General features: G+C 39.1%; 1 protein-coding gene across 3 annotated transcripts; it reads left to right on the top strand.

The window, feature by feature from the left end:
- The first annotated feature begins 87,443 nt into the window (after window positions 1–87,443).
- On the top strand, window positions 87,444–235,713 carry ABCI11 (non-intrinsic ABC protein 14). Of its 3 annotated transcripts, none has more exons than XM_089412228.1 (12): window positions 87,444–87,684; window positions 87,821–87,873; window positions 88,374–88,440; window positions 88,577–88,613; window positions 118,007–118,086; window positions 118,261–118,312; window positions 118,432–118,565; window positions 156,841–156,955; window positions 157,179–157,265; window positions 157,440–157,482; window positions 188,900–188,984; window positions 235,222–235,713. In XM_089412228.1, exons 1-12 carry the CDS (start codon window positions 87,560–87,562, stop codon window positions 235,298–235,300), a joined length of 957 nt encoding a protein of 318 aa, XP_089268354.1. In that variant the 5' UTR covers window positions 87,444–87,559; the 3' UTR covers window positions 235,301–235,713. The 3 variants fall into 3 exon arrangements, with proteins under 3 accessions (XP_089268354.1, XP_089268353.1, XP_089268355.1); XM_089412227.1 differs by having other exon boundaries at window positions 157,440–157,488; XM_089412229.1 differs by lacking the exon at window positions 188,900–188,984 and having other exon boundaries at window positions 157,440–157,488.
- The last annotated feature ends 52,645 nt before the right edge of the window (window positions 235,714–288,358 follow it).

The raw sequence follows: 288,358 nt of genomic DNA, 5'->3' as shown, positions 1-288,358 counted from the left end.
CGCATAGACCATTTCCAATCCTTCATGCTTTGTAGTGGAGTAATTCTTCTCAGCTTTGGATATATTTCAATCTCGCCCTCTCCTGCCTAGGTTAGTACTACTCCTAGCGCAATACAGGAGGTATCAACATGCACATGAAACTCCTTTTTCTAGTCGGGAAACACCAAAATAGGCGTTGTCACCCTTTTCTCCTTCAAGACATCCAAGTTTCCCTGACAGTGTTCATCCCAACATAACATTGCATCCTTTTTTAGCAACTTTTACATCGGCGTAGTTATCTAGGCATACTCCTTGATAAACTTTTTGTAGTACCCAATGTGTCCCAATGTCGTGCGCGGTTGTTTCACGTTCCTAGGAGGTTCCAAATTCACAATAACAGAAATATTCGCAGGGTCCACCATCAATCCATGCTCACAGACAACGTGGCCGAGAAAAATCCCAAAAGGCACACATAATATACACTTCTTCAAGTTCAACATGATCTAAAATCTTCGACATGTATCCAACATGAGGTGCAGACTCGCAACATGGCGCTTCACCAACCCAAACACGGTCCAATCATCGAAATATACTTCCAGGAACTTATGAATAAATTCCTTGAATGCCACAATCACTACCCGGGAAAATATTGCAGGCGCATTCTTCAATCCGAATGGCATAACTGTATATTGGAAGCACCCTCATTCAGTCACAAAGGTTGTTTTTCTTCTATCCTCTGGCACGATCTTTATCTGACGATAACCTGAAAATCCATCAGTGAATGAATATGCTTCATGTCCGCCAACATTCTCTAATACTTCATCAGTAAATGGTGCCAGAAGCAGGTCATGCACACAGGCATCATTCAGCTTTCGTAAATCTACGCATATGCAGATTTCGCCATTTTGTTTCTTTTCTTGGACCACCATTGGGCTTACCTATTCAAATTCTTCTACATGCTCAATAATGCTAGCTTCCAACACCTTATCCAGTTCTAGGTGCACCTTTTCTTTGTACTTTGGATTCAATCGGTAAGGTCACTACTTAATAGGCTTCACATCCGGTTTCAATGTAATCTCCATAACGCCAAGATCTCCGACAATTACTTTCATATATGAAAACTTTGTTGGGAACAAATCTTGGTATTCGCGCAACAGCTCAACTACCTTATCAACTATATCTTCGTCCTAATAATCTTCTATCTTCGTGAACTTGGGTTCTTCTTCAAACCCAATGTTTACCTATCGAGTTTTTGGAGGCTCTGATATATCTGGGTTTTCTACCTTTAGTCCCTCGACGTCGCATTGACCTTCAGTCTCAGGGATGGTAATATTTTGCAGGTCATCCTCTTCTTCAGCAGTCACATTATAGCATTCCAACGCATGGCGTAGCTGTGTTCTCCAATTTGGTTGAGTCCATTCTATAGGTTCCTTCAGTGTTATGAATATAGATGCTTTAATTTCTTGGAGCGCCTCATCGATGCTCTCAAACCCATCCTTGAAGTTGAACGTTAATAGAAAACTCTCCCTTAAAACGTCCCATTCAACCATTCCATGGCGAAGCTCTGTCTCCAAATACCAGTTCATTGGGATTGTATCTAGCGTATGACAGAATATATGCACCCATTCTGGTTGTGGTTCTATTCCCCAGGCCCTAGTCCATCGTGCTAAATGATTGCGCGGATCATCCTTCCCACTATATTTTTCTGTCATCCTGGTGTTAGCGTAGCCAAACCTTAACTTCATCATTCTGTGGTATTCTCTCCATCTAGCAAATCTCTCCTTGTGCGTACCCCACCAACAGGTAGGCGTAGCACGCAGCGCCAATTCCAGTGCCTGGAATCGATGCTCTTCTGGTACTTCTCATTCAAATTCATCCAAAAACAATTCCACATCAATCAACCCATCATAATGTGGAAGGTTTCTTACCTCAGTTGAAACACACCTTAGCAACTTGGTCATCATATTGCAATGGAGTGTAGATACTTCATGCAACCTATTCTGCCAATTCTCAAGCTCTTCATCTGAATCTAAGTCACAAGAGCTATACCTGTCCCACGCTATTCATCCATCTGCTATAGGATTGATCCAATCCTCAGCACGCGTTGTTATCTTGTATATCTAATCAATATCATCGTCACTTTCTACATAGTCTCGCACAGGTTCAGTATAACACGCTCCCTCTGCAGGGTCTAATGGCACTATTACCCTGAGTGACTTCTTCTCAAAGGACATCTTTCGCTTCTTCAAGTTGATTACCCCATTCATATCAATAGCCCAATCGATTCCTAGTAGCGCGGGTATGGGTTACTGTCATCCACTATCTCAATGACCTCAAAATCAGCCAGCGCACTCGCACCCTCAATGTCCACTGTTACCCCATATAAGCACCCCATTGGAATAATCTTTTGTTGATTTTCCATGCACAACTAAATAGGAGACCACTACAGCACAGGTCTCCCCATCCTTTCCCATGTTTGCTTAGGCAAGACATTCACATCAGACCCCAAATCCAAGATGACCTAGTCCATTTCATATTCACCTATCTGCGCGGTTAGCCTCATCTCGTGCCCTGTTCATGCCTTATGCTTGCCAATCTTCCTTATTGTGCGTTGCTCCATAGGAGTCTTTTCCTTGTTGGCCCACTTGTTTATTAAGTGTTGTAATCATTCAACTGCTTTCTAATCGTGCAGAAGCTTCATACAAGTCTTCAGAAAGGTAGCTAGGATTGAAGGATCTACTTCTTGAGTCACGTTAGTCTCAAGCATTTTCTCCTGACTTCCTGAGGTGGAGGCCTTAGCGAAGTTCTTCTTTGCTTCCAAGAATGTTTCTTTAACGCGATTCAAATCAAAGTCGACTTCCTTCTCAACAACCTTGTGTACCCATCCCTCTTCCTCAGGTTGCTTACGTTTATCCGCACTAGTTTTTATACCACTTCTTAACATAATTTTTATGTTTGGATCCTTTTCGTGGAGCTCAACCCTCATCATCTGAATGTTCTGCATAGGTTGCTCAGGTTGTGCCTTCTTCTCTTACATCTTTTCCATAAGGATTGGACACTCCTCTATGACATGATCAAATTGTCAACAATACTGACATGAGGGATGCGTGGGGTTTAGACAATCGCGTGTGAAGTGCCCTGCTTCGCCATAGTTATAGCAAATTACCTACCCATGCCCTCGCCCTGGTCTAGCGCCTCTTCCTCATCCTCGTCCTTGGAATCCCTCACGTGTTGTTCTTATACCTTGATACTGAGGCCGGCTTTCTGAATTCATCCCGTAGGTAGGGGTTCTATCCATCATCAACTCATAAGTTCTATAATGGCACTCATCATTCCCTACGGACTTGCAGAAATTGCAAAATAACTGTTGAGGGGTCTATACAAACTTCTACAGTAGGTGTCAATTATCTGTAGCATGATGTCCTGTAACCTGACAAATAGCGCACCATAGCACAGCTCCCACACTCATCCCAATATTCGGTTTTAAGGGATGCAGGCCCTCCCCCTATAATATAATTCTTAAAGACTGGGCAATGATCCTTATCATGTCCATGGCTTTTACATTTTAGACACCAGATTTCGGCGCACACCTCCAGCTGAGCTTTCGGTCCTTTCTTCAGGTTCTGCAACTCCAAGTGTAGGCTCTCTGGTTGCGAATGAATCTATTTCACCCCAAGGTTTGTATCTGGAATAGGTGATGCGTGCAGCCTCATCGCGATCTCCAAGGCTTATGCTTGTGTTTCTTTCTTCTGATGTGATGGAGGTATTCTTAAGTGCGACAAAAGTGATGCTATAAACCAATCGTGATGCTGGGTATCTAAGATTTTCATATTAGCCTGCCTGATTTGGCACTTCAACCTCTGATCAAAGTCCCAAGGTGTCTCATCGACTCTCATTCGGATCTCCTTAAATTCAATTACTGACTGTGCCTCTAACTTAGGCCTACTGAACTCCTTATTCAAAGCTAGTTGGGTATCTACCAACGACACATTGGGGTTATCAGTGCAATACTTGATATACCATGTTAATGCGCGGTCCTGTAAGGCTGTAACCAACTGTGCTTTCTTAATATTGTCATCGGTAATCTGCTGCGCTGTCCACACAACTCCTGCAACAAACCAAAATTGTTCTGGATCTTCATTGGCCCATTCCTTTAAAAATCGGCATCTTCATCGCGTTCGCCATGTTGAATGGTGGAAGTGGAGGTGGAGGAGGTGAAGGTGTAGGTGTATGAGGTGGAGGTGGAGGTGGAGGTGGAGTGGATGGATGAGATATCCTTGGAATACCCTAAGTTATCAATTGAACAGTGCTTCGCGGCATAGTCAACACTGCCCCTTTGTCACCACTTGAAGGGGGTTCAATGAGCAGACTATATTATGGGCTAAATACTTTGTTTCTTCTAAAAGTCCCCCACTTCGCGTAGACCCAACATCAAGGTAACTGCATAACCCTCTTTTCACAGAACATCATTTTAATCCAAGTCTTTAGTGAGTTCAAATACTTACATCGCGATCCTTTAAAGATCCTTTGCTCTGCTTCATTATAGCTGATATTTCTATAAATCACGAAATAAGTCACAAAGCTTCCCAAGGCACAATAAACCCAGTGATCCACCGCCCATGCTATATTGCTTCCTGATGATTCCAGACGTTGCACCAGTTTAGGGGTCCACACTATAGGACCGTCAAGCCTCCACGTCCCTTGACTATCATCTAACCTGGACAACCACTCATATAGTTCTTCAGGAAAGAAATAGAAGAACGCATCGGTCTCGTCCGTGTACAAAAATATTTGCAACCACTGCTCCTTAGATAATTTAGGGCTCATGTTCTCCTGAGCCACGAACATGTGCGATTTCCGATCAATCCACTTATCAAGATATTTCTTTGTCAAAAACCTTTTACCGCACATCTCTTAGATAGATCTCGATCCCTGCAAAGGAACCATTTGTTGGCTTAAGGGGGGCTGACCCAGGGTCAGAGTTTTCCACGTCAACCAATAAAACCCTAACTATTGGCCCTTTCGGAAACAACCTACATAGCGCAGGTTGTAGTCTCACCTGGAGCAGTATTAGGGGATGTTAGAACCAGGTTTCTACATCTAGGGACATGTGATAAACGATTCTTAAGCTCTGACAGTTCATATCTGCCTTCGTGCAGATCAGTATCCTTCTAGGGCTCCTCATTGTAACTAAGTTAAAACGGCTTCTAGTCCTTTGCGAAGGTCTACAATAGGTCTTTGCGGACCTTAAATAGATGATTTATCTACTTCCATGCGCCAATAAACCACCCTAGATCTGAGTTCACGCAAATCTACTTAATTCATCAGAAAACATAACAGAAATAGCTTTTAACTTCACGAAAGTAGATAACCATTTGTATCATGCATCATTAAGATAGATTCAGTGAATTCGTGTAGCATTCATTTATTATTTCATAAAAACATATCATTAAGCGATAGAATATAACATAAACAGATTCAGAAAAAATGCACAGTAATTCTTCAAAACAGTCTTTATTGATCTTCAATTCTCATATTACAGACTCTTCTACCTTGCGCACTCAGCTGCGGACTCTACCCGAGCCTCATGTGCACTCAGCTACAAGAGTCTTCCCTTCTTCACCTAAGTACAGGAAGTAGAGCCTTCCAACCTTAGCACTTTTCCAAGACAACAAAACCCTTCAACGTACCCAATTCTCCATCAAAAGTTATCTCTAAGACCCCTATGACTCAACTATTTATAGCTTTCCTTCATATAATACCATGGTCTGTAGACCATGGGGGAATCTTAAAACCAACCAAAAACAAGGGTTAAGACCCTTTTGACTCTTATCTATCTGTCTGCTCCGCATCCACATATTGTGGAGACTTTACATTCTTTTTACAAAAACTTTTACAAAATTGGGTTAAATTGACCCCAAAACTAACCCTAGGGACCCTATCCCAACACTCACCCATACACCAATTTTGAGAATAGAAAACCCAAAAAAATATTTTGTGGTTTGGACAGATGCTTGCAAGGAAGGGATCGGTGGAGTCCTAATGCAAGAAGGACAGATGGTTTGTTACGAATCAAGGAAGCTAAATGAGTATGAGAAAAAATATTTCACTCATGATTTGGATCTAGCAACAATAGTGCACGAATTGAAAATATGGAGGCACTATCTACTTGGAAGGAAGTTTGTTTTAATTTCAAATCATGGAGGGTTGAGGTATTTATTTGACCAATCGAAGTTGAATGCAAGACAGAAAATGTGGTTATCCTTGATCAGAGAATTTTATTTTGAAATAAAATATATAAAAGGCAAGTAAAACAAAGTAGTAGATTCACTTAGAAACAAGCTACAAGCAGCTCATGTGGCAACCATCAGTACTTGTGAAGTTGATGTTAAGGAAAGGATCAAAGAGGACATGCATTGGGATTAGAATTACCATCAAGTGAAGGAATGCTTGTAGCAAGAGCTAGAAGGAGCATTGAGTAAGAATTGCTCACTCACAAATGATCGTTTGTTGAAGTTTAAAGGTATATGGTATATACCTTGCATGGGTGACTTAAAGGAACTCATTTCTGATGAGTTTCATAAATGACCTTATTCAAGTCATCCTAGTTATCAGAAAATGATAACATCTATGAAAAATATGTATTATTGGCTAGGCATGGAAAAGAATGTTGCTGAGTATATTTTCAAGTGCTTGGAGTGTCATCAAGTGAAAGTAGGGTGTAGTCATCCAGCAAGATTATTACAACCAATCCTCATACCTGAGTTGAAGTGGGAAGTCATCTCTATGGAATTCATCACAAGACTGCCAAGGAAATCTAGGCAGCATGATGCCATCAAGGTAGTGGTGGACAAGCTAAGGTAACTCATTTTATAACTATCAAGTCTACCCACAAGGAAATTGATATTGCCCAGATTTTCATGAAAGAAATAGTTAGATTCTGTGTTGTACCCAAGAATATTATCTCATATCAAGAGAAATGGATGATGAAAATACATGAAAGCTCGGTTTATATGCAGGCATGGAAGCACATTTAGGAGCGTGGTGTAAAGAGAAGGCTATTGTGTTGAGAAGGGGGAGTCACAATTGACTCTAGATTCCTATTCAACAGGAGGAGATGATGTGTTCTATGGGACTACACATGGTTTTTCAAAGGTGGAGATGTTGAGGGTGGATTTTGGATTCTGTGGAGCCTATTGGGTGGAGACATTGTGTGCTCTGGATTCCTATGGGCTTGCAGGTGGAGACATTATGGACTCTGGATTCCTGTAGTGTGAATTGGGTGGAGACATCATGGGATATGGCTTCCTACAGTGTTTAACTGGTGGAGACACTGAGTTTTGGATCCCTGCAGGTCCATGCAGGTGGGACACTATGTGCTCTAGATCTTTGAAGTGTCTGATGGTTGGATACATTGTGTGCTCTGGACTCCTCATTTTCGAATGGAGACATTGTGTGCTCTAGACTCTATGTGTTCTTGTTGACTTATATTGGTGTGAATTCCCTTGAGAATTTAACTCCTTAGACTCTGAATACGACTCAAGGGCGGTCAACTACAAGAAAGGTTGCAATGTAGTTGGTCGATGGTTGGGTGGAGAGTTGAAGTCCCTCCCTTAATTTCCAGTCATTTAAGTTAATCGGGTTAGTATATTCACTTGTACATATGTTGTATTAAAAATGGTAAATGATATTGTTATGTGCTATAACATGGTATGTATAAACATTATTAATGTAGGAATGTGTTATTCCTGGTTATTTATAACGAGCTTCTTATTTGAATGTTCTCATGGTTATGATGGTCTTGGATCCCTCTGTGTTTGTTTATATGTTCATGAGTAGAGATAGCAGAGATGTTTACATGATTATGTATGATGGATTGTTGTGTTTAGCTAACTATTATTGCATGTGATTTTAATTGCTTGACATGTTATGAATACCATGGAACTTTGCTACTTAAATGCTATTGAAAGTCTATGGTTTGGTGTTGTATATGGCATGTATCTATCAATGGATCTAATAGTATTGTGTGGGATCCATTTTGTGGTATAATATGTTATTGTTGTAATTGGGATTACAGAGTGGTGTTAGTCATGGCTTAGCTTGTTCCAGTGCCTGGTAGTAGGCATGTTTATGGCTTTATTGGATTTTATCATGTTCATGAATGATATATGGAATGTTAGCGTGGAATGAGATTTTCATCCCTATAAAATTTAGCATTTTGAGAAACGTGAGGCTTAATGGAAGGCTTGGGAAAACTCCCTGAAATCCTTAAAGTTTCTAAGTCTGAAAAGCATAGAAATCATACTTGTATATGGGTTGAATGAGCTTCTGGCGAGACTTTATATCTAGGCCAGATGCATTTTAGACCATGAAAATGTATCCAAAATTTTGGGCATCCGACCTATTTGTAATTATGCACTTTGTAAAAGCACCGAATTGGTTATGTACCTAGAGTGGAGTCTGTTGGTGAATGATTGGTGCAAAGGAAAATTACCTCGTAAAGTCATGGATGTATCCAAGAATCTAGGAAATTCGACACTGAGGGCAAGGCATAGATGAGTGAAACCCCAAATGTGGGCCAGGGTCATATTTCATAAGTAACCTAGCATTATCTGAGGTAGGCCCTATATAGTGAGGTAAAGTGTACAAATGCAGATATATTAGTTTGTGGAAGCATCCATACATCTATAAGGAAAGGTTTAGTGCAAGCCTAGAAAATCTCGTATGGTGGATCATGTATAGATACATTAAGGAAGACAATATCTAGGAGTTCAAGAGGTTTTTCAAGGTGCAAAATTTAGGTGCACCTGGATCTTCCCTAGAACCAGATACAAAGAAGTGGGACTCATAAGTGAAGTTGAGGTTGCAAGCGCCATAGATACACTATTGTGGTTATGCAATCATCGCAGAGGTGTTATGGGTGATGTGGCAGGACCACGTGGGTGCTACATGTGGGTGCCACGGGGAAACATCTTCCTAATGTAGCACAAGTTAGGTGGTCAATCTTTGGAAGGGTGTAATTTTCAATCTAGGAGTCGGATTGAGGTACAGTTTATATCTTCAGAAAAATATTGACAAGTTGAACACAATGGTGTTGTCCAAAGTTAATTCTACAAGCTTTGGAGATGAAAGAATTTTTGTAACCTCATTTCGGTAGTGAGACCATGGAGGTCAAGTTAGATAACTGTAACACCTCCCATTTCCCTGGGAAGTCTAAAGGAGTGGGAGGGAGACTTACTATTATCTTGTGGATGAGGAAAACATGCATTTGGTATTCAATCTCTCATGCATAGGTGAAGATCTCAAAAAAATTATTTTAGTATGCAATTCCATAGTTGAATATCTATACAATAGGTATGGAAGAAACATGGGCACTAGGGGAATCGTCAACACATCCATCCAAGACCCAATGGTTTAGTTTTCCATTTAGCTCCTTGCCTACAAATCGATCTAGAATTTTGGAAAGGATGAATGCCAATTGGGAATTCTCTTGGATTCCCAGCAATGCATCCAAGGGATCAAGATGAATTGGTCTTGGTACCTCATGAACAATTTCATCCAAGATTTTTTGGATGAATAGAACAATGGTAAGAAATTCTATTGTACTTGGGCCATCCTCCTTGTTATGATCAAATATAAGACACCACAAAAAAATGGACTATGACATACCAATTAACATGTCCTTTCTCATGTCTAGGTTTGGAGCATTATACCACAATATGGATAAATAAGTGTAGCAAGACATCAACCTAGCATTCCAAAGGTGGTATGCACAAATAATAAAAGAGAATATTGAGTCTTTCTGGATTTTTCATAACTTAGTGGAGATTATAATGAATCTATCTAATTTAAAATGGATATGCATAATATTTACATCCTCTCGTGCATAGATCCTGAAATAACAACAACGATATTTCCCTCTTTCATCATAGAAGAGGACATATAGAAAGTGGTCAATAAATGGTCATAAAACATGAGGCCTCATCCCACTAAATATGTCAAATTTTTGGAGATGAACAACAAAAATGGCATAGGAGCTTAAGTGTTAGTGAAAGATTGATGAAGCAGAGAAAGTTGAGAAGTATTCATGTAGTTTGAGTCCCTGCCTAAAATGGAATCTAATGGATAGGAAACTAGCACAGCCTCTTCTATTCTAGGGCTACATAACATTGACCAAGTAGAGACTTCAACACATAAATCAAAAATGTCAATTGCTTTCCAATCTAGTGAATGTTGATGAGACTAAGTCCATAACACCTAGATAGACCATCATATTATAAGCCACTTTATGCAAAGTAGAGCCATGGATCTTATGGCTCTATCTTAGTGCACAAAGAGAGTAGCTATAGCACATGGCAAATAAAAAAAATATTGACCAATTCTCCATTAAAAAATTCATAATAGGGATCACATCCAATCCAATCCATAGTGACTGCACTCCAAGCAAATTTTGAATACCAACAAATATTACATTATGGCGTGTCTCTACATCTTGATGCACTATGTTAGGTGTTGTGTCTAGGTGAGCCCAAGGGACTTGCACCAATAATTTCAAGTATGACATGTAGTGTGACATCTCCTAATAGAGCCTAAGAAACATAGGGAAAGTGGTTCTCCAACTTAATCAATTGGCCCTACTAGTTTTTGAGGTGTCTTCTAACAATGAGTAGGGTTACCCACCTTATTTCTAGTGGTAATTATCTGAGGTGTTTATGATTGATCTTTAATAATATGCAATGGAGATTGTTAGACAACTCATTGACATGCATGGGACTTTGGACCAATTATATACCAACTTATAGTAGAGCCATTGTTGGTTGTCACAATTGTCCTTTTTTTAACCTTTTCCTTGCCCTAACTATGCTACCTAAACCTATGTTTCACTAAATTAAAACCTTTACACATGGTTCTTGGTCTCTTTTTGTGATTTCATTGGATATGGACTATAAGGGATTAATTGTTATTAAAATGGTTGAATATGCTTAATTTCATTTATAACTTATCTTTTTGTATTTCCTTAAGGCATGGTGAGTAAATGTCATTAATCAAAATCGGAGTTCAGTTGGTGCAGGATTCGCAGTTCTTGTACTTCCCGTCATTCCTATACCATGTGGACAGTTGACCCATTCGTTTCAGATTGACTCCAACAACACTACACTTGTTAAGTAATGGCGTGCATCTCTCGTCGAGGGTTTGTTCCATTTTCTACATTAGGTCTGGAGCATTATGGATGAGCTAAAGACAGGCTTGGAGCATTATGGATGGACTAAAGATGGAGGTCGGTCATTGTTCAAACACGTTTTCCTGTTAAGTTTTAATCACGACTGAGAAGCGCGTTTTATGTATAAAATATGAATTCCAGGATAGGCTTAGTTAGCGATACTGTGAAGAATTTTTGATACACTTTTGTTGTAATTTTGTAATCTTGTATCGCCCTATCTCTTTGCGCTGGATCCACGGTTTTACAATGTATATTTGCATAACACTTTGAATAAATACGGAGCTAATGCCAGTTCCATATTTTGGTTCCTGTCATTATCTGTAATGTTGCCTTTGCGCAGTTGATTTCAGATTTTTTGTAAAGGGAAATGCGTTGGTTAGCTAGGGTCCAGCCAACCCAACTCATTCTCCCTATCGTTCGTAGGTTGTTTAGATCTGGTAATGTCAGTGTGAATAATGTAATATCCCTTAATAATAAATAAAATTAAAAAATAATATAATATAATATTAAATAAATAAATAATAGTAATAGTAAATAAATAATAATAAATTAATTACATGCTCTAAATAAATATAAATAAGAATAAACAGAAAAATAGTAAAAATTAGTAAAGCTATCAAAAAGTAAAAACAAAAGAATAAAATAAGAAAGCAGTAAAGTTGCATGTTGACACATGGAGTGTGTGCATGTGGTTCCCCTTCCAATGTTTGCTCTATTTAATAGATGGTGAGGAAGATGAGAGGCATTCCATCATTCCATGATTCCATCATCCATTCTCTTGGGAGAATAGTGTTGTGAGACAAAGGATACCCTGGCAGTAGTACGTTGATTGAGGGCTCGGGGTGGCCAGTTGTAGCAAGATTTTGTGCAATTGAGCCTACGGTTGGGTGGAGAGTCGTCCCCAAGACTTTGTTGCAGTTAGCAGAATTCAACTAGCATTCCACAAGTAAGTAGTCTCTCCTCACATTTCTTTTGAAATCTAATGTTAATATGTTGATTATAAATCGCTTGATTAATCTAATTAATTACGTATTGTTATTTCGGGGTTGTTACAAACAAAGTGATTTTCTTTCCATGATTGAGCTTGCAGATTTTATGAAACCCTTCTGAATGTTTTGTGTGTGATCTCAGATCTGAGGATTCTCTGTGTTGTTGATTTAATTTCCATTTCTAGTTTTAAGTATTTCTTTACGTTCTTGAAATTATCGCACTGCTTTGTCCTTTTTTTCTTTTTCTTTTTTTTCTGAGAAATGTTTTTTGAGTTCTTTCCAAGAGATTGGTTAAGGTTATGAGTTTGAAGTTTAAATCATTTTCTTTCCATCATATGTGTGCTTTTACATAAATACAAACTTCGGCAATATAATAACAACTCTGCAAGTAAAGATTAAACTGTAACGATTTCGTATATGAACGTAACTTGAACATTATTGATTATAGGGATCGTTTATGGTGTCTCTTTTTTAGATTAACGATTTTTATGGAATTTATCTTTCAAAACAGAGTTTATATATTTTTATGACCGAGATATAAAAAGGATTAAGTCCTAGCTTTTGGATAGGTACACTTATTTATAGTGCAAGTGTGTTTCCTTTTCTATTCTTGCAAGATTTCCTTTCCATTCTTTTATAGTCATTTTCATTGATCATTTTCGATTTGGAGTCTTTTCATTAAAGTTAAAGCTTGAGTTTTTCATCTTTGCTTTCATTTATTTCCAGCTATAACACATTTATATTCAAGTGAAGGGTAATTTGAACATAATTGTCTTAGTGGAGGAACAGTGCGTTCTAGTGCAGGAACAGTGAAGTTTTGGTACAAGAAAAATGAGTTCTTAGTACAGGAATAAACCATTCCGGTACAGGGACAGAATGTTCCAGTAGAGGAACAGAACATTCCAGTACCAGAACAGAGTATCCTAGTGCAGGAACAAGACTCATTTCGGTACAGGCACGTAGTTGCTCTAGTACATGAATGAGATATCTTTAGTAAAGGACACAGATTTATATGTATGTTAGAAGATCATTCCTTCTGTTCTTTTTTAAAGCATTGGAGTTTTAACTACATGAACATATTTCATTTTCCAATATTCTTTTTAGATTGATTGCAAGGCATGCTTTAATTTTTCTGTCAATGTTTCTTTGCAAAGTATTTTTCTTGAATTAAATCCAGTACCCAGAGTGGCTTGGTGTTGTTTTGCTTAAGGTTTTCTCTGCAATTTCATTTCCGTTGATTCTGCAAAATTTAGTTAGAAGGTTAGAAGTAGGATTTGCATAAGTTAAAACAGAAGTCTTTGGCATTTCTTGTGCTTCGCCTCTAAGCTTACGTAGCCTTGGGTTGACAAAATTAAGTGTTGAAGGAGTATATTGAACTATAACTCTGACACCCAACATTTTGGCGTCATTGTCGGGGAGGTGATTGGAAGAAATCTGGTAAAGCTTTTTTATTTTTCTGCAATAGGGGTAAGTTTGTTTTATTTTTTCACACAGTGTGCTTCTATTGTTTGAAGGAATTTTATTTGAATTAATCTGTGTACTTTCTTTTTACTGCAACATCTGATTGAGTTTTCCAGCGAGTTTTTTCAATTATTATTTTTGTTGATTTATTTTAAAATGTATGACTAGAAGAGGTGGGGGTCCGAAGCCTAATAAGGACCAAATACATAGTGATAATCAAAGGAAAAAAAAAATATATATATATATATATATATATATATATATATATAATATTGGGCCTTCTCTTGCAGGCAGAAAGTCCAAGAAAACGCAAACCCACCACGCTGGTATTGTTTACTTGGACTCTGGAGATAGTAGTTCAAGTGTTTCGCAACCAGCAGGTGGAGGGAAAGTGACTACCCGAACCCAAAATATCATCCTAAACCATAGTCCACTTTCACATTGTGTTGAGAGTGGTTTGATTTGAAGAAGAAGGATGGAGGATAATGCTAAAGGAACTTATGAGAACCAGCTAAATGAGGAACAGTTCACTTTCCCATTGTGGATCTGAATGGAGTAGTTCAGATGAAGAATATTCCACCCTCCGTCCTCACTTATTTCCATGATAAGGTACACAAGGACCCATATACTTTTTTATTTGAGTTTGATATACTGTGTAGAAGCTATGATTATTCTTCATATGCCCATAAGCTAAAACTATTTCTTGCAACTCTCGAGGATTTGACATTACGCCGGTTCATCGAATTAGGAGGAAATACTATAGCCTCTTGGGAACAAATGAAGAAAGTATTTTGACTAAATATCAGGAATATTACAAAATAAGAGAAATGAAGGATGAGATATTCACTGTTACACAAGGTGAAGAAGAGACCTTGGAAGATTACTTAGAAAGATTTTTATACATTCTCCAAAGGTCAAAACACAAATTTGATTTAAGTACTATTAGAACCTTGTTCTTGCGAGAACTTACTGATGACACTAGAAATAATTTGAAATTTCTAGGACAAGGGGATATTGCTCAAAAGAATTTTGATCAGATTTGTGACTTGTGCCGGAAATTTTCACGGAATCAATCTAGATCTAGTATAGGAATTCGAAGTAATTCTAAAAATAGCAGATTTGGATCTACATATGCTATGATTATTGGTTTGGAAAATAAGATGGACAATATGAGAACTGAAATTATGAATATTGTTAGCAAACAAATAGATTCTTTAAAATTTCAGCAGAAAATAGTAGAAGAGCAAGAAACATTGTCCATTTATTGTCCTAAATGTAGGAAAAAACATCTTTTGCATGAATGTCCTGCAGATGTTAAAAGTGCTAATAAATGTGTGATATGTACAAGAAAACATCCTACCGAGGAATGCCCTTCTATACTAGGATTGAAAGTTGCATTCGAAGGAGAGCATCAAGAACCTGAGCCATTACATGCTATGGGAGCATGGAAATCATGGCCTTAGGTAGGTACAGGTATGACTCCTGAACATACTCTGTATTTTTCTGGTTATAATGCACCACCATATTCCTACCAAAATGAAAATTACTCTCAGCCTTGGCAACATGGGCATCAATTTCAGTATGGACAATCACCTCCACCTTGGAAACAAGGGTGGAGAGGATCACCACACTATCACTACCCTACACCAACACAGTCATATCCCACTACTTATGCACCTTATCCCATGGCTCAATCTACAATGCCACCAGCCTTGCCTCAACAAACACAGGCCATGCCATCATTACCATTACCACCACCCTTTCGACCACCTCAACTTCCTGCACAACTGGTACCAAATCCAAATAATAAAGCGGTGCAAATGATCCATTCTATCAGACCACTTCCTTTCCCTATTTATCAGACTATGCTAGTTGGGGTTAATGACCTTTGACTAAGATCGAGAAGGGTAGTAAATCTAGAAAATCAAAAACAAAAACAACCCATGGTGATCATCGAGGAGAAAAGTGAGGAGGAAGCTCCTAATCATTCGAAAGGAGATGTCACCATTCGACCCATTCCCGCACATTCAGAGTCCTTACCATCTTCTTCAAACCAACCTCCCTTTCTAGAGAGGCTGGTTATGGGGAAAGATGACCTCATGCCTGAGTCTAACCTGGTGACCAAACTTAGGAATCTTTGTATAAAGGTTCCTTTACTTCAGGCCATTAAAGAGATCCCCATATGTACTAAAATCATTAAGGATATTTATCTCAAGAAACCAGGGAGGAAAAGAGTAGAGCCTCAGGCTATCCAATTTGTTGGGAGAGTAGCTGAGCTAAAGGCAGGGAGTGCTTAAATGGAAAAATATACCGACCCTGGAAACCCAGTTGTTTCTGTCCAAATAGGTGATTTCCTTCTCTCCAATGTATTAATAGATCTAGGAGAAACTATCAATGTTATGACTAGGCAAACCATGGAACAACTTCGGTTGGACCACATCCATCCTACCCCTATTGTGCTTGAACTTGCTGACTAATCCAAAATCAAGCCAGATGGTGTATTAGATGATGTGGTTGTTTCAATTGATTCTTGGGAATACCCCACAGATTTCATTGTGCTTCAGCCAAAAAATCCTATTGGAGGACATCCCTTGATTTTGGGACGACCATGGCTTGCCACAACAGATGCCTATATAGGATGTCGCTCTGGTGATATGTATATTTCTCATGGAGATGCTAGGAAAAGGGTCACCTTGTATCCACCTGCTAGATCCATTCAGGAGCTTCGAGATACCTTATGGTTATACTATGACAATAGTGATGAGGAGACTCAATCTATTTCTTTGATCCACCAATATATCAAGACAGCTGAGGAGGGTGAGATTCGGGATTTCTTGAACAACTTGGATACTATGCCAAATTTTGACTCACTGTCTCATATATTTAGCATGAGTTTTCAAGAAACTATGATTCCCATCCCTTTCCACTACAGAGTTTAGTTGCATCTACTAGCATTCTCAAGTCTAAGACCACTCTTGTTGAGATTAGTCTAGGCAAATCTTTATATATTAGTTCAAACTTGGACCAATCCCAACAAGAGAAGCTTGTGAGCTTGTTACGAGACCATCTTGGTGCCTTTGCATGGAGCTATGAGGACATGAAAGGTATCCCTCTTGAAACCTGCACTCATCATATTTACATTCAGGAAGGATCCTGACCTGTTCGACAGCCCCAAAGGCGTATGAATCCCGCACTAAGAGATATTGTTAAGGAAGAATTACAAAAACTCTTAGATGTCAGATTTATCTATCCTATATATGATAGTTAGTGGGTCTCTCCATTAGTGATAGTCCCAAAGAAAGATGGGAGATGGTGTATTTGCATTGACTATAGAGAATTAAACAAAGCCACTCTCAAGGATTATTTTCCCCTTCCCTTTATCGATCAGGTGCTTGATACCCTTGCTAGTAAAAAGTACTTTTCATTTTTAGATGGCTTTAGCGGTTATAACCAAATACAAATTGCACCCGAGGATCAGGACAAAACCACTTTTACCTGTCCATGGGGAACATTCACCTATTGAGTGCTTCCTTTTGGACTTTGTAATGTGTCAGCTACCTTTCAAAGGGCAGTGTTAGCCATTTTTTCTGACCTTGAGTGTGTAGAGGTTTACATGGACGATTTTTCAGTATTTGGTGATTCTTTCCAAGAAGCCCTCAAAAATTTAGAAAAAGTACTTTTTCATTGCCAAGAATCTTGCCTCGCTTTGAGTGATAAGAAATGTAGGTTGATGTGTAAAGTGGGGGTAGTTCTTGGTCATATTGTCTCTGATAAAGGTATTCAAGTAGACCCAGCCAAAATAGAAGTTATCTTATGTCTTCCTGCACCCAAAACACAAAGGGAAGTGAGAGGATTCCTTGGACATGTGGGGTATTACTGAAGATTCATTGAAAACTTTTCTAGGATAGCTACCCCTCTTTTTCGACTCTTAGCTAAGGATAGTGATTTCTCTTGGACTAAAGCCTGCCAACAAGATTTTGAGGAGCTGAAGGAAAAACTAGTACAGGCACCAATCTTGAGGGGACCTAATTGGTCTCTTCCATTTCATATTTCCTCAGATGCCTCAAATACCGCTATTGGCACAGCTTTAGGACAAGAAGAAAATCAACAATCCTACGCTATCTACTTCATTAGTAAAAACTTGTCACCTGTCGAATTGAATTATACTATGACTAAGAAAGAGTTTTTAGTTGTGATATTTGCTATTAATAAATTTAGACACTACATTATAGGTTATGAAGTGCTTGTACATACAAACCATTCTGCCATAAAATACTTAATGAATAAACCTTTGACTAGTGGTAGAGTGACTAGGTGGTTACTTTTACTGCAGGAATTTAATGTTACCATTATCGATAGACTAGGAAAATCTAATGTTGTAGCTGATTATCTTTCTAGATTAAACAATCCTGGTGAAATAATTCCTGTAGATGATTCTTTTCCTGATGAGCATCTTTTTGTTGTGTCAGCAAACTCTCCTTGGTTTGCTGATATAGCTAATTACTTAGTTACAGGAAAAACACTGCCTCATCTATCCGCTCGAGAGAGATGGAACATTATTCAGAAAAGTGCCTCATATTCCTGGATTCAAGGAGACCTCTTTTACACTGGACCTGACCTCATTATTCGTAGATGTGTAAGAGAGGAAGAAGTGTTTGATATCTTAAAAGCTTCCCATGATGAACCTTGTGGGGGGCATTTTGTTGATAGAAGGACAACATATAAAATCCTCCGTGTTGGCTACTTTTGGCCTTCCTTGTTCAGGGATGCTAAACAGTATGTCAAGCACTGTGATAGTTGTCAATGAATGGGCCAACCTGGTCAAGCCAATGAAATGCCTTTGTGTCCTCAAGTTATGATTGAACCCTTTGAAAAATGGGCTATCAATTTTGTAGGACCTATAGCTCCAACATCCTTAAACAAAAGACATATCTTGGTTTGCACAGACTTTGTAACAAAATGGGTAGAAGCTAAAGTTGTTTCTTTTTCCACTGAAAAAGTTGTTGTTGAATTTTTATTTAGTGAAATTTTTACTAGATTTGGTGTTCCTAGAGAAATTTTTTCTAACAATGGACCTTAGTTTGTTTCTAATCTGGTGAAAGGTATTATGGATCAATATAAAATTCAGCACAGGAAATCAACACCGTACCACCCGCAGGAAAACGGCCAGGTAGAATCCACTAACAAGGTGATCGAGTCCATTCTTACCAAAATAGTGAATCTGCATAAGAAAGATTGGGCGAACAAGTTACCTGAGGCCTTATGGGCTTATAGAACTACCTAGAGGAACAACACGGGTCACACACCTTATGAGTTGGTGTACGAAAAGCATGTCCGATTTTCGATTGAATTCCATATCAAAACTTTTAGAACTGTTGTTGAGTTAGGATTGTACCTCTAAGAAGCACAACAACAACATCTTTTACAACTAAATGAACTTGATGAAATCAGAAGAGATGTTGTTCAACAGAATACATTAATGCAACAACAACGAAGGAAATGGCATGACAAGTTGATAAAAAAGAAGCAGTTCCAACCACGTGATTGGGTACTCCTCTATGATTCTAAATTTAAAAATTTTGAAGGAAAATTTTGTACACGATGGATGGGACCATATGAAGTGGTGAAGGTTTTTGAAAACGGAGCAATAGAAATCAAAACCATTGATGGATAGTAATCCGTTTTCCTTGTGAATGGGCATAGACTTAAAGTATATTTTCAACCCACCACCAAGGAAAACTGCTGCCCAGGATTGCGCAGTTTTTGGGCTGAGCAGCCCTGATGGGAAGAATTACGCAATTTTCTCAATGAAGCTTGACTGGCGGATTTGCGCAATTCTAGAGCCCAACAGGATGCTAGACAGAATTGCGCAATTTTTGGAGGGAAGGCTAGTTTCCCTCTAGAATTGAGCAGTTTATTGAGGGAGCAGCTCAGCTGCAGCTGGACCAAGTCCAGAAGAACATTCTTTGAGGGGAATGCAACAAGCTCTGATGGACAGGCTATCGTTCCACAAGAAAATCACTTAAGCTTGTGTACTTGACGAAGTAAGGCATGTTGTTGTGAAAGGTTGGTAGGGAGGCTCCAAAACAAAGCTAAGGAAAAATTTTGAAGGGTGGTTGTAGCCGCTACAACATGATTACAGAGTGGTGTTAGCCATGGCTTGGCTTGTTCTAGTGCCTGGTAGTAGGCATTTTTATGGATTTATTGGATTTTATCATGTTCATGAATGATATATGGTGTTGGCATTATGATGTATGTGTTGTACTTGATGGCAACCCACTTGTAGCAGAACATCTCTCTTGTATATGGTAACTAAATGAATCTACATAAGAGATATCAGATGTGGCAGAATGCATGACAGTAATGTTTATAGATGTGATGAAATGCAGGGCAGCTTCAACGAATCAATTCAAATGGCAACTCACTCAAATGAAAGATCTCACTATAGCAGGTAAACAGAAAATAATTACAGATCAGCCTTCACAGAATGAAGAAAGAGAGGTATATGCAGGTTCACCATTGACCAAGTTGTGTATACACGCAGGTTCATTGTATACAAGTCGCGTATACGTACACACGCTCTTTCTCAGAAGGAAAAGCGCATATACCTTGGAAAACTAAATTTTTGGTCCGAAGTATTTGGTCCATGGTATTTTGATCCATGGTATTGGTCCAAGGTATCTGGTCCGAGGTATTGACCCTAGGTATTTGGTCCAAGGTATTGGTCCTAAGTGGTTTTGGTCCATGGTATTGAGAAAGGCCTAAAACTATAAAAGGAGGAGATGATCAATAGGCCAAGTTGTGCAAGTATCAAATATCTAATGAAGTGTGAGATCTAATATGCAAGTTATTGGCTTATGGTGTTGTGCTTGATCTGAACCAAGGATGAACCTTAGCATTTGATGAAGGATAAGATCTAATGATGTATCAGGATCTTAAGTCTTGAAGTGAATTATCTTTATGTGGTTTGATCATGTATCTAAATAACTGGCGCATATTGTAGTCTGTAAATATGATGAACTAGGTATAACTGAAGTCTGGAATTGTTGTAATGTTTAAATCATCATTTCAGTCTGTACGCAGGTTCACTTTAGAAAAGAAGCGTATACACACTGGTTCTGCATATCAAAGCAACGTATACATCATAAATTTGATTTGTAGTTCTGTACACAGGTTTGCTTTGAGGAAAGCGCGTATGCACGCAGGTTCGACACATGGAAGTAACATATACCTTATAAAATATGTTTTAGTTGCTTCTGTTTGCTGTTGCAGTGTTCTGGGTTCTGCCTTGGGTTCTGGTTACTATATTCTAGTGACAACATTCTGAATGATCAGATTGATGGGTTATCAAAGTGGTTGATCGATTCGGTTGTGGTTGGTTCAAAAGGAGATTGGTTGATATATTTGATGATTGAATGATGTTGTTGATGGATCTAGTCTGAAAATGTATGAAACATGGTCCCTGAAAGAAAAGAGAAGGTTGTAGCCTTCTGTAGGCCGGCACCTACGTACTAGTAAACATATCGGCTAATACAAGAGCTAGGGGGTTGTAGCTCCATTCCAGTAGAAGCTAGAGAACGAGAGAAGGTTGTAGCCTTCTGCAGGTAGAAGCCTGCGTACTGGTATAAGACTGCACCAACACAAAAATTGTAAAAAGAATTTTCTTATTATTAAAAGAAGACAGAGACGACAGCAGCAGGTGGTTTTCACCCACATTGGGTTTCCAACTTATATCTTGGTGTTCATGTGTATTGCTTTGTGTGATGCTTTATTCTATTTTTATTGCACTGTATAATGAATTCTTGATATACTGGTTAAAGTTTAATGCATGATAATTTGGGTAAATCAAAAGATCTCTGCATATACGCTAGTTGCATTAAGAATACTTGCGTATACACGCTAGTTCACCAAGCTGAAGTAGCATATACAAATTAGTTTTGAAAATTAAATTATTGATCTGATAATATTGATTCACCCCCCCCCCCCCCCTTAGTATTATTTCCAACAATTGATATCAGAGCATGTCCTTAAGAAGAAGCTTGATTGCTTGAAGGAAGATCCAGCATCATGAGTAATCAAGAAAGCAGGGGACCCATTAGACCGCCAACCTTTGATGGGAACAACTTTATTTATTGGAAGGTAAGAACCACAGCCTATCTTCAATCTCTTGGAATAGATGTCTTGGAAATCGTGGAAGGAGGATATACATATCCATCAGCAATTCCTACGGATATGGCAGGTAAAAAGCAATATGAAACCAATGACAAGGCTGTCAATACTTTATTGGGAAGTCTGTCACAAACAGAGTTTGTCAAAGTTATGCCGCTTAAATCAGCCAAAGAAATATGGGACAAAATCGTTCTAAGCTACGAAGGAGACTCTCAGGTAAAACATGCTAAACTGCAATCTCTCAGAATTCAATATGAAACTCTCAAGATGCACAATGATTAAATTATAGCTAGTTACTTCTTACGTATAGATGAGGTTGTTAATTGCATGAAGAATCTGGGTGAAGAGATAAAGGAAGTTACCTTAGTTGAAAAAGTTTTAAGATCCTTATTTGCTAAATTTGAATCAAAAGTTTATGTCATAGAAGAAAAGCAAGATCTACAAACTATTACTATGACATAGCTTCACGGAAACATAACTGCCTTTGAGATGAGAAAAGGAGGTCCATCAGATATGAGAGAAGTTGCATTTAAAGCTTCAGCAAAAGGAAAAGAAGAACTCAATGAATTAGGACATATTTCAGAAGAAGAACAAGAAGTAAACTTGTCAAGAAGCTTCAACGAGGTTCCGAAAGATTCAGAGGTAAACTGCCTTTCAAATGCTTTTCCTGTGGTACAGTCAGTCATTATGCTGCCAAATGTCCTCATAAAAATAAATATGACAAAGGGAAGGAATCGGCAAAATGGAATAGAAAACAAAGTGTAAGTAAAAAGAGCTACTATACTCATGAAGATAGCGATGGATTATCAAATAGTGATGAAGATGAAAATAGTAATGAATGTAGACTTCTGATGGCTTATGAAGATGATGATTTTTTGGATGCTTTAGATGAAGATGACCTTTATGAAGAAATCTCTAAACTCAAAATCTGTTTAGAAGAAAATAATTTTATTATAGATACCTTGACATACCAACTTTTTGAAAGAATGTGAAATTGTGGGTCTAAGAAAGGATCTTGAGAAAACAAAAGCTCTCAATCTTAGATTTGCTAAAGGATCAGAAACCTTAAATGAAATTATCAAAGTGCAGTGTTCACCTCTGATAAAGACAGGTCTTGGATATACTGAAGAAGCATCTCAATCACAAAAGTCGTCAACCTCCACTAAAAGCTATCTTGATGCAACAAAGAGGAGTGAACAGTTTGACAATCGTCAGCAAATGCATAAAGCATATCACCAGGTAAATCAGACTCAATTTACTTCAAGGATGAACAAAAGCCACAACCAACCTCAGGTAAATCGTACTCAATTTGCGTCAAAGATGAATATCAACAGAAACTACAAGCACCAGGTCAGTAGATTTGATAATCGCAAGAACTTCTTTAATGGGCAATGTTTCTGATGTCATAATTTTGGACACAAAGCTGCTCAATGTGTTGCTTACAAAACCATCATGACTAAAGAAGCACAAAATCAAAAGAATGTGACAGGGATCAAGAAAAGTTCCTATAATAACTTTTCTCTTCTTGAAAATGAAATAGAATGCTCAATCTGTAACAACTTTGGCCATGAAGAATCTGAATGCAGGAGTAAATTTCGGCAAATATCTCAAAAGGAGCAAACTCCATTAAATCCCAAAATATGGAGAAAGAAAGATCTGCAAACAGAAATATGTGGTATAGCCTTGTATGCAGAAGGACAAGAAAACCAGTGGTACATCGACAGTGGATGCTCAAAACACATGACAGGTGACAAATAAAAACTACACTCATATAATGCCTTAGAAAAGGAAAAGAGTGTCTCATTTGGAAATGACACTCTTGCTGCCATAAAAGGTAAAGGCTCTATTTCCTTGAAAGAAAAAGTTAAAGCTGGGAATGTTTTGTATGTTGATGGCTTAAAGCATAACCTATTGAGCGTGAGTCAAATGTGTGATCAAGGAAATGAAGTAGTGTTTCGATCAAATGGATGTGTTGTTCATGAGCTTGATACGGGAGAAACTGTGATCAAAGGTACAAGAACTCCGAACAACCTATACATACTCAAGGGAGGACAACAACAGTGCTATCTAAGCAAAAAGGATGAAAACTGGCTATGGCACAGAAGATTGGGACATCTAAGCTTTTCTCAAATAAGAAAATCATGCAGATTATAGGTTGTTCGTGATCTTCCAGATATCAACATTCCTAAAAATACTATATGAAAATCATGTCAATTCGGTAAGCAAACCAAATCTCACTTCATCGGAAGGGGCAGCTAGTAAGCCTCTTGAACTTGTTCATACTAATTTATGTGGACCATCAAGGAAAAAGTCACCTCGTGGAGAAGAATACTTTATATTGTTCATTGATGATTTTTCCAGAATGTGTTGGATAGGTTTTCTAAAGCATAAAGATGAAGCATTTGAATCAAAAGTTTATGTCATAGAAGAAAAGCAAGATCTACAAACTATTACTATGACATAGCTTCACGGAAACTTAACTGCCTTTGAGATGAGAAAAGGAGGTCCATCAGATATGAGAGAAGCTGCATTTAAAGCTTCAGTAAAAGGAAAAGAAGAACTCAATGAATCAGGACATATTTCAGAAGAAGAACAAGAAGTAAACTTTGTCAAGAAGCTTCAACAAGGTTCCGAAAGATTCAGAGGTAAACTGCCTTTCAAATGTTTTTCCTGTGGTACAGTCAGTCATTATGCTGCCAAATGTCCTCATAAAAATAAATATGACAAAGGGAAGGAATCGGCAAAATGGAATAGAAAACAAAGTGTAAGTAAAAAGAGCTACTATACTCATGAAGATAGCGATGGATTATAAAATGGTGATGAAGATGAAAATAGTAATGACTATAGACTTCTGATGGCTTATGAAGATGATGATTTTTTGGATGCTTTAGATGAAGATGACCTTTATGAAGAAATCTCTAAACTCAAAATCTGTTTAGAAGAAAAGAATATTATTATAGATACCTTGACATACCAACTTTTTGAAAGAATGTGAAATTGTGGGTCTAAGAAAGGATCTTGAGAAAACAAAAGCTCTCAACCTTAGATTTTCTAAAGGATCAGAAACCTTAAATGAAATTATCAAAGTGTAGTGTTCACCTCTGATAAAGACAGGTCTTGGATATACTGAAGAAGCATCTCAATCACAAAAGTCGTCAACCTCCACTAAAAGTTGTCTTGATGCAACAAAGAGGAGTGAACAGTTTGACAATCATCAGCAAAGGCATAAAGCAGATCACCAGGTAAATCAGACTCAATTTACTTCAAGGATGAACAAAAGCCACAACCAACCTCAGGTAAATCGTACTCAATTTGCGTCAAAGATGAATATCAATAGAAACTACAATCACCAGGTCAGTAGATTTGATAATCGCAAGAACTTCTTTAATGGGCAATGTTTCTCATCTCATAATTTTGGACACAAAGCTCCTCAATGTGTTGCTTACAAAACCATCATGACTAAAGAAGCACGAAATCAAAGGAATGTGACAGGGATCAAGAAAAGTTCCTATAATAACTTTTCTCTTCTTGAAAATGAAATAGAATGCTCAATCTGTAACAACTTTGGCCATGAAGAATCTGAATGTAGGAGTAAATTTCTGCAAATATCTCAAAAGGAGCAAACTCCATTAAATCCCAAAATATGGAGAAAGAAAGATCTGCAAACAGAAACATGTGGTATAGCCTTGTATGCAGAAGGACAAGAAAACCAGTGGTACATCGACAGTGGATGCTCAGAACACATGACAGGTGACAAAGAAAAACTACACTCATATAATGCCTTAGAAAAGGAAAAGAGTGTCTCATTTGGAAATGACACTCCTGCTGCCATAAAAGGTAAAGGCTCTATTTTCTTGAAAGAAAAAGTTAAAGCTGGGAATGTTTTGTATGTTGTTGGCTTAAAGCATAACCTATTGAGTGTGAGTCAAATGTGTGATCAAGGAAATGAAGTAGTGTTTCGATCAAATGGATGTGTTGTTCGTGAGCTTGATACAGGAGAAACCGTGATCAAAGGTACAAGAACTCCAAACAAACTATACATACTCAAGGGAGGACAACAACAGTGCTATCTAAGCAAAAAGGATGAAAACTAGCTATGGCACAGAATATTGGGACATCTAAGCTTTTCTCAAATAAGAAAAGCATGCAGATTCTAGGTTGTTCATGATCTTCCAGATATCAACATTCCTAAAAATACTATATGAAAATCATGTCAATTCAGTAAGCAAACCAAATCTCACTTCATCGAAAAGGAAGGGGCAGCTAGTAAGCCTCTTGAACTTGTTCATACTGATTTATGTGGACCATCAAGGAAAAAGTCACCTCGTGGAGAAGAATACTTTATATTGTTCATTGATGATTTTTCCAGAATGTGTTGGATAGGTTTTCTAAAGCATAAAGATGAAGCATTTGAATCAAAAGTTTCTGACATAGAAGAAAAGCAAGATCTACAAACTATTACTATGACATAGCTTCACGGAAACTTAACTGCGTTTGAGATGAGAAAAGGAGGTCCATCAGATATGAGAGAAGCTGCATTTAAAGCTTCAGCAAAAGGAGAAGAAGAACTCAATGAATCAGGACATATTTCAGAAGAAGAACAAGAAGTAAACTTTGTCAAGAAGCTTCAACGAGGTTCCGAATGATTCAGAGGTAAACTGCCTTTCAAATGTTTTTCCTGTGGTACAGTGAGTCATTATGCTGCCAAATGTCCTCATAAAAATAAATATGACAAAGGGAAGGAATCAGAAAAATGGAATAGAAAACAAAGTGTAAGTAAAAAGAGCTACTATACTCATGAAGATAGCGATGGATTATCAAATAGTGATGAAGATGAAAATAGTAATGACTATAGACTTCTGATGGCTTATGAAGATGATGATTTTTTGGATGCTTTAGATGAAGATGACCTTTATGAATAAATCTCTAAACTCAAAATCTGTTTAGAAGAAAAGAATATTATTATAGATACCTTGACATACCAACTTTTTGAAAGAATGGGAAATTGTGGGTCTAAAAAAGGATCTTGAGAAAACAAAAGCTCTCAATCTTAGATTTGCTAAAGGATCAGAAACCTTAAACGAAATTATCAAAGTGTAGTGTTCACCTCTGAAAAAGATAGGTCTTGGATATACTGAAGAAGCATCTCAATCACAAAAGTCGTCAACCTCCACTAAAAGCTATCTTGATGCAACAAAGAGGAGTTAACAGTTTGACAATCGTCAGCAAAGGCATAAAGCATATCACCAGGTAAATCAGACTCAATTTACTTCAAGGATGAACAAAAGACACAACCAACCTCAGGTAAATCGTACTCAATTTGCGTCAAAGATGAATATCAACAGAAACTACAATCACCAGTTCAGTAGATTTGATAATCGCAAGAACTTCTTTAATGGGCAATGTTTCTGATGTCATAATTTTGGACACAAAGCTGCTCAATGTGTTGCTTACAAAACCATCATGACTAAAGAAGCACAAAATCAAAGGAATGTGACAGGGATCAAGAAAAGTTCCTATAATAACTTTTCTCTTCTTGAAAATGAAATAGAATGCTCAATCTGTAACAACTTTGGCCATGAAGAATCTGAATGCAGGAGTAAATTTCGGCAAATATCTCAAAAGGAGCAAACTCCATTAAATCCCAAAATATGGAGAAAGAAAGATCCGCAAACTGAAATATGTGGTATAGCCTTGTATGCAGAAGGACAAGAAAACCAGTGGTACATCGACAGTGGATGCTCAAAACACATGACAGGTGACAAATAAAAACTACACTCATATAATGCCTTAGAAAAGGAAAAGAGTGTCTCATTTGGAAATGACACTCTTGCTGCCATAAAAGGTAAAGGCTCTATTTTCTTGAAAGAAAAAGTTAAAGCTGGGAATGTTTTGTATGTTGATGGCTTAAAGCATAACCTATTGAGCGTGAGTCAAATGTGTGATCAAGGAAATGAAGTAGTGTTTCGATCAAATGGATGTGTTGTTCATGAGCTTGATACGGGAGAAACTGTGATCAAAGGTACAAGAACTCCGAACAACCTATACATACTCAAGGGAGGACAACAACAGTGCTATCTAAGAAAAAAGGATGAAAACTGGCTATGGCACAGAAGATTGGGACATCTAAGCTTTTCTCAAATAAGAAAATCATGTCGATTCTAGGTTGTTCATGATCTTCCAGATATCAACATTCCTAAAAATACTATATTTAAATCATGTCAATTCGGTAAGCAAACCAAATCTCACTTCATCAAAAAGGAAGGGGCAGCTAGTAAGCCTCTTGAACTTGTTCATACTGATTTATGTGGACCATCAAGGAAAAATTCACCTCGTGGAGAAGAATACTTGATATTGTTCATTGATGATTTTTCCAGAATGTGTTGGATAGGTTTTCTAAAGCATGAAGATGAAGCGTTTGAATAAAAAGTTTCTGTCATAGAAGAAAAGCAAGATCTACAAACTATTACTATGACATAGCTTCACGGAAACTTAACTGCCTTTGAGATGAGAAAAGGAGGTCCATCAGATATGAGAGAAGCTGCATTTAAAGCTGCAGCAAAAGGAAAAGCAGAACTCAATGAATCAGGACATATTTCAGAAGAAGAACAAGAAGTAAACTTTGTCAAGAAGCTTCAACGAGCTTCCAAAAGATTCAGAGGTAAACTATCTTTGAAATTTTTTTCCTGTGGTACAGTCAGTCATTATGTTGCCAAATGTCCTCATAAAATAAATATGACAAAGTGAAGGAATCGACAAAATGGAATAGAAAACAAAGTGTAAGTAAAAAGAGCTACTATACTCATGAAGATAGCGATGGATTATAAAATAGTGATGAAGATGAAAATAGTAATGACTATAGACTTCTGATGGCTTATGAAGATGATGATTTTTTGGATGCTTTAGATGAAGATGACCTTTATGAAGAAATCTCTAAACTCAAAATCTGTTTAGAAGAAAAGAATATTATTATAGATGCCTTGACATACCAACTTTTTGAAAGAATGGGAAATTGTGGGTCTAAGAAAGGATCTTGAGAAAACAAAAGCTCTCAATCTTAGATTTGCTAAAGGATCAGAAACCTTAAATGAAATTATCAAAGTGCAGTGTTCACCTCTGATAAAGACAGGTCTTGGATATACTGAAGAAGCATCTCAATCACAAAAGTCGTCAACCTCCACTAAAAGCTATCTTAATGCAGCAAAGAGGAGTGAACAGTTTGACAATCGTCAGCAAAGGCATAAAGCAGATCACCAGGTAAATCAGACTCAATTTACTTCAAGGATGAACAAAAGCCACAACCAACCTCAGTTAAATCGTACTCAATTTGCGTCAAAGATGAATATCAATAGAAACTACAATTACCAGGTCAATAGATTTGATAATCGCAAGAACTTCTTTAATGGGCAATGTTTCTGATGTCATAATTTTGGACACAAAGCTGCTCCATGTGTTGCTTACAAAACCATCATGATAAAGAAGCACAAAATCAAAGGAATGTGACAGGGATCAGGAAAAGTTCCTATAATAACTTTTCTCTTCTTGAAAATGAAATAGAATGCTCAATCTTTAACAACTTTGGCCATGAAGAATCTGAATGCAGGAGTAAATTTCGGCAAATATCTCAAAAGGAGCAAACTCCATTAAATCTCAAAATATGGAGAAAGAAAGATCTGCAAACAGAAATATGTGGTATAGCCTTGTATGCAGAAGGACAAGAAAACCAGTGGTACATCGACAGTGGATGCTCAAAACACATGACAGGTGACAAAGAAAAACTACACTCATATAATGCCTTAGAAAAGGAAAAGAGTGTCTCATTTGGAAATGACACTCCTGTTGTCATAAAAGGTAAAGGCTCTATTTTCTTGAAAGAAAAAGTTAAAGCTGGGAATGTTTTGTATGTTGATGGCTTAAAGCATAACCTATTAATTGTGAGTCAAATGTGTGATCGAGGAAATGAAGTAGTGTTTCGATCAAATGGATGTGTTGTTCATGAGCTTGATATAGGAGAAACCGTGATCAAAGGTACAAGAACTCCGAACAACCTATACATACTCAAGGGAGGACAACAACAGTGCTATCTAAGCAAAAAGGATGAAAACTGGCTATGGCACAGAAGATTGGGACATTTAAGCTTTTCTCAAATAAGAAAAGCATGCAGATTCTAGGTTGTTCGTGATCTTCCAGATATCAACATTCCTAAAAATACTATATGAAAATCATGTCAATTCGGTAAGCAAACCAAATCTCACTTCATCGAAAAGGAAGGGGCGGCTAGTAAGCCTCTTGAACTTGTTCATACTGATTTATGTGGACCATCAAGGAAAAAGTCACCTCGTGGAGAAGAATACTTTATATTGTTCATTGATGATTTTTCCAGAATGTGTTGGATAGGTTTTCTAAAGCATAAAGATGAAGCATTTGAATCAAAAGTTTCCGTCATAGAAGAAAAGCAAGATCTACAAACTATTACTATGACATAGCTTCATGGAAACTTAACTGCCTTTGAGATGAGAAAAGGAGGTCCTTCAGATATGAGAGAAGTTGCATTTAAAGCTTCAGCAAAAGGAAAAGAATAACTCAATGAATCAGGACATATTTCAGAAGAAGAACAAGAAGTAAACTTTGTCAAGAAGCTTCAACGAGGTTCCAAAAGATTCAGAGGTAAGCTACCTTTCAAATGTTTTTCCTGTGGTACAGTGAGTCATTATGCTGCCAAATGTCCTCATAAAAATAAATATGACAAAGGGAAGGAATCGGCAAAATGGAATAGAAAACAAAGTGTAAGTAAAAAGAGCTACTATACTCATGAAGATAGCGATGGATTATCAAATAGTGATGAAGATGAAAATAGTAATGACTATAGACTTCTGATGGCTTATGAAGATGATGATTTTTTGGATGCTTTAGATGAAGATGACCTTTATGAAGAAATCTCTAAACTCAAAATCTGTTTAGAAGAAAAGAATATTATTATAGATACCTTGACATACCAACTTTTTGAAAGAATGTGAAATTGTGGGTCTAAGAAAGGATCTTGAGAAAACAAAAGCTCTCAATCTTAGATTTGCTAAAGGATCATATACCTTAAATGAAATTATCAAAATGCAGTGTTCACCTCTGGTAAAGACAGGTCTTGGATATACTGAAGAAGCATCTCAATCACAAAAGTCGTCAACCTCCACTAAAAGCTATCTTGATGCAGCAAAGAGGAGTGAACAGTTTGACAATCGTTAGCAAAGGCATAAAGCAGATCACCAAGTAAATCAGACTCAATTTACTTCAAGGATGAACAAAAGCCACAACCAACCTCAAGTAAATCGTACTCAATTTGTGTCAAAGGTGAATATCAATAGAAACTACAATCACCAGGTCAGTAGATTTGATAATCACAAGAACTTCTTTAATGGGCAATGTTTCTCATGTCATAATTTTGGACACAGAGCTGCTCAATGTGTTGCTTACAAAACCATCATGACTAAAGAAGCACGAAATCAAAGGAATGTGACAGGGATCAGGAAAAGTTTCCTATAATAACTTTTCTCTTCTTGAAAATGAAATAGAATGCTCAATCTGTAACAACTTTGGCCATGAAGAATCTGAATGCAGGAGTAAATTTCGGCAAATATCTCAAAAGGAGAAAACTCCATTAAATCCCAAAATATGGAGAAAGAAAGAACCGCAAACAGAAATATGTGGTATAGCCTTGTATGCAGAAGGACAAGAAAACCAGTGGTACATCAACAGTGGATGCTCAAAACACATGACAGGTGACAAAGAAAAACTACACTCATATAATGCCTTAGAAAAGGAAAAGAGTGTCTCATTTGGAAATGACACTCCTGCTGTCATAAAATGTAAAGGCTCTATTTTATTGAAAGAAAGAGTTAAAGTTGGGAATGTTTTGTATGTTGATGGCTTAAAGCATAACCTATTGAGTGTGAGTCAAATGTGTGATCAAGGAAATGAAGTAGTGTTTCGATCAAATGGATGTGTTGTTCATGAGCTTGATACAGAGAAACCGTGATCAAAGGTACAAGAACTCCAAACAACCTATACATACTCAAGGGAGGACAACAACAGTGCTATCTAAGCAAAAAGGATGAAAATTGGCCATGGCACAGAAGATTGGGACATCTAAGCTTTTCTCAAATAAGAAAAGCATGCAGATTCTAGGTTGTTCGTGATCTTCCAGATATCAACATTCCTAAAAATACTATATTAAAATCATGTCAATTCGGTAAGCAAACCAAATCTCACTTCATCGAAAAGGAAGGGGCAGCTAGTAAGCCTCTTGAACTTGTTCATACTGATTTATGTGGACCATCAAGGAAAAAGTCACCTCGTGGAGAAGAATACTTTATATTGTTCATTGATGATTTTTCCAGAATGTGTTGGATAGTTTTCTAAAGCATAAAGATGAAGCATTTGAATCAAAAGTTTCTGTCATAGAAGAAAAGCAAGATCTACAAACTATTACTATGACATAGCTTCACGGAGACTTAACTGCCTTTGAGATGAAAAAAGGAGGTCCATCGGATATGAGAGAAGCTGCATTTAAAGCTTCAGAAAAAGGAAAAGAAGAACTCAATGAATCAGGACATATTTCAGAAGAAGAACAAGAAGTAAACTTTGTCAAGAAGCTTCAACGAGGTTCCGAAAGATTCAGAGGTAAACTGCCTTTCAAATGTTTTTCCTGTGGTATAGTCAGCCATTATGCTACCAAATGTCCTCATAAAAATAAATATGACAAAGGGAAGGAATCGGCAAAATGGAATAGAAAACAAAGTGTAAGTAAAAAGAGCTACTATACTCATGAAGATAGCGATGGGTTATCAAATAGTGATGAAGATGAAAATAGTAATGACTATAGAATTCTGATGGCTTATGAAGATGATGATTTTTTTAATGCTTTAGATGAAGATGACCTTTATGAAGAAATCTCTAAACTCAAAATCTGTTTAGAAGAAAAGAATATTATTATAGATGCCTTGACATACCAACTTTTTGAAAGAATGTGAAATTGTGGGTCTAAGAAAGGATCTTGAGAAAACAAAAGCTCTCAATCTTAGATTTGCTAAAGGATCATAAAACTTAAATGAAATTATCAAAGTGCAGTGTTCACCTCTGATAAAGACAGGTCTTGGATATACTGAAGAAGCATCTCAATCACAAAAGTCGTCAACCTCCCTTAAAAGCTATCTTGATGCAGCAAAGAGGAGTGAACAGTTTGACAATCGTCAGCAAAGGCATAAAGCAGATCACCAGGTAAATCAGACTCAATTTACTTCAAGGATGAACAAAAGCCACAACCAACCTCAGGTAAATCGTACTCAATTTGCGTCAAAGATGAATATCAATAGAAACTACAATCACCAGGTCAGTAGATTTGATAATCGCAAGAACTTCTTTAATGGGCAATGTTTCTGATGTCATAATTTTGGACACAAAGTTGCTCAATGTGTTGCTTACAAAACCATCATGACTAAAGAAGCACGAAATCAAAGGAATGTGACAGGGATCAGGAAAAGTTCCTATAATAACTTTTTTCTTCTTGAAAATGAAATAGAATGCTCAATCTGTAACAACTTTGGCCATGAAGAATCTGAATGCAGGAGTAAATTTCGGCAAATATCTCAAAAGGAGCAAACTCCATTAAATCCCAAAATATGGAGAAAGAAAGAACCGTAAACAGAAATATGTGGTATAGCCTTGTATGCAGAAGGACAAGAAAACCAGTGGTACATCAACAGTGGATGCTCAAAACACATGACAGGTGACAAAGAAAAACTACACTCATATAATGCCTTAGAAAAGGAAAAGAGTGTCTCATTTGGAAATGACACTCCTGCTGCCATAAAAGGTAAAGGCTCTATTTTCTTGAAAGAAAAAGTTAAAGCTGGGAATGTTTTGTATGTTGATGGCTTAAAGCATAACCTATTGAGTGTGAGTCAAATGTGTGATCGAGGAAAAGAAGTAGTGTTTCGATCAAATGGATGTGTTGTTCATGAGCTTGATACAGGAGAAACCGTGATCAAAGGTACAAGAACTCCAAACAACCTATACATATTCAAGGGCGGACAACAACAGTGCTATCTAAGCAAAAAGGATGAAAACTGGCTATGGCACAGAAGATTGGGACATCTAAGCTTTTCTCAAATAAGAAAAGCATGCAGATTCTAGGTTGTTCGTGATCTTCCAGATATCAACATTCCTAAAAATACTATATGAAAATCATGTCAATTCGGTAAGCAAACCAAATCTCACTTCATCGAAAAGGAAGGGGCAGCTAGTAAGCCTCTTGAACTTGTTCATACTGATTTATGTGGACCATCAAGGAAAAAGTCACCTCGTGGAGAAGAATACTTTATATTGTTCATTGATGATTTTTCCAGAATTTGTTGGATAGGTTTTCTAAAGCATAAAGATGAAGCATTTGAATCAAAAGTTTCTGTCATAGAAGAAAAGCAAGATCTACAAACTATTACTATGACATAGCTTCACGGAAACTTAACTGCCTTTGAGATGAGAAAAGGAGGTCCATCAGATATGAGAGAAGTTGCATTTAAAGCTTCAGCAAAAGGAAAAGAAGAACTCAATGAATCAGGACATATTTCAGAAGAAGAACAAGAAGTAAACTTTGTCAAGAAGCTTCAACGAGGTTCGAAGATTCAGAGGTAAACTGTCTTTCAAATGTTTTTCCTGTGGTACAGTGAGTCATTATGCTGCCAAATTTCCTCATAAAAATAAATATGACAAAGGGAAGGAATCGGCAAAATGGAATAGAAAACAAAGTGTAAGTAAAAAGAGCTACTATACTCATGAAGATAGCGATGGATCATCAAATAGTGATGAAGATGAAAATAGTAATGACTATAGACTTCTGATGGCTTATGAAGATGATGATTTTTTGGATGCTTTAGATGAAGATGACCTTTATGAAGAAATCTCTAAACTCAAAATCTGTTTAGAAGAAAAGAATATTATTATAGATACCTTGACATACCAACTTTTTGAAAGAATGTGAAATTGTGGGTCTAAGAAAGGATCTTGAGAAAACAAAAGCTCTCAATATTAGATTTGCTAAAGGATCAGAAACCTTAAATGAAATTATCAAAGTGCAGTGTTCACCTCTGATAAAGACAATTCTTGGATATACTGAAGAAGCATCTCAATCACAAAAGTCGTCAACCTCCACTAAAAGCTATCTTGATGCAGCAAAGAGGAGTGAACAGTTTGACAATCGTCAGCAAAGTCATAAAGCAGATCACTAGGTAAATCAGACTCAATTTACTTCAAGGATGAACAAAAGCCACAACCAACCTCAGGTAAATCGTACTCAATTTGCGTCAAAGATGAATATCAATAGAAACTACAATCATGAGGTAAGTAGATTTGATAATCGCAAGAACTTCTTTAATGGTTAATGTTTCTCATGTCATAATTTTGGACACAAAGCTGCTCAATGTGTTGCTTACAAAACCATCATGACTAAAGAAGCACGAAATCAAAGGAATGTGGCAGGGATCATGAAAAGTTCCTATAATAACTTTTCTCTTCTTGAAAATGAAATAGAATGCTCAATCTGTAACAACTTTGGCCATGAAGAATCTGAATGCAGGAGTAAATTTTGGCAAATATCTCAAAAGGAGCAAACTCCATTAAATCCCAAAATATGGAGAAAGAAAGAACCGCAAACAGAAATATGTGGTATAGCCTTGTATGCAGAAGGACAAGAAAACCAGTGGTACATCGACAGTGGATGCTCAAAACACATGACAGGTGACAAAGAAAAACTACACTCATATAATGCCTTAGAAAAGCAAAAGAGTGTATCATTTGGAAATGACACTCCTGCTGTCATAAAAGGTAAGGGCTCTATTTTCTTGAAAGAAAAAGTTAAAGCTGGGAATGTTATGTATGTTGATGGCTTAAAGCATAACCTATTGAGTGTGAGTCAAATGTGTGATCAAGGAAATGAAGTAGTGTTTCGATCAAATGGATGTGTTGTTCATGAGCTTGATACAGGAGAAACCGTGATCAAAGGTACAAGAACTCCAAACAACCTATACATACTCAAGGGAGGACAACAACAGTGCTATCTAAGAAAAAATGATGAAAACTAGCTATGGCACAGAAGATTGGGACATCTAAGCTTTTCTCAAATAAGAAAAGCATGCAGATTCTAGGTTGTTCGTGATCTTCCAGATATCAACATTCCTAAAAATACTATATGAAAATCATTTCAATTCGGTAAGCAAACCAAATCTCACTTCATCGAAAAGGAAGGGTCAGCTAGTAAGCCTCTTGAACTTGTTCATACTGATTTATGTGGACCATCAAGGAAAAAGTCACCTCGTGGAGAAGAATACTTTATATTGTTCATTGATGATTTTTCCAGAATGTGTTGGATAGGTTTTCTAAAGCATAAAGATGAAGCATTTGAAAAGTTCAAAACCTTCAAAGATTTGGTTGAAAATGAATTAGACCACAAAATCAAATGCCTCAAATCTGATCGAGGAGGGGAATTTACCTCGGATGAATTCTTTGACTTTTGTGAACAACATGGAATAAAAAGGCAGTTCTCCACCGCAAGGACTCCTTAGCAAAATGGATTGGTAGAAAGGATGAATAGAACTGTTAAACAAATGGCTCGTGTTATGCTAGATGAATCTGGAACTCCTGCAACCTTCTAGGGTGAAGCTACATTCACCGCCGTCACTATTCTCAACCAAGCAAATGTTCGAGTAAACAGCACTCAAACTCCACATGAACTTTGGTATGGTAAGACGCCTACTGTAAAATACTTCAAATTTTTTGGAAGCAAATGTTACATCAAAAGGACTGATGAAAAACTTGGTAAGTTTGAACCCAGAGTTGATGAAGGTATTCTTCTTGGCTACTCTTCCTGAAGTAAAGGATATAAATCTTATAATAAAAGACTTGGAAAAATTATTGAAAGTATTGATGTTGTGGTTGATGAAGCATGCAAAAATCCAAAACAGATAAAAAGCGAATATTATGACAATGAAGAAGATGAAGATCATTTTCCCACATCAAATCACACTAATTCTGAAGAAGAAACCAATGAAGCACCAAAAGAAGAGATAACGATAGAAGAAAAGACTCCGTCCAGGTATGTTCAAAAAAATCATCCAGAAACTCAAATTTTGGGGGAAAAAGGGGCAGGTTTGCAGACAAGAAGAACCATTGTCAAAGCCTCAAGCTATCTAGCATTACTATCTTCCACTGAACCTCAAAATATAAATGAAGCATGCATAGATGAATGTTGGGTCAAGGCCATGAATGAAGAACTTGAGCAAATTGAAAAGAATAATACATGGGAATTAGTTCCTAGACCTCATGATAAGAATATCATAGGAACTAAATGGATATTCAAAAACAAGCTGAACGAAAATGGAGAAGTTATTAGAAACAAGGCCAGACTTGTTTGTGAAGGATATGCTCAACAAGAAGGTATAGATTTTGAAGAAACTTTTGCACCTGTTACTAGACTTGAAGCCATAAGAATGTTTCTTGCTCTTTCTAGTTTTCAGAAATTCAAAGTATACCAAATGGACGTAAAATCTGCCTTTCTTAGTGGAGACTTAGAAGAAGAAGTCTATATTGAACAACCAGAAGAATTCATTCTTGGAAATGATGCAAAACTTGTATGCAAACTTAGAAAATCTCTCTATGGTCTAAAACAGGCTCCAAGGGCATGGTATTACTGTCTTGACAAATATATCCACCAACAGGGTTTTTCAAAGGGATCAGTAGATAGCAATCTATATACAAACATGGACACTCATAAATTGCTAATAATTGTTGTGTATGTTGATGATATCATTTTTGGTAGCAATGAAGAATCCATGAGTCAGAATTTTGCTTCAGTAATGCAGCAAGAATTTGAAATGTCCTTGTTTGGTGAGCTTACCTATCTTCTTGGTCTACAAGTTCAACAAAATAAAGATGGTATTTTTCTCTCACAAACCAAATATGTCAAATAGATCCTAAAAAAGTACGGCATGGAAGATTCTAAACCAGTATGTACCCCAATGGTAACAGGATGCAGTCTTAGCTCAAATGATGAATCAGCAGTAGTACATCAACCAACTTACAGATCCATGATTGGCAGTCTGCTTTATCTAACAGGTACTCGACCAAACATCATGCATGCAATGGGAATAGTTGGAAGATTCCAAGCAAATCCAAAGGAATCACACCTTCAAGCAGTCAAAAGGATTTTCAAATATCTTCAAGGAACACATAACTTTGGTTTATGGTATCCTAGAGATACAGATCTTACACTGCATGCATATACAAATGCAGATTGGGCAGGAAGTGTTGATGACAGAAAAAGCATTAGTGGTGGTGCATTCTATATGGGTTCCAGGTTAGTGTCTTGGTTCAGCAAGAAGCAAAATTCAATTGCATTATCTACAACTGAAGTAGAATATCTAGCTGCTGCATCTTGTTGCACACAACTACTTTGGATGATGCAAACCTTGAAAGGCATTCAGATCACATGTACTCCACCCATCTCCATTCTATGTGATAATACAAGTGCCATCAATATTTCAAAAAGTCCAGTCGTGCACTCCAATACCAAGCACATACCCATCAAATATCATTTTCTACGTGAACAAGTGCTTGAACAAAAGGTCAAATTTGAGTATGTTCCCTCCAAAGAACAGGTTGTTGATATATTCATTAAACCACTACCCAGAGAGGCATTTGAATATCTTAGGCAAAAGCTGGGAGTAGTTGTTGCATCATCCTATTGCTAAAACCTATTTTCTTCAGAAAAAGGTAGTTATACGCGAGTTTCATAAAGCATAGTCGTGTATATGTTGGTTTAAAGAAAAGTAGTGGGCTAGACTAAAAAAAGGGGGTATGCTATGGTTCTGCCAATTATTTGCTCTGTTTGATGATGGTTTCAATCTGCTGATACCATGTGGAAATATATTGGTCCGCATAAAGTTGTTGATAACTTGATGTATGTCTGATTGATGATGATGCTTTGATATCTCTTACTGACATATGCAATGATCAGATCTGACAGTGAACAGGTGGAACAGGTTCAGGGGGAGAACATGGTTGATCATATTTTGGGAACTAATGATGGACATATACAGGTTGTTGGTCTAGATGTTGTTGACAAATGTTGTTGATGGTGCAGATCATATGATAGTTTCTGACGACTATCATGGTCTTGTTTAAGATATTTGGTCTTTGTTATATATGTCATGTATATCTTTTAACGTAACGGTCATGAAAAGACCTAATTTGTAACCCCACTATGCATGGGATGGGATGGGTGATGTAATGTTTCTTGTTTTTGACATGCATAAACAATTGACATATCCCCACTTGGTTAGGTGGATGAGTCAAATTTGGTATATCCCCACTTGGTTGGGAGATGGATGTATGTATGAGTCATTGGTGATAGGAAGGTCATTTGTGATGTATGTATAGAGTCATGTTCTTCTTTTAGAACATCTTTTTGCAGACTTTGCTCATGCTCAGGGGGAGAATGGACTCGATCATGTGAGCTCAATCAGCACACTTCAGCATATCAAAGAATTTAGCGTGCACTCAGGGGGAGCATGACCCTTTGCCCTTGACGTCAAAGGGGGCGAGTGACTTGGTGTGGTTGTTGCCATCAAGTCCAAAGGGGGAGATTGTTGGCATTATGATGTATGTGTTGTACTTGATGGAAACCCACTTGTAGCAGAACATCTCTCTTGTATATGGTAACTAAATGAATCCACAAAAGAGATATCAGATGTGACAGAATGCATGACAATAATGTTTACAGATGTGATGAAATGTAGGGCAACTTCAAGGAATCAGTTCAGAAGGCAACTCACTCAGATGAAAGATCTCAGTATAGCAGGTAAACAGCAAAGAATTACAAATCAGCCTTCACAGAATGAAGAAAGAGAGGTATACACGAGTTCACCATTGACCAAGTTGCGTATACATGCAGGTTCACTGTATACAAGTCGCGTATACGTACACACGCACTTTCACAGAAGGAAAAGCACATATACCTTGGAAAACTAAATTTTTGGTCCGAAGTATTTGGTCCATGGTATTTTGATCCATGGTATTGGTCCAAGGTATCTGGTCCGAGGTATTGACCCTAGGTATTTGGTCCAAGGTATTGGTCCTAAGTGGTTTTGGTCCATGGTATTGAGAAAGGCCTAAAACTATAAAAGGAGGAGAAGATCATTAGGCCAAGGTGTGCAAGTATCGAATATCTAATGAAGTGTGAGATCTAATATGCAGGTTATTGGCTTATGGTGTTGTGCTTGATCTGAACCAAGGATGAACCTTAGCATTTGATGAAGGATAAGATCTAATGATGTATCAGGATCTTAAGGCTTGAAGTGAATTATCTTTATGTGGTTTGATCATGTATCTAAATAACTGGCACATGTTGTAGTCTGTAAATATGATGATTTGGGTATAACTGAAGTCTGGAATTGTTGTAATGTTTAAATCATCATTTACAGATCTGTACGCAGGTTCACTTTAGAAAAGAAGCGTATACACGCTGGTTCTGCATATCAAAGCAGCGTATACATCATAAATTTGATTTGCAGATCTGTACGCTGGTTCGCTTTGAGGAAAGCACGTATGCACACAGGTTCGACACATGGAAGTAGCGTATACCTTATAAAATATGTTTTAGTTGCTTCTATTTGCTGTTGCAGTGTTCTGGGTTCTGCCTTGGGTTCTAGTTACTGTATTCTGGTGACAACGTTTTGAATGATCAGATTGATGGGTTGTCAAAGTGGTTGATCGATTTGTTTGTGGTTGGTTCAAAAGGAGATTGGTTGATATATTTGATGATTGAATGATGTTGTTGATGGATCCAGTCTGAAAATGTATGAAACATGGTCCCTAGAAGAAAAGAGAAGGTTGTAGTCTTCTGTAGGCCGGCACCTACGTACTAGTAAACATATTAGCTAGTACAAGAGTTAGGGGGTTGTAGCTCCCTTCCAGTAGAAGCTGGAGAATGAGAGAAGGTTGTAGCCTTCTGCAGGTAGAAGCCTGCGTACTGGTATAAGATTGCACCAGTACAAAAATTGTAAACTGAATTTTCTTATTATTAAAAGAAGACAGAGATGACAGCGGCAGGTGGTTTTCACCCACATTGGGTTTCCACCTTATATCTTGGTGTTCATGTGTGTTGCTTACATGTGATGCTTTATTCTGTTTTTACTGCACTGTATAATGAATTCCTGATATACTGATTAAAGTTCAATGCATGATAATTTGGTTAAATCAAAAGATCTTTGCATATACGTTGGTTGCATTAAGTATAGTTGCATATACACGCTAGTTCACCAAGCTGAAGCAGCATATACAAATCAGTTTTGAAAATTAAATTATTGATCTAATAATACTGATTCACCCCCCCTCTCAGTATTATTTCCAACATATGGAATGTTAGCGTGGAATGAGATTTTCATCCCTATAAAATTTATCATTTTGACCAACGTGAGGCTTAATGGAAGGCTTGGGAAAACTCCCTAAAATCCTTAAAGCTTCTAAGTATGAAAAGCATAGAAATCATACTTGTATCTGGTTTGGATGAGCTTCTGGCAAGACTTTATATCCAGGTCGGATGCATTTTAGACCAAGCAAATGTATCTGAAAGTTTGGGCATCCAACCTATTTGTAATTGTGCACTTTGTAAATGCACTAAATTGGTTATGTACCCAAAGTGGAGTCAGTTGGTGAATGAGTGGTGTCATGGAAAATTACCTCGTAAAGTCGTGGATGTATCCAAGAATATAGGACATTCGACAATAAGGGTAAGGCATAGATGAGTGTAGCCCCAAATGTGGGCAAGGGTCATATTTCATAAGTAGCCTAGCGTTATTCGAGGTAGGCCCTATATAGTGAGGTAAAGTGTACAAATGTAGATATAATAGTTCGTGGAAGCATCCGTACAACCAAAAGGAAAGGCTTAGCGTGAGCCTAGAAAATCTTGTATGGTGGATCATGTCTAGATACATTAAGGAAGACGATATCTGGGAGTTCAAGAGGTTTGTCAAGGTGCAAAATTTAGGTGCACCTAGATCTTCCCTAGAACCAGATATAAAGGAATTCTTCATAATATACAAAGAAGTGGGACTCATAAGTGAAGTTGAGGTTGCAAGTGCCATAGATACACTATTGTGGTTATGCAGTTATCGCAGAGGTGTTATGGGTGATTTGGCAGGACCACGTGGGTGCTACATGTGGGTGCCACCGGGAAACATCTTGCTAATGTAGCACAAGTTAATTGGTCGATCTTTGGAAGGGTGTAATTTTCAATCTAGAGTCAGATTGAGGTAAAGTTTACATCTTCAAAAAAATATTGACAAGTTGAATGCAATGGTGTTGTCCAAAGTTAATTCTGCAAGCTTTGGAGATGAAAGAATTTTTGTAACCCCATTTCGATAGTGAGACCATGGAAGTCGAGTTAGATAAATGTAACACCTCCCATTGCCCTGGGAAGTCTAAAGGGGTGGGATGGAGACTTACTATTATCTTGTGGATGAGGGAAACATGCATTTGGTATTCATTCAATCTCTCATGCATAGGTGAAGATCTCACAAAAAATATTTTAGTATGCAATTCCATAGTTGAATATCTATACAATAGGTACGGAAAAAACATGGGCACTAGGGGAATAGTCAACGCATCCATCCAAGACCCAATGGTTTAGTTTTCCATTTAGCTCCTTGCCTACAAATCGATCTATAATTTTGGAAAGGATGAATGCCAATTGGGAATTCACTTGGATTCCCACCAATGCATCCAAGGGCTCACGATGAATTGGTCTTAGTACCTCATGAATGATTTCATCCAAGATTTTTTGGATGAATAGAACAATGGTAATAAATTCTATTGTACTTGGGTCATCCTCCTTGTTATGATCAATTATAAGACACCACAAAAAATGGACTATGACATACCAATTAACATGTCCTTTCTCATGTCTAGCCTTGGAGCATTATACGACAATGTGGATAAACAAGTGTAGCAAGACATCAACCTAGCATTCCAAAGGCGGTATGCACAAATAATACAAGAGAATATTGAGTCTTTCTGGATTTTGCATAACTTAGTGGATATTATAATGAATCTATCTAATTTTAAGTGGATATGCATAATATTTACATCCCCTCATGCATAGATCCTGAAATAGCACCAACGATATTTTCCTCTTTCACCATAGAAGATGACATATAGAAAGTGGTCAATAAATGGTCATAAAAATAAGGCCTCATCCCACCAAATATGTCAAATTTTTGGAGATGCACAACAAAAATGGCATAGGAGCTTAAGTGTTAGTGAAATATTGATGAAGCGGAGAAAGTTGAGAAGTATTCATGTAGTTTCATTCCCCGCCTAAAATGGAATCTATCGGATAGGAAACTAGCACAACCTCTTCTATTCTAAGGCTACATGACATAGAACAAGTAGAGACTTCAACACATAAATCAAATGACAATTGCTTTCCAATCCAATGAATGTTGATGAGACTAAGTCCATAACACCTAGATAGACCATCATATTATAAGCCACTCTATGCAGAATAGAGCCATGGATCCTATGGCTCTATCTTAGTGCACAAAGAGAGTAGCCATGCACATGGCAAATCAAAACAATAGTGACCAATTATCCATTAAAAATTTCATAATAGCAATCACATCTAGTCCAATCCATAGTGACTGCACTACAAGCGAATTTTGAATACCAACAAATATTAACATCATGGCATGTCTCTACATCTTGATGCACTATGCTAAGTGTTGTGTCTAGGTGAGCCCAAGGGACTTGCACCAATAATTCCAAGTACGACATCTAGTCTGACATCTCCTAATAGAGCCTAAGAAACATAGGGAAAATGGTTCTCCAACTTAATCAATTGGCCCTAATAGTTTTTGAGGTGTCTTCTAACAATGAGTAGGGTTACCCACTTTATTTCTAGTGGTAATTATCTCAGCTGTCTATGATTTATCTTTAATAATATGCAATGGATATCGTTAGATAACTCATTGACATGCATGGGACTTTGGACCAATTATATACCAACTTGTAGTAGATCCATTGTTGGTCGTCACAATTGTCCTTTCTTTAACCTTATCCTTGCCCTAAATATGCTACCTAAACCTCTGTTTCACAACTAAATTAAAACCTTTACACACAATTCTTGGTCTTTTTATTTTATTTTATTAGATATGGACTATAAGGGCTTAATTGCTATTAAAAAGGTTGAATAGGCTTAATTTCCTTTGTAACTTATCTTTTTGTATTTCCTTAAGCAATGGTGAGTAAATTTCATTAATCAAAGTCAGAGTTCAGAGGTGTAGGATTCGCAGTTCTTGTACCGCTCATCATTCCTATACCAAGTGGACAGTCAGCCCATTCATTTAGGATTGACTCCAACAACACTACACTTGTTAAGAAATTGCACGCATTTCTCGTCGAGGGTTTGTTCCATTTTTTGCATTAGGTCTCGAGTGTTATGGATGAGATAAAGATAGGCTTGGAGTGTTATGGATGGACTAAAGATGGAGGTCAGTCGTTGTTCAAATGCATTTTCCTATTAAGTTTTCATCACGGTTGAGAGACGAGTTTTATGTATAAAATATGGATTCTAGGATAGGCTTAGTTAGCGATACTGTGAAGAATTTATGATACACTTTTGTTGTAATTTTGTAATCTTGTATCGCCTTGTCTCTTTGGTCTAGATCCACGGTTTTCCAATGTATATTTGCAAAACACTTTGAATAAATACAGAGCTAATGCTAGTTTCATATTTTGGTTCTTATCATTATCTGTAATGTTCCTTTTGCGCATTTGATTTTAGAATTTTCGTAGAGGGAAACGAGCTAGTTGGCTAGGGCCCAGCCAACCTAGCTTGTTCTCTCTATCTTCCGTAGGTTGTTTAGATTTGGTTATTTCAGTGTGAACAGAGTGATTTTATTTCCATCCTTTATCTTGCAGATTTTATGAAACCCTTGTGAATGTTTTGCATGTGATCTCAGATCTAAGGATTCTCCGTGTGGTTGATTTAATTTCCATTTCTAGTTTTAAGTATTTCTTTACGTTCTTGAAATTAGTGCACATCTTTGTCCTTTTTTCTGAGTTCTTTCTGAGAGATTGGTTAAGGTTATGTGTGCTTTTACATCAATACAAACTTCGGCGATATAATAAGAACTATGCAAGTAAAGATTAAACTATGACGATTTCGTATATGAACGTAACTTAAACATTATTTATTATAGGGATCATTTATGGTGTCTCTTTTTTAGATTAACATTTTTTATGGAACTTATCTTTCAAAACAAAGTTTATCTATTTTTATGACCGAGATATAAAAAGGATTAAGTCCTGGCTTTTGGATAGGTACTCTTATTTACAACGCAAGTGTGTTTCCTTTTCTGCTATTGCAAGATTTCCTTTCCATTCTTTTACAGTCATTTTCATTGAGCATTTTGGATTTGGAGTCTTTTCATTAAAGTTCAAGCTTGAGTTTTTCCTCTCTGTTTTCATTTATTTCTAGCTATAACACATTTATATTCAAGTGAAGGGTAATTTGAACAGAAGTGTCCTAGTGCAGGAACAGTGCGTTCTAGTGCAAGAACAGTGAAGTTCTGGTACAAGAACAATGAGTTCTTAATACAGGAATAGACCATTCCAATATAGGAACAAAATGTTCCAGGACGGGAACATAACATTCTAGTATAGGAACAGAGCATTCCTGTACCATAACAGAGTATCCCAGTGCAAGAACAAGACTCATTTCGGTACAAGCACACAGTTTATCTAGTACATGAATGATATATATTTAGTAAAGGACACATATTTATAAGTATGTTAGAAGATCATTCCTTCTGTTCTTTTTAAAGCATTGGAGTTTTGACTACAAGAAGATATTTCATTTTCCAATATTCTTTTCATATTGATTTCAAGGCATGCTTTAATTTTTTTGTCAAGGTTTATTTGCAAAGTATTTTTCTTGAATTGAATCGAGTACCCATAGCAGCTTGGTATTATTTTGCTGAAGGTTTTCTCTACAATTTCATTTCCTGTTGATTCTGCAAAATTTAGTTAGAAGGTTAGAAGTAGGATTTGCATAAGTTAAACCATAAGTCTTTGGCATTTTCTGTGCATCACCGCTAATCTTACATAGCGCCGGGTTGAAAAATTAAGTGTTGAAGGAGTATAATGAACTATAACTTCGGCACCCAACAACCATCACCAAGATATTGCTCTACATGTGTCACTTGTTACTGCATTAGAGGAGGTATATTAGCATATCCCGAGTGTTAAGGAAGTCTAAACAGACATTCTCGTGCACAACAAACTAGAAAATATATACGATATTATTCTACACCTAAAGGTGTAGAAACTAAAACTCAAGGAGGAATTAAAGAATATGCCAACCCCCATGAACTGGAACTCGATTAGAAGATTGTTAAAGACAAGAAGCTCTTTGAGCAGTCTAAATTTTATACGGAAGGAATTTCTAATATGTTCAATCACATTTTTGGATAATGGAACCATGCTCCTAAAGTGTGTGCACTAAAGGTATAGACCCATGGGTAGAATATATCCATGAGAAGAGGAAGTCTCTAGCAAACTTAGTGCCATTATACTACAAGTATGTGATGACAGATATCTCAACACTTACAAGACATATCACAACCACCTAAGATGAATAATTGACACTTTCTAAATCATGATGGAGTCTTAAAAGTAGACTAAGATACAATACTCTATGCTCATGGAAGTGGAGATCGTAGTGGCTAAAGTAATTCAAATAGGAGAGTAGGTAAATCTCATCTAGATGTCTACCGCAATGAAGAAGGTAGACAAGTTTTATAATGATCTAAAATTAATATTGCAATCATTTGTTTGGTTGACACAGAGTTCTCGGATTTTGTGCACCTACTCTTGACCAAGATCTCATCTATTGCTTTCATTGTGCCTTGGTAGATGTTCTTAGCTCAAGTGAAAGCGAAGTGCTAGTGTTGGGGGCATTTTGGCACTGCGTTAGGGGTGATCTTTGAGAAGATATGTGTAGTGAAGAAGTGTTTTGCATGGAAAGCATCCTGGATGTGCAAGGTTATACACAAGGTAAATATATCACAAATGCCAATTATTAGATATTATGTCAATTAACTAAGGGGTATTTTGGGAAATCTATCAATTACAACCCCTTGGTAATCAACCAATCGATTGTTAGGGTTGGAATGAGATATACAAGGAAGTCTGAGGAAAGGATAAAGAGCCTTGTGCCTCTAGAGGATGGATAAAGTCGTTATAGAGTCTCTCATGGGTTTTGGAGGAACACCCGAGGAAAATATATGTAATGTAAAGATTTGGTTTATGAGTGAAATTAACAAAATGTTGTAGTGACCAATCCAGGGTGCTAGATTAGACTAAATTTAATGTCAACCAAGGTAGGTAAACTTAGAGGCACGTACTTAAGTTTATAGACCTAAAAGGATCTCATCTATCTAAATAAGTGTATATTGTGACAAGCTACAGCACTCTTTTACAAGAGATTGAGATATGTTTCTTTTCACAATTCAAACACTTATATCACCTAATTTAATCAACTGTTCTAAGAAAACAAAGTGTTACTAGTCTGAGTCTTCAATCCTCTTACAAGGATATAGTTCACAAAAACTCTTTCCAGCTAACACACTAAGCATTCATGAAAACCAAAAACTCTTTTAAGCATACTAAAACTCAAATTCATGAAAACAGAGTCCATAGAGATACTTTGAAATTCAATGTTCAATTAAACCTTTTACAAGATCTTGTTCAATAATTTAGCAATTGAATTTTCAAGCTATCACCATGAATCATACAATAACACTCGCCAGAACTTCTAATTGAATTAATAAACTCACAAACAAGGAAATAACATCAAACGCTATTCAGATCTAAAGGCTAAATCCTATGAAAATGAAACGACAGTGTACCAATCTTCACGTAGGGCCCTTCCACGCTTTGATGGCACACTTAGAAAACTTCAGGTGATGAAAACGTTAACACATAAACACTGCAATTGATGAAACGCTGCCTGTGATTAAGTTCTGGAAAATTAATTACATACTAGAACAGAGTTCTGGAATACGCAGTCTTAAGTCTGCTCTTGTCTAACCTCTTCTTCACTAGCATTCCTCCTAGTTATTACAATTTTCATCCAAACGTACATGCATTATCGCTTCAGATGTTTCTGCTTTTACAATAAAAAAGGCTAGGTTTGTTTTTTTCTAATCCTAACTGATTTCAAAAACAAAACGAAATCAGGTTAGGTAACTTCAAATTTTTGCTGCTTTTACAACCAAAAAGGCTGGGTTTGACCAGCATTGACCATGTATTCAGGAGCTCCAGATTCGATGCTAAATAGATCTTTCACCATGTATGTACATCCTAGATCACGTCCTTATCCTCTGTTTCAATTTTCCTACCATGCCACGTGTCACAACATAAACCAATTACAGGAAGTCATGACATCCCGTAATTTTGTTGAAAATTTCCAATTTTTAACATAAAAATCCATAAATTAAATTTAATGTAAAATAACAATTATAATGCTTCATTAATCAATTTCAATGGACTATGAGGGGTTTATGGAGGAAAATGATAGATAAATGATGGATTTTTAGAAGAAAAGAATGGCAATAAAATAGTACCAACAAATGTCTTGGCCAATTCTCCCTTCTTGAATATTCTATGTTGTGATGAATGGTTTCTTGGAGCGTTAATGTAATTTGTATATAATATTTATATGAATCATTGTATAGGATTTTCTTCTAAACGAGATAATGAATTGTTGGATGGCTCTTCTTCATGAATATAATGGGTAAATGTTAAATTATTCCATATGATTAATGTATCATGTAAGATTTATTATGGATGTGTAGGATTTAGAATGTTAGTACTTATAAGGTATTTAGTGGTTAAGTATTTCAAACCTCGGGTCTGAATCCCCATACCAACAACCTCGAAATGATATTTTCCCTATAAAAATTTAGACACCATTTCTTATATAACCCCTTTATATCTTACAACAACCATCAAGCAATGTAGCAGTTAGTCAAGAAACCAATCCATCAATCTTGAGCCTGCATATGGCTCTTATTATTCTAGATATTTGAGTTTCATGTAGTAGTTTGACTGATAAAAACTAATGTAGGGCTTAACCACTTATCAACATTCAAAATAGGGGAAGAAGTGATAGGTGTAAATGATGAACTCCTAGATATTATAAGTCAAGAGGACCTAAAAAATAATTTGATGAAATACTTTAATTCCTTCAAGAAAGGAAGACATTTTACCTAGAGAGAAAAATACAAGTATTAACAGTGAAAGCTTCACCCTTCACACTAGGGAGAAACCTTGATATCATATTCATTAACAAAAGAATGGTCTACATATACCTTAGTGTTGTACTAGTCTTTCCCATATTCCTTATCTCCTTATATTCCTTGGCTTACTTGCTACGATTGGGCTCACCATAACAATACAAGGAAGTGGCACTGAAAAACCACAAGCATTAGGGTAATGTTAACTGTGTTTTTATTATTATTTCTACCCTTGGAAGGGTCTCATTATATAAACTTCTCATAGATATGGAAGAATGAATTTGGAAACCTAGGTCAAAGATAAGTTAGAATAAAGGCTTCAATTATTGACCCCTTGCTTAGTCATCTTATCCTAGTTTGATTTTATCATCTTGGGAAACCCAATTCTAGAATATTTGACCCTTCATTGCCCATTTGTTGAAGTCAAATTCATTGCATTGTAACTAGAAGATAGAAATGCAATACCTATTTTGTTGAGGATAGGGAGTGATGATGCTTGAAAGTGAATTTTTTTCAAGGATATGGGAGAGGTATCTTAGCCCTCAACTAGTGTGAGTTAAATCTTGTCTCTTTTCCAACCCTAAGGGTAAAAAACAAGATGATAATAGATTCCTGCTAATGTGTGAAACCAAAAGAGAAACTGATAGAAAAAATTCATTACGATATGGTGGTTCAAGAAAAATGTAATGAAGGATCCAAGAACCAAGGAACCAGTTAATACCTGTCAAAACAACCTAGTCCCAATCATATATAGATCATCCCCATGTTTTCCAAAAAGTTTTCCTTATGCAAAGGAGCTATTGCTCCATAGATATTTCTCTTATATCTACCAGATAGTGGGGTACACAACATGCAAGGTCCTCCAATATGTACCACACATGGTGCATTAAATAGATGAAAAGAGAGGGAGAATGTGCCTACCTTTTTCCTTCACTTATTGATGTGAGATCCGACTAGAAGAGCTTCATAAAACCTTGCTCCAGCTCCTAAAGATATTGTTTCCTTTACTCACCTACATAACCTACACAGATCATAGACAATAAGAAAAGTCCTGTTACTTGTCAGTGTTAACAATATATCTAATTATATATAGTAATGAAATCCAATATTGAATTACACATAAAAAGGTGAATATTGGGGAGAAACCTTCATAGCATCTTCATTAACAAAAGAATAGTTTACATATACCTTGGTGTTGTCATATCATTCATGGATTCCTTAGTTCCTTCTCCTCTGTAACTTACATTTTATGATAGGATCCTCATATTAATATAGGGAGGTGCTCCTAAGAATTTCAACAACGTAAGGATAATCCTATCTATGTTTTTCTATATCCCCTTTCCCCTCAGACGGGTCTAATTATATAGGCTTCTCATAGTTCTAGGAGGATGAATGTAAGCACTAGGGCTAAGAGAAGTTATGCTTGATGGCATGTGTAAGGGGATACAAGTCATGCACAAATTTCATGCTCAATTATAAGATTTTCCCAACTCACTAAGAGCTTTCTTCTCAATTATGAGTTTTTCTCGATTATAAAATAATTATTATTTCATAATTATGAAATTGTTACAAAATAATTATGAGAAATTACTCAATTATGTAATTTCATCCCTATAACGTCTAATAACTTCCTTGTAAGACCTACAGTGGTAAATATAAATATAACAGATGCCCCCTAATGTCTTAATTCTAAAGAGAAACTAATGGCGGAAAAACATTATAATACGATGTTTAAGGAAAAGGGTGTAAGGAAGGAGTCAAGAGCTAAGGAACCAATTAGGACCCACAAAGCATCCAATACTCAATGATGATCCATGAGGTGGGCATAACCATGCTTGGTATGAGAGCTAATTGAACATGTCCGCCAAAACTATATACTACACATCCATGACATGAAATGCTAGAACTCGCCATGAAGGAAAGTAGATCCATGCCATCAATAAAGAGATGATAGCCACTATAAAATACAATGTGGATCTGTGTCATATATACCTTAGTGAGACATTGGAAACATAGAATAAATGTGCCCCTAAGTGGTCCTAAAAGTACATAATATGCTACATACTCCATTGTAGCTAGGAACGAGTGCCAAATAAGAATGAGATATTTGCAAGCCCAAGGTATTCATCCCAACTTCATGGTACAAATTTACATCATGAAAATAGATGAGTTGATGTCAATCATGGCATAAACTACTAGATTACCGGTCATTAAGGCATACCATTAATAGACGTTAGGGGACCACCCAATAATGAAAATGAACCCCCAAGGTACATAATGCAATCCACTAAATGTGAATCAATGACCTGATGAAAAATTCTCATGGACTCTATTGATCGAGGAAAACCCATTTTTGATCATAAGGAAGCTTGCTAGTGAGGACTAAATTCTCCAAGGCACTACTATTTTCTATAACCCAGTCCTAGATAACGAGTTGAAGTTGATAGTAGGATATCCATTGAAGGAGGGCCTCGATGTATCCCTCATCACTTGACACAAAATAAACTGAACTATGATGTGAATAAATGAATTCACCAAGTACAACTTACATAGGGATGGTTGACACAAAAGGTCGACAAGGACCGTAGATGGTCAAATGAGGTTTAGGCTTTCCTTGAACATATAGAGGCATGACACAAAAGTGACTTGGAAACATTGACTAATGAGCACCATGTAATATCATGCAACAACACAAGAGGAAATAAGTATGCTCTATAGTGTATTTTTCATTTAGTTTTAATAAGTCCAAAAAGGAGGTAAAAGGATACCTAATATGGCGTCTTTTTCAAGAGGTTTTAAATAGCCTGAAAATAAGTAAAAGTGTACTTGGTGAAGTGCCTTCTTCATGGCTTAGTGAGCTTGAAGAATATATAGTAGTATGCTTGATATCCTTCTCATTATTTTAATGAGCGAGAGAAAGAGAAAATAATAGGATCATCATCTTTCATTTTTAATGAGTATGAGAAAAATTCAAAGGAAGTTAGCCCTAGAGAAATGAGTGATATGGAGAGGAGGAATCCAATTCTGAGTTGGCATAACCACCCTAAGTAGGATGAAGCAAAAATACTGGCAATATAAATCCTCTCATCGTAATGATCTCTCTTTTGTAGGAAGGGTAAACTCACAAAGCTAAGTCTTTTAATAATCCAAATGGTCAAGAGGTCAAATGTGACTGTTGAGGTAGTGAGAAAAGCAAGGGAAAATAACAGCTGAGTTGTATGCACAAAACATTAGTAACAATAAGAGCATTGATGAACGCAAAGTAACTTAAAAATGATTAGGATCCTCTATAAGGCATGGAGAAAAGCAAGTAGAAGAGATAAAAATTAGGCTCAATTCATGTCATGGTGGGTGTATAGGAGAAATCCAAGGCCTATAAAAGATGCAACACAGACACCAAAATGGAAAGTGGGTGTTATTCTAGGGTGTCCATGAAGAGGTAGGCTTTATCGCACAAGTTACGACGTGCAAATAAAGAGAGGTTAATGTTGCAACTTGGTGGGATTTGACCTAAGGTGCAATGAATATGGCTTAGAAGATATATAACACACTAGACAAAGTAGGGAAAGACCGACCCCTATATGCCAAGGTAATAAATATGTACCTAAGATCTTGTGGATTTCACAATAAAAATGCCACCTTATCTTATAAAAACCATCAAGAATGATTGGACCCATGATTAATTCACACAATGAAAGCAATAAAACATTAATCAAGTAAGAACATGACCAAATATTTTTTGTTTTTGTATTTTATATTCTTTTTTTGTTTTTTTGGATATGCTCTACTATTTATGTCTAGACAGACTCACTCTTATGAATTTGAATGATTTTATCCAAAATCCATGTTTTATGGACATGTATGCTTTTAGAAATGCTCAATTTTTGTGACAAATGTTAACGTAACTAGAGGAATAATGAATGTAACCTCCTGGTCTCACCATGGATGTGTCTATGACAAACCAAGAGTATGTGATTGTCAAATGCAAATCAAGCACAAAGCATTATAAGCAATGAACTAAAATAACCCACATTAAAATATAAAAGGCACTCACATCACATACCAAACTAAAACTAAAATACATATGTACAATGCACAACATAGTCTAATAGCTTATGTCATGTAGTTCCCATCATTGAGAACAACCAAAGTATTCCTATTAATGTGTATGAACTCATGGGTCATTGTTGGCATCATATGGGACACCATGCCAAGTCGAAACCACATAGAGTTGAATTTCCATGTCCCTAAAGGTTAATGATTCTAGTGAAAGCCTAGAATCATATCATTATTGGGAGCTACATGAGGACATAAAGAGTGAGTGATCTCATGAGCTACTAAAACTCCCTGATGAAGGCCATCAAGACACAATGGAAGTAGAACAAGATCAACAACAAGGGGTTTTGCATTGGAAAATTCAGTGGCAAGTTCAAGACTAGAAATCCAAGACTTGACTTGGTCTAAGGGTCACACTTCATTGGATTATCCAGGAGATGGCCCCTAGATCGATTCAATAATTTGTTTTCTAAGTGATGGCCCTCAGTATTTTAACAAGTAACAACAAAGTTGTAGCCCTGAGTGTCTCAACTTTAATATGTCAACCTAGGGTTTGTTCAAACTAAAGAGATATCGTGCATTATATATGAAATTTAGAATGTTTCCTTTATTTTAATGCACCCTAATCTATGGGATCTATGACTTTCTTGATCAAGTGAACAAAGTGGTAATGCTAATCAACTATCACTTTATTTGGTCTAGCCTAGTAGGAGGTGAAGATTCAATAATCTAAGTGCAGTAAGTACAAAATTAAAGTTGCAGGAAATCAAAGGAAATAGATCTACAAAAGTAAAAGCATTGGAAAGCAAAGTTGCAAGAACTTAAACTACACTAATGGCATTCAAGAAACTACTCTATGTTGCAAGGAAAACAATGTTATGCTAATGTTTCAGAAAAAGTAAAGAAATCCAATCAACAAAATTGTAAATAAGACAATTTGAGATCTTGTAGGCAATCTTGTAGTTATAACAACTTCATTCTCAATTCCTTCTCGTTCACTTAACCAACATGAAATATTAAAGAATCGAGCTAAAGTGGTCCTCTCAGGTCTATATTATAGGAAAACCTATATTTCTACAAGAAGTCCTATAATTATGTGGGAAACTCCATAAATGGTATAAATGCCACAAATCAATGAAGGAAAGGTGAAATTAGGCATATGAAACTAATAATAACTTGTGGAAACTAAGATAAACACTCAACAAATAAGAAATGTTATCATTAATCATCTATGATGTGATTCAAAACTCATGTTGTGTAAACATGTGTGCTTGTATAAATGCTCAATTAATGTGACACATGTCAACATAGATAGAGGCCTAACACATGTAACCTCTTGGTTTCACCATGGGTGTGCCTATGAAGAACGAAGAGTATTTGAATGACAAATGAAATTAAGCACAAGCATAATAACCATAGAATTGAAGAAGAAGAAAAAAAACCCAGACTCAAAAGTAAAAAGTTCTCATATCGCCCACTAAACTAAAACAAAAATACATATGTACAAGGTTCAACGTAGTCTAATAGGTATCATTATGTAGTGCCCACTACCTAGTATAGCCCAAGGATTCTTATGGATGTATATGAATTGATGGGTTGTTCTAGACATCATAGGGTGCACCATGCTATGGACATGCCACATAGATTTGAATTTCCATGTTCCTAATGGTTGATGATGCTAGGGAAAGCCTATAACCATATCGTTATAAGGAATGACCTGAGGACCCAAAGGGTGAGTGGTCTCATAAGCTAATACAACTCCTTAACAATCACTATCAAGACCCAATGGAGGGACAAGATACTTGTCAAGAAGGGGTTGTAGGTTAGACAATTCATTTGCAAGTGCAATATTAGAAACCCAAGACTTGACATAGTTCAAAGGGTGGCAATTTAATAAATGACTTAGAAAATGCCCCCTGTCCTAATTCAAGATATAGTTTCCCAATCTCTACCATTTATGAGTTAAGGTGAGTAGAGGTAGTGAGAGACATAGTCTCTCTGGGACTATCAATTGAAGCCATGACCTCAAGTATGGTTCATTGTGAAGACAACTTGACATCAAGGGAGTCATGCAAAATAGGTGGAGTGATGACATGTAGGTTTTAACCCTATACATAAATTACATGCAAACAAATTCTTAAAAAATATAAAAAATATAAAATGGCAAGAACATAAAATTATACACAAATATTTTCTCTTGGAACCCAAAATTGAGAAAACAATATTGAATTTTCATTATATTCCTTTCAATGTTACAATATGTTATATACATGGCAAAGCATTCATAAACCTCAATCCATTAACCCTGGATTAGAACATAGCCATAGTTCCCTTGACAGAATCTACAAAATACATTGGGCAAAACCATCGTGCCCAAAGCCATACACAAAAACTATGCACAAAACCATGGGTGGCTTTGCCCACCAACCATAGGTCCACCCAACTACTATTGGGTCCGCATAAAAAATCATGGGCCACTGCCCCATACCCCATGTAGGGGGGCTACTGCCCCCTTGCAAACCTCAATAGGGGAGGCTGCAACTCCCCTTGTTACACCTAGCACAACATAACAACACATGCAACTAGTCGTGGAAAGAATATAACATACACCCAACACGATATGTGTGGGAAAAGAATCCTAATCATATTCCATATTAGGATGGAGCTTATGACTAGTGTCAAAAGGTGTCGATGAGACCATTGAAGAGGCAATATCTTATGCTAAAAGAGGCATGTGCTCACCATACATGTCTACATATGAAGGAGATGACACCACCCAAGGGTTATGTGATCGATGGCATCCATTGGTGATGGAAGAGACCATATGCATGGGAGCAACAAAAGTTGACGAAATATTGGGAAAGGGTATAGGAAAGACACCTATAAGCATTGGATTTTTAAATAATCCCACACAGACATTCTCATAAGATGGAGGGTTATCTCCAATAAATGGCATAATAGTGCTTGTAGTGGTAAATTTAGTCATCAACATATAATAATCAAGTTGATCAATAGTAATGATCTTACCTTCATGGGGAAAGCGAAAAACACGTGTTATGAAACCAACTCACAAAAAGATACAAAAGATATATCAACACCTTAGAATTCAGCCTCTTCGAGGGGGCAACCTCCTTTACATTACACAAATGAACAATTCTTTGATGATACAAATGACAAGACCTCCTTTCTATATATAGGAGTCTAAGGGGTCATAATATAATCAGAGCCAACCTAACAATAATAATGTAAGGGCATAATAATAACAATAATGGGCTTCTATGGGGCACAATAATAACAATATGGGGACTACATGGGTACAACAATATAATAAGGGGGTTGTACTAATAACAATAAGGGGTTACACTAGCAATATAGGGGCCTAACATGCCCCTCTCCTTCAAAAAGTGTTGTCCTCAACACTTGAGTAGTTCTTGATGCTTCTGTATAAAATTCTTGTCCTCCCATGTGGAATCTTCAACGGGTAAGTTCTTCCACTTGAAGAGATACTCTGAAATTGATCGATTTCGTAGCTGTCGGGTTCTTGTTTTTGTGACTGCTCCAGGTTCCAATATGATTTTTCCTTCATCTTCAAGTTCTGGCAATATTGTTGGAATTGGGATCTTCTGCAACTTTTGAATGAGTGTCCACACTTCTTCGTCCTTCTTCCATTCATACCTTGTTTTTTTTATCAAATTTGGTTGGATAATAGAAATAGCACAAAACAATGCTTCCACGTCCTCATCCTTTCTTGAGAGTACATCTGCAACAAAATTTTGCTTCCCTTTTCTATAGATGATGTCAAAGTCATAACCCAACATATTTATGACCCATTTTTTTGTTCTTCTAGAGATAATATTTGTTCTAAAAAGTATTTAAGACTATCATGATCCATTTTTACCTTGAAGTGTCTTCCCATTGGGTAAGGTCGCCATTTCTTAAGTGCATGTAGTATTGCCAACATTTCCTTCTCATAAATAGCTTGCTTGAGATGTAGCCGTAAAAATACCCAGTCACCTACATCAAAACTTTTTTCACTGCGATGTTGATCTACCTGTCGTTTCATTCGATTCTGCACCAAAGTGGCGTTATCCTTTAAAAGTTGAAGAACTTGTTGTTGATGCTCGATGTGATCTCTCACTGCTTGAACCTTTTTCTTCTTGATATGTCCTTCTATCTTGATAGTTTGAGGAGTGTTAATTCCGGCCAATGCATTACAAGATATGCTTGGATTCATTTCTTCTTTCTTGATGTGATCTTTCACTTCTTGAACCCTTTTCTTCTTGATATGTCCTTCTATCTTGAGAGTTTGAGGAGTGGTAATTCTTGTCAATGCTTTACAAGATATGGTCGGATTCATTTCTTCTTTCTCTCGGCTTGGTTCCTGGTGTATATCCTCTTCTTTTGATGTTTCTTGATCCTTTTCTTCCTCCTCTTCATAATCTATGTAAAATAATTTCTTCTTAGCGCACTTATGACCTTTAGTGCATTTGCTATCACAATTGTAACAAAGCCCTTTTTCTCTTTTTTCTTCCAATTGTTGTGGTGTAACCCTTGTATGTTGTGGAAGGCTAGGAGAAACAACACTTCCATCTTTATAGTTGTGAGGGGTAGACTTCCTTGTTTCCATAATTTTTCTTTCGACTTTATAACAAAGCCCTTTTTCTCTTTTTTCTTCCAATTGTTGTGGTGTTGCTCTAAAGAAGGTGTTGCTCTTTGTATCCTCATAATGTGCTATAATTTCCTTCGTGAAAATTGACCAAGTAACAAGTGGTTTACAAGAACAAAGCCCTTTATACCATAAAAATTGACCTTGTTCTAAATATGAAGATGCAATACATACCTTTTGTAACAGTGAGACACCATGTAGATCAAAATATTTGTCCATCTGTAGTATCCAATTTATCGGATCCTTGCCATCAAACTTCCTCATCTCGCTTTTCCTTGATTTTAGGAGCTCGATCTTGAAACGAATGTAACTTTGTAATTCCGGATCTTCCAATTCTGAAATCGCGACCTTCCTTAGTCCTCTATGTCCTCTTTCCAATGCCACCAGTCTGCTTGAAATTGGATTCTCCAAGAAAGAGTTATGCACAATCTCCCAAGATGACCTGATTATACACCTTTTCAAAATAGCGAACTTGTATGACGTGCCATGTGTCACTGTTTTGACCTTCGAATCTGAAAAATACACACAAACGACTAAAGTCCGTCCTCTTTCTGTAACTTCTTATGGAATTTCAATCTGATGCTCAGTGAGAAAGTTATGACGATTTTCCCGAGGTCACCTTTTTAAGATGTAATTCGGGAGTCTGCAAAAACCCTAAATTCCTCAGATCATATATCCGAAAATATAGCAAGAAAAGATCTGAAATTTGGACCTGAGGTTGAAACCGATCTCTTCTCAAATGGATTTTTTTTTTAGCTTCTGAAACTTAGTAGCGAAAACGTTATAGTGAAAATTCCATGATGACTTGTTTTAGATGAAATTCTGGAGCTTGCAAAAAATATAATTTCCTCAAATCATATCTTTGAAAATGTAGCGAGACAAGCTCTGAAATTTGGGCCCGAAGTTCAGAACTATTTCGGCCCAAATGGGTTTTTTTTCCGCTTCTAAAACATCACAGAAGAAAAAAAAAAGAAGAAGAAGAAGAAGAAGAAGTTATAGCGCAAATGGCACGATGACCTGTTTGGAGCAGCGAACCCCTAGAATCCAAAGCTCTGATACCAAATGTTATGTAACCAACTCACAAAAAGATAGAAAAGATATATCAACACCTTAGAATTCAGCCTCTTCGAGGGGGAAACCTCCTTTACATTACACAAATGAACAATTCTTTGATGATACAAATGACAAGACCTCCTTTCTATATAGAGGAGTCTAAGGGGTCATAATATAATCAAAGCCGACCTAACAATAATAATGTAAGGGCACAATAATAACAATAATGGGCTTCTATGGGGCACAATAATAACAATATGGGGACTACATGGGTACAACAATATAATAAGGGGGTTGTACTAATAACATTAAGGGGTTACACTAGCAGTGTAGGGGCCTAACAACACGAAAAACTGATGGCATGATAACAAGCATAGCATAGAACCAACTACGTCCATGGAGAAGATTATAGTCGAGTGGGGCATCAACAACTTCTACATTAAGAGTGATAATTTTGCCCCCAGCTCGATGACAATTGTGGGAAGAATTCCCTAAGGTTAAAACATATGACCATCGAAAGCATGAAGCGTTGCACTTAACTTAAAGAGTGTTACAAAAACAAGATATTTCCAGCATGATGAGGCCATATTGCAGGTGGACATCCACAAGGGTGTGGCACACATCTTGACTATAGATGTGCACCTAGATCTAAAAAAACAACCTGATGGGATAATCGAAATCAGATGGTATCAATGTCAAACATTATCAAATTTGACTTTGAGGGATCAACCCTACCTATAGTAGCCAACAAGGATCGGTGTTGCGCAAGGCAACTCTGCAGAACCTCCAAGGCATACATGGCACTAGGTGCTTGGGCTAGATCCTCAACAATACTGTAGTGTTGGGCAGACCTAACATTTGGATTGTGTATTGACTTTCAGGGGACACCCTTAGGTGGGAGAAACACATGCTTTAAAGGCTTATCTTAAGTTAAGATATATCTATATTTATGAATCACTTATGAAGAGCTAAAGAATGTGGTTAAACTTATAATAATAATAATTTAATTTTAAAATGATACTCAAATGAGATACTAAAATGATGTATGAAATCTTTTATTTATATGATATATGAGTTCAATATATCATTTACACTAATTGAATTTACCCTTTGGTGTGTGAAACCTTTTATTTATATGATATATGAGTTCAATATGTCATTTACAAGAATTGAATTTGGGTAAGAGGATAACAATCATTCCATCAATCATCTCAAATAAATATAAATATTTTAATGTTAATTTATAAAATAAATTTGATAATTAATTAAAGTTATAAATTTGTGTGTGTGTATTTTAATCCTAGAGGAACCACAGCCTGTCCGACACGTACCTGCTAATAAACCTACCCGTTTGACACGTAGCTACTAATAAACTTTTGGGGGTCTATAACCTGTCCTCTTTTCCATAAACTGGGTCACAACCAAAAAAATTTGAACCTTGAATCGCTTAATTTTCTCAAAGCTCTCATTACTTCAATCACCAATTAAATTGTTTTAAGGCTAAAAATATGAATTACTTCTAAATAAACCTAATAAATTCTATTCTTTTAATATAATAAAAATTTACTTAAATATTAATAATAAACTAAATTATTAACAATTTATTAATAATAAACTAAATTATTAACAAAATAAAATTGTAAGTGATATAATGTTAACAACAATGACTTATAAAATCATATCGACAATATTGTATAAAATCATTAAAGGTATTGATTATAGCAACACATACACAACGCCAACGAACGAGTATTCGGGTGTTAATAGTTATAATGTTAAATAAATAAATTACATTGATTTTATGAAAACGGTCATAGTAATTTTTTTTTAAATGATTTTTTTATCTTAATTTTTCTATTATTTAAAATCAAATAAACACAGAAAAGAACTAATTGAACTTGTGTTACCGCGCGTGCTCCTCTCTGCGGCTAGGTCAAGCAGCGCTCTGTACCGACGCCGCCATGGGAGCTCCTGGGGGCGGAGAGGCTTCTCCCCCCCCCGCCAATCTCATCAGCAGATGCATTCCGGAAACTGTTGTCTCAGAAAGGAAGGAAACGACCCCCTCCTGAGGTCCCAACATTTATTAAAAAACTCGAAGAAATACCTGAGATCGATCTGCCTGAAGAACAGCCGATCAAAATAGCTCTTGCCTTGGCTGACAGAGGGCTGGTCGGGCAATTTATGGGTAGATGGCCTACAGCAAAATCGACAGATGAATGGGTCCAACGAAATTGGAGGCCCTTACTTGCAAACAGCGTGATCAGTTATCCTGTCGGTAGAGGATTCTTCATTTTCGAATTCACTACCAAGGAGGATCGGGATCTGGTGTTCAGAAACGGACCGTATTTCATGGGGAACCAAGGCCTCTTCCTGAACAAATGGACCCCAGACTTCGACCCCTCAGTCGATGTTCCAAAAGAGGTTCCTATTTGGGTCCGGCTCCCCAATCTGCCAATACACTACTGGAGCTATCAATCCCTTCAAAAAATTGGAAACGGGCTGGGTCGATTCATAGACAAAGCTGATAATAGAGGTCAATACACCTGCGCAAGAATCTGCGTGGAAGTCGACTTGGAAGCTGGTCTGCCGGAAGCCGTTAAGCTATCAGTTGGAGATTGGCATCACTACCAGAAACTGGACTACGAGCAACTGCCATTTAAGTGCATAATCTGTCATGAGCATGGCCACTTCCAACGAAACTGCCCTAAAGCACCACCAAAGGACAAGGTGGAAGAAGAAGGATGGAAAGAGATAAAAAAAGGCAAAGTAGTCTCAAAGTCTGTTGATCATACAAAAAATGGAACAATGGGGGAAACCCAGCCCATCTCTCAGACCAACCCAATCACAAAAGAAGGCCCCCCATCAGGTGAAAAGGCGCTTGTAATAGAGAGTCACGAAGAAACGGAAGATCAACCGAACAAACTGAAAGAAAACGAAGAAAGCCCAACCGCTCCTCCACCTACTGCAGATCAAAGGGGAAACGAAGGAGCTGAGGAACATATTAGCCTAGCTTCTGAATCGGGTGAAGAGTCAGAAGAAAGAGACACCGAATCAGATGGCTCTCAAATCACCCCTATCAAGTCGGCTAGGGGCCGAAAATCTAAGAAGAAACAGAGAGAGGAGAAAACTTATCTGGACGTCCTGCAAGGATCCCAGAAAACCCTCAAAGGAATGATGAACACAAGATCCGAACGAAAGCAGAGCAAGGCTCCAAAAGGAGCCACCTCCTTCCAAACCAGTAAATAATGAAGTACATCTCCTGGAACTGCAGAGGGTTAGGCAGCAAACTGAAAGAAGAAGCCCTGAAAGATATTGTCAGGATCCATTCGCCTGAAATCCTTCTTATCCAGGAGACAAAGATGGAGGATAAACTTCTCCTCCAAACTAGCAAGACATTTTGGCGTAAAGGTCCCGGAAGTGCTGTAAGTGCCAAGGGCGCCTCTGGCGGGCTTGCCTCCTTCTGGGACAGCTACAAACATGAGTTGATTCAAGAAGAAAACTGTTCTCACTGGATCTTCACTCAGCTCCTTCACAAAGACTCTGGTCAGCAAGTAAGTATGTTCAATATTTATGCTCCGGTCCTTCCAACGGAGAAAAAACTTTGCTGGAACTCGATTCAGTCCTTTTTATTATTGCACAATCTAGAAAATATCATTATTGCAGGTGATCTGAATGTCACTCTAGCCATTGACGAGAAAAAGGGAGGTTCCCCAGTACGGGACCCAGCTAGAGAATGGGTGGAAGACATAATGCTAGACTGGGATCTTGAAGATATCAAGCCCACTACAGGGAAATTCACCTGGTCTAACAAAAGACTAGGGCCTCATCATATAGCCGCTCATCTGGACAGATTCCTGGTTCAATCCTCTTTTCTTACTTGTGGTCTTTCAGCCTCCTCTAAAATCCTTCCAAACTGCACCTCTGATCACAAACCTATTAGCCTCGAGCTCTCCCTTGATGGAAACCTTGGGCCAATACCCTTTAGATTTAGTCCTATGTGGATCCAGCAAGATGGGTTTCATGAAATGGTTTCAGAAGCTTGGAATAGGCAGATTTTGGGGTCCCCATTCTATGTATGGGAAGAAAAGTTGAGGGGCCTTAAAAGAAGACTCAAGGAGTGGGCCAAAACTCTGAAAACACCCGCTGCCAAGAGAAAAGAATCCTTAGAAAACCTTGCTGCCCACCAATCTGCAATGGAGAACTTTGTTGCTTCTCACAGTCTGATGCAAAGAGAAATTGAACTGCAAAAAATTCTCCATAGAGCCAGCAGAGATGAAGAGGAATATTGGAGGCAAAAATCTAGAAATCTATGGTTACAAGCCGGCGACAAAAATACCAGTTTCTTCCATAAGCAAACCGAAGCCCGCAAGCAATTCAAAACTATTTCAGAAATTCGGTCCCAAGATGCCATGGTCAAAGATCCTGAAGGCATCAAAAGAGCTGCCTTCACCTTTTACAAAGAACTTTACACGGCCCCAGATAACCCTCCTCTAGACCCCCAAGCCCATCCCTTCGATCTAATCCCTCATTGTGTTCAAGACTCTGTTAACTCTATGCTTACCGCTTCGATCAACATGGAGGAGCTCAAGAAGGCATTGGACTGCATGGAGCCGGATAAAGCTCCTGGGCCAGACGGGTTCAATGCCAGATTTTATCAGACATGCTGGCCTATAATTAACAAAGATCTTTTAAGAATGGTCAGGAAATCACAATCATGTATCAAAATTGGAGGCAGCACCAACTCGGCCTTCCTTGCCCTGATTCTGAAGGAGAAAGGAGCCACTGATTTTGGCAGATTCCGGCCCATTTCACTGTGTAATACAAGCTATAAGCTGATCACCAAAACAATAGCCAATCGTCTCAAGAACGTGCTGCCGGACATCATACCGGAAAATCAAGGTGGCTTCATCAAAGGGAGAAAGATTCTGGACAATATTGTGCTGGTGCAAGAAGCAGTTCATTCAAGTTGCCAGCGAAAAGAGAAAGGAATGGTGATAAAGCTCGATCTGGCTAACGCCTTTGACAGGTTGAGACATGATTTCCTCTATGCTGTTATGGAGAAACTGGGCTTCTCTTCAACCTTCATCAATTGGGTGAAAGCCTGCATTGCTTTCCCTTGGATAGCGCCGCTAGTAAATGGCCGATCAACCAAGTTCTTTAATGCCTCAAGGGGTTTAAGACAAGGTTGCCCGCTCTCCCCGCTCCTCTACGCCATTCAAGCCTCGGTGCTCAGTTTTCAACTAAACTACTGTCAACAAATCCAATCTCTTCCTGGACTCAGAATGGTTCCCAACGTTAAAGATATTAACCATGCCCAATTCGCCGATGATACCCTTCTGCTTGGAGGAGCGAGCATAAATTCTGCAAGATCCTTTAAGAAGGAGTTGGATATCTACAAGGAGGTCTCGGGCAGCAAGATAAACTATCTTAAAAGCATCATCTACAGCTGGAACTGCTCGGTCAAGGATCTCGCTGATATTGCCAGGCTTCTAGAAATGAAAGGAATTCAGACCTGGGAGTTTTTCAAATACCTGGGGATCCCAATCTTCAAATCCATTCCTAAAGTGGCCCACTGGATGCCAATGCTAGACAAAATAAAACTCAGAATCCAAGCTTGGGGAGCCACCTGGCTGAACAATGCGGGGAAGGTTATCTTGATGAAATCAGTGCTCACAAGTATGCCGCTTTACCAACACTCCATTCTGCTGCTCCCAAAACTTTCCTCAGTAAATTGGACAGTCTGCTGAGAAGATTCCTCTGGGAAGGGGGGAAAAACAATGAAAAAAGAATTCATTTAGTCAGATGGGACACTATTAAAAAGCCAACTCTGGAAGGAGGCTTTCACTTAAGAGATCTGGAAGCCCAGAATCTCTCCCTGGGCTCCAAAATTCTATGGAGTATTGTTGATGGGAAGACTAGCTGGAGTAAGAAAGTGTTGTGGAAAAAATATTTCAATGGACAGCGGCTGAGATGCTTGGACCAGCCTCCAAAAACCAGTAAAGGCTCTCCGATTTTCAAACTTTGCCTATCAGCTATGGAGCACTTCAGTCATAATCTATACTGGATTCCAGGTAATGGGAAAAATATCAGAATTTGGGATGACCCTATCCTTGGTGATCATTCATTAAACCAGGTTGAAGGTCTGACAAACATTAAAATATGGCTGCAGTCAAACAATCTGAACACCCTGTGGGACATCTCAACATGGACGGAGGATGCTGGAAGACGGTGGGCTAGTTGGAATCTGGGAGAGGTCCCCCAACAGCTGCAGGTTGAAGCCACGATTCTATTAGACAAGCTTCAAGGAAATCTCCAATCAAAGCATCAGCCAAAGACACAAGAGGGTGGGGCTCCCTCTCAGGCAAATTCACAGTTGCTGAAGGTTACAAAAGCAGGACAGCGATTCCTAATGTTCCCCCTGATCCAGCTCAATGGAGATTCATCTGGGCCTTTCCCTCGCTGCCCAAAATCGACTTCTTCTGCTGGACACTAGCTCACAACAGCATTCTCACTAGAGATACCTTGAGAAAACGTGGAATGGAAGGACCTTCCAGATGTCCACTGTGTATGTCCGAGGAAGAGTCCGCTAATCACCTGTTATTGCTCTGCCCCTTTGCCCGTGATGTTTGGAGGGGAGTCCTGAGAACAGGGGCTGACAAAGTCGAGATCCCTGGTAATATTAACACCCTGCTTCACAATTGGGCCTCTTTAACTCCGTTTGATCTCTCAAAAAAAAGCCTCCTCAAAACAGCCTGGATGTGGATACCTAAATTTACCTGCTGGAAGCTGTGGTTGGAGAGGAACAATAGAATTTTCAAGGATGAGAATTGTACGCCGAGAAAAATCATAACTAAAATCCAAGCTTTACTGGGAGAAACTCTGGACACCAAACAAGCAATAAAAAATGAAGCAGATTTGGACAGCGAGGAGGAGCTATGGCTCAAAGAACTGGTTCCACACTATGACACCAAGCCCCTGTCCCTTGCAATCCCCCATGCGAATTGGGAAATCCGCCTGGAAGAACAGATGTTTATTAAATGGCGCTCTGCCCTGGAGGATCACAGCCTCTTCTTCGATGGGGCCTCTAAGGGCAACCCTGGAGCTGCGGGAGGAGGTGGGGTTCTACTGAAACCGGATGGTTCCACTGAGCTCTGATATCAATGGGGACTGGGCATCGAATCCAATAACAGAGCTGAGGCTTTGGCTTTGTGGCAAGGGCTCAATCTAGCTCTCAAAAGGAACATTTTGAAGCTGTCAGTCTTTGGAGATTCTAGGCTAATCATTCAAGCGCTGAATCTCAACACAATCCCCTCTCAGATCCTCTTAGCCTCCATTTTCAAGAAAATCAGGCTTATCCTACCTCTGTTCCAGAAAATAAATTTCTTTCACATTCTGAGGCATCTGAATGATCAAGCGGACCTTGAAGCCAATTTGGGCTCCATCCGAGGCAGAAGATCCCTGTTAGTCAACTCCGACGAGGACTACTGCACCATTCCTTAATCCCCTGTATTCGATTTGCCCTCATTTAGTCCTCAAATCCTAGCATTCAATGTCAGTGGTCTCAATCTGGTCATAAAGCCTATTTAGAAAGGAAAGACCATGTAACAGTGTATTAAACTGACTGAAGAAGGCCATTCAGATTTCAAGTCTTCCAACCAGCTCCGAAATTGAGGATGAAGGCTCCATTTTCAGATCATACTGTTGGATTTCTGCTACTGTTTGCGCCCTCCCGCCGGTGCCCAGGTTCGGACGTAAAAGCGATAAGCCGTTTTCGCTCAAGCCCCCTCAAATCAGATGTGTTGATTAAGGAACAGGGATGCAGAAGGACCTGCAGGAAGAAGGTTCAAGGAAAGGTTAAAGTGGACTCTGTCTTCATGAAGGATAGCCATCATATCAAGCCTGAGCAAGACCACAAAGAGCTGGGCGTAATGCATCTCTGTCATCTGGCAAAACGAGGATTGATCTCAGCTGGATCTGGTTCAAAAGAGAGATACGCTTCTATGCATTAGCACTGTCAACTCAGAATCTGTTGTAATGTTCAAGCACGCGGCAGCTGGTTTGCCGCCTTAATTCCAATAACCGTTACAGTCTCAAAAAAAAATCAAATAATAATTAAAATTATACAAAATTACAAATTATATTTTTTTATAACAACTTAATTTTAAATAAAAAAATATTTAACTTTTTAATGATTCATGCACGCATAAATAAACTAAAACCCATTTTCATATTCTTAAATTTTTTCACTTCAAATTAGAACCTTTTATGACAAACGAATCATAACTCTTTCAACCTACACCATTTTTTTTTTTGGTTCTGTTCTTTTTTTTCCGCAGAACAATAACATAGCTATTACCATTTATCAATTTGGCTTTAATAATCAGAAGAGTCTCACCTATATGATTAATTTAATTTTGTATAACTTTTTGCAAGCCAATTTACATAAAAGTAGATGGACAACAGATTTATGGTTGTGTATGAATTATTTCATTTTTTAACTAGTTTAAAATTATATTAATATTTTTTTAAATTAATTTCTATATTAAAAAGATTAAGTAAATATAATTGAGATATTTTTGTATTACTTTTGATTCGCCACTTGGCAAATTAGACCAAAGGCAAAAGAGTATAGAGCCTAGGATATCATAATTAAACCATAGTCTATAACTTGAGACTTGAAAGTTTATCGTGAAATCACTGCCCCACCATGTGGTAAGCCAACAACAAAAATCAAAAGGTGCGGCATTTGAATTCCACAAAGTATGAGAAAACAAGGTAGTAAAACTAAGCATGAACTTAGGAAATAGGGTGTCAATAGTCTTGGTGGACAAACATAGAAACTTGAGAAGTAATACCATGAAAGATAAGAAACTTGAGCTCTAGAAAGGCAGTGAGGTGTCGAGGTTGATGGGTTGTTCATCAACCTTGCATGGTGGAGGAATTGGTGAGATGGGAAGTGACCCCATCTCTATCCTGGCCAACCTCCCTTCCACATCCAACATGAGGTTCCTCAGCTTGTCCAAACGGTGCATGAGGTTCACCTGAGTCTACCGTTTGTCCACAAAAATCTTACCCAACAACAGCTTAACATGCTAACAAAGGTCCATTGTATGAAGGTAATGGTTTTATGTTCCTCGTGAGTTACTTGTATCAGGAACCCAAGGGGAAATACCTACCATGACTTCTAATTCCCAAATCTCCTACCTTTCCTTCCTAAGTTCCTCCTCAACCAACTAAATTTCCTCATAAATATCTAGAGGGTGTACTCATGAAAGCTACGAGCTGAAGTCTCTGCTTGGAGTCGAGCTCTAGAACCACCCATCGCTCCTCATCCGCTTCCTCTTCTGTGGGAACATGCATGTTTTGTTGGACATTGGATTCAGTGGTCTGCGACATGGACTAATCGCCTTTCATTGATTACAACTTTGGCAATTGTAGTGGAGACTAATGCCTGCGAGTTTTAGTAACAGAAATCGAGAGTCCAACCATTGGTATCAAAGCAACAAGTCTCGAGTTTGAAACTCACTTGGCTCACACTAGGGGGAGATTGTTGGACATTGGGTTCAACACTCCCCATGTGTTTTATGACATGGACTAACTGCCTCTCGTGGATCTTAACTTTGGCGATTGTAGTGGAGACTAATGCCTATGAGCTTTGGTCTAATGAAAAGCGTGAGTCCAACAGGGGCGTCATGACTGTTAAAGGTAGTAAGATGTCATTTAGGTGTGGTCGGAGCAAATTTGGGAGATGTAGAAGCCAATGACGGACAAACTTGACCAATAGATCATGCTAGGAGGGTTGCATTGTTAAAGGACTCAAGGCAAGTCCCTCTCCTTCAAAAAAAACCATCAAAGGCAGAGGGAAACCTAGAGGGGCTAAAAGGGATCGCCATACTCGAGCAATCGTATAATAATCAAAGGTTATGGAAAACAGAGAGAGCATTTGAAGGAGGTGACAAAGAAACATAATAGGGATAAGCAAATTGCTGAGAAAGAGGAACATGATGGTGCCTTCAAACTATGCAATATAGCTAAACTCAAAGATTTGTCAAAAAGCTTTTGACACCCTTCTTGACAAACAAGGGCTTATTAATATGCCAAGGTGGTGTGTCATATCAAGAGGTGGGGAAGAGGTGAGGTGGCATATACATCATATAAATCCTTGCCCCATTATAACTACGATAACACCTCATCAAAACTAATCACAATTATTAAAATAACTAATAAAAATAATAATAACTATATAAATTAGTTAACTTTTAATATAATAATTTTTAATGAAAATATTCATAGATGTAACCGTTTATGAAAAAGGCAAATTTAGTTTTGAGAGGATATGATATTAAAGGAACTAACACTTTTAGTTTGAATATAATATGTTGTTCATATATATATATATAATTTTGTATAAGTATAAATTTAAAAAATTAATTAATTTTATTTTAATAAAAATTATGGAAAAATCAACTAATTAATTTTAATAAAAATAATAATAAAATTTAGTTCAGGAAAAATTTTAAAAATTAATAATGATTCTTATTAAAAAAAATGGAAACCTAATTTTTGCAGTTATGTAAGTTTCTCTAAAATTATGATATTATTAAAATTTTAATATTTAATTTTTTATTTATTAATTTGATTATTTAATATAATATATTATTATAAAACTATCACTAAAATTATGATATTATTAAAATTTTAATATTTAAAAAATTATTAATTTGATCATTTAATATAATATATGATCCAAAAATAACAGTTATTTGCTTAATTTCTTCAAATATTAACTAAGGTTGTTTTTTTTAAGTGAATTAATAAGGAAAATGGATTTTTATGTGCCTTAAACTTAAAAGCTTGAAATCTGAAATTAACTATGAACAGCATAAAGAAGCAAACACAACAAATTTGATGACAGAGTTTGTCCCTCTTGGACTACATCTCCGGGTTCGCTTCCAATGGGCATCCGATGTATTGAAAATGCTCATAAAGTCTCTTTACATCAAAATTCTCCATTATGGAATCTGCTCACAAGCTTCAATGGCCACTGTCAGTTGAAAGGTCTCGGCCTCAACTTTCCAACACAACTTTCATATTACAAAAGACCCAATATTGGCCGAGATATGCCTCAAAAGGCATTTAGAGACATTGTCAAAACAATTACAGGATCATACCCTTATAACTCCCTTGTCGATGGTGCATTGGTTAAGTCTTTTATAAGGCAGACGGGAGGTCCTGGAGTCAAACCAGCAGGCCTCTCGTGATTCATTTAGCAATGTTTATCATAATAAATATATGGTATAGTTTAATGCTGGAGTTTGATGCACCATTACATATCATATATAGCATGGTATAGTTTTTCAATGGTTATAACCCATGTCATATCCGTGGTATGGTATATCATTGGCATATGGTTGATACAATATGGTTGTCGCGCTATGTTTGGAGGCATCATTTGGATGCACGTTAAAATGACTCGAGGTTTGGCGGGCCTACCAGATATGGCAGGCTCTACCAACCCTTTCCCACCATAACAATATGGCCAATGTTTAAATATAACTTCCGCCGTTATGATTTCAAAGTTGACTTGTGGCCTATTGGTAAGATTTTGGGCTGATAGCACGGAGGTCGCAAGTTCGACCCATGAACTTCTCGATGGTGGTTTGAACTGTGGATGCATCACCTTGCCGCCACATGTTAGCACGGGATTAGACCCATGTGCTGCCACGTGCCTTGCTCTGGTGTTGCCACGTGCCCTACTCTGACGCTGCCACTTGTCATGTACTAGCATTGCCACTTGTCTTGCTCTGCCACTGCCACGTGGCCATTGCGTAGCCACATATTTTTTGCCACGTTAGCATCTGTGGGTCCCACACTGCGGACTGTGCAGTCTTTTTGTCTATTTCTACAAAACTTCATAATGCCTTAACTTCCTCATACGAAGGCCATTTTGAAAACTGAACATAACACCAGAATCAGTGCGATGATCTCTTCAACTTGGTGCTGGTTTCACGACCATCTGAGATTGTCACATTTTGAGCATTTTGAGGATCCTCCTGGATCATTCCCCTCGACTGGAAGCTTTTGAACCACCAAAAGTTTGGTTTTAAGAAGATATGAGGTGAGGGTATTGTTCCCTCACCCTTCTGATCTCCATCCACCTTGCCTTGCTTGGATTCATGCCTTTGAGTCCCACTCAAATATACTCTACATCTCCTCGCCTGGAAGTGCGGACCTTCCTATCCAAGATGGTATCTTCCTGTAACTCAATCATACATTCAGGTGCAAAATCATCTATTGTTGGAATTTGAGCATTTTCCTCTTGATCCATAATCATTGGAGGTTCATATAACTTCAATTTATTAACATTTACAACTGAATATATATATGCATGTATGGAGGCAAATTTAACCGGAATGCATTGTGCCCAATCTTTTCAACAATTTTAAAAGGACCATACCTTATGTGTTTCAACTTTTTACCTTCACCTTTCACCCTTTCTTTGTTGATGTATAGCCATCTTTTATCACCAACCTAGAAGTGATGATCCATCTGATGCTTGTCGTGACGCATTTTCTACTTGGCCTGACTTTTCTCCAATTGATCCTGCATTGCTTCATGTGTCTTTTGGATTCTTTGAATGAACTTGATTGCTTTGTCGGCATCTCCATGTCCATCCTCCTTAGCTTCTTCACCAAACATAAAGTCCATTAGTGATTTTGGTAGGTACCCATAACATATTTCAAAAGGAGATCTACCAGTAGAAGAGTGCAAGGCCCGATTGTAAGCATGTTGGTCATAATGTAAGGATTCATCCCACAACTTAGGATGTTTGTTGAAATAACCTCAAAGAAGACGTACCATTGTTCTGTTCACCACCTCTATTTTCCCATCAGTTTGTGGATGAAAAATTGTGCTCTTTTCCAACTTAGGGTCCATGAGTTCCCACAAAGTGGACCAAAACTCCCCCAGGAAATGAGAGTCCTGATCTGAAATTATAGAAGTAGGCAACCCAAAATGAACCTATACATTTTGAAAGAACATCTATGTAGTCCGTTCAATAGTAAATTGCTTCTTACATGGAACAAGAATTACACATTTTGCTAAATATATCAAACACAACATATAAATAATCATGCCCTTTTCTAGACATTGGAAGCCCTCCTACAAAGTCCATAGATATACTTTCTCATGGTCGAGAAGGAACTAGAAGTGGCATATCCAAACCCAACTTTCTGTTTTTTGGTTTGCTTGTTGAACAGATGACACAACCTTTGATGTATTTAGTAATTGTTTCATTCATCTGAGGCCAATAGCAAAACCTTTGTAATTGTGCCACTGTCTTACCTACACCAAAATTCCCTGAAACACAAGAAGAATGTGCTTCCCTGATCACATGCACTCTTTCTTCCTGTGGTGTGCACAACTTGCCAAGATGGTACAATAATTTGTCATGAACATGATAATTCACTTCTTCCACCCGAGCACCATGAGTTAGTGCTTCATAAATATCCTTAAAATCAGTATCTGCAACATATTGTTCTATATAACTTTCATGTGCTAAAGAACTATTTTGCAGAATAACTGAAGCATTCAAAGAAGGTCTTGATAACATATCAGTTATTATATTGGTGGTACCTTTCTTATATTTGATTACTAAATGGAATTGTTGCAAAGGTACTGAAGTGGTTGATGATCTGTATGAATCACTGTTTCTTTGCCCATTAAATAATGCTTCCATTTTTTAACACTTTCCACTAACACATACAATTCTTTATCATAAGTTTGATAGTTAGCAACTGCTTTAGAAAATGTTTCTGAATGAAAACAAATAGGCTTTCCTTTTTTAATAACATTGCACCCATTGCATACCCACTAGCATCGGTTTCTACTTCAAATGGACGTTGAAGGTCTGGTAAAGCCAAGATTGGAGCTGTAACAATTTTCTGCTTTAAAGTATCAAATGTTTTTTGTTGTTTTCCTCCCCACTGGAAGGAGACTTTAGAACTTGTTAAAGCATGAAGTGGTGATGCAATAAAAGAGAAATGAGAAATAAACTTCCTCCAATATTGAACTGCACCCAAGAAACTTCTAACTTCCGTCACATTTTGAGGTCTTGGCCACTTAATAATTACTTCAATTTTAGTTGGATCTATTTTTAGTTGACCTCCTCCAACTATGTAACCAAGATATACTAAGGAAGTTTTTCCAAATTCACATTTAGAGAGTTTGAGATACAATTTCTCTTTTTGCAACACATCAAAAACTTGTTTAACATGCTTTACGTGTTCTTCCAAACTTGAACTGAAAATAAGAATATCATCTAGATAGACTATGACAAACTTATCAATAAAAGGACGAAAAACATCATTCGTCACTCTCATAATTTTTTTTGGATCATTGCATAACCCAAATGGCATAACCAACCATTCAAAAAGCCCCTGTCTAGTTTTAAATGCAGTTTTCCATATATCATTCTCTGTAATACGAATCTGATGATAACCACTTCTTAAATCCAGTTTTGTAACGTAAACAACATTCTTTAATTGATCAAGCAAATCGTCGATTCTAGGAAGAGGATACATGTTCTTGATGGTGATTTTATTTAAGGCTCTAAAATCGACACACATTCTCCAAGTACCATCTTTCTTTGGGACTAATATGACCGGTGATCCACATGAAGAAGAATTAGCTCGAATAAAGCCTTTATCAACCGATCCCTGAATTTGTTTCTTAATCTCTTCATTTTCTATGACCGACATACGATACATGCCAATGTTCGGGAGAGGGGCATCAAATTGTAATTGAATCTCATGTTGTATTTCTTGTTTTGGAGGTAAATCTTTTGGTTCTTTAAACAATTCTTTATAAGAATCTACTATTTCAACCAATTTGTCCTTAAACTGAGAATCACACCCTTGAAAAGCATCATACTTATCTTTAGGTTGCTCTTTAACAATCATGAGAATATAATTTTTACTTGAATTTATTAACCTTTTCATCTGACTGGCATTGATTAAATCCAAGTTTGTCTTGATTCAGTGTGCCCTGACAACATATTCAATTCCATCTTTAAAGAGATGATACTTATTTTCCTTTCTATGAAATATGGTATCTCGATCATAAATATATGGACTACCCAACACAACTCCACATATAACCAAAGGAATCACATCTAATTCAACTTCATCAACAAAATTAGTTGTAATTGCAACCTTAATTGACATTGTTTTGTGACTTTCATCTAAGTATTTTCTTTCAACCATCCTAAAGGGCAAGGTTTTGATGATTCTTAGTTTCCAATCCCAATTTCCTTACTAATTCCTCATAAATTAGATTGTGATCCACTAACGAATAATGTTAACTTAGTGTGATTGGGTATTATCCTTATGTGAAACAATTCAACTCTCTTATTTTCTTCAATCACTTTATTATCTTTTGAAGAATATGTAGAACAAGTAGAACTAGAGATAGTTTCAGAAGGAATACTTGTTAGACCCATAGCACTAATATTATTTTCATCACCGGAGTCAGATCCCAAATCTTGTTGGACTGCATCATTAGCTTTCATTTCACCCTTCTTCTTAAGGAAATTCTTTGGTTTAAGTTCAAGAGGAAGCTTCCAACATTTGGAGTTGTCATGTCCAACCCTCTGACAATGAGTACAAGTAGGCCTTTCTCCTTCCTTCTTTGTTGTTGTCGATTTCTTCCATTTCAACTTACTCTTTCCCTTGCCTTCTTTGGAATCTTTGTTCTCTGAATTCTTGAATGATTTCTTTGAAAAGTTTGACGAAAAATGTCTGCCACCTCATTCGATATGAATGGATTGTACACACACTTCACCAAAGTCAGTTGGATTAAACATAAGCAAGGTATGTTGCAAATAAGAATGCAAACTTCCAATATACTTCAACAAAGTTTCCCGTGTGTCTAATGGAACATTAAGTGCTAATGCCTTTTTTCTTGAATTCCTTTGTAAACTCTTGCACACTCTATCCTTTACCTTGCCTTAAATGCTGCCAATCCATCACAACCTGTTGCATATATCCTAAAGGGTAGAATTTCTTTCTAAGAGCTTTAACAAACTTAGACCATGAGGAGATAATTTTCCCTTTTTGCTTCAAATCTAATTGAGTTTTACTTTCCCACCAAATCAAATTTGTTCCTCCCATTCTAAGTGTATCTAACTGAATTTTTGCATATTCATCAACAACATGTTGAATTCTACAATACACCTCAATTTGTTTTATCCATTTATCTAACTTTTCAGGATTCATTTTACCATCATCTATTGGCAACTCAAACTTAACATCAAGCTTAAAAAAGGGAGACTTCTTTCGCTTCTTTTGTGAGTTTAAATCTGAACTTGAATGATAAGATAATAAAGAAGAAGACAAAGATGGAGGAGGAGGTTCATTACCATCAACTTTTTCCTTGCCCTTTTTCTCTTTTGTTCCTTTAGAAGATGAAGCTACATCTCTAGTCTTCTTGTCTTCATAAAGTTCCACAATCATCATTTGCATATTAAGTAACATTTGTTGAGATTGCTCCATGCTAATGACCTTTGTTTCATGAGCTTCTCCTTCATTTGACTCTCCCATCTTCAACTTTTGAGATACTTTCCTCTTTCCAATCTCTGGATTTATCTTCTAAAGTTTCCCTTCTCCATGTCGCAACCTGGATCTACTCAACATTCACATTGGCAAATATCTTGCTTATACATGATCAACCTTTCTTTGATACCAAAATATGATCCAAAAATGATAGAATTGACTATTTTCTCAACTTCTTCAAATATTAACTAAGGTTGTTCTTTTAAGAAAATTAATAAGGAAAATGGATTTTTATGTGTCTTAAACTTAAAAACTTGAAATTTGAAATCAACCATGAACAACAGAAATAAGAAGCAAATACAACAAATTTGATGATGGAGTTTGTCCCTCCTGGACTACATCTTCAGGTCCACTTCCAATGGGGGTCTGATGTCTTGAAAATGCTCATGAAGGCTCTTTACATCAAAATTCTCCATTTTGGAATCTGCTCACAGGCTTTAATGGCTATTGTCAACTGAAAGGTCTCGTCCTTAACTTTCCAATGCAACTTTAAGATTACAAAAAGTCCCAATATTGGGCGAGATATGCCTCAAAAGGCATTTACAGACACAGTCAAAACAATTACAAGATCAAACCCTTATAACTCCCTTGTTGATGGCGCATTGGTTAAGTCTTTTATAATGGACGGGAGGTCCTAGAGTCAAACCCGTGGGCCTCTCATGATTTGTTTGGCAATGTTTAGCATAAAAAATATATGGTATAGTTTAATGTTGGGGTTTGGCGCACCGTTACATACCATATATAACATGGTATAGGTTTTCAATGGTTATAACCCACGCCATATCCATGGTATGGTATATCATTGGCATATGGTTGATACAATATGGTTGTCGCGCTATGTTTGGAGGCACCATTTGGATGCACGTTAAAATGACTCGGGGTTTGGCAGGCTTGCCAGATATGGCGGGCTTCGCCAACCTTTTCCCACCATAACAATATAGCCAATGTTTATATATAGCTTTTGTCGTTATGATTTCAAAGTTGACTTGTGGCCTATTGGTAAGATTTTGGGCCGACAACCTGGAGGTCGTGGGTTTGACCCACGAACTTCTTGGTGGTGGTTTGCACTGTGGATGCACCACCCTACTGACACATGTCAACACAGGATTGGATCCCTGTGCTGCCACGTGGCTTGTTCTGGTGCTGCCATGTGCCCTACTTTGACACCATCACTTGCCTTGTACTGGAAATGCCACTTGTCCTGCTCTGGCACTACCACGTGGCTGTTGTGTAGCCACATATTTTTTTCCACGTAAGCATCTGTGGGTCCCACACTGCTGACTGTATAGTCTTTTTGCCCATTTCCACAAAACTTCAGAATGCCTTAACTTCCTCATACAGAGGCCATTTTGAAAATCGAACATACCACCAAAATCAGCATGATGAGCTCTTCAAATTGGCATTGGTTTGATGATCATATGAGACTGTTAATTTTGGAGCATTTTAAGGATCCTCGTGGATCAATATATTATTATAAAATTATAATATGATAATAGTTAATGTTCACAAAGGCTAATATGATTTATCATACCTTAAAAACGTAAGCAGTTACTGAGGTGCTTTAATACTTTATTTCTATGATAAAAAACAAGTAAGAGAAGCATTCCGAGATCACTACAGTTTTGTTGACTTAACAAGTCATGAAGGCTAGTAGTGTGACAATTGTTTTGAAAATGAGAGTGGGTGTGAGTAAGGGCCAGACACTCCAAGAGAAAGTTCTTTTCATCTTCAACTCTCTTAGTATCACAAAGGGGACAAATTCTTTTGTTCCAAGGTGTTTTGGGAATATACCAACATTCGATTTCATTACGAATATCATGATAATTAGGCTTATACTTGCAATGTTTGTTTTCTTCTTACCACTGATTAAGACATAAAGATAATTTTGGTTAGCAAGAGTGGGATTGATCACCTCCTTATAATATCTTAGCTTCCTTTTTCCCTCTAACTCCTTATCATCCCACAACTTATCCTTAAATTTGGAAGTAATGATGTTTTTAATTTCATCCTTATTTATCAAGATGATCTCCTCCTTTATCTCTAGTAGTCGAACTAGGGCTGGGTACCTCACTTGAGTTGGAGGTGGGGGTTTTGATTAGAGTTGGAAGCAATTTTGGAGAGCCTCTTGACATCCATGTTGTACAACTTCTTCTTGTACATCAAATACCTAAACATAACAATGCTTTTAATGGGGGAGAGGCTAGCTTCAATCAAGAGAATATGGTAGGGAGTATTTCCTTTAATATTGAGGTTGTAGGTTATAAATTGCTTTTGGATCTCAATCTTTCTCCATGATTCTCTAGATATACTACAACCCCAAACCTCATGCCCATATAAAATAACAGGGGTGACGAAAGTCTCAAAGAGGAACTTTTTTTTACTCCAAAACCAAAGATCAATCGACTTACAATTGTTTCCAAGCTCATAGTAAGCTTTTCAACCTCCTACAATCCTTTTCTCAATGCTATAGTTCTAGTTGAGCTAGTGGTGAATGTCAATACCTAAGTGTTTGTATGAGGAAATCTTCTCCAAGTAATTGTTATCATAAATAAAATTATTATAGTTGTTCGTTTTGGATTTAATTATCATGACTTTAGTCTTGTCATATTAGCAGTCATACCCATGTTGGAGTAGTAATAATAGAGGATTCTAAGTTGCTTGTTAAGATCATAAGGGATTTTGGCAAGAAGAATGATATCGTGAGCATAAAGGAGAAGAGCAATGATTTTACCAACGAGCCGGGGTCCATCGCATCTTGCATCTTCTAAACATTCTTCTAGCTTATCAATGTAAATGCCAAAAATGATAGGGGATAGAGGAGATCCTTGCTTAACTCTAATATTGCATTTAATCTCCTCAGACCACCCCTGGTGCTCTTAATCTTAGCAATAACATTCTCATATAACCTAGTTACAACAAATCTAAGCTTGAGAGGAACCATGATCTCTTCGAGCCTTTTCCATAACTTCTCACAAGGGATGGTGTCGAAAGCTTTTCTAAAGTCAACAAAACAACTAAAGATATCAATTTTACTATTGCGACACTCCTTGAGAATGGTACTAAGAGTGAAAAAGTGGCCAATAGTTGAGTGATGCCTCCTAAGGCTAGCTTTCCGTTTAGCTCTTTTACCATGAGTTACAACTCAAATTCTAATCTTCTTTTCCAAAATTAGCCCATATAATTTAGCTAAAATGTGACTAATAATGATAGTCCTATAGTTAAAGGGAATGTTTTCATCCCCTATTTTAAAGATAGGGACAATAAGGCTTTGTGTCCAAGTCTTAGGGAAGTCATGTTTCAAAGAAAAATTGAGGAGTTTGTGTATGTGAAGGATGATGATAGACCTTCCCATTTTGAAAATTTTAGCTTGATAGCCTTAAATATCCCTAGCTTCGCATTAGAAAGCTTTTTAATCCCGAACTCCACGTCTTCCAAAGAAACTATATCTTCCTCTATAAGAGTGTTTACGATGTTGCCATGGTGTCGAGGGAGCCATAAAGGTTCTTCAAATTGATATCCCAATTCTTTAAGGAGATCAAGTTATCTTCTTTCATTTTATGGACAAGAATATTCCTTCAAAACTTTCTAGGCTCAACTTTTGTATAGTACCTTTTCTTCTTTTTGATTAGAGCTTTGTACATACTGATTTTTTCAAGCTTTACGGTTTCGTTAGAAGCATCTCTAATCGTTTTCTTGACAATCTTACAATCCTTATCATACCAAGGGTTGGAAGTTCTATTGTTCTTTTTATATGATACCTCGGTAGAGAATTTGTTAATGGTAGTGGAAAGGGTTGTAGTAAAGTTGTTGTAGATGTGATCGATGTTATCGTTATACGTTAAGAGACCTAAATCCCTTGTTAATCCTTTAAGAAGAGATCCATTTTACTTTTGTAAAAGCGAATGTGCCTTTGACTCTCACTATTGTTTTGCATGTGGCTAGTGTGTATACCAAGGTTTAGGGTTAAAAATAGGGGTTTGTGGTCATAATTAGGCTAGTGGTCATCCAAGAGGTCAAAATTAGTAATACAATTTAAAACCTAGATATTAAATATCACATTGTCCACATTAATTGTTTTATAATTTAATATAAAAATGTTATGAAATTGAAAAATTATACAATTCATATAATTATATTAATTTATTAAAACATATAAGTTGTATATATTTTTAAAATATAAGTTATATAAACAATTTAAAAAAATGTAAGTTATATAAAAAATATTAAAAAATTAAAAATTATTAAAAAAACTTAAGTTATATATATTGACACATCAAATATTAAAAAAACTGATATTTTAAATGATAATTTTATTATTATTTATTATCAGTGTCTCTTTGACAAAAAATTTATGCCACTTATTCATAGTTCAACATTGGGAATTCAATTTTTGTTATTTATTATTATTATTTAAATTTATTTATTTGTAAGATGATTGATTGAGGTCTTATTATGGGTCGTTTAATAACTTCCATTCTATTAGTTACTATTTTTTTGTTTTTAATTTTATTTCATTTTTTCTTTCTTTTTCAATTATTTCCATTTTCATGAATTATAGTTTTTATTTATTTTTATTTTATTATTTCTATTTTCATGAATTATAGTTTTTTCTCCATATTTTCAATTTAAGATAACTTATTATCATATTAAAAACATATTTAATAAATTTAATTAAAAAATATACATATTAATAAAATATAAAACACATAAATATATATAAAAAATAAACTTATATATTAATGTGTATATATGTTAATATAAACAATTTTAGTTAATCATGTTTCTTATTTTTTTATGATGACATTCAACAATACAATATTTTATTATATTATTATTTTTGTGATAAAAATTATATTCTTATTATTTATTATTTTAATTAAGTTATATTTAAATTAATAGAAAAATACTAGTTACTATATAATCCTAGTTTATTAAGAAACATACCATTATAACAATATTTACACTTAAATAATTTTAATCTATTTAATAAATCTAAACTTAAAATAAAAGTTTACTGATTTAATTTAAACGACGTATCTTCCAGACTTTGACTTAAAAACATATATTTTAAAGCATTTTTAATTTATAAATACTTTTTACCATAATTAATGAATTTAAAACTACCGATCTTAAACTATTTATTTACTTGTTGAATTGAGGCTTCTGTGATCCATAATATTTATAAGTAGAACTTCGACGTAAATCACATAAAGAGAGACATTTGTCGACGCGTTTCGAACCAACCAGTGTGGCTCATCGTCAAGACAAGTTGAAGAAACAGATCCAGCTTTGCATGCTAAATAGTCTGAGCAGAGCCTCCAACGGCTATCTTGATCAACGACTAATTTTGACTTAGGGACTGTAGTCAAAATGTCAAAATGATAATTTAAAGGGAGTTAGTTAGATTATATAAGAAAGAGATGATGATTACGCTATTAGTTTAATAAAAAACAGTGACTTGTATGGGAATTAGTTAGATTAAGGACCTGAATTATATCCATATATATGTATATATATATTAAATATATTAAAGCTACGGTTTGGAGCTGTTGAGCTTAGGTGGTATCAGAGCTTCGGTTTGGAGCTGTTGAGCAGGGTTGCTCATGACAGGTACTTGCAGGTGAAGGAAACCGTTTCACACAAGTGGAACAAGGGTTGGTTCAGGTTGCAGGTGACTTGGTGAACATGGAGAAGGCTGAAAAGGCAGTGATGGTAGATGAACCTACGAAAGGTGAATCTAGCCATAGTGCAGTTGAAGCTTTCCGGTACGAAGTGTTGGAACAGATGAGTCGATGGAGTTCTGACTGGGTTTCGATGAAGGCTGAGAATATGAAGATTCGGGAGAGCTGTTCGGAACTAAGGAGGGAACTTGAAGAACTCAAGAGCCAATGCGGAAGTACGACAGATGTTGAACTCAAGGAACTTGATGAGGAGATCCAACGAAGTGGTCTTGATCTTCAAGAGCTCTTTGATGAAAGAGCCCGGTTGAGGAAGGAAAGTGCCAGGGTGGAAGCCGAAATCAAGCAAATTGAGGAAGAAATAAAGAAGAAGCTTCTTGGTAAGAAGGTTGTTGTGATTGAGCAGGAAGAGCTCGACTATATTGACAAGTTGGGAACTCACTACCGAGAGCATCCAGAGGACATTCGGAAGTTTAGTTCTATGAACTTGGTCAATGGACACTTGGTTGGTGCACTTGAGCAAGATGCGATGAAGGGCAAGCTTGGAGGAAGTCAAGCTGAACCAGGATCGAATTGCTTAGACAAGCCAAGCAGGGAGGTGAAGTACCTTAGAAGGAATGTCAAGGTGGAGCATGAACCAAATGACACTTCTGAGGCCGAATTCTTAAAGAAGGTTGCTGATGTAAGGCGCAAGACAAAGCCAACAAAGGGAGGTGATTCCTTGAAGCTAAGTTTTGTGCAAGTAACCGTGAAGGGCAATAGATTTGCAGCTTTGGTGGATACGGGGGCTACTCATAGCTTCTTAAGCAGGAAGGCAACAAAGTCTTTTGGAAAGAAAGCAAAGATGGAGAGGGAATGGAGTGCTTTCAAAGCAGTCAACTCTACCATTAGAGCTGTTGATGGTGTGTTGAAGGACACTCAGGTGAAAGTAGGATCGTGGTTTGGAAAGTTGGACTTGAGGGTTGTGGACATGGATGATCATTCTATGGTGTTGGGGCTGGACTTTATGGAGCTTGCACAAGCCATACCAATGGTGGACCGGGACATTCTCTTGATCACAGCTGAAGGGAAGACCATGATGGTACCAATGAATAGAAGGAGTTGCTTGGGGTATAGACCAAGGATGGCTTCTATGACTTTGTATCCCAAAGATCCGAATGTGAAGCATGAGGATGTGGAGCAAAGAGGACTTGGGAGTGTGACTCAAACAACAAAGGAAAGGAAGTTGGTTGACTTCGTTGCAAGGGCCGGAAAGAAGAATGAAGGAAGTGAGAAGACAACCTCACGAACATGGAGACACTTGTTAGGAGCATCTTCTACTGATGATATTCACAATGGAGTTGCAAATGAAGGGAGTCCGAGTACTACTTCAGAGGCAGTGATTGATGAGGATTATGGAGGTAGAGATCCTGCTGGGATAGTGGACTTTTGCAGGTATGCTATGGGCATATATGACTTTCAATTGACAAAGGACAAGCTAGGTGAGCTTGGATGTACATGTGAGGAGATTGAAGCTGTGCATAGATACTTGAGGACACAACATCAATCTGACACATGGGTGGATGAGAGTCAGGGAGGAAACTTCCTGGCCCTCCTTTCTCTATAGATAACCTTGGAGATGGGTTGGTGTAGGGACCTTGCTTGGGAGGGGCTACACCAACTTAACAAGGGGCCTTGGAGGAGGCTTCTTTATGACAGATGCAGACTTGGATGCAGATGACCAGAGGTTGAGATGGAGTCTACATGGGTTAGACATCATGGAAAACTAGAGTCATGGACATCAGGTTGGTTATATGGAGCATGTTGCAGATGGGATGGAGTTTCCATGGACCTAAGCATGGGATGATTGATAGACTCTTGATGAGTCCGAGATGTAGCAGAAGTCAGGGAAAGACTTGTGGTGGCATAAGGATGTGCATTCTTATGATTTGGGCATATGGTTGGACTGATCACCCGACTAGTTCGAGTCATGAGGGGTACCAATGTGCAGAGATATGTTGGCATTAGTTGAGACATGGTAACACATGATACGAATGTGTTGGCATCTGATGAGAGACTACATGGAGGGGACACATGATGGGGTCGACACGAGATGTTACAGTGGAGATTGTGGCAGAGGGGTCGATGATCATGGATCGAGATGATATCTGATGATGGAGGACATACCGTTGAGGTGTATACCTTGGTATGGTTATCTTGGTGGCAGTTGGTCACTAAGGTGAGACATGATGGAGATGGAGTTCTACATATGTTGCAGGGATGTTTGCCTTATGTGGAGGAGTTGACATCATGGATAGTGATGATCTTGGTGGATGGCTACCGGGATGGTATGTTGTCGAGGACGACAATGATTTCAGGTGGAGGAGGATGTAAGGTCCTTAGGCGTGAACGCGGACGGGCGCCGGGCGAGTCACCGTGCACGACGGCGCGCGGGTGAACGACGGACGCGCGGGAGGGCGCGCGGGCGGGCGCACGAGGTGGACGCGGGCTGTACGATGGGCGGGCGAGGGCTGCACGACGGGTGGGCACGACGACACAGAAATGCGACGAAAGGCTGAACAGAAATGCGACGAAAGGTAGACTTATAAAATAAGGTGCGGTGGTTTATACCACGACTTGGAGTGGCTTGCGGTGAGAGCAAGGCCGACTTGAAAGAGACACGAAGGAGTGTGTAAGCCATGGTTTTGGGGGTCGGCTGGAGTGCCACCGCCCATAATGGCCCCACACTAAGAAGTGTATAAATACATGAGCGTTGGAGCTCATTTGAAAGGAATTCACTCAAGGCATCTTCGCAAGGATTCAAGAGAAGACTAGTGCGCAGAAAAGAAGAGAGATGCGCATAGCTCATGCGCTCTACTCTTAGGGGATTGCACGCTTGGTCAAGTGTTCTTGGAATTAGTCGAAGGTTGGGCAAGGTGTGCCCGGGTTGGTTCTGAAGTGCAGTTTTGGTGTAGGACTTGGCAAGGGTATTCTAGGTGGCTCGGGTGAGCACCGCCCTTCGTGCAAGAGGTGCACAAGATTGTAAAAGGCAGGGTTGCCTCCGATTCTAAAAATTGGCTAACTATGAGACTTGGTTTGGCCAAGACATACTTGTACATTGTAAATTGATATTCTTAATATATTGCCGGGCAGACTCATATTACAGGGAGTTGCCCCTCCCTTTATACTGTTGCAATTGTTGTCTCTTTTATAATTGCTGAATGATAATGAATGAGTATGGGTGTTCATTGGTATAAAGGATAAATGCATGTTTACTTGGTTGCGAAACACAAACTAAGTAATGTTAAAGTGAAGTAGGCGTAGTCCATGAATGTTAGTATTGGTGAAAAGGAAGCGTTCGGTGGTGCCGCACCTCGCTATAAGTAGTTGGAAGACTACCGCAGGTGTAGGGGCGTGACAGGTGGCTCTTGCCATCAAATCGAATAACTCGGTGAGTTCCCTATGCCACAAACTCATTGAAAGCAATCCCATTGCTCCTAGGATCTATGGGTTACCGAAGATTCACAAGGAAGGGGCTCCTCTGAGGCCTATCGTCAACACCATTGGTGGTCCAACCTATCTTCTGGCTAAGTTCCTTGCCCTCAAACTTAAGCCCCTGGTTGGCCGCACTGAGTCCTTCGTGAAAGACTCTGCATCCTTCGTTAAGGAGCTTAAGGATATTAAGCTTAGCCCTGAGGACATTCTCGTCAGCTTTGATGTGGTCTCCCTTTATACTTGCATCCCTATAAAGGAGGCCTTGGAAGTGATCTTTCGCCTAACAGATCCCGATACCGCTCATCTGGTGGAGATCTGTCTCACTTCCACGTTCTTCTCTTTTGAGGGTGAGTTCTTTGAACAGACTTGTGGTGTTGCCATGGGTTCCCCTCTTTCCCCTATTGTTGCGAATCTTTTTATGGAAGATTTCGAAGCCAAAGCTTTAGCCTCGGCTCGTCTCCTTCCCAAGCTTTGGAAAAGGTATGTAGATGACACTAATGTCATCTGGCCCCATGGCCCAGAGGAGCTGGAACACTTCTTTAATCACCTCAACAGCGAGTCCTCTGCCATTAAGTTCACCATGGAAAAAGAGGTCAATGGTTGCCTCCCTTTCTTGGATATTCTTATATCCAAGAATAAGGATGGCTATCTCTCACACTCTGTGTTCCGAAAGAAAACGCATACTGAGCAGTATCTTCATGCTGATTCCCATCATTTCCCTGCTCAGAAGATGGGTGTTCTTAACACCCTCGCTACTCGTGCCCTTAGGATTTCTGATAGTGAGAGCTTTGATAAGGAGAGATCCCATCTCCTTGATGTCTTTGTGGAGAATGGATATAGTAGGCGCCTAGGTCAGAAGGCTTTCCGAAAAGCCTCTAAAAATGCGTTAATTAAGAAAGAGCCTAAAGAGCGCCGTCTAGGTGTCCATCTTCCCTATGTCCAAGGAACCACAGACAAGATTGCTCGGATCCTTAAGAGGTATGAGATTCCCTCAACCTTTAGGCCCCTTAACACCATTCGCAATTCCCTCCAATCGGTAAAAGATCCCATTAACCCTAAGGACATGAAGGGTGTCTACTTGATCCCTTGTTCTTGTGGGACCCCCTATATTGGGGAAACAGGGCGCTCCATCCATCAGAGGATTAGCGAACATGCAGCCGACCTAAGACATGGGAGATCCAAGTCTTCAGCATTAGCGGAGCATGTTGAAAAGACCAAGCATCAGGTGTGTATAGAGGAGGCTAAGGTTGTCGCCAAAGTTGCTCAATTCCATCATCGTAAATTCAGGGAGGCTATTGAGATTGAAAGAAGGCCAAATAATCTCAATAGAGATGACGGATGGAAGATCAGTAGATGTTGGATCCCCGCCCTTTCATCCTAGTCTTTCTCTTCCGCCCTTCGCCCCCTGCCCTCCCCCTCTCCTTTTTCATCTTCTTTGCTTTCGTTATGGTTTGTCCTTCTTGTTTTCAGGCCTTTTCTGGTCCTCCTCCTTTTTAGACGCTCTTTCTCTTTACTTCTTCGTGATAGATTTTTTATGATTATGATCGTAACTATTATATAAATATGATCGTTAATATTATTAATTTGATCGTAAATATTATTAATGAATTATTATCATTATCATTATTATTATTATTATTTATTTATTTATTTTTTTTTTTTTTTATTTTATTTTATTTTATTTTTTTTTAATTATTTATTTATTTATTTATTTTTTTCCACATTCTTAATTATTTTTATTCAGTTTTATTTTTTTAGTTATTTTTCCATCTTATTTTAAGATATTAGTAATATATAATTACTACAACCATCACCTTAAATTATCTTAATATATTTATGAAAATAAGTTCCTTTATCGAACTAATTTCCAATTAAAAAATAAATAAAAATAATAATAATAATAAAAATAAATTTAACCAACCAATAAGTAATCACCATATAAAATAATATATATACATTTTTAAAGTTTTTAGTAATTATAACTAACTAACCTACCTCTTATATATTTTTATATATATATTGGTCTTTATTATAACTAATTCCCCTTAATTTATTTTTAAATTATACCTTTCAACTAACTTTTATTTATATATTTAATATTAACTTTATATTGGTCTTTATCATAACTAATTCCCCTTAATTTATTTTTAAATCATACCTTTCAACTAATTTTTATTTATTTATTTAATATATATATATATATATAAGTCAGGTCCTTAATCTAACTAACTTTTATTTATATATTTATTTAATATATATATATATATATATGGGGATATAAGTCAGGTCCTTAATCTAACTAATTCCTATACAAGTCCTTAATCTAACTAATTCCCATACAAGTCACAGTTTTTTATTAAACTAATAGCGTAATCATCATCTATTTCTTATATAATCTAATTAACTCCCTTTAAATTATCATTTTGACTTTTTGACTACAGTCCCTAACTCAAAATTAGCCGTTGATCAAGATAGCGGTTGGAGGCTCTGCTCAGAGTATTTAGCATGCAAAGCTGGATCTGTTTCTTCAACTTGCCCTGACGATGAGCCCTGGTTGATTCAAAAAGTGTCGACAAATATCTCTCTTTATGTGATTTACGCCGAAATTCTACTTATACATATTTATTTACTTATTTTATAAATATATATAAAATAAATGTCCTCACATTCTTAAAATGTTTGCACCTCCGCTAAAACCAAATCGTCCCCTTGTATTTGCATTGTCGCAACGGATGGATCTGGTGGATATTTAACAGCGAGCTGTATATTATTTCAATTTATCATGTCTTTCCTCGGAAGAAGGGAATGCAAGGAATAGAGAAGCAGAAGAATATGACTACATTTATTCCACATGTGGGTTCAGGCATAAGCAGCAGCAGTTCTGGTTACCATGGCCTGCGGTTAAGGCTTCTGCCCTCAAGGCGAAGAAGGTCCGCGCCTGTACCTATTTAATAACCTCAGTTTAAATTACACTTAGTGTCTTTTAATAGATGCATTATTCCATAGCCACATTGTTGAGTGGGATTGGGAACAGAGCGTGTGAAAATTGCTTGTTAACTTGTGCAGTGCAGGTGGGACGGGCATTTGGGTTTCAGCAAAACCCAAAATATGGCTATCAGGTAAGACCAATTGACTGTATTCTGACGATTACCGACATAATAGAATTGAATTGGATTATGCATTTTTTCACATTCTTTTGATCTCACACATTATCCTTAGTGAGAGTTGAGTCTTGGCTAACCTGGTGGAAAGAAAATTTTGAACCCTGGCGAGATTTGCATCCTGGCAAAACGGGTCAAAGGATTCAGTCTTTATCATCTAATAACGTGTTAATGTTTGCAGTCCCTGCTCTAAAATTGCTCTATGGTATTCTGTATTTATTTCCATCTTTCTGATTGCCTTCTAGTAGTCAGTAGTTGAACTTTTTGAAGAATTTTACCTGGTCTATGCAGGTATATACCCTGTTCAAGAATTTTGAATGCTTTGTCTGAACGAAATTGATGTTCCCACTGTCTGTCATTTTCTTGACTGTATGCCCCGCTTGGTTTGCCCAAATTGAACTAAGGACAGCCACACTTCAATATGAATATGACTACGTTTTTGCCACGTTTGGGTTCAGGCACAAGCAACAGTAGTTCTGCTTACCATGGCCAGCGGTTAAGGCTTCTGTCCTCAAAGCGAAGAAGGTCTGCACCTTACTTTTTTATAATTTAGATATTATAAATTACATTTAGTGCCGTTTAATAGATGCAGTAATTCATTGCCACGATAATGAATGTGATTGGAAACAGAGGTGTGAAGATTGCTTGTGTTCTTCTGCAGTGGCGTTTGGGTTTCGGCAGAATACAGTTGTCTTCAGGTAAGGTCAATGGATTATATTCTGATGATGTCAGACATAATAGAATACGGTTGGGTTATCCGTCATGTACATTCTTTTGATCCCACACACAATCCTCAATGGGATTTGAGCGTTGGCCAACCTGGTGGAAAGACCTGGGATTTCATCCTTTTACTTAAATATTTAACATTACCATGAAATGACTCAGGATGTTTGAGAGTGGTTCCAGCCTCATTGGACTTCATATGGAGAAAATAGAATTTCATATCCTATTCAAAATTCAGCAGACTTAACAGTTTTCAGGAATTCAGGATCAATGGGATTGTGGTATTTCATTAGATTATATTAAGTATGAAGGTATGCGATTAGCATTTAATCAAGAGCACCAAGCCCTATATGTACCCTAGTGTTGGTGGTGTTAATTGTTGAATTCCTTTGTCACGCGGCATGCCCTTAGCAAAAAATTACCTTTTAATCAAGTCAAAATCATCGATCAAGCATGTTAAGCTTTTTCTACCGTATTTTAAGAGTCTTGAATTAGGTAGTTTGATCAAAATTGGGCAATGTTGACTAATATCCTTAGACAATCGAGGTAGAGGCAAAGGCTAGACAAGAGGAGAAGAATCTAGATTCTAGATGGTTGATGCTCGAATAATTAATAATTAATGTACAATGGATGTTATATCTATCTTGATTTATGCAAAAATATGCATGTTTTCATGTCTTCTACAATTAATTTGCTATTTGGGATGTTTGTTTTGAGTATAAATGCAAATATATATATATATATATATATATATATATAGCAGACGTTTCTGCGGACGCTTCGCTTCCTAGATTTTCGGAAAATGACGCTTCCGCGTCCCCGCTTCCAAAAAACGCTTCCGCTTCGCCCTCGCTTCGTGCAACATTGGTACGGATGCAGTGTTAGCAGTGGCAGTGCTAGCAGCATAGCAGATGCAACATTTGAGAGGGAGCTGTAGTACAGATGCAACAGTGGCAGTTGCAGTGCCATGAGCAGCACTACAGTAGCAGCAACAACACAATGTTGGTGGCAGCAGCAGTGCAGAAAGGAGATGCTTAAGAAACAGAGCAACATGCAGGTGGACATTGTTGCTAGAGCACTTTCCTAGCTAAGAGGGAATGTTAGTTTTTGGTAGCATCAAAAGTTCTCTAGCCTTGAAAATTGGTGGAGAGGCTAAGGCACATGAGTTCTAAAGAACCCAGAAACCGTTTGGTGAAATTCCACCCGGATTGTATTTTGTTAAAGTAATTAATATTTTTAATTGAGATCCTAAGTCTAAACTTTGGGAAATTAAAATATTAATGGATATTAATCAAAATATGGGTGAGAATGATCTGGAAGGCGGATCAAGTCATGCTTTAATCTTTAGCCATTGATTAGAGACTTAATCTCGGCCGTTGAAGGCTCAATAGGAAAAGTATAAAATGGAGGCTTGTGGTTCATTTGGAAACACACATAGAGAGATTGAGGAAATCGATTTTCTGAGGTGAGAAGTTCTCAGGAGGAAAATCGATTGGGGAGATCTTGTAGCTGAGGGGTAGTGAGAATTCGGGAGAAGGACTTTCCGGAGAATACTGACAGAGAGGCGGAGAGAGCTTGTAGAGAGGCAACACATTAGCCGGGAGAGCTGACGCTAGGCCAGTCTGGGCCCACGCAGTCCTGACGCAAAGCCAGAAGGGCCAGCGTAGAGCATAAAAGCTACCTGTCACGCAGAAGGTGGAACTTTTGGGAACAGCCAGAACTGCCGGAACAGTCGGGATAGCTGACGCAGAGGGAAAAAGAGGTGACGCAGGGCCAACACAAAAATAGCCTATGTTAGCCAGTCTTGTGCTAGATCAGCCGGAATTTTGTCGGGTGAAGTGAGGTAAAACTCACTCAGATTTTCCGCCAGTGTTTTCTCTGTAAAGGATTGCTAGATGAGCATCCTAGATTTGTATTTAGATATTTCTCCTGCATAATAATAAACCCTCAGAGTCGTTGCACTGGTTTTCCTGCATTGGGTTTTTTCTGGGGATTATTGTGTCCAAAAATAAGTGTGTCCTATGTATCTTGTTCTTTACTCTGTTTTCTGTTTCATGAGATCAAATATTTAATTAGTGTAGGTTGCAGAAGTAATTTGCTTCAGTATTCAAAAGAATGACTTGATGAATGTAATTTAAAAATCAAGTAGGTGAAGTAGATTCAAATTTGCTGCAGTAGGGGTTCCTTCAGTAGTTGGAATTTTCACAGGGCCCAACGTTGAGGGCTCCCAAGTTGGTGCTAGCCCTCCCATGTCTCAAGGGGTGAGACTATCCTCATCCGAGCCTTGCATTAGTTGCTCTCCCTCACAAAGTGCTAAGCCCAGTTGGGGGCATGTTGGGTCCAGGCGCATCGTCCCGAAAATCATCAAATGCAGGGCAAAGTGCCAAAGTGTTGTGGGTGATGGAGGCCCCCAAGGGTGTATATGATGCTTTGTTGTTGCTTGGAGTCCCATGGCTCTCAACGCCGCACATGTGGGTGTCAATATGCTCCTCTGGGGTCTTGGTACCAGTTAAGGAGGCCAGGTCTCAGTTGCAAAACCACCTAATGATCACATCACAAAGTCTAGTGAAAGTAACAAACCATCAGGTACAACAATCATTTTTGCATCTAAGTGTACCAAGCTTGAAAGTATTGGGCTATTTGATACTTCAAACAAGGATTCCCTTCCCAATTCGGGGCTTTGAACTCGCAATGGTGTTACCCCCCTAGTTAGGAGTGGCTAAAGGACAACCCTAATAGGTGTTTCCAATTGTTAAATTTCACAGCTAGGGTGAAATTCCCTAGCCCTCCGTTGTTCTTCGAAATATTAACTTTAAGATAAATTGAATTGATAGAGAAGAAAAATATTTAATTTTTCAAAGTCGGTTCCGGAGGGAAAAATTATTTGAAATTTAAAAGGTAAGGTCAGCCTCATGTCAGCCTCCTCCAAGAGTCGTGTCCCTTCACCTATGACAATCACTATAAATAGGCCATTGATCTTCAAAATGGGTGTTTGAGAGAGAGAACAACTCTGATATTTTCAGATGGATTACTTCTCTATGGTTTGGATAGCTGCATGATCTCCGTGGATTCAGATAGGTCACTTCACTGTACTTCAGATGACTCTATACCTAGTGCTCTATAGTTCGGATAACACTGTGATCTCTGAAGTTTGTATGGCATATGGGTCTCTGTGTTTTTGTTTTCATAAGAATTATGACTTGATTCGTATAGCTCTGTGGAAGCTCGTTGTTTGACTTGCTGTACGTGGTTTATTATATCGAAACTATGGCTCGTATCTTCCATTGACTAAGTCGGCATATATATATGAATCTTTTCATGGCATCACATCAAACAATTGCTTCATGACTATGTATCCCAGCAAGCCTCATGGCATCGTATTATAGTATCAGTCTTCATGCCATTGTTTATGACTCTTGACATTGCATCGTACTTGGCAATATGGCATCACATCATATCTTGGATCTGCTACAGGAGGTCGTGCACCAAATTGATGAGGAAGATCGTATTTATTCTATGTGTTGATGGCACCACTGCGTTGTGTAGATGGATAACACCTATATATATATATATATATATGGCATCTCAATGCTATGGTTGGTATTGGTCTCCGCACAAAATCACAGTTGGTTTCGTTACAGTAATATATCCTTGTAACATATGTATGAAATTTCATTCCTCCTTATATGTATGACATGACATTACAATTCAGTTATTCGCATGGTATCATCAACATCACAGTCAATTACATTTGGCATCACTGTGATATTATACAGTCAGTTGAATTTGATATTACAGTTGTATTATTTCCGTTGAATCATTTCACTTGACGCTATAGTTGTGTATGGCAGCATTTGACATTCCTTGGCATCTTCAGGTGATATGCAAAAACACTATCTCCAACAGAAACCCTAATCGTCATACTATCAATGTTACAAAAGTATTGATATATGTATGGCATTCTTACAATCCTAACGCAGTGATGGTATTTTTGGCAAGTTATAGATGTTGGCATCATATGGAAATTCTGGTAATAAGACTTGTTCACAAACGAAGTTGTGAACAAGTCATGGCCATGGGTAGTTTGTTTTTTTTGTCACTCGTGATTATAATCTTAGCAAAGTATATATCTCTGCAATGTATATCTCTGCATATAGTTATCCTACAGTCACTATATACTCTGTTCAGTAAAGACTTTCGACATAGCTATATTGGAATCAAGACTCAACCCTTATATATATTGGAATCAAGACTCAACCCTTATATCAGTATGGCGGTCTATTGAAGTTAGCGTTGTGTGGCAGCCTTACAAAGTTGTGAGCAAGACACATATAGCCTTTGTAGAGCTTGATATATTATGGCTCAAGATATCTTGTACTTTGTACCTCTTTGTAGAACTATTTAATGACAATCTAATAGAAGAAGAATCTGGAAGGGTTTAACCCCTTGTGGGGTTTTGCCCTGGTCTCTGACCAAAAATTGGTGTCCTCTTTGCACATGCTTTTCTTCTTATGTTCCTTTATGGCTTCTCTAATATGATGTTATTGTTCTTTCTGTATAATTGCTAATGACATAATAATGTTATGGGGTGAATTTCATGTGTATGATGAAAGGTTAAAAATGCAACTATCTAAAGCAAAGAACAATACTGCCCTAAGAAAAATTTACACCAACTCCCAAAGGGAAGTGACATTTCCTCAGCCCACACTTCAATCAATAGGTGTCATGTAAATAATGATGCTAACGAAGGGGAGAAAACTTCATGGCCATGTGCCATGGTTAAAGGGACCAACATGATGGGGATCCTCATCCTCAGTATATGGATGTGAGGAGGGAGCAATCGTGGATGCATGAGTTACCAACCCGACCTTTGTTTTTCCACCCTTCTTGTGTGGTTTTTGTTTTTTCTTGATTTTTCTTTGTATTACTACTTGTAGCTCAAAGGGTTAGAGCTTGCTTCATATGATGTATAATAGTTGTATTACCCTTTAATGATGAGCCAGTTCATTCCCCATCGGGGTTGGGACATGCAAGGGTTCCTTTCATGATGTATATGAGCAATATGGTGCTCATGAAGCAGGTGATGGCCATAAGGGGTGAGGTAGAGCTAATGCTATAGGCTTTTGTCAATGTGCGAATCGTTGAGAATTCATTAGGGTAATGTATATGTTAATTCACTTAACTTGATAACTGTTTGTGTTACCTTTTTACTTATTAGCTTTGATCTTTATTATTCCAATGTGCAATACATCAAACAACTACCAAAACAGTAAGAACAGTGACACAATATATAGGCTGCAAGCCAGGGCCAAAACCCCTCCTCTTGAGGGGAAAACCCAAAAATCTCTTCTTATCTTTCAGATCTTTCAATTGACGAATACCATGACCTAGACTCAAACAAATACCCTCCAAGATCAAGTCTTCCTCGGCCTCCAACTGCAATATCTTTGACTTCCCAATAAATCTGAAATTTTGCTGCCCAGCAACTACTGCAACTATTGCTCTTCCCTTGACTTCGCTTGCCTTTATTCGAGTCCTAGGGCTAGTAGGAAACCCTAAGGGACCTTCGCTTGCCTTCTTGCTCTTATTGCTTCCAAAATCGAACCTTAGACTTCCTAGTGCAGAAACCCTAACTTCGTACTTCTAGAAGAATCTGCTGCTCAGACTTTGCACTGCCTTAGAAGATTCTGTTGCCCAGATTTCGTACTGCCCTAGAAGATTCTGTTGCCCAGATTTCGTGCTGTCCTAGAAGATTCTACCGCCTAGAATTCGTATGAGAGATGAGTGAATGAATGATCCAAATGGAGGACGAGTTCTTCTTATATATAGGCTTCCTTCAAGGGTGGATGTGGCTCTTCATGTACGCCGACTTGATCTTGGAAGTATTTTTGACATTTTCAAGACAAAATAAATTTTCTTTTGAAATTTACAATGTGCCCATAGGGTCTTTCATATATGACAAGGACACCTATACCTAGGACAAACCCTAGAAGCACTCAATGGGTGCTTGACCTATAAAATAAATTCCTTGGGCAAGAAACCAAAGCTCAGTGATAATAATAATAATTTCTTTTTCATTTTATATATACAAGAGTACATTTCATAATTATGAAGACCGAACCTAGTTACACATTCTTCAACACTCCCTCTTAACTAGGGAGGTATTCATAAGAGTTACATGGCTATTCTCAATCTGAAGACATCTCATAAGAAGAGTCGGATTGGTAACCCATCTGTCTAGCATCATAATAACTAGCATTGTCACATAGCAAGGCCTTGACTAACAACTCTATCTCTCCACAAGATCAGAGCACAATGCTGGCGAGACCAATGATGTATAGACACCATCATCATTGTCTCTCCAAGGTACATACTCCACCCGGGTGTTCACAGAGTATGACCTCTCGTTGGACTATTCTTATCTTGGGTAGCTAATCCTCAAAGAATATCGGTCCATGACTACTCTTATCTTGAATTCCCTACCACATTCTCAAAGAGTATCGAATGCCAGATGGTTACCCAATCCTCCATTCTTTCTTCCCAAGTGAAGACAAGAATGTTGTGTCTATCTCTCCCTCTCAATTAGGGAGGACAAATCCACCAAACCAAGCTTGTCCCTTAAGTATACAAGCTTCTTGTTTGGAAGTGATTTCATCAATATGTCAGCTACTTGCTCATCAATGGAGATATATCATAGCTGCACCACACCTTTTTGTACTAACTCTCGTATATAGTGATACTTGTTGTTGATATGCTTTGTCTTCCCATGAAACACTGGGTCCTCAGACAAACGAATACAACTGGTGTTATCACAATGTATCACTGTAGGGTTCATTGGTCCTTCAAACAAGTCAAATAGCAGTTTCCTTAACCAAACTGCTTCCCTGCTAACTTCACATGCTGCAACATATTCTGCAATCGGATCTTGCTTTCCTTCTTTCAGCAGCACTACAAAATGTATTCTCCAGTTTCCTTTTCCTGCTCATGGCCTTCACTCAGACTTACGGCTGTTAGTCCTAGTCTAGTGCATGACACATGAAGTAGAGAACCATATCTGTTACTCCCTTTCAACCAGGAAGCACCTCTTTATCCAGACTCCCTCTAAATCTTAGGGAGATCTCTTCTATTCATGCTTCCTCTAGGAGATTAGCTTCTTCTTTTTCGACATAGGAGAATCTTTTCGTGGCTTCCAATCATTTCATCAGAGTTATCATCAACCTCATCATGCTTGTCACATCGAGCATCTTCACCAAGTTGAAGATTGTGTACCTGCACAACTTAGATAGCAAGTACAACCAAATCTATAGAAGCATGATGTTAGTCATATCAGAATCACGAAAGCATTTCAACTTTATACAAATCAGATACCCAGACCTTTTAAACAAGAGACATATACTCTTCAACATCCTGCTAGGGACTTTTGTTATACACCCTAGACCATTGTTTTAAGAAACGACCGTTTCGAAACCGAAACGGTCGGGTTGATCCGAGCCAATACCTTTTTCTATGACCCGGCCTTTGGAACGGTTCGACTGGCCGAGTCAGCCATGACTCGGCCGAGTCACAAAAAACGCCCAGCATCATGTCAAACTGCAATTTAATAAAATTTTAATGGATTTTTAAATTGTTTTTTGGTTGGTTTGGACTCCAAGCAGTTATAAATTTTCATGGTAATGTTAAATTCTTAAAGTAAAAGTGACATTCTCCTTAATCTTCATTTTCATCCTTTTACTTAAATTTTTAACATTACCATGAAATGACTCAGGATGTTTGAGAGTGGTTTCGGCCTCATTGGATTTCATATGGAGAAAGTAGAATTTTAGATTTCATTCAAAATCCAGCAGACTTATCAGTTTTTCAGGGTTTCAAGATTGGAGGATTGCAATGTTTCCATTGAATTTTGTCATGTATTAGGGTATGGATTCTGGAACTCGTATTTAATCAAGAGCAACAATCCCTCTATGTACCTTGATGTTAGTGACATTGGTTGTCAAATTCCTCTGGGATTCGCTCCCAAACCAAGAGCTTCTCAAAATGTCGCTCCCGCTCTCGTTTTCGCGCTCGCTCCCCACTTTCGCTCCTGCTCCCAAGTAACATTGAGCCAGATGATGTTGGCAATTCTAGCAGTAGCCAGTAGTACTGGTCACAGAGTTTTGTTGTAGAGGCCATTTATAGCCTCCTTGGTTATGTGTTTTTGTTTTGATCTCTATATCATCATCGTGTATGTATTGGACAATGTACTGGGTGCCATTTTGATATAATGGATATATTCATGAGCCTACTTTGATCATATGTTGTCTTCTATCTATATTCTAATGCTGTGTGTTTGGAAACATGAATGAAAATCTTTAAAATGATGTGTTTTTATAAAAAATAAATATTTAATGTATTTTTTACAAGGACCGAGTCATTGAAATCGAGCCGGCCGAGTTGATACCGAGTTGGAGTCGGAGTCAAAGTCAACCCTCGGCCGAGTCGGAGTCGGAGTCGGAGTCGGAGTTTTAAAACATTGCCCTAGACTATCTCATAACAACATTCACTCCATCTAGGGTTTCAATGTTACTTCCAAAGGTATGACTGTTAATTTTAGGTATGTTCTATGCTTAGAGCAATTTACTTCAATTTTCTTATTAGCTCAACATCAATATCCAGATTAGCAATTACATTAGCATGATAGTAAAATGCAGATAGAACATAAACATAAACAATAGTAGACAACCCAAGACAAGAGGACACAAGATGTGGCCCATTGTGGGGAAACCCTTGATCAATTCTTCTTATATTCTTCAATAGTTCAACAGAGAGAGAGATAGTACAAATACATTAATCTGAGATTTTATGACAGCAATAAAAGGACCATCATTCTACTAATGATGACAGTTCAGAGATGCAGTCCTGAATTCCCATGACAGTCTTCAACCAATAAGAGTGTTGTAGTAGATCATCAATCTAGAAGCCCTCCTTATTGCTGCAACATTCCACTGATAGCTTGCAGCACCTACAGACTTCAAACACTCATGAAGAGTACTTCTAGAATGCAACACCTACAGACTTCAAACACTCATGAAGAGTACTGTATCATATCCTTTTGGTAGATAATCAATGCTGCTGCAATATTCCTCTAATTGCCTGCTCCTGCAATTCTAGTTAGGGCACAAGAAGAAGCCCTTTAACCTTCCACGCTGTCAGCCAACTAAGCCCTCCAAGGGCTGCAGTCCACCTAGGAGAGTCTCTCCTAATCCACGCTGCCACCTGTACTCAGTGTACACTGCAATGCTACCTCAGAATAGCCTTAGCTGCTTGCTATGGCTTGCAGCCTAGCAAAGCAGCTAGCTGAAGCTACAGATCCTTCCAACAGGCCTAAATAAATCCTTAACACATGCCTAGTTATAACCTTGTTACAACGCTGTCACCTACAACAATTCATGTTGCGTTAGGGCTCCTTTAACAGTGGCTTAGAGTATCCCTTAACTGCGTCTTGAGGCCTCTCTTTTGACTGCGTTATTAGGGCCTCCTTCTAGCTTCGGATTATTGTGGATAGGCCTCTTCTGGACAGCGTAGTGACCTTGCTTTTGCTGCGGATAAGGGCTACACCTTTCAATGGTTAGGGCAGCATATGGGAGTCTAATTGCTGCGGGATTAGGACCTTCATGAACTGCGGCTAGGAGAGCTGAGTATAAGGCCTTTTTATGACAGCAAATAGGAGCCTTTCTAAACTGCGTATGTGACTCTCTTGACAACAGATTATGTCTCCTCCTGTAGCTGCGTATTAGGGTCTAATAGACTGCGGATTTAGGCCTCTTAGAACAGCGGATAGGAGCCTCTCAAGACAGCGGATCAAGGTCTCCTTTATGCTGCGTTTGATGGTCTCTTGTGACAGCGAGTTAAGGTCCCTTCATGACCTGCGGCTAGGTCTCTCTCTAGGACAGAGAATTAGGACCTCCTTTGATTTACGTCTAGGGCTTCTCCCTTAGTCTCCTTACCTCCTGCGTCTAGGGCTTCATCATCTTGACCTCTCTTGCCACCAAAACCCAAAACGAGTGGAGAGAGATCATGAGTGAAGTGAGTGTGAAATGACTTGAAGGCCACCTCTATTTATAATAAAACGTTGAGGATAAGTTGGGGTAATTTGGTTGCTGGCCGACCTTGACAAATTGTCAAGTAACACAAATAAATTAATATCTCCATGAATACATGTCAGAATCGGATGATCTTTAAATCCTACACCTCTCGACGAGAGGAACCCAAGAAAAATATCAGCTGCCATAAATAGGAAAACCCACATGGAGTTTGGCCCTAGTTGCCAATTTTAACAATGACATACCTTACTACAACATAATCATATACCAAACCTTAGAAATAATTTAAATTATATATCTACAAAGCATCTAACATTCTTTCAAAAATACACATGTTAGAATTTTGCACTCGGGATTCATACAAATCCTACATTTCATACAAAAGAATCAATCAAAGTCAATCATAGCTTAGTCATTATCATGACTAACTTCCACTCGGGTTAGTTCCAACCGGTAGATTTCCAGTCAACCATCAATCATTCACTAATATGACCAACTACTACTGGGGTTAGTTGCAAAACCTAGATTTCCGAGTAATCATTAGACTCAACCAAAAATTCAAATTTCAACAATCTCTTTTACAAGTCTCAAATTATATAGTCAACATTCATCAGAGATTTCTACTTCAACTAAGGTTCAACTACAAGACCTTAGAGTTTCATTTTCACAAATTCAACAATCTTACACAGATCTCAAATCATCATATTTCAGATATTTTTCTTTGACTAAGGTTTAACTCCATAATCTCAACAATCATTACATACATAGATCTCAGATTGTTATATTTCACACTAGACAATGTTACTACTAGGATTTTATTGTAAAATCCTAGATTTTCATTTCCAACAATCACTTAATAGATTTTGGATTGTTATATCACACACACTAGACAATTTTAACTTCACTAGGATTTAGCTATAACACCCTAGATTTTCAGATATCATCATCCTAGAATCTTAGACAAGGACTTCCATTAAATCCTAAAACTCATGACCATCAATGACTAGATCAACACATATCTAGGAATTCATAACCATACATAAGCATATCATATGTCTTAACAATTTTTATACATCTTGACCTAGACCATCCTAGGATATGCGTAGATTTCATCATCATGCAAATACATATGTGTTAGTCAAAACCAACTTCACAAATATCAATAAGAGTTAGACTCACAACCATCTTGGTCACACTAGGGTTTGATCAGACAGACAAACATACCAAGTAAATCATTTCTAAAGACAATGTAAGGGTCTTGCTCACACATTCCACCAAACCATAATGAGCTAGGGTTCAATGTAGAACACAACAAACCCTACATTACCAAAACATCAAAGGTTTAGGATTTTGGACTTTATCATTAATCCCTAACAAGTTAGGTTTTCCTGATCATATCAAAATCCTAAACATGACATTGTCAATAAAACTTCAACTACAATATCCGTAATCAACTTAGGGTTTCAGACATTCACAATAGCATACCCTTCGGTTAGGGTTTTCCACAACCTGTCTAGGGTTCTTTGCTTCTCGACTAACCTTGTTTCAAGAGATCCTCCTTCTTGCAGATGTTTTTCCTAATCAAGATGACAGAGGGAGAAAGGTGATTAGTATTTAATATAATCAAAACTAAATGAATACATGAACCCAAAACTGAAAAGACATGAGATACTTATCTTTGAGAGTTGTTGGGGGCTACCTCCGAAGCTTGAGGGAAACCTACAAACTGGAACAAACAGAATGTGGTTGAGGTGGATGTTGCTTCCATCTTCTAGCTTTATGGATGATGATCCAATGCTTTTCACAGGATAGCTCTTGTTGTCTCCATGTTCCACAAAATATGCTGATTTTCCTTTTTATAAGGTCTTAATTGGTGGGAGTGACCAGTGATGTGCCTTGATGCACTGCTATCAATCACCCAGATGTCTTCATCTTGGAATGTCCTATAGAGAGCAGAGAAGATTCCTTTATCCCTTTCTATGAGTGATTCCTTCTTTGAAGAGAATATGAGACTCCATACCTCTTTGATGCCTTTCTTGAGATGGCTTGCAATCTTCTTGATGACCTTCTTCATTGTAGAGGAGATCTTCATGATGCCCTTAGAGAACCAAAGCTCTGATACAATGTTGAGAATTCAATAGGGCAATGCATATGTTAATTCTCTTAACTTGATAACTGTTTGTGTTACCTTTTTACTTATTAGCTTTGATCTTTATTATTCCATTGTGCAATACCTGAAACAACGACCAAAACAGTAAAAACAGTGACACATTATATACGCTGCAAGCCAGGGCCAAAACCCTCCTCTTGAGGGGAAAACCCGAAAATCTCTTCTTATCTTTCAGATCTTTCAATTGACGAATACCATGACCTAGACTCAGACAAATACCCTCCAAGATCAAGTCTTCCTCAGCCTCCAGCTGCAATATCTTCGACTTCCCAGTAAATCCGAAATTCTGTTGCCCAACAACTGCTGCTTCTTCTCTAGGAGACTTCAATCTCCCTCTAACTGCTCTTCCCTTGACTTCACTTGCCTTTATTCGAGTCCTAGGGCTAGTAGGAAACCCTAAGGGACCTTCGCTTGCCTTCTTGCTTCCAAAATCAAACCTTAGACTTCCCAGTGCAGAAACCCTAACTTTGTACTTCCAGAAGACTTTGCTGCTTAGACTTTGCACTGCCCCATAAGATTCTGTTGCCCAGATTTCGTACTGTCCCAGAATATTATGCTGCGTAGAAGAAACTGCTGCCCAGATTTCGTACTGCCCCAGAAGATTCTACTGCCCAGAATTCGTATGAGAGATGAGTGAATGAATGATCCAAATGGAGGATGAGTTCTTCTTATATATAGGCTTCCTTCAAGGGTGGACGTGGCTCTTCATGTAGGCCGACTTGATCTTGGAGGTATTTTTGACATTTTCAAGACAAAATAAATTTTCTTTTACAATTTACAATGTGCCCATAGGGTCTTTCATATATGACAATGACTCCTATACCTAGGACAAACCCTAGAAGCACTCAATGGGTGTTTGGCCTATAAAATAAATTCCTTGGGCTAGAAACTCAAGCTCAATAATAATAATAATAATTTCTTTTTCATTTTATATATACAAGAGTACATCTCATAATTATGAAGACTGAACCTAGTTACACATTCTTCAACACAAATGTGTATGTCCCAGGCTCCTGACCATCTTTTGCATTTTGATATTCTTTCTTTTATTTTGCTTGTGGTCTATATATGCTTTACCTTTTCTTTTAGCTGCGTTAACCTCACAAGGCCAATTTCTGAGCCCAACCCAGGTATGAGGATGTATGGGTGCCAAATCCCAAAGAACCAATGGTTAGTTGAACGCGAAGAGTAGAGGTGGAATATGGGGCTCCTAATGTAAAATGGAAAGTGGCAAGTATGGAATCAGGATAGATGGAACACACTATCTCAATCAGGTTTTCCCAAGTAGTGCCCCTTCTATACCCATTGGGCCATTAGGGGAGGTCCCACAGGATTAGGATTGAGGTGTAACCCCCATTTATGGTGAGGGAACAAGATCACGGTCAAAACCCTCTTTCTTCTAGGTCACCCCATAATCCATGCCAAAAGCCCAAATACAAACAAGCACAAACACCCAATTGCAAAATGAATAAAGTGCCTTTTGATTGGAAGCCCACGAAAAGTTCGTTCTTGTGGTCCTGTGAGGTGGGTGAGAAGGCATATGATTGATGCAAGTGGCAAAGATATAAATGGCACGTCGTCTTCGGCTTGTGGTGGCTGCAGGGGTTACTGGCTGGCTGGTTGGAAGAGATGATGGGAGAAAATATTTCTCCTATGGGTGTCATCGACTTTTGGTGGGTGACACCTTCCAAACCATAAATTTGTTCTTTCTCACTTACAACATGCTTGCCTGTGTATATTGAAGAGGTTTAAGTTAAAATTCTGTGAGCAAGCTTTCAGAGGTGGAAACATGTGGAGCGTAATTCCCAAGGGCACACAGATGCAGAAGTCGAAACAGGAGCTAATTGAGCATGACTAGTGGCTTGAGCCTTGGTCCATTTCTTTGTTTTTTGTTATTTTTGTTGTGACAGTCTAGATTCTTTACTATTCAAATGCTAATGAACATGATTATATGATGTGTCATTGTATTTCATTTTTATTTGGATGTTCGATGGTTCTGCGATGAGAAATATGTATCCTATTTTGGATACCAATTTCCAAAATGTGTAATTGGCAACTGGATTATAATGTTGCTATTTAATTGTACAAATGTCAAAATAACATTGCATAAAATTTTTTCTATTACTTTTCTATTTAGAATTTGTTGTTTTTCTAATATAATAAATATGTGGGACAGGATCACCTATATTGGTGACCCCTATGTTGGAAATCCCACATCCCTTGCAATGCCTTGTGAAATTTAGAATGTTTCTCCACACATCCACATATGTCTCCATATCCATGTTTCCCTCAATTTCTGTGGAACATTGGATTTTCCTCTGAACTTTGGAGGTTTTGGGGTTGATCCAACTAGATGTCTCCCTCTCTTATACTTTGCTCTCCCAACCTTACTGTATCACTGTATCGCTGTATCATTGTTGCTCTGTCATAGAAGCATCTTGGGTGGCACCATCTATTCTTTAATAGTGTAATTCTTGCAGTGTATAGTAGGAGAGTTTGATTTCTAATGGCCCATCAAGTGGTTTCTTCCTAGGTTTTCCTTGCTTTCATGGTTCTAGGTTCTGGTCCAACATTGTTGGAGAGACAGAATAGTGATATGACTGACAGAAACATGCCCAGAAATTATCTTTAGACGGGAGGAAAATGAATTCCATTGTTGTCTAGATGATTGTGTGAGTCCACCTGTTGCAATTAATGCAGGTGGGTCGCGAGTTGGCTCTTAGTTGCTGCATTAACTTTCTAAATCTAAGGCCCCTAACTGTAGTGACGAAATCTAGTCTTTGCCGTCCATTTTTTTTCCTCTCCAAGGGGCCATTGTGTGAAAAATTATGAATCTACACATCAGAATTCCTACTGCAATCACTGGTTTATCATCTCCTACTTGTTTTTTACATACAACAAGTTATTTAATTATTTAACCACTGATGAAAACACTAATGCAGAGTACACTGACATATAGATCATAAACTGAAATAGATATGAGATAAACACACAAGGGACACCGTTATTTTTGGACAAATGTCCCCGGAAAAACCCAATGCAGGAAAACCGGTGCAGCAGCTCTGAGGGTTTTCTATTATTAAGCAGTTGTTCTAAATACAACTCTGGATGCCCTTTCGGCTATCCAGTTACAGAGATAAAATATACTCGCAGAATCCTAAGTGAGATTACCTCGCTTCACCCGGCAAAATCCCTCTGATCCAACAATTGGACTGACTATCCTCGGCTACAACTGCGCTGCCCCTTCGCAGTAGCTGCGTGGGCCTGCGTGGAGCACTCTAAGACTGCGTCAACTCTGTGCTGCCTCCTCTGCCTCCTGGAGCTCTGACGTCAGCCTTCTCGGCTGATCTTGCTGCTCCTCGGCTGAATTCAGACTTCTGCAGGAGGGCAGCTCTTCCCCTGTGTTGCGACTGCGTGGGCCCTCCTGGCCCAGCATTAGCCTTCCTTGGTCTGCACTGCCTCCTTTGGTTTATCTCTACCTCTCTCTGCTGTGTATTCGGGGCCCCAGAAAAGATCGTCCAAGCCAAACTATCCCTGACCCTCTGTTGCAACTCATATCACTTGATCGATTTTCTCAGCAAACCATGCCCCAGAAAAATCGAACTGATTGATCAATATCGTTTATCTGCAACCGACCCTCAAGCCTCCTCTTATACTTTTCCTATTGATGAATCAACGACCGAGATTACGTCCCTAATCAACGGCTAAGATTAAAACATACTTGATCCTTGTCACTTAGAATTTTCTCACTCACATTCTTATTAATACCCATTAATATTTTTATTTTCCTAAGATTAGACTTAAGAACCCCATTAAAAATATTAATTATTTTAATAACTCCTCATCTGGGTGGAATTTCTCCAAACGATTTTTAGGTCTTGGAGATCTCATGTGTTCTAGCCCCTCCACAAAATTTCGGAGCTAGAGCACATCCGATGCTACCCAAAATCAACACTCCCTCTTAGCGAGGAATGTGCTCTAGCAATACTTCTCAATAGAAGTATTACACTGATCCACTGCATCGGTCCTCTGTGTTGCTGATGCTTGGCTTGCTGCCCTTCATCCACTGCACTGCTGCATCCTGTACTGCTGCCCATGACTCTGCCACTGTCACTGCTACATTTGTACTACAACTCCCTCTCAAAATGCTGCATCATGTTGCCCATAACACTGCCACTGCTAACTGCTACACTGCAACTCAGTTACTGAGAAGTAAGTAACTGAAACTTCACCCAAAAACTGACATGCTGGTCAGTATGGATGCCTCGTGATGCTGAAGCTACCTTTGTTGCTAATCTGTGCTGACCCTCTGTTGCTACTGCGCTGCTGCAATCTGCTCTGTGCCTCTCGCACTGCTACAACATCCACTGCGCTGCTTCAGACTTTGGCACTCTAGCTCTGCCATTATTGCTCCATCACACCTCGCACCAACCGACACTCATCATTTTGCTACTGTTGTTAAGGGCTCCCGTAGCCGTATGTGATCCAAGAGTTTGGGCACCTCAAGGATCCTGCCCTCGTGTAGTCCTCCCGACTACAACTCGATGTCACCCCACCTCTTTTCCAGAGGTGCATGAGCACTCATGGCACAATCCTCGTCATCATCCTCCTTGTCGGCTTTCGTTGGAGCAACCTTCGATTCAAAAGTCTCTTCTTTGCCCTTCTTCCAGGGGCATTGAGTGGCGAAATGCCCTAGTGCATCACACCTTGGATATATCCTTTTTCTTCCTTTTCTACTACCCATGCTATCCCGATGATGTGAGAGCTGCATCCTCCTCCTCCTCCTTCTTGACCCAGGGTCCTTTGTCGCTACTTCCAGCCTTGGTCAACCTCCTTATCTCTCCCTGTTGAAGAGCTGCCCACATTTCCTCCCAACTGGGGAGAGAAGCTCTGCCCAAGATACTTTGGACAAATGTCTCCCAGTCTTTGGTGATTGCATTCAAGGCAGTCCTGACCATGAACTCAGGATCTGGTGTAGACCCCACAGAAGTCAACTGGTCTCGAATCCCTTGCAACCTGAGAAGGAAGGGATCGATCTCTTCTCCCTTCTGCATCTAGTACTGTCTCAGTTGATTCTCCAATAGCATCTTCCGTTGAACGGAAGTCCCTTGATACAAGGTGGTCAGCGTCTTCTACATCTCCCTTGTTGTTTCCTTCTCAGCAATGTGTGGGACCACATGATCTTGACCCCGTCTAGGATCATGCATTTAGCCTTCCCCTGGGCTGCCTCGTACTTCTTCAGAGGATTAGCCTCGACTGGAACAACAACTACCTTCAAGGCATAGTCCTTGATGCGATTCTTGTCTAGGACTACTAGGATCCTGGTCTTCCAGATGACAAAATTAGATGCTCCATCCAATCTATCCTGATCCCTCAGTCCATTGACTGCCATCTCTGCTCAACAAATATAGGACTGCTTCTCTTCTCCCTCTCCTGTTGTTAATCCTGCAAGACTCGGATCTGGATTTCTTCGGCACTAGAAATCTTCTAAGGAACAAGCTCCTCTACATTCCCTCTAAGTCCTGATTTCCTTCACAGAAATCCTCCTGCCAAATGTCGAATCACTCTTCTCCAATCCTCCTTTGTTGCTGCACCCCAGATCTAGATTTCTTTAGCAAGAAATCTGTCAAGGCAGTGACCCCCTCTACCTCGGCTTTGTCTCTGTAGATACTGTTCTGCACCAACAGCAACAATGTCCCACCAGCTCCACTGATTGAATCTGCTCTGCTCCTCCAGCCCTGGCAACTGACTGATTTGAGCCTCTCAGGCTCTGCGCTGGCCCAGAGAGCTGACGCAGTCACTGCGTGAGCTCCTCTCGGGTACTACGTCACCCTCTACAGGCTCGAAATGTTGACGCAGGCACTGCGTGAGCCTCTGCGTCACTCCTTTAGTTGCTCCTCTACCTTTGAAACAACACTGTCACCCGAGACAACTGCTTCTCTGCCTTTGAAACAATGCTGTCACTTGGGACAACTGCTTCTCTGCAGCAAATTCACTGGATCTCCCGACTGATGTCTTTAGTGTCCTATGATCTGCAATCCTCTGATACCGTGTGAAAATTTCTGAATCTACACATCAGAAATCCTATTGCAATCACTGGTTTATCATCTCCTACTTGTTTTTTACATTCAACAAGTTATTTAATTATTTAAACACTGATGAAAACACTATTGCAGACTACACTAACATACAAATCATAAACTGAAATAGATATGAGACAAACACACAAGGACACCATTATTTTTGGACAAATGTCCCCGGAAAAACCCAATGCGTGAAAACTGGTGCAGCAACTCTGAGGGTTTTCTATTATCAAGTAGTGGTTCTGAATACAACTCTGGATGCCCTCTCGGTTATCCAGCTACAGAGATAAAATATATTGGCAGAAACCTAAGTGAGATTACCTCACTTCACTCGGCAAAATCCCTCCGATCTGGTAATTGGACTGACTATCCCGGACTACAACTACGCTGCCCCTTCGCAATAGCTGCGTGGGCCTGTGTGGAGCACTCTGAGACTCTGCATCAGCTCTGCACTGCCTTCTCTGCCTCCTGGAGCTTTGACGTTAGCCTTCTTCGCTGATCCTGTTGCTCGCCGACTGAATTTAGACTTCTGCAGGAGGGCAGCTCTTCCCCTGCACTGGCACTGTGTCAAGCAATGCGTGGGCGCTCCCAGCCCAACGCCAGCCTCCCTTGGTCTCCGTTGCCTCCTCTGGTTTATCTCTGCCTCTCTCTGCTGTGTATTTGGGGTCCTGGAGAAGGTCCTCCAACCCCAACTATCCCTGCCCCTGTGCTGCAACTCAGATCACTTGTTTGATTTTCTCAACAAATCACACCCCAAAAAAATCGAACTGACTGATCAATATGGTGTATCCTCAACTGACCCTCAAGCCTCTTTTTATACTTTTCCTATTGATGAAGCAACGGCCCAGATTAAGTCCCTAATCAACGGCTAAGATTAAAACAGACTTGATCTTCGTCACTTAGAAGTTTCTCACCCATATTCTTATCAACACCCATTAATATTTTTATTTTCCTAAGTTTAGACTTAGGAACCCCATTAAAAATATTAATTATTTTAAGAACTCCTCATCCCAGTGGAATTTCTCCAAACGATTTCTGGGTCTTGGAGATCTCATGTGTTTTAACCCCTCCACAAAATTTTGGAGCTAGAGCACATCCGATGCTACTCAAAATCAACACATTAGACTTTCTGTTATAAGATTTTATCATTTTGTGTTGTTTCCTATGATTTGATACAATTCCTCCTTCCAATCTGCCTCTTCCTTAAGTGGGTGACTTTGGAAATCCTAAAGTTCTGATTCTTTATGTTTATCGACTCTTCTCTAATGTAATTCTTTCAGTGTATTGCAGGGTGTATTTTAGGCCTGACATTCGAACAAGTGGTCTGAGATTGTTGGAAAGATAAAGCACCGATCTGCCTGACAGGAGCAGGCCCAAAAATCACCTGCAAACAGGAGGAGAATAAATTCCATTGTGGTCGAGACAAGTCTATGAGTTGCAATTATTTTATGTGGGTAGTGAGTTGGTGGCTCTTTGCTGCTGAATTCACTGCCAAGTCTAAGCCCCCTGACTGCAGTGACAAAAGTTAATGTCTTTGCAATGATTTTTTTCTCCAAGGGGCCACTGAACTTTCCATCAGGAGTTTATGTTGTTTATTATGATTTGACTCGGTTCTTCTTTCCAATCTGCCTCTTCCTTTGTTGTGTGAGTTTCTGCCATCCTTATTTGCTGTTCTTCTAATATGTTGATTATTAATGCCTGTTGTTCCTAAGGTAATCTCTGTTATCTAATTGCTCTAAAACTCCAGCTTCCAGTAGGAGGGTGATGATAATCCTTATATCAGATTGATAATGACTTTGGAGTACCCTTCTTCAGTCCCATCATGAGATACAGTTTTATTCCCTCTGTATCTCTGCTTGATTATTTGAGTCTGTGTCTAAAGTCTCCAGATAGATGGCTGTGATACGACCATTTAAGGCTCTATTATATATGATCATTGTTGTCTTTCAAGACTCCTCCCTAGTCTGTCTTGCCTGGATTATCTTTTGCCATTAAAAATTATCTTGTTGCCTTCCCTAGGTGATTCCCATTGCTCTGCCTGGGTGCTGTCAGCTGTCATTTATAGAGTTCTATCACCTTGCAGTATTTAATCAAATTTTACAGTTCTTTTAAACTCAATGTTACAAAATCATGATAGTATCGTGATTTTCTGATTTTTGCATGGCAATGATAATATCACCTGAAAATTGTTAAGAATAATATATATATAAAAATAATAAAACTAATGTAAACAATAATAATTATAATTAATGATTAATTAACTAGTAATTAGTATTGAAGAGGTATGTCTCTAAAAACATGACTATTTGTGAAGAGGTACCTAGGTATATAAGCAGACCCTCACCCTTATTTGTAACAAACATTTCATATCAATTCTTTTATCTAGTATTTAATATATATCATTATCCTTAGTGGATGCCTTAGTGTACCAAGTGTTCTGAAGATTATTGCAGAGCATTAATGAACATTGTTCGTTACATTGGTATTAGAGCATTCCTCTGAGTATACGAACTTTGTTCGTTACATTGGTATTAGAGTTCAATCCTCTGACTGTTCACTCGTTGCACAGAGCCACGTTCTCCGATCCCGGCCTTTGGCCATCAACTCTCCATCAACTTTGTTGTTGTTGTGATCAAAGCATTTTGCTACATAGTTGGAGCCTTCGCCATTCTGTTGGTTTCGTCATTTAGGCCTTTGGCTATTAAAAAAAAGAAAAAAGAGAGAGAATAGAAAAACGAAAGTGTGAAAATATTAAAAAAAAAGGTAATTATATATAAGAATTAAAAAAAAAGAAATATAGGAAAAAAATAAAAAAGGGGCATATATAAAGAAAGATTAAAAAAAATCATATATATATATTAAAAAAACAATTAAAAAAAAAGTGACAAAAAAAACAGAAGAAAATTTTTACATGCGGCCCTTCTAACCCTCAACCACTACCAAGGCAGAGTGTAACCGACGTCACCGTGCCTGCATCCACCAAACCATTGGCACCCGAAACCCTACTCTTTTTGTTGCTTTGTCAGCATCTTTTGCCCTGCCGGTTGCTCTCTACGCAGCCGCAAACCATAGCCTCGTTGACTTCCAGCGTTCCTTTGCATAGTCGCTCGCTAACGCTACGATTGCTGCCTCACATATTGAAGCGTAATTCATATGTCTTTGCATTCTCCAGTCAATTGTCTTCCCATAGCTGTACAAAATTATTTATTGCAGAAAATCTATAGCACCAATCTGTCATCCAAGTTGAATTACCCAGCCAATCATTCAAGCTATATATATATATATATATATATATATATATATTTCTGTCAATTGTTGAGCTTATTTTCTCCATTTGGTATCAGAGTAGTCCTCTGAGTATACGAACTTTGTTCGTTACATCTTCCATCCCAATCAACAAAATAGTAACACGAATTTTCAAAATATGACATAACCAATTTAGCGTTAAACATTGGGGATTACACATTTACATCACAATTCTCAGTTCAAACTCTACGGAACGATCAAGGCGACATTATTTTGGGGTTACCTTAGATGGAAACTCTAGGGTTTTCATCCTAAACACGGAAAAATAAGTTTTTGACTTTTTCATTCAAAAAGAAAAAAAAAAAAACATTACAAGATGTTACATTGAAGCCAAGTTTAATAACCCCAGAAGATATACAAGATATTTCAAAAGTCATTTTTCAAGAAGGTAGAAAAGTATCACAAAATATGCAAAGAGAAATTGACAAAATCACTGCTGATAGAAATGAAGAATTTTCTCGGCTTAAAGACCATATTGAAAATTTACTAACGCAAATTAAGAAACTTAAGAAAGACAAGAAGTCGCTAAAAGGCAAGTTAAAACAACGTATTCAAGAAGAAGTATCGAAGTCTCCAGTGATAATGGTTCAAGTTGAAGATAAAGGAATGAACACTGATCTAGTCAATATCACAACTCAAGAAAAGAATAAACCAGGTGAAGTGAAGACGTACTCAAAAGTTGCAGTTCAAGCAACGAAAATTTCAAGTGAAGATCCAAAAATTAACCGCGCAAATTCCATAGTTAAAGGAAATCATATGCTTTAAGTAAATCATATACTTCAAGTAAATCAAGAAAATGACGCAAACAAGATAAGGAAAAATCAAATTATTAGAACTCCTTATCAACATTTGAATCACAAGAGTAGACAACTTAATCAATCTATGTATCTGTATCACTCAAAACATAAACAACAAACTTATGTTCCGAAGAAAACTGAAGTGTGCACAATTCAATCTGGTGATAACAATTCATTACAAATTTCTCATAATCAAAAGATTCCACAGAAGATTGATTTAGGATGGTCAGATCCCTTCTCAGTACGACAATTTTGTTTATTATTCAGAGGATCCTATCATCATGTATCAACAAAGATGACAGATCGAAGAATTAAAAAAGATGCGAATAGATTACAAAGACAAAGAACAAATGATACGCCTTGTCAGCGATAAGCTTTGAGGACAAATATTTTTGAAGAGGAAAGCAATGTTATGAATAAAATATATATAAAAATAATAAAACTAAGTTACTAATGTAAACGGTAATAATCATAATTAATGATTAATTAATTAGTAGTTAGTATTGAAGAGACATGTCTCTAAAGACATGACCGTTTGTGAAGAGGTACCTACCTAGGTATATAAGCAGGGCCCTGACCCTCATTTGCAACAAACATCTCATTTGAATTCTTTTATATAATATTCAATATATATCATTATCCTCAATGGATGTCTTCATGTACCAAGTGTTTTGAAGATTATTGCAAAGCGTTTACGAACTTTGTTCATTACATTGGTATTAGAGCATTCCTCTGAGTATACGAACTTTGTTCATTACAAGAATATCATGATTTTCTTGTGAGACAATTGAAAGTATTTTCTGCTAGTGATATTTTTGTGTTTTTTATTTTTTTTGTAATTTTAAAATATTTTTTAAATTTTTTTAAATTTTGCCGATATTTTATGATATTTTCTAAATGTGGCCAATATTTTTTTTTCCAGACCCTTGCCAATATATTTTCCAACATGATGTTTGAACTTTGCAACACTGGTTAAATTTACCAACTTTTGCCAAATGCATGTACGAGTGCAATGATTCCTTAAACTATTTAAGCTCTTTGTAACAAACTAAATTTATATAAAAATAAATACAAATAATGTAAAAGACAACAAATAAGATTAATGATTAATTAGTTAGCAATTAATGAAAAGGTATGCCCCTAAGAACATAACCGTTAGTGAAAGGGTACTTCCCTGGCTATATATATAGGACCCTCATTCTCATTTGTATCATCCTACATCAATTCTTTATATAATATACAATTTACACTTACTATCCTACGATGGATGTATTTGTCTACGAAGTATTTTAATATTTCCACTGCGTATACGACTAGTGGTCATTACATTGGTATCAGAGCAGTTCGATCCTCTGGCCACTCCACCGCTGCACAGAGTCACGCTCTCCGATCCAGGCCCTTGGCCATCCAGGTTTCGTCAACATTGTTGTCGTCGAGATTGAAGCGTTTCGCTACACTTTTGGGAGTTTCTCCATCGCTAATTCGTCAGAGGCCTTTGGCCATTAAACAAAAAAAATAAAGAAAAAAAGAAGATAATCAAAGAAAAAATTAAAGAAAAAAATCATATAAAAATATACTATTAAAAAAAAGATATATATAGTCTGGTGTAAAATTTGAAGGAGAACATTCATATATATAAAAAGGTTCTACATTATTGATAAAAAGTGCATGATAAAGTTAAGAGGGAATCTTTCCAAATATCTTTAAAACTATACTTAAGAGAAGGAAGAGTATATAATATTATCTTGATTTTTCATTAAGTGGTTTACAAGCCGTGGTTTTAGCAACCCATGGTATTTTCAAGGTAAAAGAAAAACAAAAGGAATACAAAAACTCTATATGTGAATGGTAGGTTTTACTTTTATGTGGAGAAAATTAACAGAGTCAAAGGAACATAAGTGGACATGTATTTTATATTATACCCCAAAGAGATGAATAGCCACGTTTCACTAGGGTTGTAACTTTTCAAAAAGAAAAAGAAAGGATTAGAAATAAAAGATATATAAAGAGAAGTTTATTATTATAAAGGGGTATTTTAAAGAAAAGTTCAAGTAAAAAAAGAAGAAAAGAGAATTAAGTATTGGGGGTTTTCGCAGTGCATTATATTAGATATCATTTTGGGATTCAACTGTGTTAAGTAAGTCATTCATCTATGACCATGTCCATGAGAGGTAGTTGTACTAACTAATTTCTCATGATTTTTTTGAATAGTCCACTTAACACTCATTACATCGGGTGATGCTTAGAGGGGTGAAGAAATGAGATTGAAACTAGTGAAATAAATCACATAGCGTCAATCATCACTTCTGGGGCTTGTCCCCGGTAACCAGGACTTCCCGGGAGGTCACCCATTCCAGATCGCCTCTGGCTCAAGCGCGCTTAACTGTGGAGTTTTCCCCACAATCAATCCCACTTAACTTGTTACCCCATTTGCAAAACCTTAGCAAGTATTGTGCCTCATGAACCATTCAAGTAGAGTTCCCTTCACTCCTTAAAGTTAAAAAAGAAAATATTAAAAATTAAGAAGGTTACGTGAAAGCATATTTCTTTATAGAAGTATAAAGAGAAACATTCAAATATATATAAGTGAATATAAGAAAAGGGTAGTATTAAATTTTATTCCTTAGTGGATTAAAGGGAAGATATATATTCTTATAAAACATAAAAAGGTGAATTTGGAGAATATTCCAATTGATAGCTAAGTGTTCACAATCCATCAAATTAAAAGAAATTTTATATATTTAGATTACATAATACCTTAAGTCATCTCGACAAAACAAATGGGATCAATCATTGAAAAAAAATGATGGAGCTCAATTCTAAAATGACGAAGGAAGAAAGGTTTTCCTATAATGGTCTTTCAGTTACAGATCACGAAGTAATTACATTAAAAGGAAGTATCCAAGGAAGAGAAGTTAATGTCACTATCAGCCCAAGCAACGATAAAAATTATATCAACATCAACTTGGCAAATCAACTATTAATTCCAGATCTAAGCATTGGTGTAAAGAAAAATATTTTTGACCAAAAAGAGTATAAAATTAGTGATCTACAAGTGACAATAGGTCATTATGAGTACATATCTCGATTTCATGTTGTAAGGACGGATAAAAAGACAAACATCATACTCGGTCAACCCTGGTTTAAGGATTTGGGTACATTCATGTTAAACATAGAGAAACAAGTTTTGATGTTTCCTTATAAAGGGAAGATGGTCACGTTTTGAGACATAACAAGTAAATCAAAATCAATAAAATCTTCATTAGAAGACCTTAAGGATATCTCAAACTTGATGTTTCAAGATAACGAAAAAACTATATCAAAGAAGCAAAAAGAGCTTGAAGAAGTCATCTGCAGCAAAGACAAAGAAATTTCGCGCCTCAGAGATCACCAAGAAAAACTACTCGAACAAGTCAAGAAAGCTAAAGCATCAAAGAAGGAACTCAAGGAGCGTTTATTAGAACAAGAAGAAGAAAATTTACGTTTAAAGAGCCTTAACCAAACATTAGTAGAACAAATCAAGTGTTTAAAAGATGAGAAGCATGAAGGCCAAAATAAAGTTGACTCAGAGAATGAGGAATGCTTAAACTTAAGGACGAAAATAAATCATTGATGAATAGGTTCAAAGAACTTGTCGCAAAGGAAGCATCAAAATCTCCAGATGTAGTAGTCCAAACTGAAGAAACAAACATCAATACCACTAATCTTGCAGTTCAGGCAAATGCAAACCCTATTGAAGTAAAAATGTACTCAGAGGTTGTCGTTCAAACAGAGGACACCCCAAATAAGGATTTAGTAGTTAAGTCAACAACAACAATGCCTAATGGAAATCAGGAAACTACCATAAAAACGTTTAAGGAAGTTCAAACAAGAAAAATTCCTTATCTACATCTGAATCACAAGAGTAGACGCCTTAATAAATCTACAAATCTATATCACGCAGAACATAAAGAAACTTATGTTCTGAAGAACACTGAAATAAGATCAATCCAGTCATACGATAACTATTCACCACACTTCTCCAAGGGTCAGAAGATTTCCCAGAAGATTAATCTAGGATGGTCTAATCCGTTTTTAGTACGACAATTCTGTCTATTGCTCAGAACATCATATCGTTTTGTATCAACAAAGATGAAAGTTTAGAAATGAGAAAATATTCCGAATGACAGAAAAGATCCGATCTATCATTAGTAAGCTTTGTGGACAAAGCTTTTTGAAGGGGAAGGCAATGTAAAAAACTAAATTTATATAAAAATAAACACAAATAATGTAAAAGACAACAAATAAAATTATTGATTAATTAGTTAGCAATTAATGAAAAGGTATGTCCCTAAGGAAATAATTGTTATTGAAAGGGTACTTACCTGGCTATATATATAGCTATATATACAGGACCCTCATTCTCATTTTGTATCATCTTGCATCAATTCTTTATATAATATACAATTTACACTTACTATTCTACGATGGATGTATTTGTCTACGGAGTATTTTAATATTTCCGTTGCGTATACAACTCGTAGACATTACACTCTTCAAGGCAATATATGATTGAAGAACAAAATTTTGCAGAAATCTTGGAAAATGGAATTTCTTATGTTTTGAGGATACATTAAAAGTTTGCAATTGTGTAGAATATTGTTAAAATTGGCAACTAGGGCCAAACTCCATGTGGGTCATCTTATTAATGGAAGCTGATATTTTTCTTGGATCCCTCATCGAAAGGTGTAGGATTGATCTAAAGATCATCCGATTCCAATAAATATTCATGGAGATATGAATTTATTTGTGTTATGGGACAATTTGTCAAGGTTGGCCAGCAACCAAATAAATCCCACTTGGGCCCAACATTTTAGTATAAATAGAGGTGGCCTTCAAGTCATTTCAACACACTTGGGATCTCTTCCTCTCTACTTGTCTTTGGGTTTTAGTAGGAGGAGAGATCCTAAGAGATAACGCTGCCCTAATCTAGAGGGTAGAAGCCAGAACTGCCGGAATTGCCGGAACTACTGGAACTGCTGGAATTGCTGGAACATCCAGAACTGCCGGGAAAAGCCGGAACTGTCGGGAATTGCCGGAATTGCTGGAACTGCTAGGAACTACCGGAATTGTTGGAACTGCAGGAACTGCCGGGAACTGTCGGGAAAGCTGACGCAGAGGGCAGAAGCCGGAGCTGCTGAAACTGTCGGAAAAGCCGGAACTGTGGGAACTGCCGGGAATAGTCGGATTTGCTGGAATTGTTGGAACTGTCGGGAATAACCAGAACTGCCGAGAACAGTCGGAACTGCCCGGAAAGCTGACGCAGAAGGCAAAAACCGGAATTGCCGGAATTGCTGGGAAAAGCTGGAACTGTCGGAACTGTCGGAACTGTTGGGAATTGCCGGAATTGTCGGGAATAGCTGGAATTGCCGAAACTGCCGGAACAGCCTGAGCATCTGTCTTCGAAGGAGAGCAGCATGCAAGGGACAACTAACTAACATTGGGACAGTTGTATGGTACTTAGCAGAAAATACACCAAGCATGCAATGTTACAGCGAACATGCAAGGGACAACTAGCATACAACGACAAGCATGCAAAGGACAACAAGTAAGCTAGGGACAACAAGCAAGCAAGATGCAGCCAGCACATAGGTCAGTATGGCAACATGGTGCAACAATGGCACATAATACAGTACAGTGATGGGTAAAATCATGATTAATGAAGCATGATGATGGGTGCAACATGGTGCAGCATGGTGAGGTGCAGCATGATGACGAAATGCAGCACAACGATAGGTGAAGGAGACACCTTGGAGAATCAGTTGAAGCCGCATGTTTTCAATTGATCTCATGTATCATCTTCTTAGAGATGATCTATGCTCTTATCTAGATAAGTCAAAGTGTTGACTTCCGTTGTAAATGTATTATCTCTCTCTCTCTGCTGAACTATTGAAGAACATATAAGAAGAATTGATCAAGGGTTTCCCCACATTGGGGTTTGTCCCTGGCTAGCGCCACATCTTGTGTCCTCTTGTCTTGGCTTGTTTTCTGCGATTTATGTTTATGTTCTATCTGCAGTTTACTTTAATGCTGATGTGATTGCTAATCTAGAAAAGATATTGAGCTAACTGTGAAAATTGAAATAAATTGCTCTAAGCATAGAACATACGTAAAATTAACAAATATCAGGGAACACATGGCTAATGTTCCTTTGGAATTAGATGGAACTTCAAAGAATTTTGCTTAGAAGGCCCTAGATCATGTCATGTCATCTCATATTTCATCTAGAGTGGATAATTATATCTATCTTGGTACTCTCTGGGTGGAAAAATTGAAGGAATTGGCTTGCGGGGCCCATTTTACTGGCAGATCCCAGTTTGGAAATTTGGGGTCCAGACTTTCCAGAGCCATTTTGAGGCATCAAACAACACTTTTAGAGTTCAAAACTTTGCTAGTATAGCTCACAACTCCTCGACACTGTTTTACACACAGAGACTTGACCCACCTTTTTGACCACCATGCTAGAAGTTGCCATTTTAGAAATCTAATGATCTGATTTGGTAGTTGTATCTGAAAGTTACACCTTACCTATATTAAATATAGAAATATAGATGGAAGATTAACTAGTGTCTTTTGAGTCATGTTTATTTGTAGAACTTTATGAGTCATGTCTCTATCATGTACACAATGCAAACATGAAGAATGTAGGACATACATTTTTAAGGTAAGCTCATAATCTTGCACCTGAAGTTGCAGAATCACTTAGATAGTTTTAAATTCAAACATATAGCTTATTTTTCAGATCTTTAATTAGTTGCTTTTTCTGAACTTCTCCCCATTCTTTTTCCATTGCAATTGTTTGTTGACGTTATTGTTTCATGTGTCTGTGGCTGTGATATTAAGGAATCTGTGGGATTGATAAGTTTTGTTGACAGTGACATTGGCTGTTTGAAGGTACAAGGTGTAAGCTATCGTGCACCTGGCACCCAACATAATCTTTTAAATCAAGTTAGTTTTTCTCTTCCAGAAAAAAGGTACACAACAGTGGTAAATGGACTTGTAATATGTATGTATTAATTTTATATATAATATGTATTGATGTAAATGGCTTTGCAATTTGGTATTGTCTACGTAAACAGTAAAACTCTTTGCTATGTTGATTGTTGGACTGCATTAGCCGCTAAACTGATTCCTTGTATGAGCTTCAGCTTAGGATTGGTCTATGGACGCAGTGGTAGTGGGAAGACAACTTTGTTGCAGGCAAGTTTGTATTTTCTTATTTATTTTGAAAGGACCATGCATATATTATATTTAAGGTGTCTAAATAACTTGTTCGATAGTTGCAAATTATCCAGAAAAAAATTACTTCTTGTCTTTAGGTTCTTGGTGGCTTAGCAAAGCCAACAGAGGGATCAATCTATATTCAAAAGATTGGTCTAGATGGAGAACCAAATCAATCACGAGAAACATTATTGGCTACAAAGGTTGGGATTGTATTCCAATTTCCAGAGAGGTATTCACTTGCCATGGCATATCATGGTCTTATCCTTGTATACAATTAGATATCCTTTAGTTCTTGGTTTACTGCCTCCTACAAATAAGTGCACTTCCAATTTAGGGGTTTCTTTCTTTGGTAACTATCTAATGCACTCTACTGGTGGAGTAAAAATTTTGGTTAAGAAATAGTATAGAGTGAATATTACTATATTCGACTTATAATTGCAGCTTCAATTTAGAGGTCACTTTTGTTGGTAACTATCTAATGTACGTTGATATTAGAACAAAAATATTGGTTAAGGAATAAGAAAGTAAATGTTGCACCCTCTCTTAAAGGCAGATTTAACTGCTTAGTAATAAGCTATTTTTTAGGCTTTTTATTTGATTAAACTTAGAAATTTAAGGAAGATTTTGGAGAACAAATTGATCAATTTGGCGCATGTTAGTTTTTGGATGATATGGTAGTATCAGACATGTGTTTTAGTCTCTATTTGTGTTTAAGAGGCTAAGGAACACGAGATCTGCAAAACCTAGAAAAGTTTTCGCAAAATAAGTGTAACATTCTATCTAGAAAATTTACAGTGAAATACCAAAACATGCACTAGCTACAACAGAACTATACTCATGAAAAATCTGAACACAATACATGTAGTGATATATTAGAACTCCATAGGGAAGCAACAATAATCCTGAGCCATTTTATTAATAATCATGGAATCTGAGTACAAATGGAGTTGGAAAGTATGCACCTGGGCTTGCTACAGTAAGCATGCAAATACCCAGGTGAGAATAGCTGAAAATCTCCACCCAAAATGGCTCCTACAAGTTTTGTGTTCCACCCAGAAAATTTTACAACTGCTGCTGTAGTTGAACTGAGGTTTGAGGGCCTCAAACCCCTCCAAAAATTCTCCAAAATTAGGAGCAAGCTCCTTGGTGCCAATCCAGCAAAACCCATAAATGCTTTGGGCTAATTCCAACCTCTCGGAATTACCCAATTTTTGTGCTATGCCCTCCTTGACAGGTTCTGTGTCCTCCACAATCTGTGAAAAATCGGTTACCCGATTCCCTATTGGAGCAACTGATTAAATTTCTCCTACTTGTTAATTTCTAAATCAAGTTATTTACAGTGTTACACAGTAAACATCGAAATAAAATCTACTGCAGCCTTCACAACATAAAATACTGTGGAAACAAGTACTGAGCAAGAAGGAAATAGCACACACACAATTGACACTGTTGTTTTTGGACAATGTCCCTGGAAAAACCCAATGTGGGAAAACCGGTGCAACAACTGAGGGTTTTAATTATTATGCAATAGTTTTTGAATACAATCTTTGGATGCCTTACTGGCTATCCGATACAGAGAATTTGATTGACAGAGAAATTAGTGAGAAATACCTCACACTATCATTGGCGATTCGACACTGATCCAGCCACTGAATGGCTAGCCCCAAGCTGCCTCTGCGCAGTCACTACGCTGCTCTGCGTCACAACTGATAGGGATTGCGTCACTCCCTCTTGCTGATCGATTTGCTGGCTGGATGCTCGATTCTCTGGCCCTCTAGTCTCACACAGTTCTTGGCACTGGATCTGATCTGCTCCTCAGCAAATTTGTGAATCTCCTTAAGGGATCTACGCTTCCTCATCGTGGCTCTACGCTGCCTCTTCTGGATCTCTCTCTGCCTCCTCTGCAATGTATCCCTGGATCAGGAAACTCTCCAACTGGAAAACTATCCCTGCTCCTCACTGCAAGAAATCTCCTCAATGACTTCTTCTGCAACTGCGGCGCTGCTGTCTTGAGAAATCGATCTCTTGATCTCACTCAGTGTGTTTTTCTAAATGCCCACCAAGCCTCTTCTTATAATCTTCTCGTTGATCAATCAACAACCCAGATTAGATTCTAATCAATGGCTCAGATCATCTTGACTTGATCCTCGTCTTTCTCTAGAAGATTCACACCCAGTTTAATTAATACACTTTAATTATTTTAATTTCCTAAGTTTAGACTTAGGCATCCATTAAAAATAATTAATAATTTTAATTAAACCTCCTCTGGGTGGAATTTCCCAAAACGATTTTTGGGTATTGTGGAATGCATGTGTCCTAGCCTCCCTGCAAAATCTTGAGGCTAGAGCACATTCGATGCTACCAGAAATCAACACTCCCTCTTAGCGAGGAATGTGCTCTAGTGTTGCAACCAATTGAAGCATCACTCTGTCTCTGCATCATCTCCAACTGCGCCATTGATGTCTGGCCTCACTGCCCACCAACTACTGCGCAACTCTTGTTGAAGAATCTAGGGCAAAGTAGTGTAGTGTGATTCCTGTTACTTGATAACAATTTGTGGAGTAATTTTACTTTTCCTTATTAGCTTATTCTTCTTCTTCTTCTTATTAGTGCATATGTGTGTACTTCATCAAAGTGCTACCAAAACATAAAAACAAGAACACAAGATGTTGGCTCTTTGCCAAGGCCAAAACCTCTCTTCTCTTGAGAGGAAAACCCTTTAGTGAATTTCTCTTATTGAAGCTTCTATTGATCAATGCCAAACCCTAGACCCCTGACAAGAGTATCCTCCAAGCACAAGTCAAGTCCTTCCTTCTTTCTACACCTTATTCCTTGACACTTCTTCCGATACTTTGTTCTCCGACACTTCGTTCTCCTCCTTCTGGCACTTCGCTCTCTTACTATGATTCTTGTCTAGAGATAGACCTTCCTTGAGTGAGTCTTCTAGATGAGATGTTCCTCTTCTATCCCTTGCTCAAGTATACTTCAATTTTGACCAACCGAGATCCTTCTTGAGTGTATGACTGTTTTGCTATTCTGTTGCCCTAGCTTCTCGCACGCGTGGGAGGATTACTAGGTGTTATATGCCTTTCTCTCCTTCGCTTGAGTGTCTTTCTTCCATGCTGGAGGAGGAGGCCTTGTAGGCCTAGTTTTAGCCCAAACGAAGGTAGGTGAGTGTCTATAGATTGCTGCTGTCCTAGCCGCAGGGACAACCCTCAGTTTTCCTCGCACGTGTGACTGTAGCAGCCCTAGAACAGACTTCTAGACTTTGGTGGTGTACCCTTTCTCTTCACTGCCTTTGGAGATCCTCTTCCTTCTTTCTTTCTTGCCTTTCCCTTCACAGATTTCAGAGCTGAGTTGATGCGTTGTATTGGAGTGGACAACCTCTATAAATAGAGGTCTGTCCCTCCATTTAGGTCGACTAGTCACCTTAATTGTAGGCCGACTTTGAGGGCAGTTTGGAGGATGATTTGCTGAGCAGACTTCAGATAGTTTCCATGGTGGTGTAGCATGCTTGAAGGAGCTTCTTAATGGTGTCATAACATAGGACCGGACTTGACTTTGCTTGGAGGTTTTCCCTTTGGACTTTAATATATATTTATACATGGTGTAACATGCCCTTAAGGCCTTCAACATTTCCTTTTGACTATTTGACTCACCTATAACCCTTTGACATGTGCTAGACCTACTTCAATGAGCAAGAAACTCATTGACATATATTATTGTTTAGTCAATATAGTGTCCTAAATTGCTTGCATGAATTATCAACCGAGGTTTGTAAGTTGATGAAGTGTAGTGCACTTTATGTGCTTAGTTAACCCTTCCTACTTCGTTGTTTTGTGTTTTTATATTGTTTTGGGGGTTTTTGTTCTTTGATTCCTAATGATGTACAAATTGAATTATGAGAAACTGGATCTAAACTTCCTAAAGGTGAACCAAGAGCTTAAAGCTAGTCAAAATCTAAGTTAAAAGAAGGAAAACAGAGCATCTGTTCTATCTTGTTATTAATCCTAAGTCATGAATCTAATTTTTAGAATTAAGAGGTGAAGTTGTGAGCAAGTTGAAATAAATACAGAGAACGAAATTAACTGAAGTACTTCTAGTTATCGAAACCTTCAATTTTGAAAGATAGCTTTTTTGAGATGGAATACAAGCAACTTTCTGTACTTTATGGTCTACAGAACTAAATAAAACATGCAGAAAGTAACTGATTGGTTTCAACCCTTGTGTAAAGTGAATGTTTAACCATTTAGTTTAGGATGGATATCAGCTTGAAATGGTGATCAAAAACATTTATTCACACAGTGCATTGGCAATCTGAACTAGGAAATAAATAACAAAAATAGAGAGTAAACTAATCAACAATGCATCCTCATTACTTTCAACCTTACTATGTTTAAGAACAAAGTCGTTTCCTTTATGAAATGGATTGGAGAAACACGACTGCACAATTGAATTCTAACATTATGTTACTGATCAGAACTAAAAGAAATCAAACTACAAGAAATCAACCTAAGTTACAAACACTGCTATAAGCAAATGATGAAATTAAAACTGAACAGAAAACAAATGAAAAGAAAACCTCCTTCAGTGCAGGGGCCCTCTGCAACTGACTGGGTTGAGCTGCTAACTAGTTGAAAATACTCTTTCAAACGATCATTGGTCAACACACGGCTTTATATTATAAATAGGAACAAAAGTTCAAAATTACAAAGCTGCAAGTCTGAGCTTAATACACCAAAAACTTCGAATCCCTCTCGGTTCTGTACAACTGGTATTTAAAAGAAAATATTCATAACTGTCCTTTGAGGAAAATTAACTACAGGTGGTCTACACATATCACAACAGAACTGCGTAAATGTTTGATCAGCGACATGTGACTTGAATTCGAGCAAGATCGTTGCACATAATCGTTAACATAGGTGGCTGATCCGAGTTAATGCTGCAACATAACTGTTGGATTTATTAATTAACCACGAAGAGTGGACAAGGAGTCTTATTGCTCCCGGGTTTCATATGTTTGACTCCACCTTTGACTGTGGTCTTGAGCTGGGTTTTTTATCGATCTGGGCTGGGTGACTAGGATAGAATCCATGTCGAGACGATTCCAGAGATGCCCATGTGGCCGGTTTCTTCGTTTGACACCTGGAACCTGCCAAACCATGAAAGTAGCTACGGAACACACAGTTAGCTGCAGAATAGGCTGCGTTCTGTAGCTAATTTGCAAAAACTTATTCAAATAGCAAAAACATAAAAGTATAACATGTCAATCATTTAATGTCCTCCTTAAGACAAAATCTATCATTTATCATTGATGGGGATCTGTATTCTTATGGAAAAGCAAGGGAAAGAAGTGAGAAAAGTTGTCAAGGAGAGGGTAATTCTGAGGTTCAACAATTATAAAAATAATATTTTCTTTTCTTGAATAAGTACAAATATCAAAAGTACATTTATGAAGATCGAACCTAGTTACACTTTCCTTTAACAACTCTGATTTGTGCTGCATCCATGCTGCCACTGACTCTGCTGAATTGCTGTCAACTACTGCATCTGCATTGCAACTCTGTTGCTGCTGCCATTGCAACATCTGCAACGAAAAAACATCCAAAATACTGAACTGTGTTCAGTATGATGCATCCGTCGTCCGAGTTCTAACTGATGCTAGACTCTGCGCTGTCATTGAAGCCTCTGTGCTGCTGCTAACTCTGCTCTGTGCCAACTGCACTGCTGCCAACTCTACTCTGTGCTGCTCAGTATTTGACCGCTATTGGCCACTGCATCTGTCACTTTGGCACCTGACTGCACCACTTGACACTGGTCCATCCCGCTACTGCTAACTATGGGCTCCTATAGCAAGGTCTTGATCCAAGAGGTGGACTCCTCAAGGATCCTGCCCATCTTGTAGCTCTCTGAGGCTACAACTCTAGATCACCCCACCTCCGACGTGGAGGTATCTCGGCAATCATGGCAAACTCTTCCTCCAGCTTAGAGGAAAGCCTATCAATATCAGCAGATGCAGCTTGCTGATCCTGCTTCTCCTCCTTGTCCCTCTTTCTGAGAGGACATTGAGTGCTGTAGTGGCCCATTTCACCACACCTAAAGCACTTGATCTTTAAAACGTCCTTTTTCATCTTGTGCTGCTCTTGCTGCCCCTTTGATGCAAGGGCCACGTCCTCCTCTTCCTTTGTGACCTTCATCCCACTGCTTCTACTGCCACTGATTGTGGCCTTCACCAGATCACGCCTCATCTCCTGTTGCAGATCAACCCATACATGTTCCCAATCTAGCAGGTGTTCTCTGCCCAGGATGCTCTGGACAAACACTTGCCAATCTTTAGAAACGCTATTCAACGCTAATTGAACAAACTCTGTAGGTTGGGGCCCTGACCCTATTGAAGCCAGCTGATCTCGGACTTCCTGAAGCCTCTTAAGGAAGGGGTCTATTCGCTCCCCTTTCTGCATCCTCGTGCATCTCAACTTCTCTTCTAAGTACATCTTTCGTTGCTCGGAAGATCCTTCGTATAGCGTAGCTAAGGCTTCCCACATCTGCCGGGTAGTATCCTTGCTGGCTATATGGGATACTACATGATCTCGAACCCCGTCGAGAATGATCCTCTTAGTCTTCACCATCTCAGCCTTGTACTTCTTGAGTGGATCTGCATCGGCGGGCACAACTACCACACTATTGACATACATCTTGAGATCATGCTCATCTAGAAGGCAGGAGATCCTAGCCTTCCAGATCACATAGTTGGAGGCTCTGTCCAACCAATCTTGATCTCTCAATCCAGCTACTGCCATCTCTCCAAGAAAAGTCGAAGTGCTCCCTCTTATCCTCTGCGCAGCTGCTTCACATCTATTCGCACTCCCTTTTGGGGTGATAAATCCCACACACAACTACTGCTGCTCTGCTTGGAAAAATTCGAACTTCTTGGCTAGAAGTCCTCTGAGGAAGAAATTCTTTTAGTATGTGCCTTCTTGTTTTTCTGACGCTTTTCTGCCCCAACAACTGCTATAGAAAAACTATGCCCCACCTGAAGACTTCTCAGCGCTAAAGCTGCTGCTGCGTTGCTCCTTCTGCTGCTGACAAATCTCGATTTGGAAAATCTTTCTCTGTCGACTCACTCAGAGAGAGATTTCTCCTTGAGAATCTTGCCCTCCTGGCATTGGACTGCGCAATCCTTTTGGGGATTTGATTTGCTGCCTATGCAACTCTTCGATTTCCCTCTTCAGCGCAGCACTGGACTCTTCCGGCTCTGCTTTCCTGCTTCACCTTCGCTCTGATACCATGTGAAAAATCGGTTACCCGATTCCTTACTGTAGCAATTGATTAAATTCTTCTACTTGTTAATTTCTAAATCAAGTTATTGACAGTGTTACATAGTAAACATCGAAATAAAATCTACTGCAACCTTCACAACATAAAATATTGCTGAAACAAGTACTGAGCAAGAAGAAAATAGCACACACACAATTGACACTGTTGTTTTTGGACAATATCCTCGGAAAAACCCAATGTGGGAAAACTGGTGCAACAACTAAGGGTTTTAATTATTATGCAATAGTTTCTGAATACAATCTTTGGATGCCTTACTGGCTATCCGATACAGAGAATCTGACTGGCAGAGAAATTAGTGAGAAATACCTCACACTATCACTGGCGATTTGACACTGATCCAACCACTGAATGGCTAGCCCCAAGTTGCCTTTGTGTAGTCACTGCACTGCTCTGTGTCACAACTGATAGGGATTGCGTCACAACTGATAGGGACTACGTCACTCCCTCTGGCTGATCAATCTGCTGGCTAGATGCTCGATCCTTTGGCTCTCTAGCCTCACACCCCGGTTCCTGGCACTAGATCTGATTTGCTCCTCGGCAAATTTGCGAATCTCCTCAAGGGCTCTACGTTGCCTCAACGTGGCTTTACGCTGTCCAGTGTGGCTCTATGTTGCCTCTTCTCGATCTCTCTCTGCCTCCTCTACAATGTATCCCCAAATAAGGAAACTCTCCAACCGAAAAACTATCCCCGCTCCTCACTACAAGAAATCTACTCGATGACTTTTCTTGCAACTGTTGTGCTGCTCTCTTGAGAAATTGATCTTTGATTTCACTCAATGTATTTTTCCAAATGCCCATCAAGCCTCTTCTTATAATCTTCTCATTGATCAATCAACGCCTAGATTAGATTCTAATCAATAGCTCAAATCATCTTGACTCGATCCTGGTCTTTCTCTAGAAGATTCACACTCAGTTTAATTAATACACTTTAATTATTTTAATTTCCTCAGTTTAGACTTAGGCATCCATTAAAAATAATTAAAAATTTTAATTAAACCTCCTCCGGGTGGAATTTCCCAAAACGATTTCTGGGTATTGTGGAATCATGTGTCCTAGCCTCCCTGTAAAATCTTGAGGCTAGAGAACATCCGATGCTACCAGAAATCAACTCAATCCACTACCGCTAATTTAGCCTCAATTCTCTCCTCAAATGGTTGTAGGATTATTCTGCAAATTTCCCCCGAAAGATAAGAGTGGAACTGCTCCACAAGGCCGACACAAACCAACTAAATTCTGTGCCACGAATTCTTCCCAATAAAGCCTCTTTGTAGGCCCTAGTGATGGTAAATTTGGTTCTCACAGAAGCAGCAATCCCTAGCCTTGAAATTCTCCACAAACCTTGGTCCACCCTCAAGGAAATTTCTCCTAAATTCGCTGCCCAAAATACCCCTTGAAGTCCCCTCAACTCAGTGGAACGAATTTTGTCGCTGTGTCCTCCTGGGGGTTCGAATTTGCTCAAATAGTAGCTGATAGGACCCACAAACTCCAAAAATATCTTCCCCACTAAGTTATGAAATTCTCTCCTAGGGTCGCACTCTAAGTCCACCGAAAGAGAGTCAGGAATTTCTCCTTGGAAACCCATGTGCTCAAGGCACCAGTTGACTTGGCTGAACAACTCAAGCAAACTCCCAAGTTAGATGCACAAACAAAGAACCCCAAAAATGAGTTTGCTTTTGCCTTTTGTAGCTTCTCTCCTCTCTCCCCCTTGTGGTCCCCACCAATTCAAGCCCCTTGTGCATTTTCCTCCTTGTGGGTCGAATTTATCCCAAGTGTTCAATTACCCTTTTGGTGTGGCACCCACCTCAAAATGCCAAAAATGTTTATTATAAAACAAAACTGCAAAATTGGGAATTCTCCTTAGTCAAATTTAATTATTGGGGATATGACAGTTCTCCCCTCTCAAATGTTGCTTATCCTCAAGCAACTAAAGTGTCAGATGCTGCAGTAGCTACCAAATGCTCCTCATCATCCAAAGGCGGTAGCTATGTCGTGGCTGTCACTCGCTGTCCCAAAACCTTCTTCAAGCAAGAAACATGAAAGATGTGCACTTTGCTTCCTAATGGAAGCTCCAGTTCATACGCTACCTCACTTACCCTCGTGGTCACCCTGTATGGCCCGTAGAAACAGTGCTTGAGCTTTTCCGCTCCCTTCTGCTTAAGTGTGGATTGCTTATATGGCTATAATCTCAGGAATACCAAGTCACCCACCTCAAACTGCCTCTCTACTCTACCTCTGTCAGAATACAACTTTTGTTGGTTTTTGTTTGTTTGCAAATTATCCTTGAGATCTCTATGGATATCTTGACTCTCCTGTATCCAATCCTTTGCCCTTGGGGCCCTGCTTTCTCCAAAGATCACATCAACAAATGTTAGTGCATAATAACCATAAAGAGCACAAAAGAGGGTCATACCTATGGACATATGGTACATGGTGCTGTAGGAGTACTCTCCAAGGTACAACCACTTCACCCTCGCTCTCGTTGCTTGGTCACATAGTTGCGCAGGTAGTCCTCCAACCTCTTGTTCACGATCTCCGCCTGGCCGTCTGTCCGAGGATGGTAACTCATACTAGGTGTAAGCTCAGTGCCCACCAGGGGAAATAGCTCCTGCCAGAAGCCACCCATGAACTTGCTATCCTTGTTGTTGACAATAGTCTTAGGTAGCCCATGCAGCCTAAACACCTCCCTGAAGAATAACTCAGCCACCTGAGAAGTTGAGTACTTGGCCAAAATGGCAAAGAAATGAGCAAACTTCGTTAGCCTGTCCACCACCACGTAAATGCAATCTCGTCCTTGAACCGTCGACAGTCCTATGATAAAATCCATTGATATACTCTCCCACTTCCACTCAGGAATAGGAGGAGTGTTAAAATTGGCATCTAGGGCCAAAATTCATGTGGGTCATCTTATTAATGGAAGCTGATATTTTTCTTGGATCCCTCTCATCGAAAGGTGTAGGATTGATCTAAAGATCATCCGATTCCGATAAGTATTCATGGAGATATGAATTTATTTGTGTTATGGGACAATTCGTCAAGGTCGGCCAACAACCAAATAAACCCTGCTTGTGTTCAACGTTTTAGTATAAATAGAGGTGGCCTTCAAGTCATGTCAACACACTTGGGATCTCTTCCTCTCTATTTGTCTTTGGGTTTTAGTAGGAGGAGAGATCCTAAGGGATAATGCTGCGCTAATCTAGAGGGCAGATGCTGGAACTGCTGGGAAAGCTGACGTAGAGGGTAGAAGCCGGAACTGCCGGAACAGTTGGGAAGCTGGTTCAAAGGGAAGAAGTCGGAACTGCTGGGAACAGCCGGAACTGTTGGGAACTGCCAGAATTGTTGGGAACTGTCGGAACAACTGGGAAAGCTGACGCAAAGGGCAGAAGCTGGAACTACCGGAACTGCCGAGAAAGCTGACGTAGAGGGCAGAAGCTGGAACTGCCGGGAATAGCTGGAATTGCCGGAACTGCCGAGAAAGCTGACGCAAAGGGCAGAAGCCGGAACTGCTAGAGTGTTTATCCGGGGTTTCAGCCGGAGCATCTGTCTCCGAAGGAGAGCAGCATGCAAGGGACAAGCATGTATTGGTACAACTAGCATGCAAGGGACAACTAGCATGCAACAACAAGCATGCTAGACAACAAGGATGCTAAGGACAACAAGCAAGCTAGGGACAACAAGCAAGCAAGGTGCAACCAACACATAGGTCAGTATGGCAACATGGTGCAACAATTGCACATAATGCAATACAATGATGGGTACAGTCATGATTAATGAAGCATGATGAGATACTGGGTGAGAATGTTCTAAAAAACACGGATCAAACCAAATCTAATCTTAGCCGTTGATTGGAGATTTAATCTCTGTCGTTGAAGACTCAATAGAAAAAGTATAAGAGGAGGGTTGAGGGTCAGTTGGAGATACACCAAGATTGATCAATCAGTTCGATTTTCTGGAGCGGGTTTGTTGAGAGAAATCGAACAAGTGATCTGAGTTGTAGCGAGGGGCATTGAGTGCATAGTAGAGAGGTAGAGATAGTGCCGAAGGACCAGCGCAGAGGCAGAGGAGGCTATGCAGAGCCAACAGGAGCCACGCAGAGGGCCAGAGTGACTGCACAGAGGCTAGCAGGGCTTGCGTGGGTGATGCAGAAGGCCAGAGAGCCAGCGCAAAGTAGCAGAAGGCTGACGCAGGGGGCTTTGGAGTGACGCAGAGGCCAGGAGGGCTGACATAGAGCTTTAGAGAAGCGTCAGAGAGATTTTCGTGGAGCAGACTTGCTGAATATTTGCGTTCGAAGAGAGGTATTACTGCCAGATTGATTTCTCTGTTGGGTGAACCAGTTTGGCACCCTAGTTGTACTCAAGAAAGTTGCTTAATAATAAAACCCTCAGAACTGCTGCACGGTTTTCCCAAGTTGGGTTTTTTCAGGGATGATTGTCTAAAAATAACGGTGTCCCTTGTGTGTTTGTTTGTAATTTTTAGTTGATGATCTGTAAATGGTTGAGACTGCATTTGTGTTTATTTTTAGTATTTGTATGGTTAAATAACTTGTTAAGGAATAAACAAGTAGGTGAAATAAACCAGATAATGCAGGAAGAATTTCTGACGTGTTAGACTTAGAAATTCCAACATGGTATCAGAGCATTGCAGATCACAGGAGAGCTGAAGGCACCAGTTAAATCAGAAAATTTGCAGCAGAAACAACTGTCCCGAGAGACAGAAGCTGTTCCTAAGCAGAAAGCAGCAGGGAATGAGTGACGCAGAGGGCTTGCGTCATCAGTTCATGCCAGAGAGAGGGCCAGCGCAGAAGCAGTGAAAGGCAGAAGAGGCTCACGAAGAGCCACGTCATCCTACACAGCCAGGTAGTTGTGACGTAGTTGGCTAGAGGAGCAATTTAGCCTTGCCGGGATTGCGCAGAGCTAAGAGGCTCAATTCCTTCAGCTGCTGGGGCCTAGGGAGCTATGGGAAGATTGTGGATTGGGAAGTTGGTGGGATGCTGTTGCTGTTGAAGCAGAGCAATACCTAACGGGACAAAACCAAGGTAGAGGGAGTCGCTACCTAAGCAGATTTCTAGCGAAGAAATCCAGATCAGTTTTGCAGGAGCAAAGGAGATCGGAGATGAGCGACTCGACAGTTGGCAAGAGGATTTCCGAAGGGAAATCGAGACTCAGAGGGAGTCGATAAGAGGATTTCCAGGAGGGAAATTGAGACTTGGAGGGAGTCTAAGAGGGAACTTACAAGAGAGAAGTGGAGACTCAGAGGGAGTCAAAGAGAAGAGCGGAGATGGCAATGAACAAACTGAGGGATCAGGACAGGTTGGACGGGGCGTCCAACTTTGTCATCTGGAAGAGGAGGATCTTGTCTGTTCTGGATAGACATCGCATCAAGGGCTTTGCCTTGAGAACCGTGGCCCTCTCAGTCGACCCAGCTGATAACGAAAGGTATGCAGATGCAATGGCCAAGGCAAAGTGCATAATCCTTGATGGGGTCAAGGATCATGTAGTACATCATATCGCCGCTAAGAACACGACAAAGGAGATGTGGGATACCTTGACGACATTGTATCAAGGCACTTCCGTACAGAGGAAGATGCTACTGGAGAATCAAATGCGGTCGTATTAGATGCAGAAGGGGGAGCAAATAGACATATATCTCAGCAGGTTGCCAGAGATTCTCGACCAACTTACTTCCATAGGGGCCATGCCGGATCAGGAGTTCATGGTGAGGACCGCCTTGAATGCAGTCTCCAAGGATTGGGAGACATTTGTCCAAAGCATTTTGGGCAGGGCTAATCTTCCAGGATGGGAAGAGATGTGGGCAACTCTTTGCCAAGAAGAGATCAAACCACTGATGAAGGTGGGAAGTAGCAGCAAAGGAGGTCGAATCAAGAAAGTGGATGCAACTCTGGCATCTGTGGGACAACAGGGGAAGAGGAAGAAGAAGGACATATCCAAGATAAAGTGCTTCCATTGTGGGGAGCTGGGTCATTATGCAACCCCGTGTCCCAGGAAGAAGAATAAGGGAGAGGCTTCTGACTCCAAGGCAACTCCGACTAAGGCGGAGAAAGAAGTCAAGACGGTTGACAACTGTGCCATGAGTGCTCATGCACCTCTAGAGAAGAGGTGAGCAGAGATCGAGCTGTAGTAAGGAGGACTACAAAAGATGAGGGGCAGGATCCTTGAGATACCCAAACTCTTGGATCATATCCAGCTACGGAGCCCCGAGTGACAGTAGCAGGATGACGGATGTTGGTAGAAGTAAGATGCGGATGGAGCGACAGAACAACGCTATAGTGCGGGTGTCTCTGGCAACACAGTGGGGGTTGCAGCAGCGCGAGAGACACAAAGGTGGTTGCAACAGTACAGAAAGGCACACATGTTTGCAGCGGTGCGAGAGGCATAGAGTTGTTGCAGCAGCGCAGAGGCAACATAGGGAGCACAGGATAGCAACAGAGGGAGCTTCAGCATCAAGAGGGCTTCTAGCCTGACAAGGATGTCAGTAGTTGGGTAGATTAGTTACTTCTTAGTAACTGAGTTGCAGTGCAGTAGTAGCAGTGGTAGTGCTATGGGCAACACGATGCAACATGATGAGAGAGAGCTGTAGTGTAGATGCAGTGTTGGGAGGAAGGACCAGTAGCAGCACGAATGCAGAGGGAGCTGTAGTACAGATGTAGCAGTGGCAGTGGCAGAGCCATGGGCAGCAGTACATGAGGCAGCAGTGCAGAGGATGTTGGGTAGCAGGCCAAGCATCAACACAGGTACCGGTGCCGGATGATCAGGGTGATGTTCAGTGGTGGAGCATTACTAGAGCACATTCCTCGCTAAGAGGGAGTGTTGATTTGGGGTAGCATCGGATGTGCTATAGCCATGAAAATTGGTGGAGAGGCTAAAGCACATGAGATCTCCAAGACCCAGAAATGGTTTGGGGAAATTCCACCTGGTTAGAGAGATATTAAAATAATTAATATTTTTAATGGAGTTCCTAAGTCTAAACTTAGGAAAATTAAAATATTAATGGGTATTAATGTAAAATTAGGTGAGAATGTTCTGAAAGACATGGATCAAGCCAAATCTAATCTTAGCTGTTGATTAGAGATTTAATCTCAGCCGTTGAAGACTCAACAAAAAAATTATAAGATGAGGCTCGAGGTTCAGTTGGAGATACACCAAGATTGATCAATTAGTTTGATTTTCTGGAGCAGGGTTTGCTGAGAGAAATCGAACAAGTGATCTAAGTTGTAGCGAGGGGCAGTGAGTGCATAGTAGAGAGACAAAGATAGTGCCGAAGGACCAGCGCAGAGGCAGAGGAGGTTACGTAGAGCCAACAGGAGCCACGCAGAGGGCCAAAGTGACTGCGCAGAGGCTAGCAGGGTCTGCGTGGGTGACGCAGAAGGCCAGAGAGCCAGCACAGAGCAGTAGAAGGCTGACGCAGGGGGCTTCTTAGTGGCGTAGAGGCCAGGAGGGCTGACGCAGAGCTTCAGGGAAGCGTCAAAGAGATTTTCGTGGAGCAGACTTACTGAATATCTGCTTTCGAAGAGAGGTATTACTGCCATATTGATTTCTCTGTTGGGTGAGCCAGTTTGGCACCCTAGTTGTTCTCAAGAAAGCTGCTTAATAATAAAACCCTCAGAACTGCTGCACCGATTTTCCCAAATTGGGTTTTTCCGGGGACGATTGTCCAAAAATAACAGTGTCCCTTGTGTGTTTGTTTGTTATTTTCAATTGATGATCTGTAGATGGTTGAGACTGCATTTGTGTTTATTTCCAGTATTTATATGATTAAGTAACTTGTTAAGGAATAAACAAGTAGGTGAAATAAACCAGATAATGCAAGAAGAATTTTTTATGTGTTAGTCTTAGAAATTCCGTCATGTACATGGCCATCAGATTTACCAAATCCTTTCCGCTTTTTTCTTTTATTCTTAATAGATCGTGATATTGACGTTGAGGTGATCAAAGTAGACCTTTTTGCCTGATTTTGAATATGTTTTGATGGAAACTTCGAAGTATCCAAGACTTCTTTGACCTTCCTTTGTCCATTCTGCTTTTGCTTTGACATGGGTGATGGATCAATCTCACAAGTATAAGCTTGATGCCCCTCAGTTTCCTTGCTATCCAGGTCTCCATCAATTAGCCATTTTTCAATGGACTAAATGACCTCCTCATAATGAGATGAAGATTTCTTTAGTGGACCGGGAGGCTTATGATTTGTTTCTTTGTTCTCTTCCCATTCGTCATTTAACCTAAGTTGGAATTTTTGTACCTGTAATCTTTCCATTTCATCCAACCTATTCTTAAAAGTGACCTAATTAGACTTCATAACAGTTATTTCCTTGCCATGATTTGTTTCCATGGTGTTGATTAATTGCACTTGTTTTTATTCCATGGTGAGCAACCTATTTTGAAAACTGGCCATTTGATTAGAATGATTTACTTCCACGGCTTTTATTGCTTGTGCATGATTTTCCTCCATGGTCTTAATGAGTTGAGCTTGGTTGAGCTGCATATCCTTAATCATTAGGGTCAACCCCTTTATGAGATCCTTATCATTCTCATTTGCTTGGGTTTTGATCTTTCTTTCATCTCCATGTTTTTCTTCAAAGGCATCAATCATTGATTCTAGAGAATCAAAATTGTTAGCAGGTGAGTCTATGAACCAATCCATGGCATCGCCATCTAATGAAAAGATGAAAAGTCTCATTTTACCATCCTCATGTTTAATATCATGGCACCATTTGCTCCCACAAAGGTCGAAATTCCTAAAGTGAGTTTCAGTACTAATGGCATTGTTACCTAGAAAACCAGGCAATTCTTCAATAGCCTCAATGGCCTCATCCGGAATGAAATTCAGATAGTCTGGAATATTAGTAAAATCACAAGGTGTGAACAAATCATTCATGATGTCATGCTTACTTGAGCCTGAAAAAGAAAATGGATACCAGAGAGAGGCTCCTGTCCAAGATTAGCAAGAAATCTACAAGAAGCAAGCTTCAAGCAGGAATCCTTGCAGAAAATGAAAATAAGTGGAATCGCCACTTGAACAAGAATCTAACTCTAAAATCCTACATGCAAAAAACCAAAAGTTAGTCGTATTTACCAGGTACAAGAAGACTTGTCCTCGACAACGACGCCAAAAATGTTGACCCTGCCGCCTACACCTACCTACAAGTCAGTGAAAAAAGCCTTCAACCGCATAAGGTGTGGTTGGTGGTAGGGAACTAAGAGAAGGGGTTGTCACACTAAATCCCCCCTCTCTCTCCGTTTAAGCTATCTCCTAGGTTAGCTATGGGGGTTGGTCTCTAATATAGAAAACTAAGATAAAAGAAATGTGAGGTTCTAGGAGAGATGTTAAAGTGAAAGTGGATTACTTTTTAGAATTATGAGCAAAATATGATATGAGCAATAAAAATCATTAACATATTAAAACCATAAAACCAGTGCCTTAAGATAAATTTATCCATATATTTGCTCAAAACAAAAATAGAATGCTTCAAAAAATGCAAGCAAAGCAATGCTGAAATGGAGACAAAGATGTTAGCACGATAATCGATACAAGATATAAACTCCTTTATAAAATATAATCAACGCCTAAATCAAAGCATATAGAGATATCTTGCAAAAAGAAAATCAATTAGTGTTCTATTTGCAAAAAGAAAATGAAACAATGCTTGCCAACATAAAATATTCTATAATGAAAATAAAATGGACAACTGCAAGTGAAATCATAAGATGTATTAGCATGAAATGCACCTATACTAGATTTGAATGCAATTAGTCTTAGTTATTTTTAATCTAAAACGTTTAATCTAAATGAGAAGTCCTCCTCTTGAGCTCTTACCAAAGGGTAAAAATTGGGGTGATTGTAAAAAAGAGGGGGTGAGGGCACGGAGGTGTCATTAATGATACCCGTCCCGTGAGTCTTACGAGCCAACGTGTGCCTTCGTTCCTACAAAGGGACAAGCCACCTTCATAACTGCACGGTCACAACACTTTTGCCTTACTTCGTACCAGATGGAAGAACTTTCCAAGAAAGTCTTTTTTCCCTATACTTTCTCTCAACCAAGCTTATGCTTGGAGGCTAATTTTAGTGAGGCTTGGGGGCTGGCTTGGAAGCCTTCTTATACTAAAATGCCTAGATGTAATGCATGAGTGAGTGCAATTGCTTCCAAGAAAGTATTGATATTAGTGCTCAAAATAAAAGACAATGCTCAAATAAACAATACCAATATCTTCCAATGAAAAGGGAAAGTGAAACAATTAGCTCAATGTAGCTCCACAAGTTCTAAATATGTTGCTTTACAAGTAAATAAAATCAATGCCAAATTGCTTCAATGGAGTGACACAAGAAAGACCCAACAATAATGATAATGCCCCATAATATAAATTGACAGTGATAAAGCAATGTGTTCAGGGGACTTGTGAAGCCAAAGTAGATGGATAATTTAAACTAGTTTAAGCTTGTCGAGTAAATATAAAATACTTGCTTGGATTAAAAGAAAAATTGCGTGTGTTGTAGTAGATTGCCCAATACGAGTATTCAAGAAATGGAAATGGCAAACATAAACCAATCTCAAATGTATGCTAAAATGAGAATGGATGTGAGTGTTATGTTAAGAAAGTAATCATGCATGAATGAGCTTAGCAATGAGATTAACAAAGAAAATTGGAGTAACTAAAGTAAGAGATTAGTCCACCCACAAGCAATGATCCTCCCTCTAGATGGGGAGAAAGGAAACCATGGGAAAAATCCCAAGCTCCCTCACAAGAAAAAATAATCTTTTAATTAGAGATTGGTTACAAAGAGAGAAAGAAAATCCCTTTGAGAAAACTTCCCAAGGAAACCAAAGGAGTTTTTTGCAACATGCCACTTCCAAGGGCTAGATCTCTTCAAGTAGCAACTACAAGAGAGTCTTTGACAAAATCTGAAAATACAAGAAACAAATTTGCAACAAATCAAATCAGCCGCAAAGAGAGTTGTATTCAACGCTAAGGAGAGAGGCCTAGCCTCCTCTAGTCCACATCGGAGTGAGAGAAGGATGCTGCCCTCAAAGTAGAAGTCGCTCTTTCAAGAAATGATGCTTCAAATACTCACAACCTCTTTGAATTTTCGTCTCAAAATGTTCCAAAGGTCCTGCAAATAACTTGTTAAATGTCTCAAATGAAAACTCCCTCAAGCTGCCACAAGGATTGAATGAGTAAATCTGCTCAAAAGGGGCTGCAAAACGGATCCAAAATGAGTGGAAAGATGACATGAAAGAGTCAAAATGATAATCTACAATTAGTGTACAAGAACTAGATCAAGACATGCAAGTAGAACTCCATATTTGTTTAGTTAAGACCATGCTTTAGGTAGCAAATAAAATCCTTGAAAGCACAAAATATTGATCAAGAAAAATATTGAATTTAAATTTATGTGATCTTAGTAGGCTGGCGGAAAGGAAACTCCCTCTTTCAAAATCGTTTGATGAGATCCTTGAGGCATGATTGGGTCCTTCTATTCTTGATCTTGGAAGTTAGTTTTTCTATTGGAGAGTTACCCCATGCCCAAGTAAATCCGTCAATGAAATCTAAAGATCTCTACAGCCGTGGAAAAAGATATCAGCAATCATAAAGGGATTAGATTATACAATGGAGGAGAAGATTAGAGATTTCACCAAAAATCTTCTAGTTCTCCTCTTCCTAGAATATTTCTCTAACCCAAAAACCATACAAGATAGTTTGCATATGTTAATCCAAACACGTGGCAAAATGATAACTAGCATAATCCAACATACATGTAGAATGTAAAACAGAGCAATTGAAATAACATCACCTCAAGCAATGGAAGGAGAACATCAACACAATAGTACCCCAAAGTCTCTTTATTATATGAAAATGAATACAAAATCTAGTAGAGTTTCTGTAAGCCCAATAGCTCGTGCTAGAGATACAATATGAGAGCCAAAGACTCATTTAAATAGAACTATGGGAGCCAATCCCAATGAAAAATGAAATGACAAGTGTAACTTGATGACAGTCCCAAAGACCAAGTCAAGTTTCAAGTTGCAATGTGTCTGCCCCATGTGTTCCTAAACTGCTGGTGTGAATTCCTTGCTGGCTGGTACGTACTTCACTTGTGTATCAATGTGTTAGTTCAACTGTTGGTCAAGTGTAGACTTAACTGAAGAGTATGCTAGACAAACTTCCTCAAAAACATGTGTTGGCTGCCACCACAGGCAGGGTATATCCTTTTCCCATGTGCAAGTTTATTGAGGCTGCCATGTGCAATCGAGTGGGTAAGAAGGGGAGACACACTCCCAATGAATCTTCAACAAAGAACCATGCTCTGCCACCTCTAACAAACTGCTTTTCATAATCTCTGTAGGTTGATGTTTGACTGTGTGGAAGCTGAAAGGTCTGATTTATTTTATTTTATTTTATTTGGCTAGCACTGTTTAGTGGGGGACAAAGTCTGCCATATGTGTTAGTGATGTCCGCTAATCTTTGCTTACATTCCCAACTGCTGGTTGAGTGGAGTTTTTAGTGGGTAGCATAGAATATGAAATGTCCACCACGTACCTTTAACAAATCCTTTCCAAATCTTGATGTATACCTTTGACAATTGCGTTAAAAATTTCTTTGGGACAACTTGTAATCTGATTTGGCACATGAGTATTTGCTGTAGGTGACTGGCAATGTTGAGCTGTTAACAGAGATATTCTTTTCCATCTGATTGGTGTAGAAGACGACTGCAGATTAACTGAAGCAATTTGCCATCATGGAGTGTTGACTGTTTGCCCACAAATCTGCATGGAATTTCCTCTTGTTGGACTGCGTAACATGTGAAACTTTAATTAGAAGCCTTGATTTATGGCATTTGCATATTTATCTCCTTGTTGAGTTGTATGTATTCAAAGGAATGAGGTGAAGTGGGTCCCCTCCATTTCTTTTTGAACTTTTCAATTTAGATTTTAATTAACATTTGATTTGAATTAAATCGAAGTCACGTGAAACATTTGCTGGTACATACTTCTCATAAGATCAATGTGGGCCCCTTTGACTTTGACTTGAAACTTTGACTTTCTTTGTGGCTTCATGTGCTGGGCCCCACATAATTGCCACATCATCTTTGAATTTCATTTGGAACTGTCATGTCATTTGGTTGCTTTTCTTTGACTTTGGAAAAATTTAGAATTTTTTCCAATTATTGAATTTTTTGAATTTTTTTCTCATTTTTTGCCACTGTCACTAGGAAAATCGGATTTTGAGGGACTATAAGTCGCCTTTTGACCCTCAAAGTGGGTTCTGAGATAATGCTGGCCCTCTGAGGATGAATTTCAAGCAGTCACATGCCCTAGACATTTCCTAAAGCCACTTATTTACTTCATTACATAGAAAATAATAAAAAAAATCTCGTTTTGCGGGAAATCTTTAATTTTTAAAAAATCCTACGTAGACCTAGCCAAATTCCACGAAATTTTTTGTGTGATCTAGTATGGTAAAATACATAGACTTTAAACACTAAGATGTGTTAGGGGTTCAACCTTCAAACCGTCACCCCGACTTTAGGGTAAAAAGTGAGTCATAAAACCCAAAAAATTATCCGCCTCTGAAAAATAAGGGATAATTAACTAGATAAAAAAACACTACAAGGTGTACTTGTTTGCTGATCACGTCCCAACATCCTAAGCTTGTTACAAACTCAAAAACTCATCATTACTAGTATCACTTATTATAATTCCTCGCAGGGTGTGGAATCTGGGTACAAGAATGATGATGAGAAGATAGAAGTAGAGTTAAAAAACTTTGTTGACTCATGATATTTGATGATAGAAGTGTCCATTGGTACATCCTTGGGCATGGAGTCTTCATATAATCATTAGGTGCCACTCTAGTGGTCAATCTTTGGCTCCATATGGGGATGCATGCTAGATATGAAGTAATAGTGTGCAAGAACCTGGAATCTACATCCATCGACAAAAGACGTATATCAACATTATCCATTCTAAATATCATCAAATGAAATCAAGTACAGAAATGAAGAAATGAAAAGTTAGAAATATGATACAGAAAGTTGCCCCATGTCATCAAATGTCCTCAATGAAGTTCCTGCTAAGAACCTGCTTACTTACAGGTATATCCATGGGCTTCTTTTGTGATGTGCCCTGTCCGATTATGAATATCTGAGGACTTTGATCAATCCCAAAGCTATGTTGTACATTGCCATCAGATTTACCAAATCCTTTCTGCTTTTTTCTTTTCTTCTTAATAGATTGTGATGTTGATGTTGAGGTGATAAAAGTAGAGCTTTTTGCCCGATCTTGAAGATGTTCTGATGGAAAATTCGAAGTATCCAAGACTTCTTTGACCTTCCTTTGTCCATTCTGCGTCTGCTTTGACATGGGTGATGGATCAATCTCACAAGTATAAACTTGATTCCCTTCATTTTCCTTGCTATCGAGGTCTCCATCAATTAGCCATTTATCAATGGACTAAATGACTTTCTCATAATGAGATGAAGATTTCTTCAGTGGATCGGGAGGCTTATGATTTGTTTCTTTGTTCTCTTCCCATTCGTCATTTAACCTAAGTTGGAATTTTTGTACCTGTAATATTTCCATTTCATCCAACCTATTCTTAAAAGTGACTTGATTAGACTTCATAACACTTATTTCCTTAGCATGATTTGTTTCCATGGTGTTGATTAATTGCACTTGTTTTTCTTCCATGGTGAGCAACCTATTTTGAAAATGGGCCATTTGATTAGAATGATTTACTTCCATGACCTTTATTGTTTGTGCATGATTTTCCTCCACGGTCTTAATGAGTTGAGCTTGGTTGAGCTGCATATCCTTAATCATTCGGGTCAACCCCTTGATGAGATCCTTATCATTCTCATTTGCTTGAGTTTTTATCTTTCTTTCATCTCCATATTTTTCTTCAAAGGCATCAATGATTGATTCTGGGGAATCAAAATTGTTAGCAGGTGAGTCTATGAACCAATCCATAGCATCACCATCTAATGAAAAGATGAAAAGTATCATTTTAACATCCTCATGGTTAATATCATGGCACTAATTTGCTCACACAAAGGTGGAAATTCTGAAGGTGAGTTTCAGTACTAATGGCATTGTTACCTAGGAAACTAGGCAACTCTTCAATAGCCTCGATGGCTTCATCCGAATGAAATTCAGATAGCCTCGAATGTTAGTAAAATCACAAGGGGTGAACAAATCATTCATGATGTCATGCTCACTTGACCTTGAAAAAGCAAATGGATACCAAAGAGAGGCTCTTGTCCAAAATTAGCAAGAAATTTACAAGAAGCAAGCTTTAAGCAAAAATCCTTGTAGAAAATGAAAATAAGTGGAGTCGCCACTTGAAAAAGAATCTAACTCTGAAATTCAACATGCAAAAACCAAAAGTTAGTCGTATTTTCCCAGGTACAAGAAGACTTGTCTGTAATATTCCTAATTAGCCCCAGCTAATTGGAATATTCGATTTTGCCAAATTTTGCCTTCTATAGTTATTTTGTAAATAAAATAGTGAGAAAGGGGGACATAACTCACTTTTAGAATAAAAATCACTTCCTAGTAGCACAACGTTGTGACTTAAAGGGAGAGCCAAGGGGGCCAAAAGGGGGACGCAGAAATGGAGCCCACGCAAACACATGGAGGGACTGCGCAGGAGGGGAGGAACATGTGGCAAAAGGGGAATCACGCAGGAGAAGGTGAGCATTGGGATTGAGAGAGGCAGAAGCTATAAAAGAGAGAGGAGCCCCCTCATTTTGATCATTCGGTTATGTGCATTTGTGATAGTCGTTTTGGCTTTCGAGCACGCTGTTTGTTTAGCTAGTCTGCAACACTGTTTAGTGCATTGAGTGTCTCCGTTTGGAGATCTCACCCTTAGCCCCGGGGGACTTCGAGTGCCTGCTCGGGCAAGGTATTTTCGTTGGCATTTCAGCAGTGGTTTTATCAGTGTTCTGGAGGATTGCGCAGCACTGGGAGAGGGACGCAGTTCTTTTTGGGAGCAGTCTGGATTGAGGGTTTGTGGAGGATTTGAGCCGAGGGATTGAGCAAGAGATCAACTCTTGCATATTGGAGGAGTTTGGCAGAGTTCTGGGCTAAGTTTCGGAGGGTTCTATTCAGTGGCAATGCAGAGCAGTGAGGAACTGCACAAAACCCCAAGGGGGTGATTTTCGGGGGTCGGCCATTCCAGGAAAGCTTTTTGGGTTTTTCTGGGTTTCTTGAGTAGAGTTCGATTCCAGAGTTTCAGCGTTTTCTGAGGAGGGGAGCAGTCCCAAATCCTCGTTTGATTTCTAGCAGCAGCAGCAGCAGCGCAACAGTTTTCCCAATAGCTTGGACGCAGATCAGAGAGGGGCCATTCCTTTGCTATTCTGAGTGTATTTCTTCACTTGCCTTGTGCAAGTAGAGGTGCCATCTTCCTGATCACCTCCTGTACTCATTTTATTACTCAGTATAATAAAATGGCTTAGCATTCTCTCTGCATTTCTTGTGTATCTGTTTATGGTTTATTTGATATATATAGTATCATTTTTACTTGTATCTCTGTGAGCATTCTCGGCTATTATACCACTTGTGTGTTTCTATTATACTCTTAGACAGAGTCTGGAAAGGGCCAGGTAGCCTCCGGATCTCGTCCTCTTTTTAGAGGCGACATATCCGGTAAATACCCTCCCAATCCATCTCTGGTTGGAGTTTGCTTGTGTTTGGGGTATATTCCTGATATGGGATATTACAGTGGTATCGGAGCATAGATCTGGCTCAGCTTGTGGAGCTAGCAATCTATGACATCGGGGGAGAAACCCTATATCTGTTACAGAGGTTGGAGATACAAAGACGTTGGGCGTAGGTTGGAGAATACCTACAGAGAGGGAGACTGTGTTCCGGTGGTGGCCGCAGAACAGGAGGAGCCTGTGGTGGACGCAGAACAGAGGGAGCTGGTGGTGGACGCAGGGCAGGAGGCTCCAATGGCAGATGATGACGGGAAGAGATTTGTGGATATGCTCCTCAAATCAGTGCAGGATCTGTTGAGGCAAATTGAGGTGATGGGGCAGAGATTCACGGTAGTAGAGGCCAGACAGCATGAGAGCCCACGGGTTTTCCAGGTTGGTGAGGGATCGGGTGCATCCCACCATTTGCCAGAGTAGCGTGATACTGTGCAATAGGTGGCCTCACATGTCCCTACACGCTCTACCATGCCCACTTTCTTAGGAGCAGACACGGGGGCCGTAGCCCAGCAGGAGGCAGAGCCTAGACACATGGGTGATTATTTTGCAGAGTACCAGGCCTATGGGTAGGAGTTTAGGGAAGCCCTCTCATTCCGTGATTTTGTTTAGCTCCAGCGGGATAGTAGACCTCGTGACCATCACAGAGGGTACCAACATTATCATGATGGTGACACCCACCGTGCAGCGAGTAGATTCCACTTGCCTACGTTTGATGGCGCATCAAACAGTTCGGCAAAGTCTTGGGTGGAGAAGCTGGACATTTATTTCCAGCTTAACCAGATGTCGGAGATAGAGGCCATCAAGGTGGCGACATTGCATTTGGATGGTGAGGCCCAGGATTGGTGGCTTCATGGGATGGTTACACTAGGACACTCCATGGTGACGACATATGCCGAGTTCACCAGGAGATTGATGGAGCGATTTGATCGGAGGGATCCAGAGCAGCATTTTGTTGAGCTGACAAGGCTCAAACAGACAGGGAGCCCAGAGACCTACATTTCAGATTTATTGAGGGTCTCACTGATGGTGCCAGATCTATCCACGGCACGGAGGATCTATATGTATGTTGAGGGGTTAGCAGAGCCACTTCGAGGTCTAGTCAGATCCGCTAGACTGACCACCCTTCAGGATGCTATCAGCAGGACCCGGGACCTACAGGATGTCTTACCCAGGACTCGGACACCTTACCCCCAGAGACAGACTTTCCAGTCTAAAGGGAAGGATGTGAGGATTCCACCTCCAAAGGGGAATCCAGGACGAGTGCAGATTGACGATGATGTCAAGAGGGAGCTGAAGAAGAAGCGGTTGTGCTTCACATGTCAGGAGCCATGGGCACTAGGACGTAGATGTGATGCTGGCAAGGCACATTTCATTGAGGTTTTCTCCGAGAGTAGTGGAGAAGAGGATGATGAGGATGGTGTGGAGGCAGGAGATAGCCATGATGGACAGGGACCTTTGCCACCTCCACCGCCAACAGCAAGTGGTGCATCTTTTGCACCCACTGGAGGGGCCCTTGTCGCATTGCGAGGAGTTCCCAAATATTTGACGTTACGCGTATGAGGGATGGTACGTGGCCGACGAGTGTCAGTTTTGGTTGACAGTGGGGTGACCTACAACTTCATCGATGCACAGATGGTTGAGCAGAGAGGCATACAGACAGAGAGCTTCGATGGGTTTTCAGTCTTGGTCCCAGGAGATCAGACCATGACGTGTGCTCGATATGTTCCAGAGCATTCAACGATGATGGGCACCTATACATTGACTGACCACTTTTTCGTGGTTGATATTCCAGAGACCAACATGATACTGGGTGTTCAATGGCTCATCACTCTAGGGAAGGTCACGACGGATTGGAAGACCCTAGAGATGGAGTGGGGTGATGAGAAGACAGGGAGGCATGAGAAGATACGGGGACAGCATACATATCCGCCTCAGACTGTTTCGGCTCATTGGATGGAGGCAATCTTCCGGAAGGGAGACATAGAGAGGGCAGTAGAGTTGCGTGCATCGGAGGTAGGGACTACAGGGCAAACAGTGCACCCGGAGATATAGTCCATCCTTGACCGATATGCCATAGTATTTGGGGAGATTCCGCCGGGTTAACCACCGGACTGGGGGTTTGAGCACACTATTGAGCTTGAGCAGGGCATACAGGCAGTGATTACTACCCCCTATAGGCATCCCAAGGCCTATCGGGACGAGATAGAGCGGGCCATTTAGGAGTTGCTGGCTCTTGGGCACATCCGACCGAGCACGAGTCCTTTTGCTTCTTCTGTGGTGTTGGTGAAGAAGGACGGTACATTGAGGATGTGCATTGACTACAGGGCCCTGAACAAGAGGACACTGAAGAACAGGTACCCCATACCCAGGATCGATGAGTTGATGGATGAGTTGAGAGGAGCACGGTTCTTCTCAAAGATTGATTTGAGATCAGGGTACCATTAGATTCGCGTGAGGGAGCAGGACATTCCCAAGACCACCTTCAAATGTCACTATGGGCACTTTGAGTTGTTGGTGATGCCCTTCGGGCTAACCAACGCCCCAGCTACATTCCAGTCTTGCATGAATCACATCTTCCATAGTCACTTGAGGAAGTTTGTGTTGGTGTTCTTTGATGATATACTCATTTATAGTAGGATGTGGGAGGAGCATCTCCAACATATTGAGACAGTATTACGCATCTTGGAGGAGCAGCAGTTCTATGCCAAGCTCTCCAAATGTGAGTTCGGGTTGACGGAGATGTTATATTTGGGACACATCATTGGAGTGGACGAAGTGAGGGTCCACGAGGAGAAGATTAGGGCCATCAGAGATTGGCCGGAGCCGAGAAATGTGACGGAACTTCGAGGATTCATTGGCATTTGTACTTACTACCGGAAGTTCGTCAAAGGTTTCTCACAGCTTGCTGCACCCCTGACAAATTTGACGAGGAAGGGGGCATTCAGTTGGTCGGATACAACGCAGCAAGCCTTTGACAGGCTCAAGGAGGTTATGAGCAGCTGCCCAGTGCTTGCATTGCCAGATTTTACGTAGCCATTTGTTTTGGAGTGTGATGCGTCGGGAGAGGGGATCGGCGTAGTATTGATGCAGGGAGGTCACCCTATAGCCTTTGAGAGCCGGAAGCTCCTTCCGCACGAGAGGTTGTATTCTATATACGACAAGGAGATGCTGGCCATCATGCATGCATTGGCTAAGTACCGACAGTATTTGGTGGGGAACAGGTTCAGGGTGAGGACTGATCAAGTTCTTTTTGGAGCAGAAGCAGTTGTAGGAGAGGCAGCAGAAGTGGATCAGTAAGATCCAAGCATATGACTTTGACATTGAGTATGTCAAGGGTAAGAACAACGTGGTAGTAGATGCCCTTTCACATAGAACAGGCACGTTGTCTCTTATGAGCTTGGATACAAACTGGAGGGCTCGACTCTTAGTAGAGTACTCCAAGGACAGGTTTGCATGTGAGATTCTGGACGGGCAGGTGGCAGATGATAGGTTCAGGGTGATCGATGAGATCATTTATTACAGGGATCGGATTTTCATGACTGAGGGGTCTCAGCGCAAGAAGAAGATACTCCAGGCATCACATGATTCACCATTGGCAGGCCATCAGGGGTTTACCAAAACCTACAGGGCCATTAGAGAGAGGTTCTCCTGGAAGGGCCTCAAGGAGGACGTACTCTGGCATATCAGGGAGTGCGATGTTTGCCAGCGGAACAAGGGAGAGATGAGCCATCCCGCGGGTTTATTGCAGCCGCTACCCATTCCGGAGGGGAAATGGGAGAGCATTTCGATGGACTTCATCACAAGATTGCCCACGGTACAGGGCAAGGATTGTATCTTTGTCGTCGTTGACCGACTGACAAAGTACGCGCATTTCTTTGCCATATCCGCACACTACACAGCAGCACAGGTGGCTGAGCTGTTCTTCAGGGAGATCTTCAGGCTACATGGTCTTCCTAAGACCATGGTCAGTGACAGGACAACCGTTTCATGGGCGGGTTTTGGCAGGAGCTTTTCCAGTTGGTGGGGACGGAGTTGACTTTGAGTACCAGTTATCACCCACAGACAAATGGGCAGACAGAGATAGTTATCAAGTGGCTGGAGGGCTACTTGCGTAACTATGTCAGTGGGCAGCAGCGAGCATGGCTGAAGTGGTTGCATCTGGGGGAGTATTGCTACAATACTTCACATCACATATCTATTGGTATGTCACCATTCTATGCCTTATATGGGTATCATCCTTTATCTTTTGTTGACGTGATGTTTGGTGACAGCAGGGCTCCTAGAGCCAAGATTTGGATCCAAGAGAGTCAGGATATCCTCCGATCTCTCAAGGATAACATGGCTACAACGCAGAACCAGCAGAAGTTGTATGCCAACAGGGGTCGGGTAGAGAGGCAGTTCAAGGTGGGGGACATGGTCTACCTACGATTACAGCCATACTGACAGTCGTCACTGAAGCAGAAGGGGGCTGAAAAGCTCAAGCCCTGCTTTTATGGGCCATACAGGGTGATACGCAGGATTGGACAGGTTGCATATGAGTTGGAGCTGCCCTAAGGCAGCAAGATTCATAACATTTTTCATGTATCATGCCTGAAAAAGGCATTGGGGCAGTAGGTAACAGTGACAAATGAGCTACCACCTATGGATGATGAGGGGCATTTGGTATTGCAGCCGAAGGCTATCATTGATACCAGGGAGAGGCAGCTGCGGAGCAGGACGGTCCGAGAATTCTTGGTGAGGTGGAAGAATTTGCCGGATGAGGATGCCACTTGGGAGAATGAGAAGATCTTATGGCATCCATCACTTCAGTTGCTTGAGGACAAGCAACATTTTGCCAGGGGAGACTGTAATATTCCTAATTAGCCCCAACTAATTGGAATATTCGGTTTTGCCAAATTTTGCCTTCTATAGTTATTTTGTAAATAAAAAAGTGAGAAAGGGGGACATAACTCACTTTTAGAATAAAAGTCACTTCCTAGTAGCACAACGTTGTGACTTAAAGGGAGAGCCAAGGGGGCCAAAAGGGGGACGCAAAAATGGAGCCCGCGCAGACACATGGAGGGACTGCGTAGGAGGGGAGGAACACGTGGCAAAAGGGGAATCACGCAGGAGAAGGAGAGCATTGGGATTGAGAGAGGCAGAAGCTATAAAAGAGAGAGGAGCCCCCTCATTTTGATCATTCGGTTATGTGCATTTGTGATAGTCGTTTTGGCTTAAAGCACGTTGGCTGTTTAGCTAGTCTGCAACACTGTTTAGTGCATTGAGTGTCTCTGTTCGAAGATCTCACCCTTAGCCCCGGGGGACTTCGAGTGCCTGCTCGGGCAAGGTATTTTCGTTGGCATTTCAGCAGCAGTATCTTCAGCATTTCAGCAGTGGTTTTATCAGTGTTCTGGAGGACTGCGCAGCACTGGGAGAGGGACGCAGTTCTTTTTGGGAGTAGTCTGGATTGAGGGTTTGTGGAGGATTTGAGCCGAGGGATTGAGCAAGAGATCAACTCTTGCATATTGGAGGAGTTTGGCAGAGTTCTGGGTTGAGTTTCAGAGGGTTTTATTCAGTGGCAGTGCAGAGCAGTGAGGAACTACGCAGAACCCCAAGGGGGTGATTTTCGGGGGTCGGCCATTCTAGGAAAGCTTTTTGGGTTTTTCTGGGTTTCTTGAGTAGAGTCCGATTCCAGAGTTTTAGCTTTTTCTGAGGAGGGGAGCAGTCCCAAATCCTCGTTTGATTTCTAGCAGCAGCAGTAGCACAACAGTTTTCCCAGCAACGTGGACGCAGATCAGAGAGGGGCCATTCCTTTGCTATTCTGAGTGTATTTCTTCACTTGCCTTGTGCAAGTAGAGGTGCCATCTTCCTGATCACCTCCTGTACTCATTTTATTACTCAGTATAATAAAATGGCTTAGCATTCTCTCTGCATTTCTTGTGTATCTGTTTATGGTTTATTTGATATATATAGTATCATTGTTACTTGTATCTCTGTGAGCATTCTCGGCTATTATACCACTTGTGTGTTTCTATTATACTCTTAGAGTCTGGAAAGGGCCAGGTAGCCTCCGGATCTCGTCCTCTTTTTAGAGGCGACATATCTGGTAAATGCCTTCCCAGTCCATCTCTGGTTGGAGTTTGCTTGTGTTTGGGGTATATTCCTGATATGGGATATTACATTGTCCCCGGTGACAACACCAAAAATCTTGACGCTGCCGCCTACACTTACCTACAAGTCAGTGAGAAAAGCCTTCAACCCCATAAGGTGTGGTTGGTGGTGGGGAATTAAGAGAAGGGGTTGTCACACTAAATCTCCTCTCTCGCTGTGTTTATGCTATCTCTTAGGTTAACTATGGGGGGTGGTCCCTAATATAGAAAATTAAGATAAAAGAAATGTGAGGTTCTAGGAAAGATGTTAAAGTGAAAGTGGATTACTTTTTAGAATTATGAGCAAAATATGATATGAGCAATAAAAATCATTAGCATATTAAAACCATAAAACCAGTGCCTTAAGATAAATTGTTCGATAGAAATGAAAGATATTTTTGCTCAAAACAAAAGTAGAATGCTTCAAAATATGAAAGCAAAGCAATCGTGAAATGGAAACAAAGATGTTAGCACGATAATCGATACAAGATATAAAATGATTTTTAGAATATAATCAATGCCTAAATCAAAGCATATAGAGATATCTTGCAAAAGGAAAATCAATTAGTGTTCTACTTGCAAAAAGAAAATGAAACAATGCTTGCCAACATAAAATATTCAATGATGACAAATAAAATGGACAATTGCAAGTGAAATAATAAGATGTATTAGCATGAGATGCACCTATACTAGATTTGAATGCAATTAGTCTTGATTATTTTTAATCTAAAATGTCTAATTCAAATGAGAAGTCCTCCTCTTGAGCTCTTACCAAAGGGTAAAAGTTGGGGTGACTGTAAGAAAGAGGGGGCGAGGGCACGGAGGTATGATTAACGATACCCTTCTCCTGAGTCTTATGAGCCAGCGTGTGCCTTCGTTCCTACAAGAGAACAAACCACCTTCAAGTTCATAACTGCAAGGTCACAATGCTTTTACCTTACTTCGTACCAGATGGAAGAACTTTCCAAGAAAGTCGTTTTTCCCTATACTTTCTATCAACCAAGCTTATGCTTGGAGGTTAATTTTAGTGAGGCTTGGGGGCTGGCTTGGAAGCCTTCTTATGCTAAAATGCCTAGATGAAATGCATGAGTGAGTGCAAGTGCTACCAAGAAAGTATTGATATTAGTGCTCAAAATAAAAGACAATGCTCAAATAAACAATACCAATATCTTCCAATGAAAAGGGAAAGTGAAACAATTAGCTCAATGTAGCTCCACAAGTTCCAAATATGTTGCTTTACAAGTAAATGAAATCAATGCCAAATTGCTTCAATGGAGTGACAGAAGAAAGACCCAACAATAATGATAATGCCCCATAATATAAATTGACAATGATAAATCAATGTGTTCAAGGGACTTGTGAAGCCAAAGTAGATGGATAAATTAAACTAGTTTAAGCTTGCCGAGTAAATATAAAATACTTGCTTGCATCAAAAGAAAAATTGCATGTGTTGTAGTAGATTGCCCAATACAAGTATTCAAGAAATGGAAATGGCAAACATAAACCAATCTCAAATGTATGCTAAAATGAGAATGGATGTGAGCGTTATGTTAAGAAAGTAATCATGCACGAATGAGCTTAGCAATGAGATTAACAAAGAAAATTGGAGTAACTAAAGTAAGAGATTAGTCCACCCACAAGCAATGATCCTCCCTCTAAATGGGGAGAAAGGAAACCATGGGAAAAATCCCAAGCTCCCTCACAAGAAAAAATAATCTCTTTATTAGAGATTGGTTACAAAGAGAGAAAAGAAAAGCCTTTTGAGAAAACTTCGAAGGAAACCAAAGGAGTTTTTTACAAGATGCCACTTCCAAGGGCTAGATCTCTTCAAGTAACAACTATAGCAGAGGCTTTGACAAAATTTGAAAATACAAGAAACAAATTTGCAGCAAATCAAATCAGCCACCAAGAGAGTTGTTTTTAGTGCGAAGGAGAGAGGCTAAGCCTCCTCTAGCCCACAACCTAGTGAGAGAAGGATGCTGCCCTCAAAGTAGAAGTCGACCTTTCAAGAAATGATGCCTCAAATACTCACAACCTCCTTGAATTTTCGTCTCAAAATGCTCCAAAGGTCCTGCAAGTAACTTGTTAAATGTCTCAAATGAAAACTCCTTCAAGCTGCTACAATGATTGAATTAGTAAATCTGCTCAAAAGGGGCTGCAAAACAGATCCAAAATGAGTGGAAAGATGACATGAAAGAGTCAAATTGATAATCTACAATTAGTGTACAAGAACTAGATCAAGACATGTAAGTAGAACTCCATATTTGTCTAGTTAAAACCATGCTTTTGGTAGCAAATAAAATCCTTGAAAGCACAAGATATTGATCAAGAAAAACATTGAATTTAAATTTATTTGTTCTTAGTAGGCTAGAGGAAAGGAAGCTCCCTCTTTCAAAATCGTTTGATGAGATCCTTGAGGCAAACCGATTGGGTCCTTCTATTCTTGATCTTGGCAGTTAGTTTGTCTATTGGAGAGTTACCCCATGCCCAAGTAAATCCTTCAACGAAATCTACAGATCTCTATAGACTTGGAAAAAGATGTTAGCAATCATAAAGGGATTAGATTATACAATGGAGGATAAGATTAGAGATTTCACCAAAAATCTTCTAGTGCTCCTCTTCCTAGACTATTTCTTTAACCCAAAAACCATACAAGATTACTTGCATATGTTAATCCAAACTAGTGGCAAAATGATAACTAGCATAATCCAACATACATGTAGAATGTAAAGCACAACAATTGAAATAACATCACCTCAAGCAATGGAAGGTGAACACCAACACAATAATACCCCAAAGTCTCTTTATTATATGAAAATGAATACAAAATCCAATAGAGTCTCCGTAAGCCCAATAGCTTGTTCTAAAGATATAATATGAGAGCCAAAGGCTTATTTAAATAGAACTATGGGAGCCAATCCCAATGAAAAATGAAATGACAAGTGTAACTTGATGACAATCCCAAAGACCAAGTCAAGTTTCAAGTGGCAATGTGAATGCCCCATGTGTTCCCAAACTGCTGGTGTGAATTCCTTGCTGGATGGTACGTACTTCACTTGTGTATCAACGTGTTAGTTCAACTGCTGGTCAAGTGTAGACTTAACTGAAGAGTGTGGTAGACAAAGTGCCTCAAAAATATGTGTTGGTTGCCACAACAGGCAACATATATCCTTTTCCCATGTGCAAACCTATTGAGGCTTCCATGTGCAATGGAGTGGGTAAGAAGGGGAGACACACTCCCAATGAATATTCCACAAAGAACCATGCTCTGCCACCTCTAACAAACTTCTGTTCATAATCTTCACAGGCCGCTGTTTGACGGCGTGGAAGCTGAAAAGTCTGATTTATTTTATTTTATTTTATTTGGCTAGCACTGTTTAGTGGGGGACAAAGTCTGCCATATGTGTCAGTGATGTTCGCTAAACTCTGCTTACATTCCTAACTGCTGGTTGAGTGGAATTTTTAGTGGGTAGCATATAATATGAAATGTCCATCATGTTCCTTTAACAATCCTTTCCAAATCTGCATATATACCTTTGACAGCTCCGTTAAAAATTTGACTGGGACAACGTGTAATCTGATTTGGCATATGAGTATTTGTTGTAGGTGACTAGCAATCTTGAGCTGTTAACCGACACATTCTTTTTTCATCTGATTGGTGTAGAAGACAACTGCATATTAACTGAAGCAATTTGCCATTGTGGAGTGTTGACTGTCTGCCCACAAATCTACATGGAATTTCCTCTTGTTGGACTGCGTAACATGTAAAACTTTAATTATAAACCTTTGATTTATGGCATGTGCATATTTATCTCCTTGTTGGGTTATACATATTCAAAGGAATGAGGTGAAGTGAGTCCCCTCCATTTCTTTTTGAACTTTTCACTTTAGATTTTAATTAACATTTGATTTGAATTAAATCAAAGTCACGTCAAACATTTTCTTGTACGTACTTCTCATGAGCTCAATGTGGGCCCCCTTGACTTTGACTTGAAATTTTGACTTTCTTTGTGGCTTCGTGTGGTGGGCCCCACATAATTGCCACACCATCTTTGAATTTCATTTGGAACTGCCATGTCATTTGGTTGACTTTCTTTGACTTTGGAAAAATTTAGAAAATTTTGCAATTATTGAATATTTTGAATTTTTTTTCTCATTTTTTGCCACTGTCACTAGGAAAATCGGCTTTTGAGGGACTATAAGTCACCTTTTGACTCTTAAAGTGGGTCCTGACTCCTAAGATAATGCTGGCCCTCTGAGGATGAATTTCGAGTAGTCACATGCCTCAGACATTTCCTAAGGCCACTTATTTACATCATTACATAGAAAATAAAAAAAAAAATCCCGTTTTGCAGGAAATTTTTAATTATTAAAAATCCTACTTAGACCTAGCTAAATTCCACAATTTTTTTTGCGTGATCTAGTATGGTAATATACATCGACTTTAGACACTAAGATGTGTTAGGGGCTCAACTTTCAAACCGTCACCCCGACTTTGGGGTAAAAAGTGAGTGAAAAAACCCAGAAAATTATCTGTCTCTGAAAAAGAGGGATAATTAACCAGATAAAAAAAACACTCCAAGTTGTAATCGTTCGCTAATCGAGTCCCAACATCCTAGGCTTGTTACAGACTCAAAAACTCATTATTGCTAGTATCACTTATTACAATTCCTCGTAGGGTGTGGAATCTGGGTACAAGAAAGATGATGAGAAGATAGAAGTAGAGTTAAAAAACTTTGCTGACTGATGATATCTGATGTTACAAGTGTCCATTGGTACATCCTTGGGCACAGAGTCTTCATATGATCATCGGTTGCCACTCCAGTGGTCAACATGCCCCACATGGTTGCCACATCACGTTTGACCTTCACTGGAATCTTCCCTGTCAAAGTTTGAATTTAGAAAATTTCTAAATTTTTCCAATTATTCATTTTCTTGAATTTTTCCCTCATGTTTTACATTGACATTAGAAAAATTGGCTTTTGAGGGACTATAAGTCGTTTTGTGACCCTCAAAGTGGGTCCTAGGATAACGCTGGGCCTATGAGGATGAATTTTGAGTAGTCACATGCCCCGGACATTTCCTTATTTACATCATTACATAGAAATTAATTAAAAGATCCCATTTTGCTGGAAATTTTTAATCATTACAAAATGTTACTTAGACCTAGTCAAATTCCGTGAAATTTCAGAGATGACCTAAGTTGGTAATATACATTGATTCTAGTCACTTGATGTGTTAGAGGCTCAACTTTCAAGCTGTCACCTTGACTTTGGTGTATGTAATGAGTGAAAAAACCTAGAAAATTATTCGCCGCTTAAAAGAAGGAATAATTAACTAAGTTAAAAAAAACACTCCAAGGTGTACTCGCTTGCTGATCGAGCCTCAACACCCTAGACCTGTTACATGGCTTTATTCATCATGTTAGTGGCATTTGTACAATATCCCCATAGGGCTGCGGAATCTGAGGACTGAAGAAGAAAATGAGAATAAGTAGAGTTGAAAATCTTTGGTGGTATGATGATATCTGATGGTACAAGCATCCTTTGATACATCTGTGGGCATGGAGCCTTCAAAATATCTACAGGTGCCACTCCAGTGGTCAACAGTCCTAGTGTACTTACAAAGTACAAATTCACTAGCTTGTCAGACATAGCCTTGGAAGTTTTCAAGTTTGCAACAAATGGAACAAGAGAACCCTTGATTGATTCAACTATGATCCTTTCAACCCTTACCTCCCCTTTCTTATTCTTTGCTAGTTCTTGTGTCTTGTCTTTGCTTGGTTCAATGATTTCCCCAGTGACATATTCCATTACTTCTTGTTCTATAAGTATCAAGTCAATTCTTTTCTTCCATGTTAGATAGTTTGATGCCCCAATGAGCTTATTGCTCTCCTTGCAGAAAGAACCTATTTGACTTGAAGATTTAAACATGATGTAATAATATGATACTTACTTGAGATCAAGATTCTTCTTGATGATGCCTTCGATATCTTTGAAGTGTCCTTGATAGCAGCTTCCGAAGTCCCTTGATGCATCCTTCAAAGATGCCTTCCAAATAGATCTTTTTCCAAAGAGAGATCAATACTCTTCATGGAGTCTTTCTCTCAGATCTTCCTTTGATGCGAGCTTGATGTAAACTTGGTCCACTTTAATGTAGAAACCCTCTTCCTTGAGTCCTTTCTCAAATGATCCATTTTGGTAATCAATTTCTCTTTGAAGAGCTTCCTTCTTCCTCCTCTTTGACAAGTAACTAGTGTCCTTTCAACTTCCTTCCTTGTTCACCTTAGCTTTGATACCATGTTGGAAAATAGAAAGTGGCAACTATTAATCTTATTTTCCTTAACCTTGATATTTGCTTGTGAATCTTAATTATCTTCTTTATGTTCTTTAGTTAGACATTTTCATCAAACAATATCAAGAACAATGACAACAACAATAGAGGACACAAATATTAGGCTCTCAGCCAGTGCAAAACCCCTCCCAGGGGAAAACCCAGAAACTCCTCTTCTTAGAATCTGCTTCAAATGAGATACAAAGATTCAAACCCTAGACTAAGTCCTTCTCCAAGTACCATGTCAGCCCTCCAACAAGTCTTTCCCTGATTCCGCACCAACCAACTTCAACCTGCAACTTTGACTTGTCAGCTTCAATATTGCAACTTGTACTGCTACTTTGATCTTGTTATTTCGGCCTTGTAGTCTCTGTGGAAACCCTAATTCAGCGTCTTCCTGAGACCTACCTAGAGCAAGACAACTCTCCCAAGGTCAACGAGGTCAAGATAGGGCTTTACTCCTTCCAGCTACAAGATTTTGCACCTCGTCCTCCTACAACTTGGACCACCTTTTGCAACACTAGAAACACTAGAACTTTGCATGTGTGAGAGAGATAGAGCCCAAAAACAATATATTTTGTCCTTATTTCTTTTCCTAGTTCTTCGCTCTTATTTTCTGCTTCTCCTAGGTTCAAATCAAACTCTTTGATGATAGATCGAACTTATTGAGTGAGTGCTAAATGAGGTCGAACTGCTCCTTTATTTAGCCTTCTCAAGGGGTCAAATTCCCTCCTTTAGGATGACTTGTAATTGTTAGGGCTGACTTGTACTTTTGGAGTTTCCAGGACTTTCTAGACTAAAAAATAATTCTTTTTACAATTACATTTTGCCCAGAAGGGTCTTATAAACATGATGTTGACTCTTTTGACTCATGACAATAAATCCTAATACCTAACAAACCCTAGAAGCACGAAGAACATGCTTTTACCTGAAAGACCATCAATAATGAGCATGAAACCCATGCTTTAATAATAATATTTTTTTCTTCTCTTCTCTTGTTTGTTACATAGGATACATATTGAAATGAGTACAACAACTATGAAGACCGAAACTAGTTACATTTCTCAACAATCTTGGCATTGTTGCAACTAAGATGACGTCACAACATTTAATCCTGAACGACACATTTAATAGGTATACAAAAGACAAGTAGAATTGAAATGACACATTTGTTAAAAATGTAAGCGATGGTATAAATTTGTCAAACACATGGTAAACGAGCAGAAGTTGACCTAGATGTTCAACATGTAGGTGTCGGCATTGTATTTTCAGTGATTTTTGTACGACTCATGTCCAACATTCTTAATGTTGCCAATTTGAGAAATTATAAACAAGAAAATGGTAGTTTAGTAGGTATAAATTAAAGTAGCATAAGATAACTAGTAGCAACATGAAGCATTCACTAAAATAATGTTATGCAATGGTTGGGTAAGTATACATTAGAGTGGAGGTATTGCATAAGGTCTTCTAATGAAAAATGGTAAGGATCACGCAGCTTGCTTATACTTGAATAGTGTGATGACTAATACAAAACTATTCTCTTCACATGTGAATGATATGGTGAATGCTCACTATTCTGATGTTCTAACAAACTATACCAATGCAATGTTCTATAATGGTTATGCTAAACTTATACCTTATCTAGTCCCTAAGAATTCTTTATACAATAGTTAGACTGAACTTATACCCTTCATAAAAGGATCAGCATGGTTAATTTTTTTTGCATGTATGGAATAACATTATCATTTATATGTTACATGGTGATGCAGAGTTATTTTAAGGCTTATGGTTTGTTACCCTTCTTGAACATGCTAAGCTTATTGTTATTTCAAAATTTAAAATTTATTTGGGCTTTGCTTTGTTTGATCGACCTAAAGGGTTACAACAATGCCTTGTTTGACTGACATTGTAGTTGTAATCTATAGTGAGCAAGAGCTACAGTGTAAATGCACATGCTGAACTAGCATAGGGTGTGTTTTATGTTAGGTTCTTTTTGGCTGATACTGTGTTGGAGGAGCTCACTTTTGGATGGCCAAGGCAATTGGAAGACCAACTCTTAAGGCAAAAACTAGCAATGAGGCTTGAGTCAGCTATTCGAGCTGTATGGAACCTTTGTTAAATTCTTTGTTCTTATTTTTATCTCATTGGAATCTTTGTCATCTCCTTGCTTTTTTTTGGTATATTGTTTGTGTATTGAATAGCACTGTTAAGGATGACTGTTATGAAGGTTACTTGTTCTTTGAGTTGTTGAAATATAACTGAATAGCTACTTTCCATATACTACTCACGGAACTAGATAGATTCTATTGATCAATGTGTAATAGGTTGGACTGAGTGGGATCTCCTTTGATCTTAATCCACGCTCTTTAAGTGACGGTTTCAAGCGTCGTCTTGCACTGGCAGTTCAGCTTGTAAGTTCTGTTCTTGAATTGTCTTCTGCAAATAACTATTTTCAAAAGTTAAATGTACAGAACTTATATCACACTTAAAAATGCTTTACTCTTTTAATGCGACAGATATAATGCTTTTTGTTCAAAAGATTGAGCATCATTTTATTTATAAATATATTGCCCAATTATTCACAGGTACGCATGCCAGACATCTTGTTGTTAGATGAGCCTCTTGCAGGTCTTGGTAGTGCCCCTAACCTTTTGAATATATTTTGAGTATACCTGTAATTTTGTGCTCTATAAGTTGTTTTAAAGTTTAAAAGTAGCGTTGTCTTATGGTTAGAAGAAGCATAAAATGCATGCTGAGTTATGAACAGGTCTCTCTTTGCTGCTCTTTGTTCACTTAGATAATGATGGGAGCTGTGTTTCATATGGTGGAGAATTATTAGTTTTTTTTAAGTTGACAAAATTATAGTCTGACAAATTTTTCATGAAAATTCTAGAAAGCTTTAAAGTTCAATACTGCATGTTAACCCTCTCTTTGACAAGGGGTAACCCTAGTGAATCTCTTCACCAGCCCTTGCATTTTTTGAGCTTTGGACAACTGAGATACCTAGTTTTCTTCATGCACATTGATGGCAGATTTGTTGGAATTTCTAAGTCTAACTGTCAGAAACCCTTCATGTACTTTTTTGATTTATTTCTTCCTATTTCTTTTGATTAATTAACAAGCTATTTACCATGTAAACACTGAAAATAAATACAAGTACATGCTCAACACATTACAGATCATCAACTGAAGGAAACAAAAGCAAGCACACAAGTGACACCGCTGTTTTTGGACCAATGTCCCTAGAAAAACCCAATGCGGGAAAACTGGTGCAACTATCTGAGGGTTTTATTATTATGCAGTTTCTGAATACAATCTAGGTGCCAAAACCAGCTCACCCAATAGAGAATAATCTCGGCAGTAGTACCTCTCTACTCGGAAACAGAGATTCCGGCTGAAACCCCGGATAAACACTCCGACAACTCTCAGCTCCAATCTGCCCCACAAAAACCCCAGCGTCAGCCTCTAGGGACTGTGTCAGCCCTTTCTGGCCCAACATCACCTTGGCTTGCCCTACGTCAGCCTCTAGAGGCCTTGCGTCAGCCCTTAGAGTCTCTGCGTCACCCACGCTGGCTCTCTGAGGCACTGCGCAGCTCCTGGTTGCCTTTGCGTGAGCCCTGGCTGGCTCTGCGTGAACCTCTGGCTGGCTCTGCGTCCCTCTCTCCTGCTTTTGCGTTGATCCTCCTGGTACTATCTCTGCCTCTCTGCTTCTGTATTCACTGCCCCTCGGCTGTAATCTCTGATCACTCTTTCGACTTTCTTAGCAAACCCTGCCCCAGAAAATCGAAATCTTGATCAACTCGGTGTGTTCTCCAAGTGACCCTCAAGCCTCCTCTTATACTTTTCTCGTTGACAATTCAACGGCTGAGATTAGATTTGGTTTGATCCATGACTTTTGGACCATTCTAACTCAGTTTTATATTAATTCACATTAATATTTTATTTTCCCTAAGTTTAGACTTAGGGACTCCATTAAAAATATTATTTATTTTAATATCTCCCAAATTGTTTAGAATCTGCCCAAATCATTTCTGGGTATTGGAGATCTCATGTGCTTTAGCCTCTCCACCAATTTTCGTGGCTAGAGCACATCTGATGCTATCCCAAATCAACAAGATTTGTTTGTCATGTGATGGGATGATGTATAATCTTACTGATGGAGCACCCTAGGGTTTGAGGGCGGCATTGGCTTCATGCAGATGTTTGGACATATTTATGTTTCTCAATGCAGTTCATGTATATCAAGGCATTGGTCACACCCTCCGAGGCACAGTTGGGCTATTTTCACTTGCATGGGTCCCCTTTAGACATGCCACATTGAGGATCTTAGAGCATTCTCCTATATTGTCCTCTTTTGAGCTATTCTACAGTTAATTTGAGGGACATCACCACTCATTTGGATGCCACTCTAGTTGTTGGAGGGTTTTATGACCCATTTTTTTTTTTTACTTGGAGGGACCCTTTCATGCTTCATGGAGGTGTTTTGACTTGAGCTATGGACATGGTCATGCCTTGGAGACATATTTTGAGGGTTTATTAACATTGTTTGAGGAGCTGCCCCATTTGGAGGGTTTTATTTCATCATTTTGAGGATGTTTTTACCTTGAGGCTGATATGTCCACCTTGGAGGAAAATTAAAGGGGTTGACTTGAACATTTGGAGGAGGTAGTTGATCATCGACACACTTTGGGGGCCTTTGGAGGCTAACATGGCATCTTTGACATGATACCCATTATTTTGTATGGGGTTTTAGTCTAGGCATGGTTTGATGGTTTAATTGACCAAGGATCATTTACATTATAGATTGGACACTTCAATTTGGAGATTGTCAATGGTAATTTGAAGCCTCTGGAAACTTTGGAATGCAACTTGTAGCAACTCTATTTGAGAGATGATGGTACATTGAAACAGGAGGATGTCAGCATGCACATTAATGTCGTTGTTGATCCTTTGAAAACTTGTAGCCAAAGCTTTCTTGATTTCCTTGATCACTATTGGGTTCATTTCAAGCTAGCATGCAGACTATTATGAACCTTGTGAGCTCTTTTGCAAATTTTCCATAAAGATAAGGGTCAGTGACAAGAAGGAAAGGGTTAAAACTATAATGCAACCACCCACAACGCCTTCAGGAGAGTTTTGATCTTGGAAAATTGTATGAGAATTAGAGGAGTTGTGCCTCTGCCAACTTCATGAAGAAACTTGTTGAAGTGGATCACAAGGACATGAGTATGGTTGATTTGGTTTTAGTCATGTTTTTCAGTAGGAGAAATAATTTTACAGAATTATAAGATGCCTCTGACCTTGGTGTTTATATGTTCATAGTCAATGATATCCTTGGAGAACAAGTCTAGGCCGAAATTACAAAGCAAGTTTACATAAGGGAAATAGTGAACATTGGAACAAATTATTCCTTATATGTATATATACCCAAATCCTATCGAAAATTTCAATTAGGGCTTACCTATATTGAGCGCTGAGCTCGACTGTTACAAGTGTTGAACTCTAATATTCATGTAGACAAGCCAACCTCTTTGAAAGGCTTTCTTTTCCACTTTCGAGGCCCAAATTGTTCCTTTGGAGGTCCATATACTCGCATGTGTGTGAAAATTTCTAGATAGAAATCTTACTGCAGTGATTAATATTATTTCTTCTACTTATTATCTCAGAAATAAGTTATTCACTGTGTTCTTACGACAAATATCGAAATATATTCTATTGCAGCCTTCACAATTAAAATAGCAGAAAGTAAATGCAAGGAAAAACACTGACACAAATACAATCACAATGATAGTTATTTCTGGACAATTGTCCGTTGAAAAACCCAATGTGGGAAAACCGGTGCAACAGATGAGGGTTTCTTTATTATTCTTCAGCAAAATCTCTTGTACAAATTACAACCAACAAAACAGGAGTGAGAAAAATTTACAGACACTTCCAAACAAACGTATGATCTAGGGGAAGTATCCCTCCTTCCTCTGAATCCTTCTGCATCCCTCTACGTCAATTTTTCCCACACTCGCCTGACGTCTAGCTGCCCACGCAGTCCCTGTGTCAACCCGCCTCTGCGCTGCCTCTTTCTGCATCTTGCTGTCTTGCACTCTCGAATGATGCTGATGCCCTCTCTCCCTTTCTCACCTGCAACTCTCCCTTTGATTCAATTTTCTCTTGCCGAACTTCGACTAGTGAGAAAATTGATCTTACTCGGGTAACTGAGCATCTACCTCTGGTGTGTTCTCCAAGTGCCCATCAAGTCTCCTCTTATAATCCTCTTGTTGATCAATCAATGACCCAGATTAGATTCTAATCAATGGCTAGGATCATATTGACTTGATATCCGCCTTCTTCTAGAAGTTTCACGCACATTTTAGATTAATACCCATTAATTATTTTAATTTCCTAAGTTTAGACTTCGGGTCCCATTAAAAATAATTAATTATTTTAATAAAACTGTTTCTAGGTGGAATTTCCCAAAACGATTTCTGGGTATTAGAAAATGCATGTGTCTAAGCATCCCTGCAAAATTTGAGACTTAGAGCACATCCAATGCTACTAGAAATCAACACTCCTTCTTAGCGAGGAATGTGCTCTAGTAATGCAACCTGCTGAAGCATCACCCTGTTCTGTAACATCTCCCTCTGCGCTAGCTGATGTCTGACATCTTGTCCACCAACTACTGCGCAAATGTTGCATCTGTACTGCTGTTGACCCTGCCACTTGTCAACACTGCATCCATACTGCAACTCCCTTTGTCACTGTAAATGAGAAGTCACCTGTTTTTGCTACTGAAATGGATTCTCTACCATACCCATTTGTTCTCTAAACTGAATGAACTTAGCTCTTCCTAGAGCCTTTGTGAGTATGTCTGCTACCTGATCTCCTGTGGGGACATACTGTAGCTGTACTGCCCCACGCTGAACACAGTCTCTGATAAAGTGACATCTGATATCAATGTGTTTTTACTTATCATGAAATACTGGATTCTCAGAGAGTTTGATACAACTATGATTATCACAGTACACCCTGGTCGCTTCCATCCTTTTTCTGAACAAGCTCACAAGCAGTTTTCTAAGCCATATAGCTTCGCACGTAGCTGTGCTAGCTGCCATATATTCTGCTTCTGCTGAGCTCAAAGCTACCAACTTCTGCTTCCTGTTGCACCAAGATATCATCCCTGATCCAACACTGAAGCAGTACCCCGAGGTACTTTTTCGGTCTACTGAACTACCTGCCCAATCTGCATCCGTGAACCCATTCAATCTGATGTCCTCCCCTTGGGAGTATTTCAACCCATATCCGACTGTTCCATGCACATATCTAAGAATGTGTCTAGCAGTTGCCCAATGCACCCTTTTTGGTTCTACCATGAACTGACTAAGAGTGTTTGTAGCAAAGCAAATGTCTGGCCTAGCGTTGACCAGATACATAAGCGACCCAATGAGCTGTTTGTACAAGGTGGGGTCAACTTCCTTGTCTCTTGATGCATCTATTTTCTTCTAGTTGGTGATCATGGGAGTAGCCATGGGTCGACAATCCTGCATTTTGAATCTCTTCAGAATCTCTGTAGCATATCTTCCTTGCCCAAGGAAGATCTCCCCATTCTTCTGCCAAACTTCCAATCCCAGAAAATAATGCATCAACCCCATATCCTTCATGTCGAATTCAGCTTCAAGATTCTTCTTACAATCCTATATGAGCCTGGATGATCCTGTTAAAAACAAATCATCCACATATAATACCAGAATAAGTGGCTCATTCTCTACCATCAAATAGTAGAGATTGGGATCAACATCACTTTTGACAAATCCCAACTGCTGCAAGTAACTATCAATTCGACCATACCAATGCTCTAGGTGCTTGCTTGAGCCCATACAGGGTTTTCTTTAATCTGCAGACATGAGTTCTCTTCTCATGAGTTTCTAAGCCTTCAGGCTGTTCTATATACACCTCCTCTTCTATCACCCCATTCAAGAATGTTGTCTTGACATCCATCTGGTGAATCTACCGTCCCATTTGAGCTGCTAGGGATATAACATATTTGATAGAGGTGTAACGGGCAACTGGGGCGAAGGTCTCTTCATAATCTATTCCTTCTTTCTGAGCGTACCCCTTTGCCATGAACCTAGCCTTGTACTTCTCTATACTGCCATCTGCAACATACTTGATCTTGTAGATCCATCTTGATCCTACAACTGATCTCTCTTTTGGTCTAGGTACTACTTCCCAGACATCATTCGTCATGATAGAGTTGTACTCTTCTACCATGGCATCCACTCATACTTGGTTTTGAACAACTTCTTGAAAGCTAGAGGGTTCATCAACATGAGCTCCTGGTATCTGTCAGGTTGTCTACGTTGCCTTTGCTTGGTTCCAGGAGCTCCAACAAACTCCTCTACGTCCCTCAGTGTCTGCCGTACTTCTCTACTAGTTCTACCACTAGTGGTGGGAGGCTCAACCGACTCCTCCTCTTGATCCTGTTGTTCCATCTGCTGAGAACTATCTGGATTTCCTCCTTCTGAGGAGATACTGGTACTGGTCACTGTACTTGATCCATGTGTTTGTCCTCTTGCCTATCCTCCTTGCTGCCCCTGCTGGTCCTAGACTAGTGGAACATCTCCTGACTGATCTTTTGTTGGCATCTCACGAGAGTTCCTGAAAGCTCTATCCTCCATGAACTTTGCATCCGGTCTCACTACAGTCTTCCTGCTGCTAGGAATGTAGATTTTGTATGCTTTTGAGGTCTTGCTGTATCCTATGAGATACCCCTTTTCTGCAGTCTGATCTAGTTTATTGCATTTCTCGTCTGGTGTGATAGTATGCTACACTTCCGAATATCCTGAGATGACTAACATCTGACTTCTTCCCTGTGAAGACCCCTTCGGGCGTTTTCTTCCCTAATGCTTTATGAGGAGTTCTATTTTGGATATACACTGCTGTGTTGCAAGCTTCTACCCATAAATACTTAGGTAGATCCTGACCATACAACATAGCTTTGGCTACCCCAACAATAGTTCTCTTTTTCCTTTTTGCTATTCCATTTTGTTCCGGATTATATGCAGCTGTCCACTCTCTTTTGATGCCCTCCTTTGCGCAAAAATCTGTGAAGTCTCTGTCCGTATATTCTCCACAATTATTTGAACGCAATACCTTTAGCTTTTTCCCTTTCATATTTTCAACAAGAACCTTAAACTCTCTAAACCGATCAAAGATCTCATCCTTGGTCTTTAAGAAATAGATCTAGGTTTGTTGAATTTAGGCTTTTGTGAATCATATCAAGTTTATTGAGAAGAGTTTTCAGCGAAAATCACATCATAATTCATTTGTCGACGTGTTTCGAACCAACAAGTGTGGTTCATCGTCAGGACAAGTTAAAGAACCAGATCATGGCTGCAGGTTAAATAGAGAGAGTAGATCATTCAACGATTATATTTGACCAAGAAACAAGGAAATTGGACTGGGCAACTAGATTGGACCAAGGGTTTTTCTAGAGTGATCATCAATAAAAGTGACAAAGTATTCACCACCACTAAGAGCTCTTGTGGACATTGGACCGTAGATATCTGAGTGTATCAATCCCAATACACATTCTGCCCTATTGTTACTTCTGGAAAAATTTGCTTTAGTGTACTTTCCTAGCACACATCCTCGACATAAGTCATCATGCTCACTACTAAGGGTTGGTACTCCTGTAACAGTCTCTCTAAGCATCCTCAGTGCTCCATGGTGTAAGTGTCCCATTCGCCTGTGCCATAATTCATTTCATTCCTTCTCACCATTATAGTTGCTGCCTATCAGTTGCATTGGTGACTCAAGCTGCAACCTATACAATTTGTTGCTTCGAATCCCAATTTTCCATTTCTTCTTCCAGCTTGGATTCTTGATGTATACTTTCTTTCCCATGAAGTATACATCGTATCCCTTGTCTTGTAATTGGGACACTGAAATCAAGTTCATTCCTAATCCTGGCACATGCAGAACATTGGTGGCTCGGATGCTGGTCCCTTGTTTCGTCTGAAATGCTATGGTGCCTCTCCCTACTGGAGTACATTTTGTTCTGTTTCCCATAGTAATTTGGAAGTCCATTTGTTTTTCTTGATAGCTTGAGAAATGTTCTCGTACTCCCATCATATGAGCTGAAGCCCCGCTATCAATGTACCAAACATCTGCTAATGCTGAATTTGCTAGGCATGCGAATTCTTCTTCTAATCTAGTAGACAACTCTGAGACACTTTGAGTATCCATCTTGTGCCAATTTCTGACGCTATCCTGCCCCAACAACTACTGTAGGAAAAATTGTGTCCCACCTGATACAACCCCTCTCGCTGAATCTTCTACTGCGTTGTTCCCTCTGTTGCTGACAGATTTCGACTAGGAAGACTTACCCCTCTGTCTACTCACTCTCTACTTGAATTCTACCCCCTTCCAGTCCTAAACTTAGATCCTTTTTGGGGCTGAGAGAGAGTTTTACCATGAAACCTAATCCTCTTTGCTTGATCTGCGTAACCCCTTGGAAATTCGAATTACTGTCCCTGCAGGAATTTCGAATTCCTTTCTTCCTTCAACGCTGGGTCTTCCGACTTCTTTCTTCTGCTTTACCTATACCATGTGAAAATTTCTAAATAGAAATCTTACTGCAGTGATTAATATTATTTCTTCTACTTATTATCTCAGAAATAAGTTATTCACAATGTTCTTACGGAAAATATCGAAATATATTCTACTGCAGCTTTCACAATTAAAATATTGCAGAAAGTAAATGCAAGGAAAAATACTGGCACAAATACAATCACAATGACACAGTTATTTTTGGACAATTGTCCTTGAAAAACCTAATGTGGGAAAACCGGTCCAGCAGAGGAGGGTTTCTTTATTATTCTTCAGCAAAATCTCTTGTACAAATTACAACCAGCAAAACAAGAGAGAAAAATTTACAGACGCTTCCAGACAAATTTTTGATCTAGGTGAAGTACCCCTCCTTCCTCTAAATCCTTCTGCGTCCCTCTGCGTCAATTTTTCCCACACTGGCCCAACGTCTAGCTGCCCACGCAGTCCCTGTGTCAACCTGCGTTTGTGCTGCCTCTTTTTGTGTCAACTTGTCTCTGCTCTGCGTCTTGCTGTCTTGCACTCTCGAATGATGTTGATGCCCTCTCTCCCTTTCTCACCTGCAAGTCTCCCTTTGGTTCGATTTTCTCTTGCCGAACTTCGACTAGTGAGAAAATCGATCTTACTCGGGTAATTGAGTATCTGCCTCTAGTGTGTTCTCCAAGTGCCCATCAAGTCTCCTCTTATAATCATCTCGTCGATTAATCAACAACTCAGATTAGATTCTAATCAATGGCTAGGATCATATTGACTTGATCTCCGCCTTCTTGTAGAAGTTTCACGTATAGTTTAGATTAATACCCCATTAAGTATTTAATTTCCAAAGTTTAGACTTAGGGTCCCATTAAAAATAATTAATTATTTTAATAAAACTGTTTCTGGGTGGAATTTCCCAAAACAATTTCTGGGTATTTGAGAATGCATGTGTCTAAGTCTCCCTGCAAAATTTGAGACTTAGAGTACATTCGATGCTACTAGAAATCAACAATGTGGAGGTGGACAAGCCCTTTGAAGTTTGGAGATCCTTTTTGAATGTTGAACATGCCCTCTTTGAATCCCTTACATTCATCTTTATAGGAGGATTTCGAATTGTTATTGATGACATGGAGGATGGAACTCCCACTTGGAGCCCTTACATTCATGTGTGTAGGAAGAATTGGCTTGTTTTTTTCCTTGTAGCATAATTCAATGCTGAAGGGCCTTTAGAGTATGGATGCTACGAGCAGAAGCCTTTCTCTGATAAAGGTGTCCTTCTTTGAGGGGGTTTTTGATGTAAAATTGTACATGTGGCTTAAATAGCCTCCTATTTTTTGTATTTTTGATTAATTAATCATAGAGGGGGGTCTTTTGCCACTTTATATGCTAGATTAGGGACTTTTAGCCTATGAAATTGATATTTTAATGTAAAGGAAGTTGAGCATTTCCTCCATAAATAGAGATGTTATTCCTATCATTTTCTCATGGTTGGGTTGTGGGAGAACTCCCTTAGCAAGTTTGAAATTTCTGCGATTCTTTTTCTTTGTATAAATTGGCCATGGATGGATGAGTTGAGCGGCCTTATGGAGAGGCTTTATTGGTGTGGATCGTTCAACTTTGATGGATGATTATTGGTGAATTTTGTGGAATGCATGCAAAATTGAGGAAGTTAACTTTCTTTATCCTGTATAAGTTGATGGATAATGGTTGTTAATTATTCACCGAAGTAATTGTTGGGATTATCTCATTGTCTTCATTGGGTCTCCCTTAGTCTTTGAACCTAAATCCACTCCAATTTCTCTTAAAGTGTGTTGATTGTGTAACTCAATATGCCTCAAAAATATATTGACAATCTCCCATTGGCTTTTCCCTTTTAAAAGTCCTTTAAATAATGTTGTTGGGGTTTTTTTAATCTTCAAAATCACCTTGTAATCTATTGATTGTGAACCTTTCTTGAGCTTATGTTGGTTGACCTAAGCCTTCCGATCAACAATTGTACCCTTTGAACTCACATCTAGAAATTACATTCAAAGCCCTAAAAACCAAAGCAATCCTATCTTAGGGAGAAACCCACCTTGAGCTAGAGGAGAGTCAAAAGTGAGAAGAGTGTTGGTAAGGTGACAGTGCCCCCCTCTTGGTTACATAGGGTCTCAAACTTGAGCTTTAGGAATTTATCTTGAGAAGTGTGAGATTTGCTATATCAGGAGACTAATTCTTTCTCTTTTAGATGGGATTTTTCTCTTTCTTGCTTTTTGTTTTTGTTTTTTTCACTTAGATGATTGTACATGTGGCTTGAGTCCTTGACCACCTTTATTTTGTATTGTTCTAGATTAGTTAGTTGTAGGAGAAGTACATTTTACTTTTCTTATGCTTAGATCTAAGGAATCATATGAGATGATATTATTTTATTGTAATGGAATTTAAGCTTCAGTATATAAAGAGATGCACTTCTTCATTATCACTCATGTTTGGATTTTTAGAGCTTTTACTCGGGAGTCGGAGCTTAATTGCCATAACTTTATTGGAGCATTTATGGTGTAAAGGGTTCTTTTTTGTGGCCAAGTCACATCACATGATGACATGGGACATAGAAGACACGCAAATACTAGTGTTTGACATGAGACACAATGACCATGGAAATAGGACGTAGAGGAAACAAAAATACAAGTGTCTTACTTGAGACATGACAACCCTAGAAACATGACATAGAGGACATATTATATATATATATATATATATATATATATTGAATTATAACAAATTATTGAGTTACACATACAAAAATGAAATATGGACAAATATATATATATATATTTAATTGGAAACTAAAATCCACTTACTCAAGACTTGGAATCTAGTTTCCCAACACTTGGAATCCCTTCTAACATTTCACAGTAACCCTTGGTTGCACTCCAAAATGTCTCACACCTCCAACCTGTTGAGTGAAATGAGCTCAAATCAAAGGGAGACATGTTTTTATGGGTTGTAGGCCTCTTTTAAGTGGGATACACTAAGGGCACGTGTTTGACATATGTCCTATGAACAAGACACATGCCCTCACGTATTGGTGTTTGGCATGTAGGATATGGAACATGAGCCTTGTTTGGACGTGTCTTGTTACATGGCTTTGTGGATGATTGTTGTTAGTTCTTGAAGCTTCCCTTTCTTGGTTATTGTTTAGTCTTCTACAAGCCTTCATGATTGATCCATTTGAGGGCTAATTTACCACTTGGAAGGGAGATGTTCTATGATTTTTCTCCTTCCTTCTTCCTTTGTTGATTTGGTGAAACTTTCTATATTTTTCTTTTGGATTCCTAGCAAGAAGTATTAAATAAATTCATTGAAGCATGGTTAATCTTGTTGGTGAAGGTCTCTTCATGGGGTTTTCATTCTTGTAGTCCTTGAATTCATTGTTGATCTTGATTAGGTGAGGGATTACTCTTTTGTTGGGTTCTAGTCTCAAAAACCTAATTGATGGAAATAAGCCAACTGTTTGTAGGGTTTCTTTTGGGTCTCATTGCCATTTGATTCACCTTGACTCCATTATCCTTGGGGATTTGGCACTGATCTCTACTTCTATCACTTATTTCAAAACCCTTACTTCCATCACTTATTTCGAAACCACGAAGCCCCTAATTTTGTTTTATTGAGGCTACTCTCAAATTCATCTCGTGCCTCATCAGTTGGTCTTAGTAATTCTAATAGGGATAATCCCCTTGAGCTAGAGGAGATTCAGGCTAAAGTGAAGAGGATAGATTGTTGAGGTGACAGTGGTGACTATCCTAATAGTTGCTCTTGATTTGTAGACTGTGGATTAGGGCTTTTATCATTACGCACAATTTGATTTATAACATTTTGGCACTGTTGTTAGGGATAAAGTGCATTCTTATGATAAATTGGAAGATGACAAATTTGTGTGTGTTTTATTGCATAATTTTTCTCACATGGCGACTCCATGAAGGGACAAAGCCGTTGTTCCTTTTGAAGACTTTTCTAGGGATAAATCCCAATCCATAAATGTGAAGACTCTTCAAGAGAATGTTAATTTTTCTTAGGGCTATATTGTTCTTTGCTTTAGATAATTGCATTTCATCATTTACAAATTGAATTCACCCCACAACATTATAACATTATTCAACAACATATGCAATTATGTAATCATCAACAATGCAGTGGAACATAAAGGAACAATAGAAGAAAAACATTCACACATAGAGACACCGGGATTGGTCGGAGACCAGGGCAAAACCCCACAAGGGGGAAAACCCTTTCAAATTCTTCTTCTTATTAGATTGTCATTGAATGTTTCAACCAATGTTGCACGACTCGTACTTGTATAAGACTCGTTTGGGTATTGACTCGTCGACTCGTATAAGATTCAGGAACAAATAAGACTTGTATAGGACTCTGCAAAATATAGAAAAAACTTAAAATATGGTAAATTTTAAGCACAAAAAAGAAACTAATGACCATTCCAATCCTTATAAGTTATGAAAACCACAACATATGCAATAATTCATAACATCATCTCATATCTATAAAAGTACAACATAACATATTCGATTTTTGTAAGCAAAACATTTAGATACTGAATAAGTAAAAAATGGCAGCAAGTTCAAAATTCAAATACATGTCATAAATGATAAATGATTGTCTCATAACAATTTTGAGTCTCATCACTCATGGACGACTACGCCTACAATAAGCTCTCATGGAGCTAGTGCCAACATTGGAAGGTTGAAGCAAATGTGAGGCAAGTGTATTTGGAGTCTCCATTTGAGATGGCAAATTAGAGAGATCCTCAGTCTCTTCATCAAGCCAACTCAAATCAGGGTACCCCTCCTCCACAACCCAATCAAACTCTAAATCAATAGTATCCAATAAAATTGGATATGTATCCTTTGGCTGCAGTTGTTTTGTGAGGATTTGAAGGTTGTAGTAGATGAAAACCAACTTCTCCAACCTCTCATGCTCCAACTTGTTTCTCTTTTTTCTGTGGATGTGCTCAAACACTGACCAATTGCGCTCATAGAAGAAGCACTGCAGGGTTGACTCAAAACTCTGATGGCGAATTCTTGTAATTGTGGTGTCTCAATGCCACAATCTATCCACCAATGAGTTGTAAAAAAATAACAACAAAGATTATTAGTTTGCAATGCCAAACATATAAGAAAGAATTAACAAAATTACAAGCTAAGTTCTAGCAATTTGCACTTACAAGGCATTTTCTTGTCCTTGAGATGTTGGCTTGAGCTGAATCCAAACATGCCAGATGCTTCCTTGTACATATCTCGTTGTATGTTGATTTTGTCTCGAATATCTTGATCCGAGAACATCTTCTCAATGTATATCATGACACCTCTCATCACCTCAGGATCTCTTTGAATGTTAGACCCCTCATTATAGAATATGCTTGGATTGAGATATGCTCCTGCTGCATGCAATGGTGAATGTAGTTGTGTGTTCCACCTGGAATCAATAATTTGCCATAAAGGGAGATATTTAGATGTTGATTTGGGGTAGCATCGGATGTGCTCTAGGCGTCAAATTTTGTAGGGAGGCTTGGGCACGTGTATTCCAAAGAACCCAGAAAGCGTTTTTGGAAATTCCACCCAAAACCGATTCTATTAAAATAATTAATATTTTTTAATGGGACCCTAAGTCTAAACTTACGAAATTAAAAATATTAATGGGTATTAATCTAATTGTGGGTGTAACTTCTAGAAGAAGACGAAGATCAAGCTAAAATGATCTTAGCCATTGATTAGCTTTTAATCTGGGTCGTTGAATGTCAACAAGAAGATGATTTAAGGGAGCTTGAGGGTCATTTGGAAAACACACCGAGAGATCAAGAGATCGAATTTCTGAAATGAGAAGTTCTCAGGAGGAAGTTCTGATCGAGGAGATTTCTTGCAGTTGAGGGGCAGGGATAGTTGGGTTGGAGTATCTTCTCCAGAGCCCAGGATATGCAACAAAGAGAGGCAGAGAGACACCATAGGGGTTGACGTTGAGCTAGAAGGGCCCACGTAGAGCTTGACGTTGAGCTAGAAGGGCTCATGCAGAGGCAGCTCAGTCACCCACGCAGAAGTCCGAGTTTTGCAGAGGAGCTGAGATTTCTGAGCCAGGAGGGTTGGACACTGCTCAAGAAGGCAAGACGTTTCCTAGTTGAGCTGACTCAGAGCCTCAGAGAGCTTCACACAAGCCCATGCAGTTACTGCGCAAGGGTGGTGTAGTTGTAGCCGGGGACAATTGATTCAGCGGCCGGAACAACTGAGATTCGCCGGGTAGAGTGAGGTAATCTCACAATTCTTCTCTGCTAGTTGGATTTCTCTGTAACTGGATTGCTGGGACAACATCCAGAGTTATATTCAGAAACTATTGCTTAATAATATAAAACCCTCAAAGTTGCTGCACTGGTTTTCCTACATTGGGTTTTTTTGGGGACATTTGTCCAAAAATAACGGTGTCAATTGTGTTGTATTTTCTTTCTTGCTTAGTCTCTTGTTTCCACATATAATTTAATTAAGTGAAAGCTGCAGTATATGTAATATGATATTTCCCGTAGGAAACTGCAAGTAATTTGTTTAAAAGAATTTAACAAATAGGAGTAATATCATTAGTTGCTGCAGTAGGGATTCTTGTCGAGGAATTTTCACATTAGATTCATTTCCCTTATAGAAAGTCTTGATGGCCTCTTTGGCTCTGTCCATGCCCTCATAAATATATCCCATTGTAGGTTTCTCTCCATCCATCAATCTCAAGAATTGCCAAAAGTTTTACCCCCAAAAAATGTCGTCTGATGCCTCAAAACGCTCCCAAAAGGTTTCAGACCCCGTTTTGCTAAACTGGGTTTTGTTGGTAAAAACGGTCCTGTGAGCTGATTTCTCCACTTTTTCCACCTCAAATGCATCAAGATGGATGACAAACAATGTAATGATCCAATTCGGATCAATTGGACACTTGTGGACTGTTGGAGGGCAGTGAGACAGTGGACCGAGGGAGCCCTAAGTGCAGTATATTGAAGGACTAATGAGTTGCTAGGAGTGGCCGAGTTGATGAGCTTATTGTCTGATCTTTGACGGACTAAAGAAGGACGTCATAAAGGAGTAGATTGTAGCCCAAAATAATGAAATACATTGATCCATACTCATCATCCTTACTAATACATACATGATTCATCCATAAACCACGAGATTCAATAATGAAATACTCTGATCCATATTCAGTATTCATTATTCACCATTCTCGAATCTACATTGATTTAAAAATTAAATTCATCATTCATCATTCTAGATTCTAAATTGATTTAAAATTAAAATTCATCATTTATCATTCTAGAACCTAATTAGTACTAAGCAAAATAGACTATAATAGATACTGAAATCTAAAGACTGGAATAGTAAATTGATATAACTAAAACTAAAAAACAATGGAGTGATGAGTGTAAAAGTCACTCTAAAGTATACAGAGGGCTTGGTGCTCTTGATTAAATACTAATTCCATACCCTTGTACATGACAAAATGCAATGGAAACATTGCACTCCATCGAATCCCGAATTCCTGGAAAATTGTTAAGTCTGTTGGATTTTGAGTGAGATCTAAAATTCTACTTTCTCCATATGAAATCCAATGAGGTCAGAACCACTCTCAAACATCCCGAGTAATTTCATGGTAATGTTAAAAATTCAAGTAAAATGAGGAAAATGAAAGATAAAGGAGAATGTCACTTTTACTTTAAGAATTTAATATTACCATGAATAGCATAGCATTAGTAGGGAAATATGGTCAAATACTATGTTTTCCCTGTCATAAATCATTGTTTACAAGCAAATTTAAGGGGGGACGCATAGCCCATTTTGAGGGGGGACGCCCAGGCGTCCCCCTTTTGGGGAGTCGCGTCCCCCACATTGGGAAAAGTCCCCCCTGCGTCTCGGAAACGTTTCCCCAGATGTCCCCCCGTCCCGGGTGCGTGGGTTGCGAGGGTGTGCGCACCCAACCCTGGGGGACGCGTCCCCGTGGAACACTGCTTATGATTAGCTAGAGGTTAGATTGGGGAGCCAAGTTCAGTGGCCTAAAGGAGTTGGTACGTTGATAGAGGCAGTGTTGCAAAATGGAAGCGAAGGACCTGTTGCACTCAAATTGTCAAAGTTCCGGGGAAGCAGAAATACCAACTTTTTCAACAAGGATCAAATCACATATCATGGTCATCCCATTCTACAAGTTATATATTGTAAATGATCTTAGTAAAACCTTGAGTCGATGTAACAACCTAGGTAAGCCTATAATTTGATGACGAATTCCATCTTAGGAGGTTGTTTAACCTCACTGATTACCTGTGTTTTTCAACACGGCTAATTATAAGAGTTTTTTCCCTCTAGCTTAAACCCCCAAAGCTAGGGTGAAATTTATAGTCGGATTATTAAGTGAGTTCTAGTGTTTTAGTCGAGTCTGATGTAAAAGCGGTTTGGGAATAATTTAAGCTAATTGGCTTAATTATTTTATTACAAATCACTTTGTTTACTAGATCATATTGAGTCGCAGATGGGTTGTGTCTGTTGACACCTAATCCTCAACGGATGGGTGAACTGGAACGCGAACAGTCATCAAGAAGATGAACTGATCCGTCCCATTTATGTATATAAATGATAGTTAGCTAATGAATTATGCAATCAGTCTTTCTTCTGCTCATTCTGGAGTTACCCTGGCCTGACATGGTATCAGAGCACAGGTCCCAGGTTCTAAAAATAGTTGTAACTCCTATCTCTGTCCTGAGCGCCTCTGTCCTGCGTCTCAATGATGTTGATTCTCTGCGCCCTCTGTCCTGAGCGCCTCTGTCCTGAGACTGCGCACTGTCCATAGTTATGCGCTGTTGAATGTGCGTTTTTTTTTGATATTGAATATGCACTGTCCTGGCCAGAGAGGGACTCAGTGGTAACAACTGCATAACCGCGAGCAAATGTGAATTTGCCCGTTCCTCCAACTACAACATACTTGCGCTGTGTCTGATCAAACCTATCAGTTCCGTGGACCTCCAGCGTGCTTCCGTTGTACTCCATATTGTTGAATTTTACTGTGGTTTTTAGTCCAGGCCTGAAATAAGCGTTTGATTTTCTATGAGTTCTGAAGTGGGTTTTATTTTCACAGTGGCCTTTACGGATGGTCTGAGTTGGGCACTTGAAACATCCCGTGTTTAATTTAATTGCGCTCATATGTCCTGGATCCATGTCCAAGGGTGATTTTTATCTGAATTTGGTTTTCTGTTGAGATTCAAGTGAAACTTTGATTCGACAAATTCCTATATGGATTTTGGTTCAAATTGAATTTGAAGGAAACATTTGAATTTGGATTGTGAAATGGGCGTTTGGTTTGGTTTTTTCCGAAATGGGTTTTCTTTTAATGGTGGATTTTAGCGCGGAATTGGGATTTGTGCATTCCAAATAATTTTCGGTACTTTTGAATATGTGAAATAGGCATCTGGCCTTGGTTATTTCTGAAATTAGATTTTGTTTTCACAGTGGTAGTGACCAGGCGCACCGGTTGCGAAAGGAAATTAAAAACAAGTTACTTGAATGTGGTGCTGAACGCTGGTCAAAACTCTAATGCCTCTGCATTGAATGAAATTGTTGAACCCTGCATTGAAATACGTCGTATGGACGATATGACAACATATGCATTGCAGTGAGCGTTGTATTGAAACAGGTAGGTACATTGAACAGTATGTGCACATGTGTGCATACATTATTGTAATGTGCAGCGATTGACATGGTTTATCTATGAAACGTTGAAAACTCCTGTAATGTGTGCAGCATTTATATATGTACATTGTTTAAGGGGGTCGAGCCTGTCTACACATCATTTGTTTCAGAGGATTATAGTTTTTAAGACTTGGAGATGCTGATGAAAGGATTTAAAATCATCAGCCTTTGATTTGAATGCCTATGATATTGCACAGTTTTGTTCATTCAAAGCAGTTGTAATATTGCACAGTTTTTTTATCATTTGAATGATAATGCTGCTTTGAAAAGTTAAAGCATTAAAGTGATATTGAAGTGAGGAAGTTTTTTTTATCAGCAGAGATATTTTTTTTTTACAGAATGCATTCAATCATCTCTATGGTCGGAATAGTTCTCACTGGCAAGGAGAACTATTCTGAATGGTCTCGGATGGTAAAACACACCCTCATCTACAATGAGTTGTGGAAAGGAGTGTGTGTCGGAGAAGAAGACAAAGACCCTGTGCAGCCTACATCAGATAAAGAACTTGTCATTTGGGAAAACAAGAACAGCAAAGCCTATGCATTGATCGCAGCATCTGTAAATGAAGAAGTAAGTCGTCATATTTCATCCTATTCCACTGCCTTTGAAGCTTTACAAAAGCTGAAAGAACTCTATGATACACATTCTGCACTTGAAGTTGTTCAGCTCATGATTAAACTCTTCACTCTTGAACTGAAAAATAATGATCCTCCTGCTCTTGCATCTGAAATAAAGTCTATAATGCATGATATTAAATCCACTAAGGTTGAGCTGGATATCTCTCTTACTGCCTTTCTCAAAGCACTCTATCCTACCTACTCCAATTATCTTGAGTCTTTACAAGCAAATGGAAATCTTAAAGACATAACCTTTGAGTCTCTTGTGAAAAAGTTTGCTGAAAGAGAGAAAGCCTTTAGAAAGAAGACAGTCCCTGAATCTTCTGAAGAGACTGTTTGCCTTGCTCATAAAGAAAAGCATCCTGCTCAAGATTCTACAAGAGGAAGAGGTGGACGAAGAGGAAGAGGAAGATACTTCAGAGGCAGGGGGGGCAGACATTCTCAAGCAGAAAAGGCAGATCTGCATTGCATTCGCTGCAAACGAAATGGATCACATGATGCTTCTACATGCAAGCTACCATGGGACAAAATTGAGCAGAGAAGAAATCAGCAGAAAGGTAAAACTGATGACACAGACAAAGGTAAAGCACCTGAATCCGCTCACTATATTGAGGCACAATGTAACATTGGAGTAAATGAAGATTTGTTTAATGCTTCACTTGCTTCTTCGAAAAATGATTGGTTGCTTGATTCAGGAGCAACCTGTCATATGACTCATAGGAAAGATTTTTTTGAAGATTTCACTGACAATGTTGATGGAGCAGTATACTTTGCAGATCAGTCAAAAATCAAGCCATCAGGGCTTGGCACAATCAGGCTTAAACTGCCTGGTCTTCCAGACTTTCTTCTGGATCATGTTCTATATCTCCCACAGCTCAAGAGAAACTTGCTGTCCCTGGTCCACATCCGCCAGCAAGGTCACTCCATTCATATGTTTGATGGAAAGCTTGAGGTAAGAAAGGCATCTGACCACCCACTTGTCATGAGGGGTATAGAAGAAGAAAGACTTCTTAAACTGCAAGGAACCTCTGCTCATGCACAACATTTCTCATATATTTCTCATCATGAAGAAGGTACACTTCCGTCAAGTTTATTATGGCATGCTAGATTTGGACATTTAAACTATGATAGTCTCCGCTTGTTGAAGAAAAATGGTGTTGCTGGTTTGCCTACAATTCCTAGAAAACATAAGCAATGTGATGCTTGCATTCTAGGAAAGCATAGCAAACAGTCTTTTCATGATTCACATTCAAGAGCACATAGGAAGCTTGAACTCATTCATTCAGATTTATGTGGTCCAATGCCTGTTCCTTCTGCAAATGGAAATAAATATATCATGACATTTATTGATGATTACACCAGAATGTGTTGGGTTTATTTATTGAAGAACAAATCTGATGCTTTTCAAACATTCAAGAATTTTCATAAGTGGATTGAAAATGATGCACAATCTCATATTGGGTCTATTCGCACTGATAATGGAAAAGAATATACATCAAATGAATTTGAACACTATCTTCGCCAACATGGGATTAAACATCAAACAACTGTGCCTTATAATCCTCAATAGAATGGTGTAGCTGAAAGAATGAACAAAACAATTTTGAATATGGTACGATCCATGCTTTTCTTCAAAAATGTAAAGATAATGTTTTGGGCTGATGCTGTTCTATGTGCTGCATATATAAAGAATAGATGTCCATCTAGTGCTATAAGAAACAAGACTCCTTATGAATTGTGGTATGGACATGTTCCTTCGGTAAAACATCTCAGGATCTTTGGTTCCACCTGTTATGCTTTAATACCAAAGGTACATAGAAACAAACTTGGTGCTAGAAGTCGTAAGTGTATCTTCCTGGGGTATTCGAACACATCTAAAGCATACCGTCTCTATGATGAAGTAAATAAAAAGTTTGCTGTATCTAGAGACGTCATTTTTCTTGAATCATCCAAATCTGACAGTGTTGTTGAGCGGCAACTTGATCGCTTGGATAGATTCACAAAACCGAAATCATTTCAAGAGTTTGATAATCAGATTCCACATCTTGAAGGGGGGATTCCTATACTAGAACAACATGTGGAATCTTCTTCTGAAGAACAATCTCCCCTGCATGAAACTCCAACAACGGATGATGCTTTAAGTGATGTAATTGATAGAATTGGGAGACTCAATCTTGATTCAGTCCCAACTTAATCAATAGAGCAGCCTGGACCATCTCAGAAAGGTTCCCCAAAGTGGCTGACAAAGACACTTGAAAGTGTTCATCCTGATGAAATTGGAAAAACAGGAACCAGAAATACAAACCGACAAGATGGAGGTGATGTAGATAACTCTAATTCACCTGTTGATATGGATGTTACTTATGATTGTGAATTGAACTTGTCTACAGATTTTGAACCAACTTCCTTCAAAGAAGCTGCTTCTCATGATGAATGGAAAGAAGCGATGCAGAAGGAGTATGATGCCCTCATAAAGAATGGCACTTGGAAGCTGGTTGATCCTCCATTTGGAACCAAACCAATTGGTTGCAAGTGGGTCTACAAGAACAAGTACAAAGCTGATGGCTCACTTGACAAGCACAAAGCTAGGCTTGTGGCAAAAGGTTTTGCACAGAAAGAAGGGGTCGATTATGAGGAAACTTTTGCCCCCATAGCAAAAAGGGCCACCATTCGGACACTCTTTGCACTAGCTGCTCAGAACGGTTGGAAAGTCCATCAAATGGATGTAAAAACTGCATTCTTGAATGGAGATCTAAAAGAGAATGTTTTTATGTCCCAGCCTGAAGGATTTGCTGTGAAAGGACATGAACACAAAGTATGCAAACTTGTGAAGTCCTTGTATGGCCTCAAACAAGCACCACGAGCCTGGTATGAAAAACTAACTGAGCATCTTCTGAAACTCAACTTCAAACATTTTGATCTTGATGATGCAACTTTATTTGTCAAGAAAGTTGGCAAAACAGTTGTATATCTTGTGGTATATGTAGATGATCTTTTAATGACAGGGAACAATGAAAGCTATATTGCATCCATAAAGAAAGAATTAGGAAAAAGTTTTGAAATGACTGATTTGGGCTATGTTCATTACTATCTTGGCATTGAAGTAACCCAACATCCAAAATCCATATTTCTTTCTCAAAAGAAATACATTGGAGATTTGTTAAACAGATTTGGCATGACAGAGTGCAATCCTCTTTCTACTCCAATGGAACAAAACTTGAAGCTCACATCTATTGAAGGAAAGGAATTTGAGGATGCAACAAAGTATAGACAGCTTGTAGGAAGTCTCATCTACCTCACTACTACCAGACCAGACATTTCATTTGCTGTTGGAATCCTCTCCAGGTTTATGCAAAAGCCTTGTGAGGGACATTGGTCTGCTGCAAAAAGAGTTCTAAGGTACTCGAAGGGAACTCAAGACCTTGGAATCAAGTATACACAGGTGGACGACTTCAACTTGATTGGATACTCTGATTCAGACTTCGATGGAGACAAAGAAACTGGGGTATCTACTTCAGGATATGCTATGAGTCTTGGATCAGGAGCTGTCTCCTGGAGATCACGCAAACAATCAGTACCAGCAGATTCCACAACAGAAGCAGAATATGTGGCAGCAGCTGAAGCAACGAAAGAAATTGTGTGGCTCAAGAAAATTCTTGAAGATTTGCAGGTAAAACAAATACAATCAACTCCACTCATGATTGATAACACCTCTGCAATAAAGTTGGCCAAGAACCCAAAGTTCCATGATCGCACTAAGCACATCAATACTAAATATCATCTGATCCGACATCATGTTGAGGCCAAAACAATCCATCTCCGTCATTGTTCCACAAACGAGCAAATTGCAGACATCTTCACCAAAGCGCTTGGAAGAGAAAAGCTTGAAAGATTCAGAACGATGCTTGGACTCACCAACATCCCTTCAGATTAAGGGGGGGAATGTTGACACCTAATCCTCAACGGATGGGTGAACTGGAACGCGAACAGTCATCAAGAAGATGAATTGATCCGTCCCATTTATGTATATAAATGATAGTTAGCTAATGAATTATGCAATCAGTCTTTCTTCTGCTCATTCTGGAGTTACCCTGGCCTGACAGTGTCTTGAGGGTCTAAGACAAATGTGTATTCCCTCTTTGATTCTTGTAATAAAAAATCACATATATTAGAGGGTTGGAAAAATAATTAAATCCCCTTGTGTAAGTTAATTATTATTATTATTATTATTATTTATTTATTTATTTATTTTTTCTTCTGGCAAAATAAAATTACATCCTAAGCCAGAAAATTAATTAATTAGAGTCAAGTTGAATTGTCTTAGGAAAATAAATTCTCCAAATGTAAAAATTGTAGGTCTTAAAAGAATCAATTTTTAAAGGTATGCCAAGGGAATATTGTATTTTTCAAGAAAATTTGGACCCTTGGACCTTGGTGGTTAAGTCAAAGTCAAATTTTTGAGGAAATTAGCTCTAAATAATTAATTTTGAGCTAATTAAAATGGAATTAAATGATAAATTCAAAAATTCTTCAAAAATAAAAAATCAAGGGCCAAGATTAAAAGATCTTGAAGTGTTTATCAACGACCAAGATTATTTTGACAATGATCAAAGAAACTAGCCATTATTTTTCCATTTGGAGGATTTATCTATAAATTAGAGAGTCAGTTGAGTCTCTAGTCATCTTGATCTCTGGCTAGAATTGCTGTTGAAGCATTTTGTAAACTATTGTCCCGCTGAGAATTATTTTTTCTACTATAATAAAAGACTTTGGGGTGCAACTCGAGGTGTTCTTGTTGCTGATCTGTGGTATGTATTGACTACGGGCTTCCTATGTGGTGCTTTATATTGTTATTTTGAGATAATACATAGTGTGTGCAGGTACTCAATCCTTGGTCTCCAAGTTCACAGACTGTGGGCAAGGGTTACTTTGCTTGGATCTCTAGTTTTTATATGGTGGATTGAATCTTCGCTTGGGCTATAGTGAGCATTAATTTTTCTGAAGCGTTTTAGCCATTCTTTCAAGGAAAAAATATCATAAAAATTATTTTCTCAAAATCTATTTTAAAAACCCATGTATATTTTGTAAATTAAATTGTAAATTATTTTTCTAACTTGGGTTTGGGTTTTTAAATTCATTTTGTATATATTTGGGGTTTGGGTGTTGTAAATTATTTTTTTGCAGGTTAGATCAAGGAATCAAGTGGAAGAAGAGCTAGATCTAAGCCCTTGAGGGTAAGATCTAGTCTCTTGGAATTTTTTGTAGGGTTTCCATGGAAGAATTTTAAAAAAATCAAAGAGCTGAAGCATAAAAATTTTGGAGCAAGGGTTTCAAGCTTTTTAGTGCTTCTAGCCTCGATTTTTGCCTTCCTAGGCTTCAACGTCAACCTTTCTCCCTCCAATGTCTTGGTTTCTAGCCCTCCTAGGGCTAGCCGTGACCCTTAGGGGCTGCGACTTCCCTTCTTTACCCTAGCCGCAGGCCCAAAAGGCCTTGCAGCCTCCTCTTTTCCTCTCGGCCTCCTTACCTCTCGACCCTCTCCCTCAACCTTCCTCCCTCCTCCGTCCTCCCTCAGCCTCCCTCCTCGGCCCTCTTCTCCCTTTCCTTGGCCTTTAGGCCATAGGCTTTATCCTAGGCCCCTAAACCCGCCATACCCCTAACGCTAGCCTCATTAGGCATAGTGTTGCCTCTTTGAAGCCTTATCCTTCATCTTTGGGCTCCGATCTATCATCCTAGCCATTTTATCCCCACAAATTCACCTCCCTTAGCCTTGTTCTCCATTTTCTTGGCCTCTTTTGCCCTAAATTGACCTAAAACCCTAATTTGAAGTTTTGAGGTTAAATACTTTACGGTTTTGCAGGTTTAAGGTCTCAAAATTCATATTTTTCAAGCAGCAACGTGATCCCAAAATTTCAACGAATTTCAACCATGGGATCTTCAAGGTCTTGGTTCTAGGGTTTGGCCTCTAAACCCTTGTTTTGCTTCAGTTTTATTACAACAGTCAAATCATTAATCTATAAGCCCTGAAACCACATTTTAATTGGTCAAAATTAATCAGAATTGCAAAATCTAAATTTTCACAAGTTTTGGCGACTTGGGCATCTCTAATTTGACCTAAATTTGACATTTTAGTGGGTTGGAATTTACTGCATAACTGTAAAATTCAGGTCTGAAATATTTTTGAAGCATATACTTGATAGGGATCAAAAAATTTAAATTTTCAGTTTGCGGTAAAAGCTTACTATTTTTAGACATTTTGGGCATCATCTTCAATATTTTTAGATTGCTGATCTGTCACTAACTTCTGTAATAAATTTATCAGTTCTGAAATTTCTGAATCACACTCAAGAGCCCTAAAAATTAAACTTTTCAAGTTTTACTGTATTTTTACTATTTCTGGGAATATTGGCCACCTATTTTTAGCATCTTTAGCTTGTTGATTTATGATTGTTCACTACTATAATTTTAAAATCAGATCTGAAATATCATTGAATACACCGTTATAAAGTGTGCTAAATAAGTTAATTTACATTGCTGGTCAAATTGGAAATTTTATATTTCATGTGTTGGACAAATTTCATCATTTGAAGTGTTTTTCTCACTGCTGTCATAACATTGATAAGGTCTGAATTTTCTGAATTATTATCGTTGATATAAATTGTCATAAATCTGAAATTGGCTTATCTTATCTTGCTCTCAGAGATTGTTTAACTTTGCACTCAAAATCTGAGTTTAATCTTGTTGATAAATATAGTTGATTTGGGCTTCTAAATTTTGGCATAATATCTTCTGTTAATAATCATTGGTGGATAAAGTTGGTTACTTGAAATTTACACTTGTATCTCTTAGCACTCATCTTGTTTAAGATTGTATCACAACATTGTTAAGTACTCTTGCATTAAGATAAATTTCACATAAGTATTTAAATAACTTAAGCAATCTTAACTCAAGATAATCTCACCCATAATCTCTTGCATAAGCATATTAGACTTAGATTGCATATTATACTTAGATTGCATTAATAATTTACCTCCTAGCATAAGCTAGGTTGATAGAGAGATAAGGCAACCCTTTTCACTTAGCTTGAGGGGCCTCGACAACTCGTCGGTGGTTAACACGATGACCTTGCAGTCGTCAAAGCCATAGTCTTTGCAGCACCGGAGCATCGGGTGATAGGAGCACAATAGAAGGTATCATTAGTCATGACCTAGCCTGCTTCGTGTCAGTCTCCTTCCCACAACCTACCTTGGAGCCCAATGTCAAAATAGTTAAAGGAAGGTTATATCTAGATTAGACATTTAATTAAAAATAACCAAGATCTCTGCATCACACATAGGTCATAGGTTTGCATATCATTCAGGTTAGTCAATCATCTTAAGTAGCGGGTTTCCATCCTGTCCTTTGGTTCCAATTTATTATAAGAAAGAAGTTGTGACTCCACTAAGGCATTGGTCTCATACTTTAAAATCTAATCTAACTAATAATCTTACTTGAATTTAATCAATTGGCCAGACTACTCATTTGTGTCTCCCAAACAAGTTGGTTTCCAACCTGTTTTCCTTCATCTCATTCCATAGGGACTACTCCCCTAGCCTGCTGTTGGGAGACAACTAGAACGAAGTGGGTAGGGATCAGAGTGACAACCCCCGTCCTAAGCGTTGTCGCGGTGCTTGTATAATTCGGGCAACAATAGGACCTATAGTGTGTTTAGGACACGACAAAACAACTGTGATTGAGCTCTACTTTAGCTAGATAGTTAGTGTATCTTGTTCTTGCATTCTTGTACTAGTGGATGTATGAGGGCCATTATCCCTGGTACGGGAGCCCTAGATTGTTGTATTATGAATTTTATTAATGTAACGAAGTCGGGTTATTGTAAATTTGTCAAAAGATGTGTATATTTTGTGCTCTAGTAGATTTACTGCTATATATTGTTTTGCTGTGCAAAGTAGTTTGTTATGATACTTGGATTGGTAGCATCAGTGATTTAAGATTCTAACCTAGACTCCAGTATCGTGAAAAGATAACCCCCAAGTGGTAAATATTTTTCACTAATTGTTTATATTGATGCTGATTGGGCAGGTGCTGTAGACGCTCGAAAGAGCACTAGTGGTGGTGCTTTCTTTCTTGGAAAAAGTCTAGTTTCATGGTTGAGCAAGAAGCAGGCTAAGGGCTTCCATCTCACTATCTACCGCTGAAGCAGAATATATAGCAACAACTTATTGTTGCACTCAACTCATATGGATCAAGTAAACTCTACAGGATGCCGAAGTATTTTATGATCAACCTATTCCTATTATTTGTGACAATACAAGTGCCACCAACATGTTAAAGATTCTTGTATTTCACTCAAAGGCAAAGCATATTCCAATCAAGCACCACTTCTTGAGAGAGCAAGTTGAAAATGAGACAGTCAAGCTGGAGTATGTATCTACAAAAGAACAAGTAGCTGATACTTTCACCAAACCCTCTCCCAAGAGATCAGTTTGAGCATTTAAGCCAAAGATTGGGAGGTATTCTTCTTGCTTCCCTCCATTAAATCTTCCTTATAGTGGAAGAAAGGAAGCCAACAAACATTCAAAGTATAAAGATGATGGTGCCAGGTCCACAGGATCCACCTAATAGGGGGAGATTGATGACAGGGGGAGCATATTGGTGTCTTTGCCATTAATGTCAAAGGGGGAGTAGTATTGGTGATAAACAACAAAAGAAGAACTTCAAACAAAAGGAGCAGCATTTGGTGAACATGAAGGAAAGGTGAAGTACTCCACAGCAGGTTAGAAGTGCATTTTAGGGGGAGTCGCATCGAAAGGAGTTAAAAGGAGGAAAAGATGATGATGCACACTTTGGTTCTTTATGGTGTTGATGCTGCTCAATAGAGTGGTTTGATCAAGGTGTTGCCATTAATGCCAAAGGTGGAGAATGTTAGAAATGTGTTGTTGTTGATGGAAAAGGTGATTAGGATGAAGAAAACAACAGAGAAGAATGCAAGTAGAATGAAGAACAACTCAAATAATGGAAAAGGAAAAGTTGGTGATGATGTAGAGACTTTGAAGCCATTTCTAGCCCATAATATCTCTTCAAACATAGTTGGGACCCCTTCAGATGGATAGAGCCCTGAAAGAGCATTCTAGTGGTATATGGAAGTTAAAAAATGGCCTCTTGGATTGAAAGTTGGAGCTAGTCAAAGTTAAGGACCCCAAAGTCAAAGATTGCAGAGCTAAAGTTGCTGAAGACCCTTTGGAGTAAGTTAAGTTTGGCGAATTCACCAAACACGATGTAGTATTAGTGGAGCAGCCCAGGAGGTCAGATCCCAAAAGAAACAAAAACAATGCACAAAAGTTTAAGCCAGGGATCTGGGGTTTGGGAAGCCAAGAGTGGGGAAGCTTAGCCCGGAAGAAATGATGAGGTGCGCAATTGAGAATGGCCCGGGATAATAAGAGCCGAGATCCGAGCAACAAAGGGCTTTAACCTAGTGGTTTTATTAAACAATTTAACAAAGGAAAATTGTCACCAAACCAAGGACCGGGACTCCTTTTCTCTCTCCTCACTAGAAGACAGATGGCGCAAGGTGATTGGCTCATGGATGCATAGGTGGATGATGACTTCAGCATGATGTGGTAGTACGGAGTAGGGGACATGTGGCATGCAAAATCGGTTGTTTCAAGTACCCTAGTGGGCCAAAACTGAGTAACACGTGTCGCCACTCAAAGGGCACCATGTAGCGTTGGTGACATCAGCCGGAAGATACTTCCTCAAAAGTTTTCGCAAGTGTGCGCGGGTGATTAAAGCTGGGTACCAAAAGAAACTACCCCAAAAGAAATAGCAGGTGCACGCGGGAGTTATAGCTAGGGAGTCAGGATTCGGGAAAAAGGAACAACCTAGAAGAAACAAAAAAATTGGAAGAAAAACCATGGAGGAAAAGAAGAGGCTCACAAAAGGAATTGTCTGAGAAGACATGCCCAGGAGACAGAAAAATGTGCAATGATTGAAATTTCGTTAAGTGACAGAAACGCGTGTCCAGATCATAGTTTTTAATGAGGTTCTTTGTGTTATGATCAAGGGCCTTCGGGCTAGTTACAAGGTAAAGGGCCTGTGATGAATGAGTCGACAACTTGTATTTGGTAGTTATGTCAAACATAACAACAAAGCACTAGAGGTTAGAATTATAGCAGACATGAACGAATTGACAACATAGAATGGTGGAACAGACAATTAAGAGGTAAATTTAGCAATTAAGCTAAGTTTGGAGATTCACCAAATTTAGAAGAACCTCAGCTAAATCTTGAAAAATTCCAGAATAGTAAACTTGAGTAGATAAGCTCAATTTTTCTAGCAAAAATAGGTAAGGAGAGTTTGATAACTTGGAGAGAAGATTTAGAAGACTCAACTGAATAGGGAAAATGCAAAAATAAGGAGATTCATGCAAAGATCAAAGTGCAAGATAACTGAGTTTAAATTTCCAAAAATATCAGTGCAAATTCCTTATAAGCAGAGTTGAATTTGCAAGGGTGAATAGGTGTGTGTGCAAGAGTGGAATAGTGGATGAAGGGGAATTGTTTAGATTCTTGAAGGTGTTTGTAATGGTGGTTTTGGTGAGTGTTTCAGCGATAAATTGATTCATGTTGAAAAGGGAATGGCTTCATGATTTGAGTATGAAAATTGTATGAAAGATGAATCATTGAGGTCATGCAAGTTGTAGCTTGCAAGTCAGGGGTTGTAGCTCCTTCCAATAGTTGTTGGTAAACACTTAGGTGTTGTAGCTCCTTTCAGTAGTAGCTGATAAACATAGTGGTTGTAGCTTCTTTCAGTTGTAGTTGATAAATTAAGGAGTAGTTGCTTTTTACTAGTTGTAGTTACAAAACTTTGTAACAAGAAGTTGTAGCTTGCTTTGTGAAGAAATTGAAAGAAATATCTGAATAATTTGTGTGTTCTCATTGTAATACATATGCTATTTCTTGCCATGCTCATATAGATAAATTACAGGAAAGTTTATTGGTGTCCTAGTATCATTGCAATTGAAAGGAAGTTTTAAAGTTCCTACAATATTGATTCAACCCCCCACTTTTAGTATGGTCTTGGTTTCTAACAAGTTTATATCAAGTCCTTCCAAGAACACACCTCATGGTGACAAAAGGGGTTGATGGGTGACTTCTACAACGAGGACCTCTTGTTCTTGCATAGAGTCTTCTTTCTTAAAATGCTTTCACTCCAACGCCAAGAAACAGGATCTTGTTCCACCTATGCTTTGATAGTATGATGGTCTTTTTAAACGCAAAATACAAATTCATGAACTTAACTAGAACATGGCTTATCACAATAATCCATAACTATCAATAAATACCAATAAAGATGAGTGTTTGCACAAGGGAGCTATCCACCCAAGTATTTTAAAAGAGTAGCTTATACATTGTGATTTGTTACTTGATAGAAATGACACGATGGATGTGTATTTATGTGGGCTCAATTGTAGTAAACAAGTTAACTAAGGTTGACACTACTCATAACGGAGGCAACCAAATTAATCATAATGGAGCCACGCCAAGGGTAAACTGGGCGGCATCAAATAGACTTCATAACTAACAATAGTTTCAAGAAAAATGTGTGCTGCAAGATGCTAAAGTTTAGATGGATAAAGATTTCAGTCCATATGGAAATCTAGGGCAGTCTTTAAATCTTCATGTCGGGGTGGAAAGTATTTAGCCATAGTCTAGCAGTTAAGGTATAGCTACACTGGTCAGTCATGACAAGAGGTTGTATGCTATATGTGGGAGTGAGAAGCAAATATTTTCGGGAATGTAAGGTAGTGTGCTACTTTAGGCATGGACCTCAACAGAATTTTCAACTCTTTGTTGGCACAATCCAATGGCAAGTTGCAGCCTTGGAAGAAAGTTGGATGACCAGAGAATGAAAAAGAGAACTTTGGGAACTTTTTGCCTTACAGCCTTATCTTTTCTTTGGAAAAAGATTGTTTTGGGCTGCTTTTAATAGTGACTTCACCTTTACCTAAGAGAATTTAAGCTTTTACCAAGTTTAGAATTGAAGATCTTCAAGAAAGGTGTGGATTCTCTAGTACTTGGCAGTAGGGTCCTTAAGAAGCAGGCCTGTAGCCCTCTTATTTAATCCTTGATGTAATCTCATTAAAAATTTCAACATAATATAGAATGCATTTCTCCAAAAGTAAAAGGGGAAAACTTGCTAGCAAGCAATCACAGTCTAAAAAGACCCAAGATTGCTCTGTTTAGGTTGCCTTATAGATTTTCCTGGCATATGTTATGTAAACGGCAAGTTGATGGGAGTTGAATAATGATTTTTGGAGTTGTTTTCTAATTGTTTGGTATGTTTAATACTCTATTTTAGGCGATATATATCTAAAGTTCAAACTTGGCTTATAATAGATTAAACAGTGCAAAATGTGCTAAAAATAATTACCAGAATTTCAACTAATGTTTGAAGGAAATGTGTATATCATTGACCCACCTTTGAAAAAGATGCCTTAGAATGTTTATTATGTAGCAGTCACTGGTTAAATCATGAAAATCTGCTTAAGATGGGTGTTGAATAGAATGAGAGAAACGTGAGCTATATAAGAAGAAGGGCATCTAAGTAATGTTCAAAGCATAAATGAAAAAATGGATAAAGGCATCAAAGAGTGTAACCCACTAGAATTGCGTTTCTTATATATTTGGCCGATTATGGTTTTCATAGGTTAGCTTTTAAATTTCCCATTTTGAAATTTCTTGGACTATTTTGCACTTGAAATCGAGGATGATGTCTAGATATTGATTTAAATTTCCCATTTTCAAATTTCTTGGACTGTTTTGGATTTGAAATTGAGAATGATGTCTAAATTTTGATTTAATTTCCATCTTTTCTGTTGGATTCATTGTTAAAAGATTCCAGAGCATGAAGATCCCTAGTGCTGTGGTATCATGTATCTCCTCCCCTGCTTCTTCACATACACAATCTAAAAGCTGATGGGTTTTCTGGGTCATAATGCAGCCCTACTGAATGAATGTCGAGTTTCTAATTTCAGTTTCGGTGCATTTTGTGTTTGGAAGGAAAAGTCAGGTTACTTGTGTTATTTGTTTCTTTTGGCAGACTGGAAAGCTCGGACAGATGTGGTAAAGTTACTGGAGAATCTGAAGAAAGAAAGAATGTTGATTGTCGTCAGCCATGATTTGAAGTAATGTTCTGATTCATACCTTTCACATAGATTTAGAGAGACTTGTAAATGCATGTTTATGATTTCTTTTTAATTATAAAATGTTTGTGATGGATTTCATAACATTTTGTTGCACCCAACAGCACTTCCCCTGCCACTCCCAAAAAAACTAAAAAGGAGAAAAAAACCAAAAAACACGAGGACATCTACGTCAACTCTAAATATTCAAGCAATTTTAAGTCATCTGTTTTGAATGGAAGAAACCCACAAGCATATGCATGCCTTCTAAGATCTAACTCTCAAGGCTACATTTTTTTTTCAGTGTGATGGTTTTATGGATTTTATACAAATGTGCTGTGGCCAAACCTATACAACTGAAATACAATCAATGTCAAAAAAACTTATACAGTCAAGACATGTTTCCTTAAATGGGGCGGGGTAGAGTCTATAGATTATTATTCAATACAACACATTTTTCTCTCCCCAGGAGGCTAGTATTCATTACAATACTCTTTTTTCCCCAGGAAGTGGGTGTGGATTTGGACGAAGTGATTGCACAAACGTTGACATAAACAATACATTTAGAATAGCTATCTTTTTCCCATTCTTAAGTTTTTAGTCTTACTTAATCCTTTTTTCACTGGGCTTCATTTTTGTATCCATCCAACTTCATGCACAAATGCTCCAGTATTTCCCTGCAACACGAGGCCCTAATTTTTTAGCTCTTTACGATTCCAGTCCAGCTAAATTGCAGGTAATCCCTGGTGGAGGGGGATTCCATTGTTGGGTTCACAACTTGCATGGGATGGAGCTTGCTCAACTTGTCTTCAATAACCTTGAATCAACTGGATCCTCATTCGATAACCCAGATTCTACCTCTTTTGAGGAACTTTCCAAATTTTTAAATGCTTGACCTTGGTTGCTTTCCCAAGTTTTTGTAAATATAAACTCCTCTCCTCGCCGTTGCTGTCTTCTTGGTTCTTGGGTTTACACCCTTTCTACGGGGTAATCAAACCTTCTATTGTCCTTGGTCAAGTTTCCATTAGATGCCCATTTCTCGACATATTTGGTAGCAAAATGCTGTGCTCTTGTAGGTTAGTTCCTAATTCCACTGGGCTGTTTCCTATAATATTCCTAATGGAAAATTTAACAGTAATATCCAAACATGTGCTAAGAACAACCAACAAAATATGAAATCAAAATACCCAATCTAAAACACCAGTAAATAGAAGCATAAAATCTGAGCCATTTTATTAATATGGGGAAAACCTGAGTACAATTGTGATAACAATGGAAGCTGGGCTTGCTATGCAAGTTATGCAAACCCCAAATGATACAACTTTGATTCGGAGGAAATACTAGCCCAAACTGGCACTTCGCACTACCCAAAAAATTATTGTTGCTGCTACTAGAATTGGAATGAAGATTCTGCTTTGAAGAATGCATAGATCACCCTAAAATTGCAGCCACAGGCTCCCATCCAAACCCCCAGAAATATCTAGAAAGGGTTTGGCCCAACTCCAAACCAAAACTGAACCCACAAAATGATGCAAAATTACCAGCAAACCAATGATACGCCCTGTTATAGGAATGAAGATTTCAGGCCCAAATATCGCCTGAAAAATTCTGTAAAATTAACAGGAAACTCCTCTCAATAAACGCACAAAAACCCAGAAAGGGTTTGGGCCAAATACACTGACCCCCTGTAACCCCCATCAAGTGCGAATTGACTAATCTGGCCAGAATATGCTCCACAGTATTGATATCACTTGATTATGCCCAAATCCACCATGAAAAATTTCTCCCAACTTTGGCTAAATTCTCCACTGAGAAATACCTCCTATTTTGCAGCCCTTATCTCTCTTGGCTCCACTTCTCTAAACCCCTGTGCAACACTTGGTCGATAGCTTTTGCGCCCTTGTCAAAAGATAGAAAAATTGACTCAGGTAATAGCCTCCAATCCAACGCGACAAATCAATGTCCAAACTATAGTCTAATAATAGAGAATTCCCTCCAAAAACCCGGACCTTCTAACCCATGCTTGCTCCCACAATGTGCTCCACAAAATACCTCTGTGCCCAAAACATGCACACTGCTGAGTAACTCCTACAATGATGTCCAATGAAAGCTCTAAATTGAGCTCCCCAAATTGCCTCACTAGGGAGATACTCGAAGTTCTCCGAAATGAGGGTGGAATTTCTGCTCAGAAATTCCTTGTGTTGAACAACATAGTTTGTCTTGGCTAAGCAACTCAAGAGAACTAGAGTTGAATTGTAAAATGACCAAAAGATAAGAAAAGGAGGCCTCCAAGCTCTATTTATAATTGTTGGCTCCCTCTCCCTTAGTGGTGCCCACCTTCAACTAATTCACATCCCTTTCTTTCTCTCACTTCTCACTAGTGCGAATTTCCACTTGGGTCGAATTTTCTCTCCTTGTGGTCCCCACTCTCCACTAAAGCTATAATTTTCCTTGTTCCTCCTAAGCCCCAATGTCAGAAATTTCTCCCCATCTCCAAAATTGTCTCTAATGTGGAAAATCAAAATTGGGGATATTACAGTTCTCCCCACCAAAAATTGTTTGTCCTCAAGCAATGCGTGAACAAGCACCCTCTTGATCAGCTTACCCAAACAATTATTGCAAACAATATTGGAGTCCCAAATGTGCCATTGAATCATCTCTAATCTCTGCGTTGTCCTTCCATGGGGAAATCCCTTGATACCAGGACACCAAGCCATCCTGATCAGCGTGAAGCATCCCTGGCTCCATTCATTGTCCAGCTTGACATATGCACCAAACATCCTCTGCTTACTGCCACTAAGTAGAGCGTCATGATAATGTAGGACTCTATCCAACTCACCATGGAGCTGCGCTACCGAGTAGTCCACCTTATGCACTCCAGGAGTAAACTACTGAAGAAAAACCCAATCTCTTTGAGGATGAAGTCTCTCCCGCATGAGGTTCCCTTGATATCCTCCTGTTGACCAACCTGCTGTTGATTTGGGGTAGCATCGGATGTGCTCTAGCCATGAAAATTAGTGGAGAGGCTAAAGCACATGAGATCTCCAAGTCCCAGAAATGGTTTGGACAGATTGTATCGGTTTGGGAGATATTAAAATAATTAATATTTTTAATGGAGTTCCTAAGTTTAAACTTCGGAAAAATAAAATATTAATGGGTATTAATATAAAACTGGGTTAGAAGGTTCCAAAAGTCATGGATCAAGCCAAATCTAATCTTAGTCGTTGATTAGAGATTTAATCTCGGCCATTGAAGGACCAACGAGAAAAGTATAAGAGGAGGCTTGAGGGTTAGTTGGAGAATACACCGGAGTGACTAGTCATTCATTTTGCTAGTGTGGGGTTGCTAAGCAAAGTTGAATCAGTGATCAACAGTGAGGGGTAGTGAGTATTGGACAGAGAGGCAGAGACAGTACTGAGAGACCAGCGCAGAAGCAGGGAGAGCGAGAGTAGCAACAAGTTCAGGACACATAGAGCCTAGCAGAGACAACGCAGAGGCCAGAGGGACTACGTCATCCACGCAGAGGCTGCTGGAGTGACGCGGACGGTCCTGGAGGTTGCGCAATGTCTCAGAGGGCTGATGCAGAGGGTCCTGGGGCTGACATAGAGGCCAAAAGGGCCAGCGCAAAGCTTTAGTTGTGCTGGAGAGGGTTTCGTGGGATAGGTTTTCTGAATACCTGTTTCCGAATATAGAGGTATTGCTGCTGTGTATTTTTCTCTGTCGGGTGAGCCGATTAGGCTCCTAGTTGTACTCAGAAAGACTGCATAATAATATAACCCTCAGAATAGTTGCACCAGTTTTCCCGCATTGAGTTTTTCCAGGGACATTTGTCCAAAAATAATGGTGTCACTTGTGTGCTTGTTTTCCTTCAGTCTAAGTTGCACGAAACGGGGAAACGGGTACGAGTTTCCGAAACGGGCACGGGTATGAAACGTGACCCCCCAAATTTTGGAAACAGATATATATATATATATATATATATATATATATAGGACATTTAAGAAATATGTGCAATCATAAAGCATATATGATACATTCTAATTTATTACATTATGATTAAATTATCAATGCATAAACTATAAGTCTCTAAATTTACATCACATTTACTCATGAATGATCACATAATGAAAATAGCAATATCTAAAATCAGCCACGAGAAATTTTTAATTTCTTGTCTCGTGCTTGATTGAGAGTCTCCTCCTACATAGTCGAACGACCTTAGTGCTCTTGATTAAATACAAGTTCCATACCCTAGTACATGACAAAATCCAATGGAAACATTGCAATCCCCCCAATCCTGAAATCCTGAAAAACAGATAAGTCAGCTGGATTTTGAGTGAGATCTAAAATTCTACTTTCTCCATATGAAATCCAATGAGGGCGAAACCACTCTCAAACATCCTGAGTCATTTCATGGTAATGATAAAAATTTAAGTAAAAGGATGAAAATGAAAATTAAAGGAGGATAGGTTTGAACTAGGGCCATAGGCTTAAACATTAGGCTGCCCCACTCAGAAAATTCATCTTTTTTATAACTTGAGAGGCATCCAGAAGATATTTTAGTCGCCCAATAAAAAATTAGAAGCAAAAAATAAAAAAAAAAATACAAGAAAAAGTAAATTTAGAAGAGGAAACTCCATCGTACAACCTGGAAACATGTTTCCGGCCGTACTAGCCACGTTTCCTCCTCGAGAAACGGGCCAGTACAGCTGGAAATGCATTTCTAGACCGTACGGTACGAGTTTACTCGTTTCCGTTTCGTTTCCAGTCGGAAACGGACCCTTCTCCAATGTTTCCTGCAACTTAGCCTTCAGTTGATGATCTGTAGATGTTGTCACTGTATTGTGTTTATTTCGGTATTTAAATGTTTTAAATAACTTGTTCAGAATTTACTAGTAGAAGAAATAAACCGGCAGAATACAGATTAATTTTCTAACGGATAGACTTAGAAAATTCAACATGGTATCAGAGCATGGTTGCAGATCACAGGAGAACTGAAGGCATCAACTGAGCAGAGCATTTGCAGCAGAATCAACTGTCCTGAGTGACAGTAGCTGATCCTTGCAGAAGCGATAGAGGAAGGGTTGACGCAGAGGGACTGCGTCATTAGTCTGGGCCAGAGAGAGGCCAACGCAGAGGCTGAGGAGGGTAGAGAGAGGCTCACGCAGAGGCTAGGAGGGCTAACGCAGTTGGCTGAGGGAGTTGTTTTGCCGGTGCTGGGATTGCACAGAGCCAAGAGGCTCAATCCTTCAGTTGCTGGGGCGAAGGAAGCTGTGGGCAGTTTGCGGGAGCGAAGCTGGTGGGGTACTGTGGTTAGAACAGTACCTAACAGGGCAAGACCAAGGTAGAGGGAGTTGCTGCCGAGGTGGATTTCTAGCCAAGGAATCCGGATTAGTGTTGCAGTTGAACGGATGATTGGAGAGGAGCAACTTGACAGTTGGTAGAAGGACTTCCAAGAGGGAAATCATGATTCAAATGGAGTCCAGAAGAGAACTTCCAAACGGGAAGTAGAGAGACTCGGAGGAGTCGAACTGAGAACTTCCAGGCGGGAAGTAGAGAGACTCAGCAGGAGTCAAACCGAGAACTTCCAGGCGGGAAGTAGAGAAACTCGGAGGAGTCGACAGAAGAGCAGCGAGATGGCCGTGAATGCGCTGAGAGATCAGGATAGGATGGATGGAGCGTCCAACTTTGTGGTTTGGAAGGCCAGGATCTTGTCCATTCTAGACAGACATCGTATCAAGGGCTTCGCTATCCCAATTGACCCGGTAGCTAATGAAAGGTATGAGGAGGCAATGGCCAAGGCAAAGTGTATCATCCTTGATGGGGTCAAGGATCATGGGGTCCCACATATTGCCAAGAAGGAAACGACAAAGGAGATGTGGGACACTTTGAAGACATTGTACCAGCATACTTCCGTGCAGAGGCAGATGCTCTTGGAGAATCAGCTAACGTCATACCAGATGCAGAAGGGAGAGCAGATAGATGTGTTCCTCGGTCAGTTGAAGGGATCCGTGACCAACTGACTTCCATAGGGGCCACGCCAGATTAGGAGTTGATGGTAAGGACCGCACTTAACACAGTCTCCAAGGATTGGGAGATATTTGTCGAGAGCATACTGGGCAGGGCGAGTCTTACAGATTGGGAAGAACTGTGGGCAACTCTTCGTCAAGAAGAGATCAGACAGCTAACCAAGACAGGGAATAACAACAAAGGGGTCAGGATCAAGAAGGAAGAGGAAGAAGATACGACTCTAGCATCTGCGAGAAAGCAGGAGAAGAGGAAGAAGAAGGACCTCTCCAAGGTCAAGTGCTTCCATTGTGGGGCATTGGGTCATTATGCAAATTAGTGTTCGAGTATGAAGAGTAAGGGAGAGGCTTCTAACTCGAAGGCAGCGCTAGCGAGGGCGGAGAAAGAAGTCAAGGAGGATGACGATTGTGCCACTTGAGAAGAAATGGGGAGACATCGAGCTATAGTCAGGAGGACTACAGGCGATGAGGGGCAGGATCCTTGAGGTACCCAACCTCTTGGATTATACCTTGCTACGGGAGCCCCGAAGAGGAGTAGCAGGACTGGCAGATGTAGGTAGAGACGGATGTGGATGAAGCGACAGAGAGTGCTATAGTGCAGGAGTCCCCGGGCAGCGTAAGGCTAGTAGGCTGCAACAGTGCGAGAGGCACGAGAGTGTTGCAACGGTGCAAGATGGCACAAAGAGGTGTGAAACGGTGTGAGATGCAGGGAGTTGTTGCAGCAACGCAAAGGTCAGTAGAGGGAGCACTTGTTAGCGACAGAGAGAGCTTTAACATCGAGAATTTTTCTACCCTGACAGGGATGTCATAAGTTGGGTGGATTAGTTACTTGCTTCTCAGTAACTGAGTTGCAGTGCAGTAGCATGATGCAATATGATGAGAGGGGATGTGGTGCAAATGCAATGTTGGGAGGATGGACCAGCAGCAACGTGGATGCAGAGGGAGCTGCCGTACGGATGCAACAGTGCAGAGGATGTTGGGCGGGGAGGCCTAGCATCAACACAGGGACTGGTGCTAGATAATTAGTGTGATACTCAGTGAGGAGTATTACTAGAGCACAGTCCTCGCTAAGAGGGAGTGTTGATTTGGGGTAGCATCGGATGTGCTCTAGCCATGAAAATTGGTGGAGAGGCTAAAGCACATGAGATCTCCAAGACCTAGAAATGGTTTGGATAGATTGTACTTGGTTTGGGAGATATTAAAATAATTAATATTTTTAATGGAGTTCCTAAGTCTAAACTTAGGAAAAATGAAATATTAATGGGTATTAATATAAAACTGGGTTAGAAAGTTCCAAAAGTCATGGATCAAGCCAAATCTAATCTTAGTAGTTGATTAGAGATTTAATCTCGGCTGTTGAAGGACCAACGAGAAAAGTATAAGAGGAAGCTTGAGGGTCAGTTGGAGAATACACCATAGTGATCAGTCATTCATTTTGCTAGAGCGGGGTTGCTAAGCAAAGTTGAATTAGTGATCAGCAGCAAGGGGCAGTGAGTACTGGACAGAGAGGCAGAGACAGGATTGAGAGACTAGCGTATAAGCAGGGAAAGTGAGAGCAACAGCCAGTTCAGGTCACGCAGAGCAAAAGCAGAGACAACATAGAGGCCAGAGGGACTGTGTCATCCACGTAGAGGCTGTTGGAGTGACGCAGAGGGCCCCAGAAGTTGCGCAGTGTCTCAGAGCGCTGACACATAGGGTCCTGGGGCTGACGCAGGTCAGTAGGAGGCGGACACAGAGGATAGAAGGGCCAGCGTAGAGCTTCAATTGAGCCAGAGAGGGTTTCGTGGGACAGGTTTTCTGAATACCTGGTTTCGATATAGAGGTATTGCTACCATGTATTTTTCTTTGTCGAGTGAGTCGGTTAGGCACCCAGTTGTACTCAGAAAGACTGCATAATAATATAACCCTCAGAATAGCTGCACCGGTTTTCCTGCATTGGGTTTTTCCGGGGACATTTGTCCAAAAATAACGGTCTCACTTATGTGCTTGTTTTCCTTCAATTGATGATCTATAGATGTTGTCACTGTATTGTGTTTATTTCGGTATTTAAATGTTTTAAATAACTTGTTCAGAATTTACAAGTAGAAGAAATAAACCAACAGAATATAGATTAATTTTCTAACGGATAGACTTAGAAAATTCAACACCTGCCATGTTGATGAAATTCCCCATGCCATCAGCGAGTCACTAAAGCCCAATGGAAGATCTGAATGATCTTCCCCTGTAGTGGCCAACTCATCCCTAAAGGTCGATGAACTGTCAAGTATTGTGATGCTTGGGGCCCATGCTAGTCTTAGAAGGGTGCCACCATGCTGTCACTGTGCCACTCTGATTCTAACAGGATGTCCATCGGGCATGCACTGTATCCTCCTCCCGTGAAACCTGGTGGCAAAATATCGATGAAGGCCAAGCTCATCTTGCCCAGGTATCTGTGTGATGTCAATATCTACCCTTCCGTTGCTAATCTCGATCCTGAACTGCAACTGGACAAACCTGCCTCGCCATACAATGGAGGCCTCAGTGATCCCCCATGTGTCAACCCCAAAGTGAGCTAAATCACCCTCTACTTCGGCCCTGCTCCCCACGAAATGGAGTGGCCTATCAGCAAATTGAATCCCTGAATCCCATAACCATATTTGCTGTGGCGTAGTCTTGTTGACTACTGAAATCCACATTCCCCACGTCTCTGCTCATTGCATGCAATTGATATATAGGCTCCACACAACATGAATCAATCTTGCGCATGCAAAACTGCCCTGTGCTTGCCATACCATATCGCAGGATCTACTATCCTATCTCCTGAAAGTGCACCCCGATACTGCTTGGAGACTAAACATCTGACCATAAGAAAGGTCAACTACCTACTGTATGTGCTGCTATGACACCTCAGAGTGCCTCATCCAAAATTTGTCATGCATCCCCTTAACTGTGAACTCAAGGGTGGAACATACACTACCTCTGCAGCAATCCACACACTCCCCAAACTTGTACCTGTCATCTAATGCCCTGAGCCAATGCCACCATTGAGAAGTCTCTTCCCTAGTGCGTTGAGTCCCATCCGAATATCTCAGGTGAACTCTTCACCCCTGCTGCTCGTGCCTAGAGTGTAAAAGGGCAACAACCAAATCATTTGTGCCTACAGGTGATGTAGAAGAGGGACACACGTGTGAGTCCCTATGGATACCCTCAAATATCGCTCATCTGCGTCCCCATCAATCCTGGGTTAACTACACCCAAAGGTATGCCTGGTGTCTCCATCCCTAAGTCGCTTTTGAAGCAACACTTCAAGACTCCGTTGTGCAGCACCATACGCCCCTGCATACCACCGAGTATCCCTATACTCTTCGGCATGCCACTATACACTGCGACCTATCCCTTACACCACTGGATACCCCTTGCTATTGTTGTACCATCCTGTACTATCTCATACCCTGCTTGTGTCATTGTACCAGACACTACCCGCATGTACTCAATGCAAAGGGAGTCGCTCCTACTCCATAGCGTAAACCACCACACTACGACACACCACCATGCATCTCCGTGCCCACCTGTAAACCACTTCTCGACGCTGTATGCTCCTACACACCACTAGATGCCATGGCCTAAAGCTGAGATAGTACGCGTCAACCCACATCCTACCTGCATCACCACCTCCGCTGTCACATTACCATAGTCTTTGATGCATGGATTTTCCCCCCAAATCCTCCCTGAGGGAACTGTGAGGTGAATTTACCTATGTACCAGTAGCGATGCCACCACTGCTCTGCTCCCTAGGGGAGCAGAGTCCCATGTGCCCCACATAACTGTGGAGAATCCCTATCCCCATACAAGGCACTGTCTGGTGCCCTGCCAATGCTACCTCCTCTGACAATCTCCTACCCGAGTGTGTTTATCATCTCGTGACCCCATGCATAACCAACATACCAAGATGACCCATGGAGTCCCTTCACAAACTGATTGGCCATTGGTGCTAACTGAAACTCCCTTAGCGACTACGTGCACTTTGTTGAAAAGTGTAACTAGGTTTGGTCTTCATAATGACGTGTAATTGTGATTTTATGTATTTGATGAAAAGAAGAAAAAATTATTATTGTAGTGCTTGTCTCATGGGTTTCGTGAGCAAGGAATTTTATTTTAGTGATGGCTCCCTTTGTGATCCTTTAGGATTTGTCATCTAGTCATAAAAGCCAATTGGAGTTTATGTCATGTATGAAGAACCCTTCTTGGGCATATTACACTTATGCATGAGTCAATAGAAATGTCAAGTAGCCCTCCAAGACAAGCACAAGGCATTCCTCTTCAAGTCAACTTCAAATGGAATTAATTAACTCCTCCAAACAATCATGTCGGCTCACCCTATTCAAGTCGGCTTATTATAGAGGCAAACCACTATAAATAGGGCCGTCCGAATTTCATTTAGACAGAGGATTTCCAGTGATCATGTCTTAAGTGAAAGGTACAGAAAAACAGTGCAAAGGTAATCAAGAAGTAGCCTAAGGATGAGCGAAGGGAGAAGGAAGTCTTGGGTCTATTTTTTGGGTGTTGTAGCTGTCATTTGTGTGAAGAAAGAAGTAACCATCTGCTACAGTAAGGCCGAGTTTCAAAGGCAACTAGAGTAATGTCATAAGGAAGGCTGAGTTGCCAAAGAAGTACCCTCCACTTCAAGCGAAGGAGATTAAGGATTGTCATCTACACGTGCAAGTGTTCTGATTTAGGGCCGAAATATTGCAACCCTGAAACAGGGGAAAGGAAGCCTAGATTTGAAAGGAAGTCGAAGCAGAAGGAAGGAGAAGGCAGCTGACCATCGTTGATTCAAGAGGGCAAGATAGGAAGCTTGGTGTCTTGGTCTTGGAGAGGTCTAATATGTCAAGGGTCTTGGTCTTGGAGAGGTCTAATAGGTCAAGGGTCTTGGTCTTGGTATTTGTCAATTGGAATCTCTATAAGAAGAAGAATTTGTTCGGGTTTTCCTCTCAAAGAGTGAGAGGTTTTGGCCCTGGATGAAAGCCTATATTCTGTGTCTCTTGTCTCTTTATGGTTTATGCATTGGTAGCTGTTTGATGAAGAACACTAATAACTTAAGTAAAAGAAGATCTTAATCTAAAGAGGTAAACAAGACTCACAAGCAGTTACTAATAGAAGAGAAATCACATAGTTACTATGCCCTAGATTTCTCAACACGCTTGACTGCTGGGTTAACTATGCCACCAATGTCATAGTCAATCTCAATGCCAACCCGAGTCTCCAGTATCCCCGATGCTTGATCGTGCCTGCTGACCCTCACTCTGGCCTATGACCAACTCCATATGCCTAGCCCACTCCCTCGGGTACCAACTCAAGATCTCTCGCTATCCAACCCCAAGGGAAGGATTGAAAGCACGAACTCCCGTACACGAAACTAGCCCCCCATCCTGCAAATGTTGATGCAACTCATGTCGCCTCATATCACGGGTTTGGTCGGCACATAAAATCTGTCGGGGTAATTCTGCATCTCTGTCTCTGCTATGCAAAGGTAGCCTAGCAATGTTGCAAGCCGCATCTATATAAGCCCAAAGAGAGCTATTGTCTAGAACTACTGCAATTCTGCTGATAGTCTGTGCATCTGTCTTCTCTAAATCGGTGATTGGCCCAAAGGATGACTGCTTGTCCTCCTCCACCATGGGTTCAACATGAGTCACAGACTGCCCCTCCATGAGTAGCTCACATCCCTTTATGTGTTCTCCATTCTGTTGTAGGTGGTTTCTGTTTGGGAACTCAGTCATGGCTCTGGGTACCTATGTGTCTCCTAGAACCTTATCTAGGAACGACACCTCATCAACATATGGCTCTATGGGTTTATGCTCTACTCTCTCCACTAATGTGTCAACCAGTGCTATCAAAGAGGTCTCCAACAATGGTGACTCCTATGCCACACTGGGTATATCAATGTGCTCCTCACACTCCTACGTGTCCTCTACCTCATGCTCAACTTCTTCCACAGGGTCCTTATATCTAAAGCCAAGTCCCCACCAGCAAAAGCGCCCCCTGGTCTTACCCTCTAACTGTTCTTGTTCTGTCTGCTCCTTTTGAGGAGATCTCGTGCCTTGATTCTGTCGATTTCCCCCACATGGTGTAGATCATTGCACCCCCACGGCTTGCCCACCGCTAGTGTCTCTAATGTAAGGATGAAGATGGATATGGTCCATCACCCTCCTCAACTAGGCCAACCTTTCATTGTTCCAGTGGATTCTACCCTAGAATTCTTGCATACGGAATCTCCCTTGAGCCTGGGTTGTCTATGGTTTAAAAGGGGCTGGAATGCAAACTTGTACACCTTTGCATGGCGTACACCTATCACTCTAGCTGAATCAGCTGGAGTGCCCCTGGGATACATCAACACCTGTCCTCCCCTGAACAGTACCTCACATCCTCTGTCCTCCAAAGCTGAGACGGATATGAGGTTCTTCCTCATCCCTGGCACATAAAGAACATCTGACACCTTCAAGGGAGGTTTGGACTCTCTCTGAAATGTCAGTGTCCCCACACCGACTGCTCTAACAACTCTGTCATCACCGAGTACTACCTCTATATCAGTGCCACTCTCTGAAAGCTCTGAGAAGTACTCACGAACTCCTGTCATGTGACGTGAAGCCCCACTGTCCACATACCAGATATCTGAAGATGCTTCGTCAATCAAGGGAAAAGCATGCTCCCTCTGAACCTGTGTGGCAGGTGATCCTGCACTAGAAGACTTAAACGCAGTGAACGCAAACTCTCGGTCAAAACAATCTGCAAAGTCCTCAACCTCTGCTGAAGCTGCCATGCTCTGGTTCTTCCCCTTCTTCTTCTTCTTCTTCTTCTTCTCCGGACACACAACTGCATAGTGTCCCATCTTTTGACAATTCCAACACTTCACCTTGGAATAGTCCTTCTGTGTGTTACCCTGTTTACCTTTACCTTTGCCTTTGCCCCCACCATTGCTTGTGGAAGCCTGCTTCTTCCCTTTGCCTTTCTTGCCTCCTGCCAACAATGCTACATCCTCATCTTGCTCAACTGGCTTGGCTGCCCCAAGCTGACCTTTCTTGATCTTTGTCTGAATGCAATCATCCCAAAACCTCTCCCATGTGGGAAGGGTCTCACGTGCACAAACCCCATCAGCAAAGTTCATCCAAGAATGAGGGAGGCCATTCACTGCAATCCGCACCAACTCAGTGGGTGGAATGTCCTCTCCAACTGCTGCCAACTCATCTCTCACATTAGTAATCTTTGTGAGATATCCAGCTGCGCTATCATTACCCATCTTAATGGTATTCAGCTTCTCCTTCAAGATCATTTTTCGGTTCTCATTGGTACTCTGGTAGAGATTGGACAATGCTGTCCGCATCTCATGGGCATTTCTCTTTCCTCTCACGTGAAGAATGCAATGGTCTTTGACTCTGTCTAGAATCAGTCTCTTACCCTTGTTGTTCTTTTTATTATACTCAGCCAACTGAGTAGCATTAGTAGGCACAACAACAGGGTTCTGTGTGGTATGCACTATGATGTCCCAGACTTCTGCTCCTCAAAGATACTCTGCATTCTCTCCTTCCAAACGCTGTAATTTGTATGCCCATCCACCCTAACCTCCACCCTCAATCCCAATGACATCTTGCTGCCCTAAAATTGAAAATAGCACTGCTGTAGTAAAGATAAAACTGCTGTTTGTGAAAAATCAGCTTGCTGAAATTTTCTGAGTGAAAAATTAGTAGGCTGTAATTTTCCTCCTTGCTGTCCCAAACTGCACTTTAGCGCTCAAGCTCTGATACCACGTAAAAATTTCTCATTTCCCACCCCAGTTTTCAGTTTCACCTTATTTCTCCAAAATAGTTAAATGCCCTTTCCCATATCCATACATTCAACAACTGGAAAATAAATGTTGCTGAAAACACAAATTCTGGAAATTTTACAGAATGCTGGAAAATGCAGAAATAAAAAATCAGCACATACAAACAGCGATTCAACACATTTAAACACAGTGATTTTTGGTCAAGGTGACCCTGGAAAAACCCCCTACAACTCTTGGGGAAAACCAGTTCGAAAGCTTCTTTTTTATTTCTGGAAAATGCTTTTTACAGTAAGAAAAATATTAAGCAAAAATCAGCAAGCAAACTTTTACAACTTATTTCAGCCTTGCTGAAACTCCGCTGTACAGACTTGCTGAAACTCAGCCTTGCTGAAACTTCACCCTGCTGAAACTCTGCTGTACAGACTTGCTAAAACTCAGCTTTGCTGAAACTCCGCCTTGCTAAAACTCCGCTGTACAGACTTGCTGAAACTCAGCCTTGCTGAAACTCCGCCTTGCTGAAACTCCGCTGTACAGAGTTGCTGAAACTCAGCCTTGCTGAAACTCCGCCTTGCTGAAACTCTGCTATACAGACTTGCTAAAACTCAGCCTTGCTGAAACTCCGCTTTGCTGAAACTCTGCTGTACGGACTTGCAACCTCCTTCTCCTCATTGTCCAGAAATCTCCCTGGCTTTCTTGCTCTTCTTCTCTCAATCTGCTCATGAAAGAATTAATGACCTTTTCCTCCTTTTCTTCCTTTAATCTAACCCTAAGTGACTTTTGGGTGATCCCTAAATCCAATGGCTGAAATAGATTGAGATCTAGGGCTGAGATTAAATGTTCATTTAAATCTCACTTTCTATTTTTTAATTCACCCCACTTTAATAAAGACCCACTTAGTCATTTATTTCCAAAGTCACTTTTCCTTTCTAATTTTACATTGACTTTATTAAAGTCACTTTAAAATTAGACTTTAGTAACATTATCACTTAAAGTCACTTTTAAATTAGATTTGTCTTTATAAAAATTATAAAGTCACTTTAGGAGAAAAATTAAATTCTTTTGGACACTTTTCCCTAGGCCAAAGATCAAAGCCTTAGGGAACCACCTATCCTCCGGTACCAAATTTCAACATCTTCTGCATTTCATCTTCATTTAGAAATTGTTAGACCTCATAGTGAGTAAGGCTCCACATTGTGATTTCCATTAGATTGATGGAGATTTGCTGTTGGTATCTTGGAGTATTGGATTGGCATGGGGGGATACATCTTCATTGCGGTCCCTCTCTTGATGGCATTATATTGTTTGATGGAGGTTTTTGGTATGGGGGAGTTTCACTTCTTCTTGGTTGGATGATTGTGCTTGCTGGTTTGGGGGTCTTCTCGCATGTGCTTTCCTTTTTGAGCACCCCTTGGTTGCTGTTGATTGGGGTAGCATCGGATGTGCTCTAGCCACGAAATTTGGTGGAGAGGTTGGGGCACATGAGATCTCCAATACCCAGAAGGGGTTTGGGCAGATTCTAAACAGATCAGGAGGTATTAAATAATTAATATTTTTAATGGAGTCCCTAAGTCTAAACTTAGGGAAAATATAATATTAATGTGTATTAATATGAATCTGTGTTAGAATGGTCCAAAGGAAATGGATTAAGCCAGATCTAATCTTCGCTGTTGATTAAGGATTTAATCTCGGCCGTTGATATGTCAATAGGAAAAGTATAAGAGGAGGCTTGAGGGTCACTTGGAGAATACACCTGAGTGATCAATCATTTTATTCTCTAGAGTGGGTTTTGCTAAGAGAGAATCAGTGATCGAGAGAGCAACTGAGGGGCATTGAGTACAGAGAGACAGAGAGGCAGAGATAGTGTTGGGATAGCAACAGAGCAGCCAAAGCGAGAGACGCAGGAGCAACCAGTGCTCACGCAGGGCCACACAGAGGCAGCTAATTACTATGCAGAGCACCAGAGGGGTCAGCGTAGCTGACGTAGAGGCTCAGAGAGTTGACACAGGGCCTCCTGGGGCTGACGCAGGGCCAGCGCAGAGGCTAAGAGAGGTTGACGTAGTCCAGATTGGGCAGACGCTGGGGTTTCTGGGGCAAATTAGTGCTGAGTCGCTGCCGAAAGGATTATCCGGGGTTTCAGCTAGTAGATTTGTCAGAAACCGAGAGGTATTACTGCTAAGGAAATTCTCTGTTGGGTAGGCCAATTTCGGCACCTAGATTGTACTTTGATATTGCTTACTAAGAAAACCTTCAAATAGTTGCACCGGTTTTCCTGCATTGGGTTTTTTCGGGGACATTAGTCCAAAAATGATGGTGTCATATGGTGTGTTTGTTCTTGTTTCTTTTAGTTGCTGATCTGTAATATGTTGAGCATGCACTAGTGTTTATTTTTAATATTTACATTGTAAATAACTTGTTAAGGAAAATAACAAGTAGGTAGGAATAAATCAGATAAAGTGCATGGAGGGTTTTTAACTAAGTAAACTTAGAAACTTCAACATGGTATCAGAGCGTGATTGCAGATCACAGGAGGACTAAAAGACATCAGCCGAGCGGAGCAATAGCAGCAGAAAACAACTGTCCCGAGGTGACAGATACTGTTTCTAGCAGCGTAGAAGCCAAGGAGTGTGACACAGAGCTAGCCAGAGCCACGCATAGGCAGTCGGGAGATGCGTAGAACCCCAGATAGGCCAGCGTTGTTGATGCAGAGGGCCAGAGGGTTGACAGAGGGCATCCCAGGGCTAACGCAGATCCATTTGGGGTGACGCAGAGCCAGCGTGAGGCAGAGGAGCTGACGCAGTTCACAGAAAGGCAGTTGCTGGGGTCTAGAAAGCTGCAGGAATATTGCAGAGTGGAGTTGGTGAGGTACTGTAGTCAGAAAGGTACCCTGACAAAGCAGGGCCAGAGGAGTTGTTACTGAGGGTTTCTAGCGAAGGAACTTGGATCAGCAGTGCAGTTGCACAAGACGATTAGAGTAGGGGGCATCTCGACAAGCGGCAAAAGGATTTCAAGGAGGGAAATCAAGGCTCAGAGGGAGTCCAAAAGAGAACTTCCAGACGGGAAATAAAGACTCAGAGGAGTCGAACAGAGAACTTCCAGAAGGGAAGTAGAGGAGCAACATGGCACTACACGGGGTAAGAGACCAGGATAGACTGGACGGAGCATCGAACTTCGCAGTCTGGAAGGCCAGAATCTTATTAGTGCTTGACAAGAATCGTGTCAAGAACTTCGCCTTGAAGGTAATCGCTGTGCCAGTCGACCTTAGTGATAATGACAGGTACAAGGAGGCGATGGTGAGGGCCAAGTGCATTATCCTTGACGGGGTTAAGGATCATGTGGTACCACATATAGCCGAGAAGGAAACGACATTTGAGATGTGGGAGGCTCTCAAGAAGCTGTATCAACATACTTCTGTGCAGAGAAGAGTGTTGCTCGAGAATCAGATGAGGTTGTATCAGGTGAAGAAGGGACAATTGATTGACACCTTCCTCAGAGGACTGAATGAGATCCGAGACCAAGGAGGGACACCGGATTAGGATTTGATGGTGAGGACAGCCTTGAATGCTGTCTCAGAAGACTGGGAAGTATTTGTCCAGAGTATACTTGGCAGAGGGACACTTCCACCTTAGGACGAGATGTGGGCAACTCTTCGCCAGGAAGAGATTAGACAACAGTCGAAGACAGGTAGCAGCAGTGAGGGGATCAAAGTCAAGCAGGAGGAGGAAGATGTGGCCCTAGCATCTGAGGGAAAGCAGGAAAAGAGGAAGAAGAAAGATCTCTCCAAGATCAAGTGCTTCCACTGTGGGGAGTTGGGTCATTATGCGACCCATTGTCCAAGGAAGAAGAGTAAGGGAGAGTCTTTTAAGACTAAGGTAGTGCTAGCACGGGCAGAGAAGGAAGTTTGGCAGACGATGACTATGCAATGAGTGCACACGCACCACTTGAGCAGAAGTGGGGAGACATCGAGTTGTATTCAGGAGGACTATAGGCGATGAGGGGCAGGATCCTCGAGGTACCCAGCCTCTTGGATTAGACCTTGCTACAGGAGCCGTGAAGAGGAGTAGTAGGACTGGCTGAGTGGGTAGAGACGGATGCGGATGGAGCGGTAGAGAGAGCTACAATGCAGGAGTCCCTAGACAACGCAGAGCTAGTAGGCTGCAGTAGTGCGAGAGGCACATGAGTGTTGCACCAGTGCAGGAAGGCACATAGAGGTGTGCAACGGTGCGAGATGCAGGGAGTTGTTGCAACAGTGCAGAGGTCAGAGAGGGAGCATTTGTTAGCGACAGAGGGAGCTTCAACATCAATGGGTGTCTCTAGCCCAACAGGGAGGTCAGATTGGGAGATCAGTTACTTCTCAGTAACTGAGTTGTAGTGCAGCAGTGGGCAGCATGATGCAGCGTGATGAGAGGAAGTGCAGTGCGGATGTAGTGCTGGGAGAAAGGACCAGCAGCAGCACGGATGCAGAGGGAGCTGTCGTACAGATGCAGCAGTGGCAGAACCATGGGCAGCAGTACAGGATGCTGCAGTGTAGAGGATGTTTGGCAGGAAGGCCTAGCATCAGCACAAATACCAATGCCGGATGATCAGAATAATACTCAGTGAGGAGTACTGCTAAAGCACAGTCCTCGCTAAGAGGGAGTGTTGATTTGGGGTAGCATCGGATGTGCTCTAGCCACGAAATTTGGTGGAGAGGTTGGGGCGCATGACATCTCCAATACCCAAAAAGGGTTTGGGCAGATTCTAAACAGATCAGGAGATATTAAAATAATTAATATTTATAATGGAGTCCCTAAGTCTAAACTTACGGAAAATAAAATATTAATGTGTATTAATATGAATCTGTGTTAGAATGGTCGAAAAGACATGGATCAAGCCAGATCTAATCTTAGCCGTTGATTAGGGACTTAATCTCGGCCGTTGATATGCCAACAGGAAAAGTATAAGAGGAGGCTTGAGGGTCACTTGGAGAATACACTAGAGTGATCAATCATTCTATTCTCTAGAGCGGGGTTTGCTAAGAGAGATAGAATCAGTGATTGGGAGAGCAACTGAGGGGCATTGAGTACAAAGAGACAGAGAGGCAGAGATAGTGCCGGGATAACAACAGAGAAGCCAGAGAGAGAGATGCAGGAGCAGCCAGTGCTCATGCAGGGCCACGCAGAGGAAGCTAAGTGCTGCATAGAGCACCAAAGGGGCCAGTGTAGCTGACGCAGGGCCTCCTGGGGCTGACGCAGGGCTAGCGCAAAGGCTAAGAGAGGCTGACGCAGGGCCAGCGCAAAGGCTAAGAGAGGCTGAGGCAGGGCTAGCGCAAAGGCTCAGAGAGGCTGACGCAGTCCAGATTGGGTAGACGCTGGGGTTTTTGGGGCAGATTGGTGCTGAGTAGCTGCCGGAAGGATTATCCAGGGTTTCAGCCAATAGATTTTTCAGAAACCGAGAGGTATTACTGCTAAGGAAATTCTTTGTTGGGTAGGCCAGTTTCGGCACCCAGATTGTACTCTGATATTGCTTAATAAGAAAACCCTCAGATAGCTGCACTGATTTTTCCGCATTGGGTTTTTCCGGGGATATTAGTCCAAAAATAATGGTGTCATATGGTGTGTTTGTTCTTGTTTCTTTTAGTTGCTGATCTATAATATGTTGAGTATGCACTAGTGTTTATTTTCAGTATTTACATTGTAAATAACTTGTTAAGGAAAGTAACAAGTAGGTAGGAATAAATCAAATAAAGTGCATGGAGGGTTTCTAACTAAGTAAACTTAGAAACTTCAACAGTTGCACTTTTGAAGGTTATGGTCCATGGAGCATGTTCTCTCATTTTGGTGTTGTTGATACGTTTATCTTGAATTTTGATGGTAGTTTTGGGGCCCCAAGGGGCTAGATGTTCTATCTACAATTAACTATATTGTAGATTAAAGAAGTTATTGGATCAAGTATTTATTACAACATAGAACTTGAGAATTTCAACAAGATGATAGTGTTAGGAAGTAGATGTTTCATGATTGTTGGGATTTCCTAGTGACTTTTGCATGGTGAATGTGGTTTTATTTGGTGTCACTCGAAGGGAGTGTTCTACATGGTCCTCTTGTGTGATGTGTAGTGTGGACATACTTGATGATTGGATGCGTTAGTGTTTCTATTGTTCTCTTCTCTTATGATGTTGATTTGGTTAGATGGATGTGTTGCTGTAGTGCACTTGCCTTGGTAGGATTTCCCTAGGTGATATGACTTGATATTCTAACATTTACTAGACATCACCTAGGTGGAATACGTTTGATGATGTTAATACTTTCAATGATGTACTTTTTCCTAAGTTTGAGCTCGAGTTGGGGGTATTGCATACATGTTTCATGATCAAACCTCTCTTAAGGTTTGATTAGGTATTAGTAATATTATAGTCCTTTGGTGGTGCACTGTAGGTGCAAACCTAGGTGGAGCTTCTATTTTATCATGGTAGCCTTTGCTAGGAAATACATCTTGATTACACGGTACAACACTTGTTGGAGCACAAGCGCCGTCATTCCCCTCATTGGCATGCATGTTATGTTGAATTAGTTGGTGACTATTGGGAGGTTGGGCTATGGTTTTATTTGAGCATTAACCTTTGGACACATATGTTGTGATTGGTTTAACCATTTAATAAATATTTTAATCCATTTATTTACCTTTGGACACCTATGTTGTGATTGGTTTAACCATTTAATGGTTATTTTAATCCATTTATTTACCTTGGATGTTAGTAGCTTGGACATCCTACTTCACTTGATGGCTATTAATACTTGGAGGAGTTATTGAGAGGAAATTTGAGGATTTATTATGGAGTGCTCCACTCTTGGGTACAATTTCAAACGTTTACATGCATTATTCTACTGTTGGAGATTGTTGGGACCTAAGTTGCATGAAACGGGGAAGCGAGTATGAGTTTCTGAAACGGGCATGGGTACGAAACGTGACCCTCCCAAATTTTGGAAATGGGGAAACACAATATATATATATATATATATATATATATATATATATATATATATAGGACATTTAAGAAATGTTATGTGCAATCATAAAGCATAGATGATACATTATAATTTATTACATTTAAAGTTTAAATATTATTATTAAATTTACATCACATTTACTCATGAATGATCACATAATGAAAATAGCAATATCGGAATATTCAAAATCAACCTTTGTTATATATCCAAATCTCAAAATCAGCCTTGATTATATATAGGAGGCTGCAAGAACTATAAAGACAAAAGACCACTGCTCTCTTCCTCTTTTCTCCTTTGCTAAAATTGTCCGTCTCCAAGAGAAACGACTTGCTCAATTGTGTGATGAGGGAATGAGGCGAGAGTCTTTTTATAACTTGAGAGAGGCATCTAGAAGCATCCAGAAGATATTTTATTTGCCCAATCAAAAATTAGAACCGAAAAAAACTAAAAACTAAAAAATAAATAAAAATAAAAATAAAAATTCACAATATGAAGTGGAAACTCCATTGTACGGCCTAGAAACTCGTTTCCAGCTGTACTGGCCACGTTTCCCCATCGTGAAACGCGCCAGTATGGCCGAAAACTCGTTTCCAGGCCATATGGTACGTGTTTCCGTTTCGTTTCCTGGATGAAACGGACCTAGGGGCAATGTTTCCTGCAACATAGGTTGGGACATTCTCCTAGGGAAAATTTTCTCTTGTTCACATGGTGTGGAGGGATTTTTGGATGGCATTGGGAAACAACACATGGTTTTGGCATGGCATTAATGAGTTCTAACCACCTTGGCACTTCCTCCTTGTTAACTTTTAATACCAGATCTGATTTATTTTTCTTCAATAATTATTTTATACCCATAAATTATTTTGCTTAATAAAATTATGAAAACTGCTGAAAATAATTACACTGGTATTTTAACTTCACAAATAAATTTGTAGCGGAAATAAATAGAAAATTAGGCACAAGAAATAACAGAAAGCTCTGTGAACAAATTCTCCTTCACTTTATTAACTCACAGAGAATACATAAAAAATACAACACAATATGGGACTTGGATTTCAGTCCCCTTAGATTTTCAGCCTCTAAAGAAATTCAGCCCATTGGAAATTCGGCACATTGGAAAACTCAGCTCCTGCACCTGTAAGTCAGTCACCTTTTCTCCACCTTCATGGCCCCCTTGTGTACTAAGGAATTCGACCTTCCTCCTCTATGTAAGCCTTTGGCTGGAAAACTTGGCTTCTCTATTATTTCAGCCTCCTCCAATGTGTCCTTCACCTCTCCATTAAGGCTTATTTAAGTTATTTTATAATTTCATTAAGCCAAATCCCTAACCCTAATCATCTATGTGATAAATGGCTAGGATTAGATCCTACACCTTGCTTGAGATCAATATAGATTTTAGATTTAAGTCACTTAAATAATTAAATTATTAATCCTTAGGAACTTGGCTCAATAGTCAACATTACTTAATAAATTAATTAATGTACTTTTCCTAAGTTAAACTTAGAAAGAAATCATAATAATCACTTCTTCCTCAACACTAATAATCATAATAATCATAATAATAACCTGTTTGAGCTAATAACATCAACACTCTCGCCTAGCGAGGAAGGTTTTCTGCAGTACCCCCAACTTATCTATGTAAAACACAAACTTGCCCTTCACAAGGGGCTTGGTGAGAATTTCTACCACTTTCTCATTTGTGGAGATATACTTGGGATTTACAACATCTAGACTCTATTTGTGATGAAATGATATATGATCTCTATATGCTTGGGCTTGTCATGAAACATTGGATTCTCTGGGAGTTTGATGTAGCTTTGATTGTCACAATGAATCACTATCGGATCCAACTCAAGACCAAATAAGCCTTTGAGCATCTTGTGAAGCCAAATGGCCTCACAACTCACCTAGCTATCTGCCATATACTCTGCCTCTATTGAATTATGTTAAAATTGGCAACTAGGGCCAAACTCCATGTGGGTCATCATATTAATGGAAGCTGATATTTTTCTTGGATACCTCTCATCGAGAGGTGTAGGATTGATCTAAAGATCATTCGATTCCGATAAGTATTCATGGAGATGAATTTATTTGTGTTATGGGACAATTCGTCAAGGTCGGCCAGCAACCAAATAACCCCCTCTTGTGCTCTACGTTTTAGTATAAATAGAAGAGGACTTTAAGTCATTTGACACACTCTCACTCTTGTGATTTCTCTTCATTTTGTTTTGGGTTTGATGAAGATGAGATCTAGGAGGAGTGCTTTAGGTGATACGCTGCCCTAATAGAAGATGCCCTAGAAGCTGTCATGGACAAGAAGTCTCATACACAGCAAGAAGTAGGCTCACAGTCAGGGAGGAAGGTCTCATAATGAAGGGAGGACAGCCGTCTAAGAAAGGTTCAACGCTGCCCTAAACGTGACCTTCCTACACAGCAAGAATAAATGCCCTAACGCTGCCCTAACAAACTGTTCTAGGACGCAGTTAAAGAGGGTTCTTATACTGCTGTAAATGCAAGCCCTAACCGCAGTCCTATTGGGAGGACTATAGCCCTAACCTAGCCGCTGATAATGGAAAGACTTGGCTGCTGTCCTAGAAGATCTCTAGCAGTCAAAGAGAGCCATCATACGCTGCCTAAAAGGTTTCCCTTCTACTGTCCCAACACTCAATCTAATCTGCAATTTCCAAGAGGCATCTATGCTGCCTTAACTGCAGTTCATTAAGGGTTCTATGCAGCAAGAGAAGAATTCATACACACTGGAAAGTGGAGATCTTAAATAGCTCTAGACCAATGTTGCACGAAGCGGGGACGTTTTTTGGAAGCGGGGATGCGGAAGCATCATTTTCCAAAAATCTAGGAAGCGAAGCGTCTGCTTATGCTATATATATATATTTATATTTTTTTGCATTTATACTCAAAACAAACATCCTAAATAACAAATTAGTTGTAGAAGACATGAAAACATGCAAATTTTTGCATAAATCAAGATAGATATAACATCCATTGTACATTAATGATTAATTATTCGAGCATCAACCATTTAGATGCATCAACCATCTAGAATCTAGATTCTTCTCCTCTTGTCTAGCGTTTGCCTCTACCTCGATTGTCTAGGGATATTAGTCAGCATTGCCCAATTTTGATCAAACTACCTAATTCAAGACTTAAAATATGGTAGAAAAAGTTTAACATGCTTGATCGATGATTTTGACTTGATTGAAAGGTAATTTTTTGCTAAGGGTGTGCCGCATGACAAAGGAGTTCAACAATTAACACCACCAACACTAGGGTACATATAGGGCTTGGTGCTCATGATTAAATGCTAATTGCATACCTTCATACTTGATATAATCTAATGAAATGCCACAATCCCATTGATCCTGAATTCCTGAAAACGGTTAAGTTTGCTGAATTTTGAATAGGATATGAAACTCTATTTTCTCCATATGAAGTCCAATGAGGCTGGAACCACTCTCAAACATCCTGAGTCATTTCATGGTAACGTTAAAAATTTAAGTAGAAGGATGAAAATGAAAAATAAAGGAGAATGTCACTTTTACTTTAAGAATTTAACATTACCATGAGGGAGCATCTGCTATATTTATATGTTTTTTGCCTTCATTCCTTACCCTAATCCAAGGTGGACACACCCCCAACAAGCAAACTCACCTAAAATTAAAAAAAATTGAAAAAAAAAAACGATTTTCTAAACAGCGCGGCGCTTTTTCGGAATCATACGGAAGCGCCACTCTTCATACTGCCGAAGCGCCGTACGAAGCGCGCTTCCGAGCCACGCTTCCGAAAAGTCCAGGAAGTGGCAAAAAAATTTGGAAGCGCGCTTCTGGTGAAGCTTCCTAGGCGCTTCTGCATGGGACGCGCTTCCAGGCTTCGAACCGCCGAGGGGGGGGGGGCGCGGGCGCTTCGTGCAACATTGCTCTAGACGTAGTCAAAAGTAAGTGTATTCAAGAGTGCCCTAGCTGCAATCATACCATAGCCTTATGATGCACAGGGAAAACGTCAAAGGAAGGTCTAGAAGTAACTTGAATGACATGGTGAAGAGTTCCTCAAGCCGCAGTAAGGAGGCCTAAAGAGGCCGTAGTCTCAGACGTGAAGATGTCCTCATACGCTGTCACATCTAGCCATAACTACAACTATCTCACTGCTGGTCAAAAGCATGGATGAGATACATTTGGGAGCAACGCTTATTAGATTAGAAGTCAGAGGGCTAAGCTGCCATCTAGGGTCTAGTTTGGGTCTGTTTGAAGGAATATGTAACTATAGCCTAGCTGCTCTGCTAGGTTGCAAGCCATAGCAAGCAGCTAAGGCTGATATACATTTGCAGCTAAGTGGACATTGTTTGATAAGAGAAATAGAAGTATTGCAGCAACATGATGTAGCTACAAGGTATTGCAGCATGATGAACCAACAAAAGTATTGCAGCAACATGATGTAGCAACAAGGTATTGCAGCATGATGATGATGATGTATTGAGTATGCCTTGAGTGTATGATTGGGTGAAACACAGTGATAGGTGCAACTGATGATGAAGTGCAGCATAGCAGTCATTGAGTATAGATCAGTGATGGTGCAACATTGAGTGCAGATCAACGATGATTACAACATTGGGTGCAAATCCGTGATAAGATCAGCTCAATGATTGGAGTAGCACAGTGACAGGAGCAGCAACATGAAGTGCATAGCATGGTCATTAGGTCCAGCACTGTGATGATAAGTGCAACATGGCGCAACACGGTGAGGTGCAGCAAGTGGACGAGATGCAGCACTATGATAGGTGAAGGAGTCACCTTGAAGAATCAGTTGAAGTAGCATGTCTTCAACTGATCTCATGTAGATATAGAAAGTCAAAGTATTGACTTCTGTTGTAAATGTACTATCTCTCTCTCTCTGTTGAACTATTGAAGAACATAGAAGAAGAATTGATCAAGGGTTTCACCACATTGGGGTTTGTCCCTGGCTAGCGCCACATCTTGTGTCCTCTTGTCTTGGCTTGTCTTCTGCGATTTATTTTTATGTTCTATTTGCAGTTTACTTTAATGCTGATGTGATTGCTAACTATGAAAATTGAAATAAATTGCTCTAAGCATAGAACATACCTAAATTTAACAAACTAAGTGCCACAGAACACTGCTTGTTGTTGAACCATGATATCATTGTTGACCTCAAATTGGAACAACACCGAGAATTTCTCTTCTTGTCCACTGCACTTCTAGGTCAATTTGAGTTTGTATAGCCTACTAATTGCACTTCACTACTCCCGACATACCTGTGTCCATACTCCACTTCACCTGAAAGATCCCTGATTACATGCTTCACTGCCACCCAATGAACCCTATTAGCTTCATGTATATCAAGGAACCTATTAGTTTCCTGTACAATGAGGTATCCACCAACTCTGACTCAAAATCATTCAACTTCCTCAAATTGGTAATCATGGGTGTCGACGTAGGCCTACAATCCACCATCTTGTATATCTTTACCCTATCCTGGAGCCCTTTAATCATATCTATCTTTACACATTCTTGCAAAGGAGAATAGGCCATCCTTGTCATCACTATCATTATAGTTGACAAAATTTCTCTAGGTGTTGTCAATTTTGGCCAAGCTATCATTTACCTAGATGTGCATAGGTAGATTTGGGAGCCTCACCGAAACGAGAGTCAATGAGAATTTCATGCTGTTGGATTAAAATCAAAGACCAAGGAGCAAGGAAGAGGCATGCTCTTCCCTAGAACCATGGACTTTCTTTTAAGATCTTTTGCTTTCACCTTCATTTGGAAATTGTTACACCTCATAGCGAGTAAGGCTCCACATTGTGATTTTCATTAGATTGATGGAGATTTGTTGTTGGTATCTTGGAGTATTGGATTGACATGGGGGGATACATCTTCATTGCACTCCTTTTCTTGATGGCATTATATTATTTGATGGAGGTTTTTGGTATGGGGGAGTTTCACTTCTCCTTGGTTGGATGATTGTGCTTGTTGGTTTGGGGTCTTCTCACTTGTGCTTTCCTTGTTGAGCACCCCTTGGTTGCACTTTTGAAGGTTATGGAGCACGTTCTCTCATTCTAGTGTTGTTGATATGTTTATCTTGAAATTTGATGGTGGTTCTAGGCCCCCAAGGGGTTAGATGATAGTGTTAGGAAGTAGATGTTTCATGGTTGTTGGGATTTCCTAGTGACTTTTGCATGGTGAATGTGGTATTATTTGTTGTCACTTAGAGGGAGTGTTCTACATGGCCCTCTTGTGTGATGTGTAGTGGGGATAGACTTGATGATTGGATGAGTTAGAGTTTCTATTGTCCTCTTCTCTTATGATGTTGATTTGGTTAGATGGATGTTTGGTGGTAGTGCACTTGCCTTGGTGGGGTTTCCACCTCACTCTTGGTGAAGCCCATGCCTAGTAGATACCCATCAATCCTTGAGTACCTTTCCCTAGGTTTCTGCTTGAGACCAAACAAAGCCTTCTTTAACCTACATACATGAGAATCTCTCTCATGCATCTTAAAGCCCTGCAACTGTTTGATATACACCTCCTCAATCGCTCCATTAAAGACTGTTGTTTTAACATCCATTTGATGTATCCTCCACCCTATCTTTGAGGAAATAGACATAATAGCCCGATAGAAGTGTATTTGTCAATTGGAGCGAATGTCTCCTCATAATTCACTTCCTCCTTTTGGGAAAACCTTCTTGCCAGAAACCTAGCCTTATACTTCTCATTGCTGCCATCTGCAACATGTTTGATCTTGAAGTGACCACCAATTTTCTTACTGTCCTAAGCATAATATCCCACACATCATTCTTCATAATGGAAGAATACTCTTCCATCATGGAATCTCTCCAAACCTATTCATTTGCTGCCTCAAAGCTAGAAGGCTTAAAATACTGATGTCACACAAAAGTGCCATGTAGTTGGAAAATTTCTACGGTGGTTTGCTCTCTTTGAACATCTTCCTAAGGGCCTCCACATTCTTAACATCCCTAAGAGTATGCTCTAGCCATCTCAACGTTTTGACAGTACTAGAAGGTGCCTCTTGCTCCTCTTGATTTGAAGATCGAGTACCTATTCTTGAGTCCTAGTGTTGCTGGCCTCTCCTCAACATTCGAAGCCTCTCACTCATGATCATCAACGACCGATATGGTATCATGTGACTTTCTCAAGGCTTTGTGCTCCTTAGATCTCACATCCCTACTCACCACATTCCTCTTTTTTGATGAAATATACACCTTGTATGGTTTAGAAGTCTCGATGTACCCAACAAAAATGCCCTTTTGTCTTGAGTGCTCCAACTTTGTCCTCTTCTCTGATGGTCCATGGATATGTGCTGGACACCCGAAGATGTGGAAGTGTCCCACCTTCAGTTTCACTCCTCTCAACACCTCCTAAGAAGTCTTGTACCCCAAGACTTTGTGGGGACTCCTATTTTGAATGTAGACTATTGTATTGGATACCTCTACCCATAAGAACATGGACAAATCCTGATCATGGATCATGGCTTTAGCAACCCAACAATCCAATTTTGTTGCATCTTGTAAGGAACTGTAAACTCTTTCTTGATGCTTGCCTCTTTGCAAAAATCCTTGAACTCATTGGAGGTATATTCACCTCAAAACTTGTTGAAGACCTTGTTGTCGCACAGAGTGTCACGACAACGCTCAGACCGGGGGCTGTCACCTTGATCCCCGATCTCTCCGTTTAAGCCTATCTCCCGCGGCTAAGGGGGGTAGACCCTATGGGACAATGGATGACCAACTGTGGACCAGTTGGGTTGGGAGACACAGCAAGGCGACTTAGCACTTGATTGATTTAAGAGATAATGTACCAGTGCCTTATGGGGTCAATGATTAAATGATTATTTATTAAATGTTGCAGAAGTATAAACCATGTAAAACAATCATTCATCATCAAATAACCCAAACAATGTAAGATATTCAACAAACGCACAACGCCTTAACGATGATCCAGCGATTATACTTCAAAGGATTATATGCTTAAAATAACCACGCAATTTTTAAATGCTAATCAGAGATCACTTTCATATAGCTAATCTTCAAATGAACATTTAAGCATGTTTAACCACATGAAAATGATAAATTTTAATCCCACATTAGAAATCTGTTAGCCTTAGCGAAATACATCAAAATTTGGAAAACGTGGCAAAATATGCTAAGACACAATAATATTTCATGAAAAACAACTTTTTTATGACTTATATATATATATATATATTTTGTTTTTATAATAAAATTTTAAATCTAAAAGAAAACAAAACTAAGATCCTAAATAAAATCTAATTTAAACAAAAAACTAAAAAAATAAAAATAAAACTTTTTTACCTTTTATGAAATTCTTTTTTATTTTTTATTTATTCTAAAATAAAATAAAACTAAACTAAACTATAAACAAATCTAATTTAATTTTGTTTGTTTGTTTGTTTGTTTGTCTAAATCAAAGATTCTAAAAGAAATAAAAAATGACCTTTTTTAACTTTTTTGTTTTTATGAAATTTTTAATTTTTCATATAAAATCCTAAGCTTAATATACATATAATCTAAATAAACAAACTGAAAATTAATATTTAAATGATAAAACTCAGATCTAAATTTAAAACCAAATGAAAATCTAAACTAAAATTTAATTTAAAAAAAAGAGCTAATGCCTAATATATATGAAACAAAAGTGAAAATCGAATTAAAAGAAAAAAGGCCTAACCTTAGGTTTATTATTTTATTTTTTATGAGACTGTTTGATTTTATAAAAAAAAAACAAAACGAATCTTTAAAAAAATTTCTAAATGCCCAAAACTTGTTGAAGACCTTGTTGTCGCACAGATTGTCACGACAACGCTTAGACCAGGGGCTGTCACCTTGATCCCCGATCTCTCCGTTTAAGCCTATCTCCCGCGGCTAAGGGGGGTAGACCCTATGGGACAATGGATGACCAACTATGGACCAGTTGGGTTGGGAGACACAGCAAGGCGACTTAGCACTTGATTGATTTAAGAGATAATGTACCAGTGCCTTATGGGGTCAACGATTAAATGATTATTTATTAAATGTTGCAGAAGTATAAACCATGTAAAACAATCATTCATCATCAAATAACCCAAACGATGTAAGATATTCAACAAACGCACAACGCCTTAACGATGATCCAGCAATTATACTTCAAAGGATTATATGCTTAAAATAACCACGCAATTTTTAAATGCTAATCAAAGATCACTTTCATATAGCTAATCTTCAAATGAACATTTGAGCATGTTTAACCACATGAAAATGATAAATTTTAATCCCACATTAGAAATCTGTTAGCGTTAGCGAAATACATCAAAATTTGGAAAACGTGGCAAAATATGCTAAGACACAATAATATTTCATGAAAAACAACTTTTTTATGACTTATATATATATATTTTGTTTTTATAATAAAATTTTAAATCTAAAAAAAACAAAACTAAGATCCTAAATAAAATCTAATTTAAACTAAAGTCTAAAAAAATAAAATAAAACTTTTTTTACCTTTTATGAAATTCTTTTTTATTTTTTATTTATTCTAAAATAAAATAAAACTAAACTAAACTATAACCAAATCTAATTTAATTTTGTTTGTTTGTCTAAATCAAAGATTCTAAAAGAAATAAAAAAGGACCTTTTTTAACTTTTTTGTTTTTATGAAATTTTTAATTTTTCATATAAAATCCTAAGCTTAATATACATATAATCTAAATAAACAAACTGAAAATTAATATTTAAATGATAAAACTCAGATCTAAATTTAAAACCAAATGAAAATCTAAACTAAAATTTAATTTAAAAAAAAGAGCTAATGCCTAATATATATGAAACAAAAGTGAAAATCGAATTAAAAGAAAAAAAGCCTAACCTTAGGTTTATTATTTTTTATTATTTTATTTTTTATGAGATTGTTTGATTTTATAAAAAAAAACAAAACGAATCTTTAAAAAAATTTCTAAATGGCCAACACTTAAAAAATATCAAACGCACATTTAATGAAAATATATACGCTAACTAAAAAAAAATCAAAATCATTCTAACTATACTAACCCTAAGCTACACTAAATCACCAAAATCAAACCTCTGTATATGAAAATCAAAATACGCATTTATTTGTGCAGGACGGCAGTTGCAAGAGATATTACTGCGCAGGAAGAACATCGGATGGATGGCAGATACGAGTTTGCAGGTTAGCGTGTGAGCTGGATGGAGCAGCGATGAAGGGAAGGGAGAGCTGATGTGCGAGGAAGAAGGCAGCGATGAAGGCTGCTTGAGATAGCTGCGTTTTTTTTTTTTTTTTTTTGAAATATGCTTTGCAGGTGTGGAGAGGGGCTGAAGGGAGCAGCAATGACTGCGTGGATCTGGAGGGAAGGGATGACTGCGTGAGTGGTGAAGGGAATGAAGGTAACACGCAGGTATGGGTAGCAGCAGATTTGTTTTGCAGGCTGGACAGAGAAAGGTACAAATGGCAGCGAATGGCGTAGGGAAATCAGAATGATGAAGGGTCGATGGAGAGTGCTGGAGCATCGAAATTTGATTTGAATGGAAGCTGCATTGACAGCAACGAAAAACTGTAGCCCCAAAAAAAAATTTCAATTTTTTTTCTGCAGCAGTAAAACCCCAGGCAGCAGTGGAAAAGGAAAACATAGTTTGCAAACCCGTAGTCCAGAAACTTGATCAAAAAAAATAAATTAAATCTTTCATGCTCCAAATTGCCTGATGGAAGCCCAAAAAAAACTTTTAAAGCCTGTACCTGCAACCTGCAATGACAAAGAACGGAAAACCCAAAAATAATATGTGCAAGAAACAAAACTGAAAACCCTAACTAAATAATTACAATATTCACAAATTGCAGGCTCTAAAATAGCCAGATTTCTTGTTATGCCACATAAATATTTTCAGAATTTTAATTTAATATGACATGCTTTAGAAAAACCCTGCATGCATTCGTAAAAAAATTTCAGATGATAAGCCCGAGATTCAAAACTAGCTGGGCTCTTTCAGAAAACGCAATCCGGGAGTTGGTTGGTTCAACCGAGAACTTCCCCTAATGCCCGGTAAACTCAAAACTAAGATTTCCTGCACAGCTTAAAATCAACCATTAACATAAAGGGAGAAAACAATAGTGAAACCCAGATCAAATGGAGATACTTGCCATTATATTTCAGAATCTAAACTATCATTCAAACCCCAGAGATCAGGCAAGATACCTGTGCCTGAATCAATCTTCATGAAGCTATTATCGATCACTGAAAATAAAACTATGCAGAGAAATAAAACAATCTTACAGCATTTCTAGAATAGTAACACTGGCAAGATTTTTAACCCCAAAGTCTTTTTTTATTGCACAAAAAATGACTACAAGAGAGCTTCCTTTAGCACCAGACTCTAAGATCCAATCTCATCTCAAATGACCCTTATCACCCTATTTAAAGGAAAAATTCCCAACGGCTAGTTCGAGTGATCCATGTCAAACTAATTTCGATTGTTGATGAGGATCAAGATTTCTTTTAATCTCATCTGTCGAATTTTTAAATGCATTTTAATATATTAAACAATTAAAATTTTGCATTTATTTACTCAAAAATTTGACTTATTACTATTTTATTATTTTTTAATTTATTTCTTTAAATTTTATTTTACTTTATTTTTTATTTTTAATTATTTTTAAAATTTTAAAATTTTATTATTATTTTTATCTATTTTTAAATTTTTATTTTCGGATCCTCGAACTTAGCCTTTGGAAAAATCACCTAGGACCTAGGACTTAGGACTTATGAGGGGATTAAAACATTTTCTAACCCTCAAGGCACTTTACATCATGACTTTTACAATTTTACATCTCAAAGGGGAAAACCCATTTGACATAGACCCTCATAGACCACCCAGTTCTGCGGCCAAATATAATCTAGCAGATCAACACACTAGGATTCCTCTAAGATTCTAATGACAAAATTCATTCCGGCTTTGGGGTTACGCTGAAGGAAAACTCTGCCGATCATGGATCGGTAAGACAAAAAACCTTCCAGAACGTAGATTATCACTAGAAAATTAGGTCCACCTAAGCACTTTACATACATGACTCACCTCTGCTAAGATTATTTACAATTCACACATGCAGACTGGGTTTACAACATAAATTGATCAAGTCGACGATGACTGTCAAATGGCACGGACACGTCAATCAAGCGCTATCCCTTTTGCGAAGAAAAGGGGGTGTACTGCTATGGGAAGTTGACATGTAGTGGTCAACAGACCTCATCCTTGGTCTTCATGAAATAGATTCAAGTCTTCCTAGAACAATCATCAGAATAGGAAATGTTTTCGCCCAAACTGTATAGGCAAGATGCGACAACGATCAGGACAGGGGTTGTGATTCTGATCCCCGCCCTCTCCGTTCTAGCGGTCTCCCTACAATAGGCTATGGGGGGTATTCCCTATGGAATGTGAAGCTGAAAGACCCGTTGACAACTGACAAGTCCGGGAGACAGAACTGAATGTCCTAACAACTTGGTTAATTTAGCAAGTTTAGTGATCAAATTAGATTTCTTTGAAAGAATAGTGCGTTAAATGGAGTTAAAATACTTGCTTTACGTGAATTATCTACCAAGCTGAGAAAATTCCTAGACTCGAAGGAACCCCTACAGCAGCAAAACTGAATCTACTTCACCTACTTGATCTTTAAATTAAGTTATTCATCTGAATACTGAAGCAAATTACTTCTGCAACCTTCACTAATTAAATATTTGATCTCATAAAACGAAAATAGAGCAAAGAACAAGATACATAGGACAAACTTATTTTTGGACATAATAGTCCCCGGAAAAAACCAATGTGGGAAAATTGGTGCAACAGTTCTGAGGGTTTATTATTATGCAAGAGAAATATCTGAATACAAATTTAGGATGCTCATCTAGCAATCCTTTATAGAGAAAATACTGGCGGAAAATCTGAGTGAGTTTTAACTCACTTCACTCGGCAAAATTCCGGCTGATCCGGCACAAGAATGGAAAACCCCGGCTTATTTCTACGCTGGCTCTGCGTCAGCCTTGCATCACCTTCTCTGCCCTTTGTGTCAGCGCTCCTCGCTGTTGCGGTAGTTCTCGGTAGTTCCCGCTGTTTCGGCAGTTCCAGCTTCTTTGGCCTCTACGTCAGCTCTCCCGGCTATTCTGGCAGTTCCCGACAGTTCCTGATGTTCTGACAGTTCTCAGTAGTTCATGCTGTTCCTTCTTTGTCAGTGTTCTCGGAAAGTCCTCCTTCTAGATTCTCATTGCCCTGCTACTGTTGAATGATCACGTAGTTCGAATTTCTCAGCTTCCTAGCCCCAAAGATCAAACTCTAGATCAATTCTCTCTCTCTCTCTCTCTTTGTTTCCAAATGAACCACAAGCCTCCATTTTATACTTTTCCTGCTGAGTCTTCAATGGCTGAGATTAAGTCTCTAATCAACAGCTAAGATTAAAACATGACTTGATCCGCCTTCTAGATCATTCTCACCCATATTTTGATTAATACCCATTAATATTTTAATTTCCCTAAGTTTAGACTTAGGAACTCCATTAAAAATATTAATTATTTTAATAAAATACATTCTGGGTGGAATTTCACTAAATGGTTTCTGGGTTTTTTAGAACTCATGTGCCTTAGCCTCTCCTCCAATTTTCAAGGCTAGAGCACTTTCGATGCTACCAAAAACTAACACTCCCTCTTAGCGAGGAAAGTGCTCTAGCAACATTGTACACCTCCATGTTGCTCTGTTTCTAAAGCACCTCCTTTCTGCACTGTTGCTGCCACCAACATTGTGCTGCTGCTGCAACTGTATTGTTGCCCATGACACTGCCACTGTCACTGCTGCATCTGTACTACAACTCCCTCTCAAACGCTGCATCTGCTATGCTGCTAGCACTGCCATTGCTAACACTGCATTTGTACTGCAACTCAGTTGCTAAGAGAAGCAACTGAAAAACATCCAAAATTAGCTGAACTTAACTGTGTTCAGCATAATACAATGAATGTTGGAATTTGACTGCTGCTGGCCCTCTGAATCCTCTCCGTTGCTGCTAAATCCTACAATGTGCCAACTGCACTGTTGCCAATCTTGCTCTGCGCTAATCAGTCTCTGGTCCCAAGCTACTGCATCTGTCCTCCAAACAATCAACTGCATCATCTGACACTAAGTCCATCTCGCCACTGTTGAATCTTGGGCTCCTGTAGCAAGGAATTGATCCAAGAGGTGGACTCCGAAAGGATCCTGCCCACACGTAGCCCTCCCGAATACAACTCAATATCGCCCCATCTCCCTCCTGGAGATATGTGGGCACTCATGGCAAACTCATCCTCGTCAATCTTTGTTGAAGCAACCTTAGGATCATGTTTCTCATCCTTATCCTTTTTCTTCAAAGGACACTGGGATGCATAGTGGCCCATCTCGCCACAACTGAAATATTTCAGCTTCGAAATGTCCTTCTTTCGCTTCGGTTTCTACTGTCCCTTCGATTCTAGAGCTGTGTTCTCCTCCTCCTCCTTCGTCTTTGTGCCACTCCCACTGCTGCCACTAAGGTTGACCTTCACTAGGTCCCTCCTTAACTCCTCCTGTTGAAGAGCTACCCACATCTCCTCCCATGAAGGTAGTTTTTCTCTGCCCAATATGCTTTGGACGAAAACTTGCCATTCATCCGAGACTCCATTCAGGGCTATCCTCACCATCGCGATTGGCTGAGGAGTGGACCCCACTGCAGCAAGCTGGTCTCTAGTGTCCTGAAGACACTGAAGATAGAGGTTCACCCCTTCTCCTTTCTGCATCAAAGTCTGCTGCAACTTCTGCTCCAGATACATCTTCCGCTGTTTGGAAGAGCCTTCATACAGAGAAGACAAGGCTTCCCACATCTCTCAGGCTGTATCCTTGCCATGCAAGTGTGAGACCACATGATCTCGAACTCCATCGAGAATGAGCCTCTTTCCCTTCCCCTGCTCGGTCTTGCACTTCTTGTCAGCAGGAACAACAACAACACTTTTGATGTAGGCTTCGAGATCATACTCCTTTAGAACAACTAAGATTCTGGTCTTCCATATGACATAGTTGGAGGCTCCGTCTAACCTTTCTTGATCTCTAAGCCCATGCAATGCCATCTCACCCAACTCTCGAATTGACTCATCTAGTCACTGCTAATCACTGCTCAACTACTCAGCAAGTGAGAAATTCGAACTTTCTGGCGAAAAGTTCTTTAAGTAGAAAATTCCCCTTCTATGTGTCTTCGTTATTTTCAAGCAGATTTCTGCATTGTTAGAAACTGCGCCCTTGAAGCACTGCACTGAGGCTCTGCGTCACTCCCTCTGCCTCTGCAAACTCACGAACTGGAAATTGTACCACTATCGTCTCACTCAGAGAGAGATTTCCTTGGATCTGCTTTGAGAAGGACTGCGCAATCCCTTCAAGGGGATTTGAATTACTGCCAAGTGGATGATCCAGGTGGATATTGGTGGCCACCGACCAATTCCACTTGGACCCCCACCATTGTTTCTTTCAGTTTTTCAGTTTCATTATTTGTAGCATAATTTACTATTTTTGGCAGTTTTTTGGGTCGTGAACTTCCGGAGCCGTTTTGAGGCTCTAAACGATGTTTTTTTGGGAAAAATGGGAGCAACATGGGTCCATGGACTGATGTTGCTCATCCCAAAGTTGTAGTCCTCGGATAGATATTTCTAACGAGGTATTGTGTGTGTCAAACGAAGATCGTATGCAAACGTTATGACCCCGGGAAGTTGATGTACCGATTTACCCAAAACGGGGCCCATAGTTTGGCGCTTCATCTCGCACGGTTAGGGTTTTGGATGTTTAGGGTTTTCCATTGTTTCTCAACAATAAATAGGCCTTCGAGCCTCATTGTAAGACAATTCAGAGGCATGTAGCCGCCACATCTCTCCTCAGAGATAAGCTACCATCGCCCAAGCTAGTTTATTTCCATTTCTGTTTGTAAGCATATTTCAGTAATTTACATTAATGAAATGAAGTATTATTTCTGCTCTATCTTTGTATTTATGGTTATCCCTGTAATTTGTTGCGTTCCTGTTTAAATCTGGATCAGTGGTATCAGAGCGGTTTGCTCTTTTAGGGTATAAGGAGTTAGGGCTTGAACTGGTCTAACCTTTGCAAGACCAGCCTCGCAAATCCCGATGGCCTCCCATGGTGGATGAAAAGAAAGACGAGGGGGCAAGGGATCCTATCAAAATCTTGCTCGAAGAGGCCCTCGAGCGACAAAGGAACGTGGTATGGACAACTTTGCCCAGATCCTTCAGCGGCTACCCAAGGGGGACACATCTACTTCCAACAGCTACTCTGGAAGCGCCACACCCTTTAAGGTACAAGTTAACTTTGACATTCCCATATTTGAGGGTCAGATAGATGCAGACGCTGTAGATAAATGGTTAAATCTGCTAGAAGGGTATTTTTCTGTTCATGATTTTTCTGGTCGGGAAAAGATTACTTTCGCTCTTCTCAAAGCCGCCCCCCACGTCAAGGACTGGTGGGAAACCTACTACAAGCAGAAGGATGAAAGTACGGCCTCACTGTTTTCAGCCGCATCCACTTGGAATTCATTCTAGAATGCCATCAAGGAGCAGTACTACCCTGTTAGAAGCTATGAGGATAAATACATAAAGTGGACCACGCTGCGGCAGGGAAGGGACCAAGACGTGCCGGAGTTTACCAATATTTTTCATACCCTTCGCACAAAGTTGGGTATCAAGGATTCTGAGCTGCATTTGGTACTCAAATACTGCGGTTACCTACACAGGTACATCTAGGACAAGATGGAGTTCCTGGACATCTCCTCGCTCGGCATGGCGTACCGATATGCTGTCAAGATTGAGCAGAAGTTTAAACAGAAGAAGCAAGACTTTGGATCTGCAAATCTAAAGCAAGGGAAAGGCACCCCGAAACCGCTGAACAAAGGACAAAGCCAAGGCGGGGTGGCCCAGGACAACCCGCCAAAGCCGCAAGAAAAGAACAACACCGCAAAGCTGAAAAAAGACACAGGAAAGTGATGTGAGTTCCATAAGAGCTCCACTCACAACACAAGTGAGTGTCAGGCCAAGCAGTCACTGGTGGCTGAGCTAAAGTCTTCGGTTTTAGATGCATGTTCAGACTCTAAGTCAGGACCCGATAAGGGGAATGACAAAGGGAGGTAGATTATCGAGACAGAGCCCAACGCCACCGTTGCCACCACGAAGATCTAGAAGGAGGAACCCAAAGATCCATAGGAGGATGAGCACCTCTTCCACTCCCAGATGTGGGTAAAGGGCTCTCTGCTACAATTCATTGTTGACAGCAGAGCCAAAAGAACCTCATTTTGATAGAGGTCGTGAAGCGGCTGGGCTTACTGACCACAACACATCCACAACCATACACCATCGGGTGGCTTCACCAAGGACAGGATCTTCGCATGAGCCAGCAGTGTCGCCTTCCATACAACATCAAGCCCTTCACGGATGAGGTATTGTGTGACGTTGCTCCCTTTGATGTTTGTGATGTATTATTAGGCCAACCATACTTGTGGAAGCGACATGGTGTATATGAGTCAAGGCCTTGTGCTGTTATTGTTACTTTGGGAAATAAGTTGTACAGAATACCGGAGGTAGCACCGCCTACCGCCATCTCTTTGGTTACTGTAAAACAATGCAGTAAGCTCATTTCCAAAACTGGGAAATTTGTTTTCCTGATGATACGCCCTCAAGGAAAGAAGAAGACGGTGGCCACGACCTCCAGACAGGGCCCCTCCGCACCACAACTACAGATGGAAAATGTCGTGGAGTTCGAGGACATCTTCAACTCCCCCGTAAGGGTTCCTCTGCACTGTTAGGTCAAGCACTCCATCGATTTGACCCCAAGTGTGCCACTGCCCAATGGACCAATCTATCGGCGCTCCATTATGGAGAACTATGAAATCAAGAGGCAGATTCAAGAGCCGCTGCAGAAAGGTCACATCCGACCCAGTTCATCACCTTGTGGGAGCTCGATCGTGTTGGTACAGAAGAAGGATGGGACTTGGAAACTCTGTACTGACTATCGAGCGCTGAACAAGATCGCTGTCTGGAATAGGTACCCAATCCCACAGATTGATGACCTTCTGGACCAACTGAAGGGGGCTGAATATTTCAGCAAGATCGATTTGAAGTCAGGATATCACCAGGGACCAATCGAACCCTCCGATTTGTGGAAGACTGCTTTCAAAGCCAAGGTCACATGGCTGGATCCAAGGTCACATGGCTGGATCGAATGGTTGGTTATGCCTTTTGGGTTGACGAATGCTCCTGCAACCTTCATGAGGCTAATGGATGACATCTTGCGGCCATTTACCAACTCATTTGTAGTGGTATACTTGGATGACATCCTGATCTTCAGCCAGAGTTGGGAAGAGCACCTCCACCACATCCGACAGGTTCTCCAAACACTATGGCAACACAAGTTATGTGCCAATTTGGAGAAATGCACTTTTGGCATGACCCAAGTTTTGTATCTGGGATACATTATTGATGAACATGGGGTGCATGTGGATCCAACCAAGATCCAAGTCATTTGGGATTGGCCATTTCCAACCACTCTGACAGAGCTCCGCAACTTTCTGGGTCTTGCCAACTTCTACCGCAGGTTCGTCTTGGGATTTTCTCATATCACTTGGCCCTTGAGTCAAGTCACCAAGGGAGGAGCGAAAGCAAAATTCTTTTGGTTTGAATCTCAACAGAAGGCATTCACAGAGTTGAAACATCGCCTCTGCTCGGCACCAGTGCTCACATTACCAGACTTGCAACAACCATTTGAGATCGAGACAGATGCCTCTGACTATGCTATTGGGGCAATCCTTACTCAACACGGGCATCCAGTGGCATATCACAGTGAGACACTTTTAGACACAGTCCGAAAGTATCCCACTTATGACAAAGAGATGTATTCCATTGTGTAGGATTGCCGACAATGGAAGCATTACATTTTGGGGAAGGAAACGGTCATGGGCAGCAGTACAGGAGGCAACAGAGCAGAGGATGTTGGGAAGGAAGGCCTAGCATCAGCATAGGTACCGATGACGGATGATTAGAGTAATACTCAGTGAAGAGTATTGCTAGAGCACAATCCTCGCTAGGAGGGAGTGTTGATTTGGGGTAGCATCGGATGTGCTCTAGCCACGAAATTTGGTGGAGAGGTTGGGGCACATAAGATCTCCAATACCCAGAAAGGGTTTGGGCAGATTCTAAACAGATCAGGAGATATTAAAATAATTAATATTTTTAATGGAGTCCCTAAGTCTAAACTTAGGGAAAATAAAATATTAATGTGTATTAATATGAATCTGTGTTAGAATGGTCCAAAAGACATGGATCAAGCTAGATCTAATCTTAGCCGTTGATTAGGGACTTAATCTCGGCCGTTGAGATGTCAATAGAAAATGTATAAGAGGAGGCTTGAGGGGCATTTGGATAACACATTGAGGGAGACCAGTCAGTTCACTTTCTAGAGTGGGGTTTGCTGAGAAATTGAACTAGTGGTTTGGAGAGTAGTCAGGAGGCAGCAAGTATGGAATAGAAAGACAGGAGATCAACGCAGAAGAGGCAGACGCAAAGCCAGAGGAAGCCACGCAGAGGTAACAGGGATTGTGCAGAGCAAGAAGGGCCTGCGTCATCCACGTAGAGGCTGTAGGAGTGATGCAGAAGCCCAGAGAGGCTATGCAGAGCCTCAGTAGGCTGACGTAGAGGGTTTCAGGTTGACGCAAAGGGTTTCAGGCTGTAGCAGAGGTCAGTAGGGCCTATGCTAGGTTTAGAAAAGTGCTGGAAGTTTGTCTATCTGTGGGTAAGCCAGTTTGGCACCCTGTTGTACAAGAAAATTGTTGAATAATAAAATCCTCCCTTGCTGCACCGGTTTTCCCACATTGGGTTTTTCCGGGGACATTAGTCCAAAATAACTGTGTCAATGTGTGCATATGTTTGTTTCTGTATTACGGTGTGATATCTGCAGCAATATTTATTTTAATGTTTGTTGAAGTAATTTCATGAATAACTTATGATGAAATAAGTAGGAAAAATAAATCAGTTGCTGCAGTGATAGAATTTTCACAGTTTGTTGTTGCCTCTGCGTCTGTCTCTCCAACCTCTGCGCTGGTCTTCTGGTGCTGCTCCCAACTCTCTGTTCCATACTTGTTGCCTCTTGCTGCTCTTCAGACCACTAGTTCGAATTTCTTAGCTAACCCCGCTCCAAAAATCGAACTGATTGGTCTCCCTCAGTGTGTCCTCCAACTGACCCTCAAGCCTCTTCTTATACTTTTCTCGTTGGTCCATTAACGACCGAGATTAAGTCTCTAATCAACGGCTAAGATTAGATTTGGCTTGATCCATGACTTTTGGACCCCTCTAACCCAGTGTTATATTAATACCCATTAATATTTGATTTTTCCTAAGTTTAGACTTAGGAACTCCATTAAAAATATTAATTATTTTAATATCTCCCAAATCGGTTAGAATCTGCCCAAACCATTTTTGGGTCTTGGAGATCTCATGTGCTTTAGCCTCTCCACCAATTTTCATGGCTAGAGCATATCCGATGCTACCCCAAATCAACACTCCCTCTTAGCGAGGATTGTGCTCTAGTAATACTCCTCACTAAGTATCACCCTGATCATCTAGCATCGGTCCCTATGCTGATGCTAGGCCTCCCTTCCCGACATCCTTTGCACTGCTGCATCCTGTATTGCTGCCCATGGTCCTGCGACTGCCACTGCTGCATCTGTACGATAGGTCCCTCTGCATCCGTGTTGCTGTTGGTCCTTTCTTCCAACACTGCATCTGCACTACAACTCCCTTTGCCACGTTGCACCATGCTACTGCTGACTGCTATCACACTGCAACATCACCCCCATTTCTGCTACTGAAATGGATTCTTTATCATCCCCATCTTTTCCCTGAAATAATCAAACTTTGTTCTTCCAAGGGCCTTGGTGAGGATGTTTGCCACCTGTTCTCTTGTAGGAGTGTAGCTCAACTATACAGCTCCTCGTTGGACACAGTCTCTGACAAAGTGACACTAGATATCAATATGCTTTGACCGATCATGAAACACTGGATTCTCAGAGAGCTTGATGCAACTCTGATTATCGCACATGATCCTGGTCACCTCCATTTTTCTTCAGAATAGGTTCACAAGCAATTTTCTGAGCCATACGGCCTCACATGAAGCTGTGCTCACCGCCATATATTCTGCCTCAGATGACCTCAGAGCCACGGACTTCTGTTTCCTACTGCACCAGGAGGCCATTCCTGATCCAATGTTGAAACAATACCGACACAACTTCCCTTCAGAAAATTCGTCCTTCTGGACCCTCTGCATCAACCTCCGTGCAATACTTGTGTAGACCCTTCAACGTCTAAGCCTGAAACTGCCTCTGATGAAGTCGTTTTGTCTGTCTTTGTTGAGAAAATTGATTCTTCGACCCTCTGGAAGACTTTCCTGGTCTCTGGAAGCTGAATCGATTTTTCCTCTAGCCAAATCGAATTGCTTTTTTGAAGCAACTGTGTAGTCCTTTGCGCTGCCTCACTAGGAATAACTTGGCCTCCTTGATGTTGCCTCTCTAGATTTGGAAAACTTCCTCCAGATCACTGTCTCTGCCCCTCACTGTCTCTGCTTCCTCACTGAAGATCAAACTCTCCGGCAACTGGCTGCTGCTACTTTGGAAAATCGAATTCTCCTAGTGACTCTGGTGTCTTCTCCATCACCACATTGATCCCTTCTTATATCTTCGTATTCGGACTCCAACGACCAAGATTAAATCTTAATCGATGGCTCAGATCATTTTTGGATTGATCCGTTTGAGTTTCTAGAGAATTCTCAATTTGACTTAATTAATTTTGATTAATTAACCAGTTTTCCTAAGTGTAGGCTTAAGAAACATTAAAGAATAGGTTAATAATCTAATTAAGTCATCTCTAGGTGGAATTTCCAGAAACGATTACAAAAAGAGTTCTGTGTAACAAATCAGTTCATCATTAACAAAAGCTCGAAACTTACTTGGGCTCCCATCCTGAGGTAATGGCCAACTAAGAAATTACAGATTATAATATGTCGGATCTCTGATGCAGCAAACCTTCTCTCTCTTGTAGATCTGGATCTCCAGCCCCTCTACACTTTCTTAGAACCAACACACGCTCACTAAGATGTCGCTTTCAAACTTGTGTTGTTGTTGTGTCTCTTTTTTTCACCTTATCCTTGCTTTTATAACTTTACATTGAGCCAAGACCTAACCTTAGCCCTAACCATAATCTCAAAGTGATTGACGGTCGAGATTAGATCTCGCCTCACTTGAGATCAACGGCTAAGATTAAAGCTTATTCACTAAAGTAAATAATTCCCAAGTTTCATTTTAGTTCAATAAGCCAACATATTAATATGTGCTTTTTCTAGTTAAACTTAGGCTAAGTTACTTCAGCAACCTACTCAACTTAGAGCAAGTGTTCTAAGGTGACGTGGGTGACTTCTGCGTGCCTAGACACAAGGCTTGTGCAGAAGTACCTACCCGAGCTACAAGCTTCAACAGTCTTGTTGAAGCATTTTGTAGTTGTAGTAGGTATTGCTTGTAGAGTAATTCCTTGTTTTAAAGTGTTTGATGGTGTTACTCTACCTTAAGGGTTTTTGTCTACATTCTTGTGTGGATGTATTGCATTATTTTTGAAGTTATGGGTTTAATTTTATTTTTTTCATATATCAAATTTCACCACACAAGCCTGTAGTGCATCAAGATGCGAGATCAATTATAGGGTGTTTGAAAAACACACTCAAATAAGTGCAACAGGTTAATATGTATGACCAATTATAGTTACTCTAATTTAAGGCCCTTATGATCCTCAAGGCTTGTTAAATTTGTAATGAAGGCCCTTATGATCCTCAAGGCTTGTTAAATTTGTAATGACCCCCTTCTAGGTTGGATATCTTATGTCTTAATGATTTCATATATGTCCACTGCAATCGAATAATCGTTTAAGCATGGTACTTATTTACACAAAATGTTGAAAACATTAAAACTTGACAACGTTGCTCCAAACAATTTGGACAATTCAACATTTAATCATTTAATTGTTCAATTTTTTGAGTGTTTAATGGTATGGTGATTTAATCATTCAATGATCAATTGTTCAATAATTTAATTAATCATTCAACGTTCGCTCTTTATGACATTTCTGTGGTAAGGGATTGATCTAATGTTACTGTTAACTAACCTTCTTTTGAAATTTGGAAAATGGATAGAGAAAATATATCAATGAATATTCTTTTATTACAAACCATTATTTTTATTATGGTTATTATTATTGAGGATATGAATGTATACTGACATATTCTAATCTAAGCATAGTTTTAAAAATCGGAACCGGTGACTGGACCGGTCCACCTAATAAACCGGGTTTCAAACTGGAACCGGTCACATCGGGATTAGTTAGATCTCAATGAACCGATTTTTAAACAACACATGAAATAATTATTTTTATTGAAAAAAAACTATTTTTTAAGATTTAAAACCATGATTCCAAACCAATAGACACAAAATATGCAAAGTTTGCTCATATATATACCATGTTAAGGTGAATATATCAAAATGGCACCAAGTGCAATACATATCAGCAACAAGATATATATTTAATGAGGCTTTCAATGACCTCTAGAGTTCAAAAACAAAGTCTACAAACTATGGGGCCACTGGCCTACTACAAATCTACATATATGATATTGGTGATCAACATTATCACTCGAAACTTCTTATCGTGATCAAACTCAGTTGGTTGAGTTTCAACTCCCAAACTTTGCAAGTGCTTGAGTCACAAACTTCTCTATTGGTTCAATGACTTGAGTCTCAAACTTCTGAAGGTATTCTGCCCTAATATGCCCTATTACTTCATTTGGTGCTCCACATGGCTTTACATGGCCTCCTATCCCAGTCAAGTGTTGCTTGAACCTGTTAGTACCTCATCTTGCAATAGATTTTTGACAATATTTGCAGATCATTTTGCCATTAATCATATCACAATGAGCCCAAGCAGTATTCTTGGCTTTTGGAGGCATGATGACTACTACTTAGCTCAAACTCTCTGTTGTTCCACTACTCTACCGAAAACTCAAGAGTTTCTAAACTCCCAGTCAAACTCACAAAAATTCTAAATGAGATGTGTGAGACAAATGAGAGGGGTAAGCTCCTTTTAAAGGCTCAGAGAGGGTGTTTTTGGAGGGAAACAACCTTTATTTTCCCTCCAAAACATCCTGGAACCTTCCTAAACTGCACTGTGTGGGTCCGCCGCAGTCTTGGCAGTGAACCGACCGGTTTAGGACAGAACTGGCCGGTTTGACCATAAACCAGCCGGTTCCGTCCTAAATTAGGGCTGTTTTTTCTTAATTTTGGGCGAAGAGGAGACCTGAACTGGGTTATTGTGCCAGTTTGACTCGGTCGGCCAATGAACCGACCAGTTTGACTGGTTTCCAGTTCAAGCTGGCCGGTTTTTAAAACTATGAATCTAAGTCACATGACACAATGACATGAGATATAGAAGACATGAAAATATGAGTGTTTGACACGAGACATAATGACTTCCAAAACAGGACATGGAGGGCATGTTTTATATATATGTGTGTGTTAAAAAATATAACAAATTAGTATTACACACAAAGATGAAATACATACAATTATTTTTTTTATATTTTTTATAAGCATTAGAAACAAAAATCCACTTACCCAGCATTTGGAATCCATTCTAAAACTGTACAATAACCCTCAGCGGCACTCGAGAATGTCTCACACCTCCAACCTGTTGAGTGAATTGAACTCAAATGAAAAGAAAAACGTGTTTTTATGGACCACGAACATCTTTTACATGGGAGAGTTGAGGGCATGTGTCAGATACATGTTTGAAATGTGTCCTGTGAGCATAACACATGCCAAACATGGGTTGGACACGTGCCCTGTTTGGGCATGTCCTGTTACACAGGTTATAATCCTACCCATCTTGTCTGTCTTGATTTACTTGTCTAAACAAGCACATACATCCGTATTAAATATCAAAACTTAATCAAAACAATCGAGTCAAATTGGACGAAATGATGCCTTCACCATTTTTCAAGCATATACATCAGTATTAAATATCAAAGCTTAATCACAACAATCGAGGAGTCAAACTGGACAAAATGATGCCTTCACCTTTTGTCTCATCAATACATGTAGATATTGTTGATGTATTGTTTAGAGTCATGTCAATCAGAAATTTTATCACTTTCATTACTGTGCTCAGATCTTCCTTTTAGCAACTTTAATTTCAACCTTTCCTTGAGATGGCATGTCAGATTCTTACTAGAGTTGACTTTTCTACAGAGAAATATCTCCACTGGTGGATAAAGCTTGGAGAATGGATATGGGTGGGTTTTTAATAGAAGAACCATTTTTCACCTAGTATTTTCAAGGTGCAGAATGTGGAATTCAGGCCAACTATGCATATTTATGTGTTGATGAACAAGATGAAATATCGCCACTGGTGGATAAAGCTTGGAGAATAGATATCGGTGGCTTCTTAATAGTGGAACCATTTTTCACCTAGTATTTTTAAGGTGCAAAATGTGGAATTCATGTCAACCATGCATATTTACATGCTGGATGCTTTCTGGATGAACAATATGCTTAGCATCCTTCTAGGTTTTCTGTTTCCTGTTGAAGTGCATCTTAGCTATTGGGAACAATGGGCATAATTTGTATATATCGTCTATAATTGTGAAATTGGATGGCACCATTTTATGAAAGAAATTTACACAGAGATGATGTAAATGTTTACATACTAGTATTTGAATTCTAATTCTTTGAATTTTGAAATGCTTGTGAAGAATGGATAATGCTTGTGTTACAAGTTCACGAAATGACTGTGTTTTGTCATTCAAGTAAAGTTCATAAATATGATTGTGTTTGTCGTTTAAATAGGTTCATAAATATGCTTAAGTTTGCGCATTTTATAATTTGACTTGTGGGATTGGTTTCTTATAATAATTTATTTACTAGCAAGGATGTTTAATATTTACTTTCAGATAATATTTCTTCAGCATTGTAGGTTGTCTTTCTTTTCATCCACTATTTGGAGACCTTCTGATGTCTAAGTTTCACATGGATAACGTGAGGGTTTAAGTGTAGCAATGGAGTGGGGATAACGTCTGTTTTGCCAACTTTAATATCAGGTTTGGGATTTATTTGAATGTGAAAAACTTATGTAATTCATGGTATACATAAGGTTTTAAATCCATTAGGAATTAGTTTGTTTGGCTAACTTAACTATCAAGTTTGGTATTTGTTTGGAATTGCTTATATAAATAAAAAGTTAAGTAATTTTTTATATACATTAGGTCTCAATCTCTAGAGGGATTAGTTATTATACATTTCTATTGATGAACCAATTACTATCCTATATAATAGTTGTGTAGCTTTTTATTGAGAACATATAATATTCTAATCATTATTTATGTAGTTTTTATCAATTACATACGATTATTATGATCAATGAGGGAGACAACATGGCTTGCTTAACATATCGTTATTTTTTTTCATTGGGTTGTGATTTATCGAAGTGTAGAAATAGCTTCAGTATTCACCTTAATTTATAGTACATTGTGCAAATGGTTATGGTGTTGATCACAATATCTTGGTTCTAACTTAATTTGAGAAAGCACCACATTTCTAAATTCCATTCCAAAACATTATGGTAATTTTTTGATTAGTTTTCTAGTGAAGAGATTTCATAGAATATCAAATTAGAAAATTAAAATTTTTTTTATGGAAAAAGGTCAAATTAGAAATTGAAAAGAAATTTTATGAAGTATACTAGAAAAGAAAGAGTTGAGGAGCCATAATGATGAAGAGAATACTTGGAAATTTAATTCCTACTTGTCTCAGTTGTGATTCTTTCTATGTAAAGGAATTTGTTCCTATTCCTTCGGAGTTGTTAAGATCTAGATGTTTCCTAGATTGGTGTGTGGTTGAGATATTCTCTCAACCAATTGATTGTGTGTCCAAGATAATCTACCTATCTTGAGACAATACTAAATGTATTTATATGTAACCTTATTTGATGTGAAAATAGAATTAGTGTGCATCATCAAATTTTAAGTTGGTATCAGAGCCCATATGGGCCTGGGCTTTGTAATGGGAGTGCTGGGGAATAAAGAGTATATTTTGTTTTAAGTTTTAGTTTGTCCATTGAACATGGTTTTGAGAGTTGAGGGAGTGTAATGTTGTGTGTGGAGCATCGATTCTACCTGTTGATTAGTTGGATCTTGGAGCAGCGGTGGTGTCTGGATCTTGGAGCGGCGGTGGTGTTTGATCTTGGATCTACCCACAACTCCAGTGGTGCCTGTTCTTCCTTTGGGATTTGTTCTGCAATGTTGTTGTAAGCTACTATGCTTGATCGGATGTTGTACATCGAGAGGGTGGACGAGGCCACTGAGAAGGGCTGAATCCATGAAGGCTGGCTGTGATTTGCTGTCAGCGGAGGTGTTGGAGCGCTGGTAGTTGTGGTGTGTGTGGCAAGCCACCGTGCCACCGTTATGTTGGCATGGAGCGATCGTGGCGTGGAGTGGTGGAGCGATCGTGGTGTGGCTGCTAAACTGATACGCAGCGGGTTGATCAACGAGATGCGATATGGAACCTATTGAAGTATCAATGGAGGAGTCGGCATGTGTGGACACAGTTTAGTTGCAGAACGTGTCGCTCGGGAGTAAACTGTGTTGTGGGGTACTGCTCATTGGTCAACCCGATTGTGTTGGCCAATAGGTGGAGAGGTCGCGAACCTGGATTGCTCATTGGTTCTCCTTTGTATTGTTATTTGCAAAATGGATCTTCTAAGCTTGGCATACGTCTGTGTGGAGACGCTCTTAGAGGTGTGCATTGTTGAATTTCAACTTGGTATTACATCATGAAGGAAGGAATGTCTAAAAATTCCGTGACAAGGAATCTCGACGGGAGATTTCTGGTAGATTGGACGAATTTGGTGTCCCTTCAGCTACAAAACAATAATATCCCAGGGAGAATATCTCCAGAAGTGGGGATGTTGATAAGATTCAAAATCCTATTTCTGTTTCACAATTCCTTTGAGGGATCCATTCTGTCGGAGATAGGGCACTGCTCGAACTGGCAGCAGCTGGACGTTGTGGCCAACCTGTGTGATAAAGCCTTGAATCAATTTAGCTGACCACGCGACTTTGTGTTCAAATTGTGTTGTTGTTTTCTCATATGGGCGAGAAGCAGTGGATCGATGGAGATAATTCAATACACAGTGTTGGGATACTTCAACAAGAGGATGGGTCTCCTGGCACAGCTGGAAGACTCACATCTGCTGACAGTCCAGACTACGGGAGAAGAGACGGTGTACTGGGATAGATGGTGTACTGTAAAGTTCTGTTGAGCCGAAAAAAGAATGACACGGTTAATTCTGATACAGCTGAGCTCACTTCAATTTCTGGTCGTAGCTCGAGATTTCACTTACATTGATGGCATTGTGAAAGGATGTGTTGCAGCATTGGATACTACAGACAAGAGTACTGGTAGTGGAAGGCTCCGTCTGGTCCAAGGTTGGTTCGTGATCACCACATTTGAGGTGTTGAACAGAGTTCATGTGCCCAAGTCTGGTGAGAAGGCACTATTGTGCGTGTGGCCAAGCGTAAGCCACTAGTATTTGCATTTGTTTAGTAGGGACTTTGTTGAGTCTTGTCATCACTCGACGGTAGAAACTTCTGTTGGTGTCCCAATGAATTTAATTCTCTGGTTTTGCAGCCATTCGTTTTGCAAGTTGTTGCAACTTCTAAGTTAGTTTGCGATGCATTTTTGTGCATTAGTATGTTGTGTCATGGTATTTCTGGTTGTCATTGAAGTGACATTGGTCTGACCAACTATTGTCACAGTTATGTGTGTGCGCCTTGGTGGCTGAGTTGAGCCTTTGTGGTTGAGTTGAGCCTTGGTGGTTGAGTTGAGCCTTTGCAGTTGTGTTGATCCTTGGTGGCTAAGAGCCCTTATGGGCATGGTTGAGGGTAATTCGATAAAACCAAGAGCATGGTTATGGGTAATTTGATAAAACCCATGATGATGTGATGCAGGAGCATCCTGCTTAGAAAATCAGTTTGTATTTGGGTGACTTAGGGGATGTGATGAAATTTAATTTATTAATAAGAAGTTTGTATATTTTAATAAATTGAGTGAGAAATACGTGTATGAGGTTGTAATTGTGAATATTCTCATATAATTGAGAAGATGAGAGATGTTTGACTTGTGTAGATCTCATAGTGATCTTAGGGATTAGGAGATCCTAGAATAGGGGATTAGTTGAGTTAAAAGAGGGATTAGAGGATTTTTAGGAGTTTGGTGAGGAGATTTTATAGGATCTGGATTGAAATTAGTCCAGAATCCTTTCATTGTAAATATGATATGCTTGGAAGGAATTAAAAGTTGGGGATCTAATAGGAGGTAGAAAGTGAGTGTAGGTGAAGAGTTGAGAAAGAAGGCCATTTAAAATAAAGGAAATCAGGTCAAGTATTGTAGATGTTTGAAACTGGTTAATAAATAGCATTGCCTTTGCGTATGTTATCTGAATTTTATTCTGTTGGGTTTGTATATGATTATGTTGACATTAGCTTGAACGCTTTTAGGGTTTGAGCTGACAGGAAAAAAAATCGTTGTATATCTCTGCATACCTGAGAATTACATAAGTTTGAGCCTATTTGAAGGAGTGATATCATTCTGAGAGTAATCGTGGATAATTTTGACCCTTAGATATGTATAACGAAGTTGTGGGAAAGCACAAGTCAGAATTAATCATTAGTCTTTGTTTCTGTTGTTAACGCTGAATTCTGGAATGGCATTGAATTAATTTCTCTTTGTTGATACGCTGTCAATTTCATAGATTATCTCAATGTTGGGTGGAATTGATCCTTCACTGTAAAGGATTGGGGAATTACTACAGTATGCCGTAATTACGAGTTCCAGTGTGGTTTGTATTGAATTTAATGTTATTTTGATTTGGTCCTTGAACCATTAAAGCATATTACAGTTGCAAGTTCAGTTTGAGTTAGATTGTTGAATTTAACTATTGCATTCTGGCATGAGTAAAACGAATTCAACCTCAGTCTTGTTCATGTGTGGAGAAGACAGAGTATAGAATGAATCGAATTGTGAATTTTCTTGTGAGAGGGTTGCTCTGCGTTGAGCAATATTGATGAAATGAAATGATCCACAGTTGTGGACATATACTTTGCAAATTTGGCTTATGTTGACAAGAGGAGTTAGAATTGATGGTAAGGAAGGAAGCGCAGTGAAACCCGACAAGAAATCCACAGAAAACCATTGTGCATATACTGATGTGAGGACAGTAAGGAGATCTGGCAACATATTGTTGATTTTGAAATACAGTTCCTGTGACAACAACTCAGTTCTTGTTCCAGAGTTTTTGTTCCTGTTCGGACAGATAGTTTCCTGTTCGCACCTTCAACGTTCTCATACATCCAGTGAATAGAGGCACAAAAGGTTCCAAGGAGGAATTCATCTATTTTGCATGGTCTTATGTTCATTTTGAATCCCAATTTATTTTAATGCTGACGTTCTGAAGAGTTCAAGATCACTGCGGGATTTCATAACCCTGTATTGCCATTGAACAACAGTTGAAATTGCAACAACTGGGATTGAGTAATTCTAGATCGGGGTTCTGCATCATTTTGGTATCAGAGCCAGATTTGCTCTAAAATATGATCAAGATTGGGGATAGAACCTGTAATGCTCTTTGAGGAAGCATAAGTGGAACTTGTGCATGAAGATTGAATTTTAGTGCAGAAGAGTGTAGTGAATTGCAGAGGAGAGTTAGTAGAAGGTACCTAAAGACTGAGGAAAAGTACAACTTGAGATCATTCCATCTAAAGGAAGAGTGAGAACAAGACAAGATCATGGAAAGAAGGTCTTGTTAAGTGGTGAATTTTGATGAATACTGATGTGTATATGCAGGTAGTAGCAGACAAGGAAATTGTGGCAGCCATACAGTCAGAAGAAGAAGAGAGGGAGCAGAAGTGCAGAAGCCAGAGAAGAGCAAGGGGATGCTCAAAAGGGTTCTAGAGGAAAGAGAACCAAGTGATCCCAGGAGATCAAGCACAAGAGGGAAGCTTGATAGGGGAGTGTGTAGCAGTAATTGAAACTGGCTACAAGAGAGAGGCTTTAGTGCAGCTCCCAAGTGGATGTGAAAAAAGTTCACAAGAGGAAATGTAAAATGACTCCAGACAGTCAGAGGAAAGGCTTAGAAGCAAGCCATAGAAAGAGGAAAGAAGGTGCCAGAGCAGATGGCAGAAGGGGAGTAGATGATGAAGAATTTGATAGAGAGATGGTGGAGTTAAGGACACAACTCAATCATTTGGAACAACTGCTACAAAAGGAGATTAGAGAGAATCTGAAATATGGTGTGAATGTGAGGAAAAGAGTCAAGTGGCCTGTTATGAGGTTATTTTCCAAGAAGTTGATGCAAAAGATGAAGAAAGAAAAAGTTCACTTTTGTGAACCTGAAGAAGGATCAATCCTAGGAGAGGATGATGATGAGAGTGATGGGATGATGGAGTGCTTGGAGAAACACAGAAAGGAGATGTCAATGACATCAAGTGAAAAAGGAAATTGTAATGTATTCCAAATTAATTGTTTGTATGAGTGTGAAATTGCAGGTACTAAAGATCAAGCAAATGGAGCTGAACAAGTGCAAGAAATGGAGGAAGGAGCAACAGTCCAAGAAAAGAAGGACTACGCTTATAAAGGACAGAAAGAGGTAGCTGATTATGGAGTTGGACAGTTTCAGAGGACTGTTTTAGAAGAAGGAAGTTCAGCCTTGTGTCATGAAGACAACCTTGAAGAAGGTTATGAAAGAAATCAGATCAAAATTTCACAATTTTGTGAAAAGAAGAGTACGGTGGGAGGTATAATTTGGTGGTTGTATATTTTTTTATTGAGTGTTTATCTAAATATTTCTGAAGAAATTGTTTGCATAACTGAGAGCTATTGGAAACTGGCAAAGGAAGAAACAATGTATGTCTTGCAGACATGCAATTATGGCAAAGGAAGAGTTGATAAGGAGAGTGCAGCTCAAGACAATTCTGTCAATGGAAAAGAAACTGTAAAGAGTCAAAGTCTAGGAAGCAGCCAAGGACCCGAAGAAGAAGAGATATTGTTATCTCATGCAGCCAGGAAAAGAAGAAGACTAACTTATGAAGACAATCATGGAGAAGAATTTGTAGAAATTTCTCAAGGACGGACAGAACAGGGCTATGCTTTGAAAAGTCATAAAGAGGGGTATGCAGAACCAAAAATTAATTGGGACAGAAATCAGATTGCTGATTGTGATCAGAGAGCTGCGGAAGATGGACAACAAGTACAAGAAGAAGCTCATGTAACAGAAAATTGCAGCCAAAAAGAAGATAAATGTATATTGGAAATTGAGCATGAGCCCAAGGAATGTCAGGAAGAATGTAATTTCTGCAAAATGTTTGAATGCGCAGGTACAAAAGATGGAAGAAATCAGCCTTCCATGGAGCAGCTGAAAGGAGAATGGTCAAAGAAATCATATTCTTTGGAAGTTTATGAAGGAAAGGGGGAGAAAACTCTTGAAATTCTCTCACAATATAAGGTTGGAACATTGATGGCTGAATGGAAAAGATTGCTTCAGGGTGACAAGAAATGAGAATTTAGGTTTGAGGAAGGAAGAAATGTTTGGCAGATTGACAGAGATCAAAGGGATAGGCTTGAAGACAGTTCAGATTTTGAATTTCTGAATTGGTTGCAGCAGAAATATCAGAATTTTGAAGATGTAATTGGGTATGATCGTTGTCATATGACCATGATGATCATGAAATATTTGATTTTTAATTTTGTTCAGGGTTTAGAGCAAAATTTAGTGGATGATTTGCATGAAAAGCAATGTTCCCAACAGGATGGAATTTGGGATGAAGAAAGCAGAATTTTAACAACTCTTATGCAGGGTATTGTTGAAGCCAAGGAGGACTGTAGAGAGAGAGAGAAATGGCAGAATTTGAACAAAATTTGTTCACAAGTCCAAAAAGATGTGAAGACCAAAGATTTGATGGTGTAGAAGTTGACAGTGCAGATAAATATTATGTGAATGCAAAGATCAATTGGCAAGATGAAGAAATTCAAGGGAAAAATTTCACAATTGAAAATCAACATACAAGAGATTGGTTTTATGTTTTCATACCAAGTAAACAGTCAAGTGGGTTGGAAGATGAAGGACTTCCACGTAAAGCATTGGATGTGTGGACAATGGGAGAAGCAGAGGAATGGTATATTATAACTTCTGCCAGTGAATTGTGGACTGATATACATCATGATCAGAAAATAACCTCTTGGAGGCAACCCATGATGTTGATAGTGGAAGCACAAGATAAAACAATTGATAAAAGGTGCATTGAACAAGGTTTTAAATATTTTGAAACCTTAAGAGAGCAATTGGTTGAGTATAAGATATCTTGTGGAGAATTAAATTATTCAGGCCGAAGAGGCAAAAATCAACAATAGGCAGAGATAAAGAATACAACATTGGAAACAAAATTTTTCAAGTGGATAATAGGGAACAAAAGCAACAACAAGCAGGTGATTGTTAATCCAAGTAAGAGCAAGATGACTGCACAAAGACAATTTAAGAATTGGGATCCTGGAGGTAGCAAGTCGTTGGGACTTGTAGCTGTCACATTATTATAGAAAAGTGTCAGGTCTCATAGACAGGAGTCTATGAATTTTTTCTACATTGGGAGTCTGATGCAGGAGCATCCTGCTCAGAAAATCAGTTTGTATTTGGGTGACTTAGGGGATGGGATGAAAATTAATTTATTAATAAGAAGTTTGTATATTTTAATAAATTGAGTGAGAAATACGTCTGTGAGGTTGTAATTGTAAATATTCTCATATAATTGAGAATATGAGAGATGTTTGACTTGTGTAGATCTCATAGAGATCTTAGGGATTAGGAGATCCTAGAATAGGGGATTAGTTGAGTTAAAAGAGGGATTAGAGGATTTTTAAGAGTTTGTTGATGAGATTTTATAGGGTCTGGACAGAAATTAGTTCAAAATCCCTTCATTGTAAATATGATATGCTTGGAAGGAATTAAAATTTGGGGATCTAATAGGAGGTAGAAAGTGAGCGTAGGTGAAGAGTTGAGAAAGAAGGCCATTTAAAATAAAGGAAATCAGGCCAAGTACTGTAGATGTTTGAAATTGGTTAATAAAATAGCATTGCATTTGTGTATGTTATCTAAATTTTATTCTGCTGGGTTTGTATATGATTATGTTGATATTAGCTTGAATGATTTTAGGGTTTGAGCTAACAGGATAGCAAAGACTTCTTTTATTTCTGAGATTTTGAAAACAATGCGTAGAGGAAATAGAATCTGGCAAAAAAATTGTTGTATATCTTTGCATACCCGAGAATTGCGTAAGTTTGAGCCTATTCGAAGGAGGAGTGAAATCATTCTAAGAGTAATCATGGATAATTTTGACCCTTGGATAAGTATAACGATGCTGTGGGAAAGCACAAGTCAAAATTTATCATTAGTCTTCATTTCTGTTGTTAACACTGAATTCTGGAATGGCATTGAATTAATTTCTCTTTGTTGATACGCTGTCAATTTCATAGATTATCTCAATGTTGGGTGGAATTGATCCTTCATTGTAAAGGATTGGGGAATTACTACAGTATGCCGTAATTACGTGTTCCAGTGTGGTTTGTATTGAATTTAATGTTATTTTGATTTGGTCCTTGAACCATTAAAGCATATTACAGTTGCAAGTTCAGTTTGAGTTAGATTGTTGAATTTATATATTGCATTCTGGCATGAGTAAAACAAATTCAACCTCAGTCCTGTTCGTGTGTGGAGAAGACAAAGTATAGAATGAATCGAATTGTGAATTTTCTTGTGAGAGGGTTGCTCTGCGTTGAGCAATATTGATGAAATGAAATGATTCACAGTTGTGGACATATACTTTGCAAATTTGGCTTATTTTGACAGGAGGAGTTAGAATTGATGGTAAGGAAGGAAGCGTAGTGAAACCCGACAAGAAATCCATAGAAAACCATTGTGCATACACTGATGTGAGGACAGTAAGGAGATCTGACAACATATTGTTGATTTCGAAATACAGTTCCCGTGACAACAACTCAGTTCCTGTTCCAGAGTTTTTGTTCCTGTTCAGACAAATAGTTTTATGTTCGCACCTTCAACGTTCTCATACATCCAGTGAACAGAGGCATAGAAGGTTCCAAGGGGGAATTCATCTATTTTGCATGGTCTTATGTTCATTTTGAATCCCAATTTATTTTAATGCTGACGGTCTGAAGAGTTCAATATCAATGCGGGATTTCATAACCTTGTATTGAACAACAGTTGAAATTACAACAACTGGGATTGAGTAATTTCGGATTGGGGTTCTGCATCATGATGATGATGGAGGTGGATTTGCAGGTACATGTACATGTATGCAGATAATGGTTGACAGAACCATGTATATGAAGGACATCCTAGTAGACTGGCGGTTGTAGCGGTTGGGCACCCATGCATTCCAGTGGATGGTTGTTCCTTTATATGGACGTTGACATATTATTTTGTCATGTTTGACCACAACTAGACTTTGCATATTGAGATTGAGACAAGTAGTCATTAAGGGGGCGACTTGGAAATTTAATTCCTACTTGTCTCAGTTGTGACTCTTTCTATGTAAAGGAGTTTGTTCCTATTCCTTAGGAGTTGTTAAGATCTAGATTTTTCCTAGATTGGTGTGTGGTTGAGATATTCTCTCAACCAAGTGATTGTGTGTCCAAGATAGTCTACCTATCTTGAGACAATACTAAATGTATTTATATGTAACCTTATTTGATGTGAATATAGAATTAGTGTGCATCATCAAAATTCTATCTAGAATGTGGTAGAATAGATTAGCAACATTCCATTATGAAAACAAAGATGACATAAGCATAAGGATGCTTTAGTAGGCCTCATTTTACTCAAACTTGTATTTAGTGTTACTTTGTATGACCTATTAATGGGAACAATTTAATGTCTTCTCTTCTTTAGCTTGCTTTGGTACTCTCACTATCAAGAGGATTTCCTAATAAACTTAATAATAAACTCTCTCTCCTCTGTAGTACTTTGAGAATCCATGGAGTTTGAAGAGCTTGTTCATCTAAAGACTTGGACATACTTTACCCTCTTTCCTAGTCTTAGCTTCACTATCAAAGACATGCAACTGAGTATTTAAGAGATCATTCTCCAAGGAAAATTAAATACACAAAGAAAGGTTGTGTAAAAATTCCAGAAAACATTTTCCTTCTCTTTTTTAGAACAATGTTGAAAAATAAAACATTATCACAATAAAAATCATGGAGGTCAAACAAATAGAACCTTCAAATAAGTAGGAACAACTAGTTTGCTCCATTAGAAATTATGTTGTTATGAGTTTGGTATTTCTTGAGTGATACATTCTCCTCTCTTACAATTATTATATAGAATTTAAAAAACTCTAGTTATTTACAATGAAGCATTTTGGTGAAAATTTGATTATTTGTTAGCATGTATATATATATATATATATATATATATATATATATAATGGATGCATCCCCACATTTAAGATGGTGTCCTTAGAAGATTTATTGGCATATACTAATGCAACTGATTTAGGGGTATTCAAACCAGGTACCTAGTTGCATGAAATTATTGCCCAATGACATTGGAGGTGACTAGTTGAGCTAATTCTTTGGGTTATAGATTAAACATCAAATAATGTCCGTAGACGTAACACATCAATGTAAATGTTTGTCATTACACCAAAACTCGTAGATGTTAGTAAACTTCCAAACTAGCAACATCACCTTGACTGGATGGTTAGTCCAATGTTCCTAGGGTTGCAGTTAGTCCATGGGATTAATTTCCAACGGTGTGAAGATTAGTCTAACAAATAGCTCCCCTCCCCTGACTTTAGCAAATGGAACCTAAGATAGACTTTGATACCATGGAAAGGTTTGTTATTACACTAAAACCCATAGGCACTAGCAAAATTCCAAATTGGCAACACTACCTTAAGTGGGTGGTTAGCCCCATGTTTGTAGGGTAGCGGGTAGTCTATAGGATCAATTTTTAATGGATGTTAGGAAAAATAATAGGGTGGGGGTCGAGAGGGCTGAGGGGCGGGCGCGAAAGTGTGAATAAGTATTTTAAACTCAATTTCACTTTTCATTTCATATTTTGATTTATGTACGCTATTGTCATTCAGGAAACCCACGTATGTACGCGACTATGGTAAATGCAAACTGTGTATATCCAGATAACTAATTTACCATTTATTTCATTAATTGGTCATCCTTAACCAACACATCATTACTTCATTGTTCATTCATTAAACATAAACCATGAGCAATAAAGAGCAGATAGATCATCAACACATAAGAAACATATCACCACGCATGAACACTAGGATTTTAGGTGGAAACCCAATGTGGGAGAAAATCACTGTTGTTGCTGTCTCTATCTTCTTTCTTATGATATAAAGAAATATCTTCATTACGTTTGTACTGATGCAGACTCTTATTAGTACGTAGACACCTACCTGCAGAAGGCTACAACCTTCTCTTGTTCTCTAGGACCCACTAGAAGGGAGCTTCAACACCTTGAACTCATTTATCGACTCCTACTAAAAGGGAGCTTCTACCCCTTTTTTGAAGGCTGCAACTCTCGGCTCCTTGTGGACCACTTTTCATAATATTTCATACTGGATCCACCTAACTCAAAACATCAAACCTGTAGGCCACCTTTCATCATATTTTCAGACTGGACGCATATCAACAATAAACCCAAAAAAACATGTCAAACTGAAGCACTGAATCAGAGGCACTGTCACACTGTAAATCAACTAAATTTCTGAGGCATCAAGTCACTAAATGTTGAACCCAACCAACAACAACAAAATCAAATTCTATACGCGACTGTACTGAATAAGGCTCGCGTATCTATGCACTTCCTCTGTATAAGACCTGCGTACAAATCTTAACCAATATTCCAATCATGGACAACTATCCCAAATAATACTGTCAAACAGAGATCAACATGATCAAGACTTCATCGACAGACAACAACAAATAAACTAGACATCATCAACTGTAAGCATCAAGCATTAGTTCAAACCCTAGTTTGTATATGCTGCGTCCACAAGACATATCCACACATGTATGCACTTACCATACATGCCACCTGCGTATAGATTCACATACTGAAAAATATTTCACAGAATGTATGTGTGACCCTACAGAGATGGATCCACGTATGTATGCAACTATTCCCAAACACTACATACATATTTGAAAACTTTCGCTGCAAACATAATTTCATTTTCTGCAATAGACTTTTGAATAATTCATTTAGATCACAACATCATTATAACCACAAATTTATCATTGTTAGATACTTAGAAATTTGTAATGAATAAATCAATCAAACATACATGTCAACATACTTTAGATCTTTTAGATCTGAGTCTTCTCCTTGTTCCCTGGTGCACCCCTGTTTTAGATCAAATCATTCATCGAAAACTCAATACTTGAACCCCAACATATTTATCTCCATTTCATTATATAGCCTTAGCCTTAGCCAATACCTTAGGCCAATCACTTAGTAATGTCCTTGGTATTCTTTGACGGGATCAAATAATCGTTGTCATGCCCATTACTATGGGCCAATACAGTGGTAAAGACCCCTGGTATCTAGATTACCATGGTGCGGATTTTGTATGTGACTTTTCTTCACAATACCTTAGTATGTACGTGACCTTGCTTCTTAGGACCCACATACACTTTCTCAAACTTTTCTCTACCATCCACGTGTCTTTGAATTGACATTCCTTTGTCTATATCACTTGTAATATTTGTACCAGTCTGCATAATCATACAATGTTGACATCTCTATCAGGTAAGTTGTTATCAAGGACAACACATTAGGCATAATACCAATAATCTCCCCCTTTGGACTTGATGGCAACCACTTTGGTGTCTAGTCACCACCTATAAACACCTTCAAACACACCTGCAAATACCAAGACTTCTTACCAAGCTTCTTCAAGCATTCTTCTCCAAACACCAAGCTTCTCTCCCCTTTTGACATCAAGGGAAAAGGGATGACCAATGTTGAATGATGAATGAATGTAGAGAGGATCATTGTAGGTTTGATCTACTGAATATGAGAACTACATGATGACCATGCTCCCCCTGAGCATATGCTGAATATATTCAATAGAGTACAAGACTTTATGACTCAACTAAAAGTGACTTTTCCTATGACCAATGAACCATGATTACATCAATCACCCAAAACAATGGTGTTACGTATTTGAGCCAACATTACATCATTTTCCTAAAATAATGGGATTACATATAAAGCATGACTTGATCCCAATCTAAATTTTATAATGATTTACAACATGGGTATTTTCATGACCTTTACATCAAGAGACATATATGACATTTATAACCAAAACTAGGACCTCAACAATGAGGTTGTAAGATCATGATAGTCATTAACAACCACCATGTACCATATAGGAACTTGCAACATGAACATTTGATAGCAGCAACATAGACGCAACATGAACATCCTCATCATCAGCATGGTACTAAGTATGCAAATGACTCCAAGCATCACCAAATAAATTCAGCAATCAACAACCAATCATCAATACTAACCACGACAGACACATCCTCCTCATTAAGATAGTCATTATTCATAACTTTATCATTTGGAATCCATACATCATTGATAACTAGTAACAAAACATCATATAAATCTCCAACAATAATAGTAGAAATATCCAGACATCAGCAAAGATATGCAACAAAACATGGTTATGAAACTAGAATGACAACAAGGGACTATATGGTTATAATAGTTGCTCCCCTTGAACCAATAGGTTGCAACAAATCAATGTCAGAAACAAAAGACCAAACATGAAATGGTGAATGCGTATAGGAGGCTCCCCCTGAATTTGTGCCATTTTATCAATCACTGAGATGTATACGTGTCTATCTAACTCAGAAATCACGTATATACGAGATTGTCCTTCACACCATCTATGTACAAATAGTAAGTTGTAGTAATTTACAGTGACAACTCCCCCCGAACATGACATACTCGTTAGAACAATAAGAAAAGTGATGAAGCATGAATCATTCATAATTTTTGGTCTGAGATATTCAAAGGAATCACGTGTAAGTGGCTTTGTAAATACATCTACAAATTGTTCCTTTGAAGGAACATATTTCAGTTTGACCTTTTGTTCAAGCACCTGCTCTCTCAAAAAAAGGTATTTGATTGGAATGTGCTTGGTTTTTGAGTGCATGACAGGATTTTTAGAGATACTTATGGCACTAGTGTTGTCACAGAGAATAAGTAAAGGTTGAGGACAAATGACTTGAATATTTGCAATGTTTGGATCATCCAAATAAGTTGAGTGCAACAAGATGCAACAATAACATATTTTGCATCAACAGTAGATAAAGTGATAGAATATTGTTTCTTACTGAACCAAGAAATTAAGCAAGGTCCCAAATAGAATGCTCCTCCACTAGTACTTTTGTGGTCATCAATATTACCTACCCAATCTGCATCTATGTAAGCATGAAGTGAAAAGTCTACATTTTTGGGATACCATAGACCAAAATCTTGAGTACCTTGCAGATACTTGAATATCCTCTTAACTGCTTGAAGATGAGTGTTGTGGGGAAAAATGCCTATGCAGGACGATCCTATCCACCTAAGGTGTGACAGCGCTTTAGCAACAAACGAATACAGCTATCATGATTTCTTCCTTTATTAAATGTGAAAGAGGGGAGATTGGTAGACTTACCGTTGTCTTCCAGTTGTCCCTCGATCTAGATCCTCTTCTCTTTGTGTGTCCACAGCTACTTGTCTCCTCGCTTGCTCAAGAGAACAGCTACCTGTGACAAGAGAACAGCTACTTGCGACAAGAGAAGAACACAATACAAAGGCAAATATACATATTCATAAATGATTCAGGATTAGAAGCAAATCAAATATACTAATGCAATCATACAAAATACACCATCATATAGGAAAGAATCAAGATAGCTTTATTGATAAGTAACAGGGTTCAGGAAGAGATACAACCCATAGGGCTCCAATCCAGCATCTCCTTCCCAGCAGAATGGAATTCCTTCTTCAGCTCCCTTCAAAGCATTAAGCACCCAATGTTTCCAGCCACAAACCAACAGCAATTCTTTGCAATCACAAAATTCCAGCCTCCAGATCCCATGGAGGAGAGATCCATATATAGATATTTGGAGAGAGGATGAGTCAGCTTGAGATCTGACTAGTGTCCTCTCCCTCTCTCAGTTCTTGAGTCCACTTGGAGGTTCTTGCTTCCACTTGGAGATTTGGAACCTCTTACTCATCACCAGTCGAATTCCTTGATGCAAGTGTCATTTTGGAAGCTTCCTGGGCATTGACACCTTGAGGAATGACTCTGCCACATGTCCAAACTCGCTCAGCGCAGGTAGCTAGTGTTGGAGTTGACATTCAACGCAGGTAGCCAGTGTAGCAGTTGACATTCAGCGCAGATGCTCAGTGGAGCAGTTGACATGATCCAGAATTGGCTTGTTTTTGAGTGTTTTCAGGTGGAGAACTTCTGTGAATTGCTGTGGTTAGTTTGCCTTGTTCCTCTAGGGGTAGGAACAACATGTTTAGGGACTTTGGATCCCTTAGTTTATGGACATTTCATGCTCAATGCTGTAAGGCACAAAAATGTCTATAACAGTTGCCCCCTAAAGTATGAGGCCGTTTATCGGGTGAAATGCTTTATCCAGGAGGGTCCGAAGTTCATCCATCTGCTGGGAGGAGACCTGTAATAAAATACAATACAATACATTATGATTCATACTGCTTTCATGATCTAGCTGAGGCGGGCATTCCCATGCTCAGCTTTATAAATTCATTTTTGTACATAGAACAGACGATCGTCTGATGGTAGACTGATAATTTTGGCGAAATTATCATCCTTTGAGTATGATCATCTGCTGCAATGATGTACATGTCAAATGTCTTTATCTTTCCTGAATATATATATCGCAGCCCGGATGGATGAAACTAGATCCGGGGTCTTCAAAATCGTTCGATCTTCACTCTAAGTACAAGTCGATCCATGTGAGAATTGCGCTGAAGTCGAACATGGAAAGACATCGCTTGATTACCGGTCAATGATGTAAACCGTTAACAAGCGCGAGAGGAATCACCGATAATGATGATGACCCTCAAGGTACTGCAGTACAATTCACGTGGTGTGAATAAAGGACTTGGCGTCGAACACCACGCAAAATCTTCTGGTCGAAGGTAATTGATGTATACCTGTCGCCGGAAGTGAGAAACTTGCCATTGAGGCATGCAAGCTTCAAAGTACTGAAGGGGTTGTTCCTAGATCAACTTCTTGGATAATGAGCTGATGTCGACAAGAAGCGATCCGTCACAGGAGGGCCTTAATGAATCCCACATCAGTGACACGGAACGAAGCTAATGATTTTAATGGAGGTGAAAACGATCTGTGACATATGATTCAGGGTGGCGGTCATGAATGGATGAAGGATAATGTATGGCAGTGGATGGGACCCGGTTGACTCTTTCTGAACGACTTCTCTTGAACATATGGCGACACTGATGCGATGGATTGGTAGCATTACCCCAAATATGGATGGTATGGCGAGACCATGGTGATGTGACCGGTGAATGAAACAACCCAACCCGAATGTGGTACGGAGGAAAAGTGTCATGTTCAAGAGCGACCAGCTACCATCAAAGTTTTCTTGATTTTTCCCAATTTTTCCCCAGTCATCGCTGACCAGTACCTCTTTATTTTTGTCAAGCTTGAGGAGGATAACATATGCTTGTTCTATAACCTGCCCTTCGGGCAAGCCCATCGCTATGTTTTAACGAGCTTAGCGATAGTGAAACTCGTTCTCGTCTAAAGACAAGTTTGTCGCTATTTAATAATTTTAACGAGTCTAACGACAAGGATAACTCGGTCCTTTTCATTTTTAGAGTGTGAAAAGGTACATAAAGTTAACTCCAAAATTCCTTTTTCGTCATCTAATCCCTTAAGTCCGAAAAAGTATAAAACAATACAGAAGGGATGAGTTTTCGATAATTTTAACGAGCCGAATAAAACAAGCGCTCGACCTTTTTGTGCAATAATCCCTCAGGTCCAAAAAGATTAAAATCTAGAGGAGGGATAGCTCTTCCTGTCCTTTAACGAGCTGGAAGGCCAAAACTCGGCAATCTTTTCATATTTTACGAGTCAATTGAAAAGAGCTTAAAGAAGACTCGTCTTTTGAGGAACGAGTGATAAACAGGGATAGCAACTGATTCCAGGTACAGGTTGGAATTTTCCAATCACGGCAGTGTCACAAGGATAGCTAGGTGAAATCACTCTTCGCAGCTGTTCCTCAAAATGGGTAAACAATCATATGGAGGTGAACGATCGGCCAAATGAAAAGTGGAGGCGGCAGGTGCAAACACGACCAAGGCTTTAACGACTGATAAATTTACGATCACGGTGGTTATTTACCAAGGATAGGTTCATTTTTTAATGAGCTTGAACTCTGGAGGAAACTCTTGCTCACAATCGCTTTTCTATTTTTTAACGAGCATAAATTCCGCGTTAAAACTGCTCGATTTTGCGTTTATTTTTTAACGAGCATGAACTTTATGCTAAAACTGCTCGATTACCCAGTCATTTGATAAGAGTGTCTCATCAAGATTCTATTTTTTATGGAGCTTCATCTCACTAAGCTTTGCTCCCTATCCTTTCTTTATGCAAGTTCGGAAACGGCTAATCCTACGAGTTTAAAGGGTTAGACCTACAGGTTTAAAGGGAGGACCTAAAAATTTAAAAAATAAATAGTCGCCCCTTGCTTGCACTCCAAAAGGTTTGCATGCCCCCAGGTATAAAACAGAGTTTCAAGGTTACCTCTACTTACCCTCCGCCAAAACATTTGTTTTAATCGAGAGAGGCTTACCTCTTTCAGGTTACCCAAAGATTGTCTCGTTACTCTTTCAAACAAAACACTTCCTCAGCAATGTCTACCGAAATAGACAAGGGTGAATGACTCTGATGCCAAACACGTAACTTTGACAAAAGAATCCTATTCTAGAACAACCCCTCTTCCATCCACGGACGGGGTATGGACTAGTCATATTCTCCCGCGGAAACCTACCCTATACCCAAAGTTTTCCTGCCGAAGCAGGCCAGGACGCATGCCCCCTGGGTTCCAGTCATATCCTCCCGGATTACTCGCGCTCATCAGGAGGACGGACTGTGGGTTGAGACACTTCTTGCATGAATAGACCATTTAGGGATGGTACATGACTATTTGCGATGTGTGATCCGGGAAACGAAAGTTGGTCCACGAGCTTGACCATTCTTCCTTCATGCGGAAAACACATTACTCTAAAGAGTGAGGAGACTACAGCTCCCATGCAATATATATAGTCTCGTCCAAGGAGTAAGTTATAATCCAAGGGTCCTTGAACGACCATCACGTTCATTTGAACGGTCTTCCCTTTCAATGTTATAGGCACATTGGGGAGGATCCCTAAAGGTCGACTGGTTCCTTTATCAAAACCTAATAGATTTCTCATCTCAGGTAAAAGCGCTGGCGAACCAAGCGCTTTCCAAGCAATAGAGGAAAGGATACTCACAGATGCCCCTTTATCAATGATAGTGCCAGCCATTACCATTCTGTATATTTGACAAATAATTCTGAATGGTATACTGGCTGGCAACCGGGGTCTGCCTAGTTGGTTCCAATCAAAGGACACAACCAGGTTGCTTGGTGGTGGGACCGAATATACGGCCGGATATCGCTCCGATGAACTTCCTTCCTGCGATAAAGGAATGGTGGCATTGCCCCCTTGATCATCAGAGTCAGTGCTGATGAAGAGAATCTGGACGGTGTCGTCTTCATTCTCCTCTGTGATGGTGTCATTCGAAGATGGAGCCTCTGAAGGCAAAACCGGGTCAACTGCCGTATCTTCCTTTTGACTTTCGTCAGGCATGGATCTAGACGGTTCTTCTTCAATGAAAGGTGCTTCGGCTGACCACTTAAGTGGCTCGGCCGGATTCTCAACTAGTGAGGGACTTGGCAGGAGTCTTTGATATCCAGGAGGGAGATGCGCTCGTAAAATTGGGCGATCTTCCAGAACTCTTTTTGCCTTGTCTAAGAAGGGACAACGGTGGATGGCGTGATCGCCTTCACACAGTCTGCAGGGAAATTTAGCTCTCCCGTTCTGTCCTGGAGCTTCACTCCCACTAGTTGACGGTGAGCAGTCGACATGGCTATCAGAGGTCGATGCTACCGAATTGTGCAAACGGGGGGACCAGTCCCTTAGTATTCGCGGGATACAGAGACAATCTCTATGGAAGTGGTCTCCCCTGCAGATGACGCATGGCGATTTAGGCCTTACGAGTGCGGTGTGTGGATTTTTGTTAGATGACATTTGTTTTCCCCCAGTCGCCTTAGGCTCCTTCTTCTTCTTCTCTTTCTTCTTCTTCTCCTTCTTCTCCTTAGGAACCTGGTTTTTAATTCGACTAGTCCCTTCAAGCGAAGAGGAAGGAGGGGAGGAAGATGAAGTTGAAGGCTGGGAGGCAACTCTTGTCTGATCTAACTGTTGACTCGACTGTTCAGGAATGGTGGTATTCTGAACGACATTGGTTGAAAAGAGCCAAACTGGTAGGCCAATTGTCAGTCCTGGAAGCGACAATGTGGCCATGTGGGGTGCACCAACATCTCCCCAAGAGGAGAAGGGACTAGGATTCCCACCAAGGGGGACTCCTTGGTTGGTGTGCTCCATCTTTTCAACCTAAAGATCAACGCAGGAATTAAAGGGTGATTGTTCCGTTTAAAATAAATTGTTAACGACGCTTTTAGACACAACTTGCTTTTTCAGTTTTAAAGAGTCGAGAAAAAGCTAAAGATGACTCTAGTCTCCTTCGATGTTTTAACGAGCCCGAAGTGACAAATGCTCGGATGGACTTTTTCTGTTATAGAGTCTGAAAAAGGCCAAAAGAAACTGCTCTGGAGTTCTAGGCAGAGGGTGTGCCAAACTTTTCGCAAAACCACAGAATACTTTTTACGGTACGGGTGGTCGATCTTCGTGAATGCTGTGTTCACTGCATTGCGATCAGTAGGGCGGCCGACACGGCTTCCTAAGGATAAAAGATATATGCCTATAGGGGTCTCCCAATATATACGCGACGATACGTGGGAGCACAATCCGTACTAGCGCTATCGTCCCTCAGGAGGAATCACCCACCTTCCACGAGATCGACAGTCACTAGGCTTAACGACGCCGGAACACGTCTCTAGCCTAGACCTCTATGTTGTGCGTTATGTTACAAAGCGTTGTTAGGTTCATTCAGTTTATTTTAGGTTGATCTTTTTAAAGTTTGCCTTTCAAGGTTCACCACGAGATGTATGATACAAATTCCTAAATGCAGTCTAAGATGATAAGCAAGCTTTACAATCTTTTCAACTTTGAAAATCCTAGCTACTAAGGGAAAAGAATAACACTATCTTTTCTCAAAGAGCAATCAACACACTCTAATGCACTTTCCCTAAATCCAACATGCAAACTATCAAATGCAAAATGCACAATGCAGGTGTTTGTTTTCCACTTTCTTAGTATAAATGCCTACAAAGAAAGCTTTTTGCACAATTTTGAATTTGCTTTTAAGATGATCAATACAAACAAGTGCACTTTCTTCGAAATCAACAAGGGTAGAAGAGATTACAATCAATTTGCGATTTTCGAAATAAAGACTTGTTTTGACACTTTGAAAGAGACAAATTCAAACCAATAAGCAAAAGTAAATCTATAATCAATCTGAAAACAGCCAATGAACTCTCTTCTAAGATCACTATCAATCAGATCTGAATCAGAGGCTACAGGATGACTACTTTACTCATGCAAAGGAAGACTGTAAATGACGCCACAAACACATAAAAACATTCACAATCTTTTTGTGCAAAAATGAGGCGGAATCTAAGCAAAGAAAAAGGTTTATCTGACTGGCACCTATGCTGGTTAAAGGCTGCAAAAACAGAGATCAAAACAGGGCAAAAGACAACAAAGAACCCCAGCTGCACAAGGCCACACTGGTTCAGCGTAGGTCTAACACTGTCAGTTTGACATTCAGCGCAGGTAGCCCCTTCGGGACCTGCGTTGAAATGCAGACTGCCTTCACAGCAGTTGCGCTGAAAGAGAAACTCTCGTTTCCCTTGGTTTCTGGGTCACAAAATGCTCAAAAATCAACTGTTTCAGGCCAAATCAGAAACACAAGCAAGGTATAAACAGAGGGATACTTTGATAGGGTACTAAAGACTATCACAAGGATCATCAAATCATTTGTGGATCTAGTTTAGATCATAGACAAGTCCAGCAAACTGGATCAAAGCAGCAACTTTCTACTTTGCATCCGGGAAAGATGCAGTTCAATAGTTGCTGTCAAGTCTATGAAGTAAACAAATGACAGAAACACAAATGAAATGAATAAACCAGTTCTTCCCCAGTGGAGTCGCCAATTTGTTGTGGGGAAAAATGCCTATGCAGGACGATCCTATCCACCTAAGGTGTGACAGCACCTTAGCAACAAACGAATACAGCTATCATGATTTCTTCCTTTATGAAATGTGAAAGAGGGGAGATTGGTAGACTTACCGTTGTCTTCCGGTTGTCCCTCGATCTAGATCCTCTTCTCTTTGTGTGTCCACAGCTACTTGTCTCCTCGCTTGCTCAAGAGAACAGCTACCTGTGACAAGAGAACAGCTACTTGCGATAAGAGAAGAACACAATACAAAGGCAAATATACATATTCATAAATGATTCAGGATTAGAAGCAAATCAAATATACTAATGCAATCATACAAAATACACCAGCATATAGGAAAGAATCAAGATAGCTTTATTGATAAGTAACAGGGTTCAGGAAGAGATACAACCCATAGGGCTCCAATCCAGCATCTCCTTCCCAACAGAATGGAATTCCTTCTTCAGCTCCCTTCAAAGCATTAAGCACCCAATGTTTCCAGCCACAAACCAACAACAATTCTTTGCAATCACAAAATTCCAGCCTCCAGATCCCATGGAGGAGAGATCCATATATAGATATTTGGAGAGAGGATGAGTCAGCTTGAGATCTGACTAGTGTCCTCTCCCTCTCTCAGTTCTTGAGTCCACTTGGAGGTTCTTGCTTCCACTTGGAGATTTGGAACCTCTTACTCATCACCAGTCGAATTCCTTGATGCAAGTGTCATTTTGGAAGCTTCCTGGGCATTGACACCTTGAGGAATGACTATGCCACATGTCCAAACTCGCTCAGCGCAGGTAGCTAGTGTTGGAGTTGACATTCAACGCAGGTAGCCAGTGTAGCAGTTGACATTCAGCGCAGATGCTCAGTGGAGCAGTTGACATGATCCAGAATTGGCTTGTTTTTGAGTGTTTTCAAGTGGAGAACTTCTGTGAATTGCTGTGGTTAGTTTGCCTTGTTCCTCTAGGGGTAGGAACAACATGTTTAGGGACTTTGGATCCCTTAGTTTATGGACATTTCATGCTCAATGCTGTAAGGCACAAAAATGTCTATAACAATGAGTGTCCTGAGGATTTTCTTGAAACTGTCCAACTATGGCAACAACATGCATAATGTCTGGTATTGTACCTGTAAAGTAGAGCAAGTTGTCAATCATAGATCTATATTTTGGTTGATTAACTGAAGGATAATCATCATTTTGTCTAAGGTTAGATCCTGTTACCATTAGTGTGCATACATGCTTGTAGTCTTCCATTCCATCACATTCTGTTTGAGATACTTGGTTTGAGAAATAAATATACCATCTTTAGTTTGTTGAACTTGAAGACCAAGAAAATATGTGAGTTCACCAAGTAGAGACATTTCAAATTCTTGCTACATAATTGAAGCAAATCCTTGACTCATAGATTCTACATTGCTTCCAAATATGATGTCATCTACATAAACTACTACTATCAAAAGTTTGTTCTCATCAAATTTGATATATAAATTGCTATCTGCAGACCCCTTTTTGAAGCCTTGTTACTGAAGATACCTATCAAGACGATAATATCATGCACGAGGAGCTTGTTTTAACCCATACAATGTCTTCTTAAGTTTGCAAACAAGATTTTTATCATTGCCAAGAATGAATCCTTCAGGTTGTTCAATATAAACTTTTTCTTCTAGATCCCCATTTAAAAATGCAGATTTAACATCCATTTGATATACTTTAAAGTTATGAAAGATAGAAAAAACAAGAAACATTCTTATGGCTTCAAGTCTAGCTACATGTGCAAATGTTTATTCAAAGTCTATCTCTTCCTGTTGGGCATAACCTTTGCATGCAAGTCTTGCTTTGTTTCGAATCACTTTTCCATTTTCATTTAGTTTGTCCTTGAACACGCATTTTGTCTCAATTACATTTTTCTCATGAGGCCTTGGTACTAATTCCCATGTATGATTCTTTTCTTTTTGATCCAAGTTCTTCATGCATTGCCTTAACCCAACATTCATCTTTGCTTGCTTGATTCACATTTTGAGGTTCAATTGTGGATAATAAGGCCAAGTGACTCAAAGTCTCAACAAAACTTCTTCTAGTTTGTATTCCTGCTTCCTTTTCACTTAAAATTTGAGATTTAGGATGATTTTTCTGAACATACCTTGAAGGAGTCTTTTCTGATGTATCTGTATTTTCATTTCCTTCTTCTGATGCTTCTAGATTTCCTTATCCTACAAGATTTTGGCTTGTAGTAGGGAGAGGTTCATCATCTATTGGTGCTTCTCTTTTGGTACCTCTAGATGCTTCATGAGTCACAACATCTATGCATTCAACAATCTTTTAAAGCCTTTTATTATAATATTTATATCCCTTTCTTCTAGAAGAGTATCCAAGAAGAATTCCTTCATCAACTTTAGATTCAAACTTTCCACGCTTATCATCATTGTTATTTATATAATATTTTCTTCCAATTTTTTTAAAAGGTTTGACATTTGGTAGCTTACCAAACCATATTTCATGTAGAGTTTTATCATTGTTTACTCATACATGAGCATTGTTAAGTATAGTCACAGTTGTATGTGTTGCTTCTCCCCAGAAGGTATGAGGTGTTCCTAACTCATCAAGCATGGCACGTGCCATTTGTTGGACTGTTCTGTTCATTCTTTCTGCCACTCCATTTTGTTGAGGAGTCTTAGCTATGAAAAATTGCCTTTTGATTCCATGTTCACAAAAATTGAAAAACTCATCTGATATAAGCTCTCCTCTATCAGATCTAAGACATTTGATTTTCAAATCTAACTCATTTTATACCATAACCTTTAATACTTTAAATTTATCAAATGCTTCATCTTTATGTTTAGTAAGCTAATCCAACACATTCTTGTAAAATCATCTATGTATATATGAACTATTGTTCACCACGAGGAGAATTATTTCTCATAGGACCACACAAATCAATATGAATAAGTTTAAGTGACTTACTTGAAATACGTTGTTTAGCTTTAAACTGAACTCTGGTTTTCTTACCAAATTGACATTATTTGCATATTCTATTTTCGGGTGGAGAGATGTTGGGAAAATCACGAACTGCTCCCATTCTGCTTGTTTTTTATAATTGATAATGGCTAATTGCCCCAACCTTTTGTGCCAAAGCCCACTTTCTTCAGATTTACTTAAATACAAATGCTCTTGGCTGCCTTTTAAGACATAGACATTTCCTGGAGTTCTTGTTCCCTTTATTCTGATCTTGTATGTATCCATATTTCTTACTGCACGATTCTTTTATCTGAAAATAACTTCATGTCCTTGGTCACACATTTGACTAACACTCAACAAGTTATGTCTTAATCCATCAACAAATAATGCATTCCCAACCTTGACCTTTTTCTTTAAAATCACAGATCCTTTCCCTTTGATAGCAGTAAGGGAGTTATTACCAAACGTCACATTCCTTTCTTTCTTAATTTCATTAAACGAAACAAACTTATCTCTGTCACCTGTCATATGATTTGAACATCCATTATCGATGTACCATAGATTCTCTTGATCTTCTGCAAACAATTCTAGACCACAATTTTTAGAGGCAATATTTTTCTTTTTCCATACCTTGGGTGGTATTGTATTTTGTTCATGTTGATAAGATGTTTTCAACCTGCTTTTGGATTCAGTTTCTTCATGACCAAAGTTATTACAAATAGAACATTCAATTTCATTCTGAAGAGGTGAGAAAATATTATGGGAAGATTTCTTTGTCTCGATTGCATTCTGTTATTTTCTTGCTACTTTAGTCATAATTGTTTTATAAGCAACACAATGAACAACTTTATGACCAAAATTGTGACAACTGAAACATTTACCATTGAAGTAAGAATACGTGGGAGAATAATACCTTCTTGAGTAGCTTTCCTTTTGTTCTTAGTAAGGTTGTTTTGCATGGGAAGGATTTGATCCTTCATTCTTTCGCTAAGTTTTATAATTCTAATGGTTGCTTCCATACCTTATTGAGTAGATTTCCTTTTGTCCATGACAAGGTTGTATTGCATAGGTAAATTTTGATCCTTCATTCTTTTGATGATTGCTTCCTTTTATTGCATTGACATTGCTTTCTGTACTTGTTTTGGAAGATTTCATAGGTTTTGATGATTCACCATTTGGGTTGTATCCAAGACCTATCTTGAGCAGTGGAGAGCGTTGCACTTTAATGATTTGTTCTAAAGTCTCAAATCCTTTAGCAAATCTAAGATATAGAGCCTTTGTTTTCTTGAGTTCCTTTCTTAGACCCACAATTTTGAGTTCTAATTTTCACAATCTCTTTCCTTTTCTAGAACTTGTATTTTCAAATCTTCTTCGACTAATTTAGCTTCCTCTAGACATATTTTTAGCTGAGTTGTTTCTTCAACAAGGGTGTTTTCCTTATACATAATGATTTCCTTTTCTTTATTCTTGTTTATAATTCAAAGTCTATCAGTTTCTTCCAATGCTTTCATTAAGTCATCTTCTTCACAACTATATGATTCATCATCCTTATTAAAGTTATCATCACTTAGCATAAGCATACCTTTATTGTCCATTGTTTCTGACTTGCCTTGTTTTTCTGCTGCAAATTGTCCTTGACCCATAAACGCATCATTGTTACTGATCTCCTGAATTGATTTCTTCCTTTGAGCTATCGTCATTGATCCTCTTCAAGCGATTAAGCTTTAACTGGAGGCACCTACTCTGATACCAATTGTTAGGGAAAATACTAAGAGGTTGGGGGGTGGGGGTGAATCAATATTTTAAACTCAATTCAACTTTTCATTTCATATTCTGATTTCTATATGCTACTGTCATTTAGGAAACTTGCGTATGTACGCGATAGTGTTAAATGCAAACTGTGTATATTTAGATAACTAATTTACCATTTATTTCATTAACTATTCATTCTTAACTGGTGCATCATTACTTGATTATTCATTCATCAAGCATAAACCATGAGAAATAAAGAGAAAATAGATCATCAACACATAAGAAACATATCAACACGCATAAACACCTTTAGGTGGAAACCCAATGTGGGAGAAAATCACCGTAGTTGCTGTCTCTGTCTTTTTTATTATGATATAAAGAAAAATCTTCATTACATTTGTATTGGTGCAGGCACCCACTTGCATAAGGCTACAAACTTCTCTCGTTCTTCAGCACCCACTGGAAGGGAGCTACAACCCATTGAACTCATTTACTGGCTCCTATAGGAAGGGAGCTCCTACCCTCTTTCTGAAGGCTACAACCCTCAACTCCTTATGGACCAATTTTCATAATATTTCATACTAGATCCACTTGACTCAAAACATCAAACCTGTAGGCCACTTTGTGAAAATTCCTAAACCAGAATCCCTACTACAAAAACTAATGATATTTCTCCTATTTGTTAGATTCCTTTAAACAGATTACTTGTAGTGTCTTACAGTAAATATTAAAATACATACACTGCATCCTTCACTTAATTAAATTATATGTGGAAACAAGAAATTGAACAAGAGAAAAGATACAACACAAATGACAATTGTTTTTGGACAAATGTCCCCAAAAAAACCCAATGTGGGAAAATCGGTGCAACAGATCTTAGGGTTTTATTATTATGAAATAGGAAAATATAAATACATCTCTGGAAGCCTTCCCGACAATCTAGTTACAGACAATAAATTTGTCAGAGAGATTTGTGAGATTACCTCACACAATCACTGGAAATCCTGGCTGATCCATCCCCAAAATGATTTCGCTTGACTTTTCTGGCTGCCTTTGCGCAGTGTCTGCGTCAACCCAACATAAAGTTCTTTGGGGACAATGTCAATCCTCTGGATGGTCAATTTGCTGCTTAGGAGATTCAATTTCTGCCTCCCGATTTCACACCTCGGCTCCCGGCTTATGAAACTCGAATTCCATCTACAAATTTCGGACTCCCTCTTGGCTTCTACGCTGCCTTTGCGTGGCTCTGTGTTAGCCCCTCTAACTCAACGCTACCACTGCTGGATCTTCCTCTTCCTTCTCTGTTGAGTATCCTCCGACTGGGAAAGATTTCCCTTTGATGCTATCCCTGCCCCTCACTGCAAAAGCTCACTTCGAATCTCTCTCCGACAGCTGGTCTGCTTCAAAAATTTGATCTTTTGAACTCTCTCGGTGTGTTCTCCAAGTGCCCATCAAAATTCATCTTATAATCCTTTCGTTGATCAATTAATGACCCAGATTAGATCCTAATCAATGTCTAGGATCATATTGATTTGATTGCCGCCTTCTTCTAGAAGTTTCACCCCCAGTTTATATTAATACCCTTTAATTATTTTAATTTCCTAAGTTTAGACTTAGGATCCCATTAAAAATAATTAATTATTTTAATAAAATCGTCTTCGTGTGGAATTGCCAAAAAAACATTCTGGGTATTGGAGAATGCATGTGTCTAAGCCTCCCTGCAAAATTTGAGACTTAGATAACATTCGATGCTACCATAAATCATCACTCCTTATTAGCATGTTATGCTCTTAACCTGCAAAATGATATCCAAATACAGAATATGCGAAGAAAAGATACCCAGAACACAGAATAGCAATGATTTTATTATTCAGAGAGTAATGTTCACTTGCCTCTTCGAGGGGGCAACCTCCAATAGAGCAGAGCTCGACTACAAAAGTAAGACACAATGCTCCTCGCAGGGAGTCTCTATCCTTTATATATGACTCATACATGCAATATCACGGGCCAATACCGTGGGTTTTATTAATACCATCTATCTAATACTACGGCCCATTTGCAACTAACTGTGGTCCCGTCATTAATTGCGGGTTAACCACTTACAAATATTAATATGGGCTTTATTGACTCTTGACTATGACGTGATCCCATGACATAAATAAGGGGGTTAGGGTGGGACCCTAACATGCCGTCCCCCTTAAGACTAGCCTTGTCCTCAAGGCTGAAGCTGCGGAAACTGCTGAAGAATAGTGGCTGGTTCCCAAGTTGCATCTTCCGGAGAGGTGTCTTTCCATTTGACGAGGACTTCCTTAATCATGCGGCCACGCAGGTGCTTGTCTTGTGTGTCTAGAACCTGTTCGGGTTGAAGCCAGATTGACCCTTCTTCGTCCAATTCAGGTAGACTAGTTTGAACTCGGCAATTGTTCCCAATCACTTTCTTGAGGCACGATACATGGAAAACTGGATGGATTTTTGCCGTAGGTGGCAAAGCCAACTTGTAAGCCACTTCTCCAATGCGCTGAAGTACTTGGTATGGTCCGTAGAATTTTGGAGAGAGCTTTTGACAACCCTTGTCTTTGAGTGATGTTTGCTTATATGGTTGCAGCCTCAAAAAGACTTGATCCCCTTCTTGAAATTGGCGCTCTGAGCGATGCTGGTCGACCTGTTGCTTCATGCAGTTCTGAGCTTGATGAAGATTCTCTCTAAGATGGGCGAGCATGGTTGCGCGGTGTTGTAGGATTTGATCCACTGCTTGTACTTTGGAGCACCCCTTGAGATAAGAAGTAGGGGAAGGCGGAAGTTGACCATATACTGCTTCATAGGGAGTCATTTTGGTGGTGGCATGATAGTTGGTGTTATACCACCATTCAGCCAGAGGTAACCACTGTACCCAAAGGTGTTGCTTTTCTGAAGTGAAACACCTAAGGTAGGTTTCTAGACATTTGTTGACGGCTTCAATTTGACCATCTGTTTGCGGATGATATGAAGTACTGAGTTTGAGTTGAGTGCCTTGTATTCTGAAGAGTTCCTGCCAAAAATTACTGGTGAAGATCGGGTCGCGGTCGGACACAATAGAAGTGGGCATGCCATGCAATTTGAAGATCTGATCCATGAAAGATTGAGCAACCAAGGTTGGTGTAAACGGGTGGGGTAGGGCGCAGAAATGAGCATACTTCGACAGTCGGTCCACAACCACCATGATGACTGACTTGTTCCCCGACTTTGGAAGACCTGTAATGAAATCCATAGAAACCTCCGTCCAAATTGATGCTGGAATGGGCAATGGTTGTAATGTGCTTGGTGTGTTGACGGTTTCCCCTTTGTGGCGTTGACAGACATCACATTCTGCTACGAAGGTAAGGATGTCCTTTTTCGTGCCTGTCCAAAAAAATGATCTTCTGGTGCGAGCATACGTCTTCTGAAAGCCCGAATGTCCTGCAATGGGAGATGAGTGCAATTCTGCCAAAATGCGACTTTTGAGGGTGGATGTTGGTGAGATTACGACTCTGTCCTTGTAGCGAAGAATATCATTCTGCCACGAGTAGCCCTTGGTGGAATTAGGATCTACCTGCAATTGAGAAATGAGTTGGGAGAGCCCGGGGTGTGAAAACCATTCCCTGCGAGCCTCTTCAATCCAATCTGGAATGGGGAGGGAAATTGCGAGCAGAGTACTTTCCTCCTCAAATTGGTGAGATAATGCATCTGCTACACTATTGTCTTTCCCTTTCTTGTAAATGATCTCATAATCATATCCCAGCATTTTGGCTAACCATTTATTTTGTTGTGGGGAGGATAGGCATTGCTCCAAAAAATATTTAAGACTGTGATGATCTGTGCGGATTTGGAAACGTCGCCCCAATAAGTAAGGTCGCCAGGTCTCGACTGCATGTAAGATGGCCATCATTTCCTTCTCGTAGGTAGATTGGCCAGATTCCTCCCACTGAGTTGTTGGCTTGTGAAGGCCAACGGTCGCCCTTCCTGCATTAAGACCGCCCCAATACCTGTACCCGAAGCATCACATTCAATGACAAAGGATTTGGTGAAGTCAGGTAGTGCTAAGACTGGAGTGGAACACATGGCGTTTTTGAGAGTGGTAAATGCCTGTTGTGCTTCCTCGTTCCAGAAGAAGGAATTTTTCTTTAGGAGTTGAGTGAGGGGCTTCGCTATGCGGCTATAGTTGCAGACAAATTTACGATAATAGCCTGTGAGACCCAAAAATCCTCTCAAGCTCTTCAAGGTCTTAGGTTGAGGCCATTCTTGCATTGCCTGGATCTTTTTGGGGTCCACCTTGACACCTTCATGCCCCACAATGTGGCCCAAATACTCAACTTCTTCCATGCCAAACGAACACTTGGACATCTTGACAAATAATTTATGCTTGCGGAGCAGTTGCAAGAGTAGATCTACATGCTGAAGATGTGTAGCCCAAGTGCCACTATAGATGAGGATGTCATCGAAGAAGACAAGGACAAATTTTCTGAGATATGGTTTGAGAATGTGATTCATAAGGCTCTGAAAAGTAGAGGGGGCATTACAAAGACCAAATGGCATGACCAGGAACTCATAATGGCCTTCATGAGTTCTGAAAGCCATCTTGGGAATGTCGACTTCCTTCATGCGAATTTGGTGGTAGCCTGAGCGAAGATCCAACTTAGTGAAGAATTGAGCCCCATTGAGTTCGTCCAGCAAATCGTCAACCACCCGGATGGGAAATTTATCTTTGACTATCAACTTATTGAGGGCCCTGAAGTCGGGACACATCCGCCACTCCCCATCTTTCTTGAGCACCATGACCACTGGGGATGAATAAAGACTAATGCTGGGACGAATGACACTTGCTTCCAACAGTTCCTTGATGATTTTTTCTATTTCATTCTTTTGGGTGAACGGATATCTGTATGGCCGCACATTTGGGGGTTGGGCCCCTAGAACCAAGGTGATGCTATGATCATGTTCCCCTCGCGAGGGTGGAAGCTCATGAGGCTTGTCAAAGACCGTCCGATGGTTATTTAAAATCTGTTGCATCTCATGATGAATTGGCAGAGACATGGTTTCGACTACCTGGATGGCATTAAATTGAGCTACTACTCCATGATGGCCCTTTTTAAACAATTTTTCCATCCTATGCGAGCTGATGATAGAGGGGGCTCCCGCCTGGAGTCCACGGAGGGTATGTGTGGAGTTGTTCTGCTTAAAACTCATATATAACTCCTGGAAATCCATTGTGATTGGCCCAAGAGTGCGGAGCCATTCAGCGCCGAGGACAATGTCGCAACCCCCCATGTGTATGGCAAACATGTGGGTTTTCAACTGATAATCCCCCATTTGAAGTTTGACATTTTCACAGCGGCCTTCACATTTCATTGTGCCCCCATCCACAATTTGGACTTGGAAGTTAGAAACTGCTCGTACAAAACAATGCGCTGCTTTTGCGATTTTTTGATGGATGAAATTATGGGTACTTCCACTATCAATCAAGACTACTACTGGGCGATGTTTAAGAAAACCCCGGATTTTGAGAGTTTGAGGGGAAGAAATCCCTGCCAACAAATGCAGCGAAATAACTGGTTTGTCAGAGACATTCTCCTTTGGGTTGTCTTCTTCTAGCACCTCATGTTCCTCAAGTGGTGGATCTTCCTCTGTTGAGCTGTAGTCAGTGGCATCTATTTGAAAAAATTTGGGTTCCTTGCATTTATGACCTGGGGAGTATTTTTCATCACAGTAGTAACATAGTCCTTGCTTCCTTCTTTCGGCCATTTCCGCAGGTGACACCTTTTGGACCTTAAGTGTTTGAGTCGTGTTGTGAGCATGTGGGGGACGACCTTTAGCGAGGAAATTTGGGTGACTGTATTGGGCTGCTAATGCACGTTCCACCTTACGAGCTACCTGGCAAGCCTCCGTCCATGTGGGAGGGTGGTGAAGTAGCACTTGAGCTTTGATGGCTTCTTTAAGACCACTGATAAAACATTCTATGTAGAATTCATCTGTGAGACCCCTAGTGCGGAAGGCTAAGGCTTCAAAAGTGGTAATATATTCATCCACTGTACCAGTCTGTCGGAGCTTAGTGAGACGACCCAAAAAAGAGTCTTCCTGTTCAAAGCGATCTCGAAGAGATTTGGTAAATTGGTTCCAAGTCCTAAAAGGTCCATTGCAACGCTGATGCCATTCCCACCATTGCCACCGTTCATTGTCCAAGTACATGCTCCCCAACATAAGCTTAGTCGCATCCTCTGGGATATGATTCAATTTGAAATACTGCTCCATTTGTGCTAGCCATGCGGACGGGTGAGAACCGTCAAATTTATGCACATCCAACTTGGGAGGTCGCTGACTGGGTGGTGGATGGGTGTGCCAGACGTGAGGAGAGTGGCTAGACTCACCCTCATTGTATTCATGGCCATTATACGCCTCCTCGTGGGCTTGCTCCTTGCCCTTCGGGAGTAATTGCTGTATCTGGAGACTTAGTCCGCAAATCTTAGTTTGGATGGAGTTCACAGTTTCTTCAAGTTTGTCCATCCTTTCATTGGCCATCGCTTGAGCTCTAGTTTCTACCATACACCAACCTGATGAAAAATTGGGATCGCCTAAAATTTTTTACTAATAAATTGAATGGTACCACCTTGCTCAGCTCGTCGTCCTGATTTTGATGGGCTAGATCACCAATAGGCGCCCCGAAAGATCTCAGACTTTTTTTTTTTTTTTTTGAAAACTCCTAACGGAGTTTTACTCCTTGATCAATACTGCAGTCACCAAATCCTCAAAATGTCAATGCTGCCAAAAGTCCTGCGAAAAGTATACCCCGGTATAGGAACCCTTCACAACAACTCCGATCTGGTGGGTCTGAGAGATCTGAATGCCGGAACAACTGTTGCGGCGGATCTGATGGATTTGCGGGACTGATGTCTGCTGCTACTGCACCTCTTTGCACACGCGGATCGGGAATAGATGATGTGTGATCCCCCGATAGAAAAGGAAACTATGGTCGTGAGGAGTGTCAGGTGCTACAGATCGCAATATACATAAGGGTCTGGCAGTAGTACTCGGCCCAATGTTTCAGGGCTCTAACTAAGGAGGATCGACCGTACCCTTAGCCGTACAACCCGACTTCCCTATCATACGGGCGAGTAATCTCTCCGAGTGCTGTTCTCGGTGTACTGTAGCCACAAGACGGCCGACGGTTTATCTATGGCGAGGTTTCAAGGGAGCCTAGGGGGCTTCCGATATACCCAGAGGGTACGTGGAAGACAGTCCGTGCGCGGTTCTGTCTAATGCGCTACTATTCGAAGGGGTACCCACAGGGGTTACAAGGGAGTCCAACAGACGTGACCACCTCTTGTATTTCCTGCGTGCATGCCTCCCCAAATCCGCAGGTTTATGCGCTCAACGACAGATCCCGTGGTTTAAAGACGCCGGAACACGTCTCTAGCCGGAATTTTTTTTTTGCTAAGAATTGGAGATCCCACCGGCCCTGGAAAGTGCTCTAATACCACTTGTTATGCTCTTAACCTGCAAAATGATACCCAAATACAAAATATGCGAAGAAAAGATACCCAGAACACAGAATAGCAATGATTTTATTATTCAGAGAGTAATGTTCACTTGCCTCTTCAAGGGGGCAACCTCCAATAGAGCAGAGCTCGACTACAAAAATAAGACACAATGCTCCTTGCAGGGAGTCTCTATCCTTTATATATGACTCATACATGCAATACCACGGGCCAATACCGTGGGTTTTATTAATACCATCTATCTAATACTGCGGCCCATTTGCAACTAACTATGGTCCCGTCATTAATTGCGGGTTAACCACTTACAAATATTAATATGGGCTTTATTGACTCTTGACTATGACGTGATCCCATGACATAAATAAGGGGGTTAGGGTGGGACCCTAACATAGCAAGAAATGTGCTTTAGTAATACCTCCAACTGAAGCATCACATTGTACTGTAACATCTCCCTCTGCGCTGCTGAAGTCTAACATGCTGTCCACCAACCTTTGCGCAAAGGCTGCATCTGTACTATTGCTGACCCTTCCACTGTCAACACTACATCCGTACTGCAACTCCCTTTGAATTTCTGCATCCTTTCTACCGCTGGCACTGCCACTGCCAACTGCTATTGCACTACAAACTGTTGCTGTTACTCCACCAACAACAGAAAAACATACCAAATTACTGAACTAACTGTGTTCAGTATGATACCATGTGAATGCTGGAGCCTGACTATTGCTAGTCTTCGTGCTAACCCTTTGAATCTACTACGCTGCTGCTGACCTCTGCTCTGTGTCAGCTGCAATGCTACCAACTCTGCTCTACGTTGTTCAGTCTCTGGCACTCCTAGCCACTGCTATTGTCTCTCCGACACTCCTCGGCACCATTTGACACTAGTCCATCCTGCTACTTCTGATTTGGGCTCACGTAGCAAGGAATTGATCCAAGAGGTGGGTTCCTCAAGGATCCTTCCCATCTGTAGCTCTTTCAAACTACAACTCTAAATCAGCCCACCTCCCTCCTGGAGGTATCTCGGCTATCATGGCGAACTCCTCTTCGATCTTTGTGGGTGCAACCTTCAAATATTGTTTCTCATCCTTGTCCTTCTTCTTAAGAGGACACTTTGTAGTGTAGTGATCCATCTCACCACAACTGAAACACTTGATATTCGAGACGTCCTTCTTACATATCCGCTTCTCCTTCTGTCCCTTCGATGCAAGGAATGAATTCTCCTCCTCCTCCTTGGGCTTCGAACCATTGCTACTACTTTCGTCAAGTTTAACCTTGACTAAGTCTCTCCTCAACTCCTCTTGTTTTAAAGCTGCTCACATCTCATCCCAATTCGGAAAAGTTGCTTTGCACAAGATACTCTGGACAAAGACTTGCCACTCATCTGAGATAGAAATTGAGGGTCAGTCTAACCAACTCTAAATCTTGAGGTGCCTGCCCCACATCAAACAATTCATCACAGGTCTCCTGAAGCTTCATGAGGAATGGATCCACACACTCCCCTTTCTGCATCTGAGCAGATCTCAACTTTTGCTCAAGGTACATCTTCCGCTGCTTGGAAGATCCCTGATATAACGTAGAGAAGGCGTCCCACATCTCCTTAGCATTCCCTCTTCTAGCGATGTGACAGACCACATGATCCTTCACTTCGTTGAAGATCATTCTTTTTGCCTTTGCCATCTTTGCCTTGTACTTATTCAATGGATCTGCATCTGTAGGCATAACCACTATGTTGTCGACATATGTCTTAAGGGCATGCTCATCTAGAAGGAATGACATCCTTGCCTTCTAGATGACATAGTTGGATGCTTCGTCCAACGTATCATGATCCCTCAAGCCACTGGTTGCCATCTCTGCCACAAATAGAAAGTTGAATGACCTCCTCTCTCCTTTGCGCTGCTTATAGGCTAGCCTACACACTCCCTGCTAGAGTTAGTAGAATTGTTGCCCCTTGTTGTTGCTCATCTCATGAGAATTCAAATTCCTTAGCTAGGAATTCTCTGAGGAAGAAATTCCCTCAACCGTGCTTCTCCTCTTTCTTCTGACGATTTTTTGCCCAACAAATTACCTGCAAAAAAATCTGCGTCCCACTAGCTACTCCTCATGCTGAGGCTTCAGCGTTGCTCCCTCTGCCCCGACAAACTTTCGAACTGGGAGTCCTTCCTCTTTGTCGACTCACTCAGAGAGAGACTGCCTTAAAAATCAACCCTCCGGCTAGGACTGCGCAACCTCTCTGGGGTTTCGAATTGTTGCCTCCTGCAACTTTTTGATCTCCCTCTTCTGCTCAATGTTGGGTTCTCTGGCACTGCTCTTCTTGTTCCACCTATAGCTCTGATACCATGTGAAAATCCTAAACTAGAATCCCTACTGCAACAACTGATGATATTTCTCCTATTTGTTAGATTCCTCTAAACAAATTACTTGCAGTGTCCTCCGACAAATATCGAAATACATACATTGCAATCTTCACTTAATTAAATTATATGCGGAAACAAGAAACTGAACAAAGAGAAAGATACAACACAAATTACGATTGTTTTTGGACAAATTTCCTTGGAAAAACCCAATGTGGGAAAACTGATGCAACAGATCTAAGGGTTTTATTATTATGCAGTAGTAAAATTTGAATACATCTCTGGAAGCCTTCCCGGCAATCCAGTTACAGAGAATAAACCTGACAGAGAGATTTGTGAGATTACCTCACACTATCACTTGAAATCCTGGTTGATCTAGCCCCAGAATGATTGCCCTTGTCTTTTCTGGCTACCTCTGCACATTGTCTGTATCAGCCCAACGTTAAGCTCTCTGGGGACATCGTCAATCCCGTGGCTAGTTGATTTGCTGCCCAGGAGATTTGATTTCTGCCTCTTGGTCTCACACCCTTGCTCCCAGTTTCTGAAACTCGAATTCCCTCTGCAAATTTTAGACTCCCTCTTGGCTTCTGCGTTGCCTCTATGTGGCTCTGCATCAACCCCTCTGGCTCAACACTGCCACTGTTGGATCTCCCTCTGCCTTCTTTGCTGAGTATCCTCCAACTGGGAAATATTTCCCTTATGATACTATCCCTGCCCCTCACTGCAAAAGCTCACTTCAAATCTCTCTCCTGTAACTGCTCTGCTTCAAAAATTTGATCTTCTGAACTCTCTCAGTGTGTTCTCCAAGTGCCCATCAAGCTTCCTCTTATAATCCTCTCGTTGATCAATCAACGACCTCGATTAGATCCTAACCAATGGCTAGGATCATATTGACTTGATCTCCGCCTTCTTCTAGAATTTTCACCCACAATTTATATTAATACCCTTTAATTTTTTTAATTTCCTAAGTTTAGACTTAGGGTCTCATTAAAAATAATTAATTATTTTAATAAAACTCTCTCGTGTGGAATTTCCCAAAACGATTTCTGGGTATTGGATAATGCATGTGTCTAAGCCTCCCTACAAAATTTGAGAATTAGAGCACATCCAATGCTACTAGAAATCAACACACTTTTCATCATATTTTCATACTGGACCTATATCAATAATAAACCCAAACAAACATGTCAAACTAAAGCATTGAATCTGAAACACTGTCACACTGTAAATCAACTGAATTTCTAAGGCATCAAGTCACTGAATGCTGAACCCAACCAAAAACAACAAAATCAAATTCTATACGCGACTGTACTGAATAAGACTTGCATTTGTACATGCTTCCTCTGTATAAGACCTGCATATAGATCTTAACCAATATTCCAATCATGAACAACCATCCCAACATTACTGTCAAACAAAGTTCAACATGATCAAGACTTCGTTGACATACAACAACAGATAAACCAGACATCATCAACAGTAAGAATCAAGCATTAGTTCAAACCCTAGTTTGTATATGCTGCTTCCACAAGGCATATCCACACATGTACGTGCTTACCATACGCAACACCTGTGTACAAATCTTCACATATTGAAAAATATTTTGCAAAATGTATGCGCGGCCCTATAGATATGGATCTGTGTATGTACGTAACTCCCAAACACAATTGCGTACTGCAAACATAATTTCATTTTCCACAATAGACTTATGAATAATTCATTTAGATCCCAACATCATTATAACCACATATTTATCCTTGTTAGATACTTGGACATTTGTAATGAATAAATCAATCAAGCATACATGTCAACATACTTCAGATCAAATCCTTCATCGACAACCTAATACTTGCACCCCCAACACCTTTCTCTCCATCTCTTTATATTGGTTTAGCCTTAGCCAATACCTTAGGCCAATCACTTAGTAATGTCGTTGGTATTCTTTGATGAGATCAAATAACCATTGTCGCACCCATTACTATGGGCCAATACCATGGTAAAGACCCCTGGTATATAGATTACCATGGTGTGGATTATGTACGCGACTTTTCTTCACAATACCTATGTATGTATGCGACCTTGCTTCTTAGGAACCATGTATACTTTCTCAAACTTTTCTTTTACCATCCATTTGTCTTTGAATTGACATTCCTTTGTCTATATCACCTATAACATCTGTATCAGTCTACATAATCATACAATGTTGATATCTTTATCAAGTAGGTTGCCATCAAGGACAACATATTAGTCATAATGCCAACAATGGAAACGTTTGGTATTATACCAAAACCCACAGGCATTAGCAAGATTTCAAATTGGCAACATTACCTTGAGTGGATGGTTAGTCCCATGTTTGTACGGTGGTAGGTAGTCCATGGTATTAATTCCTAAAGATGTGGCAATTAGTCCAACAATTAGGACCAAGAGATATGCTAAGTAAATTTGTAGATTAGTACATAATTATTCTATTAAAAATCAAAGTCTTAATTTGGTTATGGTAGGATAATAATTGATTGAATGTAAAATTACATTGATAAAAAAGATTCCAAATGTTGTGAGTTGCATTTACTTTTCTCCTTAACTAAAATTTGAGCATTTACTAACATCCAGGCATAACATTGAAAACTATGTAAGATTAATCTTCACAAGGGGTAAATCATTCTATTTCACAAATATAGAGAATGCCTTAATACTCAAATTTCTCCAAATTTCTAAACATACATTTAATATTATGCACAATCCTAAGATGTGTTTAAAACATCAAGAAAATCAACAATTTCATTTATGAAACAATTTCATTTTTCCTTCACTTTTATGTATTAATAAATAATATTTTAGAAACTTTGTGATTTTTACAAAGGAACATTTAGATAAAACATTTATATTTAAAAAATCTAAAATAACAAAAATTGAAAATATTATAAAATAAACCACACAAAAAAATAGTGCTTTATTAATTTATTTTATTTAAAAGTTGATACTAGTAATTTTTTATTTTTATTTTTAAATATTGGTTGAAGCATGTAATAAAATGAATCTCTTTTAGCCATTTAGAATAATGAGAGGGTATGGGAATCTGGAGTGGGGTCATCTATGGTCTTAATGAAAAATTGGTATCTCAATTAGTATGGGTTTTGGAACAACAACAAATAATCATGTAAAATTTCTTGTTCTTGGAAAGGTTTGGAGACAGTCAAGGTATTTAAAATTGCTAAAGTTAATGTTTTTGGGGACTCTATGTTGGTTACACGCTAGTTTATCAAAGCTAAGATGAAAATCAATTTTGATTCATCCCTTTGTCAAAGAATTCTTGCCTTAATTTCACAATTTGACGAGGTGCATTTCTATCATGTCTACAGGCAGCTAAATCTGATCGCTGACGAGCTCACCAAAAAAGGCTCCTATATGAACCAAGGTGATATTGAAGTTAATTAGTTTTTGAGTCTCTCCTATTCCCTAATCATGGAAGGGTTCTCAAAATTATTTAAATCCTATTGGGACATAGCTTTACACCCCCCTCCTTGGACATATATTACAATGTACATTGTGAGGAGACCATATATGAATTATCTAGCACATCTCCGGGATCAGACTATTGTTGTTTGATGGTCTACCCCTTCTTTCTAGCCTCATTCTATCATGACCGACCCTAGGTGTCAAGCATCAATGAACAATTGGCATCCTCTCCAAAACTCTCTAATATTAACGGATCACATCCATTTATTCCACTACAAGATTGATTTAATGCACTCTCTCTCGATTGTTGCGATCTCAGCACATTGTGACAACATGAAGTTAATTTTGTTGTCCTGTTGTGATCTTTCTTCATTGTCTTTTTGCTCAAGAGATTTTTATATGGAGATTCAAGACTTATTGTTGTAGGTTGGCTTGTCTCAACAATATCTCTCCCTATTTATCAAACCCATCAAAGACTATGTTCTCATCGTGGTTTCTCGATGTGTTTGTTAATTAGGTTTTAGCTTCGCTCTGAGTCATTGATCAAGTGAATGGAAACTCTTCAGTGCCAATCTTTGGAGCTCAAAGCTCTCTTCATAGGAGGGAGGAAATTTATGTTCCACTAGAAAATATTTATCCTTCTGACATAATTGATAGAATGTTGGACTTCTCTCAAGGCCTGATAGCCTCCATTCAAAAGCTGGAAGACATGGTGGAATGTCAAAGAAGTTTTGTCCAGACTTTCTTGGAAGATAAATTGTTGGTTCACCATACCAAAATGAAACTTTCTCTCAATGGAATGAAGGAAGAAATTCATCAACTCATCTCTCGTGTTGCAGTGCTGGGAGTTTCCTCCTCTCCAACAAGACTTTTCCTAATGACATTGGTCTCATGGTTCCTTCTGCGTACAAGAGGCCTCACCGTCCAAGATGTATGGATGATAATGGCCTAAGCACCTAGTGTTGTTGTTGCGTTCTGTGGAGGCCTTTATTGGTTTTGTAGCTCAGTCTTACCCACCAATTTTGGTTTTTAATGTGTTTCTACAAATGTATGTTTCCGCTGGGGTCTTACTATAGGATACATAGTTGTCATATTTTCCATTATAGTTGGTAATGTAGTCCAGGAGACAGTAAACCTTTTTTTTTACTTTGTTGAAGATTTTTTTATAGTCTTAGACAATAGATGTAAGAGATTAGGGCCCTCTCCCTGTTTTCTTAGTAATGTAAAAATTGTTGTCTGTTATGTTTAAAAAAAGAAATTAAAGAATAATGAGAGGGTAAATTATCATTTTTTTATTTCAAATTTTATGGGATTTTTTTTGGATCTAATGAAATTGTAAAAATGTTATGTTAGTATTGTATAATTTGGTTGTAGTTAAGGTATTTATTTTTCCTGTGGTTAATTGTCCCTGAAGATTAGTGACTACTACTTCCACGAAATATTTGCACTAGGCATATCTATCCGAAAGGATTAGTTCCTGTCGGCTCAACCAAAGAGCCTGAACCCAAGTGTCAAGAGAATTGAACCTGTGACCTCTCATTAGAAGAGGTACTTTAACAATGAGAACTTGACCAATTGAGCTAAACCTAAGATCTAATTGTAGTTAAGGTATACAAGAGTGTTGGATCCATTTTTTCATATAGAAAAGGAAGTTTATCATTTCAAAATAACAATTCAATAAAAGAAGTTAGATTAAAATTTAGTGATGCTAAATAAAAATACATGAGAATCATATAACATTTAGTTGTTTTTGTTTATTTTTTATTTTTCAATTTAAATTTAATTTTTATTTTTTTTATTGATTTTAGTGTTTTGAAATTTTTTAAAGACTGACAAATATAGACAAAGTTTGAGATAAAATGTTTTCAAATTTTGTAGTTTTTAAAGTTAAAATATAAATATTTTACACTTGTGTCTATTTAAACTTAAGATACACACAATATTTATTTTAAACTAACTCATTAAGATGTCACAAATAAATTACATTTACCAATAAGTGGTTGATTTTTAATGGGAATATAAACAAAAGCTTTGAAAAATGGTCATCTATTTCACAATATCATTTTAATGGTTAAGCCCTTTCATATCAAAATGGGAATATAAACAAAAGCTTTGAAAAATGGTCATCTATTTCACAATATCATTTTAATGGTTAAAGCACATGATGTGCATGATGTAATGGCTGGAGCGGATGGCTTTCACACCGCCCAGCTGAGTTCGAATCCTGCGGAGAGGTTGTAAAAATGTTGTAATGTGGAATATGAGTGGGTCCTACCGAAGCTTACAAAAAAAAAAACTACCGTACAACAATATCGTTCTATAACTTAGCTAGTTTTTTTGGTTGCTCCTTAATATACAATGCGTAGAGGTTGTAAAAATGTTGTAATGTGGAATATGAGTGGGTCCTACCGAAGCTTACAAAAAAAAAAACTACCGTACAACAATATCGTTCTATAACTTAGCTAGTTTTTTTGGTTGCTCCTTAATATACAATGCGTGTTGCACCTCTTGTGTTGAATAGGTGGCACAAGTGTATCATCTCAAACCTATATAAAGATTCAATCTACTTATAAACATATTTACTTTCATAATTTCCTTACAAAGATAACCTACTTGGAAGTTTTAATGTTTCATCATAATTGACTACAATTATGCCACTTTTCAGAAGCGAATGGGGCATATTCACCCAATGTCTTATATAATAGTCATATACAATGTCTTATATACTTACGGTAGCACTCGTTAAATGACTCCCATGTAATTTTAGGCATTCTTACTATGGGTGTGTATATTGTGTCACACTACATTGCATCGTGAGAATATGGGTAGCTAAGTATTTTTGTTATGCGTGTATTTTATCAATCTAAAGCATCCGTACGTACCAACAACCAAATCTTAGATTTTGCTGTGTTGGTGCCACCAAAAAACTATGGGATCCTTGTGTTGTTCATATCCCAAAGAATTTCTTTATATGATTGGGTAAGATTGACCTTAATCCTATGGGATCCTTGTGTTGTTCATATCCCAAAGAATTTCTTCATATGATTGGGTAAGATTGACCTTAATCTTAGGCATCTCTTGATTGGTTTTTTTATGAAGTTTAATTTCTAAGTTTCAATCTGAAAATTGTATAAGTACCAATTCAATGGGGTAGGAGATGGTGTTGCAAGTATCTATTTTATATAAATGTTAAAATGCTAAAGAAATTGTTAAATGTGCTAAAAGTTGTTAAAATTTTTCATTTCTATAACGTTGTTGTAAGATTTAATAGGTGTCATTCTATTACCAAACAGTGTAAAATCGGTATTCCACATAATTTTGAATGTTAAAATCTATGTTAGTGAAAATATATATTTCTTTTTCATTAACTTTAATTAAATGTTAAATACAATTTAAAGAAATAGGTTGATTGGATGCCATGGCCTAAAGATTAATTGCATGTCATGAATCTAGTAAAGGTGGTCAACGAGATAAGAGCGACAAACAATGATGATGATAATGATGATTGATGCAATTACCATGGATGATAATCAACTATGGTCAACAATGTTGGTCAAGATGCGAAACGATAACTAGTAATGATGACAATTTATAATGACATTGAATGATGATGATGCTAATGATTATTGATGATGACAATGACATTGACATTGACGAGGATTGAAAATAATAACAATGATAAGAATAACATACAATGACAATTGATGATGACAATAACAATGGCCGACAATGATGATGATGATTATCGACAACAATGATGACTAATGATGATGATTAAGAAATCACAACTTGGTCATTCCATCTAATGAGGTCTATGTAAAACACAGTGGTAGAATTTGTTTCATCCTTGGAAAATCAACGCAAATATTTGGAGATGGAATAATTTGATATTTTCTAAGATATACTTAGATTAAAAAGATATAATATACAATTTTGGAAGCTCAACACCCATCGCAAATATGGTTTTAAGAAAACTATTAATAAAATATCATATATACTAAATATTTGGTTTTCTAGTCTTAAAATAATTTTCATAACGATTAAAGATACCCCACAGAGCCTAACTGGAACTCACTTTTCAATATGAACTTGCTAATCTACAAAGATAACAAACCACTACTTGTGGGTTTATATGTCTGTAAAAGTGGTTCCTAAGAAATTCATATCCATGTGGAAATTCATTTATTAAGGTCTTGTTTGTATAGCTACATATTTTTGTGTTTAAAACTTGATAAAAGGACTTAATATGCTATTATTTTTAGAGTAGATTTTCTTTTTAAAGATTCCATCTTTCATATTAGATTCCCAATCTAGTCATCAAGTCATTTTTAAAATTCTTTTAATATTTCCAGAGTTAAATATGTAGAGCCTAAGCATCAAAATTTATAGTATTCCTATTTGGAAGACAAAAAAAACGAAGTCACAATTTGTTTAGCACTATTGAATTAATCAAACTATCATATGCATACAAATCTTAAACAACTTGTCATGGTAAATAACCATCAATAGTCTAGTTTTGTTGTTGTCTGCATGAAAGTTTCATAACAATTACATATAAATCAACCATACATTTGTATATTTCTAAATCATTGCAATCTAGCATGGCAATGTCTCTATTATAACAAATATAAATAATTATATTAAACATATTTTTTCAATGCAAAACATTACAAAATGAATTAAAGGAGAGGTCAAAGATGATAATTGGCAATAATATCATTGCTATAGTTGATATGCTTCTAGAATATTCTTTTGTAACTCAAATAAGTAATTCCTTTACCTTGGATCCAACTCTGGTACTCTCTTTCCCTCGAGAACCATTGCACTATGTATGAAGTGGTCTATAAGGTCATGATGAAACTATTTTAATAGAACTAATCGAACATTTTATATTTTTTATATTTGATGGGATAAAGTAAATTAAAGGTAGTGTTAAAGTGAATCTGACATAATTTAACATAAGAAAACTAACATAATATAAGATGGAACATATGAATGACTCGCTTGAGGATAGGGTCTATGATGTGATAAGGGGTGAGCGGAAAAATGACAAAATTGACTTATAAAACACATGCCATCTCCCTAAGCCTTCCTTCATGCACAATATATTTGGAACAGTCCATACAAACATTTGTTAAGTTCTAAGCTTACTTCCCATGTAAGTGCAGGTTAGTATATTCACCATGCCTTTATGTACTGAAGATTTAGACACCTTTGTTCACCATGAAAATGTTCTCTCATTGTACATATACTCTTATTAGATATTTTGAAAGGTTATTCTTCTAATGCACCCATGTGCTATTTGTCTTTTATCGTATTTATGGGTTGAAAAATGGAGAAGTTGTGTTGGTTGTACAAGATATTGAGGTTATGGGAAAGATATATTGTTGAATGGAGGTTATGAGTAATATCTATCCTTTTCTAAGATTAATTATGAGAAATTTGTAGGGAATGAAATCTTGAGTTTAGCAAACATATGCTAATCTTGGTGACTGTGCTAGAGTGGTAGAATATTTTGAGGATACCATGCCAAAGCTATAACATGGTCATGAAAGGTTATGTATGTAGGTGGTACATTCACAATGGAACAATGAGTAGTGTGAGTGTTGTTAATGTGGATTTCTCATGTTTTTGTGTGTTGCTAGTGGGTATTTACTACATCTAGACCATTGGGAACCAAGGGTTTTCTTTTTCTTATCCATGCTAATTAGATTTCCTTACTATGGGTCACAACATTTTTATTCTTGTGATAAAGATGTAAGAGTAGATAATGGGAAAGAGTCTCTTTTTTAGCTCATAGGCCTATCCATACATAATGACTATGGCTAGGGGGAACCATTATAGGAATTTTAGTGTATCAAATGAGACTTCCTGATAAAAAAAACTTCAAAAAAGTAATATGAACAACCTAATATAATTTTTCCATAAAGCATAAGTCGTTCAGGTTTTCTCTCTCTTGATTTCCATGTCTTATGAAGTCAAGTTAGATGTGTCATTCTATGAGTTATTTTTTATTTGTTTCAAAATATATTAATGTATATCTCACATGCTAATCTTTCAAGATGACATTCACATTGTACTCACACAATTTCATTTTGGATGGATTCATGTATTATCATTTTCAAGGGAAATACTACAAACATTGTTGCTGGCCAAAATGACATTCTAGTGAAATAAGCTAGATGCCATTACAAGGATTTAGGGATATTTGAGAGGGTAGAAAACATAGAACAAAGTTTTTGGAGGGTTTTTGTATATTGTGTGTAGTAAATAGAGGGGTTATGGGTAGTGTAGTTGGCTTCTAATATAATGATTTAGGGGCATTGGATAAGATGGCACAATAAAATTTCATCTCTTACCTAAGAATATTTATCTATTTTATAGTTTTTATTTGCATATTTTTAGGGTTAGTAGATAACCTAGATAAAAAGTAAAAAGTATATAAGAATTTGGTTATGAATCAATAAATTGGATGCACCATTGAAAACTAAATAAAACACTACACATATCGTAATCCATGAATGCCTTCTAGACTTTATTGCAATAGATAGCTCCTTAATGCAATAATTCTTAATATCTCCACCATATTTGAGATAACATAGCTATAGGGGCATGCAAATACAATGTGTGACACATAATGATTCAAAGCCCTTAGGCATATGTCAAAAAAAATATATGATGTACAAATCACAAGAATTAAGGAAGAGAATGTCATGCATAGAGTGATGAATCCATTTTTCTAGGTCTACATGATTAACACTTGATGAAAACATCCCTATTGACCGAGTATGTAAAAATATGGCATTAGAGTATTAGAGCACTGGGGATTTTGAATGATGATGTCATGGTGATGCTAGAAAGAATGACGTGGCAGTGTTAGATGGGGCACATGTGTCACCTAGATTGGATGTTTTTGGTATTCCATCTAGGAAAATATAAGTGACACATGGCATTGGAACCATCAACATATTCCACATGTCAAGTGGTGATTGGGTTTTGGAGAATGATGTGGCATGTTGAGCAATCATATTGACATATTAAAATTTCGTGAGAGTTTTACTATGGAAAATATTTGATATCCCAATATTTCAGTAGACAAGTTATTAGTGCCACATGGCAGGGTAAACATCATCCTTCATCACGCATCAAACAACGATTTGATGTTAGAGATATGAGGTGGCATGCTAAACTTGCCACTAGCTTATTGAATTATCAGGAAATTGCAAAGATCTACAATTATAGAGATTTGTCGATACATTGATATTGTGGTATTCCACACTAACATATCACCATATCAACACTAGAACATATTAGAGATTTATAAATTTGATATATTAACATACCAATGTTTCATACCTACTGACTTATCAAAATATTTAAACCCCCGGGGATTTGGACAAGGCACATTTTATGGAAAACACCAATTGGGTAGAGATTCCAGTGTGACTAATGAGTAGTGGACATGGGCCAGTGTGGGAGACACATATGGCCAATGTCCACCATGTGGCTTGTACAAATGATGAAGTGTCTTTAAAAGGGTAATATTTTGAAGTGGGAATAACATTATGTCTGGATCTCAAAATGAGATGAAATTTACATCACTGGAAATATCTTTATGAGAAGAATTTGATGGTGGTATCACAATTGTGGTTTGTGGTGATGGAAGAAAGAGGAAATTTGATAACTCCAGATTCATAGTAAGCTTTGAAGGTCTTGTCTAGTTACTTCCCAAATCCCTAATATGAAATTAGTGGGTTGGGCGATGCTACAATTGTTAGGATATTCCGACACATAGGAAATAGTTAAGTTCAACTTGGTCTAGTATAGAGTTAGGTATAGAGTTAGGTAAAGTGTGTTTCTTTACCGTTGTACATTTTGTAACTTACAATCCGACGGTCACGATATGTAGTGATCCGACGGTTCACTCTCTCCTCGGTATTACCGATACTTGATCCGTGGTTTGACACCCGATTGGTCTGTTATCACTTAGAACTATAAACATATGTATATAATCCTTTGTCCAAGTTAAATGTCAAAAAGTTGGTGTCAAATGGTTTTTGTCCTGTATGTCTTACTTAGGGTTGAAGTTTTAAAGGTGTTTGATGTAAATCATTCTCTAATCCTATCGGTCATCCTCCATCATGATTGTTAAAGCCATGTCTTGTCTTACCTATGTCACCGATCCTTTCCGTAATTTCGCAGCGCAGTCTCATTGGTCAGTTCTGCAGCGTAATCATTGTTTAGCCATTTCGTAGCGCGTCAGCATCAAGCCATTTCGCAGCGCATTTTGCCAATTCATAACTAACTGCGCTACGAAATCGCAGATTCGTGCGTTTTGCAGCATATATTCCTCAAAGGGTCAAGTCTGTTGATGAGTCATCACTTCTGTCCGTTCATGTCAGTGGACGTACTTCCCAAACACTCATTAACCATCACTCCACCAATAGATTTTTAGGCATGCACATAAATATTATTCAAATGGTTTTACCGTGCAAAGATTTTTTATGATGATCGTAGATGATGCATAAATGACCAACCTGTGTGATGAGATATTTGATTTTGCAAGCGAGCCCGAGTTTTTCAAGTGAGCCTGTTTTCAAGCGAGCCCGCGTTAAAAAAATTTGAATTACCATTTGAGTTGAAGCTGTTGGCCATTCTCTGTGTGAAAATTTCAAAAGCGAAATGGAGAAGAAAGAGCATAGGTCTGGAAAATGTCAGAGAACAGAGCCTGAAGGTTTGGACCTTGCATTAAGAGATGAGGGCGTGAAGAAAGCCTTCAAGGATGCCGGCTGTTGGAATTTCTGTAAGAAGCTGCAGGGTGGCCATGCTCAGGTAACAAAGGATTTTGCCTTAAACTTCACAGGTTTGAATTCTAAAATAGCTATGTTAGAAGTTCAAGTGTCTCCAGAGGCAATTGCTACTGTAACTGAGATTCCAAGAGGGGGACAAGAGTGGTTTAAGAAATTTAAATTTGATATGAACCCCTGCAAAGAGTTTTTAAAAGAGGCATATGTGAATGAAGATCTAACAAAAGCTGTGCCTAGGAACTATGTTAAGGAGCACTATGCCCTTCTGCTCACCTGTATTCAAAAGTACTTAACCTGTGAAGGAAGATATAATAAGGTCTACTCCTATCACTTTAAGTTGCTGTTGCATTTTACAGGTAAAGAATCTATAGATATTCCATTTTACTTGTTTTGCAGTCTCAGCAAAATGTGTGACAAAGTGCAATTAAGGAAGGATGATTGTGAAACATCATTATTTCACCATGGTTTGGTTAAACTGTTAGTGCTGGATGGTCTTCAGAAAATTGGTAGAGACTGGAACTCTTTCATCTTCATGGCTGGTTTCCAGAGTAAAACAGGTTTTACTCCACAGCCGGTTAGAGAAAAAGAAGAATCAGTTGAGGAACCCACGATAGCTGAGCTTCGAAAGGAGGCAAAGGATAAAAAGAAGGCCAAGTCACAGTTGAGAAAATCAGTGAAGCCCTTGGTTATTAAAGAGCAACCTCAACCATCATCAAAAGAAGAAGCTAAGCATAAGAAAGATGCACCTGGACCAAGTGGATCTGAAACAGTGTCAAGAGTTAGGACAAGGAGTCAAATAAGCAAAGAAAAAGGCAAAGCATTAGCTGTTGAGGAAAGCCCGATATCTAAGGCCAGCTTGAGTGATTTGCTTGAGGCCATTGAGTTTGAGCAGGTTGAACCGGTGCATGTTGAACCAATGCACATTGATTTGACTCAATCATCACCAGAAAGCACTAAAAAATCTAAAGCTTCAAAAAGACTGAGGTTTGATGAACCAGGTGAGGAATTTATCTTCAAACCAAGAAGACCTGTTACAAGAAAACAAGTAAGAGAAGCTGAGAAACTGCCTAGAACAGAGGTAGCAGAAGAATTGTCCAGAACAGAGGAGGCAAAGAGAATTAAGCAAAAAGGCAAGAATAGAACAATCATTATTTCCCAAGGAGGTAATATTATAGCCATAAAGAACCAGTTGGAAGCAGCAAAAAATGAAATTGCTAAGGTGACAAATGCCACTAGGGAGTTTGCAATTAGGTATGCAAATTATCGAAGAGCTGTGTTAAAAGGAAGTAAAAACCTAGTAGGTCAGGTGGATTCAGTAGCTGATGTTTATACATGGACAGTTCCAGCTCTCAAACAAGCTAAATTCATCAGAAAAATAAACATGAATCTAAGAGCTGAAAACAAAGCCCTGAGGAGGGAGGTTGCAGACTTAAAAGCACAGTTAGGTCAATTAGCTGCTCATTGATGGTGAGAAAGGTCTTGTTCTAAGTTTTGTAAAATTTTGCTTAGTTTCATTATTTTGAAGACATATAGATCTCTGCCACATGTAAAGAAGGTTTAAAAATTTAAAGGTCCGAGCAGTGAAAATCTCAAGGAAAAGATAAACTGTTTAAACAGTTTCGCAGTTTCGTAGCGCGCTACGAAACTGCGAAACTACTGTAGGTGCTGTTTTTAATACAGGCAAACAGTTCGATGGAATAATCAGAAATTTTCAAAGGAAACATCTGAGGGACATTTAGGAGACCGAATGAAGATAGCATAGCCATTCAAATGATGACAGGTGTACCTTTGTAAAAGTGTAATGTTTTGGTTCAAGTTTAAGTTTTGCTTGTAAAGGCACTTTATTATCGGTCATTAGGGTTTGGAAGGAGCTGCATACGGGAAGTTTTGGCTTGCACACCTGTTCATCAACGAAGCTTCCAGCACATTTGGAAATATGGTGATGCTCATCATTTTTGGGATATTAAAGAGCTGGAGACATGCTGCTACATTTTCGAAGAGGTAGTGGAAGACTGGAACCGGAAAAACAGGGGTTTTATCCTAATATTATTGAACCATCAACGCATCCAGCATCCAAAGCTAGCCTGGAACATTGAATCTTCTTCTAAGCTATCTCGGCCAAACTGAAAGGAGACAGGTGTCAAGGAGCAAGAAAGAATCATTCTATGAGGAGGATAGAATTAGAGTTTTAGTTTAATTAAGACTCTTTAAAATTCCAGTTTAGCACTTATTGTATTTAATGAGTCAGTTAAATAGCAGATAGGGGTAATTAGTAGCAGTCATCGAGCTCCCCTCATGCTGGAGGAGGAAGCTCAAAGTAGTTAAAGATATGTTTCTATATATAGATGAAACTTTGATGTAATGGAGGTTGGATATTTGAGAAAACAGAGTTTATTTTGGCTTGTGTAAAAACTTATTTTCAGTAATACAAATGACTGCTTTTCTTCTCAGGATTCACACAGTGTTTCAAATGCTCAAGATATATGTGGTTTTGTTTTATCCTTTATGTTTTACAACTGTATAGATACACAATCACTCAGAATTCACTTTGCTGCTCTGATTTCCTGTGTGTATTTGTAAGTTGAGGTTTCTATGAGAGGTATTTTGAGTGTTTAAACATTATATGCCCTGACTTCTATGAATGAGTAGTTTTATAGCTTGCTGAAATGATGATTAACTCCATGAGCCCAATGGAAGTCTTTGTAATGTCTGTCCAGCCAACATATGTGTTAAATTTACTTTGCAAGAGTTAGCCATCTCATCAATATTTAAAATCAATAACCCTTCGAGAGAGCCCTCTCAGGCTAAGGAGACTAAGCCTTAGTCAAAAGTCTGGTTTGAAATAGTTACACAGAGTCTAACTGATCAGCAGCCTTTCAGTGCTTGATTTTGTGATAACATGGTCCATGAGTTCTATTTAAAGCGCATGGAGGGTCATTGTTCGAGTAATCCGTCTATGAGAGAAAGCTTATGTAAATTTTCATTCTTTGATTAATAAATTGCCTGAAGTGGCCACGTTGGCTCAGGCCGTGGACTGTTTCCCTCTTTGAGGGTTTTAACCACGTCAAAAATACTGGTGTATTGATTTGAGATCTGGTTGTGAGCGGTGTCCTTTTGGTGTTCTTTCTGAGGAACTTACCCTGTAAATTCCTACATGGTATCGGAGCTATTTGAGGGCCGCGTCCGTTGGTGATCCAAATCTGAAGCCGGTAGAACTGCATGCGGCTGTCGTTTCCTAGATCTACTGTTTCTGACTGCTTTCGGGCCGAGAGGACTACTCTGTTGTGTTCGGAGCATCTGTTCCAGTGAGGAACCCCTTTCGTTTCATGCGAAAAGGTTTCCGGTAGCCCTATCTACATCATTTTTAAGATCTGGAGGTATACAGTGTTTATCTGTAGTTTACTGTTATTTTCTCTCTGGTTATTTCGGTTTCTGTTTATTTAGCTTTTTTTATTACCGGATCTATACCTTTTTTTTCTGCGTATGCTCTTTGCCCTGCGACTCTGTGCGATCTGGGCAAATCAGAAACAGAAAGGAAATTTTTTTTCTCATGCGTATGCTCTTTTCCCTGCACCTTAGTGTGATCTTGGAAAATCAGAAACATTGAGAAAAATATTTAGTTTCCGGCTAAAGCTAACTTCGAGCCGTAAGGTTCGTTTTTCTATGCATATTCGTGTTGGGTTTTGTGTTTTTGTTTTGTAGGAAAAAAGAGCTTTCTCAAGGCAAGCACGCAACCCAAGGCCCCCCCCCCCCCCTCTCTCTCTCTCTCTCTCAAATTTTTTGTATAGCTCAATTGGTTCAAAGCTATTTTAAGAGAGTAGAGGTCTTGGGTTCAAATCTCCATTTTGTGGGGGCGGTTTTTTCATTCCTGCACATTCGCGCACTTTGCCGGCAACTTCAACAATTTTTTTTCAAAAAGCCATAACTTCTTCATCCGGAAGCCTTTTTCAGAGCCGTTTTTTTTAAAACAGCCTAATTTTTCAAG

Source organism: Pinus tabuliformis, chromosome 3_1 (genome assembly GCF_031772625.1).
Source record: "Pinus tabuliformis cultivar Carrire ecotype Pingquan chromosome 3_1, CPIR1, whole genome shotgun sequence".
Lineage (NCBI taxonomy): Eukaryota > Viridiplantae > Streptophyta > Pinopsida > Pinales > Pinaceae > Pinus > Pinus tabuliformis.
This window is presented reverse-complemented; position numbering and strand designations above follow the sequence as displayed.

Bases quoted from the DNA above. Each gene is read 5' to 3' on its own strand.
- ABCI11 (XM_089412227.1), top strand. From the start codon at position 87,560: ATGCAAGGAATAGAGAAGCAGAAGAATATGACTACATTTATTCCACAT. The intron at 87,685-87,820 runs GTCCGCGCCTGT...TAACTTGTGCAG, and splicing joins CTGCCCTCAAGGCGAAGAAG to TGCAGGTGGGACGGGCATTT. The intron at 157,266-157,439 runs GTAAGTTCTGTT...AATTATTCACAG, and splicing joins TTGCACTGGCAGTTCAGCTT to GTACGCATGCCAGACATCTT.